This window comes from Tenrec ecaudatus, chromosome 16, assembly GCF_050624435.1.
Source record: "Tenrec ecaudatus isolate mTenEca1 chromosome 16, mTenEca1.hap1, whole genome shotgun sequence".
In the NCBI taxonomy this organism is placed as follows: Eukaryota; Metazoa; Chordata; class Mammalia; order Afrosoricida; family Tenrecidae; genus Tenrec; species Tenrec ecaudatus.
Window position 1 is genome coordinate 9,860,043 of NC_134545.1, and position 288,358 is coordinate 10,148,400.

Below are 288,358 nucleotides of genomic sequence, written 5' to 3' on the forward strand. Positions count from 1 at the left end.
TGATGGTGTTAATGGCATCTTCCTGTGCTGAGTGGGCACACAGGAGAAAGTAGGCACCCAGGGATCTGGAAGAAGGCAAGAGACACTTGGTGTGTTCAAAGCAGAACCAAGCACTTTGTCATGATGTCGGATGTTAGCCTCTCGCGATGAAGCACTTTGAGCCACAGTATGACCAGAAAACTGGTGTTGGCAGTGATGAGATTAGCATTGTTGGTAGTGTTGAACATGAAGCCAACTTATGCGTCTTGTCTTTGCTATTTTATATTTAAATGGAGGCCTGAAAAGTCAAAACAAACTCTTAGATCTCACTGCTGAGAGATTCAGGAAGAGAATAGGTCAGGAGCTTCTCTTATGGCTGGAAACCGGTCCCAGGTTCTGGGAAAAGAGGGAGAGGAGACAGCACATGCTTTCCTTGGATATGTGAGCAGATGAGCAGCCAGCTCTGGTGATGGGGACAGAGGAGGGAACACAAGAAACCATCGAGAAGAACAAGCATTTAGCAAGAGGCGGTTATCATTAATATTTTCCTGTGTGCTGTTCAAGTTTGCTTCTCCTCCCCCCTACATTTATCCTTGTCCCTTCTAATCTAATCGCATAGCTTTCTAAAAAGGATATCATGGTGTTCCTTCTGGCTCCCTATTGCTTAAATAATAAGACCAGACCACCTATGTCACTAAGTTGTCCATCAGTAAAGCAAGATGATGTATCCATCCAACCTCCATGCCTTTTGTTGGTGCACCTTCCTTCCATCTTACCTGTTGATATCCCCCCTTTTTTTCTTCAAGTACCCCATTCACTGATGACTTCCCTAATGATTCTCAACCAGGGGCATTTTTCATGAACTTGAATTCTCCAAGTACTTCATATGCTTCTTTGGGGCTGTTTCTTTGCCATAATCCAATACTAGGCAGTACGTTCTTTGGAAAGAGAGACTTCACCTTATTCCTCTTTGTATTATTCATTCAGCAAATATTTATTGAGCTCATAATATGTGTCAGTCTGGAACATAATATCAGTACACAGTAAAAATTCAATTAAGGTGAACTGAAATTGAATTGTCATATGTCATACGATCTCCAAATACAAGTAATTTCAGAGCAGCATAAAGTTAGAGAGCCATTTTCCTCTTTACTTAATAACCTTGTTGGCTCCCATATTTTAAGTGGTGGACTCTGGTAACTTTGTTTTTCTTCATTCTGGGAACCGACGTTCCTCTTACTTTAGGAAATGGGTTTCCCTTCCCTTCTTACTTCTCACTCAAAACCACATAATTTGCATGTGCACCCTGTTATTATATTGAGATTGCCTTGTTTGGTCCATGGTGGACACCTGACCCAAGCTGAACCAATCAGCACTTTCCCTCCCCACCCCCAGTGTTTTGAAACCCAGAACAGAAGAGGAGGAGCCCCTCCGGGGCCTCGGCCTCGGTGGCACATTACCATCAGTGGGAGAGGCTCGAGCGCAGAGCAGGTGGGAGGCAGGGAAAAGAGCCCTTCCTGTGCGTTGCATCAAAGACGAGAGTACCTCCGTCCACCTCAAGCTTAGTTCCAACCTTTCATTGAATGTTTTGAGGCGGCATCATTCTCTCTAGTCTCATGTGAGTTGGATTTCTGTCACTTGAAACCAACCCGGTCACTGCTTTGAGCCTCAACGTCTTCATTCTTTTCATGGAAATTTTCCAAGTTTTTACCAACATAATGCATATAAAGTACTTAGATGGTGCCTGGCACTTGTGATATCGTTAGGTCCAGTCAACTCCTTCCGACTCAGTGATTACATGAACAGCCCCACGAACCACCGTCTGGTCTCGTTTGAGCCTGTGCTTGCAGCCACCGTGCCAGTCCCGCCATCTCATTGACGGCATTCCAGTTCTTCACTGACCCGCTGCTTTCCCAAGCATCAAAATTTCCCCACACACTGGTCCCTCTGAATCACATGTGCAAAGTATATGAGACCAAATCTCATCATCTTTGTTTCTAAGGAGCATTCTTCCGAGGTAGATTTGTTCTTTCTGCTGAAAATCCGTAGTGTGTTCAATAGTCTTTGCCAGCTCCACGCTATAAGACATCAAGTTTCCATTGGTCTTTCTTCCTTGTCTAGCTTTCTGCGTGCATACCAAGTGATTAAAGATACCATGGTTGGGCTCAGGCACACCTCGGCCTTCAAAGTAACATTGTTGCTTTTCAATACCTTACAAAGTTCTTAGAGATCAGATTTGCCCAATGGAATACGTTTGACTCCTTGACAGTTGTTCCATGAACATTGATTGTGGATTTGAGTAAAATGAAGTCCTTGATAACTTCAATCTTTCCTCTGTTTTTCTTTCTTTCTTTCTTTCTTTCTTTCTTTCTTTCTTTGTGTGTGTGAGAGAGAGAGAGAGAGAGAGAGAGAGAGAGAGAGAGAGAGAGAGAGAGATTGCTTATTGGCCCAGTGGTGGACATTTTTGCTTTCTCTATGTGGAGCTGTGATCCATTCTGAACAGTTTAGTCCTTGATCTTCATTGATAGGTGCTTCAAGTACTCTTGTCTTTCAGCAAGCAAGGATCTGTCATCTGCATGTTGCCGGTTGTTAGGGAATTGTTCTAAAACCCCGATGCTGGGTTCTATGGATAGTCCAGCCTCTCAGCAGGTGCTGGTGTGTATTTTACCTGGAGGGTACATCTCAGGCTGGCCTAGCCACACCTCAAGTGCTCAGCCAAATGTGGCCAGTAGCTACCAAGACAGACCGTGAAGCTGTAACTAGCTCTCCACGTTGCAGGGGGAGTGAACATTCTGAAATGCCTGTGTGACCAGTTTCTTCTGTGTTTCAAAACAGGCCCCTGTGCCCCCATTACTCTCAAGTTCATGTCCACAGGGCCCTTTGTGGTTGGACTCTAACTCGGCCGTCTAGATTGTCTCCCCTTGGCCCTTGGCCTCTGCACAGGTGAACTCCCCAGCCACACCAAATTTTTTTCTTTCCCTCCAGCCACTTCCTGGTTCAGTCCGCTATCCCGTGTACAGGCCATGTCAGTTAACTGCTTGCCGGTTCTTTGTGCTGCCAGCTTCCCATTTCTCCCCTGGGAAGCGTCTCCTTTTTGAAGACCCAACTCAGATCTTCTCTTCTTTTAAAAACATCCAACACTTTTCAAGGAAGAGCCCATCTAACTCTCAGATAGGCTGAGATGGTACTTTGAACATGTCTTTTGACGCACTTGTGAATCACTTATGCACTTGCCCCCATCACAAGAGCAAGTGCTTTACCAGCCCAAGGACCATGGGTTAGCCCCCTATCTACTCCCAGCCTTCCCGATTCACTAACCGACTGTCCACCAAGGGACTGCCCTTACACTGCTTCACTTCTGTCAGCTTCCTGTCCAGGTGTGCTACTGGAAGACAAAATACCATCAGTCTATCAAATACCAGCAGGGCCTTCCACGGGAGACAGGTGTCCTCAGAGATTCCAGACTGAGACAGACCAGGAAGTCCTGGAGATCGAGCTCTGAAAAGTGGCCACTGAAAATCCTATAGCTCATAACATCGTTTGGTATAGTGCTGGGAGATGAAGCCCCTAGTTTGCCAGACACTCAAAAGGCAAAGTGGCTGCAGCCATGGAGCAATGCTGGTGGCACAGGACCAGGCAATGTTTCATTCTGCTGCTCACGGACTCAGCCAGGAGCTGGAGCTGACTCAGAGGTAACCATCAAGAGTCAAACGTCAACTATCCGCTCGCTAAGTTCTAACGTTCTCTCCTGGAGCCCTGGAGCTAGGGCCTCCCTTTAGCTGGTGACTTTTTGCACAGTGGGTAGATGCATCGGTGCTGGCTCGGCGAATCATCCCCACCTTACATTTGTTTCACGCTCGGAATTCCAGATCAGCACTTTTCAGACCTGCTGCAAAGCTCCTGCGCTCTTCATCTTTCAGTGTTCCCTCAACGGACGGACGTTTGGGGTCTCACCCAGCTTTTTCTCTGAGCCTCTCCCGCACGATGTCCCAGGGCTGCTGTCTCGCCCCATTAGAGAAAGGGCCCTTCCGAGGGGGTGTGTAGAACTTGACCGTGCTGGAAGGCAGGCCCCTTTCTCCCTCTCTCACTGTGATGTGAACCGGGAATCTTTTTGCTGCACAGGAAGGGAGCCAAACAATCCGGCTGGAGGGGATTTGCGAACAGGCCACAGGCCTGATTGCCCCCAGCTGTTCCAGCTATCGCTCTCCACGGCCTCTCTCAGTTCTCTCTCTCTCTCTCTCTCTCTCTCTCTCTCTCTCTCTCTCTCTCTCTCTCTCTCTCTCTCTCTCCTGGCAGGGGCTCCCTGTGGTGGTCCACCAGAAGCCCTAAGCCGCTTGTATCCTTGTACCCAACACTTGCAGAAGGAGAAGAGCCCCAGTTCTGTTGGACGTTCTGGGAATGTGGCTCTGTGTTCCCGGAGTCCCCTGGCTGCCCCTCGCTATAGGTTTGTTTTGATTGGGGAAGGTGGGGTGTGTGTGAATGCCCTACAGTCAGCACTCAGTTAATGCTTCGCTCGAATTCTCTCTGGACACCAACTGTCCCTGGAAAGATACACAACTCATAGATCCCATAGTGCTGCCTTCCTGGAGGGCAGTGGGCCCAGTCGGAGAGAGATACTAACTATTCAGTATACAAGGGGTATGAAGCGATCATGGAATTTCCCCTCACAAACCTTTAGAAGCCCCTTTCATATGTATTTTTTTTCATGGTTGGCAGTTAGGCCCTATGCATCCATTCATTTTCCCCAAGAAGACGGACCGTTATCAATCCAAGAGCGAAGGACACACTTTGCCTCCGTTATTCCTCCCATGATTTCACTTCTTCTGTCTGTTTGTGGCAAAGACCTGGACTCTGCCCCTCCAACCTTCATGTTCCCCTCTAGCAGGGGTGAGGATGGTCCTGAAGGTGGCGCAGGGCCGGCCAGGGCTGGGGTTCGCTTCTCATCAGGCTGCCTGGAGCACAGGCTCACCGGGTGGCAGCTAACACAGGAGGTCAAAGTGGGGTGGGGGAAGCAGCACCTGTACCTTGTCCATACACGTTAAAGCACTATCTCCCTATTTAAATAAAATGGGCGACAGATACCAGATGGGGTCTGCAAAGATTTCCTACCCGACACTTCACAGAAAGAGTGCGCCTAGCCCGACTCTGGTTACAAAAATGCACATGGCTTTGTCATAGCAGTGGAGTAGGGGCCCCGGGCACCCGGCACAAGCAGTCATCAAAATACAAAAGCAGAGCACCCAATCTCACTGCCAGAGAGTTGGTTCCAACTCTTTGTAATGCTACGAAGGGTTTCTGTGCAGGAGCAGGGCTTCTGTGGTAGTTATATATTCTGGTGTCAACTTGAGACTCATAGTAAGAGTGAAGGGGTGGAGCTTAGCCTGTCACTCAAGTCTCAGCTTGATGACCTCATTTGGAGGTGCTAGGGAGATAAAAAGCTCACTGAAGGCGGATACACACTCTCCCTGAGAGACATTCTTGTTGACAAGACCCATGGAGCTATGCCGAGGCAGCCAGAGGCTTGGAGCTGGAGAAGCCACATGGAGAGCCACACCAATGCTAAGATGCTTCCACATCCACTGGATCCATAAGACTCCACCCACTGGCCTGTGATCTTCCTGCATTCGGTATCATTGCATGTGTTGTGTGAGTCTGAAGAGGAATTTATGGACTGGTATTGGACATAGGGGTTAATATTGGACTTACAGACTTTATCTGGACTGTCCTGGGATTTTTCTTAGTATACAATTACTCTTTATATAAAGCTCTTTCTTTTAAAAAAAACTCATTTTATTGGGGCTCGTACAACTCTTATCACAATCCATCCATCCATCCATCCATGTGTCAAGCGTATTTGTACATTTGTCGCCCTCATCATTCTCAAAACATTTTCTTTCTACTTGAGTCCTTGGTATAAGCTCCTCATTTTTCCCCTCCCTCCCTGCCCTCCCTCACGAAACCTTGATAATTTATAAATTATTGTTATTTAGTCATGTCTTATATTAACCAATATCTCCCTTCCCCCACTTTTCTGTTGTCTGTCCTTCAGGGAGGGGGTTATATGTAGATCCTTGTGATCGGTTCCCCCTTTCTCCCCCCACCTTCCCCTTCCCCTCCTGATATCGCCAGTCTCATGACATTTTAGAAAGCTCTTTGTTTTGTTTTAAAAATTGTTTTATTAGGGGCTCATACAACTCTTATCACAATCCATACTTACATCAATTGTGTAAAGCACATTTGTACATTCATTGCCCTCATAAATCTCAAAACATCCGCTCTCCACCCAGGCCCCTGGCATCAGCTCCTCATTTCTCCCCTCCCTCCCTGCACCCCCCATCATGAACCCTTGATAATTTACAAATTATTATTTTGTCATATCTTGTACTATCTGACATCTCCCTTCACCCACTTTTCTGTTGTCCATCCCCCAGGGAGGAGGTCACATGTAGATCCTTGTAACTGGTTCCCCCTTTCCAACTCACACCACTGGTCCTGAAGGGATCATCCACCCTGGATTCCCTGTGTTTCCAGTTCCTATCTGTACCAGTGTACGTCCTCTGGTTTAGCCAGATTTGTAAGGTAGAATTAGGATCATGATAGTGAGGGAGTGGGGTGAGTGAGGAAGCATTTAGGAACTAGAGGAAAGTTGCATGTTTCATCGTTGCTTCATCGTACCCTGACTGGATTGTCTCCTCCCAGAGACCCTTCTGTAAGGGGATGTCCAGTGGCCTACAAATGGGCTTTGGGTCTCCACTCCGCACTCCCTCCCTCATTCACAATGATATGATTTTTTGTTCTGATGATGCCTGTAACCTGATCCCTTCGACATCCTGTGATCGCACAGGCTGGTGTGCTTCTCCCATGTGGGCTTTGTTGCTTCTGAGCTAGATAGCTGCTTGTTTACCTCCAAGCCTTTAAGACCCCAGATGTTATATCTTTTGATAGCCGGGTACCATCAGTTTTCTTCACCACATTTGCTTATGCACCCATTTGTCTTCAGTGATCGTATCAGGGAGGTGAGCACACAATGATATAATTTTTTGTTCTTTGATGCCTGATAACTTATCCCTTCAGCACCTCATGATCACACAGGCTGGTGTGCTTCTTCCATGTGGGCTTTGTTGCTTCTGAACTAGATGGCCACTTGTTTACCTTCAAACCTTTAAGACCCCAGATGCTATATCTTTTGATAGCCGGGCACCATCAGCTTTCTTCACCACATATGCTCATGCACCTACTTTGTCTTCAGCGATTGTGTCAGGAAGCTGAGCATCATAGAATGCCAATTTAATAGAACAAAGTATTCTTGCATTGAGGGAGTACTTGAGTGGAGGCCCAATGTCAATCTGCTACCTTAATACTAAACCTATAAATATATGCACATAGATCTATTTTTCCATCCACATATATAAATATATTTACATATGTGCATGCCTTTATTTAGACCTCTATAAATATCCTTTGACTCCTAGCTCTTTCCTCTATTTCTTTTGACGTTCCTCTTGTCCCACGATCATGCTCAGTCTTCATTTGGGTTTCAGTAATTCCTCTTGGTTACATTACCCTTGATCACGCCCTTTCAGGCCTCCTACACCCTCCTCACCACCGATTTGGATCACTTGTTCCCTTGTCCCTGGGTTTGTTAACACCACTACCTTTCCACTCACCTCCCCTTCTCCCATGTCCCCCAGGAACTGTAGGTCCTGTTGTTTTCTCCTCCAGATTGTTTATCCAGCCTATCTTATTTAGACAGACCTGCGGAAATAACAACATGCACAAAAACAAGACAGAGCAAAACCAAGCAACAATATATAACAAAACAATAACAACAAACCAATGACAAAAAAAAAAAAAGAACAAAACACAAGAAAGAAAAGCTTGTAGTTAGTTCAAGGCATGTGCGTTTGGCCTTTAGGAGTGTTTTCCAGTCCAGTCTGTTGGGGCACCAAGCCCTGGCCTCAAAGTTCGCCTTCGGCATTCCCTGGGGACCTCACCGCTCCATTCCCTTGCTGTTCTGTTGCACCCCCTTGGTGTTTTGCCTCGGTGTGGCGGGATCAGATTGGGCGCAGGTCCCACACTGTGTCTCCAGTGTTGTCCCTTGTAGGGCTATGGGTCAGTGAGGGACGTCGTGTTTCATAGTGGGGCCGGCCATGTGGTCCTCTCTGTGGACTGGATACTCTGAGTGGGAACATTATCCTCAAGGCCTGGTGGGCCAGGATGTGCTCTATTCTCTCTTCCTCCTCCTTCATCGGCTCCTGTGTGCTCTGATCAGATTGTCCCTCTCCCGGAGCTGCAGATTCAGTGCCATCCTCTGAATAAATTCTTCTGGGAGGAGAGGCAGGTGTCCACTTAGTAGTTGGGATTGGGGCCGGCCCCTCAGACCTCTCCACTGGTTCCCTACTCCATGCTAGCATATTGCATTCACATCTTGGGGCATTGGGTTGAAGTCTGGTTCCTCTTTCCCTGTGGAGATATAAACAATACCCTCCCCTTGGGTGGGTTAGTGCCCTGTACCCCGGCTACCCATAAAACTCTTTCTTATCCACATATGCATATATATGAATTTGTTTCTCTGGTCTACCTGAACTATCACAACTTCACTTTTATCTCTTGAACCACTGTCCTTGTGCTTGTCAGTCCAGTGCCGCACCAGGCTCCTTAGCTGTCATATAGCAGGCACTCAATTATGATTCTGATTATGAAGCTCACACCCAAGATACTTCTCCCCTCAGTTCTTCTTTGAGCCTGCTTGCTGAAAGTGATGTACTCTCTGTACTGTCTTCCATGGCCCCCAACCCACCCCCACCTATATCTCGTTAGTGAAAGATTTCCCTTGCCTGAGTAAGTCTTCCAGGAAGCACAGTAGGTCTCTGGCTGTAATTTTCATCCTTTGGGGCAGGTTACATTTGGGAGAGAGCAGAGTGGGAATGTAGTACTAACACTGGCTACTAGATGGCAACACAGATCTGAGAAAGAGGCCGGGAAAGCCCCAAGCAGGAGGGCTGGGAAAAGTTCGCTATTTCACCATTTTCCTTCCCACCAGGGACATGCGTGGTTCCAAGCTCTGCTCTCGCAGCGACTGGCTGTGTGACTTTCTGTAGGCAAAAGGTACTAAGTCAGTGGTTCTCAACCTTCCTAATGCAGCGACCCTTTAAGATAGTTCCTCATGTAGTGGTGAACCCCCCTAATCATAACATGATTTAGTTATATATCTAGCTATTTATTTATTTTCTTTTAATCATTTTATTAGGGGCTCATACAACTTTTTTTACAATCCATACAAATATCAGTTGTACATATATTGCCATCATCATTCTCAAAATGCCCACTCTCCACCTGAGCCCCTGGCATCAGCTTATTTTCCCCTTCCTCCCCGCTCCCCTCTCACCCCGAACCCTTAATAATTTATAAAGAATTATTATTCTATTATATCTTACACTATCAACATCTTCCTCACCAAGTTCTCTGCTGTCCGTCCTCCAGGGAGGAGGTTCTATGTAGACCTTGTCATCTGTTTCCCGTTTCTCCCTCACCTTCCCTCCACCTTCCTGATATCGCCATTCTCATCACTGTACCTTACGGGCTCATCTGTCCTGTATTCCCCATATTTCCAGTTCCTATCCATGCCAGTGTACATCTCCTGGTCCAGCCGGTTATGTGAGGTAGAATTGGGATCATGGTAGTGGGGTGGGGAGGGAGGAAGCATTCAAGAACTAGAGGAAAATTGTATGTTTCGTCGTTGCTATACTACACTCTGACTGGTTCGTCACCTCCCCACAGCCCTTCTGCAAGGGGATGTCCAATTTCCCCCAGATGGGCCCTGGGTCCCCACTCTGCACTCCCCCTCATTCACAATGTTAAAGAATTTTTTTTTGTCTTTGATACCTGATCCCTTCGATGCCTTGTCATCTCACAGGCTGATGTGCATTTTCCATGTGGGCTTTGTTGTTTTTCAGTTAGATGGCCCCTTGTTTATCATCCAGCCTATGGGACCTCAGATTCTACATATTATGACAACTGGGAACCATCAGTTTTCTTCACTGCACTTACTCATGCACCCGCTTTGTCTACAGCGTTCGTGTCGGGGTAGGCTGGTGTGCTTCTTCCTTGTGGGCTTTCTTGTTTCTTAGCTAGATGACCACCTGATTGGCTTCAAGCCTTTAAGACCCCTGATGCTATATCATTTGATAGCCGGGCACCATCAGCTTTTGTTTGCAACTTTTGCTTTGTCCTCAGTGATCTAGTTGGGACAGGCCAGTGTGCTTCTTTCATGTGGGTTTTGTTGTCTCTCAGCTAGATGGCTGCTTGTTTATCTTCAGGTCTTTAAGACTTCAGGTGCTATATTTTTTGGTAGACAGGTACCATCAGCTTTCTTCACCACATTTGCCTGTGCACCCATTGTCATCAGAGATCGTGCCAGGCAGGTGAGCATCTCAGACTGCTGAATTGTTAGAACAAAGTATTCTTGCATTGAGGGAGTACTTGAGCAGGGTCCCACTGTCTATCTGTTTCCTTAATACTAAACCTATAAATATGTGTACATAGATCTATTCCTCCCTCGTCATATATAAATATATTTACATCTTTATATGTCTGTATTTAAATCTCTATGACTACCCTTTGCCTCCTAGTTCTTTCCTCTGTTTCTTTGTGCTCTCCTCTTGTCCCATTATCATGTTCTGCCTTCATTTGGGTTTTAGGAATTCCTCTCGGTTACATTGCCCTTGATCCAGCCCTGCCAGACCTCCCACACCCTCCTTAGACTGATTTTGGATCACTTGTTATTCCCTTGTCCCTGGGCTTGTTAACACCCTCTTCCTTTCCCCCGCCACCCTTCTCCCCATGTTCCCCCGGATCTGTCATCCCGTGTTCTCTCTTCTGACTTGTTTATTCCACCTATCCCTTCCAGGTAGACATGCTATGTACCATCACAAGACTGAGTACCACGAAGCACCAACAGAAAGTAAAACAATAGCTGCTACAACAACAACAACACACACACACATAAGTATATGAATAGTTCAGGGTCTGTTTGTTGTCCTTCCCAGGTGCTTTCCAGTCAAGTCTGATGGGCTGCCATGCCCAGGCACCGCCTCTATCCCTGGGGACTTCATTGCTCTGCTCCCAGCTGCTCTGCTGCATGCCCCCAGGGGCTGGCTTCTGTGAGGTGAGCTCATGGCAGGCACAATTCCCACCGTGTGTCTCTAGTGTTGTCCCCAATGGTGCTATGGGTCAATGAGGAACGCTGTGTCCCATGGTGGGGCCGGCCCTGTGGTCATCTCTGTGCATTACTTCTCTGAGCAGGAACATAGTCCTCAGGGCTTGGTGAGCCAGGATGTGCGTCACTCTTTTCTTTTTTTCCCCTATGCCCCCTTGTTGGCTCCTGTGTGCTCTGACCAGAGCAGTCCTCTTCCCCTCTTCTTGAGCTGTAGCATCAGTGCTGTCCTCTGAAGTGAATTCTTCTTGGGGGGAGGGTGGTGCTGTCCACTTAGTTGGTCATGTGACCGGCCCCTCAGGCCTCTCTATCGGTTCCCTGCTTCATGTCAATGTGTTGTGTTCTTGTCTTGGAGCTCCGGGTTGAAGTCTTGTCTCTCTTTCCCTGTGTAAACAGAGTCAACACCCTCCCCCTGTGTGGGTTAGTGCCCTGTTACCCTGGCTACCCGTACCTTTTACATCCTCCCTTTTAATGGGCTACCACATGTATCCCATATATATCCCTGAGTTTAGTCTGGCCCCTGCCATATTACCTGGGCCTCATTCCAGGGTCGTATGTATACAACATCTTCTTCCCTATGCCCCTTTTGAATTTTTTTTTGAGCTTACCTCAGTGGACTTATGTAGTACTTGTGCTTTTGTGCTTGGCTTACTTCACTCAGTATAATTTCCTCCAGTTCTTCCCATGCGATGATGTGCTTCATGCGTTCATCACTGCTTTTTTAGAGATGCATAATACTCCATTGTATGTATGTACCAGAGTTTTTGAATCCATGAGTCTGTTGATGGGAATTTGGGCTGTTTCCAACTCCTTGCAATTGTGAACTCTGCCATGATGAACATTGGGGCACAGATGACTGGCCGTGGTTTTTTGTCTTTTCTGGGTATATGCCCAGTAGGGGGATTGCTGGATCATAAGGTAGATCAATTTCCAACTGTTTTAGATATCGCCAGATCGATTTCCGTAATGGTTGTACATGCCTACAGGTCCACCAGCAGTGGACAAGAGTACCTATCTCTCCGCATCTCCTCCAACACTTGTTACTTTCTGATTTCTTGAATTGGGCTATCTTTGAGGGTGTTAGGTGGTATCTCATAGTTGTTTTAATTTGCATTTCTCTTATGGCTAGAGATCTGGAACATTTTCTCATATATTTATTGGCCACTTGGATTTCTGCCCTTGAGAAACTCTTGCTCAGGTCCTTTGCCCACCTCCTGAGTGGACAATTGGTTTTTTTCTTGTAGTTTAGCAGTGTATTGTAGATTTTAGTAATAAGGCCTTTGTCTGATGTGTCATTGCTAAAGATGTTTTCCCATTCTGCAGTCTCTCTTATTTCTCTCTTGGTGAATTGTTTCGATGTACATAAGTGTTTTATCTTTAGTATATCCCATTGGTCAATTTGTGCCTCCTCCGTTTTGGTGTCCTTCCCGATTTCTGATAGCCTATGTAATCCTTGTGCCAAGGTTCTCAGGTTTGTCCCAATTCTCTCATTGATGGCCCTAATAGTTTGGGGTTTTACCTCAAGGTCTGTGATCCACCTTGAGTTTATTCTTGTGCATGGAGTGAGGTAAAAGTCTTGCTTAATTTTTCTGCAGCTACGTATCCATTTTTTCCAGCACCATGAATTGAAGAGGGCATCTGCTTCCCATTTGATACTTTGGGGCCCCTTATCAAAGATCAGTTGTCTGTATGCTGATGATTTTATTTCTGGTTTTTCAATCCTTTTCCATTGGTCTGAATATCTATTGTTATACCCGTACCACACTGTTTTGACCACGGTAGCTGTGTAGTAGGTGCTAAAGTCGGGTAAAGCTAGCCCTCCGACTTGGTCCTTCTTCTTGAGGAGTTCTCTGCTAATTCTCGGTTTCTTCCCTCTCCATATGAAGTTGGTGATCTGTTTTTCCAATTCACTGAAGAAAGATGCCAGAATTTGGATTGGGATAGCATTGAAATTATACAGTGCCTTGGATAGAATTGACATCTTTACAATACTGAGTCTCCCGATCCATGAGCATAGGATGTCCTTCCATTTGTTGAGGTCACCCTTGGTTTCTTTTAATAGTGTTTTGTCGTTTTCCTTGTACAGATCTTTTGTTTTTCAGTCAGGTGTATCCCTAGACATTTCAATTTGTGTTTGGCTATTGTGAAGGGTACCACCTTTTTGATCTCCTCTTCTGTGTCCTTGTCCGATGTGTGTAGTAGTGCAATAGACTTCTGGTTGTTGATCTTGTAACCTGCTACTCTGCCATATTCCTCTATTGCTTCCAGTACTCCTCTCGTGGAACTTTAGGATTTTCCATATATAAAATCATATCATCTGTGAATAACGATAGTTTCACTTCTTCCTTCCCCAGATGAGTACCTTTGATGTCCTTTCTTTGCCTTGTATTATTAGCTAGGACCTTCTAGCACGATGTTAAATAGGAGTGGGGACAGGGGACATCCTTGTCTAGTCCCATTTTTCAGAAGAATTGATCTCGTCTTTTCTCCATTGACTACCACATTGACTGTTGGCTTTTCATATATAGCTTGTATTGTCTTGAGGAATTTTCCTTCCATTCCTATCTTCGCAAGTGTCTTAACCATGAATTGGTGTTGGATGTTGTCGAATGCTTTTTCTGCATCTATTGATATTATCATGTGGTTCTTATATTTCTTCGTTTCAACGTGACGAATAATACTAATGGTCTTACGTATGTGGAACCATCCCTGCATCCCTGGTATGAATCCCACTTGGTCATGGTGAATTATTTGTTTTATGTATTTTTGTATTCTCTTAGCTAGTATTTTGTTAAGGATTTTTTGCATCAATATTCACTAGGGAAATTGGTCTGAAGTTCTCAATTCTTGTGGGATCCTTGCCCGGTTTAGGTATTAGAGTTATACTAGCTTTATAGAAGGAATTTGGAAGTTTGCCATCTTTGTCTATGTTCTGGAAGAGTTTGTGTAGGATTGGTGAATCTGTCTGGTCCCAGTGACTTCTTGGTTCCTAACTCTTTGATAGCCTTGTCTATTTCTTCTATTATATGAGTCTGTTGAGGTTCTTGATGGCCATTGGGGATAATCTAGGGAAGGATTGTTTTTCCAAGAATTCATCCATGTCTTCCAAGTTTTTTAATTCATTGGAGTACAGTCCTTCATAGTACTGTGTAATTATCCTTTTGATTCACTGTGCTCCATTGTAATATTCCTTCTTTCATCCCTCATCCTTGCTATTGAGATGTGTTCCTTCCTTTCTTTGGTTACATTCGTGAGAGGTTTGTCGATTCAGTTTATCCATTCGAAGAATCAACTTTTAGCAGCATTGATTCTTTCCATAGTTTTCTTACTTTCTCTTTCCTGAATCTCAGATCTAATTTTTATTATTTCTTTTCTTTTTCTGTTAGTTGGATTTTCTTGCTGACTCTGCTCTAGTTGCTGTAAATTTTGTGCCAGTGTATCAATCATAAGCCTCTCTTCCTTCTCTATGTGTGCATGTGATGCTATGAGACTTCCTCTGATGACTGCCTTTGCTGTGTCCCATACGTTTTGGTATGTTGTGTTTTCATTCTCCTTGGTTTCTAGAATTATCCTAATTTCATCTATGATCTGAGCCAGTTTACTCTCCTTTTGCAGTAGAGAGTTATTCATTCTCCCATGGTTTGCCCTTGATTTCTTTATCTTCCTTTTGTTTATTTCCACAGTGGTTGGAGAGAGAGGTCTGTATGATATCAACGTGCTTGAATTTATGTAAATTCAACTTATGCCCCAGCATGTGGTCTATTTTTGTAAATGTACCATGTGGACTTGAATAGAATGAGAATTATTTTTTGTTTGGGTGGAGAGCTCTGCAGATATCTATCAGGTCCAGTTGTCTAATTGTAGTGTTTAGATCTTTAGTCTCCTTGTCGAGTTTCTTTCCGAGTGATCAATCTTTCTCAGAGAGTGGTGTATTGAAGTCACCTACTATAATTGTTGAGGCTGTGATTTCTTTCTTTATCCTTTGCAGTGTTTTCTTGACATATTCTGCTGGATGCTTGTTTGACGTGTAAATGTTTATTGGTTCTTTATGCAATACTCCCTTGAGCATGATATAGTGTCCATCGCTATCTCTTTTTATGATTTGCACTTTGAGGTCAATTTTATCTGAGATTAGGATTGCAACCCCTGCTTTTTTTGAATTAGAGTTTGCCTGATATTGTCTCCATCCCTTGATTCTCAGCCTCTTTTTATTTTTAACAATTTATTAGGGGCTCATACAACTCTTATCACAGTTCATACATATACATACATCAATTGTATAAAGCACATCTGTACATTCTTTTCCCTAATCATTTTTTTCTCCTCTTTTCTTTTTTTACATTTTATTAGGGACTCATACAACTCTTATCACCATCCATACATATACATACATCAATTGTATAAAGCACATCCATAGATTCCCTGCCCCAATCATTCTCAAGGAATTTGCTCTCCACTTAAGCCCTCTGCATCAGGTCCTCTTTTTTTCCCCCTCCCTCCCCTCTCCCCCCTCCCTCATGTGCCCTTGGTAATTTATACATCGTTATTTTGTCATATCTTGCCCTATCCGGAGTCTCCCTCCCCCCCCTTCTCTGCCGTCCATCTCCCAGGGAAGAGGTCACATGTGGATCCTTGTAATCGGTTCCCCCTTTCCAACCCACTCACCCTCCACTCTCCCAGCATCGCCCCTCACACCCTTGGTCCTGAAGGTATCATCCACCCTGGATTCCCTGTGCCTCCAGCCCTCATATGTACCAGTGTACAGCCTCTGCCCTATCCAGGCCTGCAAGGTAGAATTCGGATCATGGTAGTCTCAGCCTCTTTTTATCTGGAATGTTGAGATGTGTCTCCTGTAGGCAGCAGATGGAGGGTTTGTGTTTTCCAAGCCAGTCTATTAGTCTCTGTCTTTTAAGGCCGGAGTTCAAACCATTAATATTCAGGGTTATTACATCTATCTGTGGACCCTGCAATGTCATTTTATCACTCTTGTGTGGGGTGTTTTCCTCCCTCCCTTTCCTTTCTGTGGGTTGTGCATATGTGTGTTTGTGGTTCATTCTTGCCTTCTTTCCATCGTTGAGCCAGTTCTATCTTGGGGCTGTTTTCCCTTTGATGGTCTCTGGGTGGAGTTGTTCTGTGTGGCGGTCTCTTGTATGTGCTTGGTGAGTGTTGTTCTTCTGTCCATCCTGGGTCAGTGAGGACCTTTTGTAGTGCATGTTATTTAAGACTTTCCTTTTCCGGGATGACTCTCACTTTTCCCTCAATTTTGATAGATAATTTGGCCGGATAGAGTATTCTTGAGTTTGTGTTATTTTCCTGCAATTTTCAGAATATGCTGTTCCACTGTCTCCTCTTCTTCATAGTGTCTACTGACAGGTCTGAGCATATTCTTATCTGCTTGCCTTTATATGTGGTTGCTCATTTTTCCCTAACTGCTCTCATAATTTTCTCCTTTTCCTCAGAGTTGGATAGTCTAACAAATATATGTCTTGATGATGTCTTCTGAAGATTCAGTCTAGCTGGCGTTCTCTCGGCCTCCTGGATAGTTGCCTGGTTTACATTCATTAAGTTAGGGAAGTTTTCCTCCAAGCATTCCATCACTATTTTGGATGCTGGTTTCCTTGATGTTCATTCCTCTGGCAGGCCGATAATTCTGATGTTGTTCCTTCTCATAGCGTCAGACATAGCTCTGAGGTTTTCTTCAGCTTCTCTGATGGACTTGTTAGACTTTTTCTCACGTTTATTAATTTCTGCTTGAGAATCCTCTAGCTCACTGGTTGCGGTTCTCTGCCTCCTCCATTCTCCGGGTGATGTCTGTGAGTTTGCTATTAGTTTTTGTTATCTCGCCCTTTAACTCCTGTATTTCCCTTTGGTGCAGGGATTTTATTTCCTCTATCATTTCATCCTTTTTCTGTAATGCTTCCCTCATGTCCTGTATGGCTCCAAGCAGCATTCTGAAGATTTCTTTCTGTGGGAGGTCAACCTCTGCCTTTTTTATGACTGCTGTTAGGTCCTGGTGTTCCTCTGGCATTGGATTTTGTTTCTCTTTTCTTGTTGAAACTGTGGAAGCAGCTTGCTGTTTTTTGTCCAATTTGTGGGAAATTGGTGCCATTTTCCTGCGTGTCTGAGAGCCCTGCGCGCTCTCTTTGGGAAGCGGGTGCTGGTGTTTCAGCTGGTTGCTTTTAGCCCACTGTCTCGGGGGATTGTGTTTCACCTTTGTCCGACTGGGGATTCCCTCTCGCCTTGGCCTATGGTTTGTGCTGCAGTCCCCTTTAGGTCCCCTTAGGGGCTGTTTGCAGCTGTGCACACTGCGGTCTGATAGAAAGTATTGGCCCCAGTGCAGGGGAGCGTATTTAGGGGATGGGTTGGGGGCTCTATTTCTGGCTAGGGGCACTTTCTTCAGGTAGGCAGGTGGGAGGGGGCCGCGACTGGTGTGCAGATGCACTGCTTGGAGCCCAAAGGGTGGGACAGAGTGAGCAAGGAGAAGGACGAGTGCAGTGAGCAAGCCTATGCTGCAGCTGCAAAAAACCTCTGCAGGGTCCTCTGCCTGGCAGGCCTGAAGCGGTGTTGCAGGATGGGAATCTCTGCGTGTGTGTGTGTGTGTGTGTGTGTGTGTGTGTGTCTCCGTTCAAGGGTCTGAGCGTGTATGGGGTGAGGGGTGGGGGTTGAGGAGGCCCAAAGAGGGGGCTGGCTGGCGGATCCGCAAGGACCACAGCGAAGACGGGGCGGGAACCTCTGGGCTGAGACCTCTGAGCATGCGGCAGCTCTGATTGGCAGTTTGCGCAGAGCACAAAGGCAGCAGTCTCCTTCCGTCTGGTTGTGACGGCGGCGGGCGCAAGCCTCCAGGGAGAAGTGGGGAGGGTCTGGCCCACTGGACCTCTAGAGGTGCCCAGGTGGGTCCCAAATGTGCAGGGAGTGGGGTATGCCAGCTGGAGCACACACACGGGACCCCGGATACCCTGAGGCGGGGTGAGGTTACTGACTAGCGGTTTTGCACGGAGCCCCGAGGTGGGCGTAGCCTCCACCGTGCACCTGGCTGCCCTGTGGCGCATGTCAGACAGAGCGGGTGCCCTGGGCGCTGCACCAGAGACCACGAGTGTCCGCGGAGCCCTGGTGATCAGGTGGGGGTCCACCTCTGGATCAGAGAGATGCTCTGAGTGGTCCTGGGAATCAAACAGGCAGATTTGATACCCCTACTTCGCCCCCAACTCTCCCCACTTACGGACCTCAGAGCTCCGGGGTGAGCTACCTCTCTAGCGGCAATCCTGGAGTGCCCCCATAACATGATTTTTATTGCTACCTCATCCCTGTCATTTTGTTACTGTTATGAATCGGGTGACCCCTGTGACAGGGTCGTTTGACACCCCAAGGGGTCGTGACCCACAGGTTGAGAACCGCTGCTCTGTGTCTTGGTCTCTGCACGTACACAGTGGGAATGGTACTGAGGCACATCTCAGAAGGATGCTGTGAGCACTACAGAAGTTGTGCCTGAGCAAGGTCCTCTGAACACAAGGATGGGGAGCCCCACCATTGGAGCACCTTCTGGGGAGAAATGTGATCGCTTTTGCCACCTCCTTGCCTTGTCCTACAATGTTGATTGTCTTGGGGGTGGAGGAGGGCACTCTGGACGCCTCCCCTTCATCACCTGTAACACAGGAAGAATGCAGTTATCCGGGTCACATAGTGGATTCAACCAGGCGGAGGTTCAAAGCCACTCTGAGGGAGAACGAGGAGGCTGTCTGCTCTCTTAAAGATAGTGATCTCAGGCAAGGGGGTGGGACGGGCAGTTCTGGCCTGACCTATCGGATAGCTGTGTGGTAGAGTTGACTCGAGCAGTGGGTCTGGTTGGCCCTGCAGCACAGCTCCCAGAAAGACGCTGGAGATAATCCATGCACAGCAGTTTGCGCAGTATCTGGAACAAAGTGGCAGCCCACCCAAGATGGGGACTCTGGGTGGCTCGTCAGTGCTTTCTGGGCCTCGCCACTTCCTTCCTCTCTTCCCACGCCCATCTTAGACCACTTTCCTGGTCCCATCAGCACCTACTGGTTGTTGATCTCCTGGGCAGCCCTCTCTCCACTCGACTGTCCCTTCAAGAAACCAAACCACACCACCCCACACGACTGGCACCGAGTCCATTCTGACTCATCATGACCCGGTGGGACAGAGGACAACAGATGGGCTCAGACCAATGATCTGTGGCCAGCACTCAATGGCCACCTCTCTCCTGGAAGTATCTCCTACAGCCCCATCTTGGAGCCCTTCTCTCTTCCCCACCTTCCCCACCCACAAACTGTGTTTTTCTCCTGCTCAAAAACCTTCTATGGCTCCTCATTGCCATTAGCATCAACTCCAAACTTGATAAAATGGCCTATGAGGCACCTGATAATATGACTCGAACTCCCTCCCCGGCCTCCCTCCCTGCCAATCATATCTGATAGGACGGCCACATACATATTACTTTAGCTCCTCCAATGACATCACATTCCCTTTTGCCACTGGGCCTCTGCACCTCGTGGCCCCACTTCTCAGAACGCTCTCCCCTCTCTCCTTTACCTACCGGCCCTTCTATCCCAGGCCAACACCTCCTCCTTGTACAGGGGCTTCCTTTTGGAAGCCTTTACTGACCTTCAAAGTGTGTGTTCATTCTCCCTCATCCTCTTGCCCGGTGGCAGCTTCTTAGGCTTCTTTTAATCTGGCACGCTGCATCGATTCTCTGAAGCTGTAGCTGGATATCACGGAGCCACTGCCCATTCATCAAGACCCCAAGGACAACCAAGCACTGTCCAGCCCTAGGCCACCCTCACAGTTGTTACTATGTTTCAGGCCATTGTTGCAGCCACGATGTCACTCCATCTCCTGGAGGGTTTTCCTTTTTTTGTTTGTTTGTTTTGTTTTGTTGCTGAACTGCTATTTTGCCAAGCATGGTGGCCTGCCCTAGGAACTGGTCTCTCCTGATGCTATGTCTGAACTACATGGGACAACAGTTTCCCATCCTTATGAGGAATATTCTGGCTGTAATGCTTCCAAAACAGACTTGTGTCTTTCCCTGGCAGCCCATTCCCTATTCCTTGTCACCTCCATGATTCAAAGGCACTTATTTTTCTCTGACATTTATCATTCGCTGTCCAACTGCCACATTCATGCCAGGCAGTCAAGTGTACCATGTCTCGAGGGAGGCCTACATCCGTCCTCAAGCTCATGTCTGAGCTCCCCCTTTTCTCTGCTCCCTCTCGTCCATATTCGTGTTTAATATGGAGACGTTGAGGATCTCTGGCATCCCAGTCCTCTGATAGAGTGGATGCGTATCTACTCTCCAAATGGCTTGTCAGGTATCATATTCAACATAGAGTCATGTGTGAGATGATGCAGCCCTGCCCTCCCCATCGTATTTTGCTTACCTGTTTGCCCCCGTTTCAGCGGTATGAGGGCAGGGACCTTGTCTCCTGGGATCATTGTTAGACACCTCACACCTAACAATAGGTTGGTGCATATTACACTCTGAATAAATACTCAGTGAATGAATGGATGGATAGGTGAAAGGATGGGTAAGATATCTCTTAGGCTGAATAATAATTCTAATTCTACACCCCTGTCCAGTGGACTCGGAGAGATGTCCGAGGCCCAGTCCTTGTGAGTGCTTTTGTAACCTGAGCCTGGCAGAGACTCAAGTCCAGGTCTTGGCTCTGTGTGGCTGTTTCTTAGGGAAATGCAATGTCTGCAGCTCCTCTAACTTAGAGTGAGCAGAGAGATGACCACGAGACCCAGGAGACCACAGAGGTTAAAAAGTCCACATGCACTTTGCAGCGACGGGAAAATGTACTTTCTGTGCAATAAAGAGGATCTGAACACACAGCAGAATTCTTAAGGTTGGGATTTTTTCTTGCACACCATTGGAACTTACTAGAGAACGTTCCACCCATCCATTTACCCACCCAGCTATCTGCCCATCTGTCCGTTCTTGTATCACCCACTCATCCTCACCTAAGGTAGTAGTTACACAGTCTGGTGTCAACTTGAGACTATTAAGAGTGAAGGGGTGGAGTTTAGCCTGCCAATCAGGTTGCTGCTTGATGACCTCATTTGGAGGCACTATAGAGAAAAATAGCTTGCTAGAGGTGGGACACACACTCTCTGCTTGGTATTCCTGATGATAAGACATATGGAGCTATGTGAGAGCCCTGGACCTAGGGGACCCACGTGGAGACCCATGCCAGCGCTGAGATGCTTCCACCGCCACTGGATTCACAAGACTTTGCACTGACTGGCCTGGGTGGGATCTTTCTGCGTTTGGCACCATTGAATGTGTTTGTGAGTCTGAAGAGAAATTGATAGATGGGTATTGGACATATAGGCTAATATCAGACTTGTGGACTTGATCTAAACTGGGCTGGGGTGTTTTCCCAATAATAAGAGCAATTCAATTGCTCTTGTATATAAAGCTCTTTCTTAGCCACATACGAGTGTCAGTGAATTTGTTTCTCTAGTCACCCTAGACTAACACACTTAAACATCCATCCAGAACCACACTGTAATGAACCCCAGTATCCTCTTAACCAAATTACCATCAGATCAAAGCACACAGCTACTAACATTCCAGAAACTCACCAAGTGGAAACTCTTTATTATTAGGATCTGAAAAACCACATCCAGAAGCCAGATGTCTGGTGATCCTCATGGATCAGGAGGGCCCATAGGAGTAACCAATAAGCAGCAGCCAGGGAGCCGGGTGGAAGGGATTGTAGGTGAGTGCCCCTCCTGGGGACAGCTGGCAAGCCTGGGAGGCGGTTATGCAGGGGCGCTGTGGGAGCGGATGGGCATGTTGAGGCGGGTCTGCAGCCAGGTGATATAGTCCTGTTGAGGCATGTGGATGATGTGCTCTCGGACAAACTGCAAGGTGGAGACAGTGGCAGTGCCCTCAGACCCTGGTCTGAAAGGTAAGGTTCTCCCCCAGATATAGAAGCTTGGTGAGTAACACTGGTCCCCCTGTCTCCCCCATCCCCCCTACACACACATCCTAATTGTCCTCCAGCTGTCGTCAGGCTGACATACCATGTTGGGGACATTAGCTGGGAAAAACAGAAAATAAAACCCAAACACCCAAACCCAAAGTCACTGTCACTGCTGTTCTAAGTCATGCCGTCCCTAAAGGACAGGGTAGAGCTGCCCCTTGGGTTTCTGAGACAGTGACTCTTTACCGGAGTAGAAAGCCACATCTTTCTCTCTAAGAGCAGCTGGGGATTTCAAACCGCCAACCTTGGGGTTAGTAGTGCCACCTGTAACCCACTGTGCCCAAAGGACCCCCGTTCTAGAGAATTATGTGCCTTTTCGTCTTACTGTGGACCCTGGGACATTTGGTGAGGCAGGAAAAACCCAACCATGTGAAACGTCCACCTTTCTTAATCCTTCATACCCTTTTGTAAACAGCCAGCATTTCCCACAACCTTTTGGCTTACAGAGGGCTCTTTGAGAATGCCTAACAGTGACGACTTGTTCCTGGAATGTGTTGTGTAAGAAGGGGTCTAGAGGGTCTTTCCTGCAGAGTCTAAACTAAAGGAGCCTGCTCCCTGCCCACCCCATCCCCACCCCACCCCAGCTTATCAGAAGCTCTACCCACTGGCCTGTGATCATCCTGCATTCGGGGGTGTCATTGCGTGTGTTTCGTGAGTCTGAAGAGGACTTTATAGACTAGTATCTGACATATGGGCTAATAGCAGAAAGATGGGCTTGGGCTTGGACTGGACTGTGTTGGGATGCTTTCTTAATGTACAATGACCTTTTATATAAAACTCTCTTTTATACACATAGGAGTGTCTATGGATTTGTTTCTCTGGTCTACTCGGACTAGCACACTCTTGGCCCAAGGATCACATTTTCAGTAGTCGAGTTGAGAGTGCTCCTTATTTACATGGAAAACCAAACCAAACCAAGGATGGTACTGTTAGTGGGTTCCAGCCCATATAACCCTGCAAGGGCTCTGTGGGGGCGTAGTAGGTCATGTATTAAGCTGATAACTGAAATGTCAGCAGTTCAAAACTGGGTGCCAGTGAGTCAGAATTGACTTGATGACAGTGGAGTTTTTTTTTTTAAATAACCCTAAAGGACAGAGTAAACTGCCCCATAGAGTTTCTATGGCTGTATGTTTTTTACAGAAGTAGACTGCCACATCTTTTCCTCATGAACCGGCTGGTAGGTTTGAACTGCTGACTTGTCTGTGAGCAGCCAAGGGCATCTCACTCGCTTGTCTATATAGAGCCTCCAGGGGGCACCACTGACTTAGAACAAATGCCCCCTGGAGTTGAAAGGGGTTCCTGCGTGTGCAAATGGTTGATGTGCCGGCTGCTCCCCTACAGGTTGGAGGTTTGAGTCCTGTAACGGGGCCCTTGAAAGAAAGGCCTGGCAATCGATTGATGAAAACAAGTCACAGAAAACCCAGTGGAACCCAGTCCTACTCTGACTCATCGGAAGTCAACCAGGAGTCAGAGTTGACCAATGGCAAGTGGTTGACAATCAAGGTCATGGGACAGTCCCCTCTCCTGTTGGAATACATGCTCTGTAGGAGTGGCACCTTGAAGTCTTCTCACTGCCGTGTCCCCGGGACTCAAACAGTGTCCCAGGTTTGAGAGGATGCTTGGCCGAGGGCACCCGAGGCATCGTGAGGCAGGGCTAGGTTACCTCGATGGCCACAGCGATGTCGGGGGAGCACAGCTCCCAGGTCCTCAGGTCCTGCAGCACCTTCAGGAGGACGTGGGGCCGAATCCTCAGGTCCAGGTTCTCCCCAAACTTCTGTAGTTTGGCCAGGATCTTTTTGGCGGGGCGGAAGTTCTTCAGATCCTCAGGGAGCTTGGACAACAGATCAAAGTACCTTCAATTCCAAGAGAAGAGGGTGCGTTAGGAAGCTGTTGGGAGACTTTGGGACCCCCCAGGCCCACCATCCCCACTGTCTCTCCTGGGTTGTCTGCCGGGGAGCCAGGAGTCCTTATCTGGGTGACCTCCTCCCTCCTGGCTTGTAAAGGACCCCACAGATCAGACACGGCCTGTTTTTAGTGGTAGTCAAAGCTGGAGCCTGGCTTGCATCTCATTTTAAAAATAGCCAGTTAAAGGCATGTCTGAGAAAGATTCGTTGATAATTTTCCTATCAGCTAGAAACATGAAATGCGTGCAGCTAGGATGGGACGATGTGGTTCTGAAGTTTCTCTTCTGAGAGTTAGGTCAAGGGAGGACACAGGCACATCCACAGGAGGCCTTACAAGATGCAAGAGGGTCTCTCACAAGATGCTGACAGCGATAAGGCATGAGTATGTAGTCCACCTCCCTCCTCTGGAGGGGGCTGAGTTTCAGTGAGACCCGAGGACGTCTCCAGTTATGGGACTCTGTGGGATAGTGGGACCAGGATGAGTCTGTGTGTGTGTGTGTGTGTGTGTGTGTGTGTGTGTGAAGCATGATTGGGATTTAAGGCAAAGGGATGGTGTTTCTTTGATGACCCCTGCCCCCTCAGGCTACTTACATTGTGATCTACTGGTGACACCTGTTGATATTTATGTCTCTGTGCTTACAAGGGAAAGCCCCGTGAGAACAGGAACCTTGCCCGCATCATTCAGTATCCAGAGTGCTAGGTTCCCTGCCTAGCGCATTGGCGGTGCTCAGGAAGTCTGGTCCGAAAGACCACGGGACGCCTACCTGGCCGCGTGAATAGCTTTGACCCAGTATCATTTCCAAACGCCTGTGGTCTGTCTGACTTGGTGATGATGAATTGTGGTAAAGCACACACAGCACCCATTTTGCATTTTCACCATGTGCTTCGCCCATGGCATGGATCATACTACAAGGTGCACCCACCACCACCGCGTGTGTCCAAAAGTGTGTCTTTACCTCCAAGAGAAACTCTGCTCATTCAACAGCATCTCCCACTCCAACCTCCTGCCTGCCCCTGATAACCACGTGTGTGCCTTCTGTCTCCATGCCTTTATCTAGTCTAGATAGTTCTTATAAATAGCATCTTCTATGGTTTGGCCTTCTTTGGCCCGTTTCACTCAGCATAATATTTTAAGCATTCATCCATGTGGTTGCATATGTTATAACCTTATTCCTTCTTATGGTGGAATAATATTCCATTTAACTTGTATATGTAAATACACCTACAAATGAGTACTTAAAATACATACATATTTGTATGACACACACACACACACAGTATTTGCTTCTCCATTCCTCTGATGCTGTACACTTCCATTGCTTCTTTCTGCCCTTTGGCTGTTGTGAGTAACGCTGCAAGGGACACAGTGGGAGTGGGACAAGTGTCCCAAGTGTCTGTGGGAGTCCCTGCTTGCACTTCTTTGGAGTGAAACACCAGGAAGGGAATTGCTGGTTCCAATGGTGATTCTAAGGAGGCTTGGAGGCGCCGTGGTGCTAAGGGAAAGGTCTGTGATTCAAACCCACCAACCACTCTGCTGGAGAAAGATGTGGCAGGCTGCCTCTATATGGGCTTTTAGCCTCAGAAGCTCCACGAGACAGTCCCACGCAGTCCTCACAGGGATGCCACGAGTGGGAATTGACTGATGGCCATGGGTTCTGAGCTGAGTAAGTGTATGGTGAACTTTGAGGAACTGCCTGCGTGGCTTGATTGTAATGTTACAATCAAGGCCAATCAATGCCCTTTCTGTAATGGTGGCAAAAATTCCACCATTAGAGATTTGGGCCAAATCTTAATTTGCCCTGTTAATACCTTAATGTGAATTAGCTTCTAGCTTCCTCTCCCTCTTCCAGTCTGTTCCAAGGAGAGGGAAAGGCCTCTCTCGGAGGCCTTTCTTGAGAGCCTTGTGTATCTTTCAGGTCACATATTGCTGGGAGAGGAATTGACGCATCCCTGGAGTGGAGACAGGGTGAAAGGTCCCACCACTCTGCCAAGGTCTCAAGAATGTGCTCGTAAGCTACAGCTTAGGAAAAGTGTGAGATGGATTCTGGGTACATGTTTAGACATGCTCAGTTCTTGATCAGGATCAAGTTAGTGGAATTGTATTTCTATTGTAGGAGAGCATAGTGGCTGCCATCACCTCTCAGAGCCCTGGTTTCCATGTTTGTAAAAGGAGGGTGAGCACGGACACTTCAGGATTTTTGGAAGGAACAAAATAATAAATCAAATTCTGCTGGTGGTGCCCGCCTTCCTGTAACCACTCGACCCATGGCACTTTTTTTTGTTGCTGCCAGCTCTCCTTGCCTGGGGCACAGGGCACCACCCTTGGCTGGCCTGCTATGTGGTCTTGAGAACCTACATTCTTGGGGAACTAGAGTGGTCTAGACCCCATATCTAGACAGTTGGGTGGTGGGTTCGCCTTCCCCACCATCCCCAGGAGTGCTTGGGAGTTAGTCTGCCTTTGCAAGCCTGTGTTCCACAGAAGGTGATTATGGAAAGCTGGATTGTCTGCAGCTAAGGGTTGGAGGGATTTTTGCCTGGTTGTGCTTGGTAGAGTGTGTGTGTATGTGTGTGTGTGGGGGGGGGGGCTCAGAGAGAAAGAAGACAACCCTCAAGGAGATGGATTGACACGGTGGCTGCAGCAATGGAGGCAGGCACAGGCACAATGGTGAGGCGGGTCCCAGCCAGGGCGGTGTTTCATTCTGCTGTGCACAGCGCCCCTGTCAGTCGGAATTGACGGATGGCGCCTGACAAGCACAACAAACGTGCTCTTGGTTTTGCTCCTTTGGAGGACTGTGTTGGTGGCCAGGGCCGCTTTGGAGGTGGGGCGCCTCTCGGCCTTAAAGGTAATGGGGTCCACTGTAATCCTGTCATAGCAATATTGCTCAGCCCACCATTGGCAAGCGCTGTCTGGGGTGGCTTTCGGGATCTTTACCAGTGGTCGGCAATTTCGTCCGCATCTCCTTTTACTAAGGAGACCTGCTGCCTCATTTTCGCTATGTCCTTTTGAAACGTTGAGACGAGGCAAAAAGAATTGAACTTCTGGAGACCGCGCTCCTCTTGGCGCCTGCGTGGCAGGGGGGTGTGACAAAGAGGAAGTGGAATCAGATTCGCTCTCTCTGATCACCACCCTTGATGCCCTGGGAGGTCTGACCTCACCTCCATTTCCGCCCAACCTTGGGAGTCAGGCCAGAGAGCCTAGCTTTCTCCAAGGTCCTGAACCACCAGTTTCCTGCTAAGCGCAATCAAACCACACTCCGGTCATGTGAGTCTGACTCACAGCGACCCCATGGGTGCAGGGCCGAACTGCACACCATCAGGTTTTCAAGGTTGTGACCTGTTGGGAGCAGGGCGCCCAGCATTTCCTCTGAGTGGCATCTGGGTAGGGTTGAACTCTCAACCCTTTGGTTAGGCACTGAGCACATAGTCTTTTGAACACTTGGGCACCACTGTTACACCCAGTCACTTTTTGACTCACTCCCCATTCTCCTCCTTGTTCTGGACTAGCGTTCTCATCTGTAAAATGGGGCCAAATAAACGGTTCCCACTTCATAAAGGTGAGGATAAAGGGAGGGAACATGTGTAAAATACTGAGCACAGAGCAACACACGTGGTGAATGTTCCCTCTCTTCCCTGCTCCCCTTAGCACTTTGTGCACATGCCATTTCTTTCCATGGATACCTATTCTTACAGAGATAACCAAGTCACTCCCCGGAAGACAACTCCCCATTTTTCTCAGAAATGTGAGTAATTTGTCCTCCCAGGCCCTGCACTATTGGCCCCTACAACATTCTCCAGTTTCATCTCTCCCGATCCCTTTTTCCTTTATGGGAGTATTTTGATCAGTCTTTGAGATAAAGTTCATTCTCCACACCTGGGCTACTAAGACCTTTGATGATCTGACCCTTTCCTGTTTCTCTCACCACCTTGCAGGCACCCTAAGCCTCAACTTTGCTTGTTTGTTTTTCTTGGCAGTTGCTCAGCCCACTGTGTCCCTCTGGGCTCTGGGACTTGGTTCTTGATTTTTCCCTGGTCCTCCCTTCCCTGTGCAAATCCGGGTTTGAATTCCACCCCTGCTACTCGGTGAGATCTGACAGGCGGCATCTCTCAGGATCACTCATGAACGAGAGCGTGAGAGTAGCACTTATCCCATAGCATTGTGGTGAGCCAATGAGTCAGTAAACACACGCCAAGCCCTGGGGCCTGCTTCTCATACAGAGTGATCGCCCCAGACATGGCAGCTGTTTTTAATCCAGCTGCAAATGCCATTGTCTCCAGGAAGACCCCTAGATCTTTCTCATCACTCTCTGGGCCCAGGTGGACATCGCTTTTCTGTACCTCTTCAGCCCACTCCGTTTACTCCGTTGGTAGCCCTCCCCTCTCTGTGTGGTAGCTGTGGTGTGCTTGTGTGTTCACCCTCCCTAACTGGCAGCTCCTGGAGGGCAGGAGCCTGCATGAGTCATCTCAGACCAAGTCCCAGAGCAGGGGCTCCATTACACTAAAAGGATGGGAGGATAGAGAGCCATCAGCCATCGGGCAGCCTTTCTTGGATGAATGAGCTCACTGGGGGTGCGTGTGCAGGGCGCAGTCAGTGAGTTTCCAGAATAGAAATGTCCAGCTTGCATCGGCCTCTGGGTGCTCTTCAAACCCTTAAGGTGTGCAGCACCCAGCAGCCCCTTCCCCCTGCCCTTGGGCTTGCCTGTGTTCCTTCCCTTCTAGAGCTCAGTGTGCACCTTTCCTGCAGCTCCTTTTAGTAAGGAGACCCGCTGCCTCATTTTTGCTATGTCCTTTGGAAACGTTGAGACAAGAAAGGAAGAACTGGACTTCTGGAGACCCCTCTCCTTTGGACACCGACAAAGGCAGGTGGTGTGGGAAAGAGGGAGGAGAATCAGACCCCCTCTCTGAACTACTGGACCCTCACTGCCCCTGAGCTCACTTCCTTTTCCTCCCCACCCAAGGGACCTGACCTAAGAACACTGCTCTCAGCTCTCTCCAAGGTCCTGAACCCCCCATTTCTAGCATGGAAAGGGTCTGGAATGCCCGCCCCCTTCTCTACACACAGGCAAATCCTCTTCATACAAGGCATCTCAATCAATGCTGCTCCCTTGCTGTGCAGAGGTGCCGAATGCTAATGGAAATGGTTTTATTCGCCCTCCATGGCTTGTGTGTTGGGCTGCTAACCACAAAGTGAGCAGCTTTGAACCCACCAAGTGCTCTGGGGCGGGGAGGGCTGAGGCTGCCTGCTCACACACAGATGTACAGTCTTGGAAACCCTGTGGGGCCATGCTGCTCTGCCCTGTCAGGTCACTGTGGGTCAGACTCGCTGGCCATGAGTTAGCGGGACGGAGCTCCAGCAGCACATTTAATAGGTCTTCTGTGTCCATTGATGTAAGCCCCAGCACCTGGCGCATCAGGGCACACAGCAGATGCCTAGTCTCAGTGTCTTTGTTTTGGAGAGTGGGCCGGCGTGTCCTTACTTCATGAGGATTTCCATCTTGTCCTGGAGACAGAAGCCAGCCTCCTGGGCCACACTGTAAAACTTGGCCCTCATGGAGGTGCACACGCTAGTCTTGCAATGGGGCGTGGCTCGAGCTTGGCGGCTGCAGGCACAGAGGAGAAAGACGTGAAGGATGGCGTCCCTCATGGGCCCCACTGCAACCTCTGGGCCTCAAGGTCGTCTGCATGGGGATCCCCCACCCCCACCAGGGTTCTTTCCCCTCCTCTAGAGCCTCCCTCGGCACCCGCCTGGGGGGGTGAGGGCCAGCGCTCCCTGGCAGCATCGGACCTTCTTAAATGACTCCTTAGTGACAAAAGACGGAGAGATAAAAAGGGGCTTTGGAGCTGGGAGACCCAGGTTCACATTTCAGTGTGACCACTGTGTGACCTTAGGGAGATGGTCCACCGTGCTGAGCTTCTGTTTGCATCCCTGTCCAGTGGGCTCGAGGTCCCACCTCTTAGGGTTGTCTGTGTGGATCAAGCAAGGCTGGGAATTCGGGCGGACTCTTTCTGAAGTGCCTGGCACAGTGGGGCTTGGCTGCCATTGTTTGCATTGCTGGGCAGCACCTTGTCTGGGTGTGCCCTGCCTTGAAAGTTAGACTGGCCTGCCAGTGGCTCATTCCTTGCCCCTCCCCTCCCACCACCTGGCTGACCTTTTAAACTTCTTTGCGATGAGCTGGGTGTGGCTTTCTCCACTTGTGCTGCTGGTTTTGTCGCTGCAACATAAAGGGGTGCCCTCCTTTAAAGGGTGTCGCCTGCCCCTCCCCCATCCTCACCATGCCACGACCAGCCGTCAGGGTCCCTCTTGAGGAGGTGGATCTGATTGATCGGGGTCCCAGTCTTGGGACTTATGGTGCTTTCCCTGCCTCTGGGCCTTTGCCTTCTCTGCAGCCCCGGGCTGGGAGGTTTTTCCGGGTGTCTTTTCTGGCTGCTCAGCTCCTGCCCAGGTGTCCCGGTGCACAGCATGTCCCGCCCCCTCACACACTTACAAGCTCCCTTTGACTGTCTGGCTCTGCATCCCATCATTTACACATTGGCTGGATCTGCTTGTGCTTTGACCCAATTGGTCTTTCTGTTGGAGGGTGTGTTCCTTTTGAAGTCTGTCCTGCTCTCAATCCCCAATCAACACATCACAGGGGGCCCAGCACTTGTTTGAGGAAGAGATGAGTGAGGCTCCCAGGTCATTCTTCCTTCGGTGTTCCTGACCCTAGACCCTCTCATAGTCCAAAGGTTCTCTTCTCCCACTGAAGTCATTGTACGGAAGTGTCCCCCGGTTTGGTGGCAGGCAGAGTTGGGTTCAGGGGGAGCCCTGCCACTAACACTTCTCAGTCCAAGGGCAAGCAACTCACTCCCCCGTTAGGTTCTCCGTTTCCATAGCTATGAAATCGGCATTCTAATATCTATACCACGGGACATGGATTAACCAAATAGAACCCCCGATGCAAGTACTTGGGACCTAGCAGAAGCTCAGTCAATAGTATTAACCTGCTTCCTCTTTTCTTTCTTCCCCCACGGGGAGCAAATGTGTTGAACCAGCCATTCCAGGGCTCTAGATGTGTGTGTTGCACATACAGGGTGGGTGTTAGCAAACATGGCCAACAAGCATGTGAAGAGCTAGATGCTTGCATTCATGAGGCCTTTCAGGGATGTGACTTACAATAGCAATGAGCTATCACCGAGCATTAAAACCCAAACTGAAAACAACAAGTGCAGTCAGGGCGTGGAGAGACTGGAAGTCGCATGGTGTTGGTAACAGAGATACCCTGTGATCTCGCAGTCCCTCGACCCGGGGTATGTCCTGGAGTATTAGGAGGTGTAGCATGAATAGACGCATGCCCAACTTTGATCCCCGCAGCACTATTCACCCAACGAAAGAACCCAAGTGGGAAAAGGGGTAAACAAACCTCTCGGCACATGCGCACAACAGAAGACTGTGCAACACTAAAGAATAAAGGGGAATCTGGGGAATCCCTCAGAACGTGAATGCACCTGAGGATGGTAAAAGGCCAGGGAGAGGTTTTCACTCTGAAGGAAACACTCTTGGTGATTGCTATGGGTAGGGAGTGGGGGAGGGTACATTGCCAGCGAGAGGCTAGGCACATATGAACCTGACTGAAGAGGAGGACAGCCTACAAGAGGAAGGCCAGCAAACAGCGATGGAGTCGGGGAGGATCCTGGGAGGAGTGCACGCCATGAAGCAAGGTAAAGACTGCAGAGGCAAGTGCTGTGGCCCACACACAGTCCGGCTGAATGGGTGTGGGAGGGAGAGTGGGGGTATATTCGTGAATATAGATATAGGTTGGACAAAGGGTATTTGTATATGTGTATTTACTTTTGCTACCAATATAGCCAATGAATGTGGTGGAGCATACTGGGGGGTGGGGGGAAGTCTGGAAAACTTTTTCGACATAACCAAACACCAGGAGGGAATGACACACAGCAAGTCAATTAGCATCACATCGCCCACAAAGACAATGTTCTACATCCTACTCAGCTGACTCATGACCGGGCTCTTCACGCTCATGAGCGCCATCTAAGGTGCACCTGTCAGTCTCTCCCGGTCCCAGCAAAGAAGAATGAAGAAAACACACGGACACAATTAGTCCAACAGATTCATGTACCACGTGAATGAATGGCAGCCTCCACAACCCTGAGACCCGTTGAACTAGATGGTGTCCAGCTACCATTACCAACTTCCCTGAAAGAGATCCCTTTAGAAGGTCCTAGACAGAGCGAGAGAGACATGTAGAACAAACTCAAAATCATAAAGGAGACCAGGCTTATTCAAATAGATACTGGTGAAGCCTCAGTTTTCCAGCTGGCGATAAACAGACAAACCTAAGCAAATAGCAGGAAACGTTTTGCCTGCCTCACTTCCTCTCATTTTGGTCTGCCTTCATTTCCAGCCGCATTGTTTTTCCTCCTCACTGGGTCTCAGCTCCCTCCTGCCTTGGGCACATGCTATTCCCTTTGCTTCGAGTCCTCTTCCCAACTCATGGGTTAGCTTCTTCTTTGGGTTCTTCGGGCCTCAGCTTACATGTCAAACTCCACCTGGTTAGCATCCTGGTTAGCACCCAGTGTGTGCCCTGTGCTGCTGCTCTTGGAGAACACAGTCATGATTATGCAGCCAGCTATGGACACATTTGATCGACAGTTGATTAACCAACTGACCAGCGATTCTCAGCCCAACACCCAGGGACAAGAAGGTAGATTGGGAAAACATTGAGTCTTGCTTTTGACCAACCTGTAGCTAAGATGGAAACCACAAGCATGTGTAATCACATTTCAATTGTGGGAGTTAGTTTAAAAAATCCATTTATATTCAACACAAATTGAGAATTTTGGTATTTAAAAGACCTACCGTTAAAGCCTTAACTTATAAGTCAATATTAAAGATGCTTATAGATGACTGTATCATAAAGTTGGTTGTAGTCATTGGTATTGCTATAGATTTCGTTGTCTTTTGTAGAGAATCACTTGCCCTTGACTCATTTTGGACTCTTGGCGACCCTCTGTGTGTCAGACTAGAGCTCTGCTCCACTGGCCTCATCAGGGTTGGTTCCCAGGTACCTTGAACTGCCAACCTTGTGGTGAGCATTTCTGATTCACCCCCTAGGGATGCCTTGTATTTTGTATTATGCACTTAAAACCTGAATTTCTGAAAGGTTTCCCGAGACTGCCAAAGTGGTCCATGTTAAAAAAAAAAAAGTTTGCAGGCCCGCTTCGACTGAATTTTGCAAGGGCACTGCAGTTCCTGGGATGTAGGGGTAACCGACAAACATTCTCTCAATAAATTAGGGACTAGGGCAGACCTCTCCTTCCCCCCTCCCAAATCACCCAAACCACATTTTCCTTTCCCGGTCCTTCCCCCGATGGCGCTGGCACTACTGTATTCTGTAAGATGTCTGGGGAGGGGCCATGGCTACACACCCCCCACCTTCCAGGAGATAGGAAGCTTGTTTCCAGTGAGGTCACAAAAGAAGAAGGAGAAGGTTGGGGGAGGGTCATTTTCATGGTGAGCGCTACCTGTGGGCTGCCTCCTGCCCCACATCCTGCAGGCTCTGGCCTTCTTACCTGGATTTGTCTTTACACGCAGACTCGCTCTTGTTTTGTTTCATCATGGACACGATGCTGTAAAGCAAGAGGGGCCTCTGAAGCCGGCACTGAACCCGTGGCGTGCCGAGCGCAGGGAAGGGCCATGGGAGGGGATCCCCTTTCTAGAGCAGGCCTCTGTAGAGAACTGCATGGAGTGTTTTCTAGTTACACAGCTTCCTGGGCCCTACTCCTAGAGACTTGTATTCATCAGGCCTGGGGCAGGGCCCCAGAATCTGCACGTCATGTGGCACCCCACATACATGGTCTGGGAGCCAACTTTGATAACCTTAGAGTTCTCCTGTGTTCTTTGAGAATTGCACTCACTTGGAGTATTTGGTGGACGCTCAATAAGGAGGATCCAATAAGAATTGATACTTTTGAATTGTGGTGTTGGCAAAGAATATTGAAAGTACTAAGGGCTGCCAAAAGGACAAACCAACCTATCTTGGAAGAAGTACAGCCAAAATGCTCCTTAGAAGCACGGTTGGTGAGATTTCATCTCACGTAGTTTGGACACATTGTCAGGAGACACTGTCGTGCTTGGTAAAGTAGCGGGGCACCAAAAAAGAGGAAAGCCCTTGACAAGATGAATTGTCGTGGTGGCTATAACAATAGGCTCCAGCTTAGGGACAGTGAGTGGATGGCACAGGGCCAGGCCCTGTTGGACGCAGGGAGGATGGTCACTATGAATTGGAGCAGGCTCTACTGTACTTCACAACAGCAACAGGAACAACGAGTGTGTGTGTGTGTGTGTGTGTGTGTGTGTTTAACGCAGCTTCCTCTAGGCTCAGATGAGTATAGCCGAGAGGAGGTCTGTAGACTGTTAATGAGGGCCCTCAGCAGAGCCCTATCATAAGGGACATTGGGGAAGCCCTGTTAGAGGCTGGAGGAAAAGAAAAGGCCTAGACAACTAGGGGGCGATCCCACCTTGAAACTAGAGCTACTTATTTGGCTCCTGAGGTTTTCCCCAAACCCCAGGCTTCTGTCTCTTTCCTCCCGGGAGCAGATCCAGTATCTGGAGCAAGAGAGGATCCAGATTACGTAGGGCAGGCCCAAGACAGGCCCAAGGCTGCCTTGGCAGCCTTCCCGAACTGCCTCTCAGCAGCCCACTGAAGCCTTCCAAATCTGCTGCCTTAGTGAGAGATCAGGCGAGTTCCCCCTCCCCCCTCAGGGAACTGTTGAGGCTTAGAGATTGCAGCAGGTTCTTGCTTTGTAACCATGGTTATTTTCTCATTAAAACGAAGGCAGCGGCTGCGTGATGTATCTCGTGAAAACTGGGTTCTGGGGAGGTTTTATCTTTGAAGGTCCTCAGCTAGTCCCTCAGAGCCTATCTTCTCATCCATAAGTTAAGATGGTAGTGAGGGGAGCATACCAGTCCCAGTAAGGTGCTGTGAAGATGCTGGGTGCACCAGGTGTGAAAGCAAAGTCCATCCAACCACCAGTCACTGTCCCTACCTGTCACTGTGATTTATTGAGTGCTGGCTATGCATCTTGCACATACTAAGTATATTGCATGAAATATTTTACTAAATGTTTAAAATGAACCATTGCATAGGCATTATTTCCATAACTGCAATGCAGGAATTATTTAATTTAAATTCACGCCCCAACCCTTTGAGTGTAGGTTGTGCACAAGCCTCATTGTATAGAAGCAGCATCAGAGAGTTGCAGACACTCGCTCAGGGTCACACTGCAAGTACATGATGGAGACAATTATTTGACTACTGCCCAATTCCATTGTCTGGATGAGAGGACTGAGAATTGGGAAACGTCTAGTGACTGGTCCATGGACACTAGGTTTGGACCCACATCAGTTTGAGTCCAACACTGGTGCCTGTTCATTCTTAGAAAGGCAGGTGCTTTGATGAGCATGCTCCACACCAGCACTATCTGGTCCCATTGCTGACAGATCAGGCACAGCAATGGAGGCGCTTGCGGACCAGCAGCAGCCCCCAGCATCTCCCAGTGCCATCTTCCCGAGGCTGGTGGAAGCAGCCACAGACAAATCCGTCATTAGCAAGCAGAAGTGGGTGTGATGCATGCGCAAGTGCTTTGTGAACTGTAATTATGGTAATAACAATAACCAATAAGTCATAGCTGGCGTCCCAGTAGGCTGAAGGCGATGATGAACTTCTTCTAGTGCCTCATTTGTTTTCGGGAAGTCATTTCCCCACTCAGAGGGAATCTGCCCTGGGGAAGGGAACTCCAGCTCTCGCCTGCGTGCTTTCCAAGGTGTTGCGACATCAGACAGTTTGGGGACAAGGCTTTCCACCAGGAGGAGGACACCTGAAGTTCAGGTCTGATAACATCTCTTTATGAGCCGATCATGTTGGTCACGGGCTTGACATTTCAGAGGCTCCCCATTGCTTAGGGTGGAAACCAGAATCCCTGAGCTGGGCCCCGAGGTCTCTAGCACCCTCTCCATCCCATCCTGGTTCCATGATCGTTCCTCTCCACCCCACCCCCCAACCTGAAAGAGCTGGTGAGCTCTTTCTCTCGCATCATCCACAAATCTCAGATTGAAGCTTGCTTCCTTGGCAGAGGTCTCTCTGACCCCCACCTCTTATGCAGAGTGGTGACAGGAATGGCTGTTGGTGAGAGAAAGACATAGCTCGGACAGTGGGCTTACCACTCACTGACCTCCAACAGTGACATAAGCACTTGAGGCCTTATTTCCCTGCCTAGCTATAAAATAAAGAGCTTAGCCCCTATCTCTTGAGGTTGCGGTCAAAGTGCAGGGAGGCAAGACAGGTGAACAAAGAAGCAAGCTCGGGCATGATTGGGCCTGGGGAAGGCTGCCTAACTGGACACCATAGTTGCGAACGCTCCACTACTTTTCTGGCACGTCTCTTGGCCCCAAGAGTCAAGGACACATACCTGGGCACTTTTTTTTGAGCCCCGTCCACCGCATTTATCCTCCTCCTGGCGTCTTCCCGAACCATCTCTAGGAGCTTCTGCAGATCTGATGGAAACAGGAGGGTCACCTTTTGGGGGTATCTTTGGGGCATGACTGTGCAGGGCTGCATGTCAAGGAACGGGAGAGGGAATGTTGATCAGGGTCCTGGAGAGGAGGCTTGGTGTGATTGGCTGGCTGCCATCTGGCCACCCTACTCCCCTGCTTAAAACTCTGCAGGGACTCTCCGATCCTCTTTGAGCAAAGTCTAAATCTCCCCTTCTCACCTATGGGACTCTGCAGGATCTGGCGTCTTCCTCCCCCTCTCCTGATTCATCTGGTTTTCTCTCCTTCTCTTCCAACTCTGCGGTGACCAGGGAGAACTGTCTCTAATCCTGAGAAGGGACAGCCATGCCCAGGAAACACCCTCTGATCCACATCCCGAAGTTCCAAGCTCGGCATCCCCAGATGGAACTGAGCTTATTATGGGGTCTTAATTGATGCGAATGCCAACTTTTCGAAGACTGGAAGGTTTCATAAGGAAGACCAGACCTTCAGCTTCCCTGGGAAAACCCAAATCTGAGCAAGGCTGGCTCCACGTGCCCCTATCCTGCTGCATCCGACCTTGAGACAGGCAGACTCGCCGGTCCCTGCAGTTCCCAACACGCTTCATTGCGGTGATTGCCTTTGATCATTATGCTTCATATTGATGTGTTTCATTTCTTGTGGAAAGATTTCTCTGAACCCACCACTCTCAAAAGTTAGGGTATGATGTGTCCATGGAATAAGCCCCCTGCTTCCAGAAAATTGGGAGAGTGCAAGGGAAGAATCACCCTAGGGGGGCCTCAGGATGGGGGACGGATTTGCCTGCCCCCCTTCACTCATCTTCCACTTCCCTAGGGAGGTGCCTGCTTTACACAAAGTCCTAGGTCCTTGGAGACTCACACTGCCTGTTGTTTGTATATGTCCATGGTGCTGAAATCCCACAGGCTGAGCTTGATCGCCTTGGTGACTGAGCTTCACCAGAATCCCCCTCAGAACTGAGAGCCCGGCGAGACAAGAGGGGAAGTGGGAAGAGGAATGACGCGGCAGACAGGCATTTGAAGATCAGCAACACACAAACGAGTCCAGTGGGCGGCGGGTGTGGGTGGAGGGACTTGTTTTGAGATGAGTTTCAAATAATTATAAGAATCCGGATAATTCCTGGAACCTGAACCATGATAGGGAGTCTTCAACATACATTCTTAGCAGTGCAAAGCTGCTCTTGTCCCATCGTGAACAAACAGTCTATGGTGGGCGTCACTGAATAATAAGCAAAAGTATAAATGCTCCTAAAAACGTTTCAAGGCTCGGGTTTGGCGAAGAGAATGGGTGGTGCTTGCACTGTTTCAGAACAGTGCCTTCAGCAGAACGGCAAATAGTAGTGCTTACCTATCACGTCTCCCTTTCCCTGAATTCCAGGACTTTATTCTTTCACATCCATCAATAGCTCCACTACCACGCAATAGATTCCAATTCATAGCACCCCTCTATAGGGTTTCTGAAGCTGTGAAAATCTTCATGGAAGCGGAAGGGCTTGCATTTCTCCTGCAGAGGAGCAGCTGGTGGGTTTGAACTGCCGACTTCGTGGTTCGCAATCCGCTGCTTATCCAGCTAGTTCAGGTGCTTCCCTGCGCATTCCTGCCCTGGTCTCATGATGTGGCAATGGACTGCTCACTTGTCTGACCTTTCTTGTAGGTGGTGAGTTTCATGAGGGCAGGGGCCGCGTCTCATTTGCCCCTTTCTTTTGCTAGCCTCTGGCCCTGTCTTGACCTACAAGACTCTCGGCTGTCATTTGCTGCATGAATAAATGAATGAATGACAAAGAGAAAAGGGAGAGCTTGGGGAGACTCTGAGCTAGATAAAAGGTGTCCCTAACGGATGACAGCTTCTGTATCAATACGTTTCCCCCTGGGGGTTGACTCAAGCTCACTTGTCAAGATCTGTTTACAAGGACAACTTCAAGGCTCTTTAGGTGCAGTCTTGTCTCTGGCTGCAGTCGGTGGATGCTCAGGAAACGTTGCCTGTCCTTAGTGCTTCACCGGCAACATTTAGGAATTTCTACTCCAACCCCTAAATCTCAAGTGGTTTAACTGCCTAGTCATTTCTGGGCATGATTCCATTTGACCTGAATGTAACCTTCATGTTGACCCGTTTTTGCCCTTCTCGCTCACTCATGCACATCTTGAACTCTGAAAGGTGTTTCGAGGAGCCGCTGAATGAAGAAGAAATGGCCGTTTCCTCGACTTCCTGTCCTTCTCACTTTGAGTTGCTATGTAAGTTGCTAAGTAGGTTTCTCCTCGAGTAGTCTGAGATGGGAAGCCTCAGAGCTGCCTAAGGAATGGGGCTTTTGTTTCTTGGGAATCCCCCTACCGTTGATTTGGGGGTGAGCTCGGTCCTAGGAGAGGCCCCAACCTGCTGTCTGCAGTGATTTGCATCCACAAAGACTTCATTACGCAGCCGGCCCTGACAATTAGGCCTCGGTCAAATGGCGCATCTCTCAGAATGGCTTTCATGAATTCACAATCAATTTGAGGAGGTTTAAGAAGGCAATGAAAGGCTGGGGAATTAATCTACTTTTGTCAAGACGGTGACAAATGGGATGAAGGTTAAATTATAAATGGGGGAAAGGCTCGGAGGCGCTGACGTAGGACTTTCTTTCCCAGGGGATAGGTCTCTGGTGCAGATGCATCGCCTAGCCATTGGTTGTGTACCTACTGTGTGCCAGGCTAAAGGTGAGTGAGATTTTCCAGGTCGCCACCTGCTGGGTACTCACATTGCCTCTCCTTTCCTTCCTGTGGATTAGAACTCGGATTCCTTCTGATGCAGGAGGCTTTCCCGGGACGTGTTTCTGAGCGTCCTTTGCAGCGAGGTGTGCCCTCTTGGGCACAATGAGCCTTGAGTGGAAGAGTGGCATCGAGCGTCTGCGAAGGCTGCTTAGACTCTGCCGGGAGGGGATACCTCGGTCCTTTGCCAGCGTCCTTCTGCGAGGCCTGGGCGTTTGCGAAGTGACCTTGAGCGAGAGCCACGGAGCAGAGACACAGAAGGAAGTGGCAGCTCTGGCGGTCTTTTTAGCGCTATCGCACCAGTCCTGGGCTGGTCTTCTTTAGTCTCTAAGAAGTTGAAACTTAGCTTTTTTTAAACCACCGTTTTTCCAGGTCCGACCTGAGGCAGTGAGGTGCACTTGTAGACAAAAATTGAATACTCTGAAAGCAAATGGAAAGGACGAAGATGTGGAAGAGGCAGGACTCTGGGTGTCAGAAAAGGCTTCACAGAGGAGGGGACCTTGAAGCTGGGCTTTGACAGTTGGGAAGGAGTCCACGGATTGAAGGTGCAGGGATGAAAGGTCACTGTAGGAAAAGGAGGACCTGTAGATTGCTTAAGGAGGAGAAAGTGTTTGGGAGTCGGGAAGGCCAAGTTTAAGATAAAATGCTGCACAAGCTAAACCTCTGACCAGATTACATACCTGTCTGGACTTTGTCTCAAAGGCACTAGGCAGGCATAGACAGATGTTGGTTCCGGTGAAGGGCTCTGTATCAGATTGGGAGTTTTGAAAGGCCCCTCTGGCTCAGTGAATGGGTGAGGGCAGGAGACTTATCACGGCCACTGTTGTCATCTGGGTGACAGGTGATGAGGTGATGAGAATGTAGACCAGGGGTCCAACTCAGGTACCAACAGGGCCAGACACCAAAAATGAGTGACATCGGCCCCTTATATAAGGAGAGTCATGTTCCCCCCTTTAGTCTGTTTTTTATTTCCCACTTTTTTTTCCCTAGAGACTTGAGTCAAACCTAAGAGCTGATATGTGAGTTGAGAGCCAGATCTCTCAGGTTCAAATTATGGCTTCATCCCTTCTTAAGTGCCCTTGGGCAGTGCATGCCAGTTCTCTGTGCTCACTTTTATCATCTGCAAAACGGGTAGAAGAAAAGAGCTAGAATGCTTTCTGACACCTGGAAGTCCTCCTCAGTTTTAGCCAATGAACTACTATTATTGTCATGATTCTAAGACTGCAGGGTCAACCTGGTGTTAAATTGCCAATATTCAGCACTGGGAGCAGTGGCTGGGGGTGACAGGGAGCAGTGGGGAGCAGTGGCAGACGAGCATGCGTAGGCCCTCAGGTCCAGGGAAGCGTACCAGCTGATGACTCTCAAACAGGCTCGCGAGCTGACTATTGTTGCAAAGGGAGCTTTCCCAAATTGTCTTGAACAAGACAACCCAAGTGGCAGGATCAGGTTTGGACACCCAGATGTCTGTCTCTCGTCAACGCAAAAGCAGTAGGGGTGAAGGGAGGTTGGGGCCAACAAAGTTTTCAAAGCACGCTTAATGCAGAGAGTTGGTTAAAGGGGGAAAGGGGGTTGGCCATCAGGGCAGGTCCTGTGGTGTCCTCTGTACCTGGAGGGGGGTGCGCCATTCTCCCCTGCCCTCAGTACCCTCAGGAGTTCCCTGCCTACTCAGTCATACTGTTAGCCCCCAGGCTTCTGTGGGGAGAGCCGAAGGCCAGCCCTGGAGCCATTTCTCCCTTCTTCATTCAGAACAAGGCCATGGACATGGGATTAGTGACCACACAGAGAGACCTGGGAAAATCTCCTGCCACTCCTGTGATCTGTGTCTCCCACAGATCCACTTTGCTCCACAAAGGCCCCCTGCGGCCCAGACTCTGCCTCTGCCCCCACCTTCTCTCTCTGGGCTGCAATTCAAACCCTAGTGCTGTGAGGGACTTTGCTGCCTGCTGAGCTAGGTGTGATCCATCCCCACCTGCAGCCTCTCTGTAGCCCTTTGACTTTCTCTCCTGAACCTGTGGTCTGCAGCTGTCCTGTGGTTCTGGCTTTCGACTTTCTTGTTTATTGTCCGTCTCCTTCTTCTCAAATGTAAGCTTGGGGAGGGAGGATCCCGCAGGCACACAGTAGGTGCTCAGTCAATACATGTGGAGTGAAAAAAGGTGGAAGGACATCTCTGAGAATCACACACCTACCATTGCTCCGAGTTAATGGTAGCAAATACTTAGTAAACAGCTTTTCAGGACTTGGCGTGGCCTCCCAGCCTCTTGCTGACAAGGGAGGTGGTGAGAATTTTTCTCAGTGGCTGCCCAGCCGGGCCATCTACTAGATCGCTGCCCTCTACCATCTCCAGTCTTGGCCCATTAGGTCCCAGACTCTGAAGTCTGGTCTACCTTGACCTCCAATTCCCTGCCATCCCCACATCCCTGACAGCTCAGCCCCGCCCATCCTCGGTTGTCTCAGGCATTCCACATGGTCTAAGAGACCCTGGCTGAGCAGGCCGGTCTCAGTTTGGAGAAGACCCAGCAGATTGGCTGCTGCAGGAGGCCAGGCCTCTTCTTGGGCCAGTACTGAAGCTCTAAAGCCCGGGCTGTGGAGATGGCCGCCAGCTCCGTAAATGATCGGAAGATCGTTAAATGGTGCGCTTGACATGAGCAAGTTCTGTGGCGTGTAAATGACAACTGAATAAAGCTGGCAAAGGGGAGAGACTCTAGCCTTCTAAGACATGGTGTGGAAACGTGTGAAAGTCACCGCGTTACGACATTCATATTGCTGGCATGTTAAAATGATACCATTCTGTCTGCATGGAATCGTGGGCGGCCTCCCTAGGAGAAACAGATCAGTAGAATCCAGGTTAAGCAGTGTTTTCCTGAACGCCAGTGGGGGAAGGCAGGTAGGACCAAAGAAACTGGCCAGTCTGTGAGCTCCCTGTGTCCCCTTAAAACCAGTCCTAGATAAAGACAGAAGTGGAGCACAAGGGCCTTGGTGACTGCCTCATAGGCAAATGGTCGGCGCACGTGGTCAGATGTGGGGCAGGACTTACTGAGATGAAGAGGCTCCTCATCCGCCTTGGTTGAGCAGGACTCATTGTCCTCAATGTCCTTGCTGCCTGTCCCTTGGGTCACCACACTTGGAGGCTCATCAGAGCCTGGGTTCACAGAGATCATGCTGCTCTGGGGGGATGACCCCCCGCTGGTCCGAGACAGACTGAGCGTGGAGCCTCGCCGGCTTGACTTTCGGACGGTGGTGCGGAGCGCTGGGACTTTGGGTTTCTTGGTTTGCTGTAAAGAGAGGAATGAGAGATTTCAGAAAGAAAGAAGGCGGGGGTAGGGTGGGGGATAGTGGGGGAGCACAGAGGAAGAAAAGGAGGAGAGGAGAAAATAAGGGAGAACCCATCTCTAAGGGTGAGTTCCCTTTAGCTCTTTCCAAACACCATGAGACACAGCCTGGATCTCCAGAGGGCTCTTTAAACTCCACTGTGTGAAACCGACGGGCTGGGGCTTGTTCTGTCCATCGAGTGTCCTGGCTGCCTGAGCATCCTGACCATGGAAGCCAAATTCGTGTTCTAAGGATGTCGCCATGGCTCGGGGCAGTTTTTCACTTCTCTTTATCATCACCCCAGGGCTAATTATTATACTGTGTAAAGAGGATCAGTTGAATTCATTTAGTTGTATCTTAGTCCTGACCCCAAACTGGATTTATCAACTTCTCATTGACCAAGGTAATGCGTGGTCCTCGATGGATGAAGGGCTCTCTTCTCAGGATTCTCAAAAGAACACAAGGAGGGGAAAATTCCACCCTGAAATGTGGGGGGTAGGTTTGAGGGAAGCAGATTTGCGTGCTGGAGGACAAGGCAGGGTTGCAGTGGGCAGACAGGACTGGACAGCAAGTCCTTGGAGGTATTAAGAATCATGTAAGGAGCGTGCAGAGTCCCTGGGAAATGCAAACAGTCAAGGTTCCAGTCTCTCCAGAGGTGCCTTGGAAGAGAGGCCTGGTACTACCCAGAACAAATGTGATCAGCTTCTGAAAAACCAGCCATTGCGAGTCCTGCAGCGAGCAGTTCCACTCTGGCACGGATGGGTGACTTTGAGTCAGGGCTGACTGGGTGACCACCACTCTGAGGGGCAAGTTCCGCAGGGGAAGATGGAACTTTGGAAGGGTCTCATTACAGCTGTGTGTGTGCACGCACATGTGTGAGCCCTTACCCTAGTCATACCCTCATGCTAGTCATGATCCAAGCCTCAGAGGCTTTCTGACTTAGCCAAGGACCCGCAGCTAGCAAGTAGCAGAGCTGCACTTGAACCTAGTCCGTGCTGACACCAAGCCAATCACTAAGCATTCTGTCTTGCTCACTGGCATTGCACATGCCTTTGACCCCAGTCATGCTGGTGGTTTTGTCTGGTGTTTAAAAGACTGGGTTGACCATGGGAAGAGAGTAGGCCTCAGCTCCTTCTGAAAGGCGAGCTCAGCATAGGGTCTGGGTTATCATATGCACACAGTCAGCAGAAACAGCTTTGTTTATTTTAGGGACATTAAGGCGAAAGCCTCTGGAGAGCAGACAGCTGTTTGAATGAAAGGTGCTGCTTGGAGCTCCACGGGAAGAGACTAGGGGCAAGGGACCAGACCAAAGGCCACCTAGCATTTAGTAAATTCCTAACCATGTGGGGACACGTGTATGAAGCAGGGTGCCTTTCAGGGCCTCACTCTGTCATCAGAAGTGATTTTACTTCCCTCCTGTTGAGTATGGAAATTCACTGCACTGGGAGGAGGGAGGGATTTCATGGATTTCACAAAGGAAGGAGAGAGTGAGGGAAGAGAGAGGGGGGATGGGGTGTAGCCAATGAGATGGGTTCGGCTGTGGTGTCTAAGACATGGCATGCCTGCCCTATCTTCCAAATTGTAAGCAAAAGCCTTAAAGCACAAATGACAGGATGCATGAGCATAGGAGACACGTGGGGATTGGAGGGGGCACAAAGCACTGGAGGAACGGCATTCAACCAGATCCAGGAAAAGCAGATGGCGAAAGTGGGCAGGCAGGCTCTGTCCTCGGAGAGATGGTATAGTTTGATATAGTTTCCCCTGTTTGCTGGCATTGCTGCTGGTTAGACCAGGGCCAGTCTGACAGCTGATGGGCAGATTCTGCTGCAGAGTCAGCGTGGAGTTGTGCACTGAGCACTGGACTATGAGCCAGGAGGTCTCAGGGTGGCCTTGAGCAAGTAACTGCTCCCTGCCTCAGTTTCCTCAACTGTCACCGGTGGAGAGAGTCGACGGTGAGGATCTAAGAAGAGCTTTCCACATCCAGACCTCTGCACATCTTCCTGGAGCTGGCATTTTATTCCATGCTCTGAACGCCGCCATTAATTAAAATTCAATTAACCACCCCAGCTGGGACATCCAAAGCGGAGGGCTGACACTTCTGATTAATTGAGAGTGGCAGGGAAATAAAATGTTGGGGGACGATGTGACAGGCAGCTCCAGCAGCTTGCGTGCCCTTTATTGAACTGACTCACTCAGATTTGGCTTCAATCCCCAAACGGCTCTTCTTTATTTTCTAGATTTTCCTCAAAAGTGGTATTAACTGGCTCCCATGTTCCACCTCAGTAGGGACAGATTTTTGGCAACAAAAGAGAAGATTTTCCCCGACTGGCTCCCTGCACTTTCTTAGAAATGGGCTGCAAATGGGTGGCCCTCATGAAGTTGTGCCCAACCGTCTAGCATTTCCACAATTGGGAGCTTAAACCCTAGCTTCTTGGTTCCCTTTGAAAGTGCTAAGCCCTGGCCTCCTCTAATCCTTACATGGCAGAATGAGCTGAAATCCAGCTGACTCTGGCCTGTAGCTCAAGTTTTCTGAAGACCTCACCCCTCCCAACTGTTCGACTCCCCAGCTCGCCTCCTCACTTACAGGGCTTGGCTGGTCCTTGGGGGCTCCACAGTTTGTGAGCTGGGCACTGCCGAGCTCTCTGCTGGCAGAAGAGACTATCAGGGGCTGCAGGCTCTGCTGGATGCCTCTCTTATCACAGTCGTGTATGGGGCAAAGGAGGCCGCAGGCAGGAGAGGGACAGGACTTGAGCAGGTTCACACGGTGAGTTAGTGCCCGAGCCCTGTCCTGATTCACAAATTAGTACTGCGCCAACCACCACGTGTCTAGGTCAGAACCCACACGCTTTCCGAGAGAATTCACTTTTGTGAGAATACAAGTTCCACCATTCCCCACCCTCCTCCACTCCAATTGCAGTCAAGACGATTCCTGAAGGACATTTTTAAGGAAAAGGTTTGTAGCACCTGTTTGTTTTTTTTCTGTGAATTTCCATGAATATGCATGTTGTCTCCATAGTAACTTTCCGTGATGAAAGCAAAGACTCCTATCTCTCAGGTCTTTCACCCCTGATGAAAGAGCGAAAACTGGTGCTCACACCTTCACGAGGGGCCATTACGGACATCACGGAGCACATGGATTCGTGTTTTATAAACCGACACTGCTTTAACTTGGGGCTCTCCATGGCCCAGCTGGGGCACCTCAGGCCAACAACCAGCCCCCTGCATCTTAGCTTCCTCCTTGCCCACCTGGGGGTAAACGCACGCGCTGTGGGAGTATCAGGAGTCCGAAACTGGGTGAGGCACCGGAAGAGCTTCCTGAGCACAGAACTTGTTGTTGTTGTCCTTGTTGCTAGTGACTCAGAGTTGGTTCTGCCTCCCAGGGGCCCCAGGGTGCACAGAACACCGCACTGCCAGTCCCGTGTCATCTGCACACCTGTTGCTATTTTTGAGGCCATTGCTGCAGCCGCTGGGTCCATCTCTCTCACGGAAGGCTTTTCTGCGTCCCCCTCCCACGCCCCCCACCCCCGCTTTGCCACCCAGGGTGGCCTTCTCCAGAGACCCGCCTCTCCTGATCACACGATCACATGACCCAAGCACGGGAGATGAAGTCTCGCCATCGTCGATCGGAAGGAACATTCTTGGCTGTACTTCTTCCCAGGCAGATCCGTTTCATCTTCTGGAATTCCATGCTAGATTCAGGGTTGTTGTATTTTTTCTGTCAACACTGTAATTCAAAGACATTAATTCCTCTTTGGTCTTCCTTTTTTCATTGTCCAAATTTGGCATGCATATGGAAGTGATTCAGAACACCAGGGGCACCTGGCCCTCCAGGTGTGATACCTTGGCTCCTAAAAATTGTATATCCAGAGTAACATTCCGCATTTCTAAAGTTTCCAGATTGAGTGTCCGTTTTGTGTTCCGGGTTCTTCACGGACATTGTGAGGTGGGCAGGGATGAGCCCTCTGCCTACCTTGTGGGCCAGAGAGCAAGGGTAGCAAACACGCTAAATACCCCCGCTTGCCACGGTCATTGGTCGGGTTCCAGTTTGTGGAGCAGATGAATCAGAGAAGTTTGGGTTTAGGAACAGCTTTGAGCGACAAGAATAGACTTCCGTCCACGTCTTCTTAATAGCAACACTAAGCACGCATTCCAGTCTGCAGAAAGTCTCGTGAACCCTCTCACCTCTTCTTTTCAGACCGAGTATTAAAAAAGCAGAGAGAAATGACTGGTATTGATTGGAAAGACAGGCTGAGGTGAGCCCATTTCCTGCTGGCAACATCTTATTAAGCAGTTCCCAGCGCCCCTCCCCTGCCCAATCCCCCACCAAGCAGTGTCCAGCCAAATGCCATTTCTTCTCTAATCTTCAGACAAGCATTTTAATTAAAATTTACAAAAACCCATCCAGTAGCATGTGCTTCTGACTTTCCTTAACATCGAGAACCAACTACGGAGAGAGAAAAAAATCCCATCAGAGAGAAGACTGGCAAAGACACACCCAACAAAGTTGGGGGCCTGCCGCTGGAGGGCTGGGTCCTGTGCCCTGGGTCTACCTTGGATGCCGTGACGAAGTGTTCCCACTTCTGTCCCATGGACTTGTCCTTAAGGATTTTTTTCACTGTGCTCTTGCTTCCACCTGGGTCCCTGAGGGAGAAACAGCTGAGTAAAGTTTTTTGTTTCCAAAACACTTGGTTTATTACAACAAACTGTTCCTTATCCCCCCCACCCCCCAATTGCTTCCCTTCAAACTTGTGAAGGAGGGAGGTGGACAGTTCTCATGGCTGGACTTGGGGGGTATGTATGGTCTGAGGAGTGAAAGTCAAAGTTAGGAGTGGTCACTGCTGCTGGGTAGGGCTGGGGGAAGTGGTGTGTGTGTGTGTGTGTGTGTGTGTGTGTATACATGCATGTATGTGCATGAGTGTATCCTGGATGTATTTGCATTTTGGACACAGGTCCCCATCTAGATTCTGGGCAGGTTTGCAATGACAATGCAGGTTGACTGAAAAGCTTGTCTGAATCCCTGCCGGCCCTGGCCCCACCCTCAGAGACACTTGTGAGTGACACAGAGGAGGCATTACTGGGGTGGGGTGTGGGTGGGGAGTGGGCGTGGTGATGTGGGACTCAGAATGCAGCTAGCAGGGGTTGGGTTCGGTGAGTGAGCGCAGGACTTTCAGTGCATTCTCACCGGATAACTGCAACAGAAGCTCGTGATGGGGCCATTGCTGCCCAGGTTTACGGAAGGAGAAACAGACCCAGTGGCTCAGTGACTTGGCGGTATGCAGACTGACCGGAAGGAATGGAGCTGAAGCTCCAGGATGCCTCCCCTGGAGGGGCCTCTCCGGCACACCTCCCAGTTCCAATTTCTCTTTTTCCTTAGTTCACCCCCTCCTGAATGAGATCTGCTTTAGCCCCATGAGACCAAGATAATCTCCCTCCCCACTGGTAGGTAGGACACAGAATCCCTGGCAGCTCTGCCAGCGCCAGGCGTCATCCCGTCAGAAATGCAGGGGCCCGAGGGGCTTCCCAGTTCTGAATGGGGGCATTTTGGAAAGGAAGGGGGACCCTGGAACCTGGGGTAGCCTCCTGTTATCAAAGACATGGATATTTCTGCAAGGGAATGGGCTTGGGTTGAACGTAAATGGGATAAATGATAACAAATAGCTTCAGGTTAGGTTTTACAACCAAATCAGTTTGGTTCATGTCAGATGTTGTTGCCAAATAAGTTATAAAACAAACAAGTTTTCAGAGCCTTTTAGATTTTGGGTCTCTATTAATAAGCAGGTAGAGTCCCAGCCACATCCATCCATTTATTTATTTGTTGGCCTTTTCATCTATCATTTCTTGGATCTTTCTATCTTTATAACTTTTATCTCTATTGAGAAACCTATTAATTCATCAATCTGTTCATCTTGTGATCTTGTGTTTTTATCTCTCTGTTGATCAATTTATCAGTCTATTGATCTTTCAATCTTATTTATCTGTCATTCCACTCACTCACCCCCTTGCTCGCTCATCTACCCGTCTGTCCATCCATCTCCATCTTTGTCCCCATTTTCTCTGTAGATGTGATCTTAGATGAGTGAGGTCCTTTCAGCCATTTGGCTGGTTCTTAGCCAGCTGAGATAGGAATGAGAAGATGGACAGGCCAGTTCTGAAGGCGGGGACTCGGACAGAAAGCAGGGGAGGATGTCAGGATCTAGGAGGACTATTGTCATTAGGGCACACCTTAGCTAAGACTGACTTCTTAAGGTGGAGCCTGGGGAGCAACAGCACGGGCAGCCCCTGGGTGGGGAAGGTACAGGCTCCTCTCCGGCAGGACCCTGCTGAACTTGACCAGGTCAAGGCTGAGGGTGTGACACCAAGCTTTCTATAGGATTCCATGTTTGATTACACAAGAAAAAGCCCTCTGAATAATTAACAGTGAAGCTCATTTAACGTTGGCTCTGCCAGCCTCTCCCCGGAGTAATCAAATTAGGGAATATTTAAAATTCAGCCGGAGGGAGAAGGAGCCATACTTCAGTCCTCTAAACAATACTGAAACTCGTGGTGCTTTTGAAGTCTGATTTAATGCTCACCAACTGGAAGCTTTAGCATTTCCGCTCAGGAGCATTTCCTTCAAGCCACGGGGCTTTTTTCCCTTCCTCCCTTTGCTAACACAGCTCCTGCTGAGCCTCCAGCCTTCTTCTTAAAGTTCAAACGCAGCTCCCCTTCCCCTTGTAAAATTAAATCTGGATCCAGCCAAGCCTTCTACATCTTAAATATGCAGGCTCAAGCGGAAGATGGAAGTGGGCTGTTAATGCTGACTTAAATGAGCTAAAAAGGCGCCCCGGTTCCCACAGATCTTAAAAGCCCCGAGCCCTTGCTCCTGCAAAGCCACCAGGAGAGAATGAAGGGGCCTGGTTAGGCAGAGCGGCTCTCTGATGTTTCATGCTCAGCAGCAGGCCAACCAAAAGAGAAGATCAATCGAGGGAGGGAACAAAAGCAGTCAGTGCACAGACTCTGTGCCCCATGTGGAGGTGGTTTGAAGAAGGTGGCATGCGTGCCATCCCCCCCAGGTATACCCATCCTCTCCTGCTCCTTGAAGTCAGGTGTAGCACGGTGACCATCTTTGTTCAGACTTTTGCTGTGGTCAGATGCCTTGGCATTGGCCCCTGACTCATGGTGACCCTCTGACCAGCAGCACAACATGCTGCCTGGTCCTGTGCCAGCCCAGTGATGCACTTGCCAATGGGTACTGTTGTGATATCCGGGCTTTTCACTGGAAATAAGGAAATGAAAGACCCTAACAGAGAGCAGGCTGCCGAAGAAGACCAAGTGAAGCGTTTCAAGGGGCTGTGCAAACACCTGGAGGGAGAAAGCCAAAGGCAAGCACACGCTCAGCCTGTCTCCAGCCGAAAGAATGGAAGAAAACAGGTAAGCCTTGGATGGAAAGATCAAAAGATTAAGGACAAAATACTGAATGATGCAGGCAGCGTCAAAAGGAGATAGAAGATTATTACTGTACCGGAAATAACTGGTCAAAGGCCTACCACTTCAAGAGGTGGCATACGATCAAGAACCAATGATACGGAAGGAAGAAGTTCAAGCAGCAACAAAGGCACTGGTGAAGAACACGGCCCCAGGCGTGGACGCAGTACCTGTGGACATGTTTCAGCGAGCGGATAGACTAGCGCAGTGCTGGAAGCACTCATTCTCCTGTGCCAACAAATTTGGAAGACAGCTACCTGGCTACCGGACAGAAAGAGGTCCATATTTGTGCCTCTTCTACATTAAAGAGGTACAACAGTCCACAGAAATTATCCAACACGATAGTTAATAAAATGTTGCTAAAGAGAACAGAAAAACAGTCATGGCATCCATTGACAGTGAGCTACGAGAAATTCAAGTCAGATTCTGAAGAGGATGTGGAATGTGGGGTGTATTAGTCTGGGTACTTTAGAGAAACAAATCCACAGAAACTCATGTATGAGAGAGTTTTATATACAAGTTAAGTGCACATCAAGAAAACATCCCAACCCAGTGCTGCCCAAGCCCACAAGTCCAACATTAACCTATATGTCCAACACCAATCCACAAAGTCCTCCTCCATCTCACAAAACAGACACAATGATGCCGACTGCAGGAGGAAAGCTGAGTCAGTGTACGTGTAAGCATCTCAGTGCGGGCAGGAGCCTCCACACGGCTGCTCCAGCACCCAGGGCTACATTGGGGTAGGTCCATGCGGCTTCTCAGGGATGTCTTGCAGGAAGTGAGCCTTGCCAGCTGAAGCAGGGAACTGGCTAAGGCAGCTGCACCCTGGTCCGACTGTCAGAAAGCAAGAGACCTAGAAGGGTGAGGCTCTCTGAGCCATTTTTCTCTCTGCCCTTCAATTAACCCCGTATGTGTTTATCGGCCAGGTTGGCACAATAAACTAACTACCTCAAGGGTTTCATGGTTGATGTTAGATGAATTTTAGCTAAAAGCAGAGGATATCAGACAGATATGTGTGTGTGTTATCGACCATACAAAGGCATTTGACAGTGGGGGAATCATAGCAAACTGTGGCTCACCTTACAAAGCTTGGGAATGCCACAATACGTAATTTTGCTCATCTGGAACGTGGAGGCAGACCAAGTGGCAGTTGTATGAGTAGCACAAGGACATCTGGAATCGTTTAAAATCAGGAAAGGTGTGCAATGTGGCAGTATTCTCTCACTCTTCTTATTTTATCTCTATGCTGAGTTGATAATATGAGAAGATGGGCCATGTGAAAAAGACTAAGGCAGCATGATGATCAGCTCCTGAATGACCTACAAGATGCAGATGACAAGGCCTTGCTTGCTGGAAGGGAAGAGGACTTGAAGCACTTAACTGATGACGATCAAGTACTGCAGCCTTCAGTATGAATGATACCTTTCTGTAAAGAAACCCCAAACCTTCCACCCGGACCAACGGACAATATCATGATCCATGGAGAAAGATGGAAGTTGTCGGGGGGCTATTTTCTTGTATCTACAACCAACCACCATGGAAGCGGCAGTCATGAAATCAAACGATGTACTATTGCAGGGGACAAATCTGCGTTGTGAGGATGGCGCAGGCCTGGGCCGTGTTTTGTCCCACCGTCCTTGGCCTTGCTATGTGTTGGGAGTTGACCCAAGGGCGCTTGACCCCAGCAGCCGGGATTGTGGTGAAGATGAGATGAAAGGATGCCTGCTTTCCCAATCAAGGTGTCTCCGTGTGGCGTGGAGGAGGAGCTAATGGGAGGGGACGAGGCCGAGGGCAGGTTCCTGGGGTCGATTTGACTTGAACTTTCCATCCATACTTTCCCTTCATTGTAGCTTTCTTTGGATCTTGTTGGCCAGAAATGACGAGAAGAGGGAGTTGGCAGCCGTCTCTCTTCCTTGTCCTTGCCCTCATTGGACGGGAAGCAAGCAATTTGTTCCTGGTGGCCACTTGATTGAGGGTACTGGTCTCGGTGGCAATCAGCGCAGGTTTCTCAAATACTCCATGTCTTTCCAAACTCCTGTTGGGGCCGAAACTGTGACTTCCCGGCGTGAAAAGTCTGTTGGCAGCATAACCCGTGTGACGGAGCAGCCTTGGAGCCTGTCCTCGCTCATGTGGACCTGGGATCTGTAGATTCCTGCTCCCTCCGTAACATATAACGTGTGTAGAAGTTGCCACAGGATTTTCAGTGCCTGCTTTTTTGGGGATGTAGATCTCTAGACAGTTCTCTTGAGGTGCCTCTAGGGAGGACCCTAACCTCCTGCTTTCCAATTAGCAGTTGAGTGTGTGGACCGTTTGCACCCCTGGGGGACTCTCGTCCACAGCCTTAGGACCCCTCCATTGTCCGAGGCTAAGGGGGAGGAGAGTGCCTTGGTTCCTGAGAGCTCCCTGGATGGGCATCACCTCTTGTCTCCCGAGAAGCAGCTGCCCTGGTCACTGTGCCTTGTTCCTTCACTTCTGCAGGGATGTCCACCTGAGTGCCATGCTGCAGGCATGATGAGAGTGAATCCATGCCAGAGGAAAACCACCTCCTGAGCAAGCCTTTTCCTGATCATCCCATCCCCAAGTCACCCCTCGCCCATCCATGCGACATGACATTTTTGCTCTTCCCTAACCACCCAGTTGCTTGCATGTGTGCGATCTGCCCCATTCTTCTCGAATAGAAGCTCTGGAGCGTAGAACTGTAGCCTGCTACCTGCCCTGCTGTATCCAAAGCAGTGTCTGGAACTACCAAGATTGAGGACATGATTCCTTCTGGAGGGCACCACGGGACAAAACCAAATGACACAATGGTGGCACCCTGGGCTCAGTACAGAAACAAATGAGAACGCCCTTGAAGAAGGATTTGGCAGATACGGATAAATCATGGAAGCACTCCTGAGAAAAGACCAAGAAACAAACAAATCCCGAGGATTTGCTTTTGCCACCTTTGAAAGCCCAGCAGATGCCAAAGATGCAGCCAGAGATAGGGATGGAAATATGCAGATGGAAAAGTCTTCAAGGCCGAACAAGCCACTAACCCAACATTGGAGAGCAGTAGACATGCACTGCCACCATTTCCAAGAAGCTGGGGCCTCCAGATGGGTCTTTGAGGTGGGAGAGGAGAACGTGGAGGAACCAGGGGTCCCCCTTCAAGTGGAGGAGGATATGGCCAATGGTGGTTATTCCATGAATTTCAGCATGAGTTCTTCTGGGGGACCACTTCCGGTAAAAAGAGGTCCTCCCCAACAGCCCCTTCTGGACCAGTGCGCAGCAGCAGCAGCAGCAGCAGCGGGATGGGAGGAAGACTCCCTGTATCCAGTTGGAAGAGATCGTTACGGAGGCTCACCATGGCCTCCCGCAGAGATGCTTATTTGTCCCTGAGAGATGCTGGACAGTCAACTAAAGACAGCTATTGAGGCAGAGGTCACCCCAGTTCTTGTGATACAAGAGATTATGCTTACGTTGAGTATGGCCACTCCAGTTCACGTGATGACTACCCCTCCAGAGGCGTCAGTGATAGAGATGGCTATGGTCCTGATGGGACTATTCAAACCATCCAAGCGGAGGGTCCTCCAGAGACTCCCATGAGAGCTATGGAAACTCACAGAGTGCTCCATCTACACGAACCCCCCCCCCCCATCTTATGATGGAAGCAGTCACTATGATGATTCCAGCAGCCCATGGGACAGACACGGTGGAAGTAGACACAGTTACTCAAGCAGCTCAAGTGATCTCGACCCAAGCGGTCATGATCAGGTTGGCCAACAAGAAAGAGGGCTTCCCCTGTCCTTAGAGAAGGGGGGTCTCCCCCTCCATGTGATTCCTCTAGCACAGGGGTGCTCCACCTTCCTCACGCTGTAACCCTTCCATACAGCTCCTCATGTGGTAGGGACCCCCCAACCATAAAATGATTTTCGTGGCTACTTCATCACTGTCATTTTGCTACTGTGATGAATCAGACTACCCTGTGAAAGGGTTGTTCAATTCCCCCAAAGGGGTCGTGACCCCAGGTTGAGAACCGTAGCCAAGCCGTGGAGCACCAAGAGGTGGTGGCCATAGAGGAAATCAGTCTGATCGAGGGGAAGACCGAAGCAGATACTAAAACAAACAAAACTCCGGACCCACATCCCTGTTGAAAGAAACAAATAAAACTGAGGGAAGCATTCTGTCATAACTGCCCAAGGACTATTAGGGACAAACTGTGTTACTTTAAAAAATACTTCTCCCGTCTTTAAGTTCTCCTCCATAATTTTTATGTTCTTGGGAGAGTAAAACCTGTTTAATTTTATGACACTGCTTTCAATCAGCGCATGGTGAATGTGCAAGCCTTGACTTGTGTACTAGTGTTGTAATGCCCTTAAGTGCCCCTGAAGGCCGCTTCCTCTCCGATTCTTCCCAGTCAATGAGGCACAGAATACTGAGATCCTGCACAAACACCCAGCCATCTAACATGGAGCGATGACTCATTCTGCCTGTATAATTGAGCTAGATCGTAGAAGGGTGGGCGGTTTTGCTGCTACTCTAAGATCTCAGGGCGTCTTTAAACTGATATCTCAGGATGCTCTGGGGTAAAGATCTTGAGACTGATGCTTACTTAAGGAAAGTGCTAGTCAGGCAGTACACCCCAAACAAAAAGGATAGGTAATGCCGGTCACAGGTTGCCTTTCTAACCTTTCCTTGAGAATCTGCAAGACCCTACCCTGCCACCCTCCCCCACTAAGACCATTCAGCCGTGTGTGTTAAACCATTACAGAATCCTAAATTAAAAGTTTGATGTGGGGACGGGTGGAAGGAGGGTAAAAAGAGGAGTTGACACCAAGGGCTCAAATAGAAAGTAAATGTTTAGAAAATGATGGGAACATATGTACAAATATGCTTGATATAATTGATGTATGGATTATCGTAAGAGCCCATAAAATGATCTTTAAAAAAAAAAAGTTTGGCCAAAACCAATCATGAAGCTGCAATTAAAAAAAAAAAACCACCCCAAATCTGTGTCCTGGGTGCTATTTTGAATGATACCCTGTCGTGTCAAAGGAGTGAAAATCTGGGAGAGACAGAAGGTGGTTAAAAGCATCTGTAGCTCATCTGCTGAGAAACCCCACAGTCTCACGGACACGGGGTGCGGGGTGGGGATCTGGGGGAGGGAGTAGTGGGGAGGTTCCCTCAGCACATCAGTGTGGGTTTTGTTTCTGTCAAAGGAAATGATGGATGTATAGATCATATGGCGTCGCGTTAAGTAGTCGTCCCATTTGTATTCTGGCCCCAGGAGGGCTCCAGATTGTTCTCTGAATCAACTGAAGACTTGGGGTTCCGCTAGGAGCAGAGGAAACACTCACTTACCGATGAAGCACAGCCACTCCGTAGCGAGGCTTGCAAGCTTCAAGCGCCGACCTGCCCTTTACTCGCTGTGCAACTTTGAGCAAGTTACCTAAGACACCACGCGCCTCAGTTTGCACACCTGTAAATCCAAATGAGGCTTCCTGGAGGTCATCTACTCAGAACGAGGCCTCAAATGCCTGCTGGCATTGTTGTTATACCGTAGCTGGATTGAGGTGCCTGTGTCGTGTTGGAAACATGCAAGTGTGGTCGCCTTCAGCCGTATGAGGGGATGGCAACCTGTTTGTGGGAAAACGGTGTTGTTGTCAGTGCTGTCCAGTCTCTTCTGCCTCGTAGTCACAACCAAAGGAAGCACGGCCTGCTCCTGGGCCATCCTTGGCACTGTTATGCTTGAGCCCCGTGCTGTAACCATCGTGCCCTTGCGTGTCCTCAGGAGTCTTCCTCTGTTTCACGGCCTCTCGGCTTTACCAAGAATTCCGTTCTTTTCAGGGCCTGGTCTCGCTCGACAGCATATCCAAAGTATACGTGAGAGGAAGTCTCGCCATCCTCACTTCCAAGACGCCTTCTGGCTGTCCTTCTTTGGAGACAGATCTGTTTGTCCAAAGGACGTTACACAGCCTTCGGCAGCAGTACGACTCAAACGCACCGTTCCTCTTCAGTCTCCCGTATTCGGTGTCTGCCTTTCACGGGCATAGAAAGTCACTGGCAATACCATGGCTTGGGTCCGCCACACCTCAGTCATCCAAAGTAACATCCTTGCTTTTCAGCACTTTGAAGAGGTCAATCATGAAATCAAACGGCGTGTATTTTATGGGGTAAATCTGCTGCACATACAGCATTCTATTCTGAAATTCCATTTAGGCATGAACTCTTTGAAACACCCTTGCATGTTGATTTGTACAGGGGAGGTTGGTTGGTTTTGTGGTGCCTGGATGGCCCCACCTTAAATGTCTGGACTCTCTGAATAAGTCAAGGTTCTACTTACTGTTCCTCCAATTAAGGAGGCGGTGGTGTCAGGAGTTAAGTATTGGGCTGCCAACAGCAAGGCTGGTGGTTCCAATCCATCAACTGCTCCGCAGGAGACAGATGAGGCAGTCCGCTTCCATAAAGATTCACAGGCTCAGAAACCCAAAGGCTGTGGTGGGGCCTGGGAAGCTATTCACTTCTGTCCCACAGGGTTGCTGTGAGTTGGAATTCCTCCACAGCAGTGGGCTCTTAAGGAAGTACACTGGGCTTGTGTGTCAGTCTGGGTAGACTAGAGAAACAAATTCATAGACACTCATATGTGTATAGGAAAGAGTTTTATATACAAGAGCAATTACATACTGAGAAAACATCCCAGCCCAGTCCAGATCAAGTCCATACGTCTGATATTAGCCCGTATGTCTGATACCAATCTATAAAGTCTTCTTCAGACTCATGAAACACATGCAATGATGCTGAATGCAGGAAGATCACAGGCCAGTGGGTTGGAAGTCTTGTGGATCCAGTGGCGGTGTGAGCATCTCAGCACTGACAGGGATCTCCATGTGGCTCCTCCATCTCAAGGCACTAGTGAAGTTTCATGTGTCTTGTCAGCTGCAGTGTCTCCCAGGGAGTGAGCATGTGTCCGCCTCCAGCAAGCTATTTATCTCCTCAGTGACTCCAGATGAGGTCCTCAAGCTGGGACCTGATTGACAGGCTAAACTCCATCCATTCACTCGTAAGTCTCAAATCAACAATAGATTATGTAACTATCACCACTTGGCTTTGGAGCAGTGGGAGAGTAGAGGTCAGGAGAGCCACTGGAGGGCCGGGGTCACAAATGACCTCCCTTGTGCAGGTTCCCACCCGTATGACAAGCATTTACTGAGCTGCTCAGGAGACAGGGTTGGGAACAAGTCAGGCAAGATTCCCGTTCTCTGTTCCTCCCTCCCCGGTCAGGACAGACGGATCACAGAGAAGTGAACTTCTCTTACTGACTTAATCCATTGACGATTTTGATCACGTCTTCAGTCAGTGTTTGCCGAGTCTCTATGAGGCACTGGAGAGCCTACCATGAACAAGACGGCCATGGTTTCTGCTGGCCACGGTCCAGTGAGGGGCACAGGTGGGTGGGCGGGGTAGGGGGAAGCTGGTGGCAAACAATAAGCTGATCACTTCAAACATGCAATAATAATAGAATTCCATGCAGTAGATACAGAAGAATAGAATAATATAGCAAATACAGTACGTTGCATCGATTTCCACTTGTCGTGACCCTGTAGGACAGAGCAGAGCTACCCTTCAGGGTTTCCAAGCCAGTGAACCCATGAGAAGCAGACTACTACTCCCTTCTCTCTCTGAAGGGCTGGTACGTTTGAACCGAACCTTGAACCTTTCAATGAATACCTGAGTACTCACCTCCTGCACCATCAGCACCGCGGATGAGCATCCAATGTAAGGTGCGGTCATCTCATCTGGTGTCAATTTAAGGATGAAGAGTGTAGGGGTGGAGTCTAGGCTGTCAGTCTGGAGATAGCCAATGAGACTTCTGTGTGGGCATGGTCTCAGAATTCTGGGAAATCTGGTACTTCCTTCATGGAGGTGAGAGACACTCTCGCTCTCACTTCACTTCCTTGAAGACTCTCTCCTGACAAGGCTGACTTTCCTGGGAGACATTGCTGACAAGACACATGGACACAACCAGACCTCTGAAGCTGGAGAAGCCACAGAGAGACCCCTGCCAGTGCTGAGATGCTTACAATGCCACTGGACCCAAAGACTTTCTACCCACTGGCTTGTGATCATCCTGGTTTCAGCGTTATTGCATGTGTTTCGTGAGTCTGAAGAGGACTTTCTAGATCAGTATGGGACATATGGGCTAATATCAGACTTAAGGCCTTGGACTGGACTGGGTTGGAATGTTTTCTTAATGTACAATTACCCTTTATATAAAACTCTCTTATATACATATGCATGCTTATGAAATTGTTTCTCTAGTCTCCGCAGACTGACACATAAGGTAACATGCAGGAGGTCTGGTGGCATGGTGGGGTAAGCATTTGGGCCTCTAATAGAAATCTTGGCGGCTGGAACCGAGCAGCTGTTTCACAGGAGAAAGACAAAACCGTCTGTTTCTGCCAAGTGGAGAGCCTCGGAAACCCCCCTCCCAGGCAGTTCCCGCCATCCTGCACCATAGCACTGGGTGGGTGCTCGGCAACACCTGGTGGTCTCTGCTTCTCTGGAAAGGTCTGCTCAGTTCTACGTAGTCCTCATTGGTCCTGAGAAAGTTACTTTTTACTGAGAAGACTAAACGGCCCCGAACCCTTTACCTGCTTCTAAGATTCCAAGAGTCTTGACAGCCCCGAGAATTTCATCACATACTTGGCAGCTCATGCTGACCTGGACTGGTGAGGGAGTCTATGTAGGACTTTTTCCCCCCCTTTTGTGTGTGCTTAGCGTGAACGCTCACCCCCTTTTCTGCAGAAATTAATGACAGGCGGCCGCCTCCACCCCCTGTGGTATGTTACCCTCTGGCAGACACCCAATCTTTCCATATTTCCTTTCTACAACGTGAAAGAATCCGAGTCGGAAACACAGCTGGTACCGGGGTTTGTGAAAAGACCCGTGAGTCTTTGTGTGTACACAAGCGTTTTTGTCTTTGCCTGCACACAAGTGCGGGTCTCACGGGGGAAGGGTAATTAGCACATTCATTAACGTTGGCTCAGTGTCTACCTCGGCTGTGGACCCAGTCATCTTGTCAATTGTAATAAGCACTCCTGTTGGCAGCAGAATTAATGAGGCTGCGGGGAAGTGGCCGTGTCTTTGAACTATGGTGAAACTAGGAAGACTTTTTTTTTAAACAAAGCAGACTTAGGTGCAGCCTGGGGTGACCTCCTAAAAGCTGTCATGTGTCCACTCACCGCCCCCCTCCCTGCCTTGCTCAAATCTCTCCAAGTACAGGGGTCTTTCTGCAAGTAACGAAGGTCATTTTCTGCTTGTAGCTGACTGACTAAGCTATCAGCTATTGAAATGCGCTATCTGTAAGGAGCTCATGCTAAGCTATTGAGCCAACCCCGTATCCTTGCTATAAAGTCCCCGAGGGGAGGGATCAAGTCTGCTGCCATGGCTGTGGCTGATAGAAGTATAGGAGGGATGTTTCCTTTAGGAAAATACCTGGGGCGGTGTCATGGATTGAGGTGTATCCCCCTCGCCCCCGAATATGTCGACTTGGTGGGGCCATAATTCTCATTGCTTTGGCTGCTATGTAATGATGAGTAATTGGACTCTGCTGTCATGATGTCATCAGCCCCCTGTGGTGTGCGCTGATAGATCAGTCCGTTCTCAGGGTGGGAGGCAATGCTACACCCTGATCCCATGTCAGGAGAGTGTCCTTGCTCTGCCTGTTATTTGATGAGGTGAGGGAGAGCCCAACTACCACCAAGAGAAAAAGCCAGGAGTCCCTGTGCTGAGACCCGCTGGGAGCCCAGAGAAGGGTGATGTCAAGACATGTGAGCTCTGGAAGGAACACCAGGGCCGCCGATGTGGAAAGGAGACAGGGGCCTCTTTCCCATGAGTGCTAACCCAGAGAGAAAGCCGGCCCCAGAGCTGACAGCTGAAATTGGACTTTTAGCCTCTAGAGTTGTGAGAGATTAAGCCTCTGTTCTGAAAGCCACCCACCTGGGTGTGGGGACCCGGGGTTCCCATCTCAGCGTGCTTCACTCATGAGACGCACTCACTCCGGGAGCCGGGGATTGGTTATTTTGCTCTTGGGATTCTTTCCAGGCCTGTTTGTCTTTGCAGCCAGATTTTGATTGACCTTGGGTGCTTTTTCTCCGTTTGTATATTTCTCCATTACCCTAGTAAGCACCTGTCTCAATTGTTGTTAAAATTCTGCTCAGAAGTGGGCTTTTTCCTCCCCTCTCAAGGGTAGCGATAACCAGAGTTAATTGCTCTTTAAAACAGAAAACTTTCTCTTTATTAGGCATCATTCAGGGGACACTCATTGCATTCCCGGACATTGGGTTAAATGCCAACTATATGCTATTTTGCTCAGTCCTTGTGATAAATCCTGAGGCAGGAAGCTATCTGAGAGAGGCCAGAGATGCTAAGTCACTTGCCTAAGGTCACACAGCGGGAATGCCAGATCCATCCAGAGCCGTCTAATGCCGACTCCCTTTAATCCTTCTGGCTTTAAAACGTGCAGTTGAAGATTTTGGAAGACTGGTACCAAGCCATAAGGTGAACCGTAAATAGAGATTACAGATTTAAGAGAAAACATCCCTCTACCCTCCTTGCTAGCCCAAGAGATGTTTTCCATGCCTTCAGGAACGTAACCACCCCCCATCCACAAAACCAGAAACCCATAAACAGTGTTTAAAGAAATGAACACTGAGCCATGTTGTGCTGGCGTCTGCTCGTACTGACTCCTAAAGACTGATGTTGGACATCTCTTCGCAGCCCTGAATTCACTGACATTGGGTTTGTAGCTCGCAGTCGGCCGTAGTTAGAAGTATCTACACCATGGAATCTTGCATTGCTACAAATCAGGGCCTTTTCTCCCAGGGGAGCGGGCTATTAAACATTGATCAGCACCCTACGGCCACTGAGGTAATAGCTAACTAGGAGAAAACCAAACCACAGCAGACCCTCTGTCTTTAAGCGAGAATCATTCCTGGGCTGCATTTGCCCCCATCGCTGAATCCCCTGCCTTCTGCATCCTCACGACCCTGGTGGCTGGCATTTTGCCCTTACAAGTCTTGGCAAGCCCCCGCTGTTCTCAGTGTGGCCACTGCTGTTGTTCATTGTTGGTTACATTCTTGGCACCGCTGTAAGACCCACCAAAGGCAGAAACAGTGGCTCCTCTTCTTTCTTCCATCTGAACTCTACCTGAGCTGCTGCTTCCTGCAGCTTGGGAGAGCTTCCTGCAGCTCGGGTCGGAGGCAAACTGTTGCTGCTTGTGGCTTGTTCAAGAGATGAAAGGCTATTAGAAGCCCACTGGCTCAGGGGCCTTTTTTTCTTAGAATCTAAGCAATCGACTGTGAAAAAAATTGGTTGTTGCTTTGACCCAGCAATTCCATTTCTCAGAATCCAGCTAACAGAAATATTTTCAACTGGGCATAAAATAGATGGACAAGGACATTCCGTGCAGCCCTGCCAGAAATGGTAACACACTTGAGAATGACCTTCCAGTCTGTCAGTGGAGAATTGGCCGTCTAAATTATGGTCTGTCCATACCAGAGCTTATTTAGCAGCTGCTAAGAGCATATGGGATCTTTTTGTGTGTGGCACTGTCGAAGGAAAAGGACAATCCACAGGGCCTTGCCCAGAGTGTAATCCAATTCACGTACACCAAAAAAGTGTGTACAAATACTTACGAGGGAGAGCGTCAGAAAGATCTGAAAACCAGCTGCTTTTGGGTGTCCGAGGGAAACCGTGTTTCAGAATTCCTTCTCCCAGTCTTTCTCCCGGCATGCCTCTGGGTGCCTGCCCCTCAGCCTTTGGGGTAATAGTGGGAGGAGTTAGCTCTCCCTCCAACCCAGGGCCCCCCTGCGGAAGGACACGGGCCTTGAAAGTGGCTCTCCCCTGCATGCGTGGAAGAAAGGCCTGGAGGTCTACTTCCGAAAAATCAGTATGAATTTTTGAGTAGATTATAGTTGCTCAGTCTGTTTTCTTAACATAGTGTGGGTGACATGTTTTACGGTTGTGGCTTTAAAACAGAAAGGCTTTTTGGGACCTAGCTAGGTCATGGCAGGGATGTGGGACAGAAACAAGTTGGAGGGGGCTGCAGACCTCCCGGCTACCACAACCTGCTGCTTAAAAAAAAAAAATCATTTCACTGGGGGCTCTTACAGCTCTGCTAGCATTCCATGCATCAATTATATCCAACACATTTGTACATAGGTTGTCACCATCATTTTCTAAACATTTACTTTCTATTTGAGCCCTTGGCATCAGCGCCTCTTTTTGCCCTCCCTCCCTCCCTCCCTCCCTCGTGACCCCTTGATAAATTATAAATTATTATTGTTTTCATATCTTAGACCGATCACTGTCTCCCTTCACCCACGTTTCTGTTGTTCATCCTCCCTGGGGGGTGGATTTTGCATCAATCATTGCGATCAATTCCCCCTTCCTCCCCTGCTCCCCAAGACCTCCTGGTATTGCTACTCCTATTTCTGTTCCCGAGTGGTTTATCTGACCTGGATTCCGTGTGTCGTGAGCTCTTATCTGTACCTGTGTACATGCTCCGGTCTAGCCAGAACTGAAAGGCAGGGCTAGGGTCATGATAGTGGAAGGTGAGGAAGCCTCTGAGAACCAGAGGAATATTGTGTGTTTCAGCGGTGCTATACTGCGCCTCGTTGACTCATCCCTTCCCTGTGACCCTTCTGTGAGGGGACATCCTATTGTCTACAGATGGGTGTTGGGTCTCTGCTCCAACCCCCTGCATTCTCAACAATATGTGTTTTTGTTTTGTTTTGTTCCGGGTCTTCTGGTGTCTGTTACCTGATCATGTTGACACCTCATGATCACACAGGCTGGTGTGCTGCTTCCATGTGGGCTTGTTGCTTCTCCACTAACTGGTCACTTGTTTAACTTCAAGCCTTTAAGACCCCAGAAGCTATATCTTTTGATAGCTGGACACCGTCAGCTTTCTTCGCCGTAGATGCTTATGCACCCATTTTATCTGTGGCAATAGTGTCGGGAGGGTGAGCATCACAGAATGCCAGGCTGTTTGGACAAAGTGTTCTTGCATTGAGGGAGGGCTTGAGCCCAAAGAGGCCCAAAGTCCATCAACTTCCTCAGTGTATTGCCATATAAATATATGTACCCAGACCAATACCTCTCTTTCTATGAATTCAATAAGTGCACACTGTGTTTATACTTTTATCCTAGATCTTTCCTGTTTCCTTTTACCTTCCTCCTGCCCCACCATCACGATTGCCCTTCTTCTGCCTCTTAGGAATTCCTCTCAGCTAGATTGCTGTTGTGCTAACAGCACCAGGGTCTCTACGTCCCCCCTGCTGTTTAATTCCCTAGTTATTCCCCTGTCTATGGTGTTGTTTGCTCACTGCTCCTCTCCCCCTTCTCTCTCCTCCCCATCGCTTTTTCCTCAGGCTTGCTTCCCATGTCCATCTCTTAACTTCCTGATCTGACAACAGGAGCACCAGGGGGTGAGTCTACCTGGACGCCATCCTGACTCCTCCTCCCCCAACCTCCCACTTGATACAGAAGTTCTGTGTCTAAAAATCAGTATTACTGGGATCCTCCCCTTTTTTTTAAAAAAAGGATTTATACTGCTGAAAACGACACGAGACACAAGCGGGTTGTGAACCAGGACATCCAGGTGCATGACAGTGTTCCATTCACCACGATGGGAAGCACTGGGGAGCCAATGGTGTCGCTGCTCTGCGGGCAGAGGCATGATGGTGGTTTCTGTGCTGGTTGCTTTTGAAGTTAGTGTATCTGGGGCCAGGGGTGAATCAAGGGGGTGTTGGAGGATGGGGGGTAACTGTGAACAGGAGGGGAGGAGGGAGGCAAGCAGGCAGTTTACTGAAGTCCCCTGGGAGAGGGTGCCCATCTCTCTGTGCACTGGGCCTGACCGCAGGAAGTTCGTATCTAGGACTGGGACCTCTTCTATTTAGAACCGCCTGGGTTCTCACGGAGTGAGCCCACTTCTCCACGTGGGGCACGCCACTGCTTCCTCCTTCTTTTGCATCTAGTCTTATTTCCCGTGTGTCTAGAGCAGGCATCCTCACACTCTGGCCCGCGGGCCACTCGCAGCCCACCAAAAACATTTATCTGGCCTGCCAGGCATTTTTTGCCCCATTTTTTTACTTCAAAATAAGATATGTGCATTGTGCATAGAAATTTGTTCAGAGTTCGTTTTTTAAAATATAGTCAGGCCCTCCGACAGGCCTGAGGAACAGTGAACTGGCCCCCTGTTTAAAAAGTTTGAGGACCCCTGGTCTACAGTCTGTGCATGCCGGTCCCGCATGCCTGGGCATTCCTGCCCCAGTGGCTTGGGGCTTTTGCTGGGCTCCTTCCCTCTAGTGGGGACACAGCAAACCTTTTTTTCGGCCCACAGCACACATTCTAGAGCAGCGGTTCTCAACCTGCGGGTCGCAACCCCTTTGGGGGTCAAATGACTCTTTCACAGGAGTTACCCGGTTCATCACAGTAGCAAAATGACAGTGATGAAGTAGCAATGAAAATACTGTTATGGTTGGGGGTCACCCCCACATTAGGAACTGTATGAAAGGGTGGCGGCATGAGGAAGGTGGAGAAGCGCTGCCCTGGAGCCTCCGCCCAAGCAAACGCAGCCCCTTCAGAGACTGCTGGGTGCTTCTTTGGGTCCAAGTAGAAAAGACTTGGAACAGAAACAGCCAGCAGCCATTGGGCGACTCTGTGTCCCTGTCGGAGCAGAACTGTGCCCCTGGGGATTTCCATTGCCCAGGGCTGAAGTCTTACTGGAGCAGAGGCATCCGTGGATGGGGCTTGAACCTCCAAACTTTTAAGAGTCAAGCATGCCAGCCATTTAGACTCCTCTGGGTTTCCAGTAGAGAGAGTCACCATGATATATACTTTTAAACATGAACAAACACATCTCGTAGAAATGGGGGTGGGGGTGGGGGCGAGGTGGGGGGGCAGGTAAGCAAACAAAACCCAGACAACGGAATGGTACAGGGCACAAGGAGAGGGAGGCAGAAGAGGAAAAAGAAGAGGAGCCAACAAAAACCAGCTTCAGGAGACCATGGAAAAGAGAATTAGAGCTCCCGGTTTGGGTCGAACGGACGCAGCCTTAAACACACACCACCTGGCCGATGTGCAGTTGCTGATGTCCACCCCCTTCCGGGGGGAACATACTATTGGTGGCTGACTTGACGCTACCAACTGGGGTGTCACGGCATACAAAGCTAGAAGAGATCTCTCACCAACCTGGAGGAGCTGGCGCCCCACACGGCCTTGTCAGGATCCCCCCGTGAGCCCAGCAAGAGCTCCTCAACCCACGCACAACACAGCCCACTGCCGCAGGAGGGAAGGAAGGGTGGGACCAAGGCGTACTTGAGATTCCAGCAGGTGATCACGGGCTTCATGGTGTGGTGGGTGTGGTCGATGGTCAGGGCCTCCAGCAGCCAGTGGAGGGCACAGAGCTGGCGGAAGAGCGGCTCCCTGCAGACACAGAGAGGGACCTGTGAGGAGGAAGCAGCAGAACAGCAGCCGTTGATGTGGACAGTTGTTGCCGGTGCACTGGCCCCCGCTTGAGAGAGCTGCCAAGACACGTACCTGGACGCATTAGACCTTCACAGTGGCCCTGGGAGGCATTCAGGAGTCCCATTTCGCAGAGGAGGACTCTGAGGCTTGGACACAGTCAGGCCGGTTGGTGGCCAAGTCATGATGGGAAAGGAGAGGAGGCTAATCTTTGAGTCTGTGTGTGTGTTGGGGGAAAGGTCCAAGAAGGGGCCCTCCGCTGGGCGTTTTGAGCTCAGGCAAATTAGAAGGAAATTAATACCGTAGCTGGCATGTGGAGGGAGGGGGTTCCCTGGTTAAGGAGAGCAGGTGGGCAAGCTCCGGGCTGCTCGCCCAGTGGGCTGCAGTTTGAACACGCTCCTCAGGAGAAAGCAGAAACTCTTTTGGGTAAAGATTTCTGCAAAACCCTCCTCTGCCCTGTGGGTCGCTGAGTCAGAATCGACTCGGTGGCCGTGGGGTTCGTTTGTACAAATACACACAACTATAGCGCATTCCCAAAGTCTGGGGACACCGGGGAATCGAGTGCACTTAAGAGTATTATTCGCCTCGGCAGTTGGACAGGGTGTATGAAAGTTGTATGTCCTCCACCCGAAAAAAACGCAGCAGGACCATGCAGAAAAGCGTAATGCGCACATTACTCGAAGCATAGTTGAATGAGAACTCTGACCTCTGCTTTCCAACGTGCTGCACCTGACTCAGCTCCTGCAACCAGCCAGGCGTCAACCAGGAGACTTTACACATATGATCCCGTTCTTCCAGAGCTGGCTGCACAGTATTGCCTGCTAACTGGGGCTCAGAGAGGGCTAGTTGCTCATCGGAGGCCACACAGCTTGTTGATGACAGAGATAGGATCTGAATAGGTGGCATTTAGTCCTCAGGACAGCCCTCCCTATGGAGGGTGTCATTCCCCCTCCTCTGTACAGAGGAGGGAACAGAGGCTCGGAGTTGCAGTGCATTCACTGTCCCTGGTCACACTGCTAGGTGATGAACAAGGATCGAACCTGCGTCTGTTTAACCTCAGGGTTCGCCTACTGTCTTGTGGCCCTATGCTCAAAGTGAAGCCAACTCAGAGTGAGTGGGGCAGGGGGAGGGGTGTCACCCTTCGAGGGAGGTCAGCAGAGGGTTAACTTTTTCTGGAGAAGCCCTGCTCCTCACCCTAGTGGTTTCTCCCTTACACTAATGGTTGGCTACATCCATTAGAAGCCTGTGTAATTGCTCTTCTCTGCAGCTGCCTTCTGTCCCATCAGAAGTCCCCCGGGCTCCTGGGCCGATGCTCACACGGACAGGAAGGAATCCACCCTCCCCATTTCCAGGAAGACACTCCCTCACAAGCACATCCACCCCGGGAGCTAATCAGATACGCCTCTCTCGGTCTCCCTGCTTAGAGGCATCGTTGTTTTCACTTGTTGCGCCTGTCCTGGGGTGGCCATGTCTGTCAGGTCTTAGGAAAGCTAGAAGCCAGCGACCAACTCTCTATTGTCTGTGGACCCCCCTTCTTCCCACCTGCCTCCCTCGCCTCCCCTTTCTTCTCCTGTCCTCTCAGGTCTTCCGTTTACGTACCTCTCTCGCTGCTGAACCTGCTAGCTACAGAGCCCATGCCACAGGTTACTCTGTTTCCCCCAGCACAGGATCAATACCTTTCTGGAGACTCAAAGCAAGAAGACAGGAAGGAATTGATTGGGGTTTGATGTTTCCCTGAGATTATCATATGGGCACTCGCCTCATATGCAGAACCGCTGGGATAATGAAAAATACTCACACTAACAACAACAAGAGACTGAGCACTTCCCAGAGAGCACTTATCTTATGCCAGGTAGGATTCGATGGAGCAGTGGGGGAAGTGGCAGGACTGCTGGCCTCAAGGTCATTGGTTCAAAACCCACCAGGAGAAAGATGAGGCTGTCTGTTCCTGTTGGCAGTTTTGGAAACCTTGTATAGTGGTTGCTAAGAGCTGAAGTGGACTGGACGGCAGTGGGTGTGTGTCTTTGTTGGTAACATGTTGAAAGATGTAGGGAGCAGCAGAAGAAGGTTGAAGGGACTTACAGCGAGATAGAGGAGTAGGTTGACAGACTGCCTGGACCCGCTACAGTAAAGACACTAGAGCCCAGAGGAAGCAGAGAGGGATGGATAATCTTTTTGACCCTGGGTTTCACAGGAAAGGATTGAAGATTGAAGGGAAACTGAACAAAAATGATGAGTGGGACAATATAATTGAGCTTTGGAGCTGGCTTGATACAGCACGGCCGTTTTGACCTTTGCAAGCGGCTTTCCATTGAGACAAGAGCCTAGAGTTGGTACCACACACTCAGCATGGCACACATACCTCCAGCAGTGCCTGGTGACCAGACAGGCAGGGTGGTCCCCCTGTTTCTCCAACTTTTGAGCGTGGCAGGTACCCACCCTCAAGGTAGAGCAGGCTGTTTCATACTTTGGGAGAAAATCATAATAAATTGCAGGGTGAAATACACAAAAAAGGTAATAAGCCCCCCATCAAAATGGAAAAGAGGAGAAATCATTTACGGACTCCACAGACACCAAGACAACCGCAACTTAGGAAATGACGGGCACACCCACGGGCACAATGAACGCAGCACCGGAGCTGATGCAGCACAGGGTTCCCGGCACCACCACAGCAACGCGACAGCAACAGATGCACTTCTGCGGATAACGACAACGATGCAAATCCATTCAGCGCTCCAGTCAGCGGAGAGAACGGACGGGAAGCAGGATCCACCGACCTGCCATCTACCAGAGACTCACCTTAGACACAAAGGCAACATTAGTCTAAAAGCCAAAGCACAGAAGAATGCTATGCTCATGGCAATCAATATAAGGAGCGGCGATGTATTATTTTTTGATAATACAGATTTCAAGACAAAAAGCAGCATAAGAGACAAAGACATTATGTAACTCTTAAGGGTCAGTTGAACAAAAGGACATAGCCATGATAAATATATGTCAATAAAAGGGCCTCAGAATACAAAATTTCAACTCTTAACAGAAAGAAAGAAGAAAGACAAAACTTCAATAATAGTAGATTTTAATACACCACTTTTGGTGGGCAGAACAGTTAGAAATAAAAAAATAAAGACACAAGACAGCACAAGCAGCCAACTTGACTCCATAGCCACATACACCAAGCACTGCGACACCCACGGTACCACAGACAGGCTTTCCATTACATAAGGAACATTCTCCAGATTAGACCAGGTCTCGGGCCGCAACGCAAGCATGAATAAATTGAACATTGAAATACTCTGAGACCTAGTCTTAAATCCAAGTGCGATGCACTTAGAAATACCAGCAAGACCAAGGGAAAAATTAAAACCTGGAAGCAAACTAGTGCATTGTTGTATTCTCTTGGTAACACAATACGACGGATGTCTTGAATCCAGTGGAAACGAAACCACAACACACCACAACCTGCGGGACAAACAAAAGCAGCGCCGTGAGGGCAATTTATAGCCATAAATGTACATGTCGGAAAAGGACCAAAAGCAACCCCTTCACCGCAAATTTCTTATTAGAAAGAGAGCAGCCAGATAAACCTACAGTCACCAGAAGGGAAGACATGCCGAGGGCTAAAGCGTAAATAAGTGAAGCAGACGTCACAAAGAAGGTAAGAATGCTACCAGAAGCCCATTCTTCAAAAGGACTAGAAAAATCGACAAGCCACTAGCGAAGCTAACAAAGGGAATGAAGGACAGGATGCAAACAACAGCAATAGGAATGAAACCTGCGACAGTACAACAGAGCTGACGGAAATGAAAAGGATAGTGGAATCCCAGGAAGGACCATACTCCAACATATTTGAAAACTCAGGGGGGGAAAAAGAACACATTTCTAGCAACACACTAACAGACAGGAGTAGACAACAGGAGCAGACAGAAACTAAAGAAGAAATTTGTCTGGTCATTTAGAAACTCTAAAGCAACAACAGAGAAAGTCTGGCCTTTCATAACTCACGGGCAAGTTCTATCCCAAACTCAGGAGACAATGTTCTACATCTGGAGTCGAATGACTGGGGTCTTCAGAGCCTGTGGTAGCCATCTGATGTGCACTGTGGGTCTTTCCCCGTTTGGGATGAAGAAGAAACAGTAACCACGGTGACAAGAAGAGTGCCGGCTCCTCTGTGAAATGATTATTTCAAGGTATAAAGTCACGAACTACATTGCAGCCTCTGATCTGCCTGTTGGGTGACCTCTGGCAACTCCTGCTCCTTGCCTGGGCTTCAGGTTCCTCCCATGTTGCTCTCCTTGCCTGGCCTGCAGGTTCCTCCCATGGTGCTCGAGGAAAAGGTGGGCAAGGTCCTCTCTAGTCACATCAGAGGCTGATTCAGGCCTCGGTGTCTTTAGTTGTGACTCTGCTGTTCAGCTCAGCAGAGGCAAGGGTGGGGCACAAGAACAGGCTTTGGCTCAAGTGTGCCCCCGGTGAGTAGGGCTGACTGAGTTAGGCTGGCCATGATCAACCAGGGACACTGCTTTTGTCAGCTCTTGTCAAGCTCACTCCCAACTCATCATAACTGATTCCAGGCACAGTGGGATCCGACCGTTGGAATCCGTCACGTTTTCATTGGTTGACTGGTGGAAGTAAATCCACCAGGCCTTTCTTCCTCTCCTGTCTTAGTCTGGGGGCCCTACTGAAAACTGCTTGACTTCATAGCAACATGCAAGCCTCCATTGAGAGCCATGAGGGGCAGTGACCAGAAATCAACCGTGGAAGATTTGAATCCTACCACCCCTGTCTCCATGATAAATTTTTTCAGATGATAAATCTTTATGGGAGCAGACAACCCGCTCTTCCTCCCAAGGAGCAGCTGGTGGGTTTGAACTGCCAGCCCTGTCATTCATTGCCCAATGCCTAGCCCACAGTGCCACTAGAACGCCTTCTGCACACAATTAAAAAACTTACTACTAGCGACTCTCTTGAATGGAGCAGAACTGCCCCTGTGGGTTTCTGAGATTCTTCAGGAGATTAGAGAGCCTCATCTTTCCCCCGAGGAATGGCTGGTAGTTTCAAATTGCTGACCTGGTTAGCCATCCAAAGCGTCTCTCACTGTCACCAGGTCTCCTACTATATGCGCACACCCTCAGGGTCTAACATCTGACAAATGATCCGACAGAGAAGTCTAGAAATCACTGTACTGTTTCCGCTGCCCTGACCATAGTGTTCTCCGTTGGAAGGAGGAGGGGCAGTTATTTTGGGGGTGGGGTGGGTGATACTTGTAACTAGAGGGTGCCCCTGGCCTCTCGTACGACCATGGGTGCTTGTAAACAGCCCCCAGTGCACAGGTATGTGCCCTCCGCAAACAACAGAGGACTGCCTGGGCCCCAGGCGAGGATGAGGATGAGCATGGGGATGATGATGAGTCCATGCCTGTGGGTTCAGAGACTGTACCAGCTTCTCTGAGTAGTCATTTCTGGTGTCATGGGGAAAACACGCCTGTCCCCAGCCCTGGCTTCGCACCCACCCCCTTCCCACCCCAGCTCAGCCAGCCTCCAGACAGACTTCATCGGGCTCCGTGAGCTCTTGAACATGAGCGCGTCTGGCTTGGTAAGAAACGGACTACCGCGGCCCCAGCTGATCTCTCACTTGGCTCTCCACCAGCATGCCTGCTTCCTGTAAGGACTACATACCAAATGGCTCTGCCAGCTCCAGGCGCTACACGCCTTTCTTGGGGATGAAAGTGCAGCTTCCCTGGTCCTCCCCCCCCCCACCGCGTTACCGTGCGAGTCACTCCCCCTCGGTGTCAGTTCCGAGCTAGCAAGGCACAGGGCGCTGGGGCTGTGCTTACACTCGGGCCTGGGGGAGCAAGGGCGAGAAGATGCAGCTGTGCCAGGGCGTGAAGGGGCGGAGCATGATTTCGGTCCCTCCTTCCACCTTCCTCATCCTCTCATCGGTGTACGTGCTGGGGGGAGGACAGAGAACAGGGGGAGGTCAGCAGCAGGCTGGACAATGTCCGCTTTTGTGTTGCTAGGGCTGAAATTCAACCCTGTGTGGTGACGCCTCCTTCCCATGCGCCAGGGGAGCCCCTGGGGGGGGGGGGGCGCCCGCAGTGGAATGTTCTCCACGGCCTAAAGAAAGGTTGGGGGGAGTCCACCCAGAGGCTCCTTGGAAGGAAGGCCTGGCAATCAACCTCCTTTGGACGACTCAGCCATGGACAACCTCAAGGAGCCAAAGACCTTCTATACTCGGACACACGTGGGTCCCAGGAAGTAGGCGCGGCTGTCGGTACAGCCGTTGAGACACTTCTGCCCTGTGTCCGTGCTGGAGCAAGACAGCAAATAACTAAGTCACGTGGCGATTGTTCCCACGTCGGGGGACCCGAGCCTGTGAAGACTCCTGCTCTCCTGGAGCACCCACTCGAGGGGAGCGGACTCTCAAGAAGAGCTGGTCTCTAACCCTGCCACACAGGGCTGAGGTGGTCGCATGAAAGACAAAACATATGTGACCTGTAAATGCCTATCCCCCAGTCAGCCTTTCACTGATAAAATTGGGTGGAAGGCCGGGTTTGGCCTTTCCTGGGGAAGCGGGGAGCGTGGGGAGGGCAAGCTGTGAGTTCTAAATGGGGAGAAATGTCTATAAGAAGGTGACATGTGGGGAAACCCTGCCAGAGTGTGAGGGAGTGAGCTACATCCCCCTCTGAGGGCCCGGCACGTGCACACACCCTCCGTGGAGCTGTGTCCCAGCAGCAGCAGCGAGGAGCGACACCTGGACCCTGAGAGAGGCGGCTTGTAGACCACCGGAAGGCCTTGGGCTTTCCCCCACCCCCTTTCTTTGTGACAGGAAGGATTTTGAGACAAGGTCTGACTTGGATTTGAAGAGTCCCTCTGGTTGCTGTTTCCAGAATAGTCTCAGCATGGAGAGCAAGAGTCGAGACACAGAGACCCAGGAGGAGCTATGGAAACCATTCTGGCACTAGAAACAAGGCTGGCTTCCAGTGAGGTGCTGCCGTGGAGAAAGGTGGGCAGAGGATGGGGCGAGGGGCACCAGGAAGGCCCTGCCTGGGATCCAGGACTCTGACTACTCAAGGCGGCTTCTCCAACCCCATCGTTTGCTGACCAATCAGTGGGTGGCATCAGCCATGTGGTCTGTGGACCTTAAACTTCAGAAATGGGCTTCTCCCAAAAGGTTAGTCACGAGTCCCATTTCAGCAGCCACCAAAGCAGGCTGCTTGGGGGAACCAGAGGCCTGTGAGCTCTGGTAGAGCATATGGAAGCTTTCCCTGAAGTCACACACCATCTGGGGGGAAGGGTGGAGGATCGTTACAAAGGAGGGAAGCAGCCAGAACAGGCCGCTCCTCCTGGAAGCCAGAGATGGTTTCCGAGCTTAAGGGAAGAAGTCACACGTGGGACTGTGTTTGAGTGTTTTCCTCCACTGTCATTGGAATAGGAGCCCGGATACCACGGCAGGCAGTGACAGCCCCAACTTGCTAACTGAAAGGTCATCGGTTTGAACCTCCCAGCCACTCTGTGGAAGGAAGATGAGGCAGTGAGCCCAAGAGTCTTGGAAACCCTAGAGAACAGTTCTACTCTGTCCTGCAGGGTCCTGTGTCAGTCTGGGTAGACTAGAGAAACAAAGTCAGGGACACTCGCGTGTGTAGGAAAGAGCTTTATAGACAAGAGCAGTTGAATATTGAGAAAACATCTTGGCCCCGTCCAGATCAAGTCCACAAGTCTGACATTAGCCCATATGTCTGATACCAATCGATAAAGTCCTCTTCAGACTCATGAGACACATGCACTGACATTGAGTGCAGGAAGATCAGGTGGGGGGGAAGTCTTGTGGATCCAGTGGCATTGTAAGCATCTCAGCGCTGGCAGGAGTCTCCATGTGGCTTCTCTGGCTCCAGAGGTTTGGCTCCATCAGCCTCTCTCTGTGTATCTTCTCCACAGGGATGTCTCACAGGGAGTAAGCAGAGAGAGAGAGAGTGTCTCCTGCCTCCAAGGATGAAATACAGGAGTTCCCAGAATCCTCAAGAGAAGGCTGTTCCCACACAAAGGCCTCATTCGCTATATCCTGATGGACAGGCCAGACTCCAGCCCTATACTCTGAATCCTCAAATTGATACCAGATGATGTGACTCCCACAGGTCCCTCTGAGTTGGAATAGGCTAGACCGCAGTGGGGTTTTCGTTTTCATAAGTGAAGTAAACCATTTCAGATCTGTTTGTCTTGCCTGCCAAAATCATGAGGCACCTCGTTTTTTGCCCATAACCAAACCCATCCCCATTCCAAGTTATCATTAGCTGATGATTGTTTACTTTCAAATGAGGCGATTTCACATAAATATCATAAAGCCTTGGCTATGGCAAATGGAGATTTCTGGCCACTCTGGGCCAGAGAAAAAGCCCAAGTTCTTGCCGTGGTCATAAGGAGCCCTGGTGTCACTGTGGGCTAGGGGTTGGGTGCTAACCACAAGGTCAGTGGTTTAAATCTACCAGCTGCTCTTTGGGGGAAAGGTGAAGCCCTCTGCCTTCTACAGAGATTGACAGTCTGGAGCCCTTGTTTAGGGTTGCTCTGGGTCTGAATCGACTCGATGGTAGTGGGTTTAGTTTGGGGTTAGATGAGATGGTAGTGGTAGGCCTCTCTCTCTAGTTTTGGTTTTTGCTTCCAGTCAAGTGTCAGCTAGAGCTAAGGATGGGGCGGAGCACCCACTGGCTCCATGGTGTGGGCTTCTTGGCTTGCCATGAGACTCCCCCCACCGCCACCCCCACCCCATCCACCTGCCTGCCGGTGTCCCTGAATGCCTTGGCTTCTGAGCCCTAGACTAAGGGCTTCATGAATGACTGACTCTCTGGCTCATTGCTTCCCCCTCGTGTGTACAGATGCCTGTTTATGCTGGGGGCTGCAGATGCCGCAGTGAAGGAGGCAGCCTTCACTCCTCCCTCCAGTGGGGGAGACCAACAAAAGCAATTGCAGATTTGGGGAATCTCTGCTGGAGGGAGTGAGCCTGGCACTCGGAGAGCCTACAGTAGGGAGCTGAGCTGAAGTGGAAGCCAGGGAGGATCCCCGGAGGAGGATGCAGCAATGGAGAAACAGGTTCCTCAGATTTCGTGACATACCTCCAATTGAGAGGTGAGGCTCTGTGTCCCTTCCCCTTTAATCTTGCCTCTGTGGCTAGCTGGATGAATAGAATATGCCAGAAGTGGTGTGAAGGCAGTTTCTGGGCCCAGTCTGTAGGCACTGGTCTCTCGGCTATGTGACTTAGGAATGCCCAGGCTTAGAACCTAGCTGCTATACTGGGAGCAAGCTGGCATCCTGTGAAGAGGCCCACCCACCGGCAGAGGTGCCCAGGCCCCTGGCCCTCAGGCCTGGCTCAGCTGACAGCTGACAGTCAGCTCCAACGTGAATGAGCCATCCTTGACGCCACTCCAGTGAATGCAGGTTCATGTGGGAAGTAAAGTGTTGCTCTAATTTTTGGAGCAGTTCTTCATGGCAATAAGTACCTGGTAAAAAAGGAAGCACCAAGTGACAAGCTAAAAGTTCCATGAAATTACATAGGAACTAGCCCATGCAAAAGCCCTGGAGGGAGGGCATGCAGTGAGAGAGTGGTGGGTAAGTCAGGGAGGCTGGAGTAGAGGGAGCCAAGGGAAGCCATGCGACAGGGTGGCGGAGCAGCCAGGTGCTGAGCAGACCACACAGGGCTGGCCTGGTGGTCACAGAATTTTTTCCCCCCTTGTCAACAATGGTAGCCATTGATGGTTTCAGGCTGGGAGCAATTGCCACTTTGAACAAGGTCACTTAGTCTTGGTGTGGGGAGTGGGATGGAGAGTCCAAGGACACGTGTGAGGAACTTCCCTTCCTGTCTGGACTTTAAGGATGATCCCAAGGTCACACAGTCCTTTAAAAAGTAGGGCCAGCCCTAATAAAACGTTTAAAAAATAAATAAATAAAAAGTAGGGCCAGAACTTGGGTCTCTTGATTTTCATTTCCATGGGCTTTTTATTCCACTCTGAGAGTTAAGGAATGACATTGACCCAAGCATTCACCCAACCTGGTCTTTCCAGCTCAACCGTATTGCCCAGTGGCTTAGAATATGTGGAAATTGAGCCAGTTCGTCACACTCCCTAATCTCTGGTTTTATATCTTCTCTTAACCACAATCATAGAACAAATTCTACCCGCCGTCCTGTTCCCACCTTTCCAGCTGAAACTGCAGCTGAAAGGCGACTTCCTTGAGCATGGTGGGAAAGACAGCTCACAGGCAGAAGTCTTCAGGGACACGCTTGGTTTTCTTGCCCTTTCTCTTTTGTCCGCCATGAAACTTTGGTCTAAAAGAATCTAGTCTGTGGTCTCCAATCCAGAGGGGGAGAATTAGCCCTTTTGTTTGTATAGTGCACAAGATCAGAAGAAAGTATTTTGAAAGGAACTCTTGTTTTTCTGCTACTTTTGCGACTGCGGTTGTATTTGTGGAAAGTGCAGCTCATCAGGGGAAGGCCCTGCAAAGAAGGTCCAACCCAATTTCCAGCCTTTATGGAAATTAGGATCGTTCACTCCGCATTGGTTTTGCATAATTAGGAGTGTGTGGCTGTCAAATCAATTCCAACTCCTGGCAACCCCAGGTGTTGTCAGAGTGGGACTGGCTGATTTCTTAGAAGCTCAGCGGCCTTTCTTCCCAGATGCGTTTGCATGAGCTCAACCCTCCAAAGTCTCAGTTAGTGACAAAGCACTCACTTGCGTCAACCAGGAACTCCTTCCTGCTTCATAACCCCCTGCCCTTGAGTCGGTGCCATCTCATAGCCACCGAGAGGACAGAGCAGTTTCCAAAGCTGTGAATCGTGATAGAGACAGATGGCCACATGTTTCTCCTGTGGGGTAGCCAGTGACTTTGAACCATCAGACTTTTGTTTAGCCGCCAAGCACAGTCAACACCGAGCTTGCAGGATGCGATACTTACTGCGGTTGCGTCGGTCTAGGGCACACAGTAGGTGTGGAGGACAGTGGAACTGCTCTGTAGGGTCTCCGACACAGTCATCTTTCTTCAAAGGGTACATGGTGGATTAGAACCACCGACCTCCCAGAAGGCACCACTGTGCCACCGGCGTTCCTTTCTGGCTAATAATTATTGACCAATTATGGCAGACTGAGCGAAGGATCATTTCATTTAACCCTCCTGGCAAGTTTGAGAACTTGGGACCAGTAGTGTGGGCGGAAGGAGCTTCGGTGGTGCAGTGGTTAAGCACTCAGCTGCTAAGCAGAAGGTCTTGGATTCGCACCTGCCAGCAGCCCTGCGGGAGAAGAGACGTGGCCACCTGGCCCGTAAAGATGACAGCCCGAGAAGCCCAGCAGCAATGTAAGCGGAAAGGGAGGACGCGGGCACCACGCCCCACAGTCGTTCAGGGCAAGCTGGGCCTTGAACCTGAGTCCAGGAGGTGCTGAGGTCTTTGCTTTAGTGACTCCTCTGTACTGGGGTGGGCAGCCTCCAAGGGCTGCTTGGTAAGCCTGGGCCCCATCGCACTTGAGGCTTGCCCTCAGTTTTATTTTAATAACCGGCCTTGTACAGTGTGTAGAACCTACCGGACAAGACGTAACCAGACCACTGTCCACTAGCAGGGCGATCACATGCCTATGCAAACACACTGTATGCTCCAAACAAGGACTGGAGAGGGGGGGACATGTGTCCCATGACAGTGGATTCACCATCCCCCCCCTAACAAATGGTACCTGAAATGTCAAGCCCAGGGAGTAGCCCCAGGAGCATCTTTGACGGGCCCCCTTCCCACTGCCTGTCCCTCTGCCCCACACTCTGAGCACCACTCCCACAGACAAAGCTCCATGGCTTCGTTCCTTCTCTATCTTCCAGGGAGAAGCTGTCCACTGGCTGGGGACACCCGGAAGATCAGGGTCTTGGGATGCCGGGAAGCTGGGACTGAAGGCGGGCTTGGTGCTGAGCGCTTGGGACCCTCACAGAGAGACCAAAAACCTGCCCCTTCTCCCTTTACGCCTTGCTGCGTTCTGGACACCTCCCCTGGCCTATCCCTTATGTGAATTTAGCGGGTTTTCTCTGTCTTCGACTCACACAGCTTCTCTCTCCAAACAAAGGTGTTTCTTCGGAATGCCCGCTCCATAAAGGCATGGAAGGCAGGATTGCAAATCAGAAGTAATCTTTCATTTTAGAGTAAATAAATTTATGTTAATGAAGGAACACGTCCCAACATTTTGAGTGAAAAATAACCAAAGTATGTATTTTTAAAATTAGGTCTTTCTCTCGCTTTCCCTTCTCCTTAGCTTAAGTTAAAATGCATCTACCCTCTAGTTTGTGATTTATTCTTCCTTCCCATCCCACCCTGGTAACCATCAAAGGACGTCTGGTTTTTGTAAAGTGTGAAACCTTTCGTCGATTTTGTTTTACAGTAGTGGTCTCATACAGTATTTGCTCTTTGGGGATCGACTGATTTCACTTAACATCCTCCATGTTCCTCCGTGTTCTGAGGCTTTGGAAAGATTCTCGGTCGTTCTTTCACACTGCGAAGAATTCCACTGTGTGTGCGTGTCATAGGACACGGCGACTTGTACCGATGGGCTCACAACAGAACAACAATGGGGATGGTGCGGGGATGTGGCCGTGTTTGTTTCCTGATACGCAGGGTCACTCTGCATTGGAACCAACACAGCACCTGACAGGGCTTGACACCATCGTTTGTGTATTCGCTCGGCCAGCTATGGACACTGCTGTGATGAACATGGGTGTGTACCTACTGGTTCCTTTAGGATGTATGCCATGTGTTGGTATGGCTGGGCCACATGGTATTTCCATGTCCCACGTTCTACGGAAGCGCCATCCCATGTTCCATTACCACCAGCAATGGATGTGAGTTCCAGTCTCTCCACACCCTCATCAACGTTTGTTTTCTGCTCTGCTGAACTCTGTTATTGTTTTGATGTGCATCTCACAAATGGCTACTTTCTTCTTCGTTTGTAGGCTGCCACCTAAGGGTCTTCTTGGGGGAGGTTTCTGTTCATGTCCTCTGCCCAGTTTTTAACTGGATTATTTGTCTATTTGTTGCTGATGTGTGGAAGTCTTCTACGAAGTTTAGAGATTGGTCTCTTGTCCGAGATGTCATTTCCGTTCTACCCCTCTCAGTCTGCAGGTCTTTACTCTTTTGGTGAAATCACTTGATGTCCACAAGGGTCAATTATTAGGAGGTCCCTATCAAGTTTCTCTTCTGCTGTGGTGTATGTTTTCAGGTATGTTTCACAGTGTGCTTATGCCACATAGCAGAGCCCTTACATTTGCCCCTAATTGTACATTGAGGACTTTGATCCACCTCGAGTTAATTATTGAGTATGCTGTGAAATATAGGTCCCATTTCATCTTTCTGAAAATAGATATCAACATTGACCCGCACCTTTTATTAAAGAGATGATCTCCTCCCCCCACTGAATGCCTTCTATTTATAGATCAATCATTTGAACCCAGTGAATCTCAACTTTGGCTTCACTTTGGAATCACCGAGTGTGACTTTTTAACAATACTGTGTCCCGCTACTGTGTCCAGTGATTGGTAGGGGGTGTAGTTTGGGTGTCAGCATTAAAAATAAAGTGAATAAATAGCTGTCAGGTGTTTCTAATGCCGTGGAGGCTGTGATGTGCTGCCATCCCAGGCCAGTAGCACAGCCGCAGGCCACTTTTACTGTGCATTTCCTCTCTGCCTGTTTCCACACTTGTTTGCCTCTTCCTCATTTGGTCTACCCAGGCTGGGTACCCCAGGATTGTGTCTATACAACACCGTGCAGGCGGTGAATTTGGATGACAAGCCAAAGAGAGTTAGAGACTCAGGGATGCTTTCTCACTTCAGCCCTTGGGGGAAAATAGTGAATATTGCTAAGACTCACTCCTCTTACATCCGTTGAATGGGCGCATACTAAAATCTGTCTCTTAGGGATGGCTGGAGGTCTCGATGAAAACAAAACATCCGTGACACACACAATAGATGCTCAGTATCCTTATTCAGTGGTCAGCGTCATCATCATTTTCATCCTGATGAACATTTCACAGTGGGCCGATAGTCTTCCTCGGCTAGAGAAAGTCCTTTACCAACGAGTTGGGGCTGCTTTGTCCCTGTGCACTCTGAGCAGGAGCTGGAGACACCACTGACGGGTGGGCACCCGGTCTGTTAGAGTGGAACACACAGAGCAGCATCCAGACACAAGTCCTCAAGACCCGACGCCCAGTGAGTTCCTGACGGGGTTGTGCGGAAAGCTGGGAAGTGTCCGGAGAGGACTGGACTGAAGCTGGGCTTTGAGTGCTGAGGACAAAGGTCAGCCTGCAGAGGCTGCAGAGAAGGTCACTGAAAACTCACGGAGCAGCGCAGGGAAGTTCTGGAGGCAAAGACACACTAGGAAGGACAGGGAAAGAGGCCCGTTTGGGGACGAGGCAGGTGTCTTGTGTCACTCCTGAGGATGGACGTGTGTGTGGTGAGGATTCTCTTAAGCCCAGCCAGGCAGCGTTCACTCCCAAGGGCCCTTCTCCAGAGCCACCACATCCACTTACGTCAAAAGAGCGTCCCCGAAATGGATTTCTGAAGCCTTCTTGGCTGGCTGGAATTTGTTTCTCTCTTCCTCCTCCAGTTTCTGAAACTGTTGTTGCCTCTTTTTCATCGCACTCTCTTCCCTCAGCATGGCAAAATACCCACGGCCAATCTTCACCGACTGGATCAAGTATCTGGAGGGAGACAGGAGCCGGGAGAAACGCTATTATAAGGAGAGCTGACTATTAGAACAAGGTCCTAGTGACCTGGAGCACTGACCTCTGTGGGGCACCCCCTGCCTGCAGGTGGGGAGCCTTCCCACCTTTGCCTGACCTTGAGTTCCAAGCAGCCTCTCATCAATGGCCGTGGACAAGTCATTTAACCACTCCCATCATTCAGCCAACATTAAGTATCACTCAGAATAGTTCCAGCTCCTTCACAGTCTTTGGTAAAAGACCAGAGTTGTGTGTTCTGGAGAGGAGCCACTGCACTGAGTACTATGCTAGGTAAACATTTCTTCGTGAACCCCCAAACCGAAAAACCAAACTCATAGCCATTGCGTTGATTCTAATGCACCGCAGCCTTACAGGCAGCTCGGGCTTCCAAGGCTGTGAACGCTTTCTAGCAGCGGAAAGCCACATCTTTCTCCCTCGAGCATCGGCTGGGATCAAACTGCTGATCGTATAGTTAGCAGCCCAAGGTGGGAGGCACTGTGACACAAGAGCTCCTCATGCCCCTGTTAGGCACTACGATATAATGCAGCGGTCCTCAACCTTCCTCATGCCGCGACCCTTTCATACAGTTCCTCACGTTGTGGTGACCCCCAACCATAACATTATTTTCGTTGCTACCTCATCACTGTCATTTTGCTACTGTTACGAATCGTCATGTCAATATCTGTTAGGATATATTTTAATTGTTATAGATTGAATGTCACGAAAGCATAGTGATTCATCGCAAGACATTATGTAATTCTATATCGTGAACTATTTATTTCTAATGACAAATGAAATTTTGTCTTGAAGCAGGGTGTAGCATGGGTAACAGTCTTCAGGCCGGGTACTCATAGGTGGGCGTATCCGCATGCGGGCGGACTGGCTTGGAGATGGACAGAGGGGTGGTGTCTTGGTTCCTAAGACCAGGAGAAATATGTGTTTTCTGATGGGCTTAGGTGTTTGGCCCCCAAAGGCCGAGACCCACAGGTTGAGAACCGCTGATACGATGCCTCATGCAGCACAGGATGATCAAAACTGATGGGAGCAAAGGGATCAACAAGGTGCCTGCCTTCGACGAGGGGCTGGTGCCTGAGACACGATGGCAGAGGGGGTACTAAAGATGCTGACTTCTGGCCAAGGCTGCGTACTCTCTCCTTTGCCCGCATGCTGGCATGTGTGCTCACAGCTCAGATGTGCAAGTCCTCGTGTGTGCGTGCTTGCTGTGCCAGGTCACATGCTGGGGCTTCTGTTTTCTCCTTATCACGGTTTTCTTGCTGACTCAACCAGTCTGTTGTAATCCGACGTCTGGATACTGGACTGTGGACATCCTGTGCCCTGAGGGTCTCCACGCGTCCCTCCCCAGGGCCAGTCTTCATCTTGGGGTTGGCATTGGCAGCACTTTTATGGGGAAGGAGGGAGGCCAAGTGATGTGAACATGACCTTCTCCCTGTGTTCACCCATCTGTCGGAAGCCCCTCTACCTCCCCCAGGTATGCAGGTTGGCTATGAAATTCAATTTCATTTATTCCCCAAATTCCTTATGAACAACTCAAGGGTGCTGGGCATTGTGCTGGCAGCTATTGACAGAGTGATGACCAAGGGCACTGGCTCCCCTAGAGTTCATGGCCTAGTCAGAGGCGTGAAGACCTCGGGGTTCTCGGTGGTAACACAGAATGACGGGAGAGAGGACCTGTGAGTGTGTGTGGGGGGAGGGGGTCGCTCATTCTGACTTGGGGACAGATTCTTGGAGGAAGTATCTTCTTTCCTGCTTTCAGAGCTGCCCCTTCCCTGGATGTCCTCCTGTGGGGCATTTTGGACGGGAATCTTCTCAGCACGCTGTCACGCCAGACTCTGATGAGATTGATGGATCCCTGCTGCCTTGCTCACAAGTGCTCAGATGTTACTTAGGGCATGTTCATTTCCGCAGGAGACGCTGGCAAATGTCCACTGAGAGGATGCTGGGAGGTGGGTGGTGGGCCTTTCCCTGCATTTTCCAAATTGTTTCACATAGATGGTTGCCAAGTGGTGACTTAAATTCACTCATATTTCTGGCTGACAGCGGCTCTGAGAAGGCAAGGCTATTCCGGGCATCAGGGCAGGGTCGGACAAGGTATGTGTCCTCAGAGAGCTCATAGTCTAGTGGGGGAAGCTCATCCATGAATATGTATATGTTCCCAACAGAGTGTGCTACAGGACCCCAGAGAAATCTAGGGAGACTGTGTTAAGCCAAATGGACTAGAAAGACAAATTTTGTGACACTCAGAGATGTGTAAGAAAGAGCTTTATATCAAGAAGCTTTCTATATCAGGGAAACATACCAGCTCAGTCCAACTCAAGTCCATAAGTCCAATGCTAGTCCATCAGTCCTTCTTCAGACTCGACCCAGTCACATGCAATAATGCAGGATGTCGGAAGATCACAGGCTCTTGGGTTCAAGGTCATGTGGATCCAATGACACAGTTCATCACAGGACTCTGGCAGGTCTCTGAAGGGCTCATCAGTAAGAAGGTGAAGGCAGAGAGAGCGGGGAGGGTCCCAGAATGCTCTTTATGAGAAGGCCTTGCCCACAAGGAGTCTCCATCAGATGTGATCTGATTGACAGACTAGACTTTTATCTATCTTCAAGTTGACAAGAAGTTATGTTACTTCCACACTTAGGTCTCTACCACAGGGACTCTCTGGAGGGCTTTGGATGAAGCAGGAATTCGCCAGTGGGACAAGGGAGAAATGTCATGCCATTGGGCAGAACAGCAGGGATACAGACGAAGCGGTGAGTCGAAAGATGGCTTGCTTGGGGAGCATCCGGCATCTTAGTATGTACGAGCGCAGAAGGCAGGTGGGAGATAGAAGCAAGCTGGGGGCTGGAGGTTGCTAGGGATATACCCTCTCGAAATGCTGCAGGAGCTTCCAAAATGTCTGATGCCATTTTATTAAAGGGCATTTCTAGATGAACCAAACTATGAAAACCACAAAACAGCCTGTTCCGCACCAGAAAAAATGCGTGTGGGGCAAACTTCTCCTGGCATGTATTTCAGTCCGTCGGTCCTGCGGTGGGCATGTTGCTCACATCTGTGCACGTATCACCGGACTGCATTCCGGAAGGTGATGGTACATGGATGGCATGGTGCTGCATTTCTTTCTGTTCTCTCCACAGGGGTGGGGTTTAGATCCCAACCCAGCCCTGGTGGGCCCAGGTGCCCCCCCCCCCAGGAACCTCCTTGCTGGAGAGGAGGGAAGAAGGGAAGGGGAACGGAGGAGAAGAGAGGGGAGCCGGGAAAGGCAGACAGGCAGGCTGGGGGTGTCAGGCAGAGCACTGCTGTGCCCCTGGTCTGGGACAGGTAGTGAAGCACCAGGTGACTCCAGCATCCCAGTGACGTCACTCCGGGCTGTCACTCCGGGCACAATAGCCTTTACTGTTTTAGTTAAGAGTGCACATCCCCAGGAAGCAGGGCTACCTGCTGCACAGGCAGGACCCCCTCTGCTGCCTGACCCCAGGGAGGCTGCTGGGAGCTGACCTGTAAGCCGAGTGAGAGGCCTTCCAGCGCCCCAGGCCATGTGGTGATTTCCCCCTTTGTTGGGCCTTGGGTTGCTCACCAAGAAGGGTGATGATGCCCACCTTCCAACCTTCCTGCTTCTGGGTGCTCTCATCCACAGATCGATGGTTCTCCTATTGGTTCTGTAATGGTCATGGCCATTGACAGAGGGGGCTGTGGAGGCCCACAAAGGTGAAGTCACCAAGCTGGAGAGTGGCAGAGCAGCGTCTGGGCCCAGGCCATGACCTAGTCCCAGCGTCCAGCCCCACACTGCACCAGTTTGATTCTAAATGCAGACTCCACCAGCTTGTCATGCAGACCCTCTTCCATTGCCCCTGATGATCCCAGGACCAAACTTGGGTGGTTTGTCACTGACTGGTAGGTGTCTAGTGCTCTCATGGAGCTCTGGGACCTCCTTGCTGGTGACCAGAGTGTCTCAGAGAGTGGAAGGCTGCCTGCGAGACCTGTCAGGGTCCCTGACCAATCACAGTCTGGAGGGAGCCACAGGGACCAGCATCCAGGGCTCTGGTGACTGTAGGACAATAGGAGCGATACCAGACCAAGCATTCCCTGAGTGGGATTAGCACTCTGGTTTCAATGGAGAACAGAACAAGAGCCCCTGTCTTCCCCCTGTGGACTCCATAACCCACCGTGGCTCCTGCAACGCACAATCCAATGTTCTCTGTGCAATGGGCGGCCCAAGGTAACTGGTACTTTCTCTGATGGTGAGGGCCAGCAACATCCTAACTCAGTTAGCTTTCTCATGAATGCCAGGCAGACAGTTCAGGCCACAGTCAACAGGAGGCACTTGAATATTAGTGGGACATTGACTATGCATCATGCCCTGAGCTGGGCACTTACTGTGTGCCAGGCCCTCATCAGGCTCTGTTTCCCCAGAGAGCCCTTGGCCTTCGCCTTTGCATCTTGGAGATTATTGCAGCAGTGATTCAGAATGAGAGGCGTGGTGGCGCAGTGGCTACGCTCACATCTGCTAACTGAGAGCGCTGCACTTTGAGCCTGCCAGCGGCTCTGTAGGAAAACAGTCAGGCCGCCTGCCTCTACGAGGTGATGGCTCTGGGGACTTCACTCTGGCCTGTAGGGCTGCCGTGAGTCGGCATGGACTCAGTGCCACTTGGTGAAAGGCATGCGCTAAAAGGTCGGGAAGAGATTTGTTTGACTTAAGTATACACTTCTTCAAAAAAGGATTAGTGGGAGGGAAAGGGGCGAGAAAAGCCAGGAGAGGAAAACCGAGAGGAAGAAAACAAATCAGGTAAAGCAGGTAGGTGTCGAAGCTCATGTCCTTGTTAGCAATCAGGTAGACAGATTTGGCCCTGAGCATTCTAGTCGTCAGTGGAAAGAGGGAAACACATCTTTACCCAACCCCTAAAGGCCATATGATATATATGTATATGTATATACATATATATGATATATATACAATTATATGATATATAACTATATATATTTAAAGCTGCTCAGGAGGTCTCGCTGCTCCTGCTACTGAAGCTGGAAGGAAGTTTTCCTCCAGCATCGGTATAAGGGGCTTCCAAAAGTTCATGGAGGAAGTCGAATCAAGTAATTATTGCATCTTTTCACAGTTGTTTTTGAAGCCCCTGGTATAGGGAGGAGACACCATGAAAAGCCAAAGGCCGTAGCAAACCATCCGAAGTGAACAGTAATGAACCCTAACTCCGCACACGGCCTGGAGGCATCTGGGAGGGCAAAGGGAGGAGGCTGGTGAGCAGGTTTCCTGGTGAATGACAGCCTGGCTTTACCCAAACTGCCTTCAACCAGCCAGTGAGACGTGGAAGCAGCTGAGAACAGGGCTGGGGTCCTTGTGTCAGACACATCCGTCTATTCTGGGAACTTCAGGCTGTGGGAATCTCATTCAGCAGACTCAGAAGTGCTTCTCAGTACCACGGAGGCCTGTCTGAAATGGCTTCATATTTTAGCAAATTCCCATTTAATTCCCTTGTACGTTCTTCCTTCGTTCCCCTCATCATTATTGCTGATTACCAGGCTATTTGTGTGACGGGAGCTATTTGCAAGGAAGAGCAGCTTTTTACCCTTCAAAGCACTCCTCGGGGGCCTCTGGCTCTCCCTCGCTGCGATGCACAACTCCCTGGGCGAACATCGCAGGAGAAACAACTGGGAGAGATGAGAGACCGGTCTCCAAGACAGAAAGTGTCCTCTTACTCAGGACGGCTTCTTCAGCATCACTGCCAGGGAGGGGGGCGAGCTTGTGTGTTTCAGGAGTGTGTGTTCTCTGTCATGGAGTCTGTGCTGGGCTGTAAGGGCGGGATGCTCCCTGCAGGGGACTGCCGTCAAGAAAGCTCTGAGAGGCAGGGAGCGTAGCAGTGAAGGCGTTGGAAAGGACAAACCTCTGGGTTCGAATCTTTACTTCGCCTCCAGGAGATCACCTGACTCACAGCAATGCCCCAGGAATGAAGCACTGCCCCACCCTACACCACCTTCACCATCTGGGTTGTGATCGAGTCCACTGTGAAAGCCACTCTGCCTGGTGAGAGCTTGCCAACCTGGTGGGCTCACCTTCCAGCACAACAGAGCATCAGACAATATCTCATTGTGGTCCGTTGGGTGCTCATTGGCCAGGCCTTTCTTTCCGATTCGCCTTTGTCTAGAAGCTCTACTATTCAGCATCGTAGTGCTGTGGGAGCCTTCAGGGCCAGGCGGATCTGGGCAGCATAGGAAGTACCATGGCCAGGAATCACACCTGGTCTCCTCATGGTGGGCAAGAGCACTCCCCCTGAATCGTTGCCAGTTATCAGCCAAACCCCAGTCAAGCGACAGCCACATGAGACAAACAACGTGTTAAAAGTAACCGAGTTTGGCGTAGCTTTTTACACAGTATCCTGGTAACAGGAGCTGACTAACAGATCACCTGCTGTAAGATGCACCATGATTTTTTTGGACCCCAGAGAAAGAAGGAAAAAGCTCATACGAACTGAATCCGGGCATCCTAAATGCAGAGATGTTGAAATATGGAGAGAAAATGTTAGTTGTAACTAAACATGACGTAAAGAAATTATCTCAGACCTGCCCAAGGAAAGACGGTCTGGCATAAAATGTAGCAATGATGTTAAGAATTAACAGGCTCTTCTGAAAAGTATCTGGGCTTCTGGTTAGCCCAAATGGCTTGCCTTCAACTGATAACCTAATAAAAAGACCACTGTTTCCGATGCACCAAACCACCACGGAAGAAAGGCCTGAAAATCTGCTTCCAGAAAGATGCTAGCCAAAAAGACCTTGTGGAAGAATCCTGCTCTCTGCCATGAATTAGAATCTTCTAGTGCAGTGGGTGCTTGCTTGCTTGCGTGTTGTTTGTTCTGAGAAGCATCTAGTAGTCTTGGCAACATATTTGAGCCACACTCTGGAGTATTCTCTGACGAGCTCTAGCATCCTTTCTGGGGTTTTAGATTTACCCACACAGCCGGCCCTTCAAACTTGTGACAAGATTAGTAACCTTCAACTAGCTGTTCCTTCCTTAAGAGACACTGTCAACTCTCTGATACACAGGATGCTGTTCCTATGCCAACAGCATCAGCATCACCATCACCAGGGAGCTGTTAGAAATACAGAGCCCTGGGCTTCATCTCAGACCTACAAGTGCACAACCTGAATTTTAACAGTACACCAGGGGGTCTGTGTTAGCTTGGGATGTCTAGAGAAACAAGTTCACAGACACTCACAGGTGTATTAGAAAGAGGTTAATATACAAGAGCAATTGAATATTGAGAAAACATCCCAGCCCAGTCCAGACCAAGTCTGTAAGTCCAATATTAGCCCATATGTCCGATACCAATCTTTAAAGTCCTCTTCAGACTCACGAACATGCAATTATGCCTAATGCAGGAAGATCTCAGGCGAGTGGTGGTTAGTCTTTGGATCCATTGGTGGTGTAACCATCTCAGTGCTGGTAGGAGTCTCCACGTGGCTCCTCCTGTTCAGGGCATTAGCGAAGTTTCATGTGTCTTGTCAGCTGCAGTGTCTCCCAGAGAGTGAGCTGGTGTCCTGCCTCCAGCAAGCTATTTATCTCCTTAGTGCCTCCAAATGAGGTCATCAAGCTGTGATCTGACTGACAGGCTAAACTCCAACTCTTTACTCTTAGTTCTCAATTTGACAACAGATTATATATATATATATATATATATATATATATATATATATATATATATATATACACACACATACATACACACATTGTAGTTTGGGATGGGCTGATCTAGCTACCTAACCCCCCCCCCCCCTATTTAAAAGCAAACTCCTCTTTTGAAGGAAATCTCCCAGCTGTTTTTATTAAAAGTTGTCTGGCACAAACTGTTAGTGCCCTCTACTGCTCACTGAAAGGCTGAGGTTCAAGTCTACACAGAGGCACCTCAGAAGAAAATCCTGGCAATCTAGTCCTTACCAATCTGCACAGAAAGCCCCACGAAGCACAGTTCTACTCTGAATCTACTTAGGGCCACCATGCTTTGAAACTGGCTTGGCCAGAACTGGTTTGGTGGTTGCTGGTGGCCCCAAATAAAACTGTGACACAGGCTAGCAGTTAGTTCTTCTCACAAGCCCCTTCTAAAATCTCCTTAATGGGAAGCCACCCCTTTGAGGGTGTGCTGCTTCTAATAAGTCTCCACCCTGATCACCCCCATGACCTGGATCAGCCTCCAGCCCAAGGGTCCTGGAGGAACCAAGGACCGGACATCACCTTAAATGAGCAGCTCCAGCCCTCGGCGGGGGGGGGGGGGGGGGGGGGAGGGGGGGGGAACGCAGAACAGAAGAAACTGCCAAGCTCTGAAGAGGTGAGGGGCAGGGGAAAAGAGTAGAGGCAACCCACCTGTCTGCTCCCAAATGGGGGCATGGGCTCAACCACCCCAAATCACTTGGTTCGAAACCAACAGCCCAGATTTACTTTAAAAAAAAAAAACAAATTTAAAAAAATGATATTATGGCCCTACTTCCAACTGTTTTTCACTCTCATTCCCTGCCTCTGCCTCTAAGACATAAAGCCGGGGTCTTCCGTGGGATGGCAGAATGGCATTAAGATGAACACACGCTCCTGGCAACTCGATTTCAGGGCTGTCCTCCCGCAGGAGGGAATTGCCTACCCGGGAAATGTTCACTTAACAAATTTTACTGTTTTCAAATAATAGCAAATAAATCAGAACGTGCCCCAGTTTGTCGAGGCTGGAGGGGAGGAGAGCCCACTCATCTGGCGGGCTCCATCCTGACTTCGTCAGGCCCACCCAGACGCGTGGAGTTCAGAGGAAGAGCGCACCAGGAAGATGATGGAGTGGGGGGAGGGGGAGGGGGTCTGGAAGCACGCCATCCTTAAATCCTCGAGTTTTCAGGCCAACCTGGTGCAGGCAAATTAATAACAGACAGCCCCCAGTTCAAAGACACCGAGCAAATATTTTGCATTTAAATCCCTGCATTAGAATGCCCTGTTTATACAATAACTTAATAAATCCAGCCCGGCTGCCAAATTGACAAGAAGGTGAGAATCATTCATTAAAATGCAAATGCAATTGAGATGAAATTTGGAATACATTTATTACCGTAATTGAACTTCAGTCAGCTGTAGTCACAACATAGATTTTGAACTGCCTTTCAGACAAAGAGACTTGTTGTATTATTTTCGCCTCCACTCCCCACCCCCCGAAACACACTTCAGTTAATATCTTTGTCAGCATGCAAATGGAGGCCATTTCCCCAGTGCTAATGATTTGCCATGGAAGGTTTCACTCTTCTTTATAGCACAGGATTGCACAAGATAAAGGTCAACTGCACACACAAAAGATGGCTCTGGTAGCATATTGTGTATACAGTAAATTGATTACAAGCATATTCTGAGTGCTTATTGCAACTGCATTCTTATTAAATCACATCGAAACATCTCTGTCCCGTCCCTGAGCTGTTTGCTAATTGTAATGGCGCACAATGGGAGCGTTTCAGAGTCAGATTTTTTCACCCTGCAGCTTCATATGCACTCCACTCCTCCAGGAACGGCCCACTCAGAGAGAGCCCACGGTCGGGCACTGATTTCATCTCCTAACCCGCTGTAGGGTTTTCAAGGCTGTAGATCTTTACCAGAGAAGGCAGCCTCGTCTCTCTCTGGAGGAGCAACCGGCAGGTTTGAACTGCCAACCTTGTAGTTTAGTGCTTACCTGACAGGACCATAAGGGCGTCTATCTCAAAGAGAAGGGCCCATCCATGAGGATCCATTCATGTATCCCTGTTGATCATAAATCAGGTGGAAGAAAGCTGCTATGGGGACAGTTGTCAAGGCACCCTGAATTTGACTCTTCAGTGAAGAATCCACTTTAGTGGCTACAGTTTTATTCTCTCTGACTCCTCTGCAAAATTCACATGGCATTTCTCAGGCCGGGGTAACAGCCACACACAAAGAGGGTGCTGCATGAGTTGCTAGAAGGTGCAGCCTAGAGAGTGACTTTGGCCAACAATCAGAGTGTTACACTGCAGTCACTCCAGCCCCCTGGCCCCCTCACCACCCCCTGAAACAAACAAAAAACGAAGGGGGGAAAAAACACATAAGCAAACCAAACGCATTGTCAACAAGTGATTCTGACTCATAGTGACCTTGTAGAACAAAATGGAGCTGCCCCACAGAGCTTCCAAGACTGTAGTCTTGATCGAGGCAGACCACCTACCTCAGTTTTCCCCCACCGAGGGTGGTGGGTGTCAGTGGCTGACCAAGGGCTTGGCGACTGTGCCACGGGAAACCAGTTGGCTTTGCTGTCAAATGGAGAGATGGCCCTTTAACTTCTTCCTCGGTGATTAATTGATGATGAAGTGATGTCAGCTCTACCTCCCAGATGTATCTTCTTGACCAGAAGCTGTCATGCGCTACCTCCATTGTGCTAACCGTTCTCCTAGTGCAGCGGTTCTTAACCTGTGCACAGGGGTCGCCTAAGATAATCGGAAAACACAGATTTCTGATGGTCTTAGGAACCGGGACACCGCTCCTCTATCCGTCTCCAGGTGGGCCCGCCCACATGCAGGTACGCCCACCTATTAATACCCAGCGTGAAGACTGTTACCCATGCTCTACCTTGCTTCAAGACAAAATTTCATTTGTCATTGAAATAAATATTTCACAATATAGAATTACATATTGTTTTTGTGATTAATTACTATGCTTTAAATATGTTCAATGTGTAACGATGACAATACAGTCTGCATATCAGATATTTAAATGACGATTCATCACAGTAGCAAAATGACAGTGATGAAGTAGCAATGAAAATAATGTCATGGCCCTAATAAAATGTAAAAAAAGAAAAGGGAAAAGAAAGAAAGAAAAGAAAATGATTAGGGCAAAGAATGTACAGATGTGCTTTATACAATTGATGTATGTATAGGAATGGACTGTGATAAGAGTTGTATGAGCCTCTAATAAAACGTTTAAAAAAAAAAGAAAAATAATGTCATGGTTGGGGGTCACCACCACATGAGGAACTGTATGAAAGGGTCGCCATGTTAGGAAAGTTGGGTCTCCTCTCTTTCTCCACCTGGCTGCCCAAGAACTTTTTCCAAAATGCCAGTCTTTCATCATTCCATTCATAATGCTCAGAATCCTTCTGTGGCTTCCATTCTCAGGATGAAGTCCAAAGTCCTTTCTCTCTTTTTTTGGAAATCAAATGAGTCCCCTTCTAGTGGACTCAGCCCATGACATCCCATGTGTACTCCGCGGGACTCTCACAGGTAGATTCCTTGGAAAGCTGATGACTAGGCCTTTCTTCTGAGCCACCTCTGGGTGAGCTTGAATCACCAACCTTTTGGTTATAAGTACATTGAACTTCCCTCCCCCCGCCCCATGGACTCCATGTCAATAACTTCATCTCTAATCACTCACCAGGTCACGCCTTACATCTCTCTCGAGCCCTCCACATTGTGCACACCTGTCCTCTCCCCGCCACAGCCCTTCCCTGTCTTCACTTGGCTCCTGGCCTTAAACCTCGGGAAAAACCATCACCTCTCAGAGGGGTTTCTGGGATCAGGTATCAGGCATCTAAGACCCAAATAAAATCATACCCAATATGAATTGGGGGGTGAGGGTGGGCATGGAGGGGAGACCCAATGTCCATCTGTAGACAATTGGACAGCCCCTCACAGAGGGGTCACAGGGAAGAGATGAGCCAGTCAGGGTGCAGTATAGCACCAATGAAGCATACAACTTTCCTCTAGTTCTTTGGTGTTTCCTTCCCCCCATTATCATGACCTCATTTCTCCCTTACAAATTGAATTAGACCAGAACATGCACAGTGCTACAGATAAGAGCCCGAAACACAGGGAATCCAGGATAGATAAACCCCTCAGGGCCAACAATGAGAGTATAGATCCCAGGGGAGAAAGGGGGAATTGATCACAGGGATCAACATATAACCCCTTCCCAAGGGGACGAACAACACAAAAGTGGATGAGGAGCGACGGAGGATGATGTAAGATTGAAAATAATAATCTATAACTTACCAAGGGTTCATGAGGAATGGCGGGCGGGGGAGGAAGGGGGAAGAAATGGGGAGCTGATTTCGGGGGCTCAAGTAGGAAGAGAATGCTTTGAAGATGATGGTGGCATATGCGCAAATGTGTTTGACACACTAGATGAATGTATGCGATAAGAGACATAAGAGCCCCTGTATCTAGGTCTCAGCTTCCTGTATCTAAGTGTTTCTCATCATTACAGCCGCACAATACATGACACCTGCCTCTTACTGGTCTGCCTTCCCTACTAGACCGTGGGATCCTCAAACGTTGCATCTGGTGTGGAGTAGGTGATCCGCACTTAGTTTTCCTTCCCCACCTCTCTTCCACCCAAAAGGAGAAAGTGCCAATCACCTACCAAATCAATATTCCCCTGCGTGCTTATTAGCAGACCACAGTATCTTGACCATCGACATGCCTACCTAAAAAAAAAAAAAATCAAAAGCAACAAATAAAGCTGTATTTCCCAGCCATCCATGAGTAAAGGAAAGCTACTGGAAGGGGATTCTAGAAAGAACTCTGAAGGAGTCAACCATGTCCACGCAGAAGAAGCACACCAGCTTATGATCCAAAGATGATGATTAAAAAATTCAAATATGGCAAAGGGGAAAGTATCATAGCTAAGATAATGAACACTCAAGTTATAGAAGGCTCCAGACGACAGTGGGAATCCCAGAACCATCTGCAGAGTATGGAGGCAGACTGAGCCACTGGCAGATCCTCTCTAGCCACAGGCAAAAGTCTCCAACAGCCTGGCGGTCAGGCAGTGACCACTGTAATTTTGAACATGCTGATTCAAACTCGATACTTGGTCAGATGACCTCCCTGAGTCAAATATCTTAGTTGTTCCATGACAGAAATTTCTTCCCTGGCTTTTGGAATGTTGATGAGGGGCTTTCCTTTCTTTCTTTTTTAAAAATCATTTTATTGGGGACTTGTTCAACTCTCATCACAATCCATCCATCCATCCATTGTGTCAAGCACATTTGTACATTTGTTGCCATCATCATTCTCAAAACATTTTCTTTCTATTGAAGCTCTTGGTATCCGCTTCTGATTTTCTCCTCCCCCTCCCTCCCTCATGGATCCTTGATAATTTATTATTTTTCCTTGTCTTACACTGACCGATGTCTCCCTTCACCACTTTTCTGTTGTCCGTCCCCCAGGGAGGGGGTTATATATAGATCATTGTGATCGGTTCCCCCTTTCTCCTCCACCTTCCCCTCCTGGTATCGCTAATCTCATTATTGGTCCTGAGGGGTTTATTTGCCCTGGATTTCCTGTGTTTCCAGCTCTTATCTGTACCAGTGTGCATCTTCTGGTCTAGCTGGATTTGTAAGGTAGAATTGGGATCATAATAGTTGGGGGCGTGGGGGAAGAAGCATTAAAGAACTAGAGGAAAGTTGTATGTTTCATCATTGCTATACTGCACCCTGACTGGCTCATCTTCTCCCCACCACCCATTTGTGAGGGGATATCCAGTTGCCTACAGATGGACTTTGGGTCTCCACTCCACACTCCCCCTCATTCATAATGATATGATTTTTTGTTCTGGGTCTTTAATGCCTGATACCTGATCCTATCGACACCTCTTGATCACACATGCTGGTGTGCTTCTTCCATGTGGGTTTTGTTGCTTCTCAGCTGGGTAGACTAGAGAAACAAATTCATAAACATGCATATGTATATAAGGGAGAGGTTTATGTATGAGCAATTGTACATTAAGAAAGCATCCCAACCCAGTCCAGTTCAAGGCCATAAGCCTGATATTAGCCCATATGTCCAATACCAATCTATAAAGTCCTCTTCAGACTCACAAAACACATGCAATGAAGCTAAAGGCAGGACCATCACAAGCCAGTGGGTAGAAAGTCTTTGGGTCCAGTGGCGTTGTAAGAATCTCAGTGTTGGCAGGGGTCTTCCTGTAGCTTCTCCGGCTTTAGATGTTTGGTTGCATCCATGTGGCTTGTCTTCTGCAATGTCTCCCAGGAAGTCACAGAGAGAGAATCTCTCCTGCCTCCAAAGGAGGAAAATACCGGATTTCCCAGAATTCTCAGGAGAAGGCCATGCCCACACAGAGGCCTCCTGGCTATAATCTGATTGACGGGCTAGACCCCACCCCTACATTCTTTTTTTTTCTACTCTTACATTCTTAATCCTCAAACTGACAAATGATTATATAACTACCACATTGCCTTCAAGCCTTTAAAACCCCAGACACTATATATTTTGATAGCCGGGCACCATCAACTTTCTTCACCACATTTGCTTATGCACCCACTTTGTCTTCCAAGATCATGTCAGGAAGGTGAGCATCATGGAATGCCAGTTTAATAGAACAAAGTGTTCTTGCATCTGCTACCTTAATACCAAATCTATAAATATATGCACATAGAATGTCTTTATATTATTATTATTTTATCCTTATTACCTTATTTCAGTTTTGGTTCTTACTGTTTCTGTTGGGTTTCCCAGTTTGTGAAGCGCAGGAGGAGTGGATGCACAGAGATAATAACTCATTCAGGGGTTGATAGGGGACGCAGGGGTGGGGAGTGTGTGATAGGGAGGGCAAAGGGGATTTCAGGAATAAAAAATGAAGGTGGGAGCAGGGAGGGAGCACTAGAACTGACTGTGACTGCACAACTCATTTTAAAGGTGATTTGACCATGGGAGTGGGGGTTGTTCGAAAATGGATCTGGTAATGATTATACAAATTCTCCTTGATATGATTGAATGATTGGATTGTATGGTATGTGCAGTAAGGTCCAATAAAGCTTAAAATAAAACAACAACCAACTCTGAGAACTTGTCACGGTGTTTTCAATCACCTGATGTAATTGTGGAGGTCGGACAATGACTAGGGAAGACCACGTAAGAATTGGTGCATTGGAGTGATAGTGCTGGCGATGAATATTGAAATACCCGGGGTTGCCAGAAGAACCAACAGATGTGTCCTGAAAGAAAGACATCCAGATGCTTCCTAGAAGTAAGGCTGGGGAGAGTTCATCTCCTGTACTCTAGACAGATTAGCAGGAGATACCAGTCCCTGGAGGAGGACATCATGCTTGGTACAGTGGAGGGTCATGAAAAACAAGGAAGATCCTCTTTGTGGTGGGTTGACCTGGTGGCTGCAATAGTGAACTCAACTATAGCAACAGCTGTGAGGGGGGCCCAGGGTGAGACAGTGTTTCATTCCGCTGCGCATGGGCTCACGTTGACTTCAGACTGACTTGGTGTCACCTCACAATAACAGCACCTGCTCCTCTGGCCCTTATTTCCTCCCTGCTGTCTGCGGGCCGGCTCTAAGGGCTACAGCCTCTAGCAGCCATTTGCAACAACGAAACATTGCAGGTGAACGCAAACACTAAACATTTTATAGCAAGTGATAGAAGGAACCTGAGCCCCAGGAAACACCATCCCAGGTTTGATGGCCTCTTTTCTCTTTCATGTGATGAGGAAATAAACTTCTCTCAGGTTTTCTGTCCTTGTTCAAACATAAGGTTCTCACATTTACAATGCCACCACCCTTAGCCATATCACTGGTTGCTGCTCCACGGAGCGGGGGAAAATACTGGGAGAGATTAGTTTAGATAATGGAAAAGAGCAAGTAACCCAAGAAATATGAAACTCTACCAAGAGGATGCCCGGGCAGCTGGGAAATAGACAAAAGGAGGTTTTTAGTTCATGAGGAAATAAGGCCTGAAAACGTAGGGGAGGGGTTGATGTTGGAGAGAAGTGGGTGCTGCCTGGGGCAGTGGTGAGGTGCATTAATATACCACGTGCATTTCTTGTGGTAGGCATAAGCATTATCTCACTGAATCCTCAGCAATACCCCCACGAAGCAGGTGCTACTGTTATGTCTATTTTACTGATGGTCATGTTCAGTGAGGTCACGTCTTCTGATCATAGAGTTATGACAAGGGATTGACCAGATACCAACTGAGATGTCTCGACAAATCGACGCAAAGCTGGACACACTCATTTGTCTGTGCCAAGAAATTTGGACGATGGCTACCTGCCTGCGTTAGTCTGGGTTGACTAGAGAAACAAATGCAGAGACACGCATATATGTATAAGAAAGAGGATTATATCAAAGAGTAATTATATGTTGAGATCAAGTCTGGAAGTCTGATATTAGCCCATGTGTCTGATACGAGTCCATACATTCCTCTCCGGACTCATGCAGCCATGCAATGATGCTGAATGCAGGAAGATCACAGGTCGGTGAGTGAAAAGTCTTGTGGATCCAGTGGCAGTGGAAGCATCTCTGCACTGGCGCAGGTCTCCACGTGGCTCCTCCAGCTCTCTGAGTGTCTCACCAGCAGGAAAGTGAAGCAGAGAGAGATGCTCCTTGTAAGTCACAGCAAGTTTCCCTCTGGCTTGTCAACAGGAAGACGAAGGCAGAGAGAAGGGAAGTTCCCAGAATCCTCATGGGAAGGCCATGCCTACAAGGAGGCATCATCAGGCTGTGACCTGATTGACAGGCTAGACTCCACCCCTTCACTCTTAATACCCTCAAGTTGACATGAGATTATGTAATTACCATGTTGCCCAACGTACTGGATGAAATTCCCATTTGTACCCATCCCAAAGAAAAGTGATCCAAAAGAATGAAAAGAGGAAAAAACAGTATCATTAATATCACACGTAATTTTACATAAGTAAAATTTTGCTGAAGGTAATTAAAAAAAGCAATTACAACAGTACATTGATGGGGACCTTGCAGATCCAGGAGAGGATGTGGAACAAGGAATATCATTGCTGTCTTCAGATGGCTCTTGGCTGAGATCAGAGAATACCAGGCAGGAAGCTGTTTATCTGTGCTTGATTGACTTTGCAATGGCATTCGACTGTGTGGATCATAACAATTATAGATCACATTGCAAAGAATGAAAATCCCAGAACACCTGGCTGTACTCATGTAGAATCTGTACCTGAACCAAGAGCCAGTCATTTAAATAGGACAAAGAGATACTGTGTGGTTTACATTCTAGAAAGGTATGTATGAGGGTTGTATCCTTTCAACATACTTAGTAAATCTATAAGAGGAGCAAATTGAGAAGCTAGATGACATGAAAAAGAAGGAGGCATCAGGACTAGAGGAAGGATCATTAATAACCAGTGATATGCAAATGACATAACCATATGGCGTATACTTCCAAGGAAAGAAAAACAAAATTCTTACACCTGGACCAATAAACCACATTATGAAAACAGTAAAGATTAAAGCTATCGAGGATTTAATTTTAGTTGGATCCACAATCAGTACCCATGGAAGCAGCAGTAAAGAAATAAAATGACATATTGCACTGGGCAAATCTGCACAGTCTCTTCAAAGTGTGAAAAAGCAAAGCGGGCCCTTTGAGGACCAAGGCGCACCTGACCCAAGCCATGGTATTTCCAATTACCAACTTGCATGTGAAAGACAAGACTATGGATCAGGAAGACTGCCAGTGGATGCGTTCAAAGAGATATCTTTGAATTTTTGTGTTGGTGAAGAATATTGAATGTAGCATGGGCTGCCAGGATGAACAAGTATGTCTTGGGAGAAGCTCAGGATGGTGAGACTTTGTCTCCTGTACTTTGGATCTGTTCTCAGGAAAACTCAGCCCTGGTGGTGGGACATTATGCTTGGCAAAGCACATGGGGGGAAAACAAGACTCTCAACCAGGTGACTTAGACACAGTGGTTTCAGCAATGGGTTTAAACATCGCAACGATTGTAAGTAACAGCAGGCTCACTATGAGTTGAGACTAACTCAAAGACACTTACCTAAGTCTGATTCTAAAGTATTCTTAGGAAAACGCATTTCCTTTTTAATCAATCTGTTCTATGACCTTACGTGGGCTTTTAAGATCCACCTCTCATCTGTACAATATGTCTAGGTTGGCTAGTGTTGCTCTCAAGCAGCTCTCGCTCCAAACTCGCTGCCATCGAGTCAGTGCTGATTCATAGCGAGCCCGTGTGTTTCTGAGCCGCTAACTGTTTACAGGAGTAGAAAGCCCAGTCTTTTCCTCTCGGAGCTACTGATGGTTTCCCGGTTTTGAACTGTTGACTATGCGGATTGCAACCCAATGAATAACAGCTACACCTCCAGGGCTCCTCCCATCAAGGAACTAAAAAAAAAATTCTCTTCTCATAGGTCTAGAGGCTAAGTGTCTAAACAAGGTCCCCTATTCCCCCGCACTCCCTCACTCATGCAAATTCCTGGCTTGTCAGTAGTTCTTGGGTAATCCTTGGTCCCTTGGTTTGTAGATGATCCTCATATAGTGACTGTCATTCCCAGTATGTGGCTGCTAACTCAGAAGGGGTTTGGTTTACGAAGCACCCTGCACTGATAGGGACTCATCCACATAACAAAATAGCCTGTCAAACAAGATTATATCCGTAGGGATAGGGGTGAGGATTCCAACTTAGATTCGGGGGCTGGAGGGGCTTCAATATAATAACTCTAGGGTAGTCTTGAAACAACATATAAGAGGCAGTTAGCCCATTGTAGATACTTAATAAGTGGTAACGATCATCATTATCATCATCAAAGCCATGTAATGACTGCTGTTCCAACACGTCCAGCCGGGCTCTTGGTGTGTTCCACACAGGCAGGCGGGTGCTTTGGCTTGTCAACCCCATGGGCTTCTGGGAAGTGGCACTTGGTTCAAGTGGCGAGCTCAGGAGGTTCTCTGAGGGGCCAGCATGAACAGTCTGATTTAGACCACAATTATTTCAGGATTTAGTAAATTGCATTACGCAGTTAATTCATAAAGGTCTGCGGCTCGGCTGCACATAAGGGGGGAGGATAAATGCGTGTTTATCATGTAAGTAATGAAACTTATTAAGCTAAAGGGCCAGAGAATTAACCTCTGTCCTGCTGAATAAGAGATTACACGCAGGAACCTTCTAATTATTTTAAGTGGTTTTGTTTTCCGGGGTTTTCCTTTAATCTCTCTCTTAGACTTTCACTAAAGGAATGGAAGAGAAGGAGGAATAGGAAGAAGAAGGTTCTAACAAATCCCCATCGCAGCCTGGAAGAAGTTTCAGAGGGAGACACTGTTGATAACCAGGCAATTAATTGTAATCCACCCTATTGATGTAGGCTGCTCTTATTAGCTGCGGAGTGAACTCTGACTCAGAACAGCAGCACAGGGAAGAATAGAATTGCTTCATGGGGCTTCCAAGTTTGTACTCTTGAAAAAAGACACTTTAGTGATGTTTGGCTGAAAGTTTTCAAAGCAATTGTTTTCCACTCAACAACATATACACATTTTGTTCCATGACAATTAGTTGCCGTTCCGTCAATGTCGCAGCAACCCTTTGCCCTTTCTGTCGTGACGCCCCTTTTCCACTCGCACGTCTCTCCTGCCTGCTGGACTAGGTTTGGGGGCAAAAGGTGCTCTTTTTGTTAAATATATATAGTTGGCTGTCCTGAGAAGCACATTCTTTGCACAAGATCTCTGTAAAGCATTGAAAAGCAAGGCAATTACTTTGAGGACAAAGATGGCTTAATCCAGGCCCTGGTACACTCCGTTGCCTCGTGTGCATGTGAAAGTTGGATAGTGAATAAGGGAGACCGTAGAAGGGTCCCTGTATTTGAACTGTGGTGCTGGGGAAGAATATTGAATGTACCATGGCCTGCTAAAACAACGAGCCAATCTGTACCGGCAGAAGTAAGGCCAGAGTGCTCCTTCCAGGCAAGGATGGCAAGATTTTGTCTTACCATACTTGGGGGACATGCTGTCAGGAGAGACCAGTCCCTGGAGACGGACATCATGCTTGGTAAGGTAGAGGGGCAGCCCCAAAAGAGGAGGCCCCTTGACGAGATGCTGCAGCAGTGGACTCGGGCATCACAGCGATTGTGAGGATGACTCGTGACGGGGCAGTGAATCCTTCTGTGGTGCGTAAGGTTGCTATGGGTTGGAACTGATTCAGTGGCACCTAACAAGAACAACAACATTGTGTGGCTGAAAGATAATCTCTGGGAATGAGTTCAGGTTCAGGTGCAGGGTCAGTGCCTTGGGGGTTCACCAGTTTCTAACAGACAGTAACTAACAACAGCAAGTCTGTTACTTTTTATGGTTTTGAATTTCATACGACTTTCTCCTACTGGGTCCCAAACCTTCTATTTTTGGACTTGGTCAAAGGATTAAGTGGTGGTAGCTGGGCACCATCTAGGTATTTTGGTCTCAGACAGTAGTGGTTGTTCATGTCTTCCATTAGCCCATTGGGCTGAGTATTTCCATGAGTCTTTCGTTTTCTTCACTCTTTCTTCCGGAGGGCGAGAGACCAATAGTTGTTACTTAGATGGCTGTTTGGGAAAATTTTAAATCGTACTCACTTCTTCTCACAGTAGAGTGGGCAGCTTTATCTTTAAATGCCTATTGACCTAGATGCCCCCCGAAGACCATGCTTTTAACCCCTCAGTCCCAGTGACTCAGTCCATCAAAGTATTTGATGACTACAGGTTTACATAACGTCACCCCAGTTACTCTATTACCTTTGTAGTGCATACAAATAAAACCGAACCCACTGCCACCGAGTCAATTTTGACGTCAAAGTAAGTAACCCTATATGACAGAGTAGACCTGCCCTTCTGGGTTTTCTGGAAGAGGAGCAGACAGCCTCATTCTTCTCTCATGGTGGGTGGTGGGTTTGAACTGCTGCCCTTTCAGTTAGCAGCCCAGCACACAACACACTACCCCGCCAGGGCTCCTCTCACATGTAGATACATATGCATAAATATCCTCTGCCAAACCTAGGCCTACTGCAGGCGTACTCCCAGACACCACCTCACACCTGTTCAGCTTACATATCTACCTATATTTATCCACTTGTTTACCATTGTTTATTATTGCAGAATCATGCATATAGCAGTATTTACAGATGTTGTGCTTTACTCTTGTGTACCTCCCAGTATCTTGCTTTGTTTCTGTTGTACTGACTTCTCCCTTACAGCCTTTCCTTCAATTGAGTAATTTCATGGTGTCAAAGTAGGTGATGCGTTGGGCTGCTAGGCACAAGGTCAGTAGTTTGTGCCCTTGGGGAGGAAGATGATGTGTCCAAGATTCATAGACTTGGAGACCCAGCGGGGCAGTTCTACACTATCCTATCCTGCAGGGTGGCTAAGAGTTGGAATGGACTCAATGGCAGTGAGTTTAGCTTAGAGTTTGACTATATACTCAGGGACTCTTTTTTTCTCTGTGTGTCTAGCTCCTTGTTATTGGGGTGTAACACTTTCTATAAAAATTAGAGATTAATCCTTTGTCAGCTATACTGTTGCAATGCCCCACCCCCTGCCCAGTCTGTGTGTTTCTTTTTATACTCTTTTGATGCATATAAGCATTTCTATTTTAGGAGATCCCAGTTATCTTTGTTTACCTTATGCTGTCTGTGCATATTTAATTAGGTTTCATAGAATATTTATGCTTCATATTTGGGTTCTTATTTTTCCTCTGTAGTCTTCACAGTTTTAGATTTTAAATTTAGGTCTGTGGTCCATCTTGAGCTGGTGTTTGTAGATGACGTGAGATAGGTGTCCTTTTTCATTTGCCTGCAAGCAGACACCCAGTCTTGCCAGCAGCATTTGTCAAAAAGATGAGCTCTTTTCCAGTTCGTGGATTTCAGCCTTTTGGCCAAGATCAGCTGCCCGCAGGTGGATAGGTTTGAGTTTGGCTTCTCAATTCCATCGCCTTGGTCTATGTGTCTGTAATTGTCCCAGTACCAGGCTGTTTTGACTACCATGATTGTGCTCACCTGAGTTGACTACAGAAACAAAGCCTGTGACACTTATACATGGAGACGACAGATTTTTTTTTCTCTTTTTTTTGTGGTGGTGGTGGTGGTGGTGGTGGTGGTGGTGGTGGTGGTGGTGAGAGACGACAGATTTTTGTATCAAAAAGTGGTTATGTATCAAGAAAGCATCCAGGTATCCTAGTCTGACTCAAGTCCATAAATCCAATACTAATCCTTAAGTCCCTCGTCAAAATGAGGCAGCTATATGCAGTGATGGAGAAGGCAGGAAGATCACAGGCTGGTAGATGAAGCGTCATGTGAACCCCAGGTGGGTGAAAACATGGAAGGGCTCCAGCAGCTCTCAGGGTGCCCAGCAAGCAGGAAGGTGGGGTGAGAGAAGGGGCGTTCCAGGGTCCTCCTGATAGAAGACCACGCCCCCCCCCCCCAAGAGACAGCATCAGGTTGTGACCTGATTGACATCCCGACATGGTAGTTGTGACATGAGAAAATGTGAGGCCTCCTACCTTGTTCTTCATTAGTAGTACTTTGCTTCTTTGGAGTCTCTTTACTCTGTATCAAATTAGTGGTTAGTTTTTCCATCTCTAAAGACTGATGACGGGCCACGAGTCTGGAGTGCACTGCAGTTTATCTTGTTTGGGGTCGCATTCATATTTTTACTGTGTACAAGTCTACCCATTGATAGAGGTCTCTTGCTTTCTTGCGGTAGTATTTTTTTTTTTTTACTTTATCTTGTGAATTAAGTGAAGGGTTACGGGGAAGATGACAGTTTTACATCCAACAATTCATAGACATCTTGTTCCAGCTCATTCATTACAATCCCCTCAATAGATGTACTGTAACCCCTGTGCTTCCTGTTTCCATTCCTCCTCCTTTCCTAACCCTCTAAACTTTGTTGTTGGGTAGATGTGTTAGAAACGAATCCAGAGATACTCATGTGTATAAAAAAGATCTTCATATAAAAGAGCAATTGTATCCATCCCAGCCCAGTCCAGATCAAGTCCATAAGTCTGATATTAGCTCATATGTCTGACACCAGTCTGTAAATTCCTCTTCAGACTCATGCAACACATGCAAGGACGCCTAGTGCAGGAAGATCACAGGCCAGTGGATGGAAAGTCTTGTGGATCCAGTGACGATGGAAGCATCTCAGGGCTGGCGTGGGTCTCCACGTGGCTGCTCCAGCTCCAAGGCCCCGGCTGCCATCAGCACAGCTCCATGTGGCTTGTCAACAGGGATGTCTCAAAGGGAGACGAAGCAGAGCGAGTATCAGTCTCACCTCCAGGGAGGAAGACAGGAGGAGAAGGCCATGCCCACACGGAGTCTTCATTGGCTGTGACCTGATTGACTGGCTAGACTCCACCCCTTCGCAAGTTGACAGATTATGTAATGGCCACAGTAAGTGATTCTCTTTTGATCTTAAATGGCTGATTATTCTAACATGGGAGTAAGTTTAGTTCCATATTTAAAGAGTGATGAAGGGCCATAGCTCTACCAGTTTCTCTCTAGCCTGTAAGCCTGGTCTCTTTCATGATACTGAGTTTTGTTCCATATTCTTTCCCCTCAGCAGCCCCAGCACACACCTTATCTAGGACTTTCTAATGTGACCCTTGGCAGCAGTTGCTGGGGGTAGCTGGGCACTCTCTAGTTCTCACGGCATCATGAAGGTGGATACTTATGTGGTCCCACGGTCCTTTGGATGGTTCTCATTAGTATTTTGGTTTTCATCATCCTCCTTTCCTTCAGACAAGGAGAGACCAATATTCGCTCATTAGGTGAGTGCTCACAATCCAGTCCCTACTTACCCAGGTAGGATGCCGGTCATTGTCTTTGTGACCTGTTGCACCAGTTGATCCTTGTGTTCCCTTAGGCTGTGATCCTAGCCCCCACGTCCCGGTGACTCATTCCCTCAGGGGGGGTTGGTTATGTCCAAGAAGTTTTCCTAACTTTGCCTTCTGTGTGAGCACACAGAGCCACAACCACGGAAATATTTTTTAGCAAAGATAAATATTCTATACAAATAATCTCTGTCAAATCTCCATCTACTCATGGGCGTATGCTCCTCCCACACCTCTTCAGTCTGCGGTCTAGCCAGGCATCTGCTAATAGAACGCTGCTACTGCAGGCCTTTGGATAACCATATCTGCCTCTGCTGCCTTTACCTCTCGCACTCTGCCTAGTGCCTTTCCCTGCTTCATCATTTTTTCCTGATCTTCTACTTATGTCTTACTTTCTTCTTCACCCAAGTTAAACTTTTCTACCCTTTAGCTGTTGGCTTTCCCTCCTTCCCTTTCACTACCACCCCTAGAAACCATGAAAGCATTTCTTGTGAAAACCTATTTGCTACAATAGTGATTTCTCCAGTAGTCATCCTTTTGTGACCAATTTTACTCAGTGTGATGTCCTCCAGGTTCATCCATGTTGGCAGTGTTTCATAGATTCGTTGTCTTTCTTTACCATGTTTATGTACCAACGTGGATGTGTTCCTCCACTGGTGGACACTGAGGTTGTTTGCTGTTGTGGATAGTTGTTTGGGTGTTCTGTCATTTCTCTGTATAAGTCTTTCGTATTCCTGGGTAGTTTACTCCGAAGTATTCCATCATGTTGGTGGCTATTACAGATGGTATTATTTCCTAGATTTTGGTTTTTTGAGAGTCCAAAAATGTACAGAAGAATTGGACTGATATTTGCATGTTGATCTTATATTCTGCCACTTCTCTCAGATCCACTAGCTTTCTTAACAAGAGTTTTGATGCGTTCTATGTCGAGGATCATATAATCTGTAAATATGTCAGCCTGTGTAGCCTCTGACGGATAGAGCACTTTGTAACTGTCAGCTTGCTCTGTTCTACTGGATCCACAAATTGCCCCATCCTTCCATAAACCTCTTTTTCTTGTACTTCATCCAGTGTGTGTGATGTTCTATGACATTTATTGGCCGCAGTAGTGGGATCAAAAGTGCATTGTCTACGGCAAATCCCGAAGACCCAGGACCGGGCTTTGGTGTTGAGCAGGGCTGTTTGGGCTCACTGCTCCATGAATTTCTACCAGGATTGATAACTCCTTGAAATTCAAATGTGTGTGTGTGTGTGTAGAGCTCGCCAAAGTTATTGCTGGCTTCTGCTTTTGTTCCGTCTGTCTGTTCCGTTTGATCTTACCTGCTTGAATTCTGGTTGTGCAGGAATTTTTGCCAGAAGTTGTTTGTTTCCCTTAGTTGAAGTAGCGTCAGATGTTGTGTCTGTCAAGAGTCTGTCTGCCTGTCTGGTGGTGAATTACCATCCTAAATATTTTTCAAGGTGGTGGGATCTTGGGCTTTATATAAGCCCTAAAAACAAAGGGCACAGAATGACAATTTAAAAACAGTAGGCCAGTTGCTCTGAGTGCAAGACAAATTTCCATTAGAAAAAGCTCGTTCATAGAACAGGTTAGAAGCTCTAGGCTGCCGGACAGTCAGACCTGTACATATGGTTTAAGCAATAAACTGTCCAAAACCCATGAAATGCTCTTTCTGCATTTTATTGAGTCTGAGTGTCATAAGCATAACAAACAAGCTTTTCCAGAAAGTGGAATGTGCCCTATCTGAGGGCAAGGCAGAGTCCCCTTATAGGACTCCTGCCTCAGACCCAGACAAGCTCTATGGCTCTCCCACTGTCCTCCTGGTGTAGTGGGTGATATGTTGGGTTGCTAACCACAGGGTCAGCATTTTGAATCCACCAGCCACTCTGTAGGAGAAAGATGAGGCTGGCTCCTTCCATAAAGATTGGCAGCATCAGAAATCCCACAAAAGGAAGTTCTACTCTGCCCTATAGGGACACAATGAGTCCGAAGTGACTCGATGGAAGTGAAAATATAGAATTAGAGTGATCGCCGGGGGAAAAAAAATTTCCATCTGTGCCTTTCTTTCCCAGCAAAACCTTCTATTTAATATTTAATGTTATAAGGTACTATGCAGGCCTGGGTCTCAGTTAGTGTCCTAAGTCAGTGAGCGTTGGCCGTTACTATGTTTCATTTTAAGGCTGGGCTTTTTTAACCGGGTCTTACTCCCGATTTCGCAGAATGATTTCTTCCCATTTACTTGCTGGCAATTGCCATTTCCAAGTATGCAAAAGACTGCTTTTAATGATCTCTTAAGGGTTCTGGCATATATATATATATATATATATATATATATATATATATATATATATATATATATATATATATATATATATATAATATGGACTTGTAAGAAATGGAAATTACTCTAGGATGCAGGCATTGCGCATGCCTGAAGATGGTTTCTTAGCATCTCTAATAATGCGTGAGTGTGCAGATTTATAAAGTTCAGGAGAAATTACACGTGTTGAACTCTGGCCTAGCACGTTCTTCTTTGCTGGCTCTTTTTGCTTCTCTGCCTGCTTCTAGGACTTTGTTTTCTTTGTGCTCTTCATTTGATGTGCTCTCTTGTCGACATTTAGGTCTGGATGCTGTCTTTAAGATTTCTGTGAAGCACAGTTTTGTGCTTATTTTTGTGCATATTTATCAAAGTTGCTTTAAGATATTTTGGATCCTTTGACTGAGTGTGTTAGATCGGGTTGACTAGAGAAACAAATCCAGAGAAACTCATGTTCATGTGAGAGAGAACTTTATATCAAAGTGTGATTGTATCGTAAGAAAACATCCCAGCCTAGTCTAGATCAAGTCCATAAGTTTGATATTAGCCCATATGTCTGATACTAGTCCATAAATTCCTCTTTAGACTCACGCAACACATGCATTGATGTAGAATGCAGGAAGATCACAGGGAAGAGGGTGGAAAGTCTTGTGGATCCAGTGGCGGTGACAGCATCTCAGTGCTGGTGTGGGTCTCCATGTGGCTCCTCCAGCTCCAGAGCTCAGGCTGCCATCAGCGCAGCTCCATGTGGCTTGTCAACAGGAATGTGAAGCAGAGAGAGAGTAAGTCTTGCCTCCAGGGAGGAAGAGAGGAAGCCCCTAGGATCCTCCTGGTGAGCGCTACCTTGTAACCTGATTGACAGGCTAGACTCCACCCCTACATTCTGTTTATCAAGTTGACATGAAATTATGTAACTACCACACTGAGACTTTGAGAAAGTGAACACAGTGCCTCACTGTTGCCATCTGACTTTTTTGGTATGCAAGTTTGGCATGTAATTACAAATCTTAAAGAAATTAACAAGGTGGAAGATGGCAGCTCCCAACCTGTTATGTGAAATTCTCACGGAGAGATAACTCCTGATCAATAGTGTAGACACTTATGTAGATCAGTATATTTGAAAAGTACACTAAAAAAAGTTTATTTTGATTGACATGCAAGACCTTAAAAGAACACATTACTCTCAATTACTTTATTTCAAGGAACTTAAAAAAAACATGCTAAGGGCATTATTATATAAATATAGTAATTTTAACCTTCAGATGTGATAAGTAAATTATAATTTTCCTTCAAGGAACTCATTCTGATTTGGTTTGCTGATAAATGGACACTTATCTAAATTAAATAATCCTGATATTACCAAGATTTTGTAGACATGAATTTGTTTTGACAAAGATTTATGAATGACTAATTCTTATCTTTGATCATGAATCAAAGATAGGGCAGGACTACATCTGGCTTCTTAACACACTCCCTGCACACATCATTCAGCTCCCAACTTGGTGGTAGAGACCTTTTAAACAAATATGCTGCCTTACTATCTTTATCAGAAAATTGGATGGATCCCTACCATTGCAGAACTATAAACAAGCTATTTCTATATAATAGGTGAACAATAAAACCAAAAGGAGCCAGACCCATTGCTCTCCAGACTATTTGAACTCATATTGGCTACGTATTTCACACGGAGGCCTCCTTTTCTTTCTAAAACGGGTCCTTTTCTGGTTGGTACCTGGTGCGTGGGCGCTGTGAGATCGCCCACAGACTCACCACCCTCCCCGGTCTCCATGTCACTTGATGCTCTAGTGTTACCAGAGAGCCTCCTATACAACCAAGTGGGGCTCCATCCAAATCTGGAGTGCTCCCCCACCCCCACCCCTATTCTTTACGTGGCTAACAAAGCCTTGGTGGTGCAGTAGCTTAAGCTTTCGGGTCCTAACCACAAGACTGGCACTTCCAGCCCACCAGCGAATCTGTGGGAGAAGGAGCAGACTGCCCCGGGGAAGCTTTTACCGTGTCGGGAACCCCAAGAAATGCTCTATGTTGGTCTTGATTTGATGGCAGTGGGTTCGGTTCGGGTTGACCTGGAAAACTGCTATCTTTTAGAAAGGGGTCCTCCCCCCACGCCCTCTGGAAGTGCCTTCTTTTTTGCCCACCTGCCCTAAGCACCCCTGCTTTGTGCTACCTTAAGGCACTGATGGGCTTCTCAATCCAAGAAGGCCCTCCTCCCATTCTCACCACTAGACTGAGCTCCCTGAGGGCATGGGCAGTGTTCTGAATGGCTTGTGTTTCTGGAACCTGGTGCAGTGCCTGGCACACAGGAAGGACTTGAGCCGGGTTTATTGGATGAATAATTAAACCATTGAAAATCGCTGGATTACAGTTCCTAATTAAATGCATGCCTGTGTTTTGGCAGGTAATGTGGACACCACCTTCTATGTGTGCGCTGTATGCACTTTCTCTTGGGATGGAGCTGGGGTGCCAGCCATGCCTGTGAAATGTGTGTATTTATGTACTTCCCCCGCTCCCCCAACTTGAAAATAGACTATAACTGCGCTGGAAGAAGGGGTCAACCAAACAGCTTTCCCCACCTGCCCCCACCTCTCAGGGAAAGTTATTTCTTTAGTGTCTAATATAGTCTCTGACCTACCTGATGCCAAACAACGACAACTGCTATTGAAATCCGTGCAGGGAGCCCCGAACCAGCATTTGTTACCAGGTTACACAATATGTACCTGTTACGCTTTGATGGATGGTAGACTCTCACTGACTTGGCAAGATTTTGTCACTTCCCTGTATGTACACACACACACATCACCACCTCTGGCCTCCACAAATCACTCCAGCCCTGGTAAACATCTTGAAATGCAAAAACAGCGATGGCCATTTTGTTAAGGCCGATTGCTGACAGAGGCTTTGATCCCTGCTGGCTTCTCCATGGTTAAAAGATGCTTTGGCCCAGGGCTGCTCTTTAATTAATGCGAGTCAGCATTCATCCAAGAGCCCCGAATCTCTTCTGGAAGAAGAGTATAAACCTGCCAAGTATCAACAAACAGTTCTATATGCATCCCAATTAGGGTGCTTTCTGGAAGACAGGGGAAGCCCACCACAGCTCTGGTTTCTAGGCAACTGCTAGTCTGCGCTCTGAACCTCATTGGAACAAGCCTGCCGGGTTGAGTCTAATGGATCTCTTCCCTCCCCTCCCCACCATCCTCCCCACCATCCTCACCTTCTCTACTTGCCCATCTCAAGTGGAAGCAAATTCAGAGTTGGAGAGCACCCAGAATCTGAACGCTCTGTAGGGCAAAACCCTGGGGGAGGCTCAGGCTCTGTGAAACAATTCTGAAGGTAGCTGTTGCGTACTGGAAAATTTCTGCATATCAGACAAAGCCAAAATACCCGTCTTATTTAATCCCCACAATAGCCCTACGAGGCAGGGACGATAACGTCAAAGATGAAGAAAGCAAGGCTCGCAGCACGAAACCACGTGCCCAGAGGCACGCAATGCCAAGGTCGGCTCGGTCTGTGGGAACCCAGGAGGAGCCCTCCCCGCCTCCAGCACGCTGGAGAAGAACAGTCACAGCGCTGGGAGGCAATTCAGCAGGAGTTTTCAATTCCGAGAAAAAAAAAACAGTTGAGTTTTTTTTTAAGAATGCAAACCCACCCTGCAATCCCATTATTACCTAGTATGCTTAATGGCGAAATGGAATGGGAGGGATTATTTTTCTTCTTCCTCCTTCATGGCTCTGTCAGGTGTGGACATAAAAATGCATTAGCAGGGGGAAAGGCTTTTTCCAGAGTGTGCCAGCCATCTCCAAGACACGGCCGGCTTCTCCTTCTGGGGCAGGCAGGAGATGGTGGACAAGGGCGTGAGACCACCAGCCTGGGTTGGCTTGAGTCACGTTCTTCTGCTTGATGGATGGCGGGCAAGGACGGCTTGCTGGAGAGCTAGGCCCAGGAGGCATGCTCACGACTTCAGTCACTCAGTGTCAGGATGAGGTGAAACCGGAGGTGTCTAAGGAGCAGTTGGTGGAGTGTGGGAGTGATCAAAGAAAGCTTCCCTCCTAAATTCATAGTTTGGGTCTAGCCCAGGGTCTAGCCCAGCATGCGAGCTACTTAGAAAATGATCAAGTCAAAATGATCTCCCAGCTACAAAAATGTAAACCAAAAAATTTATTTATTACATTTATTCATAAATGCATTGAGAATTCTTTATATGTACAATGCATGTTTGTGTGCCTTGCATAACCGCCTGAGTCCATATTGAACAACACAACACAATGATCTATGTGCATTTTTTTGTCATGACCTGAGTTCACTCTGACGACTTGCATTGAACGGAATGAGCCAGGGATGCACAGTCCGGACAGTAGCTGCTGCCAGGCAGCCTCAAGCACACTTCCGAAGATCATCAGTCATGGTGGAACGGGGCTTGGCCTTAATGAGCTTTATGTGGGAAAGGCTGACTCACGGAAATAAGTAGAGCCGAATCATGCAGTCAAGGAGGCAGCACATGTTCTCATGTTTGGTACTTTCCCTCTGCGAGTAAGTTCCAGAACTGTCAATGCACTCTGGACTTCACCTGAATGGCGGCTTGTAGTGTCAAAATCTCCCATTCTGCATGAAAGTGATACGTTTTGTCTTCTTACTTGGGCTAGCTCCCCCACTCATTTTAATACCCTTTCTTACATTTAAGAGGGGAAAAAAACAAGGTCTAAAAAAATGGCGAAAACTTAGCTTGTCAGTTTTACAGCACTTAGCGCCGTTGTTTGTGCGTGCCTTTGACACCTAAGATTCATCTGATTGGCTGCGCTGTGTATCAATTAACTGACAGGATTGATGATAGGCTTACGTCTATTTTTTTAATGCCATGCAATCTACCCACACTACATGTGCGATCGACTAGTAGATCGTGATCGACGTATTGAGCCCCCCTGGTCTAGCCTGTTACCACGGGGCGAAGGCTTCTGTCCTTGCCATTGTGTATGCTGAGAGGCTCCAGGTGAGGCATAGCCTCTGCCCAGACGGCTTGCTACCTGGTTATGGAGTTGTCTACCATCCCTCAAGGGAGCCCTGGTGGCGCAGTTGGTTGCTCACCAGCCTGTTACCTGAACCCTTGGCAGTTCCCACCCACCAGCTCCTCTGCAGGGAGAGAAGATGAGCCGGTCTGTGTGAAGGAAGAGTCACAGCCTTGCAAACACCGTGGGGGCATTTCCACTCTGTCCCGCAGGGTCACAGAGCTAGAATCAACTGGAAGGGGGTGGGTGGGTGGGGGGTGGGCTGCAGTTCTGTGCAGGCTGTTTTCCTGGCCTGTCATCCCTGCCCCATAGCTATTAGCTGTGCGCTTTCCTAGACAAGGGCCGAAAGGGGCTAACACAAAGAAATACACACACACACACACACACACACACACACAGGGACTGTGAATCATTTTCTCCGGAAATCTCTTGGCACAGAGCATGACTAAACTGGCAGCCCTAGATCTTCACGCAGCTCTGTTTTGAATCAGACCACAGCCTGGTCTGACATGGCGGCTGCAGCCGAAGAGCGCATTCAGCTTCCGATCTACGCCTAACTGCTTGCACACGAAAGGAACAAGGGTCACGATTTTAGCTTGTGCGAGGAATTGTTGCTTACAAGATGTTTGTCGATCATGTTTGCTTGGTCACATCCAAGAAGCAGCCTCAGTGAACGTGTCCCAGGAGGTTAGAAAATATGAATGATCCTTTTAAGAACTGCTGTCTAACAACTCACTCCTGCTTGTGAGCAACATCTCACTGCGACAGAGTCGATTCTGACTCACAGTGACCCACACAGAATTACAACCCAACCCAACCCAACGGTGAACTGTCCCTGTAAGTTTCTGAGACCGCAACTATGTTGGGGAGTAGAAAGCCTCGTCTTTCTCCCACAGACCGGCTAGTGGTTTTGAACTGTGGACCTTGGGGATCACAACCCAACTCGTAGCCACTGTATCACCAAGGCTCCTCTCATGTGAGCACGTAGTCCAAGGTTTACTCCACTCGATAAAAATCTCTGCTCTCTTCTTGCAAGTTAGCGCACTGCAGTTCCAGATGAACACCTGCCTGGGTGTTAATAAGTCTTCCAATTTAAAAATCTTGGCCTTATACAGTGAAACTCTTTGCTTTTTCTTCTCTTCTTCTTTTTTTTTTTGGCTCTCACTTCTAACATTGAGACGGGCGCTTCACTCCAGCAGTTGTTATTCTCCCCCTGAGTGACGACCAATAATCAACCATACCAGGTGCCGCGGAGTCAACCCCAACTCCTGGCAGCCCCATGTCTGCCCAAGTAGAGCTAGATTCCATAGAGTTTCCACTGGCTGGTTTTTCATGCGTAGATCACCGGGCCTTTCTTCTTCTTTAAAAATGTTTTATTTTTTTCCTTTTTTTGGTAGTTGACATTATTAAAATGCACCACACGGAGATAACATTGACTTACATATTTGTACATAAAAGAACCATCCAAACACAATACAAAAATCCAATCAACATAGCCCCCTCCCCAAGCCCCCTTGCCAAAATCAATTCTCCTTTGGCTGTGCCAATAGAAGTGCTCTTACTGACCTAATGATGCAGACGTCATTTCAGTCTTACACTTGACGTTGACAAAATCCTTGCTGTCCAAACATCTGGATGGGTGGTCATATTCAAGGATGCCCAAACATCTGGATGGGTGGTCATATTCAAGGATGCATCAGCCCGCTTCCTTTCTTTTTTTTTTTTTTTACACAGAATGTTCATAAAAGGTATGGGACATTTTTATTTGAAGGGCATTTAAATTTTAGCTCATTAAGCCTGTAACACAGGATTTTCTCCTCCAGGTGGAAAAACTGCACATTTGTCTAAGTATATAACTCTTACTCCCCATGTGTTTTGCTATCTAGGGGTGGATAGTAACAATGAATGAGTTTATAGACACAAAGCTTCAAGCACAGTAACTGAACAGCCTACTGTTTCCTTTGATCACAGTGGGTAGGCGCTCAGTTTAGGGGATTTAAAACAGTAAAAAAAAAAAAAGAAAGAATAAAATAATGTAAATAAAGGTGTGAAGTGACATACAACTCTCAAAAGAAGAAATTCCCTGCTATCCAGTCAAGGCTGGCTCATGGTGACCCTTTAGGGCAGGCTAGCACGGCCGCTGGGCGTTTCTGAGACTAACTCTCAACTGGAGTAGAAGCCCAGCTTCCCATCCAGGAGTGGTTGCTGGTTTCAAACTGCTGACCTTGACCATTGCAGCCCAATGCGCAACTAACGGCTATACACTGGGGCTCCTGGGACAGTCTGACTTTAATTTTAAAAAGCAATGAAGTCAAACGTGGCACTTTAAATGGACAGGATTTGGACAAGTTCCTCTCCTCCCCACCCGCCCCCCACCACTTTTACCAAGACTGTGGATGAGCAAACTTAAGTATTTGTTGCTCTGTGTCTTTAAGTGGTCCCTATTTGACTTTATGGTTCTTGAATGATGGGTGATGTTGAGAGAATTAAAAAATACATTGCTAAATATTCTGTCTTTGTTTATCTTGGAGCTGGTGTTTCTGTTGGGCTGGTCATCTTCTTCTTAGTGGTATGTACCAGCTGTTTACTTCTTAAAGATTTTGTTTTAAAAATTGTGAATTAGGTCGAGGTTTACTTTTCAGATCATCACCTCTGTATTAAACAGCTCAGGTCACTTATCAACCCTCCCAGTGTTCTCCTGCCCCCCACCCCTTAATGTATATTCCCCTCTTGTGGACCTCTATCTTCCCTTTGACCAAAGTCAACTTCTGCCCGTCTGCTATTCGGTTGCTTCCTCTTCGCTCCTTTACCTTGCCCCATTGGCAACCAATGTCTGTTCCCTTTGGTATATAAGTCTTTGTCTTGACTTATCTTTAGAGTAGTGGTCTCATAGAGTGTTTATCCTTTGTGATTGACCAATGTCACCTAGCATTAGGTTCTCCTGGTCCATCCATGTCACGAGATGCTTCATGGTTTCATCATTGTTTTTTCATCAACATATAGTTGATATTGTCTAAATGTACCAAAGCTTCTGTATCCATTCTTCTACTGATGGGGGTATTTGGACTGTCTCCAGCTTCTTGCTCTTGTGCGTGGGAGTGCATATGTCTCTTCGTGCTATGGCTCTTAAGTCTTTAGGTACCCCCAAAACAAAACAAAACTGTAAACATAGCTCCTCTGGGCAGAGCTTTCATAGTACATATTTTTCCCACTGGGCGAGCATCAAGCAACTCGCTCTGAGTTAGTGCACCCAGTGGCATCACCTGGGAAAGTTCTCTCTGGTCACAGGGACTTTTTTTCCTAAAAGCAGTTTCACTTGAACCTTGGGAAAAGCCTGGGGAGAGTGGTGGATCTGTCCAGAGCACACAAGGGCGAACAACAAGGGACAGACCTCATCATGTCCCACGAAGCTCCGGGGACGACATCCCTGCTCAGAAGCAGCCAATGAACAGAGAGGACCATAGGGCCGGCCCCACCACGAGGCACGATGTTCCCTCTCTGACCCATAACACTATGGGGGACAGCACTGGAGACACTGTGTGGAAAGTGTGCCCGGTCTGCTCCACACACAGTGGGATGAAACATGGAGGGAGTGCAACAGAGCAGCAAGGGGAGCAAAGTTACCAAGTCCCTGAGGAATCCTGGAAGTAGACTTCTGACTTAGGGGACAGGGCTTGGCACCTCATCAGACCCAATTAGAAGACACTCATATGGGTCAGCAGACAGACCTGGAACTATCTATCTTTTTAAATTTTCCTTCTTTCATCCTATGTCAATCTATACCACATAGGCAGAATAAACAATCCTGAGGAGAAAACAATGGGACTGGTGGCCCCAGGGGGGAAATGGGAGGGGAGGGGATCAGGGAGCCAACAAACTCAGGGATAAGGGAACAGAGATCTAAAATTGATGGTGGGGAGGTTGTATAATGCCTGGTGGGGTTTGATCAAGTACAGTGTATCCAAGCGGAATTACTGAGAGCCGAGTGGATGTGAACATAATAGTGGGATAAGAGGAAGGTGACAGAAAATTGAGGAAAAAACTAGGAGGCAAAAACTGTTTATAGAGGTATAGCTATAGCCATGTCTATATGGAAATAATATTAATTTATAATGAAAGGGATAGAGGCCAATGTATGTATATTTATATATTAAGTATTAAGATAGCAGATGGACGTTGGGCCTCTACTCAAGGCCTCCCTAAACACAAGAACAGTTTGTTTTGATAAACTGGCACTCTTTGATACTCACCTTTCTGACACAGTCACTGAAGACAAAATAGGTGCATAAGCAAATGTGGTGAAGAAAGCAGACTGTGCCCAGCTATCAAGATATAGCACCTGGGATCTTAAAGGCTTGAGGTTAAACAAATTGTCATCCAGCAGGGAAGCAGCAAAACCCACATGAAAGAAGCACATCAGCCTGTGTGATCGTGGGCAATCAATGGGATCAGTTATCAAAAGATCCAAAACAAACAATTATATCGATATGAATGAGGGGGCTTGGCGTGGAGACCCAAAGCCCATCTGTAGACAATTGAACATCCCCCCACAGAAGGGACAATTCAATTACAAGGAAGGGACGATTCAACGAGGGTGCAGAATAGTGTCAATGAAACACACAGCATTCCTCTAGTTCCTGAATGCTTCCTCCCCCTCCACTACCTCCACCCAGTTCTACCTTACACATCTGTTGTATCATTGTCAGAGATCCCCCCTCCCCCCACTCTGTGGGTTCTCTCTTTATTCCTTTAATAAAGTCTTATGCTGCACATACATGTCTTATTCCTAGGAGGTCCCAGTCATCTAGTTTGTCATCCACTGTGTGTGTTTGCTTCATTATCTTTGATTGTCAATGATCTTTGTCGTGCTGGGGTTTTCTACCTTGAAGTCTCCGATCCACTTTGAGTTTGTTTTTTGTACATGGGGTGGGTTTCATCTTTTGACAGATGGAAACTCAGTGTGCCAGGACCATCGGTTGAAGGGACTGTGTCTTCTGAAGTGGACTTGTGGGTAGACGGGAACCTACAACCTTCCTGCTAACAGCTGAGTGGTTTAACTGCTATCAACCAATGCAGGGTTGCTCAGCAGCTGCAAAACTCAGACCCAGTGTCATTGAGTCAATTCCAATGCCCAGCAGCCCTCTAAGACAGAGTTGCCCTGCCCCCACAGGCTTTCCACGGTGGCCATCTCTATGGAGCAGATCACCACCTCCTTCTTCTTCCATGAAGCTGCAGCTGGGCTTAAACCCCTGACCTTTCAGTTCGCAGCCAAGTGCTTTTAACCACTACACCACCAAGGCTCTTGGCCCACTACAAACTGGGTTCCAGGGGCCGCCATACGGCACCCTCTTCCACAAGTCTCTGTGCTTGGGTGCTGGTAGACCTACAGGCATAGGTGCGCAGGAGCCCGGGGCTGGCTTCTCAGTCAGCAGGCAATTTGTTTTCTCAGGACAGGAATGGAGATTCAGATCACCGATTTAGCCAGTTTCGGATGGATTTATGTTCTCAGCTTTGCATAATCTTTCCCGATTCAAAGAAAAAGAGAAAAATGCAACCTTGCAAAGCAATCAGTGTTCTACTTGGTGCCTTTAACTCACATGACATTCTGCCTAGAAACACTCTGTTTAGAGCTTGTCTGACCCAGACCAATCCCTGCAGCTAAACACACAGTCAGATGTACTGCAGGGCCAGGCCCTGGGCGCTCTTGAAATGAGGCCCCGGGGGCCTGGCTGAGCAGGCAGCAGGCAGCCAGCATTTCCTCACCCCCGGACTCATCAGCCTCCAAAGTCCCCTAAACGGAATCTGCTGAAGGATCATTCTCGGTGCTTCTCCGGCTGTTTGATTTGACCCAGTTGTATTTTCCAGCTCAGGGCAGGAAAAAAATGCTTTTCCAGGCATTCTTGCTGACATTGTCGTCCTGCGCAAGAGATATTTTGGGAAGATGAAGTCCAGGCAGGTTTCCAAGAGGACCCCCGAATCTGAGCCGCAGCTCTGCCCAGGGCCTCTGAGGGTACGCTGACTTTGAGGCAGTATCTCCCTCCATATTGATTGTCCATCTATTTTAATGGTTTATGTCCTGCACCTGGGTGCTTCAGATGAGGAAAACAAAACCCAACCCCCAAACAAAACCCAAACCTGTGATTGCTCTGCACGCTTGTCAGCAAGAGCAGGTATGGCCGGCAAACTCCTTTGGTTGGATGTGCTGGGGCAGTGTCCCTCAAACAGAGCAGGAGGCCCTAGTGGTTGCTTCCCTTGGGCAGGTGGCCCGGGGGTCTGGGGGCAGGCACCTCATTAACTTATACCACCCCCTTTGGGGGGTTGAATGACCCCTTTCAGAGGGGTCGCCTAAGACCATCAGAAAACACATATTTCCCATGGTCTTAGGAACCCAGACACTGCTCCTCTATCGGTCTCTAGGCAGGTCCGCCCACATGCAGGTACGCCCACCTATGAGTACCCGGCATGAAGACTGTTACCCATGCTCCACCATGCTTCAAGACAACATTTCATTGAGTTGTCACTAGAAATAAATATTTCACGATATAGAATTACATATTGCTTTCGGAATTAATCTCTATGTTTTAATGATGTTCAATTTGTAAACACGAAAATACATCCTGCCTATCAGATATTTACATGACGCTTCACAACAGTAACAAAATTATAGTTATGAAGTAGCAATGACAATAACTTTATGGTGGGGGGGATCATCACACATGAGGAACTGTATGAAAGGGTCGCGGCATGAGGAAGGTGGAGAACCACTGGTCTACAGGTTTTGAGTTCCATGATGGTAGAAGCCAACAAAGGGTCAGGGACGAAGGCTAGTATGGCCCGAGGGACCTCGGAAGACCTATTCTCTACAGTGGCCCCTTGTGGTAGTGAGGAGCAATGGCCGTGGAAGTCATGAACTGCCAACTTTCTCCTGGCCGGCAGGTGCAGGACAATCTGACTGTATGCTTATTTGACAAATCTAGGGCCGGAAAAGCTCCAGGAGGGAGGCACTGGACTTCTTGAAGATAATTCATTTGGGTGACTTCTGTGGATAATGAGAAAGATAAAGGAGAGATGACTTGGAATTAAAGCCTAGTTCGGATGACAACTAAACGCTGCAAAGCCCTTGTGATGCAGTTTCTCAGAGGAGTGTCGGTATTGAAGTGTGTCGATTGGCCGACCTCCTATCCAGCACCATCTCTTTCCCTCTATTCAACAAAACAATGGTCACAATAGAAAGTCCATGCAGCCAGAAAGCCCCAGGGGTCCTAAAGAAGGAGAGACCTTTTGCCCCACTCTTTGTCTGCAATACTTGTCACTAACAGACATTTGAGTGGATGGTGCTCAGCCGCTGAAAGCGGGCAGGTGAACCCAGCTCGTAGCCCTGCCGGAGAAAGGTGTGGCCAGTCCACTCCCATAAAGAGTACAGTCTAGGAAGCCCTAACAGGTGCTCCGAGTCAACCACCCAGGGTCACTCTGAGTGGGCACCATAGCACCTGCCAACCGACCACAGAGCCCAGCATTTGACCATGAATCAGAAGGATGGAGGTTCAAGTTCAAGTCTACCTAGAGGCGTCTGGCGAGAAAAGTCATTGCCCTATTTCCAGAAGATCACCCAGTGAAAAATCCTACCCTGACTTGCATGGGTGGCCAGGAGTCAGAGTCAACTCAAAGGCGACTGCAAACTGGTCTAAGAACACGGCTTTGGGAGACAGGCCAAATCCTCGCCCCCTTTCCCCAGTCTACCAGCTGAACTTGAGCAAGTGATAGAATTTCTCAGAGTCTCCCAGTGCTCACCAGTCAAAAGGAGACAGTATCAGAATCCACCTCGCAGGTTTGCTGTGAGCGGTAAATGAGTTGAGACCCATGATACCAGGTATGTACCCACTGTCCAGATGAAATGCCCTCATCCCCTGTGCAGGAACCCCCACGTGCCCCATTCCTGTCTGAGCGGGAAATCGGATGCTGGCGGTGAGCACACAAGGGAGATGCTTAGTAGGGTGCTGGAGCTTGTTCTTTGACTTGAGAGACAAAGAGCCAGAGACGGTTCAGACACGATTCTGTGTGAAGCCCCTGCAAGGAAGGCAGTTAGAGCAGGGCCACCACATGTAAGGGTGCCGTAAGTGTTGCCTCTTGTCATTGTTGTTCTTGCTAACTACCACTGAGTCGATGCCAACTTGTGGCAGCCACACATGCACACAGTAGGACTACTCCACAGGGTTTTGAAGGCTCCGACCTTCCAGAAGACCACTAGACCTCTTCCTCAGTGCTGCTGGGCAGGTCTGAATCATCCTTTTGATCCAAAAAGATCAAAATGCATCAACCATTTGCACCAGCCAGGGATGCCATGCTGGGCTCTGTGGTCGGTTGGCAGGTGCTGTGGTGCCCACTCACAGTGACCCTGGGTAGTCGACTTGGAGCACCTGTTAGGGCCTCCTAGACTGTACTCTTTATGGGAGTGGACTGCCCACTCCTTTCTCCGGCAGGGCCACGAGGTGGGTTCAACTCTCCGCTTCAGCGGCTGAGCGCCATCCACTCAAATGTCTGCTAATGACAAGTATTGCAGACAAAGAGTGGTATGAAAGGTATATTCTTCAAAAAAAAAATGAGGAGCTGATCCCAGGGGCTTATGTGGAGAGCAAATGTTTTGAGAATGATGAGGGTAACGAATGTACAAATGTGCTGTATACAACTGATGTATGTATGGATTATAATAAGAGTTGTATGAACCCCGAAGAAAATTATTTTTAAAAGGTATATTTTTCTTAGGGCCTTGGGGGCTTTCTGGTTGCATTGAGAAAGGCACTTGACTGGGGGATACTGGCCATAGGGTCCTTGGAGTGAGAACTGCTAGACACACTTACTAGGGAGCTCAGGGTGTTGGTGAGCCTGGCAGACGACATGCGAAAGTGCTGGGGTGGAAATTGACCACAGTTGGTACCGGCTGGCTCTGTCAGGATAGGAGGCCCAGCTGGTCCTTGCTGGTAAATTCTGGGCATTTTGTTTCCTGAACACTTGCTGTTTTCCTTTGGCTTTCGATGAGCTGCTTATTTATGAATGACGTCGATGCTGAGGGGAAAGGGGCAAAAAGTCACAGCTGACCTATCTTCACCCTCTTAGATCACCTCGCCCCACCTTCCGTTGGTTTCTGCTGAGAACAGCTCAGTTTGATGTGAGCTTTTTTGGGTCATCGGCTACTTTTCAGCAAGGGAGACACAGAGAAGATTGAGAGGTTGTTCGTGAAAGGCCAGGAGCCTCCAAGCTGCATCTTAAGGATTTATGCTAATGAGATAGCACACCAGTGTCTAACCCCCAAGGTGTCCACCTGGGCGTTGTCCATGTAACAGGGAAGCCATTTGAAAGCAGCCAACACGGACAGTGACAGGGAGTGAGATGAAGGACGCTATGTTTTCACAGTGGAATCTTAAACTACCATGACGAAGGTGCTTCCGTGTGAGTGGCTGTTCTTGAATGCCGAAGAATGCGTGCTAAGTCTTTCACTGTCGTGGTTCTGTTTAAAAAAAAAAAAAGAGTCCGTATCTTCTCACGATCATTCCTTAAATATTTACAGATGAAACGACGTGAAATAATGAAATGCTTCAGCATAATAGGAGACAGGAGGGTTTAGAAGTAATAATCATTAGGTGGCATAATGAGTGTGTAGGGTTTCACGATACTGCCCTGTCTGCTTTCGTAAATGCTTGCCGATTTGCATATAAAAGGCTTAATACGTCATGTTGTGAATAGATGTTGGGGGTGCGGAAGACATTTATCAGCTAAGTTCTTTTTTTGTAGTAAAAGGCACATGTATGCATAGGAAAACAGCAAAAGTGAGTCTAACAAACGTGCGAGCAGAGGTCACCCCTGGGTAGTTTAACTGTGGGGTTGTTTTCTATGTACTTACATGCATTACGCTCGACTCCTACCTGGGAGGTTGGAGCGCTGAACCCATCTAGAAGTGCCTAGGAAGAGAGGCCTGGAGACCTCCTTCCAGAGGGGTAAGACTTCTGCTCTGTGTACGTTGGGGTCGCCGTGAGCTGGAATCAACCCCAGAGCAACTGACAGCAATGTCTGTCTATCTCAGTTTTTCAAGAATGTATCGTTTGTGTATTTTTCAAAGTTTTGTCCAATAGGGGGCTAAGGAAACTGCCTGTATCTAGTACAGCTAGTATGCCAACTCCTTGAGCCAACCGTGTTACTACTAGTTCCGTTCCCAGTAGACGTGTCCAGGGCATGTGTAAATGCTGCAGTCTTACTGCTACGGAGCCCATTCCGAATCACAGTCACCCTCCAGGGTAGAGAAGAACCGCTCCGGTGAGTATCCGAGGCTGCAAAGCTTCCTAGGCCCAGCGAGCTAGATCTGTCTTGTGTGGACTACTGACTCTCTGGTTAGCTATCCAGCTCATAACCTAGTAAGGTAGTGCTCAACAGAATTACCTTAGACACTGAAGAAAACTCAGAAACATGCCACGGAGTGAAAGGCGTCAGACACCGTGAGGCTGCAGACTGCATCATTCCATTTATATGAAGTTCGACAACAGAAGAAACTAAGGTGTTAGAAAGGAGGATGAGGGGCAGCTAACATCTGGGGGCATTGGTGGTTCGTGGGTAGAGCAGAGCCCCTGCTGGAGGCTTCGTGGAGCTTCCACAATGGAACAGACTAGGAAGAGAGACCTGGCAATCAGCTTCTGAAAAACCAGCGAGTGAAAAACCCATGGGTCCCAGTGGTCCAGTGTGCGTGAATGTGACACGGGGCGGACCAACTTGACGGCGGCTGACAGTAACAGCAGCTGACCAGAGGGGGGACCTCAGGAGGTGCTCTGCGCTGACCGGTGCTGCTCTTTCTCTTGACGAGGATGCTGGTTACACGGATGCGTCCATCTTGTGAAAATCCACCGCACTGTCTACGTAATCATTTGTATGCTCTTCAGTACAGATGTTATATCTCAGGAAGAAACTTGAAAAAAAAATGACGGGGCCTCAAGGCATGGTGCCCACTTTAATGGGTGGATTGGTGCTTTCTTGTAAAGCATAAGGGGACATCCATTAGAGTAATGGCCTGCTTGACAATCCCAACAGGAAAAAATTTAAAATGAATATGGAAATCCAGTCCGAGCAGCTGCATTCATACAGCACTGACTCCGTGTCATCTATCCTAACACGCATCCCTGCGCCCCCCCCCCCACTGTACTCTATTTGTCTCACGTACTTTGGACGTGTTTTTAGGAGAGACCAAGCCCTGGAAGATAACGTTCAAATTGTGATGCTGGGAAAAATATGAACAATAAGGGTAAGTCAGAGAAGACTGCTACAAAAGAATAGAAACCTTTATTAAAGAAAAATAAATTATGAACTTATTTTCTTAAAGATATCCTCCCACCTAGGTCTGTACCCTTCTGAAGGCATTGCTTCCATCTCCCCAACCTTCCCCAAAGAATTGTGTGCACTTTGATTTAAACCGTGTCAAAGATCAACTTCAGCATTCTTAAGGGAGCCAAAGCATGCTCATTTTCCACGTTCTTTGAGTGTCGGGAACAAAGAGACGTCTGAAAGGCCAAGGTCAGAGATTCAGAGTGGAGAGGGTAAGGTTTTCCAACAACAGTCTTATAGGACATCCCTGCTAGAATGAGCAGGCACATTGTTCCAGTGGAAGAAGTTTCTTGAAGCAACTCTTCTGGCCTGACTTTCACTAGTGCACTTTGCCGTGTTCTTCAGACTTTTCCTAACAGGCCCCCGTGATTGCTCCGTGTCCCCTGAGAACATCTATCAAGAGCACACCTTTGGAATCCCATAGAACAGTCCCTGCCACCTTCTGAGATGGAACCTCTGCCTTAATGAAACGGGCCCCTCCGAGCTCCACAAATTGGAGCTGACGCAGCAGCCACGCACAACAATATCCTAGACACGGTTCGCTGCTGAGTTTGTTAGTGAAAACAGATACGGCCCCTGTGGTCGCGGGGCGTTTACTCTCGTGTCGGAGATGGCCATTATTGAAATCACTGGACCGACTTGAACAGCCACGGGCATGGAGGAAGCAGTGGGATGTGGAACCAAGAACCCGGACGGCGTGTGAGTGTCTGTCTGCTCCGCTGCAAATGTGCGGTGCGATCTGGGACGGGCAGTTCCTCTCCCCCTGTCTTGGTGCCCTCGCCTGGGAGATGTGGTCTGTCGACCAGATGAGCAAGTCCCCCAGTGGCTTCCATGTCCCCCCCACCACCGAGCGATGCCCATCTGTGGGTGGGACGCACGTGTGGACGAAGGAGGACGTAGTGACGAAGTGCTTGGCTACTAACTGAAAAGCGCGTGCTTTGAGCCCGCCAGCCACTCGGCGGGGGAAAGCTGTGGCAGTCTGCTCCCATAAAGAGCCACAGCCTGGGAAAACCCTGGGAGGCAGGTCCGCTCTGTCCTAGAGAGTGGCAATAAGTGGGCCTCACCTTGATGGCAGCTTTCTGAGGGAGGGTTTATACCCAGGGAGTTGCCACCTGTCTGTCATACTGTGATGGCTTGCGTGTTGCTAGGATGCTGGAAATGATGCCACCTATATTTCAAGGACCAGCAGAGTTGTCCACGGTGCACAGACTGGGAAGGAAGGCCTGGCAAGCTCCCTCAAACAGTTAGCCCAGGAAAACCATCTGGATCCCTCTTGTCTAATAGAGTGCTCTCAAAACACACCACGGCTGCAGCCATCGGCTCAGCAAGTCAAGGGCTGGCGAGGAAGGTGTGGACCGGCCACCATTCATTCTTTGTTAGGAGATGGGGTTGCCTGGACTAGGGGTCAACCTCATGGCCGCTAACAACAACAGCAAGCAAGGGGGGGGGGCGAGTGGAGTTCCATTGTCAAGTCATTTCCGCTGTTTATTTGGTAGCCTCTTGGGCTCCCTGTGGCTGCTGGGAGTGGTGCTTACTGAGGGCTCCCTGCTGAGTGCTTCCCTGCAAATGAAAGCAGCTGCCTCAGTAAAGGTGCTGGGTGCCTGCCCTCCCCCAGTGGGGGACAGCGTGCATCCAGAGACTGATCTCCTGTAAGGGTGCAAAGGTCTGGGCCTCTTGCCTCAGTGTGGGGCATCTCTGAAAGAGTTCCCCCAGGAAGTAGCTGCGGTGATTGCATCTCAGCGAGCTGCTCCCTCCGCCCAGTAGTCCTGCTTCCTTCCCTCACTCGCAGGTTGGCATTGATTGAATTGAGGAAATCAGTGTAGGGATCCTAACCCAGTGCCCGTGGGGAGAAACCCTGGTAGCACAGGGGTACATGTTTGGCTGCTCCTGGGAAGGTTGGCGGTTCAAAGCCATCCAGCAGCTCCCCAGGAGGAAGGGTGAGAGATCTGTTCCCGTAAAGATGACCCACTGACTGATAGCAGGTTGATTCTGGCTCATAGTGACTTCATAGGACAGAGTCCAGGCGCCCTTTTGGGTTCCCAAGGCTGTCACCTTTATAGGAACAGACGGTCACTCTTTTCCCCATGATGCAGTTGGTGGGCTCGAACCACCCACCTTTTGGTTAGAGCTGAGTGCTTTACCAATATGCTGCCAGGCCCTCCTTAAAGACTAAGGGTAGTGGTTCTCCTCCGTTACAAGTCCACTGGATATCACCAAACAGCTGTAATCCTGTGGGTGCCATCCCACCTGGGACTAGAGCTTCTGCTGTTAGGTGAATGAGGCCCCATCAGTGTGGAGGGAGTCCCAGCAGCCTGGACACCGAGAACAGCAGAAGGGCCTGGACTCCCTCCTGGTTTTAGAACCAGAATTTCCATCCACGACTGACTTCCGAGCCGGTGCATTTTGCACTAGCCCACGTGCCTGGGAACGCATTTCGAAAACAAAGGTGTAGGTATGCCTCAAGCAACAAAAAGTTCTTGATCGTTTTGATGCTTGAATTCAAAGACATGGTCATTCAGTGAAGTCCTTTTCTGTGTGGGACCCTCTGAGGCAGCCCGGCCAGGGGACAGGCATCAAGAGGACATTTGCCCCTAGTGGAGAGCGACACAAGAAAAGCCGAGAAGGACACTTTCCCTCAAACGGCAGTTAACGTGCGGTGTCAGAGACACACAAAACACCAAGAAACAGAGGGAAAAATGGGCAGGGCCTCTGGGTCACATTCAAGATGATAAAAATGCAATTAAGTCTGAGCTCGGTCCTTCCAGCCCACAGCAGTGACCTACCCTTCGGGTATGTGGCTGGGTTTATATCAGTTCTGGGCTAAGGATGTGGGGCCAAGCATTTGCCCTGACGAAACTCATTAATGTCCACCCGCTGGCAACGAGATATGCACGTGCAGGCTCGCGGGGTGGGGGTGGGGCGAGTCCTGGGATGTGTGGGGGGCTGAGGTCTTGTTTGAATGATTCACAGGCACAATTTCAGAGGCCTTCCCCTTTCCTGCATCTCAGTATTGCCTGGCACATAAATCCACCATCAGGCTTTGAGGAGACACCTCAAGCCTGGGGAAGGCATCGTAGGGAGCATCAGAGATGAACTTCTAAATCAAGAGGTTCTGGGCCACTGGCTAGGGATGTGGGGGTCTCAGGGATGAATCATGACTTGCAGAAACTACTGAAAGCAGTCAGGAAATGTCTGCAGTCAACAATCCTCTTTCCAGCTCTTTAAATTTTCCTGATTAAAACCAGCATGTTTCATAAAGGGATCCAGGGGAGGTCTGTTTCTCTTGATGGTCTCTGGCATGAAAACCCTCCATTTCAATGAATAAGATATCACTATATATGCCTTTTGAATCTATAATTTATCTAAGACAAATAAATCCTATCCCATGCACTAACTCATCAATTAGATGATGGTGGAAGCCTGAAGTGCTAGGTTGAGAGGATTTTTGACAGTGAGTTTGATTTCCAATAGAAAGAGTGCTGTGATCCATTAGTGATGCCTGTCATGGGCACAGAAGAGAGGACTGGGAGCACATATGTCACACATCTGTCACCCTGAATCCATTTGTGTTCATTAAATCATTGGTTTTATTCTTTTTCCAAAACATAGTTGGGACAAGCTCACTTCACCTACTAGTCTAGGTATAAACCATAACTCAAAGTTTAAAAAGTTCAGGGGAAAATGGAATTAAAAGACAATGGAATGGTTGTCTTTTAATTACACAACTCTTATAAATATGACTAAACTATTGGAATACACAATGTAGGAACTGCATGTCAGTGAAATGGTTAAAAATAAACGAATTGAAAACAAGACTGCATCTCCCCGCACAGACATTTTTAAGCTCCCTTGGGAATGTGCTTTGTGGAATACCATTAACTCTTAAGGGAATCCGAGAAAAGGGGGTGGTTATTGTTAGTAGCCATCACTTCGGACCCATAGCAACCCTGTGCACAAACAGCAGCAGCAAACATGTACTGGTCCTGCGCCAGCTTCACAATCGCTCCTCTGCATGAGCCCGTTGGTGCAGCCGCTGCACCGATCCATCTTGTCAAGGGTCTTCCTCAGTTTCCCTGCCCCTCTGTTTTCCCGAGCAGGACATCCTTCTCCAGGGACTGGTTTCTCCTGACTGCGTGTCCTAATGATGTAAGACAACGTCTCACCATCCCTGCCTCTACGGAGCAATCTGGCCCTACGTGTTCCAGCACAGATGTGTTTGTCCTTTCAGCTGTCCATGGCACTTACAGTATTCTTCACCAGCACCACAACTCAAAGGCATCGATTCTTCTCCAGCCTTCCTGATTTAGTGTCCAACTTTCACATGCTCATGAGGCCACTGAAAATGCCACGGCTTGGATCAGGTGCACCTAGTGTAAGATGATAACAATGCCCTATTTCCCCTTGATTTCTCTGGATGATGAGAACTAAGAAATCTCTTTTGTTGGACCCTGGTTGGCAAGTTCACTCAACAGGAAGTTTACTGCAAAAGCCTGAGTATGGGGGCTGACGCAGGATATGGAAAATGTCTTGGAAATCCAAGATCAGGAATCTCACAGAGGAATGAGGTTTTTCTCCAGAAATTATTATGTTGGGAGTGTTCAGTTGAATATTGGCATTATTCATGGGCCTTCTTCTCTTTGTCCTTGCTTTGTCTTCCTGCAACTGCCCCCTCTGGGTTCACCTACCTCTTTCCTGGGTTCATAGTACCTGTGTATCCATTACCCTTGTTCTTTAACACCTTTGGCTTTCACACAGCTCTGTGTGCCTCCCTGGTCCCCCTTTCTTATGACCGTGCTGCTTCTAGTCCCACGGCTGCTCGCTCTTTTCTTCACATCTCTTCCATTTTATACCCCAAAGATGGAGACTCGAGTGTATATGGACTATCTTTTGGATTGAGCTCATGTTTCAAAAGCCAGCTCCGGGCTGTCTAGATGACGGTCACAGATCAAAATTCTGGCCCCAAACCTCTCTCTCTTTGTACGGTGGCCTAGAAGCTCTTTCCATCAAGAGGTGGCGTCTACTCCCCAGTCTCAACTGGCTTGGCGACTTGTTTGGGCCAAGAGAATATGGTTGAAGTCATGTTTGCCAGTTCCCAGCCTGAGGTTCTCAACCTCTCACCACGTTCACTCTTAGAATTTTGCCCTGAGAATAAGCCCTGGCAACCTTGCTTGTGATGAGGCCTTACAGTGCTCTGATCAAGACCATCTTGATATTCGCAAAGCCCAAAGACTTCCAAACATGTGAGACCCCACCAAGATCAGCAAAGCCACCTACCTGAACCTCAGCCGGTTAGATATGTACCCCAAAAAGCTCAGCTGAGACCAGATACGTTCTCAGCTGACCCCTAGGCTCTTCAGTAACAAGAATGCTTATAAGTAGTCATAATTATTGTTTCAAGTGACTGGGTTCATAATGCAGCGATAGCAGAAACGACTTCAAGGAAATGGCTGAGGTCTCTGAGTCCCAGTTTTCTCTTCCAAGAACTGGATCAACAAAATCTGTCCTGCCTGCCTCAGGGAACATTTGATGATATTATGCAAATAGACACTTCGGCAGTAGTTACCACATGCCCACTCTATGCCACGCCTGGAGCAAAATCCTAGCAATGTGCAGAACAGGCTGGCTTTGTTGTTGGGCAACAACCTTGTGTTTGCTAGGTGCTGTCAAGTCAGGTTCCAATCACTGTGAATGTACTTCTAGAAGTAAAGGCTGTCTGGTCCTGGGTCATCCTGGCAATTCTCTCAACGTCTGAGCCCACGGCTGCAGCCGCGTGCCAGTCCATCTTGTGGGGGTCTTCCTCTTGTTCTCTCTCCAGTTTATCATCCCCGATGTCCTCCAGGGACCGGTCCTTCCTGGTAACATGTCCAAAGCACATGAGATGGGAGTCTCTCTGACTGATCCTTGCTGCTACGGAGCATTCTCACTGTGCCTCTCTCAGGACAGATTCATTCATTCTTCTGACCATCGATGGTGTATTCAAAATTCTTCACCAGCCCCACAATTCCCAGCATCTCCATTGATTATCCAGTTTTCGCATGCGTATGAAGTTGATTGAAAAGATCAGGGCTCGAGCCAGGCACCCCCGAGATCTTCAGAGTGACATCTTTGGGCTTTAACGCTTTAAGAGGCCTTGTGAGGAGGTTTTCCAAATGCGGTATACCGTCTGATGCTTCTCTGCTGCTTTTCTGAGCATTGGTTGTGAATCTAAGTAAAAAGAACCTCTTAACGGCCTCAGTCTTTCTCCCCCAGTTATCCCGATGCTTCCTGTGGGTCCAGCTGCGAGGGCTGTGTGTGCTTTCTGTGGTGATCTTCTCCACGCTGTTGGCCTCAGGGCCCCTTTTGCAGAACCGGCCTCTCCTGGCCACTTTAGCACGAGTGACAACTGACTCTGCTCACCACACCCTTCACACCACCTGATTCCCTCGTCTTCACAGGGGATCCCAGCACCCCCAGCAGACTCTGCGTAGTCCCTCGCTAATTGGCTTGTCTGCTTCATGCCCACGAGCATGCTACTCTCATTATCATCTCATATCCACCAAGGACAGGAGTCTTCTCGGTTTTGTTCATTGCTGTGTCCTGGTATCTTCAACATAATACGGCACCGGGCATATACCTGTGATGCCTGGTTCTTAATAAGCTTCTGTTGAGAGAGGAAGGAACGGGCCCAGAGAACAACAGAGGCACCAAGCAGGCCCTAAGCCAATGCACAGAACAAGGCTTCTTCCTTTCCAAAATTCCTCTTTGGTTCCTTCTAATTGCCTTGCTTCCCTGGATAACCCGATGCTGCTGGAGAGGGAAGTCTCCAGATCCCTAAACACTTGCATCCTCTGTAGCCTGCTGGGGTCTGGTGGGGGTCAGCTGGGGAGGGTACTTTGTTACTGTTTGTTAGCTCCTACCTCATGAGACCTCGCCAAGAGCAAACCATAGCTTCAGGTTCAACATTTCTGTTATCTGAGTTGCCAAGATGTTTATTTTCCTGAGACCATTCGCATTAAAGAGTCCTGGCAGCTTTGGGGGGGAAACCGCCATTGGCGTCAAGCCTCCAACAAGAATTGGGCACGTGCAGATGCCATGAGCGCCTGCTGCCGCTAGGAGAAACTCGGCAAGCGTGCACCGTGCTGCTTGGCGCCGCTGAACATCTGGTGGAACAGGAGAGGAGTGAAGCAGTTAGGTTTTTATTCCTTTTAGCCTCGTGCTAAATTGGCCATGAAACCAGAGATGATGCAAATGAATGAGGAGAGTTCTGAAGTATTAAGTGGAAATCCAGGAGACGGGCAAGGTGTTTGGCTCAGGAGGATGTAGGCTCTGATACAAAACCACAACACAGAAAAACGCAACCCAACCCAAACCACCAGGACAAAACCCCTGCTGCTGTGAGGTTGCGTTTGGTCCTAGGTGACCCCCTAAGTCACCGAGTAGAACTGTGCCACATAGGAACTTTGGTGGCTGTAATCTTAGGCAAGGAGATCGGCGAGCCTTTCTTCTGTGACATACCAGGTGGATTTTTTTTTTTTAACTAGGTGGATTTTGAATGACAGCCTGTTGCTTAGCTGCCAGGAGCTCTCCATTTGCACCCATCAGAGACCCGGAATAATAGGAGGTGGAAAACTACAGCAAATGATGAGGGGGAAAGACAATGCTGTTGTTGCTAGTACAGTTCTGGGCTGTGTCCTGTCCCATGAGGTTGCGAGTCGGTTCTGACTTGGTTCTGACTCAGCATAACAGCGCAGGGCACTGCCTGGACCGGCACCCTCCTAATAGCTGTTGCTGTCTGAGCCATTAGTGCATCCACGGTGTCTGTCCATCATAAGGGGCTTCCTCTTTTTAGGCTGCCTGCCTGCCTGCTTTACCCAGCATGACACCCTTTCTCTCGAGACTGGTCTCTCCTGATGCCATGCACAAAGCATGTGAGATGAAGTCTTACCATCTGTGGTAGTTACATAATCTGTTGTTCGTTTGAGACTTAAGAATGGAGGGATGGCGTCTAGCCTGTCAATCGGGTCGCAGCTTGATGACCTCACTTGGAGGTGCTAAGGAGAGAAATAGCTCACTGGAGGTGGGACACAGGCAGACTCCCTGCGAGAGATTCTTGATGACAATCCACATGGGGACAGGCTGAGGGCAGCCAGAACCTTGCAGATGATGGCAGCCAGAGCCCTGGGAGTTGGAGTAGCCACGTGGAGACCACGCCAGTGCTGAGATGCTTCTACTGACACTGGATCCACAAGACTTTCCACCCACTGGCTGTGATCTTCCTGCATTTGGCCTTTTTGCATGGCTGTGTGAATCTTAAGAGGAATTTATTAGACAGATAAGCTAATATTGGACTGTTGGACTTGATCTGGACTGGGCTGAGATGTTTTCTTAATGTACAGTTACTCTTTATATAAAGTTCTTTCTTAAACACATGAGTTTCTATGAATTTGTTTCTGTAGTCCACCCAGAGTAACACACCATCCTCACTTCTTAGCAGCCTTATTTCTCTAAGATAGATGTGTTTTTCTGGCCAGGCTGTGGTATTAAGATCATTCGGCAGCACATAATTCAGATGTACTTAGTCCTCTGTGGTATTTCTTGTTCACTGTGCATCTCTCACGTGCATATGAGGTGATTGAAAATAACGTGGATTGGGTTATAGGTGAGCCTTAGTCCCCAAAGGAACACCTTGGCTCTTTAACAATTTAAAAAGGTCTTCTGTAGCCAACACGCTTCCATGCACATTGATTATCAATCCAAGTAAAACAGAATTTTTGACAACTTGAATCTTTTCTCCATTTTCATGATGTTGTGTGTTCGTCTAGTTGTGAGGACTTGGGTTTCTTTACTTTGAGCTGTAGTCCTTAGCCAATGATTCAAGTACTCCTTGCTTTTTGCAAGCCAGGTTGTATCATCTGTATATTTCAGGTTGCTAATAACCCTTCCTTCAATCCTGATGTCCCATTCTTCTTCATAAAATCCAGCTTCTCTGATGGCTTGCTCAACATACAGACTGAACATGTATGGTGAAAGGATACAGCCCTGGATCGTAAACCACGCAACATTCCCTTGTCTATTAGAATGCCCGCCTCTTGATCTATGTGCAGATTCTTTATGAGCAAAATTAAGTTTGGTGAAATTCCCATTCTTCGCATGGTTATCCATATTTTGTCGAATGCCTTGACACAGCCAGTAAAAGAGAAGTAAATATCTTCCTGGCACGCTTTGCTTTTAGCCAACATAGGCCATGCTCATCGCTCTTGTTCCATGGCATCTTCTGAATAGGGCTTCAATCTCTGGAGGCTTCCTTTGATGCACTGCTGCATCCATTTTTTAGATGATTGTCCGCAAAATTTTACTTGGGTGTGATATTATTGATAGTACTTGATAAACTCTGATAAATTCTTTCAGATTGCCTTTCTTTGGAATGGACAGAAATGTAGATTTCTTTCACAGGGCTTCATCAGTTTAGCGAAACTTTAAATTGGCTATCAATCCATGAAGCCCGTCCTCTCTCCTAGCCCCCCCGACCCCCTGCCACCCTGTGGCACTAATGCCTTCCCAGTGGCGGGGGCTTCTTCCTGCATACCGTTGATTCTTGATCATCCGCTGCTCCTTGAAACGGCTGGATGTTGAGCACTTCTTTTAGGTACAAGGCTCTGTATATTCCTTCCATCTTATGTGAATGTTTGCTGCGTCATTCGTATTTTTCTTATCCTGAAAAGATAAACACACAACGCTGCCAGCAAGCCAATGCTGGCACTTAGTGGCCTGGCATAGGGTTTGTGAGGCTGTAAATCTTCCCAGGAGCAGGGTGGTCTCAGCTTTGTCCAGCTGAGGGGCTGGTGGGTGAGAACTTGAGTTGTTTCTTGCTATTCCAGCTTACGTTAGACTGATTGTGTGCTTCCTTTTCGGCTTTCTAGTTTTGGGGTTTTGCACATTTCATTTGATGATGCTCTGTCTTCTTGAGCCGCCATTTCTTCTATTTGTTGTAGTTACTCTACGGTGAAGAGCAAGTTTTAGGGCTTCTCGACATCCGCTTTGGCCTTTTCTTTCTTTCTTGTCTGACTAACGATCATGTGCGTTCTGCATCGATGGTATTCTGGACATTCAGTTCTTCCGTCATTAATGTTGACTGCACAAAGCCTGTTACTGAGATGTTCTCTGAATTCAGGCGGAATATACTTAAGATTTTATTTTGGCTCTTGTGGATTTGTTTTAATTTTCTTCAGCTTCAACTTGGACTTACATATGAGCAATGAATGGTGTGTTCCACAGTGGGCCCCTGGCCGTGTTTTTGCCGACGACATTGAGCTTCTTCGCGGTCTCTTCCCACAGATGGAGTAGGTTTGATTCCTGTGTGTTCCATCTGGAGAGGGCCATGCCTTTAGTAGCTGTTCATGTTGTTGAAAAAAGGTATTTGCAACGAAGAAGTTACTGCTCTTGCAAAATTTGATCAAGTGATCCCCAGTTTCCTTGCTATCATCAAGGTCATATTTTCCACCTACTGATCCTTCCTTTTTGGTTCCAATGTTCACATTTCAATCACCAGTAATCATTGTGCATCCTGATAGTGTGTTTGATTAGTTTTAGATGGGAGAAGTTGGTAGGAGGTAGAGTGATTCACTTTCTTCATCACAGGCTTTGGTGGTAGGTTTGTAAATTTGAGTAATAGTTGTGTTAACTGATTTTCTTTGTAGGTCTAGATACATTATATTATTGTAGATAGCTTTGTGGTTCAGGTAAACTTTGCTCATTTTACTACGAATGTGATACCATTCCTTATTTTTTAAAAAATCATTTTATTGGGGGCTCATACAACTTTTATCACAATCCATACATACATCAATTGTGTAAAGCATGTTTGTATATTAGTTGCCCTCATCGTTCCCAAAACATTTGCTCTCCACTTAAGCCCTTGGCATCAGCTCCTAATTTCCCTGCCTCCCTCTCCGCTTCCCCCTTCCTTATGAACCCTTGATAATTTATAAATTATTTTGTCATATCTTACACTGACATCTCCCTTCACACACTTTTCTGTTGTCCGTCCCGCAGGGAGACAGTTATATGTAGATCCTTGTAATCAGTTCACCCTTTCTACCCTACCCTCCCTCCACCTTCCTGGTAGCCCCACTCTCACCACTGGTCCTGAAGGGATCACCTATCCTGGATTCCCTGTGTTTCCGAGTCCTATTGGTACTGTGTACATACTTTGGTCTAGCCAGATTTGTAAGGTAGAAGTAGAATTATGATAGTGGGGGGAAGGGAGGGAAGCTTTTAAGAACTAGAGGAAAGGTGTATGTTTTATTGCTACATTGCACCCTGGCTGGCTCCTCTCTTCCCCGCCACCCTTCATACCATTCCCTTTTCATTTGTCTTTCCCGGCACAGTACAGTCATAGACTTGTCAGACTCAAAATGATGAACCTAGTCCTTTTCCGGTCAGTGATGCCTAGGACAGTGATCTTTTCTTCATTCCATTTCATGTTGGGTTGCTTCCAATTTTCCCAGATTCATGCTTTGTACATGCCACTTTCCGATTACCAACGGACGTCTGCAGCTGATGTTTCTCATCTTGTCTCATGTCCCATCAGCAGATGAAGGTCTCAGAACCTTTACTCCATCTGCATCGTTATGACAGACCCTGCTTTTAGAAGGCTGCTCCTTCCTCAGTCATATTTTGGGTGCCTTCCACCTGAGGAGATGCCTTGGTGTAGTGGTTATGCGTTGGGCTTTGACCGGCAAGATCAGCAGTTCGAGATGACCAGCCATTCCATGGGGGAAGGATGAGGCTTCCCACTCTCCTAAACAGTTAGTGTTTCTGAAACTCACCGGGGCATTTCTACCCTGCCCTATAGGGTCTACATGAGTTGACATCAACTCAGTGGCAGTGAGTTTGGTTTGTGTGTGGTTCAGGCGTCGGGGTTCACCTCCCAGCACTGTATCTGACAACGTGGTGTTGTGGCTCACAAGGTTTTCAGTGACTGATTCCCCAGAAATGGACGGCAGATGCCTTCTTCGTAATTCATTCTTTGCCTGGAAGCACGGCCGGGACTGGTCAGCAGGAGTGGCCCTGCTGGTGCTGGAAGCCAGTGGCACAGCTTCCAGCATCACCGCAATACCCGAGCCCCCACAGTTGGGACAAGCGAAGAGAGCAGCCGTGCTCTGTGAGAGGGAGCGTTTTGCGATTTGGACAATGCTGTGGTCTCCTCCTGCTTCTTGGTTCAGCCTCTTGCACAAGCTCCCTGCAGGCGCAGTGATCCTCCGTGTGCCGCAGTGCTTCACTTTCCTACTTGATCCTTCACCCGTGCCATTAGCAAAGACCCCAAGTCTGAGACGGACCCCTCTTTAGCCTTGTAGCGGTCAGCGGAGCCGGTCGTAAACAGCTTGGAGGGGTTGCCATGATGGTCGACTGTGACACGCCTAGCGAACTCTGGAACCTCGGTGTTGGTTGACAGCCTTTGTCTCGCTTCCAAATCGATATTTCTCGCCATTGCTATCCCCAGCAGCGGTTTTGCTGCATTTCAGCACCAGGATGCACTTCACAATATTTTCAAAAGAAAATGAAACAGAGGGAAACTGCTCCGACATGTGATACACGAGGATTGACTGCTGCTGCTTATGAGTCAACACACGCACTGCTAGGCAGTAAAAAGTTTAGCTAGAAAGCGTCGTAGAGGATACGCATAAACCAGTGACTTAGGGTTTTGTTGTGACTATCAAGACATATGAACCATAGGTTATTTGTGCACAGTACCATTGTATGCGACTGGAAGCAGCGCAATCCCTTTCTCTACACACGAGACCCGAGACACATATGCTGTGTTCGGGAAGCCTTTGCATTCGCTAAGTCCTCTTCTTCAGGAAGTGTTGAGCTGCTAGCCCACCCGCCCACTCTGGGGAACAAGAAGAGGCTAACTGCTTCCCCCCAAAAGATTTACAGCCTCGGCGCTCTACACAGGGTCACTATGAGTTGGAATCGACTCGCTGGCAGTGTGTTTGGGTTTTACGTGAACCGTTTGGTCTCATGAATGTATATGCAGTTGACTGTTACCTAATTGTATATTATGAAATGAAAAGTTATGGGGATTCTGCCAGGAAGTTTTTAAAGCCACCCCCACCCTACCCATGATATTTTTTGCCTCATTAAATCTGAGAGGTTGGACTCAGGGTTTGGAGAGGCATTGCTTCTGAAGGGGAGTATCTGGTTCCTGATAGGTCCTTGTGAACCAGGAGGACAGCCAAATGGAATGTGGCACGGCCGTTTCTTGTCCCCTCACCTGTAGCTTTCTGTCTGGTGTGCCACATTCTCCATCATGCCCCACAGTCGGACAGGCTGAGCCTGCCTGGTGACGCCGGTCCGTTCTAGCTTGTTCCGAGGCCCGGTAAGTGCGTTCCGCAGGGGTGACGGGCTCCGCTCACTAGCACCAGGGTAGCGAGCCAGGCAGTTCTGTATCACCTTGTCACCAAGCCTTTGTTTTCTACCCAGACTCAGTAACTGGAAGTTCAGAGACAGCCAGTGTTTAGGCTTGTGCTGGTGAATGTGTACCGACCGGCTCGCTGGTAGTAGGGGTGTTGGGGGTGGATGGGTAGGAGATCAGCCCTGATTTGGTAGTGGTCGTTCATTTCCATGAGGTCAGTATTCCCACCATGGCTAATTGTGCAGGGTCAGTGGAGCGTAGTAACCAAACCAAGCCCACTGATGCACTGTGACCCATGGATTCAGATGCAAGGCTTGGCAAGTCTTATAGGAGCAGAGGGCCCTTTCTTTGTCCGTCGGAGCAGCCGGTGGGTTTGAACTGTGGACCACACAGGTTAGCAGACCACTTATCCCACAGTGCCACCGGGGCACTCCATTCTGTACTGTTTCTACCATCAATGAAAACAGACCCACTTCCATGGAGTTGGTTTCATGCCTAGTGACCATAGAGACTGGCACCGAAACAAGGGAGAAGAGGAAGTCACTCTTCAGGCACTGCCCGTTGTAGTGACTCCATGTGTGCCAGAGGATGTTCAACTGTTGGTTTTTCAGAAGGAGATTGCCAGGCCTTTCTTCCAAAGTACCGCTGAGTCGACTGGCAAACATGTGCATCCCTACCTAAGGACTCCCTTCTTACAAATGTCCAGCATAATGTTCTGGCTCGCGGGGGATTTAGACTCAACAGGGCTTGTGAATACCACCCCATGGCTTGTTTATGAATATGATCGGGGCTCACTTACCGGCTACGGATAAGGTCATTTTTCAGATTTATTATGTCCTTATTCATATACTTGATGCTCCTCATTGGTTTGTCTTTGATCTAATGGGAAGTCAAGAAATGAGAGGAGAAAGAAAATATTACTCGACGCACCTGTTACTACTGAGTCGCGCATAATTTCCAGGAGCTCGTGTCCACCTGGAATGACTGACCGAGGGACGAGAGATCTTGGGCAGCACGGGGTCCAGGGCCACTCCACAGAGAGGCTGTGCTAGACGGAGGACTGAGCAAGGGTACTGGACTCAGGCAGACATGAAATTTCATCATGGGTCTGCCCTGGTTCCAGTTGTGTGACCTTGGCAAAGTACTCGACCTCTCTGCCCCTATCTTGTCAAGAAGCCTGAGTTGTAAATTCCCGACACAGCGGCCTTTGCTCAGTGGAAGCGGTCATTATTAGCAGGGAACCCTGGTGGTATCAAGTAAGTGTGGGAGTACTGTCCACAAGGTGGGGGGTTTAAACCCACCTGTTGCCCTTTAGGAGGAAGGCCAGGCTATATGCTTCAGTAAAGACTTTCAGCCTCCGAAACTCTATACAAGATCATTTTGAATTGTTCTGGTGTTGAAATAGTTGAGCCCACTCGCCATTCTGTGGGACAGAGATCGGGCGATCTGCTTCTGCAATGACGACAATCTTAGCGACATTATGGGCCCTTCTACTGTGTCCTGTAGAGTTACTGTAAATTGGAATGGACTCCCCAGCACCAGATCTGGCTTATTACTGTTAGCATTATTCTTTAAGTCAACCAAGGGCGTACGCCTTGATCATTACAGATACCCACTCTGGGTCCGTCAGTTTACTGTACGTTGGGGGCCTGTGTGTTTCTGTGACGCTAGAAGCTATGCCACCAGTATTTCAACTACTCGCAGGACCACCCACTGTGGGCAGGTTTCAACAGAGCTTTCAGACTAAGACAGACTAGGAAGAGGGAAGCATCTTCCCACTTCTCAATGTGAACCCTGTTGAAAATGTTATAAGTAGCAATGGATCCCAGTCTAATATCCGGCCAGAAGATGCGCACCTCAGGTTGGAAGGCAGAGCTGCCTCCGTAAAGCAGTCGACCTTCATAATAAGGATGTAAAGAAGCCTCATGTGCTGATGTGGCATGACTCAAAAGACAACAGACAGCTGCAGACATCCATGGGTAAGTGGAATATGGAACGTACAAAGTGTAAATCCAGGAAAATTGTAAGCCATGGGAAAATTAACGGTAAGGCATAAAGATTGATATCCAAGGCGCTACGGAGCTGAAATGGACTGGTATTGGCCATTTTTGAATCACTCAGTGGAATGGCAAAATGAAGAGGCTCGGCCCACTGTCCATCGTCCAAAGGAACATTTCAGTATCTGCCTTGAAATACGGTGCATTCAGTGACCAGATGGTACCCATACATCCAGAAGGAAGACCAGTTAGTATGACTATGTACCAACCTCTAGAATGAATCAGAGCTGAAGAAATCAGAGATCTCTATGAACGTCTGCAGTATGAAATCAATCAAACATTCAGTCAAGATGCATTGATAATGACTGGTGATTGGAATGCATAAGATAGAAAAAAGGAAAGGGCCAGCAGCCTTTCCTTTCGAATAGCCTTGCTGATAGAAATGACCCTGGAGATTCCTTGATAGAATATTGCAAGTCCATTGACTTATTCATTGCAAATAGTATTTTCAACAGCATAAATGGCCACTCTGCACACAGACCTTGCCGTGTGGAAATTGATGCAAAGCCAGAAACTCTCATTCCAGAAATTTGGAAGATAGCTACTTGGTCAACTGACTGGAAGAAATCCATATATGTGCCCTTTTTGATGAAAGGTGACCCAATAGAATGTGGACATAATCAAACAAAGGTCATTGATATGACATGCAAGAAAAAAATTCTGTTGAAGAGAATAAAAAAAATAGAGTGTGGCATCAGAACACTGACAGGGAATTGCTAGAAATTCCAGCTGGAATCAGAAGAGGATGTGGAATTATTGATATTGGAGGCGTCTTGGCTGAAAACAGACTATCGGAAAATGTTTATTTGTATTTTACTGACTTTGCAGAGAATTTACAAATGAAGGATAGCATTGTAAAGAACAGAAAATCGAGAAGTCTCAGTTGTGCTCCTGCAGAACCTGTACAGAGATTTAAACGGAACAAGGAGGTGATGCTGAGTGGTATAAAATCAGGTAAGGTTGTAGGTATCCTTTTACTAATATGTATTCCAATATGTATGCTGATCAAATAATAGAAGAAGTTGGACGATATGAACACCTACGTGACATCAGGATTGGTGGAAGACTCATGAACAACGCAGGTGACACAAACTAAATTGCTCAACTTGAAGAGGACTGAAAGCCCTTATGAAAATGTTCAAACACTCCAGTCTTTTATGTGAACTACAGCTCACTGGAAAGAACATGGAAATCGCCACCGGACCAACAGACAGCATCATGATAAATGGAGGAAAGATGGAAGTTGTCTGGAATTTCATTTTACTTGGCTCCACCGTGGGCGCTCACGGAAGCAAGAGTCAAGCAATGAAATGATGCCTGGCCTGGGGAAAAGACCTTCATAAAGTGCTAACGATCAAAGATGTCCTTTGAGGGTGAAGGTGCACTTAATCCGGTCATGGTGTTTTCAGTGACCTCATGGGCATGCCACAGCTGGGCAGTCAATAAGGAAGACTAGAGCGAATGTATGCCTTTGCATGGTGGTGGTGCTAAAGAAAAACGAATGCCAAGGATTTCCAGAAGAATGAAGAAGTCTCTCTTGAAAGAAGTACAATCAACTGCTCCTTAGAGGCGAGCGTGGCAAGCCTGCATCTCACATCCTTTGGCCGTGTTATCAGGAGGGTCCAAGTTCTAGAGAAGGACATCGTCCTTGATAAAGTAGAGCGGTCGGTGAAGGAGAGGAGGTGGGTTGGCATCGTGGGGGCCACGGGGAGCTCAGACCTAACAATGGTGAGGAGCAGGCAGGGCTGTACTCTGGTGGAGTTGTCCATATGGTCACTGTGCGTCAGATCCCACTTGACACACAATCACAATAATTGCTGTTGTCGGCAGCATAGGCAGCTGATTTTGAGAGATGAGACTGTGGTCAATGTTGATGTACACATGCGCTTTATAAAACCCCTGCCCTGGGCAGGGCGTCAGAAGTAGATCATCCACCTTATTGTTCATGCACTTCGCTTTCCCTTTACTCTATTCAAGTGCCTTAGACAGAGGGGAAACCCGCAACACTTAAGCATTTATTACTCAGAGGGTGAGACCAGTGCAATGTAAAAAATGAGTTAGATGAACTTTATTTTAATATAAAAGTCGCTTCCTCAGCCCTTGGCATGGAGAAACAATCATAAGAATATTATGTGGATTATCCTATCTTAAAATTAATTCCTGCAGCATTAGGATTTGTTTTTTAATAAAAAGGAATGCCAAGGTAATATGGGGAAATGAGTGTGCGCTGATGAAGCTGGCGAGAGAGCATGTGCACGGGGTGGCGTTTGTGACGGGTCATTTGTCATTGTACACCGAATACTTCCAAAACGGACATGTGCGTCGGTCTACCAATCCCTCCGCTGCTGAGCATCCGAAAGGAACATTCCCGTATGAGCACACGGATTTGTCAACACAACTGCTCGACACACTCCTCCTAGTAATAGCAAACTGTGGGAAACCACCTACCTATCTTACAGTAGAAGACAGGTGAGATGATGTGTACCCCAGCAATGGAATCGTGGGCAGAGATGAAATGTAATGACAATGTAAGTGTGTAACTGTATTTTGATATACAGTGCTGTCTGAGTATTTGAAGTGGGAAGCCATGTCGTAAAGTTTAGTAGATTGAATAGTGTCCCCTCCTCAAACAGGGGAAAGCAATGAGACCAGCTGCTTGTGCCCACAAAGACTTATAGCCTTAGAAACCCTGCGGGGCTACTCTGTCCTGCAGGGTCACCACGAGTCAGAAAGGATTGGATGACTATGGGTCCCTCCCCCATCCCCCAAATAAGTCATGTCCACCTGATATCCCAGAATGGGACCTTATTTGGCAAGGGAGACTCTGTAGATATAATTAGTTAAGGACCTAGAGATGAGATCCAACTAGGATTGGGGTGAGCCCTCCACAACATAGCCGCCCTTCTTAGAAGAAGGGGAGAGGACCCGGAGGCACGGACAAGCAATGTGGAGTCGGAGGCAGGGAGTGGTGAGATGCGGCCACAAGCCAAGGTGCACCGTGCCTCGCAGGTCACCACTGGGAGCGGGGAGGGGGAGAAACCATGGCCTAGCCACAGAGTGGCGTGGGGTACACTTGAGTGTGGGTGCTGTCGATTTGTACAATGCGGTGTCTATCATGTAAAACACGTGAGGCTAATGTTTCCCAATAGAGCCTTCATCTAGGTCTGTACACGCCAGAAGGCAGTGTGTCCAGCTCTCTAACCTTCCCTTAAAGGACTCGGTGCTTCTGATTCCTACCATCTCACCACAGCAGTCGTGCCGTCTGAAAGGGTGTTCCTTTCAGAAATGCTCTTTGGGTTTTGAGAACAAACTTTCCTGGCCTTCTTCTCTCCCGTACAGCTTTCAATTAAAAAAAAATTCTAATAAGCTAATATGCCTCTGTGATTATCCTGGATCCTTTAAGAAAATCTATTAGCCCTTTAGAATCCATTTTATTTATATATTTATTTTTAATTTTAATAAATCATTTTATTGGGGGCTTTTCCAGCCCCTATAACAGTCCATACATCAACTGTACCAAGCACATTTTTTACATATGTTGCCATCATAATTTCCAAAACATTTTCTTTCTATTTGACCCCTTGGTATCAGCTCCTCTTTTTTTCCCCGCTCCCTTCCCCACCCTTCCACCCTTGTGAACCCTTGATAACTTAGAAATTATTTTAATTTTCATAATTTACACTGTTTGCTGTCTCCCCTCACCCATGCGTCTGTTGTTTGTCCCCCTGGGGGATATGTTGTACATCAACCATTGTGATGGGTTCCCCCTTTTCTTCCCCTTCTCCCCCCAATTTTCCCCTACCCTCATGGTATCACTACTCTCATTATTGGTCCCGAGGGGTTTGCCTGTTCTGGATTCTGTGTGTGGAGACCTCTTATTGGTATCAGTGTACATGATCCAGTCTAGTCATATTTGTAACTCAGAACTGGGGTCATGATAGTTGAGGGTAGGTGGGTGGGTGGGTGGGTGTTAGACATTAAAGAACTAGAGGAATGTTGTGAGTTTTGTAGGTGCGATACTGCACCCTGTCTGGGTCATCCCTTCCTTGTGACCCTTCTGTGAGGGAGTGTCCAATTGTCTACAGGTGGGTTTTGGGTCTCCATTCCAACCCCCCTTGTTCACATAGATACGGTGTTTGTTTGGGGTCTTCTGATGCCTGATACCTGATCCCATTGATACCTCATAATCACACAGGTTGGTGTCTTATTCCATGTGGGCTTTGTTGCTTCCCTGCTAGATGGTCATTTGTTATAGAGATATAAACATAGGCATGTACATAGGTAAATATGTTAATATATATAACCTTAGGGATATAGGTCTAGCTACTTATGTTTATAGGTTAAGCATTAAGGCAGCAGACAGACATTGGGCCTCTACTCAAGTCCTCCCTCAACACAAGAACACTTTGTTCTAATAACCTTGCATTCTGTGATGCTCACCTTTCTGACACGATCGCTGAAGACAAAATGGGTGCCTAAGCTAATGTGGTGGAGAAAGCTGATGGTGCCTGGCTATTATAAGATACAGCGTCTGGGGCCTTAAAGGTTTGAAGATAAACAAAGCTCACATGGTGGAATCCATTTTAAAAGAAAAAACAAACAGTTGCCATGTTGTCCTGAGCTAATCTCTCTACCTTTAATTTATTTGGCCAGCAGATCCCCGCGGGCCATGGCTTTGATTCGACCTTGCTTTCTGGACCATATTGGTAAAACCCAAATCCATTTCATGAAATTGTGTTCTGTGGTCCCACTCTTGCTTAAAGACGGGTGGGAATATCATCGCACTGCTTTCTGACACCCTTTGAACCAGAGGCTTGCTGAGACCATGTGACATTAGAAATGCCAAACCTCCCAGGGCCCCAGCTTTGGTAGCTGCCACACCGTGCTGTTTCTATGGCCTTCTTGCACCGGGCTCCGGAATTCAGCCGCAGCTCCCTCGTTCATCGAGGCGGATGCTCTTTCCTCTCTAGGCTCATCAGTGACGCCTCCCTTCTGTTCTTTGAAATGCTCGGTCCATCGCAAAACTGCTGTTCTGTGTGGGGCAGCCTTCCTGTAAACTATTGACAAACTTCAAGGATGTAAGATGTCCACTTGAATATTACCCTCATCTCATGATCAATTTTCCACAACACAGGAAACATCCTTTTTTATGTGCGCCGTGGTGAGACCAAGACAATATGTACCCGGGAGAACTTGTCCCTAGCTCACCCAATGATCACAGGGCTTTGTGTCCTTTGGCATAAATCTGTGCCTGTCTCCCTGGAAACCTAGTAGCCGTCCTGTTTAACTAACCTCACGTATGTGAGTGTATGGCTTAAATGGATTTTAAAAGAGGCATATATGGAGTTAAGATTTTTTCAGCACATTGGAATTATAGGCAATGATGTTTTATTTTGGTTGTGCGCACGATCCCCACCCCCATTTTCCTACAGCTTACACATATTATGGAAGATCAAATATGGTGTTTCCCCATGTTTGCAAATCGGTTCTGAGTAGTTCTGTCGATTGTGGCCAAGATGTGAGTTTTGGAAATTGAGGAATCTAAGAAACTGGAACGAGGCACATTTGTTAGTAGTTTATTTATTTTAAAATGTGCCCTAGGCATGAAACAGCTCTGGCCACGATCTAGGCATCAAGCTAGGATGAACAAAGGGCTGCCAGTCTGCTCTGCCCCTGACTGATATAAGAGCACCACCACTAATCAAGTAGTAGTTTATTTTAAGATACTGCACTCAGGTGGGGTTTGGTGTGACATTCGAGTCAATACAGGGAACTTAATATAGATAGAGGTGTAGAAAGCACTGAATTCCAAATGGGGTGGCCCAGACAAGCTGGAGATCTTCCACAAAAAGAAGCCTGCCCACCCCAGAACTGGACGGCCCAAGGGGATTTCTGTCTCTGGCAGACATTGGGATCTGGAGGACAGGGCGTCTCAGTTGGACCTACCCAACAGTAGGTGGTCAAGAAGAGGAGAACTACGCTAGCGTTGCCTTTCATCTCCTCTAATTCCCTGCCAGTCTCTCCGATTGGCTGAACTCCCCAGGAAGCCAGTTTGGCAAAGGCATTTGGGATATGTAGTGTGTAAGGACTAGCCCCCCACCCCCATGGGGAGCAGGAGATGGACGTGTAATCGTAAAGCAGAAGGTTGTGGTAGGACCTCAGATGCCTTAGTGCTGAGTAGCTGCTTTGGGGCTATAAAGTTGGCTGTCCTAATGGTGACGTTGGACGTTCCTTGAGTTTTGAGGCTAATGTTTCTAGAGTTTTCACATGGCTTGAGTTGATATCCAGAATTGGGATTCTTCTTTTAAAAAAAAATTTTTTCCCCTCTCAGAGTCTTCATCGGAACTCAGGTGTCAGAATATCCAGAGCCCTCCTACTTCCTTCAGAGTCTTTCCTTAAAAGGAGCCCCCACCCCCGGGTGGCAGAGGGTGTTAAGTGTTAGGTTGCTAACTTCATGGTCATTGGTTCAAACCCACCGGGCCCTGTACAGGGAAAGCGGAGGCTCTTTGCTCCCTTAGAGAGTGACATCTCAGACACCCTAGGAAACACTTCAGCTCTGTCCTATGGGGTCACTAGGAGTCAGAATTGCCTCCATGTCAATGGGTTTGTTTTGTCTTTAGTTTTCGGTTGGCCTTTCCAAAGGAAATATTGCCACGTTCCAAGTTTTCTTAGATTACTTCCTTTCCCCATCAAAACTCGGTCCGGCGCCTCATCCACCCATCCATCCTTGTTACGGATACACGACGCTAATGTGAAATGTCCTCTCGCACTGGCACTGTGAGTGTGCCTGCCTACCTAGAGCACACATGTGTAATACAAGGCCTGACTTGGGTGAAGTATTTCCTGGTTAAAAACTTCACTCTTCCACAGTATAGAAAATCGAGAGAATGTTAAATTAGGAGAAACTAAAAACCAACCACGCAGGGTCCTGTGGCTAACTCTGCACTTTCTGTTCCGCCTCTGCGGTCGGTTTTAGAAAAGGCATCTTGGAGGTTTCATGGAAGTCATCTCTGACCCTGCTTGCTCTGTACGTGGTGCCCTTTGCCCTCGCGAGCCTGCTGCTTTTCATGGCGCTGCAGACTGTGGGTGATGATGGTGCCACTCTTTCATTTCCCCGCAAGGAGAGCCCAATCCAATCTCTTCCCTACCCACTCTTGCTTCCTCAGACCGAGTCCAATACGAGTCTTTGAGGCCAGCCTAGGGGAAAGGCTCAGTGGCATCCTGAAATGTCCTAGACTTGAGTGATCAATTGGGGTGTTGCGGGGTACAGAGCCGAGAACTCACAGTGGGGCCTCAGGCAGGGACGGCTTTCTGGTATTTCATATCCATATGCTACTATTGTCTAAGCCAGTGGTTCTCCACCTTCCTCATGCCGCAGCCCTTGAAGACAGGTCCTCATGTGGTGGTGACCCCCCCAACCATAAAATTATTGTCATTGCTACTTCATCACTGTCATTTTGTTACTGTTATGAATCGGGCAACCCCTGTGAAAGGATCGTTCGACCCCCAAAGGGGCCGCGACCCACAGGTGAGAACTGCTGGTCTCAGCAGTAACGTTGGGAGTGATTTGGTTTAACTTGTTTGGGGTGATGGCAAGGAGGAGTGGGAGGAACGCGGTGTGGCCTCGAGCTTGCTGAGATTCCTGGACTTAATGACACCCCCCTCTGTTTGCTGACCACCTTAGGGTGCTCTGTGCACTCTGAAGGCGGTGGTTTTGAAACACATCGTTCCTTTGAGTGCTTGCCCATCATGACATCCATTCCATCAGGGTGCAAGTGGGGCCTTAGAAAGTGACAGTGACCTGGCGGAGTCTGGATGGGAGCTCCGATCCACGTGACATCTGTGCCTGTGCTTTTCCCAATATTCCCTTTGCTCTCCTACGGCCCCACTTCTCACGAGCAGACAAACAAACGCTGGTTGGCATGGAGACTGATCCCGATTCACGGAGACCCCATCAGTGTCAGATTAGAACTGCGCACCAGAGAGTTTCCAGGGGCTGGATTGTCCGAGGTCGGTCACCAGGCCTTCCTTCCAAGGAGCCCCAAATGTCTTCCACTCCTATGCTTTCAGTGAGCAACCCCTGATGTGACCCCCCCGGCACCCTCCACGAGCTCCCCATTGTGTACTGTGCAGGCTAAGTGCCAACAGCCACCACCACACAAGGAGTGCGTTTGCTAGCTTGTGATACACAGATAACGTCCGCAGCCTGCCCACCGACGCTGGCCATCACAAAGGACATTCTTATAGGGCAGAAAATGAGAAGGATTTGTTGAAGGTCACAACCAGAGAGCCAGTCTTTGAAATATCCGTTGTTCTCTGGGTTTCATGAAAGAATGTTCCGGAGCTGTATCTCTGTTATCCCTTAAAATATGATCTCCTTCCGAAAATCAGATTAAGATGGAAATGAACTGCTGCTAAATGTGCTTGGGCTGATACAGACATCGGGGGAACAGCTGGGATGGTCCCTTGAGTGCAGGGCGGGGGTGGTGGCAGCGGGGGGATGTCTGGGGAGAGAGAACAAGGAGGAGCCTGCCAGTGCCGAGCAGCTTCCAGGCGTGCTCCGTGGGCACTGTGCAGGGCCGAGGAGGCCAGGAGGGAGCGGGTGGGAGTCCTGGCAAGAGGACGCCTGGGAAGAAGGGCCGATGCTCTGCTTGGGAAAATTGGCCCCTGAAAGCCCCGGGGAGCACAGCCCTCCTCTGACACAGGGGTCGCCGCGGTGACTGTCTCATGGCAGCTCCTTCCCAACCTACCCAGGAGCCCTGGTGACACAGTGCTTAAGCGTTTGGCTCCCAACCCATGGTACTTTGACAGCCCCACCCCACCCCACCGCAGCTCCATAGCAGAAAAGACCCCATCTGTTCTCCAAATCCCTTCCTGGTGACAGCCTGGGAAGTCCCATGTGTCTGGTCTGCGCTGTCCTAGAGAGTCCCTAGGTGTCAGGATTGACACCACAGCGCACCGAGACTGCCCATCAGCACAAGCAGCCTAAGCAGGGGTCCGTGACCTCATCCCCACGACACAGACTGAGCGGACGGAACTGTGACATGGGGGGCCCTGTGCCCTGGAGGCAGGCTGCAGGCTGTGTGGGTGGTGGTGGTGGTGGTGGTTTGGGTTCCACCAATGGCCCTGCCCTTGACCTTCTTATGGGCCCCGGAATGTAGAGGTTGGGTGTCTGGAAATGGAAGGAGGGGCTTGTGGAAAGGGGATTGTCCTCTGGTGGATTCACACAGGCTTGCTGCTGAGAACTTAAGCAGACAATGAGCCTGCAGGAGCCCTCGGGTGGTGGTGGTGTGTGTGTGGTGGGGGGACACACGCATAGTTGCAGAATGGATGAAGATCAGGATGCATCCAGTCTCTTGGGGTCACCTCAGAGGTTAATTATTCATTGGAAAGGAAAGGAGGGGCCAGTGTGAAGGAGAGGTCCTTTAGCCAACACCTACTGGCCGTCACCCAGGTAACCAGAAGCATCAAGAGTGAAATCAACATCCTGCTGGAGGAGGCACAGTCAATCTGTGTCAGTGGGGAGCCCCCTTTCCTCAAGCCACTTGCTTTAAAGTTCAAAGTGAAAGCTGTCATCCCCGACTCCCCTGTGGCCCCAGCTTCTCCCTCACCCTCCTCGGCCCCGCCCTCTTTCTCTCCCCAGAGGCTCAGGCTGTTCTGAGTATGTTTCATGACTTCTCTGGGTCGGCGCATCCCTAACAGGGAACCCCCCCACCCATTTCCTACCCTCAGTGGTCTTGTTGACTGCAGCTGGATAAGCAGATGCTGGCAATTATTCCTCACTGGGGTGTGTTTGTGAACGAGCCTTCCCGGCTGGTTCCACAGCACATGTTATTGACATTGCCGTATGGAATCCAGGGGAAGCCGGGGCCAAGGAAAACCAGGAGAACCCTCAGGGAAGTGGACTAACCGGGCGGCAGCACCCGTGTCCTCCAACATGCAAGCAGTCACAGGGGTGGCTCCACTCCGGGCCATTTCAGTCTGATGTACACAGGGAGGTCTCTGCGCTGGAGCCAACTCAGAAGCAACCAGCGACACTGTCTAATCCAAACACCAACCTAACCTCCCGTGATGGAGGCGCCTTGGCCCCCACTGTGCTGAAAAAGGAGATGGAGGATCGGAGAGGTGAAGTCAACTAGTCAAGCTCACACACACAGAAGGTGGCGGAACTCAGCACCCCTGCACTCTGCAAATGGCCTCCTTTCATCTACCCCGTGGGTTAGCAAACTCTGGCCCACTGCTGGCTGTTGTAAATAAAGATTTATTGGCACACAATGGTGCACGTTCTTTTCTTGCAATCTACGGGGACTTTTGTGGGATGCTAGCAGGGTCAAGGGCAAAGTTGAAAAAATATGTACTACTGGGCCCTGGATGGAGAAGGTTTGCTGCCTCAGATAGAATTCATCTGAATCCTGTTGACTCTGTTTCCCAAAGGACCCTGAAGTTGATCTTCCTCCCAGCTCCACCAGTGTCACCGCCCTGCTGAGTGAAGCCACGGTGGGCCTCACCTGGACATCAGTTGGGCTGTGCCTGCATGACTGCTGTCCACAGAGATGACCTTGTAATAAGCACGCCCTGCCCTGTCTCTCACCTGCCTAAGACACGCCCCACTATACTCACAGTTCAGCATCCTTCCTGGGACCTGCACCAGGCTGGCTCCTGCCTCTCCAGTGTCTCTGCCCACTGCTCTCCTGCCTGCTCTCTCTGGTCCAGGCACACGGACCTGTTGGGAGCGTCTTGTGTGTGACGCTGCTGGAGAGGGGACTTGAACCCAAGTAGACAAAGCCCAGGTGTGCGCCCTTCCAGGGCCACACTCCACTTGCTCTTCTGTTAACAGGCTTCTGGGTAAGTCCTCAAAAGCTAAGCGTCTTGGAAGAGGTTGAAACAGCCGAATTGTAACTGACTGGCTTCCAGCAGGTGTGGTGGGAAGGGTCTATCGCTCTCCAGGATTTACCCTCCCCGCCTTCCTGAACTCACATCCCAGATTTCCTTGCAGTGAAGGGTGGCCAAGGGACTGAATGTGCCCATTAGACAATGAGTGTCGGTGAGGTGGGCTGCGTTCCCACGCCCGGTCCCTGAAACCTCACACACAGTCTCCTCTGCACTCTTCCCTGCCTTCAGCTCCGCTCATTGAGCACCGCACCCTGAGGGACCTTGGAAGACGTACGGAAGAGACAGGGCTGCTCTTAGTTGGGGAGCTCTGGGGAGCAGCCTCACCGCCCCTGTTAACGAGAAAGCAAGCCGGCAGAGCAAAGACACATTTGGGGGCTTGTGGGTTACAGCAGTCCAGCTTACCCTAGGCCAGCGGTTCTCAACCTGTGGGTCGCAACCCCGGGGGGGGGGGGGGGGGGTCAAACAACCCTTTCACGGGAGTCGCCCGATTCACCACAGTAGCAAAATGAGAGTGATGAAGTAGCAACGGAAATAATCTTATGGTTGGGGGGGAGGTCACCACCATATGAGGAACTGTACAAAAGGGCCGTGGTAAGAAGGTGGAGAACCACTGCCTAAGCAATAAAAACACAACGCTACGACTCATAGCTACCCTCTAGCATAGAGTGGGACTGCCCCATGGGGTTTCCAAAGCTGCAGTCCTGACAGAAGCAGACCACCTCGTCTTTCTCCTGTAGCGTGGCTGGTTGCTTTGAACCCCCATCCTTTTGGTGGGCAGCTGAGCACTTAACCGTTGGGTCCCACGGCTCCTTCCCCTAAGGAGCAGATAGATGTACTTCTTAGGGTTCATTGGGTGGAGCCTGCCTAGGCCTGCCAGAGAACTCTTGAGCACGCTCCGTCAGTCCCTCCTGGCTTGTCCAACGAGTGACCAGGCCTCCTGGTTGTCTCTCTGATGCAGCTTGATGCGGAAGCACCTGCCCCGCTCTCTGCTGGAGAGAGCGAGCCCTAGCGGGAGATAAAGCATCCAGTTTCCTCAGAGAGCCCCAGGCTGCTGGGACAACTCCATCCACCCTCAGAGCGAAGTGGTGAGATACTCAGATCTCTCTACTGGCTGTGCTTTGTTGGTGTAAGCCCTGCTGGCTTGGGGTGGGTTGGGTTGCTAACCTCAAGGCTGTTCAAGTCCGTGGGAGAAAGAGGAGGCAGTCTGCTCCTATACAGATTTAGGGCCTTTGGAACCCCGTGGGGCAGCGCTATGCTGTCCTTTATGGCTGTGAGGGGTCAGAATGAACTTGATGGCAGTGGGGGGTGGGGGTGGGTGGGGTATCAGGGATATGGCAGGGCCATCAGGGCACAAGCAATATGTGACAGTATTGCCACATGCTGGCTAAAAGCTCAAGCCCTGTGTCTTGCGTCATCCTCCCAACAGCCTGCATGGCCAGGAAGATTCCCAGTTTGCCAAGGAATAAACACGCCGAGGCTTGAAGGCCTCGCCAGTGGGCAGATGGCCTGCAGGGGTTTCCCAGGACAGCTGACGAGGCAACACTAGCCCTCATACACCGAGCGCCAGCAGGTGCCGGGCGCTGCTCAGAAACCTTGGCCCACACTTCTCCTGGAACCTTCAGAGAGCTCCGAGAGGGCGCCTGTCCCTCTCACTTTGCAAATGAGAGAAAACCAGAACATTCCGTACCGACTGCACGTCTTCCACAGCAATTGTGTCGAGTGCCTGTTGTCTGCTGGAGTCCCACGCTGGTGGAGGGCCCGTGGGAGAAGCTTCAGGCAGCGTTCCCCTCCAGAGCCTGGACTGTCTGTCCTATGGCACCTGGAGACGCCTCCTGGCTGGCTGGCTGGCTCTCTCTGGGACTCGGGTGCACGCTTGTCGGCGAGGGGAGGGCAGATCTCAATCCGGTGGCTGTCCCCGCGCCTGATTTCTTTGGGTCATATGGTGGCTGGGAGATGATGTCTTACGCAAGTGCCAGCTTTTTAAACTGTGAGCTGAGTACCCGTTGCTGAGGATGGGGTGGGCGCAGGCTTTTCTCCCCTGGGCGAGACGCAGGAAACAGGAGAGGAGGGTGGGCCAGGTCCCTGACAATGAATTGCTGGAGGAACTGCGACTCACGGCAAGGCACCAGGTGGTTTACAGCATCAATCTCCTAGTCTCCCAACGCTCCGGGGAACCAGTGGTCCATAAACCCGTTTTGCAGAAGGGGAAATGGAGACCAGACCATGGACTCACTTCTTTGATGTCCTGCAGCTGGGCGGCTGTTGGAGCCGAGATAGGAACCCCAGTGTCCCCACAGTGAAAACTCGATGCTCTTACCCAGTCAGCACCCCGTTTGTGCCAGAGGGATAGACCCTCCTACTGTCAGTTTCTTACCCCCCCCCCCGGTTCTCTAGGGGATGGTTAGTTCACTGAGAGGGACTATGAGTGTGGTGGGGGGACCTTGAGCAGCATGAAGAGACTGGACCAGTCCCCGGGTGGCGAGGCAGAGTGCTGGCTTGCAGAGGACACGGTGCAGCTCGGACATGGACCTCAGAGGAGTGTTTCCATGATATTTGCCGTGTGGGGTGCGTGGGGCCCTCTCTCCGTTTCTTTACATTTCTGTAACATCGGCAGCCCATGCTAGTCCTCTAGGGGTTGTGCCCTGACCTGCTTGACGAGGGATAATCAGGCCCGGACAGGCTGGGGGAGCAGAGACACAGCAGGGACAGGTGGCAAGAAGCATGGCCCACCCCCTGCCCGGCTAGCTGTGTGGCCGTGGGACAGTCCCTTCCTTTGCCTGCCTGGGATTTCCCCTTGAGCAGTGCTTCTCCACCTCCGTCATGTGCAGCCCTGTCACACGTGGTGGTCACCTCCCAACCATAAGGTTATTTTTCATTGCTACTTCACCACTGTCATTTTGCTACTGTTAGGAATCGGGCGACCCCTGTGAAAGGGTCGTTCGACCCCCAAAGGGGTTGCCACCCACAGGTTGAGAACCGCTGCTCTAGAAGCTGGGAGGAGACAAAGAGGCACGCTTGGGATACGGGGCTGTGTGAATGACCACTTGTCATGGAAACATTAATATCACTGTCACTGGACCTTGAGAGCCCACGTTTTCACAGTCAAGCCCTGACATACCAACAGAAAGCATGACCCGAGTGAGGAAAATTCCCTGCAGGAGACCTGGGGTCAATTCCCAGCCAGTGCCTCTCAAGGCCTGTCTGTCCCAGGAGGCTTGTGTCTCCTTCGTATGCTGTTAGGAATGAGCAGAGCTCCCAGACTGAGAGAGGCTAGGAAAAAAGACCTGGCAATCTGTTTCCCAAAACTGGCCAGTGAAAATCCAATGGGTCTTGGTATGTTTGGGGTCGCGCTGGGCCCTGGTTCAGTACAGAAAGGCAGTTAGCAGCAACAAGAAGGCAGCGTGATGCCCGTCCGTGACCCGTGTAGTCAGGCGTGGCATTAGTGCCTCTGAACAGTAGGTGGCACTAGATTCCATAGCTTTCAAGCAAGCCCAAGCTGAGTTTCTCTCTGTTGCTAGATTGAAATGGAAATTGGCTGCCAGTGTCAATGAGTCTCCATCAGCCTTGGGACTGAGCTGGCATGCCAGCAGCCAAGCACTATCCACCCAGTTAAAAAAAATTTTTTTAAATCAAATACATTAATCTCATAAGCTCTTCTGAAGCACTAGCTATGAGGGGCCAACCGTCCAGCTGTCAGGCACCAGTAGCCCATGGGGGTCCTTCTGATGAACTGGGGCTGCTGCCTCCCATGCTGGCAGCAGTATTGGGAAAGCAGCCCCAGCTTGTGACAGCCGCTCTGTTCTGTGCTATGAAATCTTGCCAATGATCCTTCCGTTTAATAATATTAACTGTGCCCAGGTTGTTGGCCACCTCCCTTGTGTCGGGAAATGTGCTAGGCTAGAAATGGCGGCAGGGGGAGGAGTTGGTGTTGGGGGAGTCCATTGTGAGTAACGGGTTCAATGTACCCATCAGCTGTGGCTGTCTTGAGCACCCTACAGTCCAAACTGGGCTCACGGGGAAAGGAGCTCTGTGATGGATTAACAATGTCTGCCACAGACTCAGGAGGTGGGGAAATATCTGGGAGACTTAATTGTCATTCCCATGGGGGCCAGGGAAATCTACTTTGCCTGCCTTTTCTCAGTTAATTCTCATGACCACTCCAAAAGTTGAGTTCAATGACTATTATCTCCAATGTATCCTTGAGGAACCTGGGACGCAGAGAAGTGGAATGATTTGACTGAGGTCTCTCGGAAAGCCGGCAGTTCCAACTGGCCAGCTGCTCTTCTGGAGAAAGATGGGGTGATCTGCTTTCAGGAAGATGTGTAGCCTCAGGAACCACGAGCAGCACTTCCACTCTGCCTTTTCTTTCTTTTTCTTTTTAAATGAGACTGGCTGCTCTCTTAAAGGTGTACAGTTTGGGAACTACGGGAGATGGTCGACCCTGTCCTACCAGACCCCCATGAGTTGAAATGGGCTCTGTCTGGCATTCCTCTTGTTTATCACAACACAATTTACTCTCTTTTTTGTCACTGAAACGGAAACAAACTACTCAGCATCCCATCCTGGGCAACAAACAGTGGTCTAAGAAAGCTTTCCTGTTCTGGATATAATGCTGTCCACCATCACCACCACCCCGCCCCCACCCAAATACCTGTCGAAATTCCCTTGGAACAAACAGTTAATCTTTCACCCTAGAGCAAGAGGCAGCCGGGCATCTAGGATAAGGAGCCCTGGTGGTGCTGGGATAAACTGTTGGGCAGCTAACCTTAAGGTGGGTGGTTCAAACCCACCAGCCACTCCAGGGGAGGAAGATGAAGCTGTCTGCGCCTGAGAAGATTTAGTCTGGGAGCCCTCTCTAGGTTCATTCTGCATTGGAATCCAGTCGTGGCAGCGGGGTGGGGGTGGGTGGAGATGGTTTGGTTCGGCGCATGCTCACTTTCGTGGCACCCAGTGTGAGCCATGGATGGGACAAGAATAGCACCCATGTTTCTCGAACACTGACGATGAGCCAGACACCAGGTAGATTTGGGACCACACCTGAACAAGACACCCTCCTGCCTCCAGTAGTTCACCATCTGGCCAGGGAGGCAGGCAGGTAAGCAGGTAGGCATCAAACTAACTGGCCGTTCATTGACAGTGTGGCAGAGGGAGGTGCTGGACCCAGCTGGGGGTTGGGGATTCGCACAGAGTCGAGCCCAGGACGTGGAGGGAAGTGGTTCTGGCAGGGAGCCCTGTGAAGGAAGGGCTGGGCTGGCCAGGCCTGAGCCCCCCAAGGGGCATAGCACACGTGGATACATGCCATTTGAGGGGCTCGAGCTTTACATGCAGGGCCCCTTCTCTCTCGTGGCTCTGGGGAGGGCCCATGCCTGCTTTCAGCATCGGCAGTCCCACCGTACCTGATGTCTGGACATCAGTCAGCCTTGCCCTGAGTGGAGGAGGTTGGTCCACAAGATGCAGTAGCACCCCGGCTCTTTTTCCTCTGTGGTTCAGTCCAGTCGCTGCCCTCCCTCCCCCCTCCTCCTCTTTAGTTAAACTGGGAAAACTCCCCTTACATCCATCAGGGCAGGGAACTGATTAACAACCTTGCTTCCCACCCTAATCCTGCCTCATAAACATAACAAACGCCACCTAATCCTCTTTAACATCACCTAATGCGGCCTCCTTTACCACTGGACTGGGGTCGGGATTTACAACACAGAGGACAAGCACATCAGGTCACAAGACAACCACACAGTTCCCAGTGTCAGGCGCCCTGCCAGACTGGAGCCCATTTTCCCCGAGCCAGGTGGAAAAGGGTTCTCCGGACACCTCCAGGCTGCTGGGCAGGTGGGGTTCGCTGCCAAGGCCAAGGTCTGCCCAGGAGGCTCCAGTTGCATCTTATCTTTATGAATGTCGCTTCCTGACAAGGAGTAATGCCTCCACGGGGTTCTGATCTAAACTGCGTACCCGTAAAGGGTGACGGCCTCACCCTCCCCCAAGGCCTCCTGGGCTGCCATTGTCAGCCGGGCACCCAGTGGACCCTGGCTGACAGCGACGCTCTCTCTAGGACCCGCCAGGCTGGTGGAAGCCCATTGCCAGGGCGTTACTCCTGCAGAGCCCAGCATTGCCAGGTCCCGGCGCATCTTCTCTGAGATTGCGCGCGCAGACACACACACACACACACACACACACACACACACACGCTTAGGAGAACACACGCACATTCTTCCCCACCACAGCTAGCCTCTGCCTTCCACACAGGTGTATCTGGACTCTCCCAGGGCATGGTGGGTGATGAGAGGGCTCGGGCGAGGATGGCTGAGAGGCAGCTGCTACTGATACAGGGACTGGAGCTCAGAGGCCATGAGGGAATCGAAGATTCAAGTCAGGCTAAGATGGACAGAGAAAGTGGAAGGCAGCTAGAATCAGGGACAAGACCTGCCAAGACACCTATAAAGGAGGTTGGGAGGAAATCAGGCGACCATTAGATGCCTATGAAGATCTTAAACTCCTGTGGAAGCCTCCACAGCCAGGTGGGAGGTACACCTGGGTGGTCTAAACTAGACCCAGGCTGGTGACATCACCCAGGTGGACTCAACACAGCCAATGGGGTCAACCAATACTTTCAACCACACCTTCCCGGATGTGGGAAGGCCAGTCTCTTTTCCACCATGCTCCTGTGCCGAGGCAGGCGGGAGGGGAGAGGCGTGTGTACCCCTGCTTGGGGCCCCCAGCTGCGTTCGCCCCTTCATGCTCTTGCTCTGGTCCACCCTGTTGCCACAACCCAGCCGCTCTGACCCCGTTCCACACATGGGGTGCTCTGTTCCACGTGGTTGCTCATGCCCAGTTGTGAACTTCTGTGCCGAATCTGCATGGCTTGGCACGCTTCCCAAGGGTGGCGGGCGCCCTTTGAGACCGTAACCCTTGAGACCTGTCCTGTCCTTCATAGACACCACTTGGAAGACTTACAGACACGGTCAAGCAAAGGGGCAGTTCTACTTGTCCTATAGGATGCTGTGAGTCAGAATTGACTCACTGGCAGTGAGCTGCCATGCTGATCTTAGAAGGTGTTTGCCAATTAACATCCTTGGTTTCCTTGGGGGCATCTTTAAGACTACTGAACCTGTGGGTGTGGCATGAGCCACCATCCTGCATTTCCTTTGGCTGGAGAGCAGCACTTCTCAAGCGGAAGGACTCTTTCCCAGGGGTCACCTGATTCTTAACAGTAGCAAGATGACAGTGATGAAGTAGCCACGGAAATAATGTTATGGTGGGGGGGGGGGTCACCACCACCTGAGGAGCTGTAGGAAAGGGTCGCGGCGTTAGTAAGGTTGAGAACCAGTGCTGCATAGTCTTCTAAAAGACAATATCCACGCTTCCATCATAGCCATTCTGTGGTGTATAAGAGATTTCTGGAACACAGAAGGACGCCCCAGTATCCCCGGAAGAGATGGCCAAGATCTCTAAGTGGTGAAGGCCACCAAGACCAGAAGCTCCAAAGACTGGGGTACCTTCTCCTTATCTCTCCTGAGACCAGGGGACCAAGAGACAGAGCAGCAAGTGAAGGCAATCAACCGCGTGGCTGGGAGCATGAGAACCGGAGAAAGACTTGGTTCTTGGCTTAGGGAAGGGTGTTACTATGAACCAATGACTATATCCTTACTTGTTGGGAGCCGATAGCCATTAAGACCCTGGCCTCAGACACGTAGCAGAACCTTGGCCCCTTTGTAACAGCAAGGCTTTGTTTCCTGCCCAACTTCGCCCCCACATTCCAAGCTACTGTAGCATAACCAGTTCTGATAACTGACCTTGTTGCCATTAGTCAAAGTACTGAGCACCCATTGAACTGCAGATATACCATATTAGGAACATAGTGATAAGTTCACCCGTACATCACCACGACGTCTTTGAGTACTGTTGCGCACCCTTTGTACCTTATTGGGAACATGTGGCTGATTGGTTGTTGTACAGTGTGCGGTTGTTACACAGTGTGCTTCATTGGAATATGTGCCTCCCACTTCCTTCTCTGTTGTGAATATATACCCAGAGTTTTGGCAAAATAAACGGGCTTGATCAGCACTTGTCTTGCCCCAGGTCTCTCTTTCTTTTTCCCATCCAGGTTAGTTGCCCCTCCGGGTCACTAAGTGAGGGTCTCGCTGGACGAGACCCTAACACTTACTGTGTATCAATCTTAATGTGGGGTAAACTATCAATTTCCCTAATAAATCTGCTTTATCATGGCAAAAAAAAACCCCAAAAAACAACCCACTTGGATTACAAAACAGGCTTTGGCATGAATTCTTTTTCCCATCGTGCGAAGAGAAGAATAATCAAGTGTGACCCACTTGAGAAACCTCGCGTACAGATTGCCTGTGGGGCTGCTGTCCTACCAGGGTGCAGGGGAGTTGTTGCAGAAGAGACTGTATGGACTCCCCCTGCAGAGACTCAAACGTCTACTGACTCTTGGAGGCAAAGTTTCCAGAGCTCGGAAGAAGAACGGAGCATACTTCTTGAGGACTAACGCAGCTGTGCATTATTTTCTTTCTTTCTTTTAATCATTTGGGGGCTCGTACAGCTCTTATCACAATCCATACATACATCAATTGTGTAAAGCACATTTGTACGTTCATTGCCCTCATCATTCTCAAAACATTTGCTCTCCACCTAAGCCCCTAGCATCAGGGCCTCCTTTTTGTCCCCTCCCTCATGAATCCTTGATAATTTATAAATGATCATATTGTCACATCTTACACTGTCCGATGTCTCCCTTCACCCACTTTTCTGTTGTCCATCCCCCAGGGGGGAGATCACATGTAGATCCTTGTCATCGGTTCCCCCTTTCCATCCTACCCTCCCTCCACCCTCCTGGTATCGCCTCTCTCCGCATTGGTCCTGAAGGGATCATCCGCCCTGGATTCCCTGTGTTTCCAGTTCCTATCTGTACCAGTGGCTGTACGTTATTTTCAAGGACAAAAAACAATCCTGCCCCCACTTGAGTAGCGACAGCCACTCCACACCTCGCCCAGCTTGGGTACCAATGGAGGTGGGGAGTGTGAGTCCTCTATCATTCTTGTCACTTCTGGTCTCCTTGGAGAGGGTTGGAAAGCCGAGACTGGCCCGGAAAGGGTAGTCCTTTACCCGAGCCCAGAGGGTCTTTTCTTCAATGGTGGGCTCAAACGTGACGATGAGGAAGGTGGCTCCGGCTGGGCACAGTTCCCTTCCAATGTACAGAGGGCTGCCGTGAGCCAGGACTGGCTCGAAGGAACCAGACAACAGCCACCCAGTCACAGAAGGTGCTCTCCCCGCCTGGTTTCTGCGTTAGCTGGCTGGCGCAAAGGTTGGGGCACGTTGGGGTGAACGTAATGGCTGCTATTCATGGTGGGCCAAGGACTGGCACCCAGCCGCAACAGAAAGGCCAATGGTGGGACTCCATCAGCCAGACCCTCCATGGGAGAAAGATGGGGCGATTTGCTTCTGTAAAGGTCGCAGCCTTGAGAACCCCATGGGTGGGTCTTCTGTTGTGGAGTAGGGTCCATCTGAGGCGGGATCCATTTAACAACAAGGGATTTGTGTGAATTTTGAGGACGGACACTAGAACGATTGTTTTCACACATACACCCCACCAGACTCTCAGTCATGTGTGGAGACGTTGCTACAATGGAGCCCCACCAGCATGGAGGAGGCAGAAGAGGGAGGTTGCTATGTCCACTACACTGCACCGGGCTGTCCCTCTCCCCTACAAAGCAGTGTCCACTTCAAAACATCTGTGGTCTTGAGGTGGAAACCTTGCTGTGGAAGGCGCATGCTTTTATTTTTCCTCCAGGCTACACCAGGGCATCCAGCACCAAGAGGACATAGGTCTTCCCTTTTCTCCTGGCCAGGCTGCGGCAGGACGTCTCCGCGGCAACCTCCTGGCCTCCACCACGCTGTGCAGGCCTCTTCCCAGAGCCCGGGCTGCCCCCACTGCCATGACTCGCTTCTCATGGATGGAATATGGCGAACATGAAGGCCAGGTCACTTCTGAGATTAGTTTTCCAAAACAACACGACCTCTACCTTGGGCTCCCTCTCTCACTCCCCTGGCTGTCAGAGCTCGGAGAGACCCTCCCAGCAAGAAGCTGCAGTCTCGAACCTGCAGTTATCGAGCACCCCCACTCCTACCCCCTCTCTGCCAACCTGGCTAGCAGCCACCTGAGTGAATCTGGAGGTGGCTTCTCCCCAAGTTGACACTGGAGATGACTGCATCTGCAGCTGATACCTTGATTTTGACCTTGGAAGAGACGCTGAGCGGAGCCATGCCTGGGTCCCTGGCCCATACAGAGGGCGAGGTAATGTTGCTTTCGGCTGGTTGGAGGCAGTTGTTATCCAGCGACAGATAGGAAGAAAGAATTTTCCAAGGCCACGCCCTCCACAAGCAACAGCTGGTGGCTTGGTTACATACACTCATGGTTTCTCTTTAGGATCTCAAAAAACAAATAAAGGACAAACTCACCGCCATCGAGGAGATTCCGTCTCAGAGGGACCCTGTAGGGCTGGGTAGTACTGCCCCTGCGGGTTTCTGAGACTGAGTGTTTACAGGAGTTGAAAGCCACATCTTTCTCCCAAGGAGTGGCCAGTGGATTGGAACTGCTGGCCTTGCAGTGAACAGCCCAACACATAACCCACTGACTATATCACCAGGGTCCTGCTTTAGGACCTAGTCATTGGCTATTGGGACTTCACTGACCCCATCAATCTCACCTCTTGTCCGATGCCACTGCATCATCACCCCAATATTGAAGGGGCAGAGGAGAAAGTTGGCTGCAGTAAAGATTTCGAAAAGCCCAGCTTTAGAATCAGACACTTGTTGCAGGTGCTGTCGCGTGAGTGTTAACCGAGGCCCCGTGGCCAAGTACAACTGCCGCACAGGCTCCTCGGCGGTCATCTCCATGGGAGCGGACGGCCAAGTTTTTTTCTCTCGGGGTGCTCTGGGACTCAAACCCCAGCTTTGTCTAGTTGCTGTTTTCTCTTGGCAAGAGACGTAAGAAAGACACGCTCTCCAAGACCCATCTTACAGATGAAACCCCAGCCATAGAAACAACAAATGTACACGACAGAGAGGGGCAGAGACTGGGCAAAGCCTCCACAGTTAGGTGCATGGATCTGGGGTGGGCATGGTGGGGGTGGGAACTGTGCGATTTGAAAGAGAAATAAATAGAAGACAAGCCCGCCACTTTCTTACTGATGGACGTGCACGCGTGGATTCAGATGGAGACCACATCTTACAGGCAGAGTTTTCCCAGCACACGTGGTGTTTGGCGATCCGGCCTCTTGTATTCCCAGTCTCTCTTTCTCTCTCTCTCTCTCTCTCTCTCTCTCTCTCTCTCTCTCTCTCTCTCTCTCTCTCTCTCTCTCTCTCTCTCTCTCTCTCTCTCTCCTGCTGCCCTTCCTTGCCTGTCCCCTTCCCTTCCAGTCTCCTCTGTGGCTCCAGAGCCCCCCTGGGCATTTTGTGCGGCCTTACTGGCACCATGCTGACCAGTCTGGCACCTCTCAAGTCCAGCAGATGCCCGCTGGCCACCATCCTCAGAAGTGACATGTCCAGCTAGTGAGCACTGGCCTTTGAATGCTGCAGAGCCTCCCGGCCGGTGCGGGAAGCTTTATAAGCATGAAGCAGAGCCACCGCATAGAGTCCTTTCCTATCTCTCGGTCCCTGGAGAAAGGACACGCTCCTCCCCAGCAGGCTGCATCACGTCTCCTGGCTTCAGCCCGAGGCCCAGTGGGTGTTGGTGGTGGGGGACTGGTGCGTGACGGGGCCATGGCTAGAGCATCAGGACTCTGCTTACATTGGTGAAGTGAAAAGAAAGCCAACTGGTTCCCATTTGAAGTCTTGTTTTTGTCCTCCTCGGCTCACCTCTTCATTGTCGTTGGCATTCATATTTTTAGCACAAATAGCACTCGCAGCCACTGACGTCAGCAGCCAGAGGCCTTCCCGTCAGGCGCATCATGCTTGCTGCCCTCCTCCATTGTGGCCTCGAATCCCCTGCAGGATGAATGACCTTGGCAGCTGCCTCTCTGGTCCCTGGCACCATGCCCAACACAGAGTGCTTTCTTGCCAGCTATTTGCTGAGTGAGTGGGTGAATGGATGCAAAGAAAACGGTCACATTGGTTGACTTCCAGCTTTTAGACTTAACTCATAGTCCACGTCTGGATGAGGGAATTAGAGGCACAGAACAGAGTGTGAAAGCTATCAACCTTGACAATGGAAAAGTAGTTGTAAAAGGCATAAGGAGAACCGCGGAGAGCCAATGTCCTCTCACAAAGCAAGGCATCAGGGAGGCTCTGCGTGGGGGATGACTAGCAATGCAACTGCAACTTTTTTTTAAAATACAGAATTAAGCAGTCCTGGTGGTGCTGGTGGTTGGGTGTTGGGCTGCTAACTGCAAGGTCAGCGGTTCAAACTTAGCCACTCTGGAGGAGCGACCAGGCTGTCTACTCCTGTCCAGATTTACAGCCCCGGGAACCCTGGGGAGAAGGTTCTACTTTGCCCTCTAGCGGTGCTGTGAGTCTGATTGCGATGGTGTTTGGTGCCCTTTTCTGTTGGAGGTTAGGAGTGGGGAGAAGTGTGTGTGTGTGGGGGGGGGGGGTGTGTGTGAGGGAGCCAGCTGTTTAGCTTTCAGAGCAGGATGGTATTAGCATCTCCATGGATAAGCCAGAGACACAGAAGTAAAAGTGAAATAATTTTGGAGCTGGGAATCCCGGGAAGAAACCATGACAGATAGTCTCAGTGGCTGCCCTGAGGGGTGGCAGTGACGGGGAGAAGGAGCAGGGAAGAAGGGCTCCTGGCACGGGGAGGGTGCCTTGCCATGCTGTTTGGTTTCAACCTAAGAGCACTTGGGAGGATGGCGCAGGACCGGGCGGTGCTTTGTTCTTTTTCTCTGAGTCAGGACCAGCCGGTGTCCCCTCACAGCACGTGTAAAGCCTGTGAAGTCTGTCTGCACTTCATGGTGGTGCAAACAGTTCGGCTGCTCAGCCTAAAAACACAAGGTCGGAGTCCACCCAGAGACCACCCCGGAATCCTGATGGTCAACTTATGAACAGTTGGCCCCTGGGAGCCCGGTGGAAGGAAACCCAGTTTCACTCTGACACCCACAGGGGTCAGGGTCCACTCCAAAGGGACGAGGTTTGGGATATTTCGATGAAAAGAGCTGGAGCGTCTTCATTTGCATGACTGCACAGAGCCCCTCTCTGTTCCATGAAACATCCGCCGGCACAGCGAGGCCCTAATATCCATTCTCGTTTCGGAGTCAAGACAAAATTAATTTGGCCGCGAAAATGCAGCTGGGGAGCAGAGTTAGCCACCTCAGGAAATTCAGGGAGATGTAATTGAGTAAGAATTATCTCCTTAATTACTTCTGACCAAATCAATAACAACGCTAGATGAGAAACCACGGTCGCCACCAATGAGGAACACATTACCAAGAAACTAATTGGGGTGCAGACTCGTTTGCAAAGGCAAAGGACCCTATTCCTCATAGTTCACTGGTAAGGCCAGTGGCATTGGGGGTGGGCTGATGAGTGGGGACAAGCCAGCGGCTTGCAGCACCCAGGTGTTCAAGATGTCCACCTGTGATAGCCTGAGCCCAGGGCCCTCTCCAGAGGGGGTTGGAGGGGGATAGCCTGATGGTGTCCAATGTGCATCTGCATGTGTTCCTGGGGCACATGGGGGAGCAGCGGCTCCACTAGCAGGTTGGAAGAAGGTGGGCCAAACATCCCCAAAGGTGGGCGAAGGCACGTGTCTATTTTCAGAGCAAATGCTGCTCTCTGGGATCTGACAAGAGCTGCCTTTAAAACCACCTTCCATCAGAGAACGAGAAAATCGTGTCATTGTGTGCTCACCTTCCCGATAGGATCACTGAAGACAAAGCAAGTGCATAAGCAAAAGTGGTGAAGAAAGCTCATGGTGCCTGGCTAGCAAAAGACATAACGTCTGGGATCTTAAAGGCTTGAAACTAAACAAACAACCATCTAGCTCAGAAGCAACAAAGGCCACATGGAAGAAGCTCAACAGCCTGTGTGATCACGAGGTGCCGATGGGATCATGTATCAGGCATCAAAGAACAAAAAAATCAAATCATTGCGAATTGAGGGGGAGTGCGGAGTGGGGACCCAAGACCCATCTTTAGGCCACTGGACATCCCCTTACAGAAGGAGATGAGCCAGCTAGGGTGAAGTGTAGCAAAAACAAAACATACAATTTTCCGCTAGTTCCTAAATGCTTCCTCACCCTCCCACCCCACTAGCATGATCCCAATTCTACTTACAAATCTGGCTAGACCAGAGGATGTACACTGATATAGATAGGAACTGGAAACACAGGGCATCCAGGACAGATGATCCCTTCAGGACCAGTTCTGAGAATGGCGATACCGGGAGGGTGGAGGGAGGATGGGGTGGAAAGGGGGAACTGATTTCAAGGATCTACATATAACCTCCATCCTGGGGGATGGACAACAGAAGAATGGGTGAAGGGAGACATCAGACAGTGTGTAAGATATGATAAAATAATAATAATTTATAAATTATCAAGGGTTCATTAGGGAAGGGGGAGCAGGGATGGAGGGGGGGAAATGAGAAGCTGATCCCAGGGGCTCAAGCAGAAAGCAAATGTTTTGAGAATGATGAGGGCAACAAATGTACAAATGTGCTTGACACAATGAATGTATGGATGGATTGTGATAAGAGTTGTATGAACCCCCAATAAAATGATTTTTAAAAAACCACCTTGTGTGTGCCTTGGTGAGAGGGTGGTGAGATAGGTCCTGCCGCGTGCTCCTTCCACATCGGCCTGGTGGCAGGTTGGGTGGGTTGGCCCGAGGTCCTTTCTAGGGCAGAGATTCAAATGAGCCCCATTGCTGGACCTCTCGCGGACCTGCCTGCGACCATCCATGTGAAATGCAGTTGACAACTGCGTCAGCCCTTCTCATTGCTCTTCCACTCTGTGCCTCCTGAGGGGCTCCTCCGGGAACCACCCCAGCTGTCTATGATGCACGGAGTATTCTTTAATGAGCCCCTCTTAGGGACGAGGCTCCGTGCTAGGTGCCGGGGAGAAAGGATGAACAAGACACAGCCTCTCTGCAGCATCTGCTACAGCAGTGGTGGGCTGTGGCAGGTGGGTTTGGCCACGTCTGAATCGGCAGATGAAGAAGTGACTTCTAAGGTTCAACAGAGCCACAAAGCAGTGAGAGGTGAAGGGGTCTAGAAGGACGAGGGGGACGGAATAGCACGCCACACACAGGGAGTCCTGTGGACAAAGGTCTGGAGGTCAGCAAGAACATGATACTAAAGAAGTTGGGGCAGGTAGCTTCTTGGGGAAGAATGGTGAAGGTCAGGTAGGCAGGGCCGAATCATCGAGATGAAAAGGAGTCTGAATTAGACACTGAAGGCCGAGGGTTGGGGGATCGTGCTGAGTGGTCGCACATGGCAGGTAGGAGCCTGGGCAGGCCTCTGGGATTGGGGTGGGTCCTCAGTGTCTAGCCCAGCAATTACAGCCTGAGGCCGTGTCCTCAAACTCCAGGCCGGGACATCTACTGTCAGGCAGGGATAACTAGTAGCCTTTTCCTCCTCTCCAGACAGATGTCTGTGTGGCCCCAGAAGTAGCGGCATGCCCCAGGCCTGGCCCAGTGGATCCTACTTCTGGGCCACAGTGAGTCTTGAGCAGTGGTCTCTCAACCTTCCTAATGCCGCCACCCTTAATACAGTTCCTCCTGTGACCCCATAGGAGGGCATCTCTGCATATGGGCGGACCCACCTGCAGACGGCTAGAGGAGCCGTGTCTCGGTTCCTGAGACCATTGGTAATAGGGTTCTTAGGGGACCCCTATGAAAGGGTCATTCGACCCCCCCCAAAGGGGTCGAGACCCACAGGCTGAGAACCATTGGGTCTGGAGTCAGTCATTCATGGGCCTGAGTCTCAAAACAGACCACAGGGGGAGGATGGGCATTCAGTGAGATAATGTGGGCGAAGTTCTCAGGCCAGAGTCTGGATGAGAAGGGTCTTTCAATAAATGCCTGTTGTGAATATAATTGCTATAATTAACAAGCCTTGCTGTTAATGAAGGTGTAAAATGGGGATGATTTGCCACCTGACCACGGGCAGGTCGCTGAATCACAGTAGCCCCCGGTCCCACCAGTAAAAGAGGGTTATTATCCGCCCTTTGCTTCTGACACCAGAGCGTTGCAAAGATTAATTAGAAGTTTTATAATATGCGGTGCACTTGGATGCTCTATAAACACAGGGATGTGATGCTTGATTATTTATATAATCTCCATTACGGAGGATCTTAAATTGCTTTACGGATGTGAAAGGGGGGGGGGGGAACCCAACCTTCCAAAGGTATGCAAATCCATCTGCATCAAATCAAATGAGATTGGGGCTTTATAATCCTCTGAAAGTTTGGAACTGCACCAAGACTGGGCGTCAGCGGGTAGGTCTCAAAGGCTTGGGAATGTCATAGGAGAGGCTGAGAGTCTGAGGCTACATTTGAGCATCACCAGGGCTTGGCCAGAGGCTGGTCCTCCGGGCCGTCTGCAGCAGGGATCAGAGGGCTTGACATGCAGAAGACACTGGAGTTGTGACACAGACGCTTGGTGAAGGGAAGGGATGTCTGGCTGGATGGAAAGGCAGAGGGTGGAAGGAAGAAGGAGAAAGAACGTTTACCCCCTTGGTGATTGCAGCTGAGATGAGTCTGGTCCCCTACACTAAGGGGAACCGTAGTTGGGGCGTCAGATCAGTTATCGGGAGGGATCCACTGGACAAAAAGGTCTTTGGCATCACATAGACTGGAGGGACCAACTGTGTCTTGGACTTTTGGATGGAGCCCGTTCCTTTGCCTGAGAATGGCAATACTGCGTCTTGTAAGCAAGATGGTTGGGGTGGAAAGGAACTGGCAGTTCCGTATAACAAATCCACTGTGACACCCCACCCTCCCCCATGAGATCCTGGAGGACAGAGCAGAATCGCTCCTTTGGGTTTCCTCTAAGACGTTAGATCTTTAGGAGACCAGACAGCCTCCTCTTTTTCTCTGAGGAGTGATGGTGGGTTCAAACCACTGAACTTGGAGTTCACAGCTCGTTACCTAGCCCACCGTGCTACCAGGACTCCGTGAGCTCCACCCACCCTAGCTTAACTCATAGGACATTCATTACTTCGGTGTGATGGCCGAGAGTTGCTGCCAACTCACTGAACTATCCACTTGGGTGGGGGCAATTGGCTGTTGGGAAGTCCAGTGGCAGCCATCGAGGCCAAGGCAGGATGCCATGGGGTTAGGGAGAGCGGAGGTTGGCCAGGCTGCTGGCATCCCCTCTGCTCTGCCCTTCCTCGTGTGTCTCCAGGGCCTTGGGGCTGTAAGGAGGAACATGGCCTCTCTCCGGGCTGAGATCTCAGAAAATGCAGCGAGGTGGTTTCTGTCAGCTCCAGACCCCCCTCCGAAGAAGAACTTCAGGGTAAACAAAAACCTACACTCTTTTTTTTTAAGCCCAAGCAGACGCCAGATGAGATTCAGGCACAACATACTCTGTTGGCAGAGTTTCCAGATCCAACAGCTGGCTCTGAGTGTCAGGCTCTAAGGGGGTAAAGAAATGAAGTTGGCCATTTGTTCGAATAAGCTGTAGCTGAAAAGGTCCCTTAGTCCCCAGAGAGAAAAAGGTTTCTTTCAACAGATGGAGGGCACGGGAAGTATTGGCAGGGAGAAGGGAGCCATCAAGTTGGGCCTCAGGCCCAGGCGGTGGCTGTCTGTACCCTGTGTGCACCTCCTTTGAGCACTCCGCAGGAAGAGGTGGTGCCCCAGTGTCTCCTGCGTCCTTCCCGAGCAGCCGTCGTATCCCGTGCCAGAGATACCATGATGCTCCTCTCAGGGCTAGATATGTACATGGGGGCCACTCAGATGCATCCAAATGCCATTGTCCACTCCTTCAACGCTCATTTCCCCCTCAATAGACTTATCGTCTTTGTGAGAGGTTGCCTTTGGCCTGGCCTGGCCTGGCCTGGCTCTGGGTTCTAGTGTAGCTTCCCTGCTCTGTGACCCGTCTTTACAAGGGGCCAGCGCAGCCTGTCTGAGCACCATCTCCTGGCCCGGACAGCCTTTCCTCCTGGAGATGCACCATTCACGGCTAATGAATGCCAGGCGCCTCACACGGCACCTGGCATTTAGCGTGTGCATAATCAATGCTGGCTATTAGGATAATTATGAGCTCTGCCAATAAGCCGCTCAAGCTTCTGGAGGCCCTATTTAAACTAAACTCTACTGGGGTTGGAGGGGGGGAGAGGAGGGCGGCTGAAAAAACCAACCCAGCAGGCATTAAAAGCATCTTAAGGCCAGCCACAGATCTGGGTGAGAGACTCGCTGGTGGTTGAGCGTAGGTGATGCCACTTCATTGTTCTTCGGAGCACCTTCAGTGACGTGTGGACTCGGGCCTCCCTCTGCTCAGTTGGCTTCCTGGCTGATTCCCTGTGACCCACGAGCACTTGTGACTCCTCCCCTTCCCACCAGGCAAGCCTTCTTATCATCCTCTCTTACTCATCACCCTTCCATGGCTCCCCACTGCTGTCACGGTAGTGGAGTCCCAAATCTTCACATTTATCTTGCAGAGCCTTTCCCGGCTTCCCATCTGCTGATTACAGCTCCACCCGACCCCCTCTACAGCTCCCCTCAGCTTGGGAGACTCTTGCTCATCCTTCAAGACCCCATGAAATACCAGTGCTAGTAGGAAGCCTTCCCAAGCACCCTCTCCCTCCATTCCACTCCACTGCTAGAGCAGTCCGTCTGTTCCCAGTCTCTCTCCTCTTGGAATACTGGGTTCTCTCTCTCTCTCTCTCTCTCTCTCTCACACACACACACACACACACACACACACACACACACACACACACACACAGAGTCACTTGTCTTCTGTGTCTGGCTCTCTGCTACATGGGAGTTCCTGAGGTCAGGAAGGGTCCTGCAAGGGACCAGTGAATGTTAGTGGCGTTACTAAATGGCCCTGGGAAGCTGATAGCCAAAGATGAAGGGACCTGCTCTTGTTGCCTAGAAGATGCAAACGTCGAGAGGAGGCAGAATAAATCAAGGACAGGATGACCACGATGCTCAGTTTTTCCAGCCAGTCTTCGGGAAATCAGTTGTCCGTTTGGTCACCTGTGTCACACCGTGCTCCCCCGGGAGATTGACAGCCACAAACCTACCCACTCAGAACAATGGGAAAGGACGGCTGAGAGGCCTGGTTGGCTCAGGAATATGGTCCCTGTTCAGCTGGGTCAGTGCACTCTGAATCACCCCTCATCCCTGCATGGCAGGTGGAAAGACCAGGAGGAGGGAACTTAAGATGTGAAAAGGGATTGCGGGTGGAACAAGGGGCAAGAGCTTTGGGCGTCAGCACCAGACGTGCATAGATTTCCAATTTTGACTTGTCTGTCGGCACAGTGCCCTTGGACCTTTACCCCCTCAGGATCGCTCCTGTTGCCATTTCTGCAGTGATGGCGATGCTTGTGGGTGCAGCACCCAGACCCTGTGGACTTGGAGCGCCTAGCAGGTAGCAAGCCATCAGTGATGGTCCCTGCCATGGTTTATCTAGCAAGAAGGGTGTTCAACCCTATTTTCTGGGGGCCCCTTCTGGGCGTGTCATTCCTCCAGCCTCTTGGGGCTCAGAAATGCTTCCGCTCAAGATGCCGAGTGTCTCACAGTGTCAGGCACCGCCTTGCAAGGCCATACAGCGCACGTGACAAGGAGCTTGTGCTCCCCGAAGGCACCCATTAGTGTCAGGCGGCTTCAGTGCAGCCCTGTGGGGTCAGAAAAGGCCACCCGATCTCTTGCCATCCTGTCCCCACGGCCGAGGCAAGTGTCCTTAGAGGAGCCTTACCGCCTTGCTGTGTCCCTTCGCTGCAAATGTCTCGCGGGCGTGGGAAGCAGGATGAGATCTCTCTCCTCCTGACACCTGGCCAGGCGTGGACACGGGGCACCGCGTTGGAGGCCCTTTTCTACACCCCCGAGTGGAGAGTAACACAGGCAGCACTTTCCCCGGGACTCGCTCTCACAGGGGGAGCTGCTTCATCCTGTTTATTTGGTGTGCATTCCAAAAATCCTGCAGGGCAGCTACATTAGAACCTGTACGGCGTACACCCCCCGTGCAGTGCAGATGCAGGTGCAGGTCTTGCGGAGGCACCTGGGTTTGAGCCTTTGCTCTAGGCAGGGAGCCGGGCGGAGAAACACTGTTTCAGAGTGCCGGATTCGGTGATGGTAGAGCGAGGAGTGGGCTGGGGGAGAGAGCCGGGCTGTGGCTGTGGGAAGTGGATGACAAGGGCCGCCCTGGGGAGCTCTTGGGTGCCACGGTGAGGTGAGTCCTTCCCCCTCCTCCCTTTCAAAGGAAAACTTAAAACATATTTCCTGCACTAGGAGCCTCATCTTTGAAATGGCCCCAATCGCATTTTAACGAATCCACATGATTGAGTTTGTCTATAACGAGAGCTTTAACGGCCTGTGAAATGTGACAGGTGCACCTGGCACCCTGCAAAACGCCGGCAGCACCCGTGTCTCGCGTGCACACACGATCCAGGGTCGTGGGGTGTTCAACTTGGTTTGGCTTAGGATGCAAGGCTCAGCGTGTAGAGGAGATTGTTTTGTTTTTGCACAGACCTGTAAGGAGGCCTGGCGGGGCTGTCGGGGAAGTGTTGGATTGTTCCAGTTCAGGTCAGTGGTTCGACCACCGCTCTGGCTATCTGCTCCCGTCAAGATGCGCAGCCTTGAAAGTCACGGACGGGGTGATGTGTGTTGGAATGGACCGGATGACAGTGGGGTGGGTCTGGGTTTCTCGGTGTTCCCCCGCGTGACTCTTTCCGACATGGCTGAGTGCAGTCAGTGCCCTGGCGCCAGTCCGGCCGTCCCTCGTGACTCCGTGGCTGACTCAATGACTCCGGCAACAGGAAGGTTTCAGGTCCCAGCTGAAGTAGGGATAAGGTCACGGTAGCCTTAGGAACACCACCCCCAGGACGCTCCCAGAAGGAAAAACGATAGCCCTCCCTCACTTTGTTTCCACACGTCATCAGGAAGGATGAGTTTCCAGAGCAAAGCATGCTGCTCGGTAGAGAAGGTGGGCGTAAGGGGTCTGGACTGACACCCGGCCACCACACTGAGCTCCAAGACACAGCCTGCAGCAGAAGGACCGCCCCAGGCCAGGCAACATGCGTACAAGTCGCCTCACTGGCAACCAACAGTGACGACAGCAGCCAGTCCTTACTGGGTGTTTATTCTGCGCCCGGTGCTGGGGAGGAGCTTAGCGTGGGTTCACTGGTCCATTCTTTATCACTCTCCTCCAAGATGAGACATGCTCCTATCTCCCTTTTAAAGCCAAGAAAGCCAGCCAAGACCAATGGACCGCAAGGGTACATTCCCTGCAAAGACGCCAATGGGGTTTGGCTCGGGAACCTCTGCTCGACCAACCCTGGACAGACGGCGGAGAGGACAGGGCTGTGTCACACAGTTGACGTGCAGTGACTGTCCCGCAGGCAGCAGTTCTCAGAGAAGCTGGGCCTCTGGAGCCCACGCCATCGTCCAAACCTGTCTGTCTGCCGATGGTGAATGTGAGCAGAAAGCAGGGATGGGGAAAGACGGAGAGGTTACCTTGGCAACCAGTGGCTTTCGATGTCCTGGGACGGCTACTTTTGGAACCCCATCCCACCCCACCCTTCCACCTTCTACCACAGTACACCCCCTTCCTTAGAATGAATGCCTGCCTTCGGATCAAGTATCTCTGAAAGGAGCTGGTGTGATGTAAGATGTGAGAGAGTCTCGGGGGAGCTGATCCTGAAATCAGCTCTCTCGAAGGAAGGCTCCCGAGTCCCCTCTGTTTCGCAGCAGCAACTGTGGTTGTACTGAGTAGAAATGTGCAGCCGGCTAAGCAGCTCCCCAGGCCCCTGGAAGAAGAAAAGGTCCAGGCGGATTCAGAAAAGCCCCTTTGACCTGCACAGCACCATTCACTTAGCTTCCCCAGGGCTCTGGACACGGATGCCAGCAGCAATGAGCTCTCCCCTGTGGGCCCGCAGGCGTCCCCCGGCTGGCATGAACACATGCAAGCGACATAGCTTGGCGGTGTGAACCCACCCAGAGGCACCTCCAAAGCAGGACCTCGTGGTCTGCTTCTGAAAGGTCGAGGCCAGAACCCCAGGGGAGCGTGGTTCTTTCTGTGACACCCAGAGGGTTGGCTGGACGGTAACTTGTTATGCGTGAGAACCCACCCAATGCACTTAGCATAGGCTGTTCATTCAGCCGTCACAATGCCCCTCTCTGCTAGAGGTTGCTGTCACTAGCATTTTGCTCACGGCTCTTGAGTCAATTCTGGCTCAAAGTGACCCTATAGGACAGGGTTGAACTGCCTCTGTGGGTGTCCGCCCCCACAGAACAGCTGGTGGCTTTGAACTGCTGACCTTGTAGCAGTCCAAGACATAACTCACTACTCCACTAGTGGGCTGCTAGCCGCAAGGTCTGCAGTCTGAAACCACTAGCCGTTCCATGGGGGGAAGGACAAGGCTTTTACTCCCATAAAGAGTGACCGTCTCAGAAACCCACAGGGACAGTACCACTCCATTTCTATGCGCCAGCATGGGCTCAGTGACAATGAACCCCTATTTTACAGAGATAGCAACGGAGGCACAGAATGATTAAGTGACGCGTCTAAGGTCACACAGCTATGGGGCATGGTAGCCAGTGTTCCCATCCGGTTTGGCCTGAGACTAGGGCCCAGGCTCCAACCTTTATCTCTATGGCCGAAGCGTTGGGCGATTGCCTGGTACTACAACAACCTGATGGTTACCGTCACCAAGTTCTCAGGGACACACACACACACACACACACACACACACACACGGATAAAGAACGCATCCCTGGCACAGGGACAGTGACAACAGGGCCATGGGTCCTACTGTGCCATAGAGACCCTGGGGGGACCTGCAGAGCCATTTAAGTAACAATTCATTTACTGCTGCTGCTTCAGTTTATGCCGCTCGGTATCCTGACAGCCACTGCTCACTTTTAAAAGTAAAATAATCTATAACAGGGTGGTTGGCAAGGTTAAGGCCTTCATTGTGTGTGTGTGTGTGTGTACATACATCTTTAGCTTAAATGTCATCAACCCTGGGGCCTTCCAGAGTTACAGAAGGTATGGTGGAGTGGGATCACACAGAATTATATGTGCTGAGGTCTAACTTATTGGCCTGAGGCTGGACATCAGGACCATCTGCCAGGTGAAGGACTTCCCATTCTGCAGGTACTGGCTGCTTTTGGAACTTGTGCCAACCACGGCAATAGGAAATTCGAGGAGGAAGTGGGATACATGGTTGGGGCACTGAGATGCTGGCATGGGGGGGATGCACTGCTTCAGATATGAATTGTTGAATGTAAAATATGAATTGTTGAATGTAAAACTGTGGTCTGCTCCATGCACCTGCACCTAATTCACGGTTAAAAGTTTTTAACCAGTCAGCGAAGGCATCAAGAGTGGAGTGTTTACCAGCGAAGTCACCCAGTGTCATTATTGGCCAAGATCCTCTATGTGCTTGTTGTTCAAAGGGTGGGACTGGGGCAGCACCCACAGCATCTGCAAGCTTGGTGTATGCCGCCCTGGCCCAGCCAGGCTTCAAAACCTGCACGTTCACGGTCTCTCCCAGCGCTCTTCAGTGCATGCTAGAGGGTGCGCAGCCCAGCGCGCTTTGAGGTTATCACGTGATTCCTCTTGGAATTTTTATACAGAAAGAAAGGCTAGTGGCTTCTCTGTAGATTCCTTCCCTCCCTCCCTGTTTCCCTTTCTCCCGTCGTCAGTCCATCCATCCATCCATCCATCCATCCATCCATCTACTGAAAAAAGCAACTGCCCCCTTTGAGGTCTGGGGGTCGCACCTGTCATCAGGGCAGACCCGAGTCCTGACAGCATGAAACTCAGAGCCGGGTCAGAGGAAGAGGAGAAACGGAACTGCCGTTCGCATGGAAGGAGCACAGCAGAACAGCCTCGTCAGCCCTGGAAGTGCACTCTTAGAGAGACCTGGCCCGCTTGGCGGCCTTGGGTGTGCAGAGGGGACACCAGCGACGGCTCCTTGAAGGAAGTGACCGAAATGATGACAAAGTGCATTTCTGGAGGGCCTGTCTGAGGCTGCAGGAGCAGCTTGTAAGAATGCCTGAAGGTGGCAAGATCTGGCCTCCTTGGGGCATCAGAGACACTGTAACCTTGTCCCTCCTGTTTGAGACCGGCCCCTTTCTCCTTGACAAGAGATGTTTGATGACTAGTTCTTTGTGTGCACAAACACGCAGCAATTGAGGCTCAATGGGCACGTTACCTGGTGGAGAACACCTGCCTCGTCCATGTTTGGCCCTATAATAGGCAGGGTTTTCTCCTAGGTGCAGAGAAGACTTGACTTCCCATTTAGTTTGCAAATCTCCAGCCTTCTGTGAGCAAAACTACTGCTCTGATGAATGACAAGCTTGCTGAGAGGTGTGTGTGTGTGTGTTTTCACTTGGGTTTTTTTTTTTTGGGGGGGGGGAGTGACTAGCACTGTGAATGGTCCTCAGACCTGCCCTGATACACAGCCACCCCCCGCCCCCGACTTTCTATGCTCCCATTTCATCAAGGTCTCTCAGGGGCATTTCTGCCGGCTTTATGAGCACCTTGTTGTTTATGGGGTGTGCATAGAGGCACAGGGTGTGGTCATGAGCAGGTTTCCACAAGGAGCAACTGGGGTTCCACCCTGCTGAGGCTTCTGGGGGTTGGTGTAGAGTTGGGGTAGGCAAACTGCTTCTGTGATGGTTCATTTTGTGTCCACTCAGCTGAGCCAGGACGGTCCCCAGTTCTTTGCTCCAACACTAGCTGAGATGCTGCCCTGAAGATGTTACCTGTAACTTGTGGTGGAAGCCAGCCCCCACAACTAATCACGGGTTCAGTAAGCACAATTGTACAGTTGAGAGACATAAAGATTATAGTAAAGGCATAGAGAATGAGAGCGATAGGAGAGAGAGTAAAATAAAGAAGTCAGACGCATTTCATAGTAGCATGCTCACCTCCTGGATGGCCATGATCTCAACAGCCAGGTCTGCGCACAGCCCGGGCCGAGAGGGCAGGGGAGAGAGAGCGATTTATTGCTAACCAAGGCTTATATATCTTTTGGGGTGTGCATGCTTCCTAATTACAGGTGAAGACATATGTCACAGGAAGAGGTTGTACAATAGGCAATATGAGCAATAGGAGGGGGATATAAAATGGGCATAAGCCTAACAGGAAGATGAGCTAGGGGTGTACATATGACAGGAAGGGGAGGGACTAGGGGTACACATGTGACAAGATGGACGGGCCCTACCTAGACTCAATATGGCAGCCTAACCTTGGTCACCCTTGAGTGGGCTTGACCTCCCTGGGCTCTCCTTCAGGGAGACAATGGACTATTATCTTAATCAGAAAGGAGTGGGCCAGACTTAGGGTGGGGCAGACTATACAGTCTGATTGCTCTGGATGGCTGATAACCCTTAGGAAGAATAACCCCTGACCTACTTCTGTTGACCTCCAAGTGTAGTCATTTGCCACGTGTAGCAAGCAGCTAAGTTTGGGATATATTTGGGGGAGACAACTTGGGAGAAATCTTTGTTTATCACAGTAACGAAGGGCAGCAGATTGCCTTCTAGAATGATATGGGTCTCAACCAGTTAGTTGACAGCTTTAAGAGCCACGAGCATTTCTCCTTAGGGTTTGAGGCGCACCTCATTCCACTTCATGGTGCTTCACAGGTCCTGGGTTTTGTATGAATTGTAGGTTTGTGGCAACCCTGCACCCAGCAAGTGTGTGGGTACCATTTGTGTCTGGGTCATGTTGTTGGGCAATTCTCACAACACTGGGCTCTTTTTATTTATTTAAAAAAAATCATTTATTGGGGGCTCGTACAATTCTTATCACAATCCATACATCCATCCATTGTGTCAAGCACATGTGTACATTTGTTGCCATCATCATTCTCAAAACATTTGCCTTCTACTTGAGCCCTTAATATCTACTGCTCATTTTCCCCCTCCCACCTCTCTCCTGAACCTCATGAACCCTTCATCATTCATATATTATTATTATTTAGTCATATATTACACTGTCTGACATCTCCCCCTGCCTTCTTCTCTGCTGTCCCTCCCCCAGGGAGGAGGCTATATGTAGATTCCTGTAATCAGTTCCCCCTTCTACCCCACATTCTCTCCACCCTCCAGACATCACCACTCTCATCACTGGTTCTGGAGGAGTCATCTGTCCTGGATTCCCTGTGTTTCCAGTTGCTATCTGTATCAATGTACATCCTCTTGTCTAGCTAGATTTGCAAGGTAGAATTGGGATAATGATTGGGGGGGTGAGTATTTAAGAACTAGAGGAAAGTTATATGTTTCATCGTTGCTACCCTGCACCCTGCCTGGTTCATCTCCTCCCCTCAGCAAGGGATGTCCGGTTGGCTACCATTGGGCTTTGAGTCTCCACTCTGCACTCACCCACGTTTTCAATCATATGATTTTTTGTTCCTTGATGCTTGATACCTGATCCCTTCGACAGCTCGTGGTCACACAGGCTGGTGTGTTTCTTCCATGTGGGCTTTGTTGCTTCTGAGCTATATAGCCACTTGTTTATCTTCTAGCCTTTAAGACCCCAGATACTATATCTTTTGATAGCTGGGCACCATCTGCTTTCTTAACCACATTTGCTTATGCACACGTTTGGCTTCATTGATCTTATCAGGGAGGTGGGCACCCACTGATAAGGTTTTTAGCTCTTTGATGTCTGATAACTGGTCCCTTCTGCACCTTGTGGTCAGACAGGCTCGTTTGCTTCTTCCATGTGGGTTTTATTGCTTCTCAGCTAGATGACTACTTGTTTATCTTCAAGCCTTTAAGACCTCAGACGCTATATCTTTTGATAGCCAGGCACCATTAGCTTTCTTCACCACATTTGCTTATGCACATGTTTGTCTTCAGTGGTTGTGTCAGGAAGGTGGGCACCCACCAGTGAGTGCCCGGTGGGCTCTTTTTCATAAAGCTGACTTGGTTGCAGTAGAGTGGGAACCGAACTGTCACACACCCTGGGCACCCCCGCAGATGGTGCCACTGGCTTTACTGCGCTGTGGGGTGATTGGTGGATCTGGAATCAAGCCTGAGATGCCACCTCGGCTTGCCTGCCCTCTGCCTCCAGCACTCCTGGCTTTTCTCTCTTTGCGTTGCCTGATGTATGGATTTGGGGGCAGGCACGGATTTCCAATTTGTCACCTGATTTCCCTTTGTTGGGTTTGCCAGCCCCTCCCCCACACCCCTCGCAATGACTCCCGCCAATTCCTCACAATCAATCAGTGTCTGTATCGGTGACAGGCCCTCTGGTGGCACAGTGGTGAAGTGCTGGGTTGCTAACAAAAGGCTGGTGACTCCGTCCACCACATTGCTGCAAGAACATCTGGAGATCTTTCTCCACAGAGGACACCATCAGAAACCCGGTGGGGACAACTCCTTCCATCGTTGTTACGAGTTGAAAGTTGAAATCTGACTCATCTAGGAGCTAGCAAAAACATCTGTTTATGATTTCATGGTTTCTTCTTCTGTATTTGCGTGTCTTACTGGGAACCTAACTAAGACAGGCCACAAAGGAAATAACTTAACACTTTGTGGGTCAGATCATCCCTGTCCCAGCTAAACAATTCCGCCCTTGCAGTATGTAAGCAGCTAATATGTGAATTATGGATGTGGTTGTAGTCCAATAAAACTTTATTGATGAAAGCAGGTAGCAAAAGGGGTCGCATGATAAGGTCGTGGATAGGGTGGAGGAAAAAGGGGAACCGGACTCAAAATCTCAAGCGTGACCAGGCTCCCTAGGCGGATAGGGCTGGTGAAATTCCTGAGACTCTGGCCCTATCCGCCCAGTGGAGCTCCTGAGACTCTAGCCTCTAGTTGCCCTTCAGCTCTGGATCTGAGCATTTTAACCCCTGCAGCTTAGTTTTCAGGAAACCATATTTTCCCCGTGCACCAATCCACCATTTGAAATAATTTGTCCAAAGACAAAACCCTGAAGTAGAGGCAAGAGGAAGGGGAGTAGAATTTGGAAACAGAGAAGCGGGGTGGGGGTGGGGGTGGGATCGATGGTGTTACATTGAAGGATTTGCAGTGAATGCCGTGAAGCAACATGCCACCGGATTGTTGAATGTAAAGCTGATGATCTGTTTTGTAAACCTCTGCCCAGTTCACATTCATAAGTTAAGAGAATGAAAAATCGGTGTGGTGGATGGGTGCTTGTGGTGGATGCCTTGGGTGGGCAAGGGCTTGGTAAAAGTTGAGGGTCTATAGGCAGGCGGACAAGTGAATTATCTGCTACATCTTCTAACAGAGCTGTGAGGACTGTGATACAATGTGTTTAAAAAAAAGCAAAGCTCAGAGAGGTTAAGCATGGGGCCTGAGGTCACACAGCACACAGTAAGTGCTCACAGCAGAACAGAGCTGGCTTCCCTGCTCTTGGTGCATCCTGGGTCTCTGGGAGGTACGTTTTAGATACGTTTTAGATGGTGTTTCTCAATTGGCTTTTAGCCTCTGTTAGCACGTTAGTGCTGAAGCACACCATTTGGAAAGCGTGTCACCCTAACCCTTTCCACAAAGTAGTGTTCCCTGTGTTGCTATGGAAGCACCGGGGAGTCTGAGCAAGAACACAGGGGCACGATTTATGTGTTCCTTTTCTTTAACAGCCTCGTAAAGACTTTTTGATTATATGTGCTTCCAGGATGTATATCTCGAAGTCCTACAAGTCAATAATAGTAATAATAATAAAATGGACAAGACAAATGGTAGGAAGAAGCCATTCTCATGAGAGAAAACAGGAATGAACAGTAAATACACAGCGGATGTCGGGGCTCAAGTGGGAGGAGAGCACTTTGGAAATGACAATGGCGGCATATGTGCAAATGAGCTTGGCACCCTGGGGGAACGTATGGATTGTGATGAGATGCAAGAGCCCCCAATAAAACTATTACCCCAAAATAAAAATAAATGAATACACAGGGGACCTTCAATCAAATTTTAAAATGTCAGGTAGAAGTCAACAACAAGATGCCCTACTGGCCCATTGTATTGTCAGAATTTACTAATCGTATTAAAGATGGACAAAGTTGTGGAGAAACTGGTACCTGGATACTCTTGGGTTCGGTACCGCTGAGTTGGTTCAGATGCATGTGTGTATACTACAAAGGGAAGCATTACCCGGTCCTGATCACTGTCCCCCTACTGCCCCCATCTCTCTGAAGGGCTTCCTCTTTGTCACTGGCCCTCTAGTTTACCAACCATGATGTCCTTCTCCGGGGACTGGTCCTTTCTGGCCACATGTCCAGAGTGTGAGACCAAATGTGACCACCCTCCCTTCCAAGGAGCACTCTGGCTGAGCGGTTTGTTTAATGTTCTGGCAGTCCACTGTGCGTCCATTCGTTTTGCCAACGCCCTTGTTCAAATGCATCCGTTCTTCTGCGGTCTTCATTGTCCAACTCTCACACAAACGGGAGATGATTAAAAATACTGTGGGTGTCAGCAGGTGGCAACTCGGTATTTTCCTGCAGGTGACTTTACTTAAGTACAACAGTTTCCTCTGCCCTGGGAGGAAGAATCCCGCTGGGAGTAAGCTAGTCAGCGTGGTTCCATTTCTGGTGTCAGTGACAGTATATGTGTTTATACACATCCAAGTCCTGGTCGGGAGAACCTACCGTATATACTCGTGTATAAGCTGAGCTTTTCAGCACAACTGGGGTTCGGCTTATACACGGGTCAGTGGCATGAATGGATGTCATCTGGTCAAGCCCGACTAAGAAAAGGAAGAAATCTCATGAAGCCTGACATAGAGTTAATAACAAAGTGGGATCGAGATGCACGGGAAGACATTCCAGAAGACACGGTGCGACGTGCCTTCCAGAAATGTAGTATTAGTAATGCTGTGGATGGCAGTGAAGACTGCGCTTTGTATGAAAATGACAGCAGTGATGATGATGACAGCGATCTCAGTGAGGACAGCGTCTATGATGACCTCACACCAGCTGAAGCTCTACACTGGAATACGGATGATGATGAGGAATCCTGTTTTGAAGGATTTTAGCTCTTTACATTTTAGCTTGGTTGCTGATTGAGCTCAGGGACTAGTACTCTTAAGGTATCATTGATACCTTATTGTTTTTGTTGAACCTATTTTCCACTTACGGTGCTGGTTTACTAATGTTAAATGACTTGTCCTTTTATTTAAAATAAATATTTAAATGCATTACCCCACTGGTGTCCCAATTTTTAGTAATTTTATTTTCATTTGTTTTGATTATTGAAACTCACCAGTAGCTTCTGCATTTTCCACCCTAGGCTTATACTAGAGTCAGTCAGTTTTTCTGGTTTCCCAGGTAATAATCAGGTACCTCGGCTTATACGCGGGTCGGCTTATATTCGAGTACATATGGTAGAACCTGGAACAGTGTCTGGACAGGTCACCAGGAGCATCCCCACTGTAAAAGACCTTCCCAACTCACTGAGGATGGCAGGGCAGAAAGGGGGCGAGACCTGGCTCATTGGTAGCATTGAACCCCGAGTTAACCATCTTGGGCACTACCCAGCCTTCAGAGCTCTCAGTAACAGCACAGAAAGCCGGAGTCAAAGCCACTTGGGTGTTCTGTTTACATCCTCATGTTTCCTAACGGATACAGTGATCCCTCTGCTGTAGACTGTGGGCTCAGGTGTCCAAACAGACAAGGCCAAAGCACGTACCATACCATGACTCAGAGCAGTAAGACATTCGGAGTGGGGACCTGGTGCAGTGAGCCGTGGCCCAGCCATATGACTGACTTTTAGACAGCCATCAAAGACTTTATGGTAATGTCTAGGCACTGGTTCTGAAACAGATTTCTGAGACACATTTAAGAGTTTTGAAGAGCTGGGAGTGAATCTTGGTGGTATGGCCTTATTTGTGAACAACAAGGTGTCCAGGTGTAGCTGGAACAGAGGGTACTACAAACTGAAAGCTTGCTGGTTCAAACTCACCCAGTGGCACTGTGGAGAAAGGATTGGCGACGTGCTTCCATACAGATTACCGCCCAGGAAACCCCGTGGAGCTCTGCGCTTTTTGCTAAATCTAGGGTCACCAGGAGTTAGAATCGGCTTGGTGGCAACAGGTGTCTTCCTACCTGTTTGAGTTAGTCTGGGTAGACCAGAGAAACAAATTCATGGATACTCATATGTGTATAAGAAAGAGCTTTAGGGATACATATGGTAGCCAACTAAAAAGGAGGGGAGGGGGGAGAAAAAAATAAGAAATGGGTAGTGGGGGAGCAGGGCACTAACCCACCCAAGCGGAGGGTATTGTGTATATCTTCACAGGTAAAGAGGGACCAGACTTCAACCTGGTGTTCTAAGATATGAATGCATCATACTGACATGAAGCAGGGAACCCCAGTAGAGAGGTCTGAGGGGCCGGCCCCAATCCCCACTATGTGGACAGCTGTCCCCACCCCCAGAACAACTTACTTCAGAGGACAGCACTGAAGCTACAGCTTAGGGAGAGGGGCATGTCTGATCAGAGCAATGAAGGGAGAGGAAGAGAGAGTGGAGCACATCCTGGTCTACCAAGCCTTGAGGACAATATTCCACTCAAAGCAGCCAATCCACAGAGAAGACCATATAGTTGGCTCCACTATGAGACATGGCAGCTCTCACTGACTCATAGCCCTACCGGGGACAATACTAGAGACACAGTGTGGGAATCCCGCCCGATCTGACCCCACCACACTGAGGCAAAACACTAAGGGTGTGCAACAGAACAGCAAGGGGAGCCGAGCAGGGAAGTCCAGAGGGAATACCAAAAGTAGAGTTTGGGGCCAGTGTGGCACCCCATCAGACTCAACCGGAAAACATTCTTAAAGGTCAGCAAACCTTGGACTATTTATAGGCTTTTCTTTTTGTCATTGGTTTATTGTTGTTGTTTTGTTTGCTTTTGTTGCTTTGTTTTGATCTGTATTGTTTTTGTGCATATTATTATCACTTCAGGGATATCTAGATAAGATAGGTGGGATAAACAATCTGGAGGGGAAAACAATGGAACCCATGGTTCCAGCAGGAACATGGGAGAGGGAAAGGAGGGTAAGGAAGTGGGTGCTAACAAGCCCAGGGACAAGGGAAAAACAAGTGATCCAAAATCAGTGGCGAGGAGGATGTAGGAAGACTGGTAGGGCTTGAGCAAGGGCAATGGAACTGAGAGGAATTATTGAAACCCAAATGAAAGTTGAGCATGATAGTGGGACAAGAAGAAAGTAAAAGGAAATAGAGGAAAGAACTAGGAGGCAAAAGGCATTTATAGAGGTCTATATGCAGGCATGTACATATGGGGACTATATCTATGTGCATATATTTATAGGGTTAATATTAAGGTAGCAGATGGACATTTGGCCTCCACTCAAGTACTCCCTCAATGCAAAAACACTTTGTTCTATTAAACTGGCATTCCATGATGCCCACCTTCCCGACACGATTGCTGAAGACAAAGTGGGTACATAAGCAAATGTGGTGAAGAAAGCTGATGATGCCCAGTTATTAAAAGATACAGTGTCTGGGGTCTTGAAGTCTTGAAGATAACAAGCGGCCATCTAGCTGAGAAGCAACAATGCTCACATTGAAGAAGCACATCAGCCTGTGTGATCACAAGGTGTTGAAGGGATCAGGTATAAAAATCATATCATTGTGAATGATGGAAAGGGTGGAGTGGGACCTCAAAACCCATCTGTAGGCAATTGGACATCCCCTTACAGAAGGGTTGCAGGGAGGAAATGAGCCAGTCAAGGTATAGTATAGCAATGATGAAACATACAACTTTCCTCTAGCTCTTAAATGCTCCCCCCCCACTATCATGATGCAAATTCTACCTTAGAAATCTGACTAGACCAGAAGATGTACACTGGTACAGATAGGAACTGGAAACAGGGAATCCAGGACAGATGATCCTCTCAGGACCAGTGCTGAGGGTGGTGATATAGGGAGGGTGGGGTAGAAAGGGGAAACTGATCACAATAATCTACATATAACCCCCTCCATGGGGGATGGATAACAGAAAAGTGGATGAAGGAGGACGTCGGACATGACAAAATAATAATTTATAGATTGTCAAGGATTCGTGAAGGTGAGGGTGGGGAGGGAGAAGAAAAAATGAGGAGCTGATACCAAGGGCTTAAGTAGAAAGGGTGTTTTGAGAATGATGATGGCAACAAATGTACTAATGTGCTTGACACAATGGACATATGTATAGATTGCGATGAGAGTTGTAGGAGCACCCAATAAACTGATTTAAAAACAAAAACAGAAAAGATTTATATTTATAAACAAGAGCAGTTGAATATTGAAAACACATCCCAACTCAGTCCAGATCAAGTCCATAAATCTGATATTATTAGTCCATATGTCTGATACCAATCTATAAAGTCCTCTTGAGACTCAGGAAACACATGCACTGATGCCAAGTACAGGAAGATCACAGGCCAGTGGGTGGGAAGTCTTGTGGATCCAGTGTCCTTGTAAGCATCCCAGCGCTGCAGGGGTCTCCACGTGGCTCCTCCAGCTCCAGAGGTCTGGCTCCATCAACCTCTTTCCATGTGACTTCTCCACAGGGATGTCTCACAGGGAGTGAGCGAGCAAGAGAGAGAGTGTCTCCCGCTCCAGAGAGGAAGATAGGAGTTCCCAGAATTTTCAGGAGAAGGCCATGCCCACACAGAGGCCTCATTGGCTATGACCCGACTGACAGACTAGACTCCACCCCTTCACTCTCAGTCCTCAAATTGACACCAGACTATGTAACTTCCAAGCCGTCCTATTGTCCGCCTGTTTCTCTAAGTTTGTTCGTTACTGTGCAGTCGCCTTGGACTCCTGGCAATCTTATAACAACGCAAGCATTGCTACCTTTGTGACTGTGTTATTTCCCCGAGGCTCTGGAAAAATAGATGGAAGGAGTGAGGTCATCCACACCGAAGTATTTACCGCTGGAGATGGATGCTAGAACCGGGAGGTCAGGATCAAGTTGGACCTTCTCATCATTAGTTTTCCTAATCCCGATAGCACCTGCCTGTCTGGCCACACAATTGGATTCGCTTACTATTATGGCCAGTCAACCTGGTCTTTAGAACATCCCCCATCTGCTTGCCCCAGCGAAAGGCAGCCAACACTAGCCTGTACAGATGTGTATTTTCTTCCAGCCTGGCGAGCCCAGAGGCCTTGCTTCTTGGACCATTATCTCAGGCATCCTGGGAACAAAGAAGAACAGCTCCTCCGGGCCAGCCCGGTGTTGTTGTTTTTTTGTTTTGTTTTTTTCCTGCACGGAGCACAATTACGCGGGCAGTGTTTGGTGTTTCTAATCAAAAGCTACTTGTCAAGTAGGCAGTGTTACTTTTCCAAGCCCGCACAAACAAAGCTGTGTGGGGACTGGGGTAGGGAGGGAGTGGGAGAGCTGCATGGTGTGAAGTGTGTGTGTGTGTGTGTGTGTGTGTGTGTGTGTGTGTGTGAGAGAGAGAGAGAGAGAGAGAGAGAGAGAGAGAGAGAGAGAGAGAGAGAGAGAGAGAGAGAGGAAGAAGAAAAGAAGGGAAGGAGAGAGCAATAAGAGGGGGGGATCATCATAGATAGTGAGAGAGGAGAGGCAGGCGGAGGGAGAGGGAGGGGGAATAGGGGCGCCCCGTAGATGTTTTCTGTAGAATTCTGCAGACACCTCCACCCTGTGGCTCCCAGTACCGGCTCCTTTCTCCCAGCCTCTTGGCGAGGTACAGTTTTGACCTTCCAAAAGGAGAGGGGCTGTTCAGACGGTAATGACAGAGCTGTAGGCAGAGACACTGTGTTGTAATCGCCTTCGAGCCGTCTCCTACATTGGCCTGGCTCTGATTTCTGGGTTCAGTCCCATTAGTCTCGAGGCTCCTGTCATGCGGCCATTAAATCACTGTCTTCTCTGACAGCGTCATCTTTTTTGCAGAAGCCGGGAGGGAACGTGCCGCCTGCCACCTGGTCATTATGCCCGGCGGCCCAGAGGACAAGTGCTGCTGTTATGGCAGCGTGCTGTCTCTCCCCCACAAACCGCTGCTCCCCCCACCTCCCAAGTTCATCCCGTCCCCCCCACCCCCACCCCTGCCAGGGAGCACCCACAGCAGCCACTGAGGGGACCAGGCCCAGCCAGCAGCTAGGGTGTGGCTGTCTAGAAATCAAACGATGGGTCTTTTTAAAAAAATCATTTTATTGGGGGCTCATGCAACTCTCATCACAATCCATCCATCCATCCATCCATTCATTGTGTCGAGCACATTTGTACATTCGTTGCCATCATCATTCTCAAAACATTTGCTCTTCACTTAAGCCCCTGGCATCAGCTCCTCATTTTCCCCCTCCCTCCTTGGTCCCCCCTCCCTCATGAACCCTTGATAATTTATAAATTCTTATTGTGTTATGTCTTACACTGTCCGGCGTCTCCCTTCACCCACCCCTCTGTTGTCCATCCCCCCAGGGAGGAGACTATATGCAGATCCCCTGTAATCCGTTCCCCCTTTCTACCCCACCCTCCAAACTATGCGTCTGTAAGGGCATCACTTAGAATTGTTATCGTTCGTTTTCTTCCAGTGAAGGACAAAGCCAGACAAGGTCTAATTGTTATCTTCCGTGCTGGTGGAGAAGGGGGTGGGGCAGGGAGATTTGAGGTCTGTTGAATAAGGGGAGCTGTGGGTGAGGACCAGGCTTCAAAGTGAGCAGCTTGGGGTAGCCCAGCTGCAGGGCCGCAGAGTACATAGGCTGCCTGGGAGCCTCCAGCCAAGCACCACCCTACCTGGATCATTGCACGAAATGGGGTGCCTGCTCTGGGCTACCCACTCTTCTCGGTGCCGGGACAGACCCCGGGAGCCTAGCCGGAAGACTGGTAGGATGGAGAGGGCCTGCTGGGATTGGGAATGGGAGGTGAGCTGAAGGAAGGGGCTAGTTACCAAGGCGAGGGTGGGGTTGGAAGAGAGCTGAATGGATTGGCGGTTTCATGATAGAATTTGCACCTGCTGCCTAAGCCCAGTTCCCTTGCTCTGTCCCAGGAGCAGCCGTGCCTGGCCTGCGGGGGTGGGGGGTAAGGGGGCGGGTGGGGGGGTAATGTGTGCCTGTTGACCTGTTGACGCTGAGCAGTTTTCAGCAGCACTTTCAGACGAACATGCATGAACTAGGAAGAAAGACCTGGTGATGTGCTTCTGAAAGGCAGCCAGCGAGGAGCCTGCGGAGCGTAAAGGAACACTGCCTGACCTGCAGCCCACGACAGGGATGGTGCAAGGCCGGGCAACGCTCACCCCGCTCCACGGGGGTCACCGCTGTACTGCAGGAGAGAGACAGCAGAGCAGCCACGGCCCTGTCAGCCAGGCCTATGTAGGGGCCTTGGCGGTGTAATGGTTACACGTTGGGGTTGCGATCCACACGATCCGCAGTTCAAAACCACCGGCAGGACCGCAGGAGAAAGTCATGGCTTTCCACTCCTGTAAAGTTACAGTCTGGGAAACCTCCTGGGGTGGGGGGTGGGGGTCACCGTGTCGCCAGAACCTTCAAGAGCATAGGTAGTATCTTGGCGTTGGTTAGAGTAAGCCAGCCCCTTCCAGAATGGATGTCTCCCCATGCCAGGTGGTTCAGCACACGTAGCCCAGGCTGAAATAATCATTCTCCATATTCTTCCTTTGGTCAGGACCGTTCCTGCCACTCAAAGTGTCCGAAACACAATTGAAAAACGAAACAACTCAGTAGAGAGTGATGAAGGGGCATGGCGGGGACTTTGTCCAGTTATGAGTCCTCTGTCTTCTGTCACAGCCCAGGGCTGCCGCTGTGACAGAGAATGATCAGGCAACAGGTGCCGCACTGAAATATCTATTCCAGAGCATCAGGCTTGGTCAGACTAGGGACACAGGGACATGCGACAGGCCTGGATGACAGGAGAACACCCAACGAGTCCAAATGGGCTGTTCCCTTGGCCAGGGCAGCCATGGGACAAAACCCGTAGCTGATGGAAGTGCCCTAACGCTGGCAGGGGATGGCATGGCTCGCTCCCCCTGGCTCCGGCTCCCCGAGCTGTAATGAGCTCTTTGCCTTTCAGCCTTGATCCCTTGTCAGCAGGGCTGGCACCAACTCCGAGTATTAAATTCTCCCTGCACAAAGACATAAAGTGGGGTTCTTCGCCGGAGACAGAGACCCATTGCTGGCTGCTTTCACTAGCGGCAGAGCTGTGGGAGAGAGGAGGAGGCCGAGACCAGGCTCTGCCTCCTCTGTTTAAGCAGCAGACACCCAGTGTGAGGGTAAACCAGCCCCGAACACATCACCAAGGGTCTGGAAGGCGCAATTGTACAGAGGTAATAAGTAAAGATCATCGTGAAGTCACAGAGAGCATGAGAGATAGAAGAGAGACAGAGAAATAATGGAGTCAGACACATTTCATGGTAGCAATGCTCACCTCAGCTGCACTTGGTGGTCCACGTGGAGAGAGGGAGAGGGGAAGGAGGACCAAGGGAAAGGGAACAGAGGAGCGAGGATGAGGAGAAGAGAGGGAACCACAAGAGGCCAAGAGGGGAGCAGAGAGAGCTCTTTATTGCTAACTCAGGCATATATACCTTTGGGGGGTGTGCAAGCCCACTAATTACCGGTAAAGACATATGTCACAGGAAGGGGTTTCACTATAGGTGATACTGCAGGGAGAGGGAGACAATCTAGGGATATATACACAATAGGAAGAGGAGGGATTGGGGCTGTACAGGTGACAAGAAGGGCGGATCGTACATTCAGAATGGCAGCCTAAGTTTGGAAATCACTGAGCCGGTTTGACCAGTTCTCTGGATCTCCAAAGAAATCTATCAGTAGGGTGTAATCTCCACCCACAGGAACCAGGCTAATGGTTGAAAGCCTTTAGGGAGAAGTAGCCCATTGTCCTTAGCAGCAGGGAGTGGCCCTACCTGTGGTGGACCCATACAGTAGTCTGGCAACTGCCTTCAGGGAGGATGTCTCTAAGCATCTGGCCTTTTACCATATGCTAGCAAACAGCCTCTCATGTTTGGCATATCTCTGGGGGAGACAAAACTGGGGAAGTCTCTTTATAATCCCACAACCCAATGCCTAATGAAGCATCTTTCTGACTGACGCATTTCTCCATCACACTCCCAGGTTCACTGTCTTTGCTTTGTCTCTTTACGAAGACCAGGGAGAGGCACCACAAAGAAATCCATGGACACCCAAATCTTCCCCTCCTCCTCATAAGATGTGCACCCACTTTGGGCACGTCCCCTCTTGGGTGACGCTTGTCCTGATTTGTTCTTTACTCAGGGGCCCACAGTCGGCGGCGACAGAAACGTGTGCATCTAATTTTGTTTTGTTAAAAAAACAAAAACAGACCTGTGGGAAACCGGGAGGGTTGAGTGGCAGGGCAGCTCAGGTACTGGCTCACTTTCCTGAGCTCCTCCAAGGTCTGGGCACCGGTTCCTGCCATTTGCTGCCCCTCTGTCTTCAGCTTCCTCTCTCCGAGCGGTTCTGTCTGCTCACCTGCCGTCGGGTGGACTCTGATCCCGTCCCATAGGGGAGGCTGCAGTCTTCACAAGGACGGGTCGCCAGGTCTGGTCTTCGGCGGGGAGGGTGGTGGGTTCTGATCCGGTCTTTTGATCTAGCAGCTGAGCTCTTAACCCTGGTGCCACCAGGGCCGCTTCTCAGCCCATTAGACCAAGTCTTGGCACCGAGTCCATTCCAGCTTACAGCCCCCCTACAGGATGGCCCAGAACTGTCCGGCCATGGTTCCAGTCTTCATGGAACCCAACTGCCTCTTCTTTCTCCTGTGCAGCGGCTGGTTGGCTTGAACTGCTGACCTTCTGGTTAGTAGTCGAGTGCTTCAGCGCTGTGCCACCAGTGTCAGGAAGGTGGTCCCTGGCCCAGACGTTGACTGGACCTTCATCTTAAAACTCCCTCTTACTGGGCCAGTCTCTCTGTGTCCAGCCCCGGATCACCAGATCCGAAAGCCTGATGACACAGCTTGTATTGGCGCTTTTCTCTAGCCCAGTCCCAGAGAGCAAGGCTAGGCGACCCGCAGAGGCAAAACGATTTCTCTGGAGTTTCTGGAAAGAGATGTAACAGTGCGAAGGCAGATGTGGATTAAAATCCCTGCGCAAGCACGTCCTTACAGCTCTGTGGGCTTTGATGAGTAACTTCATTTTATGAAGGCTCGGTGTTTCATGTGGCACACGGAGGCGGCGCTGTTTACCACTTTGCACGGTGTCTGCCAAGCAGGAGTCACTGGAGACCGCGGTGAAACACTGTGGACTTCCACTGAGCTCATGCACAGATTTTTAATTTAAACGACTATTGATGAGAGAGAGAGAGAGAGAGAGAGAGAGAGAGAATTGTAGGTGAACCACCTGGGAGTTTGTGCAAGGAGAAGTGAAGAGGCCGGTGAAGTACCATTTCTCTCACAACACACATGTGTAGGGGTGCAGGAGGGGGTGTGGATTCCATCTTGCTCGCTCCCTCGCTCGCTCGCTCGCCCCCACCCCAACGTCCACACTGTCATTGATGGTGAACATTCAGGGGTCATGCAGGAGAGGCAGCCTGCTTTGAGTGGTCACTTCCTGCCTGAACACTCTTCTGAGTCTAGAAAACAATGCCTTTCCTCAAAGGGGTCCTGATTCCAGGGGCCACCTCCCTGTCCCCCGCTCTCACCTCCCTGAGGGTGTGAGACGAGGTGAGAACTCCCCATCTAGGAGGCTCACAGATCAGACTGGGAGTCCAGGATCTGCTGCTTACTGCCAGGCAGCCTCCCCTGGTTTCTGAGCCCCAGCCTCCTCCCCTTCAAACTGGGTGGAAACAGCAGATCCCTCCCAGGACTGCCGTGAGGAGTCAGCGGGAGTGTACATGTCTAGCTCGTAGCTTGCTACCTGGTGTGTAGGAAGGCCACTGGAGAGGTCTGTTCTTATCCGCCCCCCTGGAGTCTGAGTATCAGCACAGCATGCACAGAGTCTGGTTTCTTGCAGGGGGTAGAGAGTCGGGAGGCACGAGGCATGGAAACAGATTACGTCTGCAGCTTTGTCTTGGTAACCACAGCCCCCAAGTCCTCCCTCACTGCCAGCCAGCGCAGCTCCAACTAGAGACGTGTTGAAACACCAAAGGCGAATGACACCCGCAAGGACATTGTGACTGACTTCACACAGAGACTCAAAAGTCCAGAGCAATTCTTGGGCTTCTTGAGCCACAGGCAAATCGAGAACAGAAACGGAAAGCACTAAGAAGTGGGGGATTTTTTTGCCCTGATGGAGAATATTATAGAAAGTGCTACAAGCATTTGATCTAAAAATGGGAGTGAGGGGACCCAGCAAGCTTTAAAAATGTTTCTTTTTAATTTGCATGGGACCATGAACTGAGTATGGAACAGTGGGGGATGCCTTGCAAAGTGATGAGCTTCCTGTGAGTGGAAGTAATCAAGCAGTCTGCCTGACCACCTAACAGAGACACGCTATACCTGTGTTTCCCATCTTTTTCATCCCAAACTACTTCCAGGTCATCCAGCACTATTTGCCAGCTCTATGTACCACTTGTATTATTAATGATCTAATATGTGTCTTTAAGCTCATTTTAAAATACAGTCAAAAGAAAACTTGTTATCACTTAACTACTGGCTGAAAATGTGCTTATCACAAATAGCAAATACAGTTATCCACTTGCAGTTCCACATTGGTGCCTACACAAGCTCTCTGAGCTAGGTCCTACAAAGAAAGAGTACTAAGAGTTAGCGATATGGTAGGGCTAGCACCATTTTATAATAAAAAAATAAAGCAGATTTTAAAATAGCCACCCTTTTTACCATGAAATTTTTATGTCGAGCAAGTCCAATGCCGGAAATCACCCCATTCTGCACCAGTAATGCCTTCCTATCCTTTGGGAATCCTTGGGTTATCCTGACTTCTGACACCAAGTCTTAGATTGAGTAAGACAAGAGCTGAGACCCCTTCCCACTTCAAGACCCGGCAACCCCAAGATCGAAACTCCGTTTTTGAAATTAACTTCCCATCCTGTGCATTCTCGTGACTGTAGTAATGGAGGGCGCACTCGTCTGTGGTGTTTGCCGATTTCCATGGTGTAAATTCTCCAACGCTGGTTTGTTCAGGTTGCACGGGATGCCATTTGGGAGTTAGTGAGCCATGAGCACGCCAGGCTTCTGAGAACTTTAAAGAGCCGGCTCCGGCCCCCCTCTGTCCTCACCCCACAGCGGTGGTTGGCTCTGCTGGGTGTGTGAAACAAACGGCACCTCTAAGAGTTACATGCAGTACTTGGGAAGCCCCCCCAAACCCTGAGACCCTGGACCATCTCCACGAGAAGTGTGTCCAATTTTGCAGTACGTGTTGATGGTACATGGGAAGGCTTCCTGCAGCCCCACTCCACAGTCTGATTCCACACGAGCCCATTTCAGAGACACGCACCTTGAGGTACAAGGTTGCATGGGTTCTCATGAAGAGATTTCTAAACCATAGAGGTGGGCTTGTCTTCCGGTTGTCCCGAGTAACCCGGATCTGATCAGGCTGCACATTTCATTGCACAGATTCTCAAAGAAAATCATCCAGATAGCATTTCACGGAGGGCCCACCGCATGCCAGGTTTATGTGACCCATAGGCTGTCTGTTTTGCAGAAGTGTGGTGGCTGTTGGCTCGGATGCTGTGTTAGTGCAGGTACTTTAGAGAAACAAATCCACAGAAATCCAGCACTTCCTCCTTGGAGGTGGGAGACTCTCTGCTCACACCCTGGGAGACATGGTAGCCGATAAGACACATGGACCCACCCTGATGCAGAGACCCCTGCCAGTGCTGAGATGTTTCCAATGCCACTGGATCCAAAGACTTTCTACCCACTGGCTTGTGATCTACATTAGGTGTCATTGCATGTTTCATGAGTCTGAAGAGGACTTTATAGATTGGTATCGGACATCTGGGCTAATATAAGACTTAGGGACTTGGACTGCACTGGGCTGGGATGTTTTCTCACTGTTCAATTGCTCTTGTGTATAAATCTTTCTTATACACATATGTGTGTCCATGGATTTGTTTCTCTAGTCCACCCAGACTCACACCCCAAGCTTTCCTGTGTGCTAGTTGTTCATGGAAAGGAGCTGTGGGTGGAATGACACTAAGTCATTAAGATCAGGTGACTTTGGAGGGAGAACTGCTCGGGAGTCACTTCTCCGAGCCTCTCAGCTAAGAGCAAGTGTGGAGCTGCCCTTGGATGCCGGTCAACACTTCCAACCTGTTATGTTTACCGTGTACAAGTTTGTTCCCGAAAACATGAAGAACAAAAAAAGGAAACATGTTGCTAAACAAGCGGCCATCACAATGAGAAGCAACAAAGTCCACATGGCAGAAGCATACCAGCCTGTGTGATCGTGAGGTGTCGATGGGATCACGTATCAGGCATCAAGACCCAGAACAAAAAATCATATCAATGTGAATGAGGGGGAGTGCAGAGGGGAGACTCAAAGCCCATCTGTAGACCATTGGACATCTCCTCACAGAATGGTCACAAGGAAGAGATAAGCCAGGCAGGGTGCAGTATAGCACCGATGAAACATACAGCTTTTCTCTTGTTTTTTAATGTTTCCTCCCTCCTCTATCATGATCCCAATTCTACCCTAAAAATCTGGCTAGACCAGAGCATGTACATGGGTACAGATAAGAGCTGGAAACACAGGGAATCCAGGACAGATAAACCCCTTATGACCAATAATGAGAGTAGCGATACCAGGAGGGGAAGGGAAAGTTGGGGGAAGAAAAGGGGAACTGATCACAGTGATCTACATATAACCCCATTCTCTGGGGAACGGACAACAGAAAAGTGGGTGATGGGAGATAGCGGTCAGTGTAAGACATGAAAAAATAATAATTTATGAATTATCAAGGGTTCATGAGAGAGGGAGGGTAAGGGAGGAGGGGAAAATCAGCTGATACCAAGGGCTCAAGTAGAAAGAAACTGTCTTGAGAATGATGATGGCAACCTATGTACAAATGTGCTCGACACAATGGATGGATGGATGGATGCATGTATGGATTGTGAGAAGAGCTGTCAGACTCCCAATAAAATGATTTTCTTTTTATAAAAGGAAATATGTCAACAATCTGATTTTCCCGGATTCTTTATTTTTTAAAAACATTTTATTAGGGGCTCATACAACTCTTATGACAATCCATACATATACATACATCAATTGTATAAATCACATCTGTACATTCCCTGCCCTAATCATTTTCAAAGCATTTGCTCTCCACTTAAGCCCTTTGTATCAGGTCCTCTTTTTTCCCCTCCCTCCCCGCTCCCCCCTCCCTCATGAGCCCTTGATAATTTGTAAATTATTATTTTGTCATATCTTGCCCTATCTGGCATCTCCCTTCACCCCCTTTTCTGTTGTCTGTCCCCCAGGGAGGAGGTCACATGTAGATCCTTGTAATCGGTTCACCCTTTCCAATCCACTCACCCTCTGCTCTCCCAGTATCGCCCCTCACACCCCTGGTCCTGAAGGTATCATCCCCCCTGGATTCCCTGTGCCTCCAGCTCCTATATGCACCAGTGTACAACCTCTGCTCTATCCAGACTTGCAAGGTAGAATTCAGATCATGGTAGTTGGTGGTGAGGAAGCATTTAGGAACTGGTGGAAAGCTGTATTCTTCATCGGTGCTACATCGCACCCTGACTGACCCATCTCCTCCCCTAGACCCCTCTGTGAGGGGATCTCCAGTGGCCGACAAATGGGCTTTGGGTCTCCACTCTGCACTTCCCCCTTCATTCACTATGGTAAGATTTTTGTTTTTGATGATGCCTTATACCTGATCCCTTTGACACCTCATGATCGCACAGGCTGGTGTGCTTCTTCCATGTGGGCTTTGTTGCTTCTGAGCTAGATGGCTGCTTGTTCACCTTCAAGCCTTTAAGACCCCAGACACTATCTCTTTTGATAGCCGAACACCATCAGCTTTCTTCGCCACATTTGCTTATGCACCCGTTTGTCCTCGGCAATCGTATCATGGAGGTGTGCAGCCAACGATATGATTTTTTGTTCTTTGCTGCCTGATAACTGATCCCTTCGGGACCACGTGATCACACAGGCTGGTGTGTTCTTCCATGTGGGTTTTGTTGCTTCTGAGCTAGATGGCTGCTTGTTTATCTTCAAGCCTTTAAGACCCCAGACGCTATCTCTTTTGATAGCCAGGGACCATCAGCTTTCTTCACCACATTTACTTGTTCACCCGCTTTGGCTTCAGCAGTTTTGTCGGGAGGGTGAGCATCAGAGAATGCCAATTTAATAGAAGAAAGTATTCGTGCATTGAGGGAGTGCTTGAGTAGAGGCCCAAGGTCCTTCCGCAACTTTAATACTAAACTTATAAATATAGACTCATAGATCTATTTCCCCATCCTCATATATACATTTGCATGTACATGTCTTTGTCTGGACCTCTATAAATGCCCATTGCCTCCTAGCTCTTTCCTCTATTTCCCTTGACTTTCCTCCTGCCCCACTATCATGCTCCGTCAACACCTGGGTTACAGCTATACCTCTTCTTTACGTTACCTTACCCTTGATCATTCCCTACAGGCCTGTCACTCCCCCCTCACCACCAATTTGGATCCCATGTTGTTCCCTTGTCCCTGGGTTAGTTAACACCACTTCCTTACTCCCCACCTCCCCCTATCCCAAGTCCCCCTGGAACTGTCGGTCCCATTGTTTTTCCTCCAGAGTGTTCATCCAGCCTGTCTTATTTAGACAGAACTGCCCGGATTCTTTTGAGGCCACATTATTCACACGTGTTGTCACTGAGTGGACGCCAAAGAGGCTTCAACAAGTTATTCGAGGTTCCCACAGACTCTCCGAGGCCCGCCCGTGGCTGGTCCCTGCCATCTCCCTGGCCGTTGCTGGGTGGGAGTCCACTGTGACGCTTCCTGCCTCCATCAGTCTCATCGAGGGCCCCCTCCTTTTGGATGGCCAAGGGGCCATTCTGATGATGTCCTCAGTGAGCCCTAAGCAAATCAGTCTCGTCACGCCCGCTCCCCAGGAGCCCGCTGGTCCTGCCTTTTCTTGAAGGGAGAAGCCATGCACTTGAGTCGTGCTGGCGAAGAATGTGGAGAGTCCCGTGAATAGCTTGGGGCCCTGGTGCTGCAAAGTGTACGAGCCGGGCTGAGACCCGAGGGTCTGCGGTTCAAGGCCCCAGCAGCTCCCTGGGAGAAAGACAAGCTTTCATTTCGCCGGTCCTCATTTACAGTGTGGGACACCCACGGGTCACTGGGAGTCAGCCGTGACGGGACATCAGGGAGTTTGTTTGTTTGTGTGTTTGGGTGGACTGCTGAAATTGAGGACCAACTGATGGGTCTTGAAAGAAGTATGGCCAGAGCGCTTCATAGAGGCAAGGTCGCTGAGACTTCGCCTTACATGCGTTGGCCGTGTTGTCAGGAGAGAACGGTCCCTAGGAGAAGGACATCATGCTTGGTAAAGTGGAGGACAGCAAAGAGGAGGAAGGTCCTGGACGAGAAGACGGGCTGCAACCCTGGGCTCAGGCACAGGAAGCGTGGTGAAGATGGTGCAGGATGGGCCAGGAGCTTGTTCTGTGGCCCACGAGATTGCTGTGGGTCAGCGCTGACTCGGTGGCACCGACCAACCAACAAGTGTGTCTGAGACAGTGCCCGCTCATATTTTGGTGAGCTGTTCCACTTCCACCAGAACAGAGAGCTTCCCAGCTTGGAGCAATGTTTCTTTGCTTCTGGAAGATTGTCAGGGTGGCTCAGTGTGAGGTGTCTACGCTGTGAACAATTGCAGTGGTTGATTTTCCCCTTCTGCGTTGTTTCCTAACCTCTCGGTTCACTTCCGAATCAATCCCTCCCCTTGCCCCGCGGCTGCAGCCACTCTCCCCGGCGCTGGCTCTGCTGCACCGGGAGCCCCGATGGACTTCATGGTACTGCTTTCTGAAGAAGTTTACACCGAGAGATGTTGCAGGAACGCTCGAGAGACCTGTGATGCGTGGGACCGGACGCTGCCTCCTTCGAACGGATGCTTACACTGCAAGGAGGCCACCTTTTAGGCTACACAGCACAGTCGAGTGCTCACACCAACTTGTAGCAGAGGCATCCAGGATGATCAAGACATGCTCTAGGTTACATTGGCATGTACTCTTATCTGCCTGCTGGTACAATCACTTCATATGCAAAAGATGTGAGATACACAACGCTGTGCACGGAAAGCCGCTATATTCACCAAGTGGGATTTATCGACGCGATGGTAACCTCTCTGGACAGAGACTATATATATATATATATATATATATATATATATATATATATATATATATATATATATATATATATATATATATATATATATATGCAGTTGGACATAGAGACTATATATATGTATATATATGCAGTTGGACATTAGCCGAACAAATGTGTGTGGCACACGGTCATATTTCTTCTTCTTTTTCCTCCCCAAATAGCCCAACTTCAAGAGGGTCACCCCCAATGGTGATACACCTCTGAGATACACCCTAATATGAACAAGCATAGACAGCGTGTAACACAGTGGCCTTTACATGCTTGCAGGTCTTATTCTGCCTCTCCATCTGGGAGACCTGGGTGAGACTATTGAGGGTACAGTCTTCCCCCACATAGTGGCATCCTGCCCAGAGGATGACAGAGCCTCGCTCTGAACCAGAGTCCTTGGAGCTGTAGGCCACTCTCCGTAACCTGAAATGGGGACATGACCCATGTGGTGATGGTCCCCTGGGGTCGAATGACCCTTTCACAGGGGTCGCCCGATTCAGAACAGTAGCAAAATGACAATGATGAAGTAGCAAGGAAAATAATGTTATGGTTGGGGGTCACCACCCATGAGGAACTGTACGAAAGGGTTTGTGGCATTAGGAAGGTGGAGAACCACTAGCCTAGAATGTGCCACACTGTAGGAAATACACAGGAACGATGGCTTAAAGGATCGGACACTGATAGATGCATGGAGCTGCATTGGCCTGGAATCAGATTCTACCAGGGCATCACCAGTGACCTCACCAACAGAAAAATTAAGGGTCTCACCCCCCTCTTTATTATACAAAGACCCTTTTTGAATACCAAATATTTTGATTAACCCTCCAAGCCCTCCTCCCTTGTCTTTCCAGTGTCCATTATATCAGAAAATATGTTAAAACAAAGCAGTTAGGCTTTGATAACCTTTGTAAGTTAATTTATAATTTATTAATTTCAAGAATGCATGCAGAAATAGGAAAACCTGTGATAGATGTCTATGTGTATATGAGACTACATGTATGTGATACTTATATGTATATATATGTGAGACTATATGCATGTATACGTGACACTTATATGTATGTATATGCGACACATATGTATGTACATGTGAGACTTATGCATGTATGTATATGAGACTCATGTGTATGTGAGACTTGCATGTGTGTGAGACTGTATGTGGCTTACATGTATGTGTATGTGAGACTCATGTATGTGAGACTTACATGTGTGTGAGACTATGTGTATATGTGTGTGAGACTATGTATATGGGAGAATTATATGTATGTGTATGTGAGACTTACATGCATGTGCGTGAGACTATGTGTATGTGTATGGGTGACTTCTGTGCTGACAGGCAGCATTTTGGTGCAGATGTGGACGTGAGGACAAGCTGCAATAGTAATCTAGCCGTTAGGAACCAGTGGGCTACAGACCTAGCCTGGTATCTGAGCATGTAAAATACATTCGAAGGTGGATGGATGTTAAGAGTTGTCACCCTTCAGAAACAGTAACAGGAGCAATGGTTCCCTGAGGGCACCGGAAGAGGGGGATGCAAATAGGGAGCTGATCGCCTTGATGACCGACTGTATGACCCCACTTGATGGGATCCAACAACAGAATTGTATGCAAATAGATATATGGGATTGTGTCAGATATGGCACACACAAAACACCATTATAGGAAAAGGGGGAATAGGGTTTCTAGGGCTTAGGGAGGGGATAACGAGGAGCTGATATCAAGTAGTCAAAGAAGAAAGAAAATGTTTTGAAACGGATTGTGGTAGCAATTGTACAACACTGCCTGATGTGATTGAACTATGGAATGTTATGATATTCGTAAGAACTCCCAATAAAAAATGATTAAAAATAAAAAAAATTAAAAAGGAACCTCAGGAGGATTCAGAAAGGACCAAATGAAGCCAGCATCCTGAGTCTGCTTCTGCCTTGAACCGAGGCCAGGACCCCGAGCGATGTAAGAACCACGGGACCCACATGTTCTAGAGGCAGACTGATGTGGGCACCTGTGTCAACGGTGCCACTCGGTAGCTAAGCTTATCTTGAGCGAATGGCCTCAGCTCTCTGCATCCCGGTTTTCTCCCCTGTTCACAGAGGATGACAGTGTGTCCCTCTCGGTGTGGGCAAAACGGAGCCACCGCTCACAGTTGTCAGACCAGTGGACCCCACACCTCTGTAAAGACGCTCCTGGTGTCCTCCCATTCGGGGCATCTGAAAGTGAGCCTTCTGGTGATGGGACCTAGCACTGTACAGTCTCGTTTCTTTCATAAATAACTAACTGTCATTTTGCAATCTCAACTCTGTATTGCAGAAGAAATAGCAGATAGCTCATAGAAGCTAAACTACTCTATATGCCAGCCCCCTTGTCTTCTCACCTCTCACCCCCGGTGTGGCCATGAGTCAGCATAGACTCAATGGCAACTGCGGGTTTTCTCTCTGAAAGCCCAGGCAGCCACCAGTAGGTAGGAGTGTAGGCAGGTGACAGCCCACGGAAGCACTTGAATCCAGGACACCTACTCCCTGGACTGGCCCCAGAGAGTGGCCAGGCACTGGGAGACCCAAGGCCTGGTCACTTCTGCCCCCCGGGGCGATTGGGCTGCCCAAGACTTCCTCAGAGCTTGGCCACAGCCAGGAGCTGGGGTGGCACCATGGCTCAACTCCAATGCTAACTAAACCCAAAGGCCAGTGGTTCAAACCCACCTGCTGCTGTCCGGGAGAACGTCGGGCAGTCTGCTTCTGTCAAGTTGACAGCCTTGCAGTCTCCCCAGGCCTCCAGATGACCCATCTTCCAGGTGGCTGCTGTGCTTCCCCGTATAACGACTTTCCCTGCCCTCTCCAGCTCCCTCGCCCTACCTTTTTAACTCCTGAACTACCACAAGGAGTCCTTGTGGGTGTGTTAGCTGCCATCTAGTTGGCCTCCCGACTGATAGGAGCCCCGTGCACAGGGTGCGGGCACTGCCTGATCCTGCGCCAGCCCCAGGACTGACTGTTGGCATCCAGAGGATTTTCACTGCGTGGCCTTCGGACGTAGGCCAGGAGCCCTCTCTCTGCAGTGCCTGCTAGTCCACGGAAATGTTGCTCTTGAGCATCGTGGCTACACACAAGCCCTCTCTGATAACACAGGTGGGGGCTGCATGGGAGGGGTGCTGGCTAGAGGCTGAGCCTGGCGGGAAGGCGAGACCCCCAGTGCTGAGCCACCACTGCCGCCTACAGGTGCAAACAACTTCCTCCCGGAGCTCTCCCACCCTTCTTCAAATGTCTGCAGAAGCCCAATGGGTGTAACTTTCTCTGTTCTTCTAGCCACAGGGAGCTAGCCTTTCCATTCAGATCAGCCGGCTGCCTGCACCGTGTGCTAAGGACACAGGGGCCGGGTGGCAGCAGGTGCCTTCTGTGCTGTGCATGAAATGCAGAGATGCAAAGGGGTGGGGGAGGAGGGGAGAGGGAACAACACATCATATGATAAAAAAGTAAAATAAAAGCAAACTCCAAGTCTCTTAGCAGCTCCCATGGACGGGTGGTATCATACAATCAAAAACTCCCCAACCCACTGCCATGAAGTCACAGGACTGAGGTTGTGAATCTTCATGGGAACAAAGAGCCTCACCTTTGTCCCAAGGAGCGGGTGATAGTTTTGAACTGCTGGCCTTGGGGTTAGCCGAGCGGCTTTTGTGGTCCACAGGCCATCACATAACCCAGTGCGCCACCAGGCCTCTGGACTAGGATAGATGTTTACTATACTGAATCCTCACACTCACTCGGTGCCATAGGATTGTTAACCTTTACGAGGGAGGGGGCGGGGATGGGGTGGAGGCCATGAGGGTCTCAGTAACCCGAGTCCGTGGAGGAGCTGGGGTGGGAGCCCAGGGATGTGGGTGTTCACGGATGAGCTGGGGTGGGAGCCCAGGGATGTGGGTGTTCCAGAGCCTGCATGTCAAACCACTCAGTGACCTGGCTCCGTGTCTTCTCCCCATGGCAAGGTGGCACCCCCCGCTGGGCAATGGGCAAACACGAGGGTTCTGCTGGGCGCAGCAAGATGACAAAGTTCAAGGAAATCTTTGGTCTCAGAGAAAGCATGAGAAAGGGCATTGGTGCCAAGTCCCCTTGGAGTTCCTGATTCACCTGTGCAGGGTCTGTCTAGATGACAGGTGAAATGTGTAAAACGAGGTCTGCATGCATGTTTGGGCCTCTCCCAGGTCAGAACCGTGTGCTGGAGAAACATCTGGATGGCTGGCAAGGGGCAGAGCCACCCTTTCATTTTATCAGCGAGAGTTTTGGAGAGAGGGGCCGGAGACCCTGGTGGCCAGCTGGGCTACACTCTCATCAGCTTGGGGCTCCTGCCCACCTCATGGCTCTGCAGGAGCACGGAGCCCCACAGTAATGGGCGTGTCGTGAGTGGTTTGGGAGCGGGCGCTTCAGGACAGAGCTGTGACTGGTGAGCAGGGCTGAGTGACAACCCCTATCTGCAGCCACAGAGGCTCCGAGAAGTTAAGTGACATGCTGCGTGTCACCTAGCTGCTGATGGTGTGGCCTGGGCTTGGACCCAGCTTTTCTGCAGGTCAGTAGACCGTGGGCGTCTCTTGGTAATTACCATCATAAGAAGGGCACTTGCTTTCTGGGTCCGTATGACATTCTAGGTATTGTTAAGACGGGGGAAAGAATGGGGAGGGATATTTCGAGCGGCACTGGGGCTCGCCCAAGGGCAACTACTCTTAAATACACGGGGTTGCCAGGAGCCTGAGTCAACTTGATAGGAGTTGGTTGGTTGGTGGGTGGGATCAGAAAGCCAGGCACTGCTGCTTAGAGAACTGGGTGGGTGCTAGGATTTGTGCTAGAAAATCTCAATAGTGGTCTAGGACAGTATCTGAGATCCCAACGAGAGGGAAATGGAGACTGAAAAGTACATGGTTTTGATCAGAAAGTTCATTGTGTAAAAGTGGTGGGTCTGGGGTTCCTGCCCAACTGGGACTAGAGCAGTGGGTCTCAATCTTCCTTATGCCGCTACCCTGTCATATAGTTCCTCATGTGGTGGTGACCCCCAACCATAACATTATCTTCGTTGCTACTTCATCACTGTCATGTTGCTACTGTGATGAATCGGGCAGCCCCTGTAAAAGGGTCATTTGACCTCCAAAGGGGTCGTGACCCACAGGTTGAGAACTGCTGGACTAAAGCCTATTGCTGTTAGTTCTGACTCATCGTGACCTTAAAGAATGCAGTGGAACTGCCCCTGTGGGTTTGACGGTAACTCTCTACAGAAGCAGACTGCCTCATCTCTCTCCCCCAGGGCTTCTGGTGGATTTGAACTGCTGATCTCTCAGTTAGCAGCTGGGCATTTAACCAATGCACCACTAGAGCACTTTTGGACTTGAACAGCAGTTTTTTGTTTTTCTCAACACAACGGTAGAATGCATCATGCCTGTATTCATTCAACAAACATTTGCTGAATCACCCCTTAGTCTCAGCCATAGAGATAGGTTTTAGAAGCCATGCTTCAGCCTTGGGTCCCGGAGAAGGATCCTAGAATATTCTGGGTTTAAATGCCACCCTGCCCCACCCTTGGGTTCACACATAATTTGTTGAGGATGCCAGCTTCCTGTATTGTGGATATAGACACAACCTGCAGCCTCAAAGTCTTGTCCTCTTACTGAGGGAATCGATTCCCCAGCGGCGACAGGTCCATGCAGACCTGGGACGATGTCTCCAGAAATGGAATTGGGTGGGGAGAGCTGGACCGCTCAGAAGCAGTGCATCTGAGTGCCAGGACATGAGCTGATGTTCCCAGGCTTTCACCCATTGCTGGAGAGCGCGCTGAGGTGCCCAGTGCCCCTGCACATCCAACTGAAGTCACTACTGCCCTCCTGCAGGCAACCCGAGGCCAGGGGCTAGGTGTTGGACACACTGCAGAGATGAGCAGGGAAATGCTGGTTGCTCCCCCCAGGTGTCCCCTCCAGGTGGCCTTCAGACCCTCCAAGATCACTTTTACAGAGCTGTGTTGAAAAGAAGCCCCTCTCATCCATCCAGTGGGGACATGTGTTTGAGATTGCTGCTTTGTAAATGAGGTGCAAGGCCCATCACCTTTTCCAGGCCCTCCCTCCCCCAGCACGGCGTGACGCTCTGGATCTATTCCCGAGCCTCGGCGCGCCGGGCCATTCATTATGGTGACACCTCGCGCAGCAGCAGCCCAGACACATGCCAGCCGCCTGGCATTCAGCAGCTGTGCCGAGATCTTAAGCACCGTGCGTGGTAGCATGTGATGCTCTTTCCTTAATTCACGATGGAGATGCAGGGCCAGGGGAGAAGTTGAACTCTGAAAATGGATGGTGATGTTGGGGCTTGTCTAAGGGCAGGGCTGAGTCCGTCACTGCACTGTTGAGGCAAGTTTGGACAGGTGTGGATTTGGGTGTATTTTTTGGGGGGAGGACTTTTTTTCTGTGGTTGAGGTGAGCATTGACAGAGCAAGTTCTCCATCCGACAGTGAAGGTTTCCTGACACTGGCTGCCATCCCCCCAGCAGAACAGCACTCTTCCTGCTTCCTCCCTGGGCTCTTCCATCCTGCCCACCATCTTTCCTGCCCCTTCCTGCCTTCGGAGGTTTGTTTTGGTCAAGTGCTGCCCCTTTTGGATTATGCTGCGGAGTCATCACACCAGTCCCTCCCTGGCGTGATTATTCACGTCACAGGCCTCATGATTGTTTGCCTGAAAGTTGATCCCCAAGGAGAATTCAGGTCCAGACTTGAAGTGGGGGCTCCAGGCCATTGCCTCTGTGTGTGTAGGGTTCTTCTGTGTCACATCGGTAAAGCCTGGTCTTTTTATGATTTTGGATCTGATTCTATTCTCCCCCCACACTTCCCACTCTGTCTAGCACTTTCTATATTGTGATCCTAATCAGAGCACGTGGTCTCTGGGCACATCTGGTTCCTCTGGTCTCAGGGTGTGGAGGCTGGGAACTACCATTTTTGATGGGTCTCAAGGCTGCCTCGGATGGGCTCTTCCCTAGTGTTTGGCCGGGGACCAAGCCTCTTTTGTTCATGTGCTTCCCCTCACCCCTCTCTTTTGTCTGGTCCTTGAAGCATCCAGTGTGGGGTCCCTGCTTTGGTATCAGCTCTGACTCATGCCGCCCTTCTGTGCCACGGAATGGAACAGCCTGGTCCTGTGTCATCCTCACGATTGCCGGCATGGTCTGGTTCATCCTTGTGGCACGGTGCCCTCGACTCCACCAAATACGAGGCCCTCCTCTATTGGCGGGCTCCTCCTCATGTGCATGCAGAGCAGTGGTCTTTTGTGGCCCATGAAGGTTTTCATCGGCGAATCTTCAGAAGTAGATTACTTTCTCCCCCCACTAGTCTGTCTTAGTCTGGAAGCTCTGCTGAAATCGGTCCACTATAAGTCGCCATACTGGTACTTGGAAGGCTGGAGACACAGCTTCCAGCCATACAGAAGCCACCACAGTTAAGACGAACTGACAGAAGGGCCGAGGAGGAAATGGATGGACAACTCCCGCCCCCCACCGTACCATACACTGCCATCTTACAGAGTCTGACTCATAGCGACCCGATAGGACAGGGTAGAGCTCCTCCCTAGGGTCTCCCGAGGGGTCAGTCTTTGCAGGAGCTCACAGCCTAACTTTCTTCAAACTGCTGACCTTGCAATCCAGCAGACCAAGGGTAACGCACTACAGCACCCGGGATCTCTCAAGAAAGGTGGTGAGACAAGCATCTGGGGAACTGGTACCCTCGGGAGGCCTCCAGACTCCCCCTTAATCCCACGGATTCATCAGCCGAGGTGTTGAGCCCGGCCCTCGCCTGGTCCAGGGGCTCACTGGGGGCTGTGGCCAGTGGTAGTTAAGACATGGTGGCAGTTACTGCGTGCCCAGAGCTGCTTCAGCGCCCTCACCCACTGACTTCTCAAAACTGCTCATGAGGCGAGTGCTCTTCTCAGCCTCAATTTACGGATGGGAACACTGAGGCTCCGTGGGGCCAAGTACTTTGCCTGTGGTTACACAACCAGAGTGAGTTGTCATCCCCGAACATCATCGGTTTTCTAGAAAGATCCCCTGGGAGAACGCTCGCAAACCCACCTGGCTGCAACGCCAAAAAACCAGTGGATTCCGACTCCTGGCCACCCTCTGGTGCGGAACAGAACTGCCCGTGTGGGTTTCCAGGCTGTGGCCCTGCCTCCTGGCTTTCAAATGACTCAGAGACCACAAAAGGGCTTTCTAACCCGATGCAACTATAGAGGTCCCTCCTCCCCCGCTCCCCCACCTTCCCGAGAGAGAGAGAGAGAGAGAGAGAGAGAGAGAGAGAGAGAGAGAGAGAGAGAGAGAGAGAGAGAGAGAGAGAGAGAGAGAGAGAGAGAGAGAGACACACACACACACACACACACACACACACACTCATCAATAACCCCATGCTGTTCCTCCGCCCCTTTCTGGGCTTACAGACAGCGTCTGGAGAGAAGCCACCTCGCTTTGCACCTTGTAAATCTCTTTTAAATGCAACCCACAAGTGTCTTTTCGCTCCACATATGGTAACTCACAGGCCTGGGGTGAGCAGTAGCCAACCCCCCCCCCCACATCAGAGGAAGGCCCCATAGATGGTGGTGCCTGTGTGCTTTTCATCTTCTCATGCAAACATACCAGCCGGATTAGGACCCTGCTCCTCCATCCCTGGTATGGTGGTTGAGGGGGTGGGGGAAGGGGGTGGATAGGTGGAGCTGAGAGACTTTCCTTCCTCCTTCCCCTCCCTTCCTCTCAGGATGCGAACTAGGAAAAAGCAGGAAGAGGGAATGAAGAAAGTGGGAAAACCTGCCGCCGCCGCAAAGGAACCAGGTGAACTCCAGGAAGGGAGGATTCGCCATGAGGGCCGGGGAGGTTTGGGAGAGCTCACAGCGAAAGGGCAAGTCGGTGGAGCATCCCCTGAGTACAGAGAGGTGAGGTGGCACATTAATTAAGTGTGGGGGTCTCCAGGTGGGACACATCTGGGAATTTGTGTTAGCGATATGGAAATGCCCTTCCTGGAAACAAGTGGGGCCAGGCGGGGGGCTGCGTCATCCGGACCCCAAGGTGTCTGCAGGTCCGGGCTGTGGGAGCTGCTGGTGCTCCACTGCGTGGTTAGTGCTCTCACGGGGGCACACTCCGGGACCCCGCTCGTCCTGAACCACCTGGTCACGCCAGCTCCTCTCCTGCCACCCCTCTGCACCGCCACCTGGTCCAGCTGCCACAAGATGAACAGTTGGCCGATGCTTCTTCGGAAGCTATGCACCATCAGCGAAGACCACCCTCAGCGATACCAGGTGGTCAGTATCAATCACCCTCAGCGATACTTCTGACCACGAAGGCAAAACAAACAAAAGCAACAAGAGTCTACATACAAGGCCGAGGCGACACAGCTACCAAGTGGCAGTGCCACGGTTTCGACGCAGACGGACTTACTGTAGAGTCCAAATCTCAACCTTTCCTGCATGCTAAACCTGCTGAAGGTCAAGCCCAAGGTTAAACCAGACGTTGACCCTCGGGGCCAGAATCCCTGAGATCGAGCTGTACCAGCCTCCCGCCAGGCTCTGAGTCCTGGAGACCGTGTGCCAGAGTAGAGCTATGCCCTCCCATCCCCCGCCCCCAGAGTTTTCAGTGATGGTTTTTGGGAAGTATAGCACCTGACCCTTGTTCCCCAAGAACCTCAGGAGGGACTTGAACCTCCAGCCTTGGGGTTAGCACCTCACTGAGTTAACGGTTTGCACTTGGCTAGTGGGCCGGGTTTAGTCTTGAAGAAAGTAAGACCTTTCTGTACCTGCAGAGAGTTTGGGTGTGGAGGTGGGATGGTCTTAGGATGTAGGAGAGGCAAGCTACCAGAGACCAGGGAGGAGGAGACTTGAGAGGTCGCTCCGGAGAGGTAGAGGAGCTGTCGTGCCAAAGACGGGAGGCTCACCGATTCGCTCACCTCACAGGGTGGGATTCGGGGCCTCAGGGACCTCGAGCAAGTCTCCCAGCCTCTCTGGATTCAGTTTCCTCCTCCGTAGAACAGGGATAATAATAATGATACCTGCCCGTTAGAGTCCTTGGAAAACCGACATTCGAGTCCCTCTGAGTTGGGACTGGATCAATGGCAGTGGGTTTGGCTTTCAGCTTTGAGGGTTGTTCGGATGCTCAAATGCGTTACTCTTTCTCCAAACGTGTGTGGCACAAGGGTCGGTGGATGGTGCAACCACCCAGGCACTGGCCCCTTGACCCCTGGGTGCACAGGGTCAGTCCCCAAAGGCTATGTGCCTGCACAGAAGCCTCCGTTGTCCCCGCATCCTTGCTTTGGCTTCTGTTTCCCTCTCTGCCGCAGTGGAGACGGGCACACACCTTCCAAGCCCGTTGGGTTATTTCTTGGATTTCCTCAGACAGGCTCCCAGGGCACCCAGGAGAGCGCCATCCCGTGCTGTGTCCAGCCCCTTTGGGCCTGCTCCTCTCCCCTCAGAGCAAGTGCTGTGGGGGTGGGTGCAACCTCATGCATCCTGGTCCTTGGCCACCTCCATGGCCGTTGCTGTGTGTGAGGCCCTGGGGCCCGTTGTGCCTTTGTGCCCCTCTCTGCGGTGCCAAATGAGATGCCCTTTGCCAGCAGCTGGTCCCCACTGGTGATGCCATCAAAGAAAGCCAGGCTGCTTCTCAGGACTGGATCGCAGGCTCCTCTTCTGAGTCGCCTGGAGGCCAGACACCCCGCTGATGCCTGTTCACTTGGGGGTGGGGCATTGCTGGTATTTAAATCCCAGGGATTTAAATCATAACGGATCACCCCTCTGGGGCCTAGAGGCGGGCTAGAGCAGGGGCTTTGATGCGGACCTTGAGCCCCCACCCTTGGCCAAGTCATCACACCTCCTTCAGCCTCAGTTGGTTTCCTTATCACGGGAAGGGAGACCGTGTGTGTGTGCGGTGAGTATACAGCTGGCTCTCCAAGCGTTTGAGCTCTTACTGTGAGGCCAGAGCCCTGGTTGGAAAACTTGAGCCTTTCAGAGGATGCAAGCCCTTGCTTCCCCCAGCCTCCACCTAGCCTGGGGGGGGGGGACGTTGCTCCCCTGCAGTTCATGAATTTAGTCCAGCGAGGTCTTCTCTGATCTCCATCCACTGTTCAAGACTCTGCCTGCGTGCCCTCCCATACAGCGAGCCTCCGCCGGCATGCTAATCACATCGTCTCATTAATAACATGTACTTCTGTATAGAAAAGGGACAAATTACATGCAGACAACACCAAATCTGAAAGCCCGCCGTGGCACGTTTCATTGTTCAGGCGATGTGCGCTGCTCGCTGCTTCTGAGAATGTGGAGCTAATTGGCAGTTCTATTTATCTTGCTTTGGTTAACTGATGCAGCCCCCTTGTCCCTTCAGTTTGCAAACACCTCTTGGTATTTCTCGGATTCGGCTTTCTTGTGCGGCTCTTGCCTCTGACCACGAAGGCAAAACAAAACAAAAGCAACAAGAGTCTGCATTTACTTAATGCGACATGGGAAGGTCAGAAATGATAGGATTTGATAACGTTGCCGTCAGAGCGCCTCTTGTTGAACACTTCAGGGGTGAACTAAACACCAGTGGGGAAAACGAGGAGCGGCGGCGTGCCCGGGATGTGCTGCCTCTTCTTCCAGCCCCTCCCTTTCTTTCTAGGCCTCGCCAGGTCCTCAGCAGTGGCCGCAGTGCCTGGCGTGCAGCCTGAGCTTTGGAGACAGGCAGGCCTGGGTTCGAGTCCCGGACCTTCCACCTTGAGCAGGTGCTCTCCTCTCTCGAACCCTCAGGCTCCTCCTCTGTTCAATGGAGCGAATGCACGCCTGACCCCGCTGTTCTGAGGATGAACGGAAATCTTTCTAAATCTAAAGGCATCTTTAGACCTGCTTGCCCCAGTGTCTGCTCCATCGTGGGTCCCATTTTTGGATTAGCTGGCCGCTCCTTCTGCCATGGAGTTGTCTGTGACTTCCCCAGCACCGGCTTCCATCTTCTCTCCATGCCTGGCCCATCATTCTTCATGCTTCTCCAAAGAATCTTTCCCTGAAGCCCGGGCCTGGTGATGCTCTCCTGCCGTTGGATTCCAGGACAGCCTGTGCTCGCCTCCCAGCACCACTCCCCACGCTTGGCACAGCGTGTGCCGCACATGTCGCCCCCACTAGGCTGCGGCGCACACAAAGGCCCAGCATCGCCCTCTGCACACAGGTGTGAGCATACTTTATCCCAGGCGCCAACAACTGACTGGCAGCATCTGAGTTTAAAGAGAAAACCTGGAACCCACCCAGCATGTCCCTCACCAGGGGAATGGGCTAAGTCAACATTCACACTGTAGAGCACAATCCAGCCAAACAAAACCGAGGAAACAGGACCCGCCACGGTCCAGGTGATCTAGACTCGTGGCCACCGGACACAGGGTTTGCAGCAGGTGGGTGTGGACTGCAGGCTCTGCAGTTAGCAGTGCTGAGAGTAACCCCCGAGGCCACCAGGGCACCTCCGTCCAGCAATAAGTAGAAGAAAACACTCTACAAGGACGACTATTGATGAATATAACAATGAGGACACTCTCCCCAGCCGGGTGATGGAGGCGGCCGGAGGAGGGGATGTGCACATGGACACTGATGGATTCCATGAAGTAAGTGCTGGATCCTGAAGGAACCTCCAGTGAGGCGAACGAACTGAGAGTGACACAAATTCCTGGGAGTGGGAAGAGGAGGAGACTGCTTTTGGGGGGCAGATGGGGCCACTGTGTACCTTATTTGAGTAGTGGTCACCTGGGTGCATCCATTTGCCAAATCTGGTTAAATGGTGTGCATTTCACTGTATGTACATCATACCTCACAATGTTGATTGAGTCAACATTCAGTGAGTCAAAGAAACAAAAAAATGTGGTAAAACTAGGTAGATAGGGAGTTAAGCAAGCAGAGAGGAAAGAAAGGAGGGAGGAAAGGGTGGAGGGCAGCAAGGGAGGAAGGAAGGAGAGAAAGAAAGAAAGAAAAGTATCTAACCTGGATCCTCCCCAAATCAAAACCTAATTTCAACTTCTGAGTAGGATATGGAAGTTAGTGGAAACCAATTGTTGTCACTTGCAAGAGGAGAAGAAATTACAAAATGATATTTTTAAAGACTTTGGAGAATGGAGGAATGTAAAGAAAACCGGACGAGCTGGAATTCCAGAGAGGGAAATCAGTCTTCCTAGAAATCGTGGAAGCCATTGGCCAATGGAATGATACTTTAAAAATGCTAACAAAAACCACCCCATGCCCATCTATCCACTAAAAAGTGTACTGCCATCAAGTGGACTCTGACGCATAGTGACCCTGTATAGGCTTTCCACGGCTGCAAACCTTAACAGGTGCAGTGAGCCTCATCTTTCTCCAGTGGATCAGCTGGTGGTTTGAAGCGTCAACCTTGTGGTGCATAGTCAATGCCTAACCCATGGAACCATCAGGGCTCCTTAAAGGTTTCATTAAAGGAATGGACAGATGCTACTGCCGTTGTTGGGTGCCGTGGAGTTGGCTCTGATCAGAGCGACCCTCTCTTTGAACAAAAGGAAACCTCTCCTGGTCCTGCGCCCTCCTCACAATTGTGACGTCCCAGCCCATCACTGTGTAGCTACGTGGTCAGTCCCTCTTGTCGGGGTCTTTCTTACACCGCCCCTTGACTTTACCAAGCAGGATGCTCTTTTCTAAGCACCAGCCTCTCCTGATCACATGCCCAAAGTAAGTGAGATAAAGTCTCACCATCCTGGCAGTAGAGTGGCTGTACTTTTTCCCAGATGCTGGGTCAAAACATAGACATGCTTATGAAAAAGCACTCATGCCTAAATATGTCAAGGATTCCCATTAATCAATAATGCAAGAACAAAAAGACATAAGCGGAAGAGGAATCTGACCGATACATACCTACCCAGCAACAATAGCCAGGTAGTTACTCATCAGGAAAACGCACTTTTGTCAGCACACCTGGATTTTCTTGCAGGGAACTAACCCTTTACTTTCCGTGCATGTGGTTCAGGTCGGTGACTCTGGTTTCAGGGATCCAGAGCTAAGCATTCTCTAAACCAGTGGTTCTCTACCTTCGTCATGCCGCGACCCTTTAATACAGTTCCTTATGTGGTGGTACCCCCAACCATAAAATTATTCTCGTTGCTACTTCATCACTGTCATTTTGCTACTGGGATGACTCGCCATGTAAATATCTGATAGGCAGGATGTATTTTCATTGTTACAAATTGAACATCATGAAAGCGTAGTGATTCATCACAAAAACTATGTACTTATATATTGTAAAATATTTATTTCTAATGACTAATCAATGACATCTTGTCTTGAAGCATGATGTAGCATGGGTAACAGTCTTCATGCTGGGTACTCATAGGTGGGCATATCTGCATGTGGGCAGACCTGCCTGGAGACGGATAGAGGAGCGGTGTCTTGGTTCCTAAGATCATGGGAAATATCTGTTTTCTGATGGTCTTAGATGACCCCTGTGACAAGGTCATTCGACCCCCCAAAGGGGTCGCAACCCACAGGTTGAGAACCGCTGCTCAGAATGGCTAATTCAAGGGTTCTTGATGGCTTTGGGGGGAACAGAGGGGTCTCTGTTTTCCTGTTCTTCCTACACCAGAATAATCCCAGCCTGAAGTTCTGTCACTCAGTGAAGAGAACCCTGCCTTTGGTTGCAGCCATTCGAGATGAACTCGGGACAGTGGATACAGAAAGGCAGATTCTTGATGACTTGTCTAAGCTCCTTGATCCAGTTAACTTTGCTCTCACATGGGCCGCTCGTTCTTTGTCTTTTGACTTGTGAGAGTTTCATGGTTTCTATCACCTGCAACTGAAAAAATCTTGGCAAAATACAGTTCTCATAAGCATCTGTGTGTGTCTACTTAAGAAGATACAAGAGGGCCTTTTAAAAATTCATGGAATTGTTGTTTAATTAAATTTTCCCACAAACTTTTCCTTTGTACACACACGTACACACACACACACTCACGCACTCCTATAAGAATAGAACGTACAGTAGTCTCAAGGGTCCCACGTGTCTCTTTCTGACTTGGTCTCTTTCGTGATTTTGAGTTCTGTTCTACATTTCTCATCTTGCAATATTTTTGTGGAATCAAAACCTGAATGTACAACGACCGAGTAAAAGGCTCTGCAAAAGTGTTTAAAGCCACAATCCAAAAATATATAGATTTTCCCACTCCTACCTACAGTTATTTCAATGGACCCGTTTCCCCATGTTTCAGAGTGGGCCTTCAATGAATGTGACCGTGGGAAATAAACAAGAGGGTCTGAACGAACCTGCCTCCCAACGAGTACAGCCGAATGGCTCCCAAAAGGTGCTCAACCGCATTAGGCACAAGGGGAAGACAAAGATAAACCAAGAACACCCTTCAGAAGACTGAAAATGAGTAAGTGTTGTCAGAGATGTGGAGCCACTGGGGTAGTTGGGATCTGTGTCAGTGGCCGCAGTCACTGGAGACTTGGTGGCATCTAAAGTCAAACGTCACCATCTGCAAGCCTTTTCATTGTTGGCTCTAACAGAAAGTCCCCTAACAGATGGCTTTTCATCCACCAGTACCTGCTGCTGTCAGGTTGGCGCCAACTCTTGGTGACGGGTGTCCAGGTCTAAGTCTGTCCCATTGTGTTTTCAACGGTGATAACCTTCACGGAAATAGATCACCCGGCCTTTCTTCTGTGGCATCGCTGGGTATGTTTGAGCCACCGACCTTGTATTAGTAAGCCAAGGGCAAAGTGTTTGCTCCGCCAGGAACGGACGCCCCAAAAGCCACACAGAGAACACACTCAAAACAACATGTCTGCAATAGACTTCTCCCCTTCTGCCTTCAGAAACAACAACGCACAACACACACAAGCCAGCAGCTCGTCAACAGCTAAATGGCTAAACAAACCGCGCTGGAGTCACACAGTAGAATCTGTAAGAGTGAACACGAGAGTGACACACAAACCCATCCACGAAATCGCCGGAACAATTTTCTGGGAAAGCGACTGGGTCCAAAAGACGATGACTGCGTGACCCCGTGTTCGTATTTGAAATTCAGAAAACTGAACAAGCGAAGCAGTCATGGGGTAGCTGGAATGGCTCGTCCCACTGGGGATGGGGTTGCTCGCTGGGAGGACGCCGAGTGGTATTTCTTTAGTCCTTGTTTGGGTTAAGCGGTTGCGTAAGTAGGTCCACTGTGGGAAAACAGAACTGTGCCCTTCCTTAGGTCTGCGCGCTTTTCCTGGTGCATGCTGAGCTTCAGCGAAGCTGGCTCTGAAGGCATTTTCCTGAGAGCGAAAGGTTTGCAGAGACTCCCGGGTGCCCACGGACTTCGGAACACAGACAAACGCAAGGAAGCTCCACACTCGTCCCGATGCGAGACCGTGCAGTGAGGGAAGACCAGCTCCTGGGCCTTCGTGACAAACGCAAAAGGAAGCATCGGTCGTCTTCTCGTTCTCATGGCTGAGGATTCCGTCTCTGGGCAGACACAGAGATACGGTGAAAACAAAGGAAGGAGGTGAAACTCCTTCAGTAAGGAGGGAAACTCCACGGGGACGGCGGTGAGAGTTAGCCCTTGTATCCAGGGACTTGTATTGAGAAGGGAGAGAAGTCTGAGTCTAGTTTGCATTAGACTTTGGAGTCAACTGCTTTGCAGATCTCTTGGAAGGAGGATAGGAATTGGTGGCCCCGAGCCTCAAGAAAGACGTATGGCAGACTCTGGAGAATGAAGTGTCCTGTAGGGAACCTTGAATAGTGCTAATAACGGGCAAGGGAGGCCACAAACCGAAAGATCAAACTCCCTGCCATCAAGTCAGTGACAATTCATAGCGACCTTGTAGGGCAGCAGAGGACTGCCCCTGTGGGCTTCAGAGGCGGATTCTCTTGACAGGAGTAGAAAGCCCATCTTTCTCCCGTGGAGGGCCTAGTGGTTTTGAATTGTGGATCTTGCAGCCGACATCGATGAAGTCTGGTGAGCTCAGAAGTGCAAAGGGATTTCACCAGAGATGGTGGGAAAGACGCGCCCATAGACAGGTGCCCTGACTTCCGGAATATTGCCAAAAGACCTCGAGGCCAGAATGAATGGAAGGTCACAGAATAAAGGACAACAGAAAGGAATATTAAAAAAATTATCAGTACTGTCCAGAGCAATAAGGATATACCAAGAGACCATAGACCCCCTTGTTGGAGACCATCATGGGCAGATTTATTCAGCACGTTTATTGGGTGTCTTCCACGAGACTTGACTAGGACAGTAACTCACCCGGGGGTGGTGTGAATGAATGGTGGTGGCCGCACTGAGTAAAATTGCTCCAAAGTGGGTGGCAAGGCTCTGGCTTTTCAGAAGCAGATAGTCAGGCCTTACTTCCAGGGTACTTCTGGGTGGGTCTGAACCGCCAACTTTCCGGTTAGTAGTAGGCAGACTCAAAGATCACAGGCGTCAGTCTTGCCTCAATGAGCTAGACCCGGCACTCAAGGGGCTGCATTGGAATAGTGTTGGGTGCTGCTAGGCTTTACCAGTGGCTGTATGGTGGGGCTGTGGCCATGGAATCCCCATCTGGCAGGGGAAGGAGGACACCCAGGTAAGGGTCTGTGTTAGTCTGGGTAGATTAGAGAAATAAATCTAGGGAGACTCAGATGTGTAAGAGAGAGTTTTATATCCCAAAGCAAGTGTACATTAAGAAAGCATCCCAGCCCAGTCCAAATCAAGTCCCTAGTCCAATATTAGCCCATATGTCCAATACTAGTCCATAAAGTCCTCTTTAGTCTCACACAGCCATGCAATCAGTAATGTCAAATACAGGATGATCGCGGGCCAGTGGGTGGGAAGTCTTGTGGATCCAGTGGCTGTGGAAGCATCTCAGTGCTGGCAGGGGCCTCCACGTGGCTCCTCCAGCTCCCAGGGCTCTGGCTGCATCAGCATAGCTCCAGCAGGCTCATCGTCGTCAGTAATGTCTCGCAGGGAGTCTGCGTGTGTTCTGCCTCCAGCGAGCTATTTATTTCCTTAGCGCTTCCAAATGAAGTCATCAAGCTGTGACCTGATGGACAGGCTAAACTCCACCCCTTTCACTCTTAAATCTTAAATTGATAACAGATTATTCTGTAATTACCACAGGGTCAGAGAGTGCTTCTTGAAGTGGAGAATTTACTAATTGTCTTTGTCTGAAGGAGCCAGATCCAAGTCAACATGTTTTATCAAGAAAATACAGATGATCAACCCACATCTAATTACACTGCCTACCTCTGGCGAGGCCTCTCTGGCAGAGACCAGGATACTCCAGTTACCAACGTTCTAAGGATCCGAACAAAGTAGGGATGATCTTTGTCCCCACGTTTCAGATACACTGAGACTGGGAGTGAGATGGGATTCTCCCAAGATTGTACAGCTGAGAAAGAGTCACAGCTCACACCGTGTCAGGCCAACTCCACAGCTGGGAAACATCACTGTCACATCTCCTGTTTGGCTGGGAAGCGGCTGACCATCCTGCCAGCTTCCCCTAGGACCCCTGAGTGCTAGGTGGTGGGCCCCCCACTTTTCAGAGTTCCTTGGGACTCGAGGAATCCGTTGGTCTGGGTTGTTTTTGCCTTCTCCGCTCAGACAAGAAATTCTTCTCCGGCCTCACCCTCATCTCTGCTTAAAGACAAAGAGAAACCTAATGTTTTCTTTGAACCCTGGTTCAATGATCAGCTATCACCCCCCTCCCCCCCACGCACACAAACCAACCCACCACGGACAATGAGTTAATTCCAACTCACAGGGACCCTGTAGGACAGAGTAGAACTGCCCTGTGGGTTTCAGAAGCAGAACCTCTCCTTGGCGAGTTCAAACCCCAGCCCACCTTGGAAGCAGCTGTGCTACCAGGCCTCGCTCGGAACCAGGTGAGAGTAGGGAGACTCATAGATTTCCACGCAGCTGCGCTCCCCCTGCTTCCATCCCACCAGCCCTTTGTGGCAGTCACTCATTTTCCCGTTTCTTTAATTTGTGAGAGGCCGATGACTTGCTTGGTTGAGAACCAGGCTTTGTAAATGCTGAAATTTAGCTGGAAGAACATGTATCTCCTGGTGTCCATTAATGAGCAGTCACTTGGGGTCAAGTTATTTGTGGCAACAAACCCCTGGTCCTTCTCTCTGTGAATGCAGACAGGCAGCCCGAAAGGCAACCCTTCAGAAGACGGGGCTGCAGCCTGAGACGCCCTGACAGACTCTTAACCTGAAGTTGCATGGACTCTGGCCAGGTCAGTGGGGCACTGGCTGCTCACCTGCTTTTGGTTTAATCCATTCCTTGGGCGGTTCTGTGATCCATCATCTCTAACCAGCCATTTACCTAAAGAAAACAGTTCCAGAAGGGGCTCTCCTTCCCGTTTGGGGGGCAGGTGTGTGTGTGTGTGTGTGTGTGTGTGTGTGTGTGTGTGTGTGTGTGTGTGTGTGTCTGAGCCCCCGATTGCCACGGCTGAGACTCTGGCATCAGATCACTCAGCCAGGCTGTCTTCCCCACTATGCACGTGTCCAGACCAGCCAGGATTTTCCTCTGCTTCTTTTGTTGTTGTGAGGTGCTGTCAGAGGGTTCCGACTCACCGTGACCCTTTGTGCAACATCACGGGACACGGCCTGCTACCCTGCCATCCTCGCCATTGTTCAGTCTGAGCCCCTGGTTGCAGTCGATTGTCAGGCTATCGTGTCCAGAGTCTTCCTCTGTTTCCCTGCCTCTCCACTTTACCTGGAGACGTTCTTCTCCAGGGGCTGGTCGCTCCTGACAACACGTCCAATGTAGAGAAGACCCCAGTCCTCCCAGTTGGACCGATAAATAACATCAGGACAAGCCGGAGAGGGAAGTCGTCTCCGATCCACAATCAATGCTCATGGAAGTAGCAATCACAAGAGCAAATGGCGGAATTGCCTTAGGCCTGTGGTTCTCCACCTTCCTAATGCCGCAATCTTTCCATCCAGTTCCTCATGTGGTGGTGATTCCCCCCGCCCCAAACATAAAATTACTTTCGTTGCTACTTCATCACTGTCATTTTGCTACGGTGATGAATCCGGCGACCCCTGTGAAAGGGCCCTTTGACTCCCAAAGGGGTCGCGACCCACAGGTTGAGAACCGCTGCACGAGACCTGCTTTTCAAGAGCTGAAGGACAAGGTTGTCACCGTGAGGACTGAGATGCACTTGACCGGAGCATTGGTATTTTTTGTGGGCTTGTATCCCTGTGAAAGTTGGACAGTGAACAAGGAAGACCCAAGAAGAACTGACAAGAGTTGAATTAGGGGGCCAGCAAAGGATATTGAAATAACCATGGACTGCCACAGGAGCTGACAAAGCTGTCCTGGAAGAATGCTTCCAGGTGGAATAGTCTTCATAACAACACGAGGGGGCTCAGGAAGAGGTCATTGTGCTGGGTGCTATGGTACCAAAGAGGTGGGGTGGGGGGGGGTGAAGAGTGGTGAGAGAGGAAGAAGAGGGAAAAGAGAGGATTGGAGAAAGAGAGGCAGAGGCTCCAAGCACCGCGTTGCGTACAGTCCATTGGTCAAAGAAAACAGGCTTTCTTTGGAGGGGAGTTTTTTTGGTTTCTGAGACTCGGGCTGGCTGCTTGGAACATGTCTGGCTCCGACCTGCCCCCCCTCCCCCACTCCTTTGTTAAGTCCCTTCCCACAGAAGAGAGCCAGAGTCCCCAGTGCCTCCTTTCCTTCAGCGGCAGCCAGGGAGCAGTGGTGCCCGGCTTCCATTCAAGTCACTTCGCAGGATCACCAGGCTCTCATGTCAAACCTGGCTTCAGCCGCCGCTGTCACCTCCCCTGAGAAGGTGCCTGGAATCTCCAATGAGCTTGGCACAACTGTGGCGCCGGTCTTTGAGACCCTCCGGAGGCCGTTCTGTTCTGTCCTGCAGTGGTCCCCGGGACCAGACTCCACGGGCTGGCTTTGGGTTTCCTGTATGATCTGTTGGTTTTCCGTGTAGTAAGGAGGAAAGCTGTTGGGCAGGTGACATCATAGCTCAGGGGGCAACCAGAAGCAACCTTGTTGCTGTTGATTCCGCTGGAGGCCAGACCCGTGTGTGCAGGGGTGGAAGGGCGCACTGCAGGGCGGTCGAGGCTGTAGCCTTCTGGAAGCAGACGGCTTGATCTTTCTTTCGAGGTGCATCTAGTGTCTACCAACAGGCCTGGCCCCCCAAGTTTTCCCAAGCCTCCTGTAAGAGTCTGAAAATAGCAGGAAGCCTCTCGATCCTTGGAGGGTGGGGCCAGCTAATAAGTAACAGCTAGCTGGGCACCATTCGTGTGTGCTAATTGTCTTTAAGCGCTTTCTTCACGGGACTCTTGGAAATGAGGCATTTTAGTCACGAACCCTTTTGGCTGCCTCTCCCCAGATGCATAAAATATGATCGTCTCGAGAGTCATCATCTCTGGAAATGTCAGTATTTAAGTATTTTAATTCCTGATGTTTGGGGACCATTGCCTTTGATTCTTAAGTGGAAATACTAAGAGCGAACACTTAATGAGAAATGATGATCTTCCTGATACTTTTCTTGGCCTTATTTCACAGGACCTCCCAGCAAGTAAAGGGAGGGGGGACTGGGGCCATCTCCTCATGCGATCAGAGGAAACCGAGGCACAGAGAGTAACTTGCCCAAGGTCATGAGGCAAGGGTGAGGGTGAAACATCTGAAATTCCATAGTCGGTAACAGTCTGACGTCAGAGCACCTTGAACAAACTGTGATGCTGTCCTCCCTCCTGGTAACAAGCTCAGCTCTACGAGTGGTGGGTTGATTAAAAAAAAGATGCAGCCCCACTTACCACTTAATGTTTATTACATATCCAGTCACCGAGTTCACATCTCCCCACCGGAACACACGCTCCCTGTGGGAGAGAGCCGTTTTGCTTACTGTAGAGATGTCCCAGCACAGTGGCTCGCCCAGAGCGGGCCGGCCAGTTAGTCACGTGTTAGACTATGATCAGGACCAACAGAAATGAGGATGATGGTGGAAGAGGCACACCAGTCTGCCATCACGAGGCGTCTAAGGGATCAGGTATCAAAGAACAAAAAAAAAATCATATCATTGTGAATGAGGGGGAGTGCAGAGTGGGGACCGAAAGCTCATCTGTAGGCAACTGGACATTCCCTTGCAGAAGGGTCTCGGGGAGGAGAAGAGGCGGGCAGGGTGCCGTGTAGCAACGATGAAACATACAACTTTCTTCTAGGTACTAAATGCTTCCCCATGACCCCACCCACACTCTCATGATTCCAGTTCTACCTTACAAATCTGGCTAGACCAGAGGATGGACACTGGTACAGATAGGAACTAGAAACACAGGGAATCCAGGACAGATGATCCCTTCAGGACCAGTGGTGAGAGTGGCGATACCGGGAGGGTGGAGGGAAGGTGGGGTAGAAAAGGGGGAACTGATTACAAGGATCTACATATAACCTCCTCTCTGGGGGGGGGGACATAAACAGAAAAGTGGGTAAAGGGAGATGTCGGACAATGTAAGATATGACAAAATAATAATTTATAAATTATCAAGGGTTCATGAAGGGGGAGCAGGAAGAGAGGGGGAAAATGAGGAGCTGATGCCAGGGGCTTATGTGGAGAGCAAATGTTTTGAGAATGATGAGGACAATGAATGTACAAATGTGCTTTACACAATTGATGTATGTATGGATTGTGATAAAAGTTGTATGAGCCCCCAATAAAATGATAAAAAACAAAAAAATTGAAATGAGGATGGTAGGACTTAGGTCAAGGGGCTTTGGATATGTTACCGGCAAAGACCAATCATTAGAAAAGGAGGTCATGATTGGCACAGTGGAGGGTGGGCAAGATCGAAGGACACCTTTCATGAGAGAGACTGGCCCGATACCTCAACAGTGGACTCCCACATTGTGGCAGTGGACACCCACATCGTGGCAGTGGACTCCCACATTGTGGCAGTGGACACCCACATCGTGGCAGTGGACACCCACATCGTGGCAGTGGACTCCCACATCGTGACAGTGGACTCCCACATCGTGGCAGTGGACTCCCACATCGTGGCAGTGGACTCCCACATCGTGGCAGTGGACTCCCACATAGTGGCAGTGGACTCCCACATCGTGGCAGTGGACACCCACATCCTGGCAGTGGATACCCACATCGTGGCAGTGGACACCCACATCGCCATGGTCATGAAAATGGGCCAGGGCGCAGGCAAGAGTTATATGCCAGAGCTGACTCGAGGTCACCTCCCTTTCGCCTGGTGCCAGGCCCTGTGCTGGGCTCTTGTCATCAAGAGCCCAGCCTGGTCCTCAGCCTCAAGGACCTCTTCACCCAGTGGTGGAATCAGACCAGCAGACAGACACTCAGCACACCAGGCCCTGTTCCGGTGTCGAATCCGGTTTTAAATTCAGCTGGTCAAAGCTTGGGTGTAGAGTGGACTCCTGTAACTCGGTATTTACCCAAATGATTCACCCCAATTAAGCTGCTTCTGATTATCAGCAGGTCGGCTGCTCACTGCCAAAACTCCATCCCTCTGCAGCCAGGCCTGTCTCTCTGGCTGCCATGTGCTCTGGCAGGGCTTGGCGATGTATTGACCCCGGAGCGAAAACATGCCTTCCTCAGAAATACGCCTCTAATTAGAAAGCGCTCATACATCTTCATCGAAACGAGCATTATTTAGAAAGATGAGCCTCAGCCACAGATAGACTCTAACTCCACTCCCCTCCCTCCTTGCCTTTCCTCCCGCAGCCTTTGCAATGCTTGTCTTCCAGAAAAGACTCACTAGCCTTATGTGAGCAGGAGCCAAAGAAAATGCCAATGCCCCTGTCTGTGGTCGGGTAGGCACAGTCACATTCTCGTTTGCGTCGCCGCTGGCAGCTCCCACTGGCACTTGTGTTTTCAGGCGGCGGCTTCGTTCTTGAAACAACTGCATCGGTAGATGCCCCTCTTCCTGCAGACGGCCAGGCGTCCTCTCCTTGCTCATCTGGCATCTCAGGGCGAGCTGCAAATCCCCTCCATGCCTCAGCATCCTCATCCCTCCCTGGGCCAGTATGGATAGCGCCTGCCCTGCTGCAGCGGCGATGGGGGGGGGGAAGGAGGAGGTGGTTTGGTGGTAACTTGGATACGATCTGCAAAGCGTCCGCAAAGCACGTGGATACTCGATGATTCCTAGCGTCATGCGTGGCAAGATCACCCCAGAATGGCCAGTTCAGACAACCTGGTTCTAATGTGAGTCCTTCAAAGCCACACAGCCAGGAAGGAAGAAAATGCTTCCTAACTCCAGGTGAGGACCCTGCCAGCGCCCCCCCCCCCCAATTGTTCAGCACTCTTGGAATACATGGCCATGGAATTCCAGCCATGATTTGGCTTCTTCTGGGGGAAATGTGTTCTGACTGGGGTGTTCTCCGTGTGCAACCTGGACTGCAGGCTCCTGGACCTTTGGTCCAAGCCAGGATCGGTGTGAATCGAGTGAAATTTGGTGGCTGCCTGTGAGACGCAGTGTCAGAAAGATCCACATACTCTTCTCATTCTTTACTGGGAGCCTACGCTGTGCAAACCCCACTGGACTCTGGGCTTATGGCCACAGTCCCAGCAGCCAAGACAGCTGCCCTCAAGGAGCTTATCACTGGCAAAGGAAGATGCGCCTGGGTAGGTGATGGTGCGTAGGGAAGATCCCAGAAAGGACAGTTCACCTGGGAGGAAGCACGTGACCTTGACTGGGAGGAGGTGTCCGGGAATGCTTCCCTAAAGAAGTGACATTTCAGCTGACATGGAAATTAGTAGGAATGGTGTGAAGGTGAGGGTGTTGGACAGAAGTACATCCCTAGGCCTGCCTTCCTAGAGTGTCCAAGTCTGGAGTATCACAGCGGCCCACAAGCCACCACTGACCCAGGGCTAGTGGGTACACTGGCCCAGGATCATACCCAGCCAGGCCTTTCAGATCTTAGATGAGCTGTTATCAACGCATCTCACCAGACCACCAAGCCCATGCCTTTGAGTGGATTCCAACTTACGGAAACCCCATTAGACTGAGTCGTCTGTCCCAGAGGGTTTCCAATGCTATAATGTTTACAGATACAATTTTGCCTCATTTTCTCCCCAAGGAGCGACTAGTGGATTCGAACCGCTGATCTTTGGTTAGTAGCTTAGTGCTTAACCATTGGGCTACCAGTACTCCCTAATTCACCTTAGAACCCTAATAACATTGCCCTTGACTTTGTCCCACGCATGTTCTCTGTCCCTTTGAAACCTTGAACAATGCTGGTCCCAAACCTAGAAACCTCGCCCAGCCTGGAATCCTCCCGGGTTGTGGAAACCAGAAACCCAGGCTTTGCAAGCAGATCATCTGACAGGGCTAATTTCTGGGTTATTAAATAAGCCATCGATTGCATAAATTCCAATTTAGGCAAAAATGCGTTCCATCAAAATTGAGCCCACAAGAAATTTTCTCAGCAGAGTTTGAAAACAGGAATTCAGAAGGGAAAATGCTAGCACCTCATGATGGAAGGTATCCCATTACCAGTGATTATGATTCTGAATTTAGCTGTCAGAAAGATCGCCGAGAAAAATATGCTGGTTTATGCAGTCCAAGAAAGGTTTAATTGGCTTCTGTCAGGTTTTATGTAAGTGCTACTTGCCACTGCACCCCGCATGAATTTCAGCGGCCTTGAAATTTAACAGCTGATGGCTGAGTCTCTGGAGGCTGTGGGAATGTTGAAGGGGCCATGATTGCTGCATTTTTGTGCAGATACCTCACACCTACACAGTTGGGGTTTTTTTTGGGAGGCGTGGCAAACTGACAGCAGCCTAAGGCTTCTGTTCCCTACCTGCTCCATTGTGTAAGTGTGCACATTCCATGTGGGCTTTGTTGCTTCTGAGCTAGATGGCCGCTTGTTTATCTTCAAGCCTTAAGACCCCAGATGCTATATCTTTTGATAGCCGGGCACCATCAGTTTTCTTCACCACATTACATGCATAAATGCTGTAGCTTTCTCTGCTTGGTTGTGCAAGAGGTCCCACAGAATGGTGGGAACAGATGGGGGCCAAGAGAATCAAGGTGGCCCTTGTATCCCATGAGTTCCCCTGAGGGGTGGCCCATGAGTTAATGTCATCAAACCTTGGACATGCTGACCAGGTCCTCAGACCGGCTGGTTGCTAGCCGAGGGCCGGTCACCATGGAGTCAAGTATGGCCAGCCTTTCCCCACTCTGAGACGTTGGATCACTCTTTGTTGGCTTTCCCAGATGCATGGTGTTTAGTTATTCTCGTGTGTGTGTGTGTGTGTGTGTGTGTGTGTGTGTGTGTTTTCCCGATGGGCCTTTGAGGGTTCTAAAGCCTCAAACTATGCCTTACACTTGCTGCCTGTATCCCCCCATGGCACTGAAGATGATGCGCCCTTATCAATGCCGACTGGCCTGGTGAGGTAGAGAGGGCTTGGATCCCAGAGTCAGACAGCTCTAAGTTCAAATCCCCACTCTGCTCCTTGTGGGCTGTCCTTGGGTAAGGGACCCATCCTCGCTAATTCTTCCCCTTGCCACCTACCTCATGAGTGGGTTTCAGTGCACACCTAATGGGATTCTATCTCTGAAATAGCACATGTTGAGACTTCAGCTCAGCACAGGCTGTGTCCATTGCCACTGCCCTTATTACCGGGACTGCAGTTATTGCTGGATGGATTTGTACCAGAAGTCAATCCTAATCGCTGCATGCTTCCTGGTGGCTTGTCACTGTCTGGTTAGCTTGCTTTAGGTTAATCGATGACTTACAGTAGCTCTAGGGCAGCAGATCTCAACCTGTGGGGCGCGACCCCTTTGGAAGTCAAACGACCCTTTCACAGGGATTGCCTAAGACCATCGGAAAACACATTATTTCTGATGGTCTTAGGAACCGACCATCCATCTCCAGGCGGGTCCGCCCACATGCAGATACACCCACCTATGAGTACCCAGTGTGAAGACTGTAACCCATGCTACACCATGCTTCAAGACAAAATGTCATTGACTTGTCATTAGAAATAAGTAGTTCACAATATCGAATTACGTATTGTTTTTGTGATTCATCTCTATGCTTTAAGGATGTTCAATTTGTAACCATGAAAATACATCCTGCCTATCAGATATTTACACGACGATTCATCACAGTAGCAAAATGACAGTGATGAAGTAGCAACAAAAACAACTTTATGGTTGGAGGTCACCACCACATGAGGAACTGTATGAAAGAGTCGTGGCCTGGGGAAGGTTGAGAACCACTGCTCCAGAGTCTAGAACAGGGGTTGGCAAACTTGGAGGCATAAAAGCCAATAATGTCCCTCACAAAAATTTAAAATGATTCCAGGGCCATAAACATACTGTCACCAACAAATGAAGTCACCATGATCTGAGTAATATCCTTAGCAATCTTCTCAGGTTTACTTCAGAGGCACACACGGGTGCTGAAAGAGCTGCACGTGGTTTGCTCTACAAGTTTGGACGGTCAAAATCCCTGAGGCACAGGATGACCCTTCCAATGCGGCATGGGTCAGGGACACGTCGGGTCTTCATCATCATTTCCTAGAAGTCAGGCGGGACAGTAGGACTTCTAGAAGGTACTTGTGTCTCAGGCTTGTCCAAGAGTCCCCAGAAAGCCGCCTTCCCACAAGCTCACCTCCCCCGATTTCCAAGAGGAGCTGATCATTCCCACCTCTGTATGTTCCCCACTCTCCATCTTTCTATCAAAGAACGAGAAACTCGTTAACACAGGAACTGGTAAACCACATGTTCTTGTGCTCTGTAAACAATCTGGTCCTTCTGTTTGCTTATAGATCCAAGTTCTGGGGCAGCCCGCGTCAGGCAAGCCTGTCAGTGCCGTTTCCCAGAGCCTGTATTCATTTCATGTCTGAGTCCCATTTGGTCATTCTCACAATATTTCAAACTTGTTCATAATTCTAGTGCACACTTATGAGACGACAGTCCAGTGTAAGCATAACTCTCACAGGCACTGGGGAACCCACAATCCATCGGACTTGCTCTATTGTGATACTTCCTATATTACAGCAGTCTGGAACAGAACCTGCAGTGTCGCCTAGGCGCACACACACACACACACACACACACACACACGTCTGAGTTAGAGGTCCTCTCTCCACGTTCCCACAAATCCTATGCTACTTCCTGCGTACTTCACAAATCACCCTGAAATATAATTAATGATCTGCTTCTTGTCTCTTGTACTCCCACCACTTCTTTTTTATATGCATGATTATAAAAATGTATGCGAGGGTGGGGTGGATAGGGGGAACCAATTACAAGGATCTACATATAACCTCCTCCCTGGGGGGCGGACAACAGAAAAGTGGGTGAAGGGAGACGTCGGACAGTGTATGATATGACAAAATAATAATTTATAAATTAACAAGGGTTCATGAGGGAGGGGGAGCAGAGAGGGAGGGGGAAAATGAGGAGCTGATGCCAGGGGCTTAAGTGGAGAGCAAATATTTTGAGAATGATGAGGGCAGCAAATGTACAGATATGCTTTACACAATTGATGTATTTATGGATTGTGATGAGTTGTATGAGCCCCTAGTAAAATGATTTTTAAAATGTATGCAACATAAGATCTGCTGATTTTAAATTTTTCACGTGTACAACTCCATGATACCAATTACATTTATCATGTTGACCGCTCTCACCAACACCAGCCACTAAATTCCATCACTGTCACCAGAAGTTCAGTTTCCTAAATAGTAACTCCCCCTCCTTCCCAACCTTGGCACCCACTTTTAAACTCTGGCCTCTATACGTTTGCTTAGTCTCGGTTATTTCTACAGAGTTGAGACCATAGGATATTTGTCCTTCATGACTGGTTTCACTTAGCATGATGTTTTCAGGGTTTATCCATGGGGTAGTATGTATCAGGACTTCATTTCTTCTTTCATCCTAGCCGTATGCTCTTCCGTGTCTACATCACACGTTGTCATCTTTGGGTGGACACTGGCAGTTGTGAGCAGTGAGGCCATGTGTCCGTGTGCGTCATTCCTTCAAGTCTCTTGGCTTTCGGCCTAGGAGTGGAATTGCTGCGTCATATGATCAGTCTCTGAGTCCTGGTGGCCTGCATAGTGGGTTATGCATTGGGCTTTTCACTCGAAGGTCGGCAGTTTGAAAATACCAGCCTCTTCTTGGGAAAGATGAGTCTTTCTACTCCCATAAAGATTTAAAGTCTCAGAAACCCACAGGGGCAGTTCTACTCTGTCCCATGGGGTTGCTATGAGTCAGAATCGAGTCCCTAGCAGTGAGTTTTTAAGTTGTTTTTGGTAGGTCCTAGGAGCCCTGGTGACCGTATTGGTTAAGAATTGGGTTTCTAACCACATTGTCAGTGGTTCACACCCACTAACCAATCTTTGTGAGAAAGATGAGGCTCTCCGCTCCCATAAAGACTTGAAGCCTTGGAGATTTTATTTAGGGTCACCGTGGGTTGGAACACGCCGATCTGATGGCAGCAGGTTGGGTTTGGGCAGTTTTTGAGGAATGAGCAACCTCTTTACACAACAGTTGTAGATTGTAAGGTTCTGAAGGCAACTCTTTCGTTATTTACAAGCGTACGCATTTAGCACCCAATAGAAGTTCAGTTCCCATTTGAGAAATTAAAGAAAGAGATAACTAAAGTCCAGAGAGTGCGCACTACTTGTCAGCTAACATTCCTTCGAGGAACGTTGGACAGGAATGAACACAGCCGATGCTCCTGGCGAACTCCAGAGGAGGTGCTGTGATACCCCCACTTTGCAGAGGACAACTGGGTGGCAGAGAAGCTCTGCAGCTCACCCCAAGATCACAGGGCTGGTAAGAGCCAGCTCCAGGGTTTGCAGCCCAGGCTGGTGGAAGCCCCAGCCCCTGGTCTCAGCCCCTCTCCTCTGGCTCTTGCTCCTCTCGTCCCTGGGGGAAGTTCGTGCTGGAGGGCCTGCTCTAGATGGGAATCAGTGTGTGAGGCTGGTTCGGATGAAGGTGGGATCCGGATAAAAGGTGGGAAGACCCTTGCGTGCGAGAGGCGCCCAGAACTGTGTTCACGGTCAGAAAAGAGGTGGGAGCACCTTGGGTACCCAAGAAAGCACCTTGAAGCCTTCAGCGTTCCTTGGGTGCCTTTGCTCCTCACTCCAGCTGCCGCCCCAGCTGGGCCTGGCTGTGAACAACTGGACAATACATGGGCTGGAGGGGGCCCAAACTGCCCACCGTCTTCCTCCCGTGCCCCCTGCCTTGGCCAGCCTGTGGTGACCTCGAGACCTGAGCATATAAATCACCAAGGCACACGTCTATTGATGACGCACCTCACTCATAAAGTACATAAGATCCTTTCATGTCTTTCCAGAGTATCTTGCGGTAGGTAATGGGGCTTCAAAATATGGGTGGAAAAGCCCCATTTTCTTTTCAGTCCGTGTTTCCACAAACTTTCTGGGGCCCTCCTGTCTACTAGACAGCCCTTTAAACAATGCCCTTATCTTAATTAATGCACATACAGTTTCCACCCTGACGATGCTTCTGTTCTCCCTTGCACCATTGTTAGCTGCCCGAGTTGGCCCCTAATTCATGGCGACCCCACCCACAATAGGATCCCACCATTTTGACCCAGGGGGACTTCACGGATTGACTTTCAGAAGCAGTGTGCCAGGTCTTTCTCCCTAGTCCGTCTTTAGAAATCTCCCTGGAATCTGTTCAGCATAAGAGCAACCTGCCAGCCTCCACGGACAGACACGTGGCTGCACGTGAGGCGCATTGGCTGGGAATGCAATCTGGACTTCCAGAGTGGAAGGTGCGGGATTCTACCACTGAACCTCCCGTGCCCCATTTTACTACTCTCCCCACCCCCACCCCCCATTTTCACATCCACGCCTGCTAACTCCTAGGAAACCTGCAGGGCCCAGTGGAACGAAAGGCTCCTTTGGGTTTCTGAGCCTGTCAGTCTTCATGGGAAGAGACAGCCTCGTATTCTCTTGCAATGCCTTGGAGATCCAAGTAGATAAAATTTGGGGGTGCAGTGTCTCACAGCCAGGCGAAGCAAAGCCAGGCTTCAAACCACCAAGCCGTGTCTCCCCCACACCCACCCAGCCTGTCGACCCAGAGAGAAGGTACACCCTCCCCCAACCCCAGCCCAGCCGAGCTCTGGAAATGACTTCCATGACAGAAAACCTACAATTCATCTTCATTTTTTCTGATGTTCTACAGTGTCACTGCTGATTTATTCCATCATTTCGGAATTACCACCTAATAGGCTAGCCCGTCTCGCCGCTCTGCCTGGCGTTTCCATTCTCCATGAGAAACCGACCCTCGACGACGGCAACAGGGATGTGTCTTCCCAATCTCCTTGCCTCCCATCTTCCCATCTTAACCTCTTCCCTTCCCCCGTTGACGAGAGGTGGGCTCCCCTTTCACCTTGCGGACCTGATTGGCTTCGGCGGAGAGGAGAGACTTACCTGTGCACTGTGATCGGAGGTGTGAAAGGGCCAAAGGGCCACACTGTTGGGGGTGGTGTGGGTCTTCTTGGTGGCTGGTACCTTGGTCATCATGGAAATCCTTGGAGCTGGATCTGTGCTCCGAGGGAAGGGCTTGTCTGGAGGCTGGAAGCCTGCTGCCACTGGGGTAATCTGCTCCAGCTATTTTCCCCGGTTTCCTGAGTCCCAACCACACCACCAACCCTCAAGAAATTTCAGTCCACGGAGTAATGGGAAAGCGAGTCGTCCGGAGGCAACCAGTTTGCTCTCTCATCAACAAAAGTAAAATATAAACTACGATTATAAAACTCCGTTGACTAAGGGAGGGGCCCCCAGGCTGCCAGAAACCTGGGCTATGACGGTGCAAATGCTGGCTTCAGCCCGCAGCCACCTGGCGGAAAAGCGGCCTGCCGGTAACTGGGAGGTTGGGGCCAACGGTTACCTGGCAACCAGACGCTGTGGCGGGCTTCCTCATTGGCTGAGCTTGGGAGGGGCGGGGTCACGAGCTAGCCTAGAGGGCCTAGTGGCTAGGACCCTGGCTGGGAGCCGATGGTGAGGGAGTCACGTTCTTCAAACTCGACTTTCTCTTCCCAGGCTGAAGGCCCCTGCGGTTTCTCTCCACCCCACTGGAAGCCACCGACACGGTCCTTTCATCCCCGCCTTGCCTGAACCTTGGCTTGCGAATCTTTAAAATGGGGACAAGAACGTTATCATAAATTGTGGAGGATTAAAGCGGATCATGGATCGCCAGGGGAGTGCTGGTTACATGTTAATGCTTACTAGAGTCTCTTAGCTGCCCCTTCCCCAGGTAGAATTAGTCATGCCCCGGATGCAGTCTTCATTTCAGAGATGATATACACAGCACTTGCTATTTATTGATCGTTGGCTCTACTCAGGCTTCTATTATATTACATTCATTGAACCCGCCCAATAGCCCCACGGGATGGGTCCCCAGCGGACCCGGGATGTGTTGCATGCTTTCTGATTGCAGGCCTTCCCTTGGCACGATTTCCCACAGGCTCAACCCGATTCATGTTCATTCCCCAAATCTTGAGCTCCTGAGGGATCATGATGTCATTGTGACCGCAGGGTGACTTCACCTTCTCTTAAGTAGGCATTCGCTGGCAGGAGGACACCCCCCACCCCCTCCCCGAATACAGTTCTGGGTTTTCTGGCCATTGCCTGAAGCCTGAGCCTGAATGCCCCTCCCATGGGAAGCTCGGGCTCTGCTTCCCCTGTGGGCAGTATTCGGCAATCAGCCGGCACTTTCAGGAGGGGGCAGCCAAAGCGAATTGTGTTCAGAGGCTGGGGCTGGGGATGAGGAGAGACGAGAAAATAAGACAGAGTGGAAAATGTTCGGCCCCGAGCAGAACAAAGGGCGGCGTGATTACATCTCTGGGAGACAGCCTTGCTGAAGACGGAGTCAGCTAGTTCTCGCTGAGCCCAAGGAATTGCAGGAGGATTCTGTGCTCACTCTGCGGAACTATTTTCACAGCCCTGGACTCACTTTAAAAGGCAGGAGGTCTAGATTCAGCCGGGCGGGGCTGCTGAGCAGCCTCCAGGAGAATAGCCCCTCTCGGATTATGATCAACATAAAGTGGGATGGCAATCTCTCCAAAGCACAGTGCTCACCCCAAAGGAAGGGCTCCAAGATGGTCAGATCTTAATATTTCATTATGAACACCCAACAGGTGAGAAGTGGAGATGGCGAGGGTGCTGTGCCCTAAGACACCTGGGCAGGTGTGGCGGTGGTCAAGTCAGCGACTTCTTTAAGCCTCAACTTCAACGTGCATTAAAAAATGGTGGTGGGTATGCACACCTCACACAATCGGGGAGACTGAGTGAACTGTTAAATGTATACAGTCTAGTCCCCAGCCAGCCAGTGTCATTTCCCTTCCCTGTCCCTGTCCACGTGGCATTACGTCCTGTCTAGATGGCTCTGACTAATAGCAACATTACGTTCAGTGGAACCAAACAGGGTCCGATTTGGCTCCATCCTCGCAGTCCCCATGATGCTCCAACCCAGTGTTGCAGCCACGGTTTCCATCCACCTCATCGACGGTCTTTCTCTTCTTCTTCGACCCTCAGCTTTGCCAAGCATGTTGTTCTTCAGGGACCGTCCCTCTTGAGAACATACGTTCCAAAGCTTGCCTCCTCCCTCTTAAGCAATCTGAAAAGATTTGTTTGGTTGGGTTTTTTTTTGGGGGGGGTGGGGCACAATCGGTGGCATATTCGGTATTCTTTGCCTATGCATCCGATTTCCTACTGCCTTCTTTTGCCCTTGCCCAGCTTTTGCGTGGCTGTGAGGTGACTGAAAACACCATGACTTGGGTCCCGCTCCCCTCAGTCTTCCAGGTGCCACCTTGGCTTGTCAGCCCCGCGAAGAAGCCTTGGGTAGCACATTTGCCCGATGGATACGTAAAAATAATTCCGTTTTGCGACTGCGGCTCTTTTGGGTGCTGATGGCGGAGCAACATGGAATCAAATCCTGGACAACTCTCTGCTCGTTTCTCCATTGTGCTGGTTATTGGCCCAAGCACGAGGATTTCTTTTGGGTCGGGGAAGAGCCCTGTTGACATGGTGGCTTGTAGGCACTGCACTGCCACCCGCACAGCCCGCAAATCGAATCCACTAGCCGCTCTGTGAGAGAAGGATGCCACTGTCGGCTCCTGTAGACATGTGAAGGGTCACAGCCTCAGAACCCGCAGGGGCAGTTCTACCACCCTGTCTTCTAAGGTCCCTGTGAGTCGGCATGGACTTGATGGCAGTGGTTTTTATTTTGAGCTGTAACGAACCCATCCTGAAGGCTATCCGTCCTTGGTTTTCCTTGGCAAGCACCCAAGTCCTCTTGTCTTTCAGCAGAGTTGTCATCGGTACATCACAGGCTAATAAGCCCTCCTCTAATTCTGGTGCCACGTTTTCTTCATATGGCTAAACTTGTCAGACGATCGGTGCAACATATAGACGGAATGAATTTGGTGAGAAGACATAACCTTGACCCACACCTTGTCTGATTTTAACCATGCAGTATCTCCTTGTGGTTTGTTTGTTTTCAAATGGCTGCCTCTTGGTTTATGGACCGGTTCCACGTGACCACAACTAAGTGTTTTGGAATTCCTGTTCATTGAAGACTCCCAATTTTCATATATTTATACTTTCTGTATTCCGCATTCTGACGATGAATGTGTCTTTTTGAGTGGTTAATTTCTCATTGTGAGTTGCATCCTATCAGCACATGAAGGTCCAGAAAGCGTTAGCCGTCCCACACCATTTAGACCAGCCGTACTTCAAGTGGGACTCCTTCCTCTACCGTACTTCAAGTTCCTTTCGACCTCAGGCTCATCTTCTGAGACGGCATCAGCTAATATTCCACGGCTGAACTTCAGGTTTCCAGTGGCTGCTTTTCAGATGGGGCCCACTTCTTTCATCTTCTTACTCGGCCTTAGTCTGAGGCTGCACCGTGAAGCCATGGGCCACCCTGCTGGTGTATGAAGTGCCGGAGGTGTTGCTTTTAGCATCGCAGCCACTAACAGCCCCCATGCTATGACAGACTGACGGACGGAGAGCAGCAGTATCTGTTTTACTGATTTCACCAACCTCTGCTAGAGCAGGTCTACGTAGCTTGTCTCCCTTGCCCAGCAGCTTGCTGGAAGTGCTTCCTCCCCTCTTCTGTTGTATCGTCCAACATTGTATTTAAATTACCCTTCAATATCGCAAATGGAGGCTTTTTTTTTTTTTTTACATTACTTGAAAGATGGTCTTCCGTTTTGGTTTTACAACTCCAGGCCTTTGCACATTTCATGGGAATACGTTGCCTTCTCAAATGATCCCTGAAACACTCTCTTCAGCTCTTTTATGTCATCTATGGTTCCTTTTATTTCAGGTATTCCACATTCAAGAGCAAGTTTTAGTGTCTCTTCTGTCATCCATTTAAGCCTTTTTCTTTTGTTCTTTTAACGACCTCTACTTTTTTTTCATACACACCCTAAGGGCACAGTTACACGTTGGACTGTGGTTCCTCAGGTCAGCAGTTTGAAACCCCCAGCTGCTCCTAGGGAGAACGATGAGGCTTTCGACTCCTGTAAAGAGTTGGTCTCAGAAACCCACAGGGGCAGTTATGCCCTGTCTTATAGGGTTGCCCTGAGTCTGAATCGACTCAATTGCAGTGAATTTACTTTTTTCATATATGATATTCTTCATTCGTCCTACAACTTGTCTGATCTGTAGTTGGTAGAACTCACATGTCAAATCTATTCTTGTGATGGGCTCTAAATCCACATGGGTTACATTCAAGGTCATACTTTGACTCGCATGAACTTGACAAACTTTTCTTTAGCCTCGAGACTCAAACTTGCATAGGCTCAGTATGACGGGCTGTTTTGTGATTGGTCCCTTGCCTTGTTTTGACTGATATGTATCCCATCCAGCTGTTCTTGTCAATGATATGTGTCAGCGGTTCTCGATCTGTGGGTCGTGACCCCTTTGGGGGCCAAAAGACCCTTTCACAGGGGTCACCCGATTCATAACAGTAACAAAATTACTGTGATGAACTAGCAACAAAAATCATTTTATGGTTGAGGGGGGAGTCACCAGAACATGAGGAACTGTATGAACGGGTCGTGGCATTAGGAAGGTTGAGAACCATTGAATGTGAGTGGACCGTGAGTCACTTATAATGGGTTTCTAGTACTTAATGGTTCAGTGGCTGGGGGGGGAGAGGGTGGGAATGTTAGTCCATGTTTTCTCAGTGGATTACACTGGGATTTCTAGAGAGGAAAAACCAGTAAAGTGTGTGTGTGTGTGTGTGTGTGTACATGAAAGAAATTTTTCTCAATAAAGTAGCTCACGCAGCTGTAGAAGTGGTTAAGTTCAGCGTGGACATGCATGGCTGTATGTCGGATGGTAAATTGGAGGCGTTCCTTGACGCGAATAGTTGCCAGGACTGATTACTGAGGAAGCAGGAAGACTACGACTGGTAGATGCAGAAGTGAATGAACCCAAGGCCCGCAGGTCAGATCGCAGGCTCTCATGACTCCTAGGATCAGCAGGCAACGTGACGGGCCATCGACTCAAGAGCAAAGAAGCACAGGTCTGTGAGCCAGACGTGAATCCAGACCAGCAAGAACCGAGGAATGTCTCTATTGCATCGACTTGTCTCTGTGACGTACTGTAAACCTCCAAGAAAGCAGCTCAGGGCTATGACCTGTCAGGGGTCCCACTTTTCCAGACTATCCCCACAGCTGCCGAGCTGCTCAAAGCAGATCCCTTCCTGGAGCTGTTCCCATTATGTTAGGCCACGTCGTGGGAGAGGCCTCCAGCCAAACTTCTTAGAATCTTGGCTCAGCCAGATTCAGCCAAACCTGCCTGCCACCCTCAGTTCTCAAGAAGGGCCCTTTGTTACCTTTCTTCCTGGCTACAGCAGAGGGTCCCAGACTTTCTTGGTCCTCGTTATTCCTCAGGTCTCAGTAATTAAAAAAAAAAATCGTATCAGGGGCTCTTACAGCTCTTATCACAATCCATCCATCCATCCATCCATTGTGTGCAGCACATTTGTACCTAGGTTGCCATCATCATTCTCAAAACATTTTCTTTCTGCTTGAGCCCTCATTGTTCTGCTATCAGTTCCTCATTGTTTTCCTTCCCTTGTCTCAGTAATTTTTTTAATCAAAAGAAATATCTAAAATTACCATTCATTAAGTCGTTATAGCCACACACATTATGAAAAATGTTGCCAAGAAAATCCACCTCAATTGAAAGGAAAAGACTATTTCTATCCCATTTCTACATTACCAGAGCTGTTTACTCCTGGTATGTATGCACCTGGTAAGCACCATACAATTTCTCATACTGTAGAGTCAGCTTGGAGACTACTATCCGAATTTTCTGTAGCACACTGATTTTTGTTTAATATGTATGCATTTTTTATTACAATCACTGTCCCAAACCAAGATTTTCAAAAATAGGGTACCACGAAAGGAATATTGCGTAATCTACGTTTGAAACGGAGCTACCTCAAGCTAGTATCGTAGTTTATGCAAGGGTTCATAGATCTCCTTGTGTTTCCCTGGAGGATTTCCAGTGTTTCCTGCTTCTCCGGTACATTTGCTGTGGCTACCGAGGGCATCTTGGTAGATGATTTGGGAACTGCAGGGTGATAGGATCGTGTCTCTGCCTTTGAGGAGAACAAGCTGGAAGTGCTAGGAAGGTGACAAACAGAAAAGCAATGACTAAGAAGGCTCCGGGATCGACACCTGCTTCATGGCCTTCACTCACCCCCCAGAGACCCTCTACTAGGTACCCCATGGACAGTCCCATTGCCTAGTGTTCACGTACCATCATTGCACCCTACATTGGCTTATAGGCTTTCCCTTCTCACTTCCCTGCTCCCAGTACTTTCTACATCAGTTTCCAAATCAACCACTCATGTCCAAATCCTTGTCTTGGGGTCTGCTTCTGAGTCACTTCATCAGCCTTAGTGTTGACTGGAATAATCAGGGAGGTCAGAGTTGAATCCAGTGCTGGAGATTAGGCCCCAGCCCTCTGTCTGGGCATATTAGTGTCTCCCTCTTCCCCATCACATCCCAGGAGCTTGCTGCCTTCTCTGACCGCCTTGCTCTGTTACCATCTTCTTACCATCCTTCTCAGGCTACCTTAAGGAGTTGCTTGATATTTTCCATATTCTTTAAATACTGAGAGGCTGGTCGAATCTTTAGATATGCAAATGCATTTCCTTAAGAGGGAAACATTTGACAACCGGAATATGAAGGGATTGTTTAATTCTTAATTCCTGGTGGATGGATGCAAAATAGGAATGGAAGGACTGGAAATGACAGATATGCTCTCCTCCCAATTTGCCGCAAAGCAAGGCATCCGAAGGGATCAAACACTGGACATCTCAAGACGGAGAGAAGTTTTGGAATTGGTTGGATGCCAGCTGGGGGAGCGGCAGTCAAATTTGAGGATCTGCTCGCCCCTCCACTATCAGTCAGTCTTACATATGTTGGGCTTTAAAAGCCGATGGAGGAAGTGAGCATTGACCACACATCTTACTGGGCTGCATCTAGCATGGGGGAACTCCTGCGTGTTGTTGCTGAAATGTCAGCACTGGGTTTATGGACGAGGGGCGCCCGGGGTGAGAGGAAACCTTTGACACCTGGCAACTGGCGACCTAGTGGCCCCTTGCTGGCAGGAAGAAAGACCACTAGACAATGTACATTTGGGCCACCTCAACAATTTCCCACGCTTCCTTGGATTCAGGAGGGATTATTCCATGTTCCCGTGCCCGTTAGGGCTCACTGACTTTCCATCCCACTTCTACCTTCTCCTCCACACTATGGGGGGAGCTGAACTGTGCTCTCTGTAGAGTTTCCAGTGGCTGCTTTTTTCTGGATTTTCTTCCCAGGTGCTTCTGGGTAGACTCCAACCCCTCAGCTTCCAGGTAGCAGCCCGAGGCCTCAGCCGTTACACCACGCAGGGACTCCCCTTTGTAACAGAATATGCCCCCCACCAAACCAAGCAGAACCAAAATATCCTTCCTGCTATAGAATTGATTCTGATCAAGGACAGGGTACCAGTGTCCCTGTGGGTCTCCGCGGCTGTCACTCTGGAAAAAGAAAGCCTCTTCTTTCTGACATGTCTGCCCATATGGGGTGCGCCAGACCCAGCCGTGAATGGAAGGAGGGTGGTCTCCAGGAAGTGAATTATGCATGTGTCATACCCCCCTCCGCCGACCAGCCCCCCACACTGGAGAGTGAGGCTGGGCTCTGAGTCTGTGCTCCCTGGAGGAACAGAGCCGTCTCTTCTCACACGCTTCCGGTCACAGCATCCTGGGAGCCAGGCCAGGTAAGAATGAAGACATTACGGAGCTTCTTTTGCAAGTCAACAATCGGAAGCTCTGGGAATTTGCAAACATGGTGGTGGTGGAAACTGTTTGAGAATCTAGGCTGATGACTTCAAATTCTGTGATTTTCTTTTTCTTTTCGGCATGGTCACTCTCAAGCCCCCACTCCAGGGGCAGTCAGGCACTGTCCCCAGGGATCTCCTTAAATTTACAGGGAGCTCACAATGGACACACACAAGGCCAGCTCCCTGTCTGCCTTCACTCCAGCTCATCCACCCCCAAGGTTGTGAATAGTAGCCTTTAACTGAAATTTTGGCATGAGAGAAAAGACTGCAACCTGGCTCTGTAGAATCAGTGACTTAAAATTAAATATTAGGCCTCACTGAATTTTCAATTAAAATAAAAATAAATTCCCAGGTGTTTCCAATGCAGATAGGGCTAGGAACCTCCGCCACATATCCTGTTTTAAGCTGCTTCTTCATGTAAGAAGATATGAGCATCTCCCAGTTTCTATAGATGCATTTTTAATATGATTTTTCACAGGATGCTTGCTAACATGGAGTTGCAGCCTCTGGCTGTCTTCCTGCTCCACCAGCTCTTTAATCTTGAACGGGAGACGGTCTGGGCTTGTCCTGGCTCGACAACCTGGATCGATTCTTCAGGGTGTGAGGTTGTATTGCTCACATGCCGAGACCAACTAGAGCCGAACATCCTCTCTGCCGTGGGTGCCCGAGACATGGTGGTGTGGTGAGTTACACTTTGAGCTGTTAACTGCTGTCAGCAGTTCGAAGCCCCTAGGCACTCCCAGGGAGAAAGATCAGACTCTGCTCCAGTAAAGATGGACGGCCTTGGAAACGCAAAGGTGCAGGTCTGTTCTGGAATCGAGCCAATGGCAGTTTTGAGCTCTTAAGGACAAATCAACAAGCCCTCTTAGAGTAAACAACTGATGCCCTTTTTGGCCCGTCCAGCATCCTTACTTCATCAGGTAACGTCTCCCTTTGTTAACTATAATCAAGATTCTTTTAAAAAAAAAAAAACAAAACCATTTTATTAGGGACTATATAATCAAGATTCTTTTGAGGGTCACATGGTAAGAGTACCGCTTAAGCCTGCATCTTAGAGAGCCCCTCCCCTCACCATGGTGATTGGACCAAAGGTATGCACGTCATCCAAATTCAGCCAATCAAAATAATTGCCCAGGGTATTTCTCTTCCCCAAGACACTTAAGGAAAGGAGACTGTTTTTCAAGTCCCGAAATTAGAAGGGTGTGAGTTGAGCTCTGGGGAGGCTGGGTTTTGTGCCACGTGGAAATGGCTTCGGCCTTGAGGCTCGCACCCTACAAACAATCCCATGTGCATGCATCCCCGAGTACCCTTTCGTTGACGAGTGACTTGGTTGTGGCTCCAGTCTTCCTGAGGTCCAGTTGAGATCTTTCCATTTGCGTGGGACAGAATCCTGACAACTTCATTTCTTTTCCACATGGTTTTGCCCCAGTCTCCCCAAATCCTATTTGGGACTTAAAAATATATTCTCCCACGAGAGTTGGCTCATCTTGATTGCCTGAGTCACGATAGCCACGTTTAGGGGTGGGAGTGGGGGGACAGTGCACTTGAAAGGCAGTGTAGGATGGAGAAGAGTCCCGGATCCGTCACCAATGAAAGTACTTCGCTGCTCAGTCCTTTGAACCAATGGGGCATTTTAGAAACTATGGGAGAGTCTACCTGTCCCATGTTGTCTCAAGGGACACTACCTGGTCTTTCTCTGTCCTACGTTCCTACGCCTGAGCCCATTGTTGCAGCCCCTGTGTCAGTCCATCTCATTGAAGGCCTTCCTCCTCTTGCCCCCTTCTCCACTTTCCCAATCATGATGTCCTTCTCTAGGGAATGGCCTCTCCTGATGACATGTCCAAAGCCTATAAGACGAAGTCTTGCCATCCTTGCCTCTGCGGAGCCCTCTGGCCAGACCTTTTCCAAGACAGATGCGTTTGTCCTGCTAACAATCCTTGGTACTTCCAATTTCTCCAGCACCGCAATTCAATGCATTGATTTCTTCGGTCTTCCTCATTCAGTGTCCGACTTTCCCAGGCATATGAAGCAATTGAAGATACCATGGTTCGGGTCAGGTGCACCTTAGTCCTCAAAGCAATGTCTTTGTTTTTCAGTGTTCTCAAGAGGTCGTGTGCAGATTTACCTAAAGCAACCTGCCTTTTGATCTGAGTGCTGTGTCCATGAGCATTGAGTGTGGATCCAAGCAAGACGAAATCCTTGACCTTGTCATCTTTTCTCCATTCATCATGATGCTATCTATTGGCCCAGTTTTGAGCATTTTGGTCTTCTTTACATTGATTCATAATCCATACTGAAGGCGGCAACCTATCTTCTTCACCAGCAAGGGCTTCAAGTCCCCCTCACCTTCAGCAAGCGAGGCCGTGTCACCTGCACAGCACAGGCTGTTAACAAGCCTTCCCCCCATCCCCATTTCCCATTTCTTCCTCATGTCATCCAGCTCCTCTGATTATTAGCTCATCCTATACGACCGTGTCTCTTTAAGTTAGAATTGACCCAAAAGCCGTAAGTTTCATCTTGGTAGTTTGGAGGGAAACAGCCTGGCACTTTGAACCCAACAGCACCGAGTTCACATGTTGCCTTCTACTCCTGTGCATCTGTGTGCTCTTCCATAAGCTCCTGTTTCCTCATTACATGCAGAGTGAGAACCAAATCACCAACTCCGTAGGGCGATGGGGCAGGTGTGAGTAACATAATGACAGGTGTAGATATTATTGGATTAAAAATAGGATACACAGAGCATTGCGGACATCATCCTTTGGGCAGCCTTCAATTTCCTGTCCGTGACCTCCCTGGAAGAATCTGTCGCTGCCCCCGTTTGGTCCTGTCCTCCTCCGCTTCCTGCTCAAGGACAGCCTCGGGAGCACACACGGGTTTCCTGTCGAGCCGTCCCCTGACTTCTGGCACATTCATCGGAGCTGTCTTCCTTTCCCTTCGCTCCCGTGACATGTCTTTCTCAACACACGATGCTCTTTCCCACAGGTGGTGCAGACGATGCCATTTGGAATCTGTAATAGCTGCATTCTCACACAGACCTCCATCAGACAGTGGCTTAAAGAAGCAAAGGAACTCGCTGATGTGCAAAACCCATTCAATGTGTTTGCACGGAGCCCCTCCACCCCCCAGCTATGTCTCCCCAGGAATATGTGTTCTGATTTTCCACGTTTTGTTTTCAGACTTCTTTCTCCCACTGAAGAATCCTCAGATTGAAATAAAACAAACACGCCCTTCTTATTTTTTGATAGTGCTCCTTGTTTGTTGGTGGAAAGTTATAAAATGTAGAACGGGAGAAGAATATGAAAAATTGCCCTCTGATCCCACTACCTGGAAATTAGCATTGTAAGTGTTTCTTTCAGATGCATTTTTCTATGAGGGTTGAAGAAGCGTTTACCTTCCCAAAGACAAGTGGGCTCTGAAAAGCTGGAGATTGTTGAAATGATAGATGCCACTCTGTGAAAAATCAGACAGCACAGGGAGTGTGAATGTGAAAATGAAGTGTAAATATGAAAACAAGTAACATCAAAGCTACCCAACAGGGCTTATGGATCCTGGCTGCACAGCGGGGAAGCACTTGGCCACTCGTTGAAAGGTCAGTGGGTCAAACCCACCAGCCATTTCACCTGGATAAAGATGAGGCATTCTGTTTCTAAAATTTTGGAATCCCTCCCATGGGGGCCATTTTCCTCTGTCCTGTCACTATGAGTTGGAATTGACTCGCCAATGGTTTCTGTCGGTTTGTCTGTAAATATCTTATCCCTTCTGGTGTTTGGAGCAACACCTAGTTCTAATTGAAGGCACTACTTTTTCACTTCCTGCTACCGTTTCCCGTCAGTCAGTATTGACTTCGACCATTGGTTGTGCAGTCTTTGGACTCTAACTTAGTGAGAAATAGATTTTAAACGATGATCCAGTACAGTATGTGTACAATGCACGCATGTATGTATAATGGAAATGGAAATTTCCTGCATCCAAACTCATCAATGATCGATCAGCTCCTTCTCTTCTGTTCTTTTTCTTCCTGTTTTCGTAAAAGTGTGGGTTATGACCCAGCAAATGGTTTTCAAGATCCATTAGTGCATGGTGACTGACATCTTGGAAAACCTTCTCGAATTTAAGGGCCTCTGGTGTGCTGCTTCAAACCTCCTAGCCTTTCCAGGGGCCTAGTCCTGTGAAGATTTACAGTCTTGCAAACCCGCTCGGACAGGTCTACTCCGTCTTATGAAGTCAATACGAGCAGCAATCAACTCAACACTGAGAGACAGAAAGAGATTCCATTATTTTCAAGGCTGTATTGTATTTTGAACTCCAGAGTTTTAGGTTGAATGGAAACACGGAGATGACCTTGGCCAACCCCCTCATTTTACATGCAGAAGCAAGCGCGGTCTGTCTTCTCAATAGTTGGTGCAAGCATGCTTTCCAGGGAGCGCATTGCCTTTGTGTAGGAAAAGACCTTCCTAACTGCCTGGAGGCAGGAATAAATGAAGCACTCTACGCCGGGGTGATCGGAGACTCGGCATGGAGGCCACCGAGCGTGCTGGCAAGAGATCAGAACCCGAGTTAAACCCTGGGAACAAAGGAATTACAGAAACGCAAATAGCTCCCATTGAATTTATATTTGAATCGTTGGGCTGCAAATCCTTCAATAATGTTTAATGTTCGTCCATGTCTTTTTCGAATACAAGTAAAAGAAGTGCCACTCAAATTGGATGGAGGGTAAAAAGCTTCTGAAATTGAATAGAACAGGCCCGGTTACTGGGGCTATAAGTGCTGCCACCAGAAACCTCAGCTTCCTTTCTATTTCTCTTTCTGGGTTGGCTTCTAAGTATTCATCTACAATACATCTTCTTCCCCCTCTAAAAGGACCCTGAATGAACTTTCATTTTTGGTTTATCTTCGACCCAGTCCTTGTGACTAGAGAGAGGGAACAATCTTATCGGACAGGGTTGGAGCAGGCACTTACCATTGGAACCAGAGATGGAATCCGTCGCACTTGAACCTCTTGGCTTGACCCAAGAGAGGCGGGACTTCCGGAAAAGTGGTTTCCTCGGAAGAAAATCACTGGTGGGCACAGTGCTGCTGGCTCCCTGGTGGGGATGCCCTGAGAGGACAGCTCAAGGAAGGGATTGATTATTGTCCATTTGCTATTTCTTCCTAACCTGCCCCTTTTGCATCCCTGCCAGTAAGGGACCAGCGGTTTTACTTCTCTGTCTCCTGCACGTTACCTGTTACTTGCCATTAACCCAAGCAAAGGAAAAAGCTGCTCTAGGCAATTTCAGTTGGCGTCTCGTGGTTTGGACTCGAGGAGAACCCGTCCCTGGAGAAGGACTCATGCTTGGTTAGAGGATCAGTGAGAAACAGAAGATGACCCTCCACCAGGGGGAGGGGCGGAGTTGCAACCACAAGGGGCTCAGAAGTAGCAACGATTGTAAGGTTGGCACAGCACCGGGCAATGTTTCATTCTGTTGGCTGTAGGATCACTGTGACCTGGAACGGAACGGACTCCACAGCACCTAACAACATCAACAATGAGTCATAGGGAGGCCCTGCGTGCTGCAAATGGATAAGCTCTGGGTGACTACTAAAAGGCTGGTGCCTCAGATCCAGCCACAGGTGCCCCGGAAGTAAGGCCTGGTGATCTGCTACCGAAAGGCCAGTCTTAAAACCCACCCGGAGCACAGTTCTCTGTTTTCCTAGGGCCGCCGGCCTCGGACCCACTGTGGCCCTGTGTCGTCAACAGCCACAGCATGGCCCACTGTGGACCTCCTTTGGAGGAATGCCTTTCCAAGTCCTTTGCCCATTTGCGGGCATTGGGTTTCTTTAAAAAAAAAATTTTTAAGTTATTGGAAGTCTTTTCATGTTGTGATTATCGAGCAGTTATCTATTTGTTGTCTTTTTACATGCTCGATTATGACCTTTACTGCACAAAGTTGTTCATTTCGACACAGTCCAATGAACTGTTTTATGTTATCGCTCATTCTGTTTGCATCATCGTTAGGAACCCACTGCCCAACACAAGGCGGTGAAGCTTTCCCTCAGGCTTTCTTCCTTCCGCGGGATCCACCCGATGGCCATGGGTTTGGTTTTCTTCCAACACGTTTATGGTTTCAGTCCTGATAGGTAGGTTGTTGATCCATTTGGAGTTAATTTGGAGTTCTCCTTTGACGGTGACCAGGGTCGGGGGTGGGGGGGGGCAGGAGAGGAAGAGGATGTCAGGGGCTATGAGGAGTCGGGTGTTCAGCTGGGTAAAGATAAAGATAATGTCCTACAAGAGGGAGCAACCAGGAATGCACTGCCATCGAGTCGATTCTGACTCACAGCAACGCTCTGCGGCAGGGTAGGACCGCCCCCATGTCTTTCTAAGACTGTCGCTCTTTTTTGTCCCCTAGTTTTTGACATTATTTTATTTTAAATCATTTTATTGGGGGTTTGTACAGCAAATATCATAATCCATCCATCCATCCATTGTGTCAAACACGTGTACATATGTTGCTGTCATCATTTTCTTTCTTTTTAAAAAATCATTTTATTGAGGGCTCGTACAACTCTTATCAAAAGCCATCCATCCATCCATTGTGTCAAGCACATGTATACATTTGTTGCCATCATCCTTTGCAAAACATTTGCTTTCTGCTTGAGCCCTTGGTATCAGCTCATTTCCCCCCTGACCCCACTCCCTCCCTCATGAACCATTGATAATTTATAATTTTTTTTTCATCTCTTACACTGACAACTGACTCCCTTTACCCACTTTTCTGTTGTCTATCCCCCTGGGAGGGGGTTATATGTAGATCATTGTGATCAGTTCCCCCTTTCTACACCACCTTCCCCTTCTCCTCCTGGTATTGCTACTCTCATGAGTGGTCCTGATAGGTTTTCTGTCCTGGATTCCCTGTGTTTCCAGCTCTTGTCTGTATCAGTGTACATCCTCTGGTCTAGCAGGATTTGTAAGGGAGAATAGGGTTCATGATAGGAGGGGGGTGTTAAAGAACTAGAGGAAAATTGTATGTTTCATCAGTGCTGTACTGACCCTGACTGGCTCATCTCTTCCTTGTGACCCTTCTGTAAGGGGATGTTCAATTGTCTACAGATGGACTTTGGGTCTCCACTCGGCACTCTCCCTTGTTCACATAGATAGGATTTTTTGTTCTGGGCCTTTGATGACTGATACCTGATCCCATTGACACTTCGTGATCACACAGGCTGGTGTGCTTCTTCCATGTCATTGCTTCTCAGCTAGATGGCCACTACCTATTTATCTTCAAGCCTTTAAGACCCCAGCCACTATATCTTTTGATAGCCAGGCACCATCAGCTTTCTTCACCACATTTGCTTATGTACCCATTTTGTCCTCCGTGATCATATCAGGAATGTGAGCATCATAGAATGCTGGGTTTTTAGAACAAAGTGTTCTTGTATTGAGGGACTTCTTGAGTAGAGGCCCAATGTCCATATGCAACCTTAATTCTTAACATATAGATATGAGTACAAAGATCTATTTCCCTATCATTATATATATTTACATATGTAAATACCTGTATTTAGACCTCTATAAATGCCCTTTGCCTCCTAGTTCTTTCCTCTACTTCCTTTGACTTTCGTCTTGTCCCACCATCATGTTCGACCTTCATTCGGGTTGCAGTAATTCCTCTTGGTTACATTGCCCTTGATCAAGCCCCACCAGGCACCCTACACCCTCCTTGCCATCAATTTTAGATCACTTGCTGTTCCCTTGTCCCAGTTTGGAGGAGGAAACAATGGGACCGATGATTCCAGAGGGGCCACCACAGGGGGGTTGGGGTGGGGGAAAGGGAGAGGGGGTTGACTGTTGCTCTTGATGGGAGAATTGCCGAGCTGTGGCGAGCAGCTGAATGCACCACTCACAGAGGACTCTCAGGGCTCCTGTAAGAGGGAGAGGAGCGTCACCAAAGGGGTGGGGAGTGGGGGAGTGAGTGGAAGATACAGGGTCAACTATGAAGAAACGTGATAAATGTAAGCAGTTGAATCCAAAAATGATCAGAAATGTAACCCCCCACCCAAGTCACCATAAAAAGTTAAAACTTTAACAAAGGGACCTTCGGGCGCAGGGTGTTCCGGCGAGCTTGAAGTAGGGGCCTCGGCATTCCCCGGGAGGGTAGACCGTTGGTGCATTTGGCTGTTAACAGACAGGCGGTCATTGGAGGCCATGTGGAGACACTTTGGGAGGAAGTTGCCTTCAGCCCTGTCTCAAAAACTGGTCCTGGATATGCCCTTCTCTCGTGCACCTCAGTGGGGTCACCTCAGTGGATTTGAGTCAGTGAGAAGCAAGGGCGCCTTTGGGCTGTGCTAGGCCCTGACCGTGAGCCTGGAGCCATTCATTCCACCGTCCTGAGCCCCAGTGTCGGCATCTCCAAAGATGAGGTCGGCCTGCAGTGAGAGAATCAAATAAAAGAGGCCGAGGCAGTGGCCCTGCCCAGAAAGTCCCCCGGACATCTGGGGTTGGTGGCTTGTGATTATTTTGTAGCCGGCGGGCCCCAGTAGTCCGTGCTGCGCTGCTCCCTTTTAAGGCTGACATCCGACTCAGTTTCTGGAAGCTTCCCTCCCCCCACCGTTCTCTTTTCCCTTCCCCACCTCACCCTCCTCGCTCTTATTCATTTTCACTTGTAAAATCAGGTCTCCCTTCCCCAGGGAGCACGGGCGCGTTTCACAAATTCATCTTGCCTGTCACTTTGGCTGCTGCGGTTCTCTGGGCCGCTGCTCTGCGTCCCCCCTGGAGGCGCCAGAGCTCTGCCTCAGTGCCCCCCCACCGGCTGTTGCCTGCCTGCCTCTGCAGCTCTACCCACCCCCACCCCCCACCTGCCCCTCCTCGCACTCCCAGGACCCTCTCCCTGCGCCCACGGCAGCAGTTCACAGCAGCCGGCAACTTTTGTGCTGACTGGATGGAAAATTCCAGGCTGGTAGAAAGGAAGCAGGTGCACCGTGTTGCTTGTAACTGCTCGGGCAGGTAATGGGCTCAGCGCCCAAGAGAACAACTTCTTGGCCAGGTGCAGCGCTCCCTTGTCCTGTCTGCCCTTGCCGGGTGAAGGGGCCACCCTTCCTCTCCTGAGCGCCTGGCAGCGTCCAGCTGGTGGCCAGGGGCCAGCAGTGTGTGCCACTAAATTGTGGTCACCAACTCGGTCTTCTAATGCTACTCTGAGATAGTTCTGTGTCAGCCGATAGGGCCTGAAGCCTCTGTGGTATGGTAATTAAGGCCTGTTAATCCCACTTGATACGCCCTCACAGTGTAGTAACAGCCAATCCGTGGTGAATCTCCACAAATTAGAAAGGCATGCAGCACCCTGACCCAATGCGGAGGTTTCCTGGGGGTGTGGCCTACTTCCTATAAAGAGGCCTGGTGGGAAAGCTTGCTTGCTCTTCAATGGATCTGCAAGCTGTTTTTGAGTCATTCGCCTGTGCTATTTGGGGCTTGAGTCTACAGCCTGCTATTGGATCTGCCAACCTTGGGCTCGTTCACCTCTGAAGCCACCGGCCTGTGGCCTTTGCTGCTCTTGGGTTCATTAGACACCACGGCCGTTGGATCCACGAGAAGCCTCGAGCTTAACATTTGACCCACAGGCTCAGAACCTGCCTGGACTCAGGCTTACCTGCTTCGACACCTGCGCGAGCCGTTTCCTGACTGTAAGTCGCTCCCTACGTCAACACCTATAGGAGTGTTGTTGTTTACCTTCTATAGCGAGCGTGGCCGATGACACGCTGTGGCACAAACACCCCACGGGGGCGTCTTCAAAGAACAACGCTATTTTCACAACTCTGGAGGCTCGGTGTTCAAATCAGGATTTCACCTGCACTCAGTTGTTGGTAGTTTCGTGTTTTTCTTGGTTCCTTGGCTGGTGGAAGATATTTACATGGCATCTGTTTCCTCTCTCTCTCCTCTTCGTCATCCTCTCCCTTGTGTGTGTGTGGGTGAGGGTGAGAGAAAGAGAGATTTGATCTTTCTGTGCTCAGAAGTTAGTGGGTTTAGAACTTACTAACGCAACAAAGCTTACTAGTGAGTTAACTCAGCCTCAGGTGTGTGAAGTGGAGCGTGCTTTCTGGGATCTTGACGGGCGGTGACCTTGCAGACAGATCAGTAAGCCTTTGGCAAACCAGCTGAGTACCCAGCCTTTGGTGCCATTCCTTACATCCGACCCTTTCCTAGACTGATGCGGGGGAAACGGGACAAGGGGTGAGCCGGCCATTGCCTCGCTCTAGCCCTCGCGCACCTTCACCTTCAGGGCGGAGCTCTCTTCCTGCCCACCCTCCTCCCTCCAAAGGCCGTTTAACTCCTGGACGGTCACCTGGAACCCTACTGGTGAACGCGCGTGGCTGCCGAGCCTGTCCCAAATGTAAGGTGACCAGACGTCCCGCTTTTGATCAGTTCCAGTGTCCCGCGGCATTTTTAAAAAGTCCTGATTTTTGGAAAGAATGCACGACAAGCTAGGGTATACGGTTTCCGGCTGCCATGTGGCTATTTCACCAGGATATGAGTTTTATCAATGGTGTCCCGCTGGTGTCCCGCTTTACCAATGTTAAAATCTGGTCACCTTATTGAGAGGTGCGGGGACAGGGCTGCGTATACGCTGGACTTCCACTGGGCTTGCGAGACCCGCGACTGGCAAGAAGGCCGCCACGTGCCAGCGCCATTTAAAAATGTTTTATCTTGCTGACACGTTGAGACACGTGTTTTGGATCTATTGGGCTAAGTAAAGCATAATGTGGAAATTAATTTCCCCTGTTGCTTTTTATGATTCTTCTTAGTGGCTCCTAAAAAGCCAGCCCCCTGTCGGCAGCGCTGTTCCTGAAGGCTCTGAGAGTGGGAGAGCGCCTAGTGGTTTCTAGGTGCAGGGACCTCCGAACAGCAGCTTGGGGGCCCAAGGGGTATTTGCTGGCACCCCTTTCCTGTCCCCCTCCTGGACCCCCCCATCCCTGCCCTCCCAGCGCACCTGCAGACTGGCTGCACACTGTGTTCTCGCCTCCTGGGACGCTCTGTCGTCCGCCGCCTGCCCACGCGCGCCTCACACTTTGTCTTTTCGTCAACAGTCAGCCTCACTGTCCCCTCCTTTCCGGCCCCGTGCTTAGTAACAGCTAAATCAGAAAATTTCTCCCTAAAGTGTGCTGGCACTGGGATCCTCCTGCGGAATTTACTTATCCCGGAATAGAGGCTTCAGGAGAGCCGGGATCTTGGCTCTCTTGTCCCCCACTGTTCTCGTTCCCAGTCGTTCCTGGGTCGGGCTCAGGGTTGTTACTTGCCAAGGAGTCGGTTCCAATGTGTGGGGACCCTGTGTCACAGGACAAACCCTGCGAGGCCCTGCACCGTCTTCACGCTCACCGAACAGCTCAGGCGTCCTGGTGGCACGCCGGACAATGTCCTATTGTGATCTGTTGAGACTTTCATGCTCCGATTCGGGGCAGGGAATCTCTAGGCCTTTCTTTCTAGTCTAAGTTTGGAAGCTCTCCCCCCACCTGCCTCCCACAGGCGACCCTGCTGGTATCTGAGATGCTGGTGGCATCGCTTCCAGCATCACAGCAACACACAAGCCACCCCTGTCTGGCACACCACAGACTGACCAAGTGACAGAAGCCTTAGCAGGGGTGTGGAGGGTGGAGGGGATGGTGAGATGGCAGGATTAAAGCCCCTGAATTGAGCTGTGATGGTGTGCTTTTCGGTCCCTTTGATTTATTTGATGCCAATAGGACGTTGGTTTAAGTCACTGAAAAGGAGCCCTGGAGGTGGTGTGGGTTAGCAGTTCGAGTCCACCAGCCCCCTCCCCAGGAGAGAGACTGAGGCTGCAGAAATGAGTTACAGTCTTGGAAACCCACAGGGGCAGTTCTGTCCTGCCCTATGAGTTGGAATGGAGTCTGTGGCAGTGGGTTTGGTTTTATTTTTAACTCACCCACAAGGAGCCCTCGTGGGGTGCACGTTGGGCTGCTAACTGCAAGGTTACAGTTCAAATCCACCAGCCACTCTGCAGGAGAAAGAATGAGGCTTTCTGTTCTCATCAGATGAGTTACAGACTTGGAAATGCACAAGGGCAATTCTACCCTGTTCTGAAGGGCCACTGGAGTTGACGTGATGGCAGTGAATTTGGTTTGGTTTGGGTTAAAGTGTCTAACTTACTACAAAACACTCCCTCCTCCTGGTGATGGCCACTGTCAGCCCTGGAGGAGACTTCACCTGGAAAGCTCAGCATCTTCCACGCACTCCCCTCCCCACCTCCCCCACCCAGAGCTACTCAGAGTCTGCTTGGAAACCTCTCTGGAAGAAAGTGCCTATGCAGGCAGGGCTCCTTCCTGGGGTTCGATCCTAAGCAGAGAAGAGCTGAGATTTCCGGGTGTGGGGGGTGGGGGCAGCAAATGAAAGGGCTCTCAGGAGCTCAGGGCTTCCAGATGCCTGTTTCTGATGACCCTGTCCGTGTCCTGGGGTAAATACATTTCCTTTTTTTTGCATCACTCAATTCTCAGCACTGTTGGTAGTGTAAGGGTAGAGGGTGGAGAAATGAATGAGTTCTTTAATTGGCCGTGTTCCAAGCGACACAGCATAAGGAGTTGGTGTGTGTGTGGGAGGGTGTCTGGCCTATTCTTCCCTAGGAAATGGTGATGAAGCCTGGGGTAGCTGATACCCCAAAGGGGCAAAGGGGAGGCACCATTGAGCAGAGGCTGTGTTAGGGGCTGCTCCAGGCATGGAGAACCAGGCAGGGCCAGAAGGAAAATGCCTGCTTCCAGAAGTCACCCCCATGTGGAGGATAGCCGAGGAGGAAGGTCACCCAGCCCCCACCTGCCATCCCTGGCGACACTGGAGGTGGTCTGGGAGGATTAGGAGGGGCCAAGGGGAGGCTTGCTGCCCATTACCAAGCCCATCAGTGTCAGTCAGTCCCAGTCCTCACAAGGACTTGGCTGCAGAGGGTTTTCGTGGGTGTGAAAGTCTCAGAAGCAGATAACCCGGCTTTGCTCCCACATCACCACTGGGTGGATTTGAACCACCAGCCTTGTGGTCACTGGTTGGATCAGGGACCTGCCCGCTAGATAGCGTCACTTGTAACATGATGTGAGAGGAAGATGGTGTGACGGCGGTCGCAGATGTGACAGGTGACTGTGATCCACAAGTGACTCGGTGGTCCCTCCGCTCGGGAGTGACAAAGCTGCCTTTGTTCCCAAGACTGCCTGCCCAGGGCTTTTCTGTTTTCACCCTGCAAGGCCATGTGTTCTTTCACCTGGCTCTTTCAAGCATCGCCTTTGTGAGATCCCACCCAACGGCCTTGGTTTTCCTGCGGGGTCTGGGTGAGGAGGGAGGGTGGCATCCCCATTCCATTCTGCTGTGACTCATCGCCCTCCTGCAGGGTCTGCAGAGAACCCTTTCAGAAGCAGGAGGGGGGTGTCTCACTGCCAGTAAGAAGCAGGAGGGGAGTCCTTCCTCTGGACCCCAGGATCCCTGTGCGACGGCCCTCCCTGATCTGTCGGGCTGCTTTCAGAGATGTGACAGAGGAGCCGCAGTGGCAGGACCAGGAGCTGGCCCGTGAGACAGAGTGGACTTCCAAGGCTACAGAGTACATCAAGCTGAGTGCTTCGGGGGCAGGGGGGTGGCTTGTGGAGCCGGGCTTCTCTCCCGCCTTAATTGGAGGAGCTAGATTCACTGACCCACGGAGCTGGGGCGGAGTGCCTTCACGTTAAGGCTTACAGGGAAGCGGCTCTTCCTGCCTTTATTCAGTCCTAAAGGAACTGTGTAACATGTGCCAAACAACTGTGCCCTAAGCGTGTCTCGTCTGCATTGTCAACGGTTCGGTTCCATACTAAACCCCATCATCAGGAGTGTTGTCTGTGAAGGGGGTGTGTGTGTCCCCACAGCAGTGAATTGTAGAACCTAGCTGAAAAGCAGAGTACTGTGGGAGACAGAGCCAGCTCCTTAGCCACGTCTGGTACCATTTCCCAGCCTCAGGTTTCACATCCAAAGTGGGGATCACGATGCCTTTATGGAACAGGGTGCTTGTGGTAGTTATATAATTGTCGCTTTAAGGATTAAGCGTGTAGGGGTGGAATCTAGCCCATCAATCAGATCATAGCCAATGAGGCCTCTGTGTGGGCATGGCCTTTTCCTGGGAATTCTGGGAAATCCTGATTTTCCTCCTTGGAGGCGGGAGACACTTCTCTCTCACTACTTCACTCCCTGGGAAACATTGCAGCTGACAAGACACATGGAACCACCCTAGTGCCCTGAGCCAGACAAGCCACATGGATGCAACCAGACCTCTGAAGCCGGAGAAACCACAGAGCGCCCCCTGGCCACACTGAGCTGCTTACAATGCCACTGGGCTCAAAGACTTTCTACCCACTGACTTGTGATGGTCCTGCATTTGGCTTCATCGCATGTGTTTCATGGGTGTGAAGAGGGCTTTATAGATTGATATCAAAGAGATGGACTAATATCAGACTTATGGCCTTGGACTGGACTGGGTTGGGCTGTTTTCTTGATGTACAATTGTTCTTGTATATAAACCTCTTCCTTACACACATATGTGTGTGCATGGATTTGTTTCTCTAGTCCACCCAGACTAACACACTGTCTGAGGACAAACAACAGAAACAGACTCTGGTTCGCGTCAGCAGAGAAGAGACTGACAGAAAGGACATTTGAGCTCTGGCCTGTTCTAGGGAGTGAGATAGGCTCAGCTCCCACGAAGGCTGTCTCCGCCCCTGCCACCCCCCCACCCCCCACCCCCACCAATACTACAAAGTCACCGTCTATGCCCAATTTGTGGTGGTTCCGCGGATGTCACCGTACCCCTGTGCTCTATAAGGCTTTCATGGACCGAGTCGAGATTGTTTTGTTTAGAAAGTAGATGCTTAAGGCTTCAGGAGGCCCTCTGGGTGAACTCAAACCGCCAGCCTACCTTGTTGGGAGTTTCCCCACAAAGAAAGATGTTCAGGTGTGAAAGTAGCCCGCTCCTGGCTGTCCAGGAGAGCTGGTGTGGTGATGGGGCCTTTAGCCCCAGGCCAGACCTGTAAAGTCATTACTGCCATCACCCAGGGAGAGGTAGGTAGTTCATTCTGTTGCCAGACGCACAGTACGGATTCTGGGCCCCTCTTACTGGCGGCGGGAGGGTGGGGTGTGATTTGGACTCCATTACGAACAGAGACATAAAGCAAGCAACATATCCTGGAGACAGAAGCTTGCTAGCGTGTCTTCAGATTGGTCACTAATGCGTGTCCTAAATTGGGAAGAAATGAAAACAGATTGCATCTAATTTCTCACTGTTCTGAGCAAGAAATTACCTTTTTAAGGGAAGCCCTGTGACTGGCAAGCTGCTTGCAAACATAGTGTTTGGGAAGTCGGGCTCTCACGTGGCTTCTCCTGGATGGACTGCCTGTCGCCGGGGTTAGCTGGGTCTTCAGAAGGCAGAGATATAGCGAACCCCTTGTTCTCAGTCCTCCTTCAGCATGCTAGGAGGGAGCCTGGGAGCCTCACCCTTTCACAGGTAGGTGAGTGGACCAGGATGGAGAAAGCATGGCTGTAGAGCCTGACAGTTCAAATCCTGGCCCCGTCGTCTTCTAGTTGGGTAACCCGGGGCAAGTCATTTTCTCACCTGGAAAATGGGGTCCTTGTTAGTCACTTCCTGGAGTCAGAAGTGGCCTCTGGTAGATGTCAGCTGGAACTATTGGGCAGTTTGACTCTCGTCCTTTGGCCCACAAAGACTTGAAGACACCTGACAACTGCAGGCCCATATGATGTCTGAGTAGATTAGAGGAAGACATGCTACCTGCTAGCATAGCAGTTCTCAACCTGTGGGTCGCGACCCCTTTGAGGGGTTGAATGACCCTTTCACGGGGGTTGCTTAAGACCATATTTCTGATGGTCTTTGGAACCCAGACACCGCTCCTCTATCTCCGGGCAGGTCCGCCAACCCTGGACCACGGGATGTGGCTTGCTAAGCACAACACAGGCCCAAGTCTATTGCCTGCTTCCCCTACCCGGATCAGCAACCGGCCCGGCTGTTCAGAGTGGGCTTGTTTTCTCTGCTTAGTGCACGTTTTCCTTTTAAAACTTCTAACAGCCCAGACCCTTTCTCCAAAAGGCTGATGTTTGCCAAACCACCTGACAACCAATAGCGATTGATACCAGAAACGAGCATGGACCCAAACAGGCCAATTAGTCCCCTGGGACTTGGCTGTGACGTGGGAGAAAGGACTTTCTCTCCACTGGGAAGAAGGCAGCCGTCCTTCCCTTCTCTTCCCACTCACAGGCCTTGTGAAGAAGGAAGGAGGGTGATTCCCGGGCAAAGATATAGAGAATTGAGCAGTGGCCAGAGGATTGTCTGGATCCAGTTGCTGACTTTCTTCCTCCGATTCTGAGCTTGAACTCAGTTCTCTGAGCTCCATTCCCTTTTTTCTTAGCCTAGGGCGAGTTAAGCTAGTGGGACCCTGTATGACACTGGCGGCAAGAATGGTCTGAACAATGGAATGGTTCCTGTATGCCTCCCTAGGTACGGAAAGGCCTGAGCTCAGGGAATAGCTGCTGTTCTTGCCATGCAGAGAGCAGGCAGCCCCCATATTACTCAGGTCAAGTGACTTGTTCACAGTCACACTGCTGTTGAATAGGAGCTGGGAGCATTTCACAAGGTCCTTAACTCAAAGTATCTCTTCCATAAGCCATGCTATGTGACATGCAATTCTCACCCAGCTTGCTGCATTGGAGCAACACAAGTGCGTTATTCGATAAGCTATGGATTTGAGATGTCAGATGGCTCACCCACTCCTGATCCCGCGCCCATGGCAGGCATCACTAATCCACCAGCGGAAAGCATTACTTGATTGGACTGGTGTTTTGTTTTGCCTGGGAATGGTCACACAGTCTTTCTTAAGTGGTGCCCTGGGCAGTTACTGCTGATCATTTGGGAATGACACAGGAGAGGACACCAAACATGTTGATATTAGGCGATTTGTGACACAATTGGTTGTCATCCCTCTCCCCGCTTCCTTTACTTGTTCTGAAGTTCCTGCCTCGTGGAGCGGTACCTTCAGAGGTGAGAAAACACTGTTTTAAATTAATGTCAGAAAGGGACTCGGGAGAGCAGCACAGAAGCGCAAATGGCTCATGAAGTTTGGCAGCAGGATTTTGTGAGCATGTGTGGGGTGTCTGGGTCAGCAGGCAAGACGGCTCCCCAGGGGCACATGAGCAGGGCTCTCCCATTCTACCTGAGGGGAAGTTCACTTCTTCATGTTTTTGGTGTGTGTGTGTGTGTGTGTGTGTGTGTGTGTGTGTGTGTGTGTGTGTGTGGTGGGGGCGGGGAGTGGGGTTAATTATCCAGCCAGAGAAAGGCTTGGTAGTAGAATTTAAAAAAACAAAACAAAAATCATCCAACAGTAAAACAAAATCCTCCAGCATTGCAGTGCAGTGGATGATTTCATGTGGCCCTTCCAGCCATGGCCTTGGTTGCTCTCACTGTTGGGTCTGGGTGGGAAGGTGGGGAGATGTGGCTTGGATGATGTGGTTCCATTCTGATAACAGATGAATGTGTTTGCCATCCAGTCGGGTGTAAATGAGCCCTCTCAGAAGCAAGAGGGGGAGTCTCACTACCAGCAAGAGAAGAGACCCAAGAGTGGAGCTTGTCCTTTGGATCCCGAGATCCCTTTACCATAGACCTCCTTGACCTGGGAGCTGGCTTTATCACCCCCGAGGTGACAAAGGGGTAGTGGCAGAAGAACCGGAGCCAGAGCATGAGGCAGAGCTGTGGACTTCCAGTCCACAGAGCAAGTGAAGCTGAAGGCTTTGGATCAGGAGGCTGCCTTGTGGAGTGGAACACCTCTGGCACTTACCGGAGGATGCCGGGCTCCCTGACCCACAAGGCTGGAGCTGAGCACTGTTGGCCTGTGGCTTATAGTGGAGTGGCATGCCCTTTGGAATTAATTAGCAGCCCCCAAAGAGCTTTGTCACATCCCGGGAGCAGCCCCAAAGGCCAAGGGCCAGAGACTGCTCTGTTCTGACCGAACAACAGGTATCGAGCATTTCTCACCTGCACTGTTACCTGTTAAGTTCCCTAACAAGCCCCTTCATCATGAATAGTGTCTGAGTTCTGTGTGGCCACGGTAATTAATTATGACCCAGCCATAGAAGTAGGGTGCCAGTGGGGGAGTGGGGGTATGTGTGTGGGCATGGTGTGAGAACAGGGCAGAGCAGTGTGGAAGGGATGGGGCAGCATGCCTGACCACTGCCTTGCGGCAGTCTCCCTTGGGAGCCAGGCAGGGTCAGGTGTCACCCCCCCTAATTTCACAAGCGTTTTAAGGCCAGCTTGGGAAGAAGCTCTCGAACAGGGACAGCTTAACCTAAGGGCGGTGGTGGTGGTGGTGAATATCAGAAACAAAGGATGTAAGTAGATACTTTGTTCCAAATGCTGTTTCTGTTCCTTTTTCTGTTGTGTTGCTATGATGAGAAGGAGAGGCTGGGTCAGAGGTGGGACCCAGTGGGATTGTCGGCATTTAGGTAGACAAGATGGATGGACACCACAATGGGCTCAAATGTCAGAACTACTGTGAGGCTGGTGCCGGACCGGGCAGTGTTTTGTTCTGTTGCCTCTATGGTCAGAACTGAGTCAGAACTGACTGGGTGGCACGCCGTCACAATCACAGGGTCTTAGAGAAGCCGTGTTGAACCGGTTAAACTCACTCACACCCTCCCCCACCCAAAAGAAACCCGTTTGCTCTCTGTTGAACTTTATACCCAATTATCTCGAACCTTTGTAACAAACCTTACAAGTTAGCTGTTTCTCTCCATGTTACAGGAGGAAGAAACAGACTCAGAGAGATGGCGGCCATAGATGAGCTCAAGCTACGTCAAGGTAAGTCTTCTCCCTCACGAAGTTCATGATATTGGTCTGCTAATATGCCATGTGGCTTATTTCTCTCGATGTACACAATTGTAAAGTAATACACGAAAATGAGAGTGTTCATAAAATTAGACAAAACAGGGTCCCCTGGTTAGTAAACCCCTCATTTCTCAGAAGCAACCAATGGTACGGTGCCAGTGTGTGGGGGGTGTCTTTCAAAGTCTTAGCTCATGCTAGAAAGAATTCGTGCTCACTAGAGGAGAGACGGACGCTACAGAGAAGCAACGGAAGCTAAAAGCTTCACCGCTCAGGGAGAGCCAAAGAGAATGCCCTGTGTGTGGGGTTTGCACATGTTTGCAGAAGCAGTTTGCCCGGCACATGACTGTCTGGGTTAGTTAGATGCTGAGGACAAGAGGTGTGCAGGGCCCAGCCAGGGCCTCTGGCTCTTACAGCCTGGGGATTTGAGGTCTAGTCTTTCTCCCACCAGGGCATCCCCTGCTGGCCCTGCTTTCACCCCAGGAGCAGAGAGGATGGTGTGTGTAAGATGTACACCCTTGCACCAGGGCGATGCTATGGTCCCATTCTAGTTCAGGAGACAGCCTCTGGGAGGTGTCGTCCTTCCCCAAGGTCATACTGAGAACTCCGTGTGGCTTTCCCTCCTGTCAGCCCTGACCTGCTACAGCCTGTGAGGCAGGGCCTTGTTCCTTGAGAATCGGGATGAGTGTCTGAGTATGGTGCTGGGGTGGCAGTGCAGCCCCAGGGTGAGAGTGTGGGTAGAGGGCTGGGGGACAGGGCAGGCTGGTGATTTGGAGGCCAGCCCTTAGGGCTGGTCCAATCTGGATTGGAACCTGGGCTTTGCCGTTTCCATGCTCCGTGTCTGTCTTTGTGGTAAACTGTGTAGTTTGCCACCAGGGCCGTGGGGAGGGCTATAGGGGGCTCTTCTTTCTGTGTGTGAAGTACCTGTACACGCTGAGATGGGATCTTTGAGCCGTACCCAGAAGATGCCATAGAGTTGGTCAGTTCGTTACTGATCACCTTTGCTACTGATGCTGTCGACCAGGTTGGGGATGCCTGGCGCCGTTTTTGCTCAAAACACAGGTTGATGAGAGAAATGATTACATTGATTTCTGCACATGCTCCATAGAGGGAAGCAGCGGGGTTAAAGCCTCCCCAAACCGCTCAAAGATTCAGTGAAAGGCAAGCAAGTTATGTATCCTCAACCATGTGGCAAGGTCAACGACCGTTTCACCCCCGCAAGGTCTCAGGGTCCATTTCTGATCTCATGTTTTGTTCGTCCAAACTTGGTGAATTAGAACCTTCTTAAGTTTCGAGGGAGTTTTGCTGCCGTGTGGGGGTAGGGAGTGGCGGGGAGATGACGGTTCTATTTGCTTTTCTGCAAACCAAGTCTGAAACAGACCCGCTTTCAAACCATGTCACACCAACAGCAGGCTGCCTCTCTTCCCCTGTATCATTATTGCTGGTTGTTATTGCTGGGGTCAAACTCAAGTCTGGCCAAACCCCAAACCAAACCAAGTCCCTTCAAGCTGATCCCAACTCCCAGTGACCGTACGGGACACAGTGGAGATGCCCCACGAGGTTTCCAAGACGGTGAATCTGTACAGAGGCAGACATCCTCATCTTTAGTCCTGGCTCCCCAGAAGCTGTCAGCCAACCCCTCCACCCGGCAAAAGACAGCTCAGGAAGAGGCCACTCTAGCCTCACAAGCAGGCAGGCTTAAGCAAGCAATCTCTGTGTTCACAATCTCAGCTCTGAGCCATTGGCCCACTGCCATTCTTTTCAACGACTTCCAGTCTGAACACCCCCCCTGAGCTCAGGTCTGGCTCACTGTGAGCTTCCATTGCCCCAGAGCAGTGGTTCTCCGCCTTCCTCACGCCGCGACCCTTTCATACAGTTCCTCACGTGGTGGTGACCCCAACCATAACATTATTTTCGTTGCTGCTTCATCACTGACATTTTGCTACTGTGACGAATCGGGCGACCCCTGTGAAAGGGTCACTCGACCCCCCAAAGGGGTCACAACCCACAGGTTGAGAACCACTGCCCTGGACTGTCCATGAAGGACGGTGGTCTGGTCAGTGCTGAACCTGGCTGTTAGGCCCCAGCAGTGTTGCCAACTACCCTTTTCCCCACTGCTCAGAATTTGAGCGCGCCTCCAGGAAGTGGTGCCAGCTAGCTGAGCCGACCTGTGTGCTCGCTGGGAGGGCTTGGGACACCACAGCGGGGAACCGGCTAAGTGGCGAGATGTTAATTGCTCCCAGGCTCCTTGCAGCCACAAAATTTCCCCTAAGGAGCTCACACACAGTGCTGGAAGCAGGGGGATGGTGGTGGGGGGGCTGGCTGGCAAGTCTCCCCTCTGGTAACGCTGGATGAATGGCAGCACCTGCTGCCCTGCCGTGTGGTTGCTGATGTCGGGGAGACCGTCTCCATGGGTGCTAATTCAATTACGCTGAAACAGAGCCGGAACTCGTCAGCCAGATGGCTGCCGGCTGCACCTCATCTCTGTCCCCCGAGTCGTTTCCGGCTGACTCAGCACCAGGTGGCCGTGGGAGCCTGAGGTGGGGCGTGGGCTGTACTACACATGGTCCCCAGACAGGCTTCCAGTCTCCTACTTCTAAATAGACACCAAGGTGCTTGACCATCGCATCCTTCCTCCTCTAGCCTGCTGGTTCACGTTCATGTAACAGCAAACACCAGGGGCAAGGTTAAAAGAAAGTATGGCACGCCGCCCGTCAATGCCGACTGAGCACCAACTACGTGTGAGGCACAGTGTAGGCCTGAGAGCTCAGCAGAGGACAGAATGGACAGAAAGCCAAGACTTCCCGTGTGTGTGTAAAAACCGACCCCTGCCTTCAGGGGAGGGGGCTCACTGACTCAGCTCACGGCCTTTAATTTTTTTTTTTTTTGCTTTTTAGAAGTTGGGTAATGGGTGAGTAAACGCTAAGTATAAGACACTCCAAGAAACAGACAGGTCAAGGGAGGGATTCATAGGAGAAGGAGCTGCATGGAAGAGAAGCGGGCCCAGCAAACAGCAGCATGGTGGGCTAGGTGGGAGATGTGAGCCGCCCTCGGGCCAGGCTCAGACTCCTGCTGGCCTCCTTGGTTTGGTCCTTTGTGGTCCATAGGGATTTCTCAGCAGTGTTGGAAGTATGTTGTCAGGCCTTTCCCCCGAGCCCATCTTTGTCTGGAAGCCCTGCGACCTTCTATTGAGCACCCTAGCAGACACCCAAGGGCTGGAGGTACAGTGGCCAGCTGTTGATCCTCGCTTTGCCCCTTAGGATGGTGCCACTCACCTATCCCTGCCACCTTGGAGATTTCTTGGAGTTTAAAAAAGAAAGTGGAGGAGAGGGGTTGGGTGGAGTGAGGCAGAGGGAATGGCGGTGGAGGAAGGAAAATGAATGTCAAGTTGTGTTCGATTTTATGAATGAATGCCTCTTGGAAGATTGTATTAAAGGCAGCTTTTAAATTGCTTTTTGTTTTTTAAGAATCAGTCAATCAGCAAATATTTGTTGGGTGCTGGCTGCCTTCCAGCAAAAAAGACAGATGCCATCTCTGCCTCCCTGGGCTTCTGCTTGCCTGGGAAAGCCAGCCTGGATGTGTGCTAGGCGCACACAGGCAGGGCTGAGCCTCCCCTGGGACAGCAGAGCAGGCTGGCTGGGCAGGTGAAGTGGCCCTGAACTTGGGTTTGGCAGGCAAAGAACTGGACGTGGGTGAATGCCTTCATCCAGACGGAGGTCATAGGTTTTGTGAAGACATCATGGAATGAAAGAATGTACCTGCCCCATCATAGAAATCATTCTGGGACCTTCTCCCCCAGACGCTTCTCCGTATCTGGTTTCTAGAAAGCAAGGCAAATTGGATTTTCTCTGCTGTGGGTATAAGTCTGTCAAGCTCCCTCCTTCCCCCCTTTGCGATACCTCTCCTGATATTAAGGCTGTCGTCTTTATGTGATCTTTCAGTGAACATGGAGTGACTGATTGGCTCTTTTGATTAGCAGTTGAGCACTTAACCAGCGTGCCACCAGGGTTCGGGACTGGAGGAAGGCGAGCTCACCATCTGCAATGTGCCACTGACACAATGTTTGCCCCAGAGTAGGAGATCTTAAAACAGTGTTCGATGACAAAGATGACAGACTTCAGGGTGGAGGAAATCTCAACATAAAACCGCCCCCTCACCACTGGACCGGCGATCACATTCCCGATCAACGGAGAACAAAATTGGAGTCGAGGATTTCCTCTGACGGGGGTCCACTAGCAATGCCCTCGGCGGCAGCAGTCGGGAAATCCGAGGACGCGTTCCCTGGGCAAACCTGCCCCCGCAGATCTCTTCAAAGTGATGCAAAGCAAAGATGCCACCTTAAAGTCTTGAGGGGAGGCTGACCGGAGCCGTGGTCTTTTCGGTCGCCGCATATGCGTTGGAAAGGTGGACCATGCCTGAGGAAGACCGGAGAAGAACGGATGCCTTTGAATAATGACCGTGTTGGGAAAGACTATGGACTGCAGAGGACGGACAAGCCTTTGCTAGAAGGAGCCCAACCAGGTGTTCCTTAAAAGCGCCGACGGTGAAACGTCGTCTCACGTGTTGCCGACACGCCCTTGGGAGGGTCCAGTCCCGGGAAGATACCACGTGGAAATGAATTGTAGTGTCAGGGAACAAGTGGGACACCGTCAAAGATGGACTGACACACGGACTGCGACAATGGGCTCAGACATGTGGGAAAGAGGATGAGGATGGTGAAGGAGTCGGCGGTGTTTCGTTCTGTCGTCCAGTGTGGTTGCTATGAATCAATGCACCGGATGGCACTCGGTAACAATAACTGCACGTGATCATTCAGAAGCTGCTCAGCAATCCCCTCTGCCCTGCCCGTAGTCTCGGGATGTGACTGGCCTTGTTAAGAGACAGAGACTATTGTAGAGATGATTGTAGTAGATATAATTAGGTTAAAATGTAACATTTTATTTGATAATCCTTTTGACCTATTTAAATGTTGTATCGGCTAAAAAAAAAAGTGAAGTGGAAATACCAGTGGATCCAGCCTCTGGTGAGTCCTCTCTGAACACAGACCAGGGATGTGACTGGCTTTGCCATGGTGCAGGATGCACTTGAAGGTGGACTATGAGGGATGTGGCTAGGTTACAGTGTAACACCTTCCCCGTGGATCTGCCTTAAGGCCCACTGTAAAGTTGTTCTAGTTTTCAATATTTCGACTTTCTTTTCAGTTGAAGTTGTTCTCTATTTTATGCTATTGTTAGATTTTTTTTTTTGGTTTGTTTGTTTGGTCTTTTGGTATATGGAATCCAGGAGGGGTGAATCGATATAGTAAGTGGATTCATGGTTTCTTGGGGGTACATCAGGGGAGGTGGGAAGGCATGGGGGATTAATAACCAGGACTCCAAGAAAGAAGAGCATGTTCTGCAGTTGATTTGTGCAACCCTTCTTGTTGGATATGATTGACTATTGAATTGTACAATATGTGGATTATGTCCCACTAAAACTTTTTTTCCTTATTAAAGAAGTAGAGCACCGGGCCTTTATGCAGAGGCCTCTCTGGGTGGCTGTGAGACTTTCAGTGAGTAGCAGTTGTGTACGCTTTTGTCACACAGAGCCCCTGAAGCCCAGACACGCCTACTGCCATCAAGTTCATTCTCATTCTCAGTGACGCCATGGGATGGGGTAAAGCTGTCTCCCGGAGGCCTCCCAAGGCTGTAAGCTTCTTGGAAGCAGACTGCCGCTCCTTCTCCTGCATAGCAGCCTGCTGAGTTAGAACCACCGACTGATGGTGGTTAACAGCCGAGTGCTGTAACCCCTGCGTCATCGGTTCTTCTTACAGAGTCCCTAGGGAAAGTCGAACTGGTCCCAAGGTGGAGACCAGCTGTGCCAAGTAAGAGCTGTGGGGCAGCAAGTTTGTTCTGCATCTCCACGTCTTCACACCTGGAACGGGGATGACTCCACCCCTCCTGAGAACTAGCCTGAGAACATCCATCTGCATCTTGGGGAGCCAGCAGGGTTCCGCAGGGTGTAGAGAAAGTGGCCCCCTGTCCTTCTCCCCTGCCCGTCGACAGGCCTCCTTGTGCGGCAGCTTTCCCTGCCCTTAGAGTCCAGTCGTGACACACCTCTGTCACCAGCCCTGGATGATTAAACTCTCTTACCGTCTTCGTTCATTCATTCACAGATGCATCCCATCTCTGTAATTAACATGCCCCTTTTTAAGTAACGAACACAACCATAAGTCTCATTTCAAGTGAAATCGCCTTCCAAAGAAGCCATCTGTTAAAAAAAGACTTTTTAAAATAATGGGGGACAGTTGAACCCGGACCGAGCGTGTGATGACGTTAAGGGGTTCTTGTGAAGGGAGTGATGGTAAGTGGTAAAGAAGAGATGGCAGAAATTGATCCCGAATGACGAGGTCACATGTCTGGGGGTTTCTCTCCAGTCCCCAGGAGGTTGGTCCGTGGGGGGAAGGTACAAATGAAGCAGGAACAGGCAGGTTGGCTTACTAGTTGTGCTTTCCTCGATGTTTGAGATTTCCACACTGACCCACGTGAAAAAGATGCGTAGATCTCTCCTCTCGGCGGCCCCATCAGATGGTCAGCTACGCATCATGGAAGGCACTGGTGTGTCCTGTACTTACAACGATTCACTGGCCCTCCAACAGCGGTGGTTTTTCCTAATAAAATCAGTAGCTAGGGAGCTCCAGTCACCTCCTCCTCCTCTTCTGAGTGTCCGTGCCCTGGATCCTCCTTCCCCATGGGCTGGCCCCAGAGACTGGTGTGTAGCGAGTAGGACACAGTAAGTGGGCGGAGCTGTCACCGTTGAGATTAGCTTATAAGAGCATCTTTCCTTTGGCTGGCCTTCCCACTGGCTTATTCAGATGCCGCAAGCTGCCCTGTGGTGCATGCATCTTGGAGAGAGCCCCCACTGCATGGCTCTGAGAGAGGCAGCACTGGCCAGCAGCCTCTTAGGCACCGAGTCCTTCCGCTGACCAACACGAGTGACCCCGGAAGTACATCCTCTACCCCAAGCCCATGAGTGGCCTTAGAACCATATCCTCTCCTTGTCAACCTGCAGAGGGGAGACCCCCAGCCCCAGCCCACACCTCGACTTCAATCTGGTGACCAGAGGACCTGGCCAAGTTGTGCCTGGACTCTGGACCCATGGAAACATTGAGATCATCATTGCTGTTGCTTTATACCACTATGTTGGTTTACACGGCCGTCTACAATGCAAACAGTGTATTCAGGCACCGCTCAGACAGAGGGACGTACCATTTTCCTTCAGGAGGCGGGCCTGGCTCTCGTTCACACACAAGTCGAGGGTGCGCGTGGGTCAGTGGTAGGTCCGCTTTACCCCTCCCTCAGCTCATATGTTGGGCAAGCTTCCCTCTCCCCCTCCTGTCTCCCCACTTGTAGTCACAGGGCTGCGAGTGGGAGAAGCAGAGCTGAAGGCAAACTCCTTCGACCCATCCTACTGCGGTCTGATGTTAGTGATCTAGGCTCAGCAGGAGTTCAAAGATATTCTCTTCTTTGGGGTGCTTTGTGAGCTCTCTGGGGCTCCTGTTAGTGGATTCTACTAACCCAGTGGTTCTCAACCTTCCTAATGCCGTGACCCTTTCATACAGTTCCTCATGTGGTGGTGACCCCCCACACACACAACCATATTATTTTCATTGCTACCTCATCACTGTCATTTGATGAATCGACCCCTGTGAAAGGGGTGTTTGACCCCAAAGGGGTCGTGACCCACAGGTTGAGAACCACTGAACTAACCTAACCTGGCAGGAACTTTTTCATTCCTCTCTTGCAGAGCCTGTTCTCCGGGTCCCGTGTGGCAGGTGCTACCTGTCACTACCCCACTCTGCTCTCAGTACACAGGGTTCCCCAGAGATGCCTCCATCCTAGCCTCTTCACATCTGCACAGCTCATGGGAAACAGGTGTATCACTGCACCCCAGCCATGGACAGAGCATCTGCTTCTGCTTCTTGGGAGCTTCTAGCCACATTGGGAGTCAGACCCCAGATTGCACGTAGCGATTGAGAGCTGTCTCTTTGACGTTTCTCCCACAAGGCTGTTGTCCTAAGTGTTTGCTGTCCTCCCCACAGAGGGTGTGGGCCTCGGCGAAGGCTGGATTGCTTGCTTCAGAAAAATCCCCTCTTCAGTTTCCATCGTCAGTCTCTTGATGACCCGAGGGCGGGTGCTTGGCCAAGGTTCCCTTTGCAAGAGTAGCAGCTCGCTTTGAAGTACAGGGTGTTTGCACACCGCATTCAGTCTTGGTCTTTGGGACCTCAGCTTAAACAAAGAGCCAACGCCTCTCATGTTAATGACCTATTATTTGTCAGACACTGGTTCTGGAAGTGCAAGTGGTTTTTTTTACATGGTTGTGGCCCCATTCACAGTCTACTCTGTGACTGAACTCTGCCCATCAAGAGGTGGAGTCTTTTCCCCAACCCTTGAACTTGACTTGGTGCCAACAAACAAATGCACTTGGCTGCCAGCCATGAGGTGGGATGTACAAGTCCACCTAGAGGATCTTCAGAAGAAAGGCTTAGTGGTCTCCTTCCCAAACTCTGTCCCCGAAAGCCCTAGGGGGCACCGCTGTTCTGGGACACACCTGTCCCCACGAATTCGAGTTGAGTTGAGGGCGACTGGTAAGTTGCCATGGAATTGCTTTGGTCGTCAGAATGCAGAGGAAGGGGTGTTGCATGGCAGGGACCTTTCTCTTGGAGCCTTGCTGCTGTTCTGGGAGGGAACAAGAATTCCCTGGGCTGGGGAAGGGTGGGAGACGACACGAGCAGAGTGGAATCAGCCTAGTTGTCACAGCCAAGATCAGCAGAGCCCCTTCACTGGTCACAGAGACGTGCTTAGCCCTCCCCAGCCCGGCGGGTCAGAGAGCTGTGTTCCACACGGTGCTCAGCGTATGTGCGCTTGGGAGAAAGCCATCGCCGGCTAGCGTGGGGTTCGCTACTGTTCATCAAGCAGCATCATTGTGGCAGGAAGGGACTGATACCGCTGTGCCAGAATCAGCTAAAGAGGAGCCCAGCTTGAGCAGAGGGCCTCTTCCAATATCAGATGGCAAAGATGCCCGCAAGCTCGACCTGACCCTGTCTATGCGCCCACCGTCCCGGGGAAGACTGCTTTGATCCTTCAGGAAGTCTCTGACTTCAACCCGGACAGATTCCTCCCGGGCCTGTCAAAACTTCCCGAATGCAGTATGGCAAACAGGCCTTCTCTGGCAGCTTGTTAGGGTAATTGAAATGTGGGTGGAAGCTCATTAAGCTCCCCCTCGTCAACAGTCTTCCAGCCCTGCCCGGGAAGCAGTGGCGTTCTGTCACATCCCATTAGCACCGTGTCTGGGTGGTTTCCACACCTTTCCGGGCATCTCAGGGTCCACATGCAAGGGAGGAGGAGCTGATTCTCACAGAGGGCTGTGCCGGTAGAAATGTAAAGACTGCGTACCTCTGCAGGGGCGGGTGCCGAGAAGGCGATGAAAGAGGATTGCACATAGTAACAAGCTGGCATGCGAGGTCTTTCGGGGTGCGCGGGGGGGGGGGGGGCTCTCGATAGTCTCATGCTACTCCCTTCAGTAGTGGAAAGACTTGTGGCATCACAACAACTTTTATTCGATCCTGGCAGCCACGGTAACAATGGGCACGAAGATGCTGACTTTCACTGAGCATGCTTGATCTGCCAGGGCTGGGTGGTTTTTCAGAAACCATTTCAGTCCAATTAGGAAGCTCCCCGAGGTCGGAGATGGTGTCTGTCTGTTTTTCTGCATCGATCCGGCATACTTCTTGGCATTCGAGGTTCAGTCAACGTGTAGTGAAGGAATGGAACGAATGGCGACCCCCTGAGGTAGAGGCCATTGTTCCCAACTTGCAGGAAAAGCTGAGGTTCTAGAATGGACTCATTCGTTCCCCCCCATTCGTGAGTTGGAGGAGGTGTTGTAGTGGGCTATCAGCTTGCCAGCTCTGTTTCACATCGTGGTCCCCCTCCACCCCCACCCGCGGTGTGTGTCAGGGTAGAGCTCGGCTCCTTGGACTCTCTGTGGCTGGTTTGGGGAAGCCCACCATCAGGCCAGTCTTCCGGGGTGTCTCCAGCTTTTCGCTCAGCACCTGAGCACGTGATCACAGGGCCCCACCAGGACGGCTGTTTCCAAGGGCAGCGCCTTCATTTAGTCCCCACAGTGTCTCTGAGCTTCTTGGGAAACGGAGAGCCTGTCCTCGGCGGGGCTTTGGTGGCAGCGGCTTCAAGTCGCAATGGTAGGTGAACACTCGGGGAGCTTCTGGAAGGGCTCATTTCAAGACGTCAGCGGAAGAACGACATTATCTTTCTGCTGCGTTTCTCCACTGTAATTTTGCAGACCTCTTACATGTTAGTCCCGTTGTTGTCATCGTTGTCGTCGCGTCTTTGTTTTATAATAAAAGCTACATGGGTTTTCCGTGTGAATGAACACCGGAGGAGGCCTCGCGGCAACACAGAACCCCAAAATCTTGTGTTCAAAGCTGGATTCTGCTGCTTCACTCGGCTGAGCTCAGTTAAGATCGAGTTGGCCCAAGGCTGCCCTCCCTACTGCCTAGTGTTCTCCCAGCACTGGGAGACAGCTCCCAGGAGAGAACAGCCATATGTTTGTGAAAACCAATCAACGATTTTTTTTTAAAGATTTGACAGCACAAAATGTGCCTTGTATAATTTTTTTCAAGACCAAATCAAGGTCCTGCTCGGTGATGCCTGCCATTGGGTGAGTCCATGGTCACAGGAGCTGACCATAAGTCACGCGTATGGAAGACCTACAGCCTCGTCTCTTTCAATCTTCTCACCCACCCCGCAGGGAGGCTGTTGGCTTTGTGTCATACTGTGTGTTTAGTGACAGTTGACAAAGCAGGTGATTTCCCCATGCATGTGGCACAAGGAGGCCTGGTGCTCATGGGATGGCTCACCGCAAGGTTGGTGGTTTAAAACCTCCTGTTTCTCCTCAGGAGAAAGACGAGCTCTTTGTTCCCATAGAGGCTGGCGGCCCCAGAAACCCTGGGTAGGGGTTGCCATGAGTCGGCAGCGAGCAGGTGGGCGTATTGCTCGGTGACATTGCATTTTTCAGTGTCCACATTCCCCTTCTTCTTGTTGGGCTTAGTTCATGTCCATCCATGTAGTGCCCAGCTACCTCGTCCCCACCCTCTCGTCTTCGCTTCGGCACGATTGTTGACCTCTTGGTCTCTATAGTTGACTTGTTAAAGGAGTACAGTAGCCACGGACGATAGAGATAGACTTTTTAATGAATTGTTTTACTGCAAAGGGACCTCCAGGGGTGGCTTTGGTTGAGGATGTTGCCTATTGGTCTACTTGTGAGGATGCTGTTTTCTTTACATGAAGTTATAGATAGGTGTGTGTGCGTGCGTGTGTATATATATATATACGCGCGCGCACACACACAACTGCTGCTCTAGAGCTTCCCCTATCATTCCCAGAAGAAGGGAACATTATTCCTGTTTCCTGGAAAAGGAAGCCAAGACTCTGAGCTGAGCTAAGGTGGTGTGGTAGTTATATAATCAATGTCAACTTGAGACTATTAAGAGTGAAGGGGTGGAGTTTAGCCCGTCAATCAGCCTGATGACCTCATTTGGAGGCACGAGGGAGAGAAATAGCTTGCTGGAGGCCTGATACACTCTCTACTTCGACTTCCTGCTGTCAAGCCACATGGGGCCACACTGCTGGAGCCAGAGCCCTGGAGCTGGAGGAGCCACACGGAGACCCACGCCAGCACTGAGATGTTTCCACCACCACTGGATCCACGAGACTTTCCACCCACTGGCCTGTGATCTTCCTGCATTTGGCTTTATTGCATGTGTTGCATGAGTCTGAAGAGGAATTTATAGATGGGTGTTAGACATATGGGCTAATATCATACTTAGGGACTTGATCTGGGCTGGGATGTTTTCTCAATATTCAACTGCTGTTGTATATAAAGCTGTTTCTTATACACATAGGAATATCTATGAATATGTTTCTCTAGGCTACCCGGACTCACACAGGTGGCAAGGCTGCCCTAGTGTCAGAGAGACCACTGCTAGCACGTGTGCTGAGTATGCGGCTGTGAGTGGCCACGCTGTGGTCCCCACGTGGACTGCGGACTCCAGAAGAAGGGGCCTTTCACCGAGTAGCCATTGTTGTTGTTGCTAAGGGCCGGTGCTGTGCTGCGCGGTGGTGCAGGGCTGGGGCTCTGTGCTGCCACTGTGAGCTCAGAGACAGACAAGGACCCCCTTGCTAAAGGAACCTGGCCTCGTTCTCACTCCCTCTCCTCCAGCCCTCGGGAAGAGGCCGAATCCAACACAGATGCAGGAGGGGGGTACTGCATTTTAATTCGGTGACAGAGAACTACGTGGCAGGTCGCCTACTGAGCTTAAACGGCTGCCATCGGGTTCATGCTGAGGACTAGTGCATTGTCGGGGGGCAGTGGGGGAGTGGGGTGGGTGGGTGGTGTGTGACAGTTTGCATGCTGATCTCTTTAAAGAGGAGGTCCCAGAACTGGCTGATGAGGCCTGTGGTGCCAGTCCTGCCTCGGGTTTCCCTGGGCCTGTCACCCACCCACGAAGGAGTCTGGACCTGCATCAAGCTCCGCACAGCAGGGGGAGGCCCCGCCGGCTCATCAGGAGTCTGGCCGCAGGCCAGACGCCTTCCTAGAGGGGACTGAGCTCTCTGTGTGTGTTCACAGTGGGCCCACGGGTTATACAGCAGCACGGGAGCACCCAGCACCCATGGCCCCAGGGGAGCTGGAGCGGTAACACACTTGCCTCTCGACTTTAAAGATGGTGGAGAGGGAGCATGGGATGAAGAGACTCGCCCAGGCCCCTGTGGGCTGAAAAGGGGTGTGGCCAACCTAGCCCTGTCCCAGGTGGGCCGTGCTTAGGTCATTACATTAGCGTGCATGAAGGGGGGTGCAGCAGGGGAGCCCCTCTGGCAAAGCCAATGTTTGCTGAAAGGACTCTGGTGGACTGAGTTAGAGGGTGAGGCATGGACCTCTGTAACTTTTCCCACCACAACCGGTCCGTCATTCTGTCCGTACCGTGGTCACGTGGGCATCGCTGTGATGCTGGGGTTTCCAATGCCAACAGCAGGACATGGACTTCAGCCAACGATGAAGAATGGGGCGCCGAACACAGTGATGCATGAACGCAGGTGGGAGGTCTGGCGACAGTGCTGCTTGCTGCAGCCTTCTGGGCCGGAGCAAATAGAAGGACAGCCTGTGTCTATGAACTGGGGCCCAAGGGGCGCTCAGGTGGCGTCGCAGTGACAAGTGGGGTTGTGGTTTCAACTTGGAAATCAGCTGCTCCATGGGATAAAGATGAGGCTTTCGACTCCCATAAAGCACTACAGTCTCCAAAACGCACACAGAGACAGTTGGACCTTGTCCTAGAGGGTCACTATGAGTCGGTTTGGAGGGCCTGAGTTTGCGGACACCTTGAGATACACTGAGGGGTTTTGTTTGTTTGGTTCTCTTTAAGTCATCAAACGGAGGGCTATCTGTGGGCATGGCAGCCTGGTCATGGCCCAAACCACCCACAGGGGGCATGTCATGGGGCCTGGCTTCACTCCTGGCCCAGCCTCTTGACTCTGGGCCAGAGCCATGCTTGGGACCTTGGTGTCCTCCCGCCGAGCCCAGCCTTCCACCCTCTGGAGGAGTGTCCAGTGGGCAGTTCCCGAGCCCTGCTTCTGGCTTTGGTCCTGGAGATGTGGAAGTCCGAACACATATGCCTTGTTGTGGAAACAGACCCAAACCTCAGCTTTGCTGGTGTGTTAGTCAGGGTAGACTAGAGAAACAAAGTCATGGACACACGCATGTGTGTAAGCAACAACTTGATATAAAAAAGCAATCGTACCTTGAGAAACATCCCAGCCCAGTCCACATCAAGTCCATAAGTCCAATATGAGTCCATATGTCCAATACTAGTCCATGAAATCCTCTTTAGACTCAAGCAGCCATGCAATGATGCCGAATGTAGGAAGATCACAGGCCAGTGGGTGGAAAGCCTTTTGGATCCAGTGGCGGTGATGGAAGCATCTCAGTGCTGGCGTGGGTCTCCACGGGGCTCCTCCAGCTGCTGTGCTCTGTAGTAGCTCTATGCGTCTTGTCATCATGAATACTAAGCAGAGAGTCTGTGTGTCCCGCCTCCAGCGAGCTATGTATCTCCTTGATGCCTCCAAGTGAGGTCATCCGGCAAGTGAGCTGATTGACAGGCGAACCTCCACCCCTTCACTCTTTTTTAGTACTTGTTTTATTTTTACTTAGATCACTAATATACTTGACATTTCTTTATTTTTTTAATAATGAAATCACTTTATTGGGGGCTTGAACAACTCTTATCACAATCCACACATACATCCATTTGTGTCAAGCTCTTTTGTACATTTGTTTCCCTCATCCTTCTCAAAACATTTGCTTTCTACTTGTAAATAGTCTCAAGTTGGCACCGGATGATGTAACTGCCCCAGCTGGGTAACCTTGGGCAAGTCGCCTCCCTTCTCAAGGTCCCCGTTTGTTTACTGCAAAGGCGGGTACGGACCGCTGCCTTTCGGGGGGTTTCAGGTTAGCAGTCACATGGAAAACACTGTGCACAGAGTGCACCCCACCCTGAGGCTTTCGACTCGCGGCGACCCTTGGTGGTGCTGGTTTGGTTTTGATTCACTGTGAACATCCAGGGAAGACATCGTGTCAAGACTGCAGGCAGTGGTGGGTCCCTGGTAGAATGCCCGCCCTCCACGAGGGGGAAGACCTGCATTCTGGTCCCAGGGCCCCTCATACACAGCCACCACCCATCAGGTAGTGGAGGCGTCTGTGTGGCTTTGGAGGGGAGCGGGTTACAGAGGAGCTTCCAAAGTAAGACAGACGAGGGAGAAAGGCTGGTTCTGGAAGCCAGCCGCCCGGCCTGCAGCCATCGTGGGGGTGGCTCTGGACCGGGCAGGGTTTCTTTGTCTTGGCCTCAAAGTCTCCCTGAGCTGGGGAGAATGTGATGCGGCAGCTGCCTACAACCACCATGACAGGTAGGGACTATCGGCCCAGAGCTGTGACACAGGGCCGGCCAGCTGTGTCTGGGTTTTGGAGCTCCAAGGAAAAACACCCCAGCTCTTCCGAGCCACACGGAAGCCCGCTCCACCTTAAACGTGTTTGTGGGGTGTTTGGAAAGCTGGGGTTTAATGGGTCCTAACAGCCTCAGACTCTCAGGCAGGCTCGTTCCTCCTCTTGCTCATCACCACTGATTACTCGAGATATTTTTCTGTAAACAGAAAACAGCTCCTGCATGATGAGACCCATCCCCCTCAGCCCTCTGCCTCTGCCTCCCGGAGCTTCCCAGCCACCTCCGAGGCTAATGAGATGAAGGTCTGCTGTCTGCTCAGCTCGGAGGGTCCCAGGAGGGCTGGACTGGCGCCACAGAGACGGATGGAGAGGCTCTCTGGGTGCCATCCTCCCCACCTCTTTACTCCCTGTACCCAATTGCTGCCCTCTGTCAGGGAACCAAAACACCAAACCCACTGCCGTGGTGTTGAGTCGAATACACGCAGCTCTGGGTTACGGAGCAGAGCTGTTCTCCGGAAGGTTCTCTGTGGCTGCCAGTGGTGCCGAAGCCGGGCCCCAGCCTTTGCTCTTGCTGCACCGCTGGGTAGATGCTGACCAACCCCCCTTTAAGCTTGCAGCCGAACACATCCCTCTGGCACCACCCTGGGACCTGCCCTATCAGGAGACACGACACTTTCCAGTTGTGCAGCCTTGTGGCCTTCTGGGTTAGGTGTTCGACTGCTAACTGCCAAGGTGGCCGTTCAAAGCCACCAGGTAGCCCTGTGGGAAGAAATGAGACTGCATTCCATGGCCATGGGTTTGGGTTTTGATGTCCCACCCTGGCTTTCTGAGAAAGTCACTTCAGGGGAGCAAGAATTCAGCGGAAAACAAACCAGAAATCTGTGTGCGGTACCTGGATGAGGTGTCCTTTCCAGGATGCTGGTCTTGCACCATTGCTTTTTGGTGGGCCTGCCCCACCCACTTCCCTTCAATAGACCACTGTCTTCTCCCTCTCCAGTGCTTGGCCAAGTTCTGGTAATGACCAGGTGTGTCGTTTCAGTCGTGGAGTGGGCTAGGAGTTTGGTTGCTAACCACAAGGGAGAAAGATGAGGCGTTCTCCCATAAGGAGCTACAGTCTGGGAAACCCACAGGGGCAGTTCTGCTCTGTCCTGTAGGGTCTCTGTGAGTCAGGATCGACTTCATGGTGTGAGTTTTCTGTGGAACTTGAAGCAGTTCAGAGGATATGGGGGCTTGTGAGACATAAAGGCCACAGAGGTCATTAAGATCTGATTTTTAACAGGTTTAACCAGGAACCAGTTGCCAGTGAGTCGATTCAGAGTTAGCAACTGTGTGAGTCTCGGTCAACTAGAGACACAAATTCATAGCCACTCATTTTGCATATAAGAAAGAGGTTTTCTATAAAGGGTAATTGTCCATTACGAAAGCATCTTAACCCAGTCCAGTCCAAGCCCATAAGCCCATATGTCCAATACCAACCTATAAAGTCCTCTTCAGACTCACGAAACCCATGCAGTGACGCTGAAGGCAGGACAATCACCGACCAGTGGGTAGAAAGTCTTTGGATCCAGTGGCATGGTAAGCATCTCAGCACTGGCAGGTGTCTCCACCTGGTTTCTCCAGAACTCAGGACTGTGTTAGAGTAGGTCCGTGTGGCTTCTCCAGTTCAGGGCACTAGCGTAGTTCCATGTGTCTTGTCAGCTGCAATGTCTCCCAGGGAGTCAGCAGAGAGAGAGGGAGGGTATCTTCTGCCCTCAAGAAGGAAATGCCAGAGTTCCCAGAATCCTCAGTGAAAGGCCATGCCCACACAGAGGCCTCATTGGCTATGACCTGATTGACAGACTAGACTCCACCCCTTCGCTCTTCATCCTCTCAAATGGACACCAGAGTATGTCGCTCCCACAGCAACCCTGGGTGTGTCTGAGGAGAACTGATGGGTAATTGACCCAGGCCGCAGCCTTTGCATCTGCCTCCCACGTGAGCACTGGCCAGTGGACAAGGAAAGAGATGCCTTTGAATCATGAAGAGGATGGAATAGACTGTGGACTGCCGAAACCATGAGCCTCTCAGTCTTCCAAGAAACAGCAGGCTAGAAAAAGGCCTTGTGTGGTCGAACGCACCATGCGCACAAGTGAGGAAAACTATCCACAACACACCGATGCCCAAGCCACCGGAGCAACGGATTCAGACGTGGCCATGATCGTGACCCTGAGGCAGGTGTGGAACTCAGCAGCCGTTCTGTTTATTGTGCATGGAAGGTCACCTGGCATCAGAACTAGCTCAGGGCAGCAATTTCTGTGTACACGGTCTCAGGTGCAGCACTTAGCCGCTGGCACAGACCCTGCGTCCCCCAGTGAGCATCCCTGGCTTTTACATGGCTAGAACAGCCCCTGTGGTGGAAGTGTACATAGTGGGTTGCTAACTGCAAGATCCGCGGTTCAAAACCACCAGTGAGCTCCGTGGGAGAAAGAGGAGACTTTCTACTCCCGTAAAGAGTGACAGTCTCAGAAACCCACAGGGCAGCTCCACCCCGCCCGACCAGCGTTGCTGTGAGTTGGCATCGGCCCAGTGGCGTTGTTTGTCTTTCCCGTGGCTAACATCAACAGGCAGAGGGTCCTATGCAGATGGAACACCCCCCAGCAGACCCATCTACCAGCCCTTCTTCAAGGTGTTGGGAGGACCGGAAGTATGGCACCAGGGAGGGTACCACCACGTAAGCTTCCTTCGCCTGGCAGAGCATAGAGCAGCAGCCTAGAGGAGTTCACCTGATGGCTGGTGGGGAGGAGTAAGTGTGTCCCCTTTTTCCCCCTTCAGAAAGTAGCCTGATCTTCAGAAAGCAAGCTTGCTTTACTCCAACGAAAGTGACTAGGAAACACTCTCTCTGTATTTCAAGGTCATCAGGAAGCTTGGGAGGGCTGGGTGAAGGCAGTGCCAGCCACCCGGAGAGATCCCAGGGATGCGCGTTAAAGCAGTACTGTTCCCTGTCGGGGTGCTTGTCCCGCCAGGGGACAGTTAGCAGTGTCTGGAGACAGCATTGGAGGTCACAGCAGCGTGCTGGGGAGGGGGGTGCTGGTAGGTCAGTCCAGGAATGCCACGGAGGGTCTGAATATCCAGGGCAGTGCCCACAACAAAGGGTTACCCAGGCCCTGACATCAGTCAGGTCAATTTCCCAGCTTCCCCAAACCTGGGCCGCTTCCTGGGGCATTTCAGAGGATTCCAGCAGGGGGCAGTAGAGGAGGGTGGACCATCCCTTGTCTCTGTCTGCTCCTGGGCTGTGGGGTGGACATAACTCCAGGCATTCATCAGGGCCTGTTTCAGGCTGTTTGCAGCAGCCAAAGCTTGTGCCCTTTTGTCCAACATGTTAGTGCAGGTTTAAGCCAATCAGGTCAACAATAGTAACTGCATGTTACAGATGAGATGCCACAGTGCTGAGGCTTGAGAAGGCAGCAAGTACTATGTGGTACAGTGGAGGGCAGCTGCCCTTTTGCGGGGGAAAACCCGGCGAGTGCTCTGTGTTATAATTGTGCAGTCAATCCCGAGGGCACATCGCTGATGTAAATAGTATTGTGAACAATGCGGGGGGGGGGGCTTGTAAGTGGGCCCAGATGATATCTGTGAGCGTGGCCAGCTCTCTCGGTCCCTGCCCTTCTCCTGACTCATTTCCCCCCCTATCTCCTGTATACAAAACACTCTCCTCGGCCTACTACAGCATTTGATGTCTCAAAGGGGCTCGTTAAAAAAGTACATGCAACCCAGAAATCAAAAGAGGATGCTTTGAGTTGGCAGGGACAAAAAAAATCTACCTCAAACTGGTGAGCTATGGAGACTGGGTAGAGTGGATGGGATTTTTTAGCTAGTGGTAAATACTCCTGTGTATCTAAATATCAAAACATTAGCCACTTTACCAGTTTGATGTTAAATGTAGAATCCAGTGGCAGTAATTATATTCATCACGTTACACATCAGTTATCTCTTTCTCTGCCCAAATGTTTCCACCAATGCCCATGGTGGGAAAGGGAAGCTACTTCAAGGTGACTTTTCTATCAATGCCTTTGTGCCTCCCACCAAAGACTGGGTGGGCTTTGGTCAGCTCTGCCAGCCCTCTAGAGGAGCCAGGGTGGGGTATTGGTTACAAGTTGGATGACTAACCCTAAGGTCAGCGGTTTGAAATCCCCAGCCACTCCACAGGAGAGAGAAGGGCCTTTCTTTAGGAACTACAGTCTTGGAGCATCACCGTCTGGGAAACTCACAGGAGTGGACCATCCTTCCCTGCCCTGTAGGGTCACATGAGTCAGAACGGACTCACTGACAGGGAGTGGTGGTGGTTCCCATTGCCATCCCTCCTCCCGGTGTCAGCGTCATCTTGGAAGCAGGGAGAGAGGATCCCATGACCATCCAGAAAGAAGAGCCACCAACCGCACGCGCGAGCTCCCTGGCTAGAGCCGCAGACGCAGCAATGCGGCCACGAGACAGAGCAAAGAAGCCTGGCGGAGACTGAGAGAGAGATCAGATGCAATTCTGATCCAGGTCCCTCATCATTCTTCAAAGAGATGGGACACACGTGTGGGTAGGGAAAATAAAGAGACTTTGCATAAACAAAGCACTATCAAAGAAGAACAGAGAGGGCCTCTCGCTTCTGGATCTCAAAACCTTCTACCCAGCCACTATGCTCAGAACAGCCTGGTGCTTGTAGGATGACATACATGTAAACACTGGGACGGAATTGAAGACCCAGAGGTAGATCCATCCACCTGCCTATCAGATAGTTACATGAAGATTCACCACAGTAGCAAACGACAGGGATGAAGTAGCAATGAAAATAATTTTACGGTTGGGGGTCACCACCGTGTGAGGACCTGAATTAAAGGACCGTGGCATTCGGAAGGCTGAGGACCATTGAATTAGAGCCCACCTTCACTGCTGGTGGGCTTGGAAAATTTCTCAAGTTGGAAATAGAAATTGCTGGATCATAGGGAGTTTCTAGGTATGCAGGCTAGAAAGCCAAGAGCTGCAACACAAACAGTAGACACGTGCACCCCCATGTTCAGAGTGTTTAAAAAGTGAAAGGCTAGGCAAACAGATGGTGGGATGTACGCACGCTGTTCCAGCAAGCTACGTCAAAGAATGCGGATGAATCATCTGCGGAGCACCTCACAACGTGGATGAATCCAGAAGACTTGATGCTGAGTGAAATAAGTCCATCACAAAAGGACAACTAAGAGGAGTTCCCAAAGCCTGTGGCATGTTTTCACGATCTTTCAACTAAGATTTTTCCACAAAGTTTTGAAGTCAATACTCAGTGGGTCGCCAGGCATGCTAGCTGAAGAAGCGAGGGGAGGAGAATCGGTCTCTCACCATGAATCGTTCTGAAAGAGGATATTTCTACATATGGACTGATGTGTACTGCAAACGTATCCACTGATAGAGCATCTAGGGCCAAGGTTATGAAAATGTATTACCCATAACCCAGCCTCCTGAGGGGATGAGTTGCTGGAACTGGGGGTGCAGGACTAGAGCGTGGGTGACACCAGGGCCCATTGGTGTGTTCGGCAGGGCTGACTAGAGAAACAAGCCAGTGACACTCAGCTCTGTGTAAAAAATAACTGTATATCCAGAAACAACTCTCCATCAAGAAGGCGCCCAGCCCAGTCCAACTCAAGTCCTTAGGTTCGATGCCAGCCGGGACCCTTTTCAGACTCAAGCACCTGCAAGCCGATGATGCTGAAAGGTGAAGGGGGAAGCAGGGAGACCACAGGCTGCTGGTGGCAGGGTCACGTGGGTCCAAGTTCAGTGGAAAGGTGGCAGGTCACAGACAGCTCTGAGAGTCTAATGGTCCACATGGGGCCACCCCTGGAGGCAGGCACATAGCTCCAGCAGGCAAGGAGGCAAGGGGGGCAGTTCCCAGTGCCTTGTACCCTTATCCAGAAAACCACAGCCCCAAGGAGGTGTCAACAGACTACCACTTGATTGACAGGTTGGGCTCTGCCCTACCTCGACACAGGTACCATCAAGTTGATGTAAAATTTAACTGCGCCAATTGGCACAACATAGTCCACAAAGAGAGCGAACTACATCCTACTTGGAGTCCTAAACGATGTGAGTAACCACTGGTCCCCCTCCACAGAGCAAAGCAGAGTAAAGTCTCCTGAAAGTAACTAGGCAAATGAGATAATAGACTAAAACTTCAACCCCCATAACCCTGAAACAAGAGGAACCGGCTGGTCCGAAAGGGATAGCTTGAGAAGAACCTGGACAGAGTGGGAGAAGATGTGGAGCCAACCCCAAAATTCAGCCCTCAGCTCGTCCATGCAAACGAAAGTACACCCACCTAAGTATGATCAAAGGATTTTTACTAAGATCTCTGATCAGAGTCAGGGATGCATTATAGCTTAAAGTGTCTGTCGTGGCATAGGTTTGCCTTCTACTGAGCTCGTTTTGACTATTGACTGGCAATATGAAAGGATGCCCATTGGCAGAGTGGTTCCCAAGAGACTTTCCTGACCAGTCCATGGAAGGGTAGTCTTACCCTCTGGAACTTGCCCAAGTGTGCTCTTGATGGCGATTGGGGCACTAGGGCTGTATGGTCATAAGTTGTGTCCCAACCAAAGTGGTCAGAGATCTCCGAATGCATCTTGTGGTGGTGTTGGCGCTGGTTTGCTGTTAGGTGCCAAATGCCAGTGACATAGCTTCAGGCAGCATGGCACCACACAAATGGCCACAGTACAACAAACTGACCATTGCAAGCTTTTCTAGTCTGCACTCGTGTATCTATCCCAGCTACAGTGGTGGTAAATGATCTTCCAATCATGATTTTGTGATGAATTTCCTTTGTTTTTTATGATTTATAACTTAGGCATGTGGCTATGAATCCTTGGGGTACCCTTTAGCCCTCATGCTGATGCTCTGACCTCTGCAGCAGGAGCCTGCCCACCCTGCTTTGAAAGCCATGTGGATGATTTTGTTTGGTCTAGTCTTTGTCCTGTTTAAGACTTAGTAAGGGGGTAACTATTAAAAAACACAAAAAACTAAACTAGAAATCACCAAAAAGGCCAGGCTTACTGGATCAGATAGAGACTGATGGGACTACCAAGACTATGTTATTTTTTAAAATTTTAATTACTGGTAAATACTCTTCTTGGGGGCTCTTACATCTCATCACAATCCATACACTCATCGATTGTGTCAAGCACATTTGCCTGTATGCTGCCATCATCGTTTTCAAAGCATTTTCTTTCTACTTGAGCCCTTGATATCTGCTCCTCATTTTCCCCCTCCCTCCCTGGCCCACCTTCCCTCCTGAATCCTTGATAGGTTATGCCCTTCACCCACTTTTCTGTGTTTGTCCCCCTGGGAGGGGGTTATATGTTGATCCTTGTGATGGATTCCCCCTTTCTTCTCCCACCTTCCCCTAATCCTCCTGGTATCTATTCTCATTGTTGGCCCCGAGGGGTTTATCTATCCTGGATTCCCTGTGTTTCAGGCTCTTATCTGTAGCAGTGTGCATGTTCTGGTCTAATCTGATTTGTAAGGTAGAATTGAGGTCATGGTAGTGTGGGGAAGGAATCACTAAAGAGCTAGAGGAAAGTTGTATGTTTCAGCAGTGCTACACTGCACCCTGACTGGCTCATCTCTTGCCTGTGACCCTTCTGTGAGGGGATGTCCAATTGTCTACAGATGGGCTTTGGGTCTCCATTCCATGCTCCCTGCCCGCCCCAGTTCACATTTGGTATGGTTTTGTTCTGGGCAAGACTGTGTTCTTTAGTTCCGCTTTAGGTCTGGGGGGATCGCAATCAGTGAGATCTAACAAAATGTGTATGGATTGTTGAGTGGAAAACCGATTTGCCTTGTCAACCTTCACTCAGTTCCTAATAAAACTTTTAAAAATTAGTGGAAGGGGAAGAAAAAGCATGGAAGGCGAGGAGGGGAGCTGGAAAGAGAGTTTGTAGCTAGCTGTGTACCTAGGAGTCCCTAGCCTATCCGAAACAACGTTCTAGTTTCTTTAAGAAGAACAGAAACTATAAAGACTGAAATAGCAAGTCTACTGGTGCTTACATATGGCGCTACAGACCAGAAAAGACAGCCCTCATTTCTGGGGGGTGAAGTGGTGCGGGGAAACACAGCTGACTGCTAAAATGGTGGCATACACTCTAGCAAAATCTGGCTGCTCACTCTTCCCATGTATTCCTTTTGTGAAAATGGAGCTTAATTTAATTTTTAAATATCCTCTCCCAGCTGCTCCATGGAGCGGAAAAGTGTGCCTGCAGGGGGATGGGAATGGAAGCAGGGAGACCAATCCCCGCCGCTCTGACTGTTTCAGTCTGCCAGTAGTACTGTGGCCGCCCTTGACTTCTTCGGGGTGGACTCATTAGCACTGTGGCTGAACCTGGGAAGGAAATCAGCTGTGTGAACCGGCTGCATCGTGGCTGAGTCTGAGTCCTCCGTCACTGAGTTTCTTCTCCTCCTTATTGCACTTTCCTCCTGCTTCGAGAAGAGGCCGGCCGGCACTGTGAAGAGGAGGAATTGAAATTCCAGGCATGTCTCCTATCGGTTGGGTCTGATTTTCAGAAATTGCAGTAAATCAGTAGCACTGAAAATTGCCCTATTTCCCCCCTGCCCCTCCTCCTTCTTTTTCTGGGGGCTGTTGGCTTGGCTTGATGAGAAAGCAAAAACAAATGGCGTTTATAAATGTAACTAATCAGGAAGTTAAAGAGAGGTTAAACCTAATGGATTAATCAAGTTCCTCTGGGAAGTGGGAAGCGGGGGGAAAGGTGGGAGGGAGAGGGAAGAGAGGCGTGATGGGGCAGGCTGGTGCCCAGATTGATTGAATGAACCTCGGGAGTCAGCTCTTTGCGCTCCTGGGACATTTTCTCTCGCTCCGTCCTTCCCTGCCGGTTAAGGAGTGGAGAGCCACCCGCCGGCAGCAGCCTGGCACACGGAGCAGAGGAAAGAGACTGCCCACAGCCAGAAGGCCTCTTCTTTGGGCCCCTTGCTAGTGGGGTCGCCTGGATGTTCTTTCGCTCTGTGGGCCAGTCAGTGTGCGGCTCATCTGTACGAGGGGGGCGGACGTCACCCCCTCCGACGTTACAGTGCTTGTCAACGTCAACTGAAGGGGCTGCAGGGCGAAGGGTGAGAGGTCTTTGACCGGCACCTGGAAAGCCCTTGAGGGTAATAGAGTCAGACTTAGAGAGGGAAGGAGGGTGGGGTGGGGGAGGGACGAGAGGCTTGAGATGAAGCTGGTGACTGTAGGCGTCTTAGTAAAAAGCTCGTGAGCAATGGAACCCGGGCAGATACTGGTCCTTGCCGGCCAATATCCATTCTCCTCCTTTAGTACCAGGTTCTGCTTGAGATGCCACCTTTCCCAGCTTCCCCTGCCGACAGCGGGGGGGGGGGGGGGGCATGCGATTAAGTAAGGGCTGATGAAAGATAAGTGGAAACCTTGTGTGTTACTTGCGTGTTACTTGCAAGCACGCTCTGTAACGGCCTCTGTTGGGCTTTTCCACGTGGTCTTTCTGAGACCCTCAGACGCAGGCAAAGGGTAGGTGGCTAGAAGGTCTACAGCCAAATAGGAAGTGACAGACTCTCCGGTGACAGAGGAGCTGCTAAACAGCTCAGGGGCAGTCTCCCTCCACGGGTCGGTGCCCCAGCAAAGAGCTCCTCTCTTGTCTAAACCACTGTGAGTTTCCGTTTCCCAGTTGAACCTAATCCTAAGCGATACATTGCTCAGGTTGGAATCCTGGGGGACCCTTCTCCCCCCGCAGCCCCACTCCCACTGTAACCTGAACGCCGCCAAGTCCTGTTCACCTTTTGTTACCTGCTGCTGTATCAGCTCTGACTCCTACCCACCATATGCACCCATCCTTGTGATCCCTGGCGTGCGGGAGTGCACTGTGGTGACGGCGGTGACAGTACATCTCGTGGAGGGTTTCCCGCATTTCGGCCGACCCTCTGTTTTACCAGACATCCGGTTCTTTTCTAGTGATTGGTCTTTGAGGAGGATGCATCCACAGGAAGCCAGCCAAAGACTGTCTTTGCTGCTGAGTAGCATTTTGCTTGAGCTTCTGTTACCCGCTGCAACACCGCCAATCCATGCCCTTGTCAGACCCCCTTGTCTTGTGGCCAGGTGGCCCCATAGGCATCTGTGTCCAAAGAATCCTCACTTTTCAGCCACTTAGCTCTGATTAGTTCCTCATTGGGGAAACATACATGTCAATAAACATGACATTATTGCCAGATGGGGCCCCCCACCAACACCACACCCTCTGCCTTTGAGTCAGATCGCAATTCATCTTGACCCGGTAGGTCAGAGTAGAATGTCCCAAACTGTATTTCTTTGTGGAAGTGGACTGCCTCATCTTTCACCCCTGGAACAGCCAGTGGATTTGAACCATTAACCTTTTGGTTGGCAACAAGGTTGTTTTTTTTAGCCACTGCCCCACCAATGCCCACTTTAGGGGGCTTAGAAACCACACCAAGTTCTGGATTTCATGCTTGTTGGTTGGATACGATGAAGGAAGAGAAAGATAGTGGAATTAACCATGGGCCTCTTGGAGTTCTGGGACCTGCTATTGTGAAGTGACTTACAGCAACCCGATAGCAAACACTGCTGGGCCCTGCACCACACCCCCAGTGGTCGCGATGTGAGAGCCCGTGATTGGAACTACCGTGTCCCTTGGTCCATCTCCCTGAGGGCCCAGCTGTTTCTCACTGACCCTCGGCTTTTCCAAACACATGTAGGTGATCCCATGTGGAAATGTAGGCAAGCACTTCTCGGGAGAAGGCCCAGCGTTCTCAGCAGGTCCTCGCAGGAGTGGACACCTGCCACTTGTTAAGAGTATCTGTCCAGTCGAACGTCCTCGTCTTATAATTGGGAAGGCGGAGGCCTGGAGAGGTTAATTGACGTGTCCAAGGTCACGTGGAGAGTCATTGGTGGCACTGGCATGCCTGCTCTGCTCTTCAACAGAGCGCTGTTGACTGGCCGTCACCGGGAATGCCCCTGCGGCCTCATGTTTCTCTCATGAGGATGATGGGCCATTGGTCCTCAGGCTCCTCAGACGGGACTCATGTTGTTCAGGTCTGGGGGTGATGGTGGTGGTAATTAGCACCCGTAAATGAGGAGCCTTCACGGAGTTCATTATCTACCTTGCTGTGTCCAGGAGAATAATACTGTTCGCCCCATTCAGCAGTGGGATCGATGCCTGAGCTCATTTCAGTCCATGGAAAACTCATCTCTTTTAGAGGGATGGCAGGAGACTCTCCCGGCGTGCTGCGGGTGGGGTGATGCTGAGCTAGGACGTCCTGGAGGCAGCCCAGATGCTTCTGAGCATCATCTTGGGGCTTCACAGTTTCCATCGCGTTCTCCCCGGGTTGGCTGGTTTCCTTTCCCCAGAACGTAGTCATCCGGGATATTGTTGGTGGCAAGCAAGAGAAACCCCAACCCAACCTAGCTTAGGGAAAAACTGAATGAGAGAGGGTGGAAATCGTTTTGAACTGTACTGGGCAAAGTGTGATTCAGGAATGGTTTGATGCAGTGGTTTACACGCTCTCTAAGGCTTTGGCTTGGTTCATGGATGACTTCCCAGCTGCCTTCTTGAATTTATCCTCAAGTCGCCCCTTCTCATAGTACAAAGTTGTCCGGCAGAATTCTGTCTCTCGTATCCTCTTTCCCAGCAAGCCTAAGTTAGACTCCCCTGGCGGAGTTCCTGGAAGGAAGAGGACTTCTCTTTACCAGAGAACCTCGCCTCCTGTCCTATCGCTGTGAGTTGCGTTTGGGGTCCCTGCCTCAACCAGTCTCCGTGGATGAGGGGTTGGTTTCAGTTGGGAGGACCCTCGAGATGGAGGCGGGGGTGGGGGGACCCGTTCTCCTGGAAACAGCAGAGCTGGAGAGGAGGAGGGTGGGGTCCCCCAAAGGGAAATGGTAGTGTTGCTGCTGAGAAAGGGAACAAGCAATCGCCCAAAGAGAAGAATCAAAAGTATTCTTTCCAGTGGGGAGGGGCTAGGAGGCACTTGCAAAGCCTTGCAGGCTCCAACTGGTGGGACTGAGGTAGACATTCAGAGCTGTTGTCTTCAAGTCGTGGACCCCAAACCCCAGGCTTTTCTAGAAGCCCGAACACGCCCCCCGTCACCCTTCAGAGTTATTTATTGTGCTCGTTAAAACACCATGAACACGCGCGACTTCATGCTTAGCCAAGAACTTCCTGTCCAGGCCCATTCAAGACAGAGAGTCCGAACCTACTAAGAAATTCCCTTCACGAGCGTCATAGAACACAGCCGGTGGGAGCGAGTTTCAGCTGTGTATTTCACGGCCCCGCAGTTGGCTTCAACTGAAGTTTAAAGCCAGGCATGTCTTCACATCGCAGATCACCACCACCTCCCCAGTCACATTGCCCTAGGACTTCAATTCATATGAATGAGCGCCTACTCCTACCTTGCCTGGAGCCGGCAGGACACACCCAACCATCATGTCTTGAATCCCAGAGATGCTTTTAACAGTATAAGGCAGGGCTGTTGTGTTCTGTGCCTTGGAGTTGGCTCTGTCCCCAACTAACAAGGAACACAGTGTCGCCTGGTCCGGTGTCATCTTTGTGACTCAATGGTGCCCTGGGGTCCCTTGCGCCCGGCCCTCTCATCAATGGATTCCCTCATTTTTACTGGCCCTCCCCTTCACCAAAGAGGATGTTCTTCCCCAGTAATCAGTTGTTCCTTGGGAAACCGGGCAGAATCTCACACAATGCTCAAGGGCGATCTGACTCTTCGTCTGCAAGCGCCCCCAAAACCTCTCCATCACGGGCAGTGACCTTGCTGGCTACTCATGAAACGCCACTGGCATGCCTTCCAGCATTACGGCCATGTGCCAGTCACCGCTGTACAGCAAACTGACAGACGGACACGGTCATTTTAGGCGGGGAGCCCCAGGTGTCAAGGTGAAAAAGACATACAAGGTTGCCCAACTGGGGGGAAGCAGAGTCAGGATGGTGGTTCCCATCCTGACTGGACGTGTCCCCCTACCCCCAACCAGACTGTAGCTTTATGAGGGGGAGGACTCTATTCAGCTCAAGTCTGGCTTCCCCAGAGCCACCAGATTGTGTCCCCGATGCAAAATTGTCCGCAAAATAGGAGCAAGGGTTTACGGAGGACGTACTATGTGCTAAGTCCGTGCCAAATAGCTCTGAGGCTCTGAGTGACGAATGCCGCCCAGCCACCCTCTGACAGGGGTGACGTGTTAGTATGTCTACAGATGGGGACACGGTGTCCCAGAGAGTCACAGCGCCCCTCCCAGGTCATTCAACCATTAAGTGTTCCAGGCAGAATTCCAATTTCTGGCACTGACTCAAATACCATGCCACTGAATGTGAGTTGGTGGGAAAATGAAGAGATCATGAACATGTCCCCCCCCCCAAACTTTTCTGAAGCCCCCTGCGTGCTACACGAGCCCGTCTGCCCCGTGGGAAAGCACACGGAAGACCAACGATCACTCAGCCCTCTCCAGCCCGGAATTGACGCCAGCGCATCCTCCCCATCACCCATCAAACTCCTGCCCGGGAATCAAAGCCTTGATTGAGGGACTTGTCCGAAGATGCCGCTTGAACACAGCCACCTGCTCAGGACATTGACAGGAAACAGCTGCCCTGGGAGGGCTGGTGCTTCTGTTGATTGATATGTGAGAGCAGAAGCTGTCCTCAGGTCGGAGAAATTCTGAGAGCCGAGGAGATTAAGGTATTAGCTGCCTCACCCTGCCGAGCTGAAAATGGGGGCCCTCTTGGGTGGCGAAAAGCACATCCCAGGCCAACCTGATCCTCTTGGTAATCACAACAATCAGTCACTGGTAAACACCACTCTCTGGAGACACCCCCAGCCCTACCCCCTCACTGTGTTGTCAAACGGGCAATTTAATTCCCCCGTGGAATGGGGAAGGGCTTCTTGGCTCATGCCGCTTTGGGTGGTGCAGTCAAGTAAACGGGTTACAGAAAAACCCAACCTACCGTGTTTCCTTCTATGCGCGGATTCTCAGCCCAGGAAGACGCTCAGTTACCATCGCAGTCTACCACCCAGGCCCCTGAATCCCTGACCCTAGATTCCCGCTAGATTCTGAGTTACAGAATACTGATTTATCTATCAAACCCAAACAAAAAAAGCCAAACACACGGCCATCAAGTGGATTCCAACTCAATGCAACCCAAAGGACAGGTCGAAACTGCTCCTGGGGGTTTCCAAGACTACAAGTAGCTGTCGGTAAAAATCTGTATCTGTCTTCCACGACGTGACTGGTGGTTTCAAACTGCTGACCTTGTGGTTAGCAGCCCAACGTGGATGCCAGCCACATCTTGGGAGAACTTAAGACTGCTGTCCTTCCTTCCTTCCCTTGTTATTTTTCTTCCCTCTTCGACTCTCGCTCCATCCACACCTCAGTCCATCCTTCCATCCCTCCTGTGGACCAGACACTGTGCTGGGTACTGAGTAGAGAGAAATGAGAAGATTTGTCTGGTGTTGTGGACTGGCCGTGGGGAGGCTGCTGTTCCCAGTGGCTCTCAGCCAGGGGCAGTGTTGCCCTGTGTTCCCTAGGGGACTGCTGGGCAATGTCTGGAGACATTGTTGGCCATCACAACTGGGGAGAAAGGGGGGTACCTTGGGCATTAGGTGGGTAGAGGCCAGGATGCACAGTACAGCCCCCACCATAACAAGCTAGCTGACCTGGAATGCAAATAGTGCGGAAGTGGAGAAACGTAGTCAAGCGTCTGGAAGGAAGGATCGAACTGAGTTGCGTTCAGTCCTGTCTCTGCCCCTCTGTGAGAGAAGACCCCAAACAGACCTTGAGTCTCAGTGTTGTCATTTGTCAAAGGGGGACCAACGTCGTTCCTCTTTCATAATGATTGGAGGACGTTTGGGCCGTAACTCGCATGCTTAAGATCTGTCACATGCCAGGTACACAAGAAGCAGCATTGCTTGACTTCCGGGAGCCCAGGTCTCCATGCGCTAAAAGCTAGCTAGAGAACCCTAGACATTTCATGTACACCAGTAGGAAGCCCGAAGGATTCCTTAGGCTATTTCCACAACCTGTTGATACATAGTTATTATCGAGCAGATATGCAAGAGAGTAAGGACTCCTGGTTTTGCTATGGGGTCCGCCTCAGACTGGTAACCTTAAGGTCACAGGTTCAAACCTACCAGTCGTTCCAGGAGAAGATGAGACTGTCTCTTCCTTTAAAGATTCACACTTAGAAAAACCCTGTGAATTGGAATTGGCTTGATGGTGGCAGACTTGGTTTGAATTTTATCCAATACGCATTTTTCACTGTTTACAGTGAGTTGAGTGAAATTTTACAGAGCAAATTGGTTTTTCACCCAGAGATTCGTTTGATTGGTGACAGCTGTGACCATCCTGCAACGTGACCGCATCCCTTGCACTTCCTCCTAGTGGTTGTTTCTGTTCATCCTTCTTTGGCATCCTGTCTTTCCTCCTTAGGCGACTGTTTCCTGTTTTAGTCTAGTAGGGTTGGTACAGGCGTCCTCAAACTGCAGCCCGCCGAGGACATTTATCCGGCCCGCTGGGTGTTTTTGCTGCCACCGCCTGTCCTGCTTAGCAGCCGACTTGTCCGGTGTGCATAGGAATTTGTTCATAGTATTTAAAAAAAAAACAAAACTATAGTCCGGTCCGCCAACGGTCTGAGGGACAGTGAACTGACCCCCTGTTTAAAACGTTTGAGGACCCCTGGTTAAGACATGTGTCCTTTGGGGTGCTGCCACAGGGATCCTCTGGTGTCTGGCTGAAAGTTGGGTCACAGGCAAGTTCAGGTCCAGGCTGGAAAGGGTGTCTAGAGAGACATCATCTCAGGGGTTCCACAGGTCTCCACCTAACCGGTGAGCTGGGTCTCTTTTAGGATTTTGAATTTTCTATATTTTCCCCATTCTATTTGGGACCTTCAAATGGGATCCCTTCTGGAGCAGTTGCTATAGTGGTGTCTGGCATGCTCTAATTTCCAAGGTCACGGAGGCTGACCTTCATGAGGTCCCATGAGTCCATTGGACGGAGGGTTTGCTTGTGTCTTCAGTTTTCTTCACGCTGCTTTTGCTTCCGATGGGGAGAGACCAGTACTTGAACCATAGATGGCTCTTCACACACGGTGTGACCCGAGTCCCTGCTCACCAAAGTGGGATGCAGAATGCTGTCTTTGTGGACTGCGGGATGCCTGTTGAGCGTGATGTCCTTCACGATCATGACCCTGAACTCCCAGGCCCGGCGAATCATTCCCTGAAAGTGTTTGGTTAGGGCTAAGGCGTTTTCATTAACTTTGACCACTGCATAGTCTACTATATATTCATGGAGATATTAGGAAAAAAATACCACCAATCACCCCCGCCAAAGAAAGCACCAAACCCACTGTTGACCAACCTTTGGTGACCCTATATCAAGTGTCCAAGACTATCAGTCTTTACGGGAGCAAACAGCCTCATCTTGCTCCTGCAGAGTAGCTAGTGGGTTCGAACTGCCAACCTCTCAGTCAGTATAATGCCTAACCCACGGCAGCATGTATAAATACATGTGTGGAAATAACCTTTGTGAAGCCTATTTATACTCGTGTGTCATTCCATTCCCCCGCCCACTCCCATTTACATGTGCACATGTGTGTCTTTGTATCTAGTCATGGGTTATCGCTACTGTTGTCTCTGCAAGATCATGTGTGTGTGACAGTGTTGCCTTTGACGCTTGGGCACCTCCTGGGCTCTTCCTTCGCCTCCATTGTTAGTCCTCTTGGACCACATTGTATAGTGGAGTGCAACTGGGAGGGAGAGCAGCTGTGTGCGGCCCCGTGGCATGCTGGGAACAGCCAGGAGCAGGCTGAGCAGGCGGAAGGAGAATGCCAGGCGGTGTGGTGAGAGGAGGCCCCAGGCACTGGGTCGTGTGGGCATTGTGACAGCCTTTCGAAGAATCGGACTTTCATGCGGATGTCAAGTGTATTTCATGATCCAGCGCGTCCCCCGTCTCCTACCTGCATGGACCATAAACACCACGAGGCCAGGGCTGTACCCCTGGTGGTACCTTTCGGTGTCCCTGCCACCCGGCACAGTGACTGGCCTGATGGTCGGCGGATGGAGCCAGACCGCCTGAGTTCAGATCCGGGGTTTCTCCACTCATGGGGCAAGCTGTTTAAACTCTCCATGCCTCAGTTTCCTCATTTATAAAGCGGGGACTAGCGTTTCTGAGGAAGAGTTGTGCTCATGAGAGTCAATGAGCTACTTACTGTGTGACGCAGGCCTGGCACCTGGTGAGAGCTTCATGAGAGTCAGTTGTTACTTTCCTGTTTGGACTTCATCATTGTTTCCCATTTACTCAGGAAGTGTTGCTGCTGCGGAAGGTTCCAGCACAAAGGGGTGGGCCGGCCTCTGCCATTCAGGAAGTACTTGTTTCTGGAAATCACTGGGAGACAGATCAGAGCCGGCAGAGCAGCTCCCAGCTCCGCCAAGCAGAGAAGTGGGAGCCAAAGGGATGGCTTGCCGGTGGCTCTCCAGTTCCCCCTGGGTCACCAATAGCCCGTCCCTCTCTCCTGGGGAAAAAACACCCAGAATTGCTCTGACCCTCGGCCAAACGGAACAGGTCTGTCGGTAGCCAGCACCCTCGCACGTTGTGAAGGCTGCTTCGGGTGTGTGGTCTGGGGCGGAAGTGATTCTTGGTGACTTGCTTGTCCGGGGACTGGGGCTGACACAGGAAAGGTGCAGAGTGCCGTCCCAGAGGCCTGCGGGGCTAGACGAGTATTGCCCTGAGCAGCCTCAGGAGAGGAGGAGATGGTGCTGGCGAAAAGAGGAGCTCCAGGAGAGCCACACACTGAGGCTGGGAGGGGGAAGCAGGCGTGGGGTGCCCCCGGGGAGCACCCTACCAGACACCTCCACCACATTCACCACCGAGCAGTGGGGTGGCCCGGTGAGTCCTAGAGCCTTAGCTTCCTGGAGCACTGCCCAGTGGGCCTTTAAAGGAGCCTAGTATTGGACATAGGGTGAATGTGCAGTAAAGGATAACCGCTGTTTTGGGGGGGGGGCAATGGAGCTTGACTGCCAAAAGAGGTCTGGAAACTTCTGCCCCTGAGCCCCCCCCCCCCCCCCACCTCCGGGCCTGCAGGAAAATTAAGTATCTGGATGTGGAGCAGACCGCCGTCTCTCAAAAGGGTTAACACAGCTCCGATGCCACCTACTTCTTTCAACCCCCAATAAAGGATTTCCCCCGTGTAGGAAAGTGTCCTACCTTTCGGGAATGCTAAAGACTTGCAACTTCACATCGCCGTGGCTTCAAACTAGGCTGGTCCTCGTCTTCACCGACTCTAACTCCTGGGAATGACGAAAGCAAGCACAGTAGGTGCTTTTCTGGGTGTTCAAAGGAAGTATATTTTCCAAGATAAAGAATTGGGATCCAGCTATCAAAATAATAATAGCATCTGGGGGTCTTAAAGGTTTGAAGTTAAAACAAGCAGCCATCTAGCAGAGAAGCAACATGGGGTCATGAAGTGTCGATGGGATCAGGTGTAACAGGCATCAGAAGACCCCAAATAAAAACATTGTTGAGAATGAGGAGGGTTGGAGCAGAGACCCCAAACCCTTCTGTAGACAATAGGACATCCCCTTACAGAAGGGTCACAGAAAGCGCCGAGTCAACCAGGGCATCGTGTACCACTGATGAAACACACAGTCTTCCTTTGGTTCTTTGAGTCTTCTTCACCCCCTACTATTACCCTAGTCCTGCCTTTCAGTTCTGGCCAGACTGGAGCATGCAAACAGTACAGACACGAGCTCACAACTCATGGATTCCAGGTCACATAAACTCCTGAGACACAGAAATGGGAGTGGAAAGGTGGGGGGAGGAAGGGGGAGCTATTGCAGGGAGGGAGGGGGAAACTGAGGAGCTCCCATCCCCGGAGGACGAACAACAAAAGCATGGGTGAAGGGAGACAGTGGTCGGTGTAAGATATGAACATAATGATCATTTATAATTTATCAAGGGGTCACCAAGGTGGGGGAAGAGGGGGAAAGAGCTCAAAGTAAATATTGAGAAAATGATGATGGCAGCATCTGTACAAATATTTTGGATACAATCGATGTATGGATTGTTATAAGAGCTGTAAGAGCCCCCACTAAAATGATCCTTAAAAAAAAAACCCCAAAGAATTGGGATCATGGGAGAGAATAATATGGTCATTCTGGAAAAGCAGAGAGGCGTGTTTAGACACCAATGTCTGTCTAATCACGCACCAGATTGGAGCTGCCTGGAAACTGGGAGATAATTCGTCTTGGAGCGAGGAGTCTGCCTCCTTGGAAGATGTCTTTTGTCTGTGCATTCTTAAATGAATAAGAAATCGTCTGGCCCTCCTTTGTTACATAGAGCCCAGAACAGGAGTCCTCAAACTTTTAAAACAGGGGGCCAGTTCACTGTCCCTCAGACCATTGGAGGGCCGGACTATAGTTTACAAAAAAACTATGAACAAATTCCTATGCACACTGGACGAGTCGACTGCTTAGCAGGGCAGGCAGCGGCAGCAAAAACACCCGGCAGGCAGGATAAATGTCCTCAGTGTGCGGCAGTTTGAGGACCCCTGGCCCAGAGTCTTCAGGGCGTGCAAACATCCGTCCAGAGTACAGTACAGCAACAGAGGAAGCAAAGTCAGGAATCGGCGGCGACGATGGAATGTGCGGCTAACTGTCTTCTTGACCGCAGCCTCCG

At 49.8% G+C, this 288,358-nt stretch overlaps 1 protein-coding gene, 1 non-coding gene and 1 pseudogene across 2 annotated transcripts; 1 reads left to right on the forward strand and 2 right to left on the reverse strand.

The window, feature by feature from the left end:
- Nucleotides 1-21,976: 21,976 nt before the first annotated feature.
- Nucleotides 21,977-226,915, reverse strand: CCDC60 (coiled-coil domain containing 60). Its single transcript, XM_075534645.1, has 14 exons — nucleotides 226,826-226,915; nucleotides 136,945-137,024; nucleotides 80,227-80,397; nucleotides 71,527-71,640; nucleotides 65,547-65,654; nucleotides 47,270-47,360; nucleotides 42,445-42,682; nucleotides 36,570-36,654; nucleotides 33,672-33,728; nucleotides 30,239-30,313; nucleotides 29,579-29,701; nucleotides 27,037-27,168; nucleotides 23,864-24,053; nucleotides 21,977-22,078 (listed from the first exon to the last, which is right to left on the reverse strand). Exons 1-14 carry the CDS (start codon nucleotides 226,913-226,915, stop codon nucleotides 21,977-21,979), a joined length of 1,656 nt encoding a protein of 551 aa, XP_075390760.1.
- Nucleotides 52,983-54,285, forward strand: LOC142429503 (RNA-binding motif protein, X chromosome-like; annotated as a pseudogene).
- LOC142430123 (small nucleolar RNA SNORA48) lies at nucleotides 143,791-143,930 on the reverse strand. Its single transcript, XR_012780594.1, has one exon. It is a non-coding gene; the product is annotated as a small nucleolar RNA SNORA48 (small nucleolar RNA).
- Nucleotides 226,916-288,358: the final 61,443 nt, after the last annotated feature.

Coding starts and splice junctions, on each gene's coding strand:
- CCDC60 (XM_075534645.1), bottom strand. CDS start 226,915: ATGACCAAGGTACCAGCCACCAAGAAGACCCACACCACCCCCAACAGT. Junction 42,683..47,269: donor ACTTCGTCACGGCATCCAAG/GTAGACCCAGGG, acceptor CTCTCTTTACAG/CAAACCAAGAAACCCAAAGT. Junction 24,054..27,036: donor GACGAAATTGCCGACCACTG/GTAAAGATCCCG, acceptor TTGGAATTGAAG/GTACTTTGATCTGTTGTCCA.